General features: G+C 42.5%; 5 protein-coding genes and 1 long non-coding RNA gene across 13 annotated transcripts; 5 read left to right on the top strand and 1 right to left on the bottom strand.

The window, feature by feature from the left end:
• Window positions 1-20,620: 20,620 nt before the first annotated feature.
• LOC121536243 lies at window positions 20,621-22,021 on the top strand. Its single transcript, XR_005994835.1, has 3 exons — window positions 20,621-20,986; window positions 21,682-21,763; window positions 21,940-22,021. It is a non-coding gene; the product is annotated as an uncharacterized LOC121536243 (long non-coding RNA).
• A 64,259-nt stretch (window positions 22,022-86,280) lies between these two features.
• Window positions 86,281-137,527, top strand: LOC121536713 (zinc finger E-box-binding homeobox 2). 4 transcript variants are annotated; one of them, XM_041844164.2, is made up of 10 exons: window positions 86,281-86,633; window positions 88,311-88,475; window positions 123,494-123,790; window positions 126,648-126,713; window positions 127,847-128,044; window positions 128,339-128,553; window positions 130,550-130,658; window positions 131,005-133,040; window positions 133,474-133,573; window positions 135,417-137,527. In XM_041844164.2, the coding sequence occupies exons 2-10, from the start codon at window positions 88,403-88,405 to the stop codon at window positions 135,992-135,994; spliced, it is 3,672 nt and encodes a 1,223-aa protein (XP_041700098.1). In that variant the 5' UTR covers window positions 86,281-86,633; window positions 88,311-88,402; the 3' UTR covers window positions 135,995-137,527. The 4 variants fall into 4 exon arrangements, with proteins under 4 accessions (XP_041700098.1, XP_041700096.1, XP_041700099.1 ...); XM_041844162.2 differs by having other exon boundaries at window positions 133,474-133,651; XM_041844165.2 differs by having other exon boundaries at window positions 86,283-86,633; window positions 123,497-123,790.
• Window positions 137,528-138,906: 1,379 nt separating this feature from the next.
• On the top strand, window positions 138,907-175,128 carry LOC121536714 (glycosyltransferase-like domain-containing protein 1). Of its 2 annotated transcripts, XM_041844167.1 has the most exons (10): window positions 138,907-142,140; window positions 143,078-143,274; window positions 148,952-149,119; window positions 149,862-150,035; window positions 161,952-162,218; window positions 169,323-169,432; window positions 170,575-170,719; window positions 173,202-173,272; window positions 173,670-173,761; window positions 173,957-175,128. In XM_041844167.1, exons 2-10 carry the CDS (start codon window positions 143,096-143,098, stop codon window positions 174,038-174,040), a joined length of 1,290 nt encoding a protein of 429 aa, XP_041700101.1. In that variant the 5' UTR covers window positions 138,907-142,140; window positions 143,078-143,095; the 3' UTR covers window positions 174,041-175,128. The 2 variants fall into 2 exon arrangements, with proteins under 2 accessions (XP_041700101.1, XP_041700100.1); XM_041844166.1 differs by having other exon boundaries at window positions 138,907-143,274.
• Window positions 175,129-191,976: 16,848 nt separating this feature from the next.
• LOC121536715 (rho GTPase-activating protein 15) lies at window positions 191,977-238,911 on the bottom strand. The gene is made up of 13 exons (XM_041844168.2): window positions 238,684-238,911; window positions 237,035-237,209; window positions 233,898-233,963; window positions 233,433-233,582; window positions 229,643-229,732; window positions 218,034-218,132; window positions 217,563-217,725; window positions 216,261-216,392; window positions 214,408-214,506; window positions 210,887-210,964; window positions 208,813-208,947; window positions 200,956-201,061; window positions 191,977-192,310 (listed from the first exon to the last, which is right to left on the bottom strand). The coding sequence occupies exons 1-13, from the start codon at window positions 238,695-238,697 to the stop codon at window positions 192,127-192,129; spliced, it is 1,491 nt and encodes a 496-aa protein (XP_041700102.1). The 5' UTR covers window positions 238,698-238,911; the 3' UTR covers window positions 191,977-192,126.
• A 6,740-nt stretch (window positions 238,912-245,651) lies between these two features.
• On the top strand, window positions 245,652-249,528 carry LOC121536716 (protein ADP-ribosylarginine hydrolase). 2 transcript variants are annotated; one of them, XM_041844169.2, is made up of 4 exons: window positions 245,652-245,761; window positions 245,990-246,343; window positions 247,554-247,917; window positions 248,570-249,528. In XM_041844169.2, the coding sequence occupies exons 2-4, from the start codon at window positions 246,019-246,021 to the stop codon at window positions 249,039-249,041; spliced, it is 1,161 nt and encodes a 386-aa protein (XP_041700103.1). In that variant the 5' UTR covers window positions 245,652-245,761; window positions 245,990-246,018; the 3' UTR covers window positions 249,042-249,528. The 2 variants fall into 2 exon arrangements, with proteins under 2 accessions (XP_041700103.1, XP_041700104.1); XM_041844170.2 differs by having other exon boundaries at window positions 245,690-245,792.
• Window positions 249,529-253,193: 3,665 nt separating this feature from the next.
• LOC121536718 (protein ADP-ribosylarginine hydrolase-like) lies at window positions 253,194-256,725 on the top strand. 3 transcript variants are annotated; one of them, XM_041844173.2, is made up of 4 exons: window positions 253,194-253,331; window positions 253,572-253,922; window positions 255,200-255,563; window positions 256,015-256,725. In XM_041844173.2, exons 2-4 carry the CDS (start codon window positions 253,598-253,600, stop codon window positions 256,445-256,447), a joined length of 1,122 nt encoding a protein of 373 aa, XP_041700107.1. In that variant the 5' UTR covers window positions 253,194-253,331; window positions 253,572-253,597; the 3' UTR covers window positions 256,448-256,725. The 3 variants fall into 3 exon arrangements, with proteins under 3 accessions (XP_041700107.1, XP_041700106.1, XP_041700105.1); XM_041844172.2 differs by having other exon boundaries at window positions 253,195-253,362; window positions 253,569-253,922; XM_041844171.2 differs by having other exon boundaries at window positions 253,196-253,331; window positions 253,569-253,922.
• The last annotated feature ends 31,633 nt before the right edge of the window (window positions 256,726-288,358 follow it).

Here is a 288,358-nt window from a genome sequence, read left to right as displayed (position 1 = left end):
CGTGTCCTTCTTAGTGGTAAAAGTTCCCATGAAAATGTTGCCTTAAACAATTCACTCCCACTGGCTCCATCAAACTCAGTCCCCTCTCCTTGATGATTTAGGGCAATTAACAATAACAAATACTAGCCAATCTTTTGGTTTATCAGGGAGAAGTAGCCCTTGGCACTACCTTAATCAGTCCTAATAGAAAATAAAGTGTTTCAAGTACCTCATCTGTTTCTAATCAGAGGATGAGGGGTTACCTTAAAGAGACCAAATTGTACTCTGTAATTCACTTTAATGAGCTAGTTATGTTACAGTGATCATTTTTTCAGATAGGAGGGTCGAGGAGTAACAATATGTGAGCAATTGATGCTACTCTTAATGGCAACTACAATCAACCACTTTACATTATATTGCACCACTTTCTTATTGTGTTAGGGCTATGTATCTTATCTTCATAAATAATGGCATATCATGACAAGAAAATTAAGAAACATAGTGGTTCTGAATTGTGTGCTGTTTTTAGTTCTAAAGCTATAAAGTGTGCAGTAGTAAGTTGAAGTACTGTAGGTTAACCAATTCTCAAATCAGTGAAAGCATTTATTTATCCACTTTTGTATGCCTCATCTCCTTTCACAATGGAGTCCCTCCTTCCCCTTTCCTCTCCTGGTGAAACTGTGAGAGAGGGGAACTAGGTTGTTTTAGGTCAGGTCAGGTCTTGTCGCAACACTGTTTGTTGGCTACCTGGAAGAGTCCTGTCAGACCATAGGATGATGAAATCTGCTGAGGCTGCACTTTCTATTCACCGGAGTGAAGACTTAGTCATGCAACTTTCCTCTGGTTGCTCAACACTTTAATCCCAAGGGAAATACATTTCACCTCCCCTTTTACCCAGTTCTCCTTTTTCCAGATGCAGTTACTAACTGTAAGTCGCTCTGGATAAGAGCGTCTGCTAAATGACTAAAATGTAAAATGTAAGCGGTGGAGAGAGGTTTGAAGTGTCACAATAGTTACAGTATGTTATAGGCTAATACCAGTGCAATTACATGGTAACTAACTAATTAAGCTGACCTTGTATTTACAGTAGGCTATTTGCAATGTAGCACAGGAACAGGGGGTAATTTTATTCTCAGGGCTTAGGTGTTCAATTGGGAATCTTGAGTTTAAAAACTAAATGAGAAGTTTAGGAACTGCATCTATAAGAAAGAGACGTCTAAGAGAGCTATAAGAAAGACAAACAAATAGGCCTGGGTGTATAGAGGCCTCAAGCAGGGGAGAACTAGAAGGTAGCACTACAAGGGATTCGGCTCAGCTGTTAGACTTAACATGAAATACTTCATTGTGCTGTATTGGGAGGGAAATCTGGGTCACCATGAAGGAAAGCTATGCAGTTTCATCTTAGAAATGTAAAAAATATGTGTAATCAAATTTTAAATGAAATTTAATATGCACATATTCAATTGAGCATAGTCCATCTCTTTGACACTGACGTCTTTTACTCAGACACAGCGTCCCATGGAGTTCACTTGGTTGGACTTCAAACAAATAGATTTTTCGAACTCAGTTTTTCTGGAAGATATGTTTGCTTCATGTTTTTGAGTGACAGGTGAACGCATGGCAATGATCATAGAGGAGAGAACTGGCTGCGGTAAGGAGCTGTTACCATCATCAGTCTATGAAGAGCTTGTTGCAGTTGTCCAGCTGTGTTTTGTAACCAATGGGAGTGCCACCCTTTTAATGTGTGAAATGGTGGGCTGGTCTCTCTATTCAGGAATTATATGCTTAATTTTTTGTCATGCACTAATGGTTTGCTGTGACTCCATGTCCTACTGTACCTTGTCTGTCAGGCCCCAAACTGGAATTACTTTTACGTTTTGGAAAGCTTTATAACCATTCACATTTTTACAGTCGTTACAGACCCATTTTTTCCTTCAACACTTGTTGGCCTCCTTGGTGAACAATTACAGTATAGTTTCAGGGTGGCAAGAATCTAGGGTTTCGTTACACACCACCATCAAAATGGCCTAATCCAAGTTGCTGTAGTTGAATATCATGTTTCACAGCATATGGAAGTGCTAGTGTAATGGATCATGTCTAATATGACAAGTGTAGTTGCCAATTACAATTGCACCTGTGTAGCAGGATGTGGTTCAGGGGACAGAGACTGGGGGCGGTGGGGAGGGATGGATTTTGAGTGGTTCTGGGAGTACACTGACCCCACTCAGCAGTCCCATTGGCCCAGCTATTTCCTCCATATGCTCCCAGTTATCGTTTTTATTCTGCCTCCCTTCACTTCCCAAGTCATACCAGCTGTCAATGAACTAAGGCTAGGAGCAATCTTTACGTGGGATGGGAAGGGGTCTAGGTCTACTCTACTGTTTGAAAGACTAACCACACATTGCCAGACTTTGGCTCTGAATTCTCAGGTGACCCCTGGAACTGCCCAGGGGCAGCGGTTGCACTTGTAAACCCAGTCAGGGAAATCAAGATAATCTCACCATGCCTTCCTCTGGTGCTGCTGTGTGTGAGTGCACCATGCACTACCGTACCGTGGGACTCCTACTGTAATCACAGATCTGATGTGGATCCTGCATTTGATCTCTGTGACATTTTAGATCCAATTTGCATTTTAGTCATTTAGCAGACGCTCTTATCCAGAGCGACTTCCAATTAGTGAGTGCATACATTTTTCATACTGGCCCCCCAGTATGTTTACTGTACAGGCATGAGGTTCCCTTATGGAGGTACAGATTAGATAGGCAGTAGTGGTGTGAAGGAGGAGCCTGTTTCATCCGAATGGAAACTACTGTAACAATAATTCAATTTGAAAAGGATATGGTTCAGCTACTGTTAACCAGCAATATGAATTGCACATAAGGACCATCAAAATGTATACTTTTGCTTATTCAATGAACGGTACAAGAACATTATTTACATGTTTTATAGAGGAAAATCGATAGAAGAGCACTGTACAGTAGAGCAATGTATCCAATAAAACTGAAATGATTTGATATAATATTAATGATATGACAAGAAATGCAAGGCTGTAAGACTTCGCAGCTGCAAGACTTTGCAGGAGAATTCTCAGAATGTGGAGCTCTTGCCAGTCAGAGAACCCAGTTGGACTGAATGATCAGGCCTCTCTAGTCTCCTGATTCACTGCTATGCAATATGGGTTACATCCAATTCCCTGCACAGCGTCAACGATGATACATCAGCCCCTATCAAGTGCAAGTAGCTTTTTAGCATGGTCTTTTACTCAATTTAATGACAACTTCAATTGGGCAGAATGGGGTCCAGAGAAGTATATTTTCTTATTTTATTACAACCTCATAAATCTTTGTATAATCTCAAGATAAATGTATGTGTACAGTGTGAGGACAACCAGCTTTGAGAATGGTGATCCATCATTGGGGAGGGTCAAGATCTGTGCAACTTAGTAGAATTGTGTCGAATCACAAAGTGGACTACCCAATAAAATGTACAGCATCTTTATCTAAGCAAGAGTACTCCTCACTCTTGACAATGCAATAATTATCTGTTTAAGTGTACAAAAGTGGACTTTCACCCTGTTCTACACACACATCCCAGAGCATTATGTAGATAAACGGCCCACCGTGGTAACAATCTTTTGGAAAGTATTAATTTTGTTAGCATAAACACGTCTGATACTTAACTTTTCAAAATGAGCGTATTGCTTCCCCTCAACACATTAGAAGTTATCCGGAGAGGTGTTTTAAAGGTTTATTAAGGATATGGAGAAGCAGGCAGGAGAGTGAGAGTGAGAACAGGAGAGGGATAGAGTGTCCCCTTATTTCCTATCTACAGCTGTGAAAACACTAGTTGGTTTGATTCACTTTGCACATTTTGCTACAGGCACAGGTCTTCACTCTACCTATGACGCTCATGTGTGCTCATGTTTGCTTCATATTTAGGCATAAAGTATTGGGACCTCTAGAAGTGTATTTATTTGAATGACCTGTATGGAAAGGAGACCTGTCACGTTCTGCATGGCTAAACTATTCCCTGCATTTCACATTCCAGGGACTGTCTTCTTGTGGTTCCTATTGGAGGATATGGAGGCAAAGGTCCAAGACAGTCTTTACACAGCCCAGAGAGAATTAAATAAATTATGTTTTTGTCACAATGTGGTTTCCTCAGAAATGCCAAACATTGTGAAATTGTCTAGGCCTTCGACTGCTATAAATTCATTTTCACAGGTTTTGGATGGGAATCATCAAACTTTCTTGATGAAATGGGAAGTTGTATAAGAATTGAAATACCTTACCAGTTCACAATGGTTGTTTACGTGTGCAATATGGTGACACACATTGCTTTTACATATCTGAGGTAGAATTTTGTACATTCATGGATAAATAACCTCCGTAGAGCACTTAGTCACCCACAGTGATCTTGCTTTGCCATCTATAGAACAGAGGATGCTTTGCTTTGGCTGTCTCGGAAATCTCATTGTGTCTTTGTGAGGGGTTTAGTTGTCTACACAAGGCTAACCTTGTGCTATCCTACACATACCTCCCCCATAGTGCCACCATGAAGAGATGTCACGCAGGCATAAACACACCACACACTGTAGCTTCCATTTTGTCTTTTAACAAAGCTGTGGGCATTGTGTGTTGTAGGTATTGCCATGACTAGAAATTGAAAAGCAATGGTGGAGATTAGGTCTATATCATCGTTGTTATTCGCTGGTCGAATACAGTGTTGTATACTGTGCTTGTACATGTTCATGCCACTTGTATAACTCTAGCGATTTGAATCAAAATAACATAGAAAATAGTCACAGAGCGACCTGGTCCCAATTAAATCAATTAGGTAAATCTTCTCAGAAGCATTCATATGTCCTGACATTATGCTATGAAAGAGACTGCTCATTCACAAGCAACATGCATTGCAACAAAGGCTTGTCAGATACCAAACAGAGACTGAAATCCAAAATTTTCACTTTTTCCCGAAAGTCTCCAGTAATCTCTCGGGATGTCAATTTATGACACTTTTGCTTTCCTTGTGTATTCTATATGTGTATTCCTGCATGTTTGGAAATAAGAAATTATATTCAGCACTGAATTTCAGATCACCATCTGAATTGGAGAGGTACATGTTTATCTTGGTGTAAGGTGTGTCTCAACAAAATGAGCTTTTAACATGTTTGAGCATGACTGTTTTTCATGCAATATTTACCAAGACTGCTATATTTAACATACTGCTATAAGTACTTTGATTCCTTATAATAAAATGTTGATAAGGTATCGACTGTATGCTGAAATGCACGCATCAATATTTCTCTCTTTAGATACTTAATACATAGACTTGATGTACAACTTTCAACTTTAATTACAGTCTAAGAAGCGTGACCATATGCAGTAGTAGGCAGCTCTGATCTCCAACTCAACGGTACTCTTCCATTTGAAGAGATCAAATGGTGAATGTAATGGCATGCAAATCAAGACGTGCCAAACATGATGTCATTTACCTGTAAAGTCATGATGGAGGTCTCAAGCCATCTTAACTCTTGCACTAGTTTATAGGAGGACTAGATAAAGAACTTTAGATTATGTTCCTTTGACATGTATTGAAAATGACCATCAGATAAATAGACTGTAAATAATCCCTCAAAAATCACATTTTCAGGTAATGCTATTAAATCAAAACCTTTGATTTTATAACACTACTAATCTTATTATAACAGCTGTTGGTATTCATTCACTGTAGACACCAAATTCTGTCTCTGAAACTAAGCCAAAGGCATACAGTATTTGGTCTAATTACAATTCTACTGTAGTATGTTTCACAAGTTTTCTCATCCCATGTCAACACAACACACACAGTCATCTCAAACATGCTGCAGGAAATCCCCATCCCAGCAGGGAATCCCCATCCCAGCATGCCACAACAACACAAGCCCTGATGCCATGCAGCACAAAGGATTATGTCATCGTTCTTCAATTAATTACACCTGCCCCGGGACTCACTGTGCCTGGCTGTCAAAGCAGGTAAACCCTCGCGGGTGACTCCTGCCTGAATGCAATGTGGGTCAACAAGGCTAAGCTCTCTCTACTTTCTCTCCTTTCTCTTTCTTTCTCTCCTCTCTCTCCTCTCTGTCTCTGTCTCTGTCTCTGTCTCTGTCTTCTGTCTGTCTGTCTGTCTGTCTGTCTGTCTGTCTGTCTGTCTGTCTGTCTGTCTCTCTCTCTCTCTCTCTCTCTCTCTCTCTCTCTCTCTCTCTCTCTCTCTCTCTCTCTCTCTCTCTCTGTGTGTCATGGATAAGTGAGTTGCAGTCATCCCAGTAGACACTGAGCACCTGGCACACGCCTGCACCTGGCTGAGGGCCAGACAGCTCACTGAGCATGCTCCTGTGGGTGGCACTGTGCTGCCAGCCTCCCCTTTCCTCTACCTCCACATACAGCTCCTGCCTCCTGATCTCATCTGACTTCCCCTGAGAGGTGCTCGGTGGTTCGGTGCACACAATTACCTGTGGCAGGGCTGTTTGTTCAACATCACGTTTTCATCACCTCTCATTATACTCATTATAATTCTCTCTCTCTCCCCTGTCTCTCTCTCTCTCTCCCACATATCTTTATCTCTCGCTATCATGCTCACTGTCTCTCTCTCCTTCACTACATTACTGTGCTCTAGTGAAAAGCATTTCATATTATTACAAATGTCAGTAATATTTTTTGAGCAATACTGTAATATCCAACTGCAGAAATATTTTGGTGTGAAATTAAATAAAAAAAACGTCTCAGGCACTAACACTGAACCTGAATGAATCTGTTTACAGTAACATCATAATGAGCTCTAGTGGCAATGAATGTATGCCTGAACGAACATGCTCATGTGTGGTCTGGTAGTCTTACACATTAAAAAACTACGCTTACCAGGGCAGCCTGCCCTACAAGCCCTACGAGCCCTATGAGCCCTACAAGCCCTATGAGCCCTACGAGCCCTACGAGCCCTATGAGCCCTACAAGCCCTATGAGCCCTACGAGCCCTATGAGCCCTACAAGCCCCCGCTCTGCTCTGCATGGAGTCCTCCAGCTGTGCCTCTGAGCATCTCTAAATGAAAAAGGCCTGGGCAGCGAGTGTGTGTGTGAGTGCGGCTGAAGGGATGTTTGTGCCTTAAGCCATCCTCTCCTTTCTGACCATATAATGTAAATGCCTTTATGAAGGAAGCAGAAATGAAATGATGCAGCAGCCAACAACTCACTCTGCAGAGTTTGTCTAAAACAGAACAAAAACACAAACAATGAGTTTCAAGCATGAATACATTATAAATGGTGGAAATAATCAATATTTAACCTTGCAATTACATTTTATTATATTTTAGCTTGGGGATAGTTGTGGATACTGTAAGCCTACGTGGGTGGATGAGACCTTACAGAAACAAATACACTTTCCTCACAGATTCCTACAGCTGGTTGATTATGTATATTTGTACCCTGCGTAGATACAGTACAGAATTACACATCTCACCACTGAATGTAAAAACTTTTAGGGAGCAGGTGTGGTAAAACTAAGAGGCATTTTTTTCTTCATAAATGGATATGCAGTATATGAGGAATAGTTGGAATCTGCATCATGTGACATACAGTAGCTCAAAAGACAAGTGTCATCTTTCCTCTGCATCTTCCTTTGCATCTGCTGTCATAGAGACACCTGCCTGAGCACTGACCCAGGACAGATGGCATAGCAGAGAAGGCGGGCATGCCCAGGCATGTCTGATGCCATCTGCGCTGGGCAGGTGCCTAAATACACCCAGCACCCACTGTCCCTCGCTTAGGGGAGGGTGGGTAGTGCGCCAAGTCCTACCTGATTAGGGACAAACATCTTCATTTACCCCCCCGTACCTCTTGTCGTATTTAGAGCAAAAAGTTACCCCGAGCTGGGAGGTCAGTGAGGACCATGGCGACCCGTCAGAGCAGGGAGGCGCCTGGGCATCACAGGCATGGCATTGTGGGAAAAGAGAGACGGCCACTGTTCGTGGCCGCTGGTCACAGCTGCGTACTGCGAGACCAGGGACAACTGACAACGTATATCAATGCGGACGCTGTAAGGATGTTCCTCAGGGCTAAAAGGCTTAAAGAGGCTCACTGTTTAAGGTTGTACGTCTCGCTAAAAGTAACCCATAAATCACAGATGTGCTGCGGCTTTTATTGGTTTCACCCATGAGGGAAGAGAGGATACAAATGAAGGCAGCAACCCTTCTGGGGATTTTTCAGTGTGTGAAGTTTGTGTGGAAGGCAGTACTACTACTACTACTACTACTACTACTACTACTACTACTACTACTACTACTACTACTACTACTACTACTACTACTACCACTACCACTACCACTACCACTACCACTACCACTACCACTACCACTACCACTACTACTACTACTACTACTACTACTACTACTACTACCACTACCACCACTACTACCACTACTACTACTACTACTATTACCATGAATAATTAATTAACAGTTGTTGTAGAATTGTTGAGTTGCTATATTGGTTTATAGAAGTCAATAAAAGCAGCCTTTGAGGATAAGCCAAGAAGATGAGGCAGATGACTGTATGATACGTGGCACTGGTTGTATACAATATTATAGAAAATCAACAGGAAGTTAAGTCTCTCAAAATGGTTTAAAACTGTGATCCCAACAGCTCCTCAAGGTTAGGATTAAGGCGAGGCACCACACCCTAATAGAGTATCACAACCTTTCTGAAATATTGTATAAACAAATATATAAAATAATTGACAACATATGAGCAATTCCCTCTATACAAGTCTGGATAATATATCTAAGGATAACCACACAAAATTTAGTGAATGCAGATGTTTCTGAAGCTTAGAAAAATGAGTTGGCATGTGGGAACAGTCTGACTTTCAGGAAATGACAGTTAAAGAGAAGTACAATGAATTTAGGCTACCAAATACCAAAGGCCTATTTAGATACAATCACGATCTCATCAAAATAAGTTACTATTACATACAGTCCTGTTTGTAACATTCTCTATGAAACAGGCTTTTAAATGATGTATGATTAAATAGTAGCTTTGCAATTATTGATTTATGTCCATTTGAATGTTCAAATTCATGAAATTCGGATGACAGTAGTATGACAAGCAAAATAAAATATACATTTACATCAAGTAAAAAAAAAAAATTAAGTTTACTTTCTGAGGGACAAAAATACACAAAAAAAATCACAAAATTGAGAGGTAGATGAAAACAATTATTTTCAGCCTGTGGTGCCTCGCCTTAAGACCATCGACATATATGAGCATTTGCCTTCACTGACCCACCGGAAGCATGGCCTGTAAAAAGTCCAAAGCCATTAGTTGCTGCTGAATCTTCCACGCGCAGCATGCAGCTCCTCTCCTGTGAAGCATTAAATGACCATCTCATGTTAACTTCCATGCTTTATTCTCAACGTTTGCCTCAAGCATAGTCCATGGGTGACCTCCTTGCCCTCACAACTAGGCCAAAGTAAAACTTTAAAACACTTTAAGAAAGAGAGAAGCTCTGGAGGGTGTCATGTCTTGACTTTTTGTTGTTGATATTCTACATCGGAGATTGTATACAATGATATTGATTCTCATGGGTTATGTTAAAACAGGTGAATAAGGATCAAAAACAGCTAACGTAATCAATAATTTGAGGAAATGTGTACATCGTGATACACATTCAAATTATTGTGAGGACACCCTTGGATACTAAAGCATTGCCTTATTGGTAAAGCAGCACAAGTGACAAGTCTCGTCACAGGAAGCTGGATAGTCCCCAAGGCTTCCCTGTTGCTTAAACAGCCTCCTTGCTGTGATTTACTTGTATATTCCTGAGAAGAAAAAACACACATCTCAAGGAGACAAACAAACATGTTTTTCAAAAGCATAGAACAGATAATGATTTGATCCTCTCCTCTCCCCCCGAGGAGACGATTTGGATGTGAAAGGACCGAGGAATGGGGACAGAGGAGAACCACAGGCAGTTATGAATGTGCGTTTGATTTCATAAACGAAGGGGGATCTGTGGAGGCACAGTGGGTTGCTTGTTGAGCTTTCGCCCAGATGTGCGCCCGTTCAGATAGCGCTAATCAATGACGCCCTGTTCGCTGGGTCTGGTCTGGGTGGGCTCTCCTTGTTCTGGGATGGAGAGACACTGAGGGGCCCTGATCCCCACCTCACCCCAGGGGATGGCACACAGCCCTAAGAGACCAGACAGGGCCCTGGAGAGCCTGCAGCACTTGGCTAAAATGGGAAAGATGTAGCACCATAACAGATCGTTGTGAAGCGCTCTCTGCTCTCACTGACTGGAAATGTACTAAAGCAAATAACTAGTCTATACCAGACCACAAGGGATTTTATTTTGTATTTGACATTATGTCACATGTTGATGGTACAAATGCCTGTTATTGACAATGTCTTTTGAATTCTTGGAACATATTTTTTACACAGGCTTTTACAAGTATTCTGCACACTAATTATCGACAGGAATACAACAACATGGCCAACTACATTCGTATACCGTAGTAGCTAAATTTTTCTAAATGTACAACGTTTCAGGACTACCTTGCTAGTGAGGGAAGGACTTTTGAGAATACTTCAAGTTCTGTAGATAGCCTAATCTAAGCTGACACATTCCAAGATATATGGGAATTTGCTGACAAGATTTGGCAGAATGGGTATATGGGCCAGTAACACTGACAGATAGACACTAATGGGGGAATCTCTATTCCCCACCACTTGTTTAAAATAGGAGAGGAAATGATAAGCTAAAGTGAGATCTCAGTTTGTGTGCATCTGGTGTCTTAATTAGTGACACAGATATATAGAAATCACTTTACTAACCCTAAAAACAGCACGGTCGCTAACCTATGAATGACCCCAGTAAATTGGACGCAATGGCCTGAGCATGTGGGATTAGCATGGCTAATGTGCCTGTGTGTGTGTGTGTGTGGGGTGGGGGGGATGTCCCATTGGACATTAAATGCTACCATTGTTGAATGAAATCAAAGATTTACTGTGTAACTCCGTGACAAATGCCCTCTTAAGGTGTGTTAAGAGGGGAACTTCCGTGACATCACAAGCTGTAAACATAGAGCTAATTTTATTGAGTGTGTAAGTCAACGTGTACTTTATCATCTTTACCCCTTCCTTCCTGGTATCTTACAGAATCCTGTATTAAATCATTTTACTTCTCCCACCTCTCCCTCCATCCCGCTCTCTTCCAAAGTCACCGCCATCCATTGCTTTTCTTGGTAATCTTTACTAGTAGATGCTAATGCTGAAACACCTGTCACTAAAGTGGAGGGAGCACGTAATGTCCCTGGTAAGCAGATTACACACTGTAATGCCAGGTATTTGAGAAGTATTCATGTAGCTAAGTGCTTATGCAATGTCTCAAAGCCTCCCTGGCTTTTAGTTTTCACCATCCATCCCTCCTATCCTCTTCTCCTGACAGAAGCCTGAGGCCTTGTCATAAACATCAAATGCCCTTCCCAGACACAGCTCAGTGTGAAATCACATGCCTGTTCTCTGTTGACAGTACTAGATACACAGAAGAATGAACTCTTTATCAGAATTCTGTCTGTGTTGACTAGATCTGGGTATGTGTTTATCTAGTTGATGATCCAGTAGATTTGATCAAATACTGTAAACACTGAGGCTAGTTATACAAATAAACCATATAGCCTACAGATCATCTGTCGTATTCAGTATTACTTGTTCCATGCAAAAGTATGCATTACAGTTTAGAATGTAATTTCAGTAATTACAGAGTTATTAGGTATAAGAGCAACTTTAATGTTTAAATGTTGCAATTTTAAGTGTTACCAAGTAATGTTTATGCGTATGTCAAGAAAAACAGTGATTGATGGATCAAATCATTTAGGCCTTTCATATTTAAATACTTTTCATCAATATTCTGTAAATTTTGTTGATTTGAACCGCATCCTATTAGCTACCATTGAAATGGTTGTGATTCTGTATAATTCAGTTGACAGGTAGAGACACAGGAAATAGGTGTAAAACCACAGGGGAGTGTCTCTGCTTCCAGCATGTTGTCTTCACCATTTCAACAAACAGGAGAGAAGAGAGATCAAGGAAACACACAAGTATGTCTAACAACTGGAACAGATTTGATCAAATTACCCTAATTAGAGCATTACGGTGAGCAGCCGACCGACCGCTTGCTCATTTACATCCAGCCTACGTCTCTCTGGTTGGCTGCACCGTTTAATGAGAGGAAAAGATTAGAATCATTCAGGAGACTGCTCCACCTTGCTGCTCCATATCTGAGTCAGGTTAACATCAACACAGAGGTTTATTCAATAACTGTTGAAACACCATTACAGAATGGTTATATACCACAGCTGAAACAATTGTTTGGCTGGAAAAGTTGAGGGAGCATGGGAATGGGAGTTGCATGAAGCCGGAAATGCAGCTCAACATTAAACAGAATCATTAATAAGTCACCATTGCTTAAGCCCCCAATGATAGTTGCCTCCTTTACGTTATACAGTGCAGAACTAGGTCCGGCCCTGTTGTTAAGTCAGGTGCAGCTCATCAAACAAGGATTCTAGACAATATTGAATGGACTATATTGGTAATATTTTTTCCTCCTGTTTTGGGTTAATTTGAAGTTCATAGATGAGCAGCTTTATCGGATCACTCATTCCAGGAGAGGACAGCAATAGTGTCTTGGCAAGAGCCTAAAAGTAAACATGAATGTACAAAGTGGTGTAACTGTGTTTTGAAAGTCAGTGTCTAGTGAAGCATCCGTTCTGTTTGTCCTCTCCTCCTGCACTCTATTGTGCTAGAGAAGATGAGGTAATGACTTTATCCAAGCCAAGGTGTGTGTTTGTATTCGTGTTTTCTATTTCTCCATTTCCAGGTTTTGTAGCACACTCCTCATAGAGACAAATAATTGACTTCCCTCAACCGGCGAGACTCTCAATGTCATTGGGACACACGCATCTTTGCCCTATGGGACTCCCAATCACAGCCGGTTGTGATACAGCCTGGAATCGAACCAGGGGGTCTGTAGTGACGCCTCAAGCACTGAGATGCAGTGCCTTAGACCGCTGCGCCACTCGGGAGCCCAAGTATCTCCATATCAATGGTTCTTCTCTCTTGTTACGTGACAGTTTCAGCATGCTCTTGTCAGTGTTATTTTATTTGTCTGTGTCCAATCATAATATTTCCAACTTCCTTACATTTCTTTTACATCTCCGACGATAGCATCCCATTTCTTTGAAGGACTCCCTGGAGCAGAGCTCTCTGCATTGCGTTTTCTTCCATGCGTGATGGCCTGAATGTGTTATACGGTTATACTGAAGTCTCTCCCCTCCTCTCCTTCTCTCTGCTTACCCAGCAGTCTAACTACTTTAACAGTGTGAAGTAAAGTGGCTGTATGGTACGTGTGGATCCCCAATGTCAGCCCCACGCGTCTCCACATGACAGGGGTCAGGCCGCATTTTGACAGCCAGATTTATGGTCTGCTGACAGGCTCATCTGGGACCAATTGGCTGGGGAAAAGCTGTGTCTAAATCAGTCATTTGGTCCAGTCAAATCAGAGTGGCAGACTCAAGAGGTCCAACACAGCTAAGCTGACCATCTCCAGCCTCCCTCCGTGAGAGATGGCTGTGTTTGACTGTTGATCTATGGGTGGGTATGTTGATGTATACTCCCCCCAGACTGTAGAGATGTAAAATTAAATGGTTGAGATGTCTTGACTGTGGCAGCAGGGGGCAGGGGTAGAGTGTTGAAGGGCTACAGTATGTCATATTGGTGCAGGGAGGAGAGGATGAGGTGGAGGAGTAATAACATCAAATTTACTTTTTACAAATTCTATTTTTATGGGATTTTTACGTCTTGTCATCTTCGACCTTTGACCTATTGTATTGAGGATACACATATGTGCAGAATGCACAGTGACAGCAGTGTGTGTGGGACAGATAGAGTTTACACGTGCTTTCTCAGGGGCCCAGATGAAGCGAGAGACATTCTGAGGAGTTCATGCAGCTGGTAACAGGAAACTACGAGTGGAAGAAACAAAGAAAGAAAGAGGGAGGAAAAGACTCCGGTCGGATGATTCCAGAAGGGAGGCAGAGTATATGTCGTTTTTTACAAGGTAATTATCACTAATGATAGCGAGGGCGGGCAGGGTGCGAGTCGAATATAACTCACTGGTCACTTGAGAAAGTGACAGGGGAAGGGAGCCAATCGGAGCTCTCCAAACACTCATCGAGCTCAGCGAACTCTTGGTTGTTATGTAAACACCGGCCTGTTTCTTCCCTTGGTTCTAGTGATAAAGTAAAGGAGTGAGCCATTAGGCTGTGTCATGTCCCTGGTCTTTGTCTGTTTCCCTTGGAACAGTCCGGAGCAACACTAGAGACACCTTAAGTGCTGTTAAGCCATCGGAGTGGGAGCAGACATGGAATAACGTAATTTAGAATGAAAAACTGTTGAGTGGGAGACATTTTGTTTCAGATAATGGGTCTGTAAATGCAGGGCATTCATCCACATAAACATTAGTCAGATTCCTGTCCAACACCGGATGTAGTACTACGTTCTGTGGTAGAGGGGTTGTGGCCTGGGGTAAAAAAACAACACCACAACCAGTTTATCTCTTTTAGCGAGAGGAGGCGGCTGGGAAGATCCAAGCAGTCAAATTAGTCTGTTGTTCATACCCTCAACAGCATTTGTTGCAGCAGCTTTGTAGGGTACACAGTACTGTAAAAACATGTACAGATGTAGGATCTTAATTTGAGCCAGTTTACTACAGCAGGAAAATGATCCAGCAGCAACAGAAAATGTGAATTATTATGTGGATTACAATTAATATAATTTTTTTTGTAGGGGTTGATACATTTTAAAGTGGAATTTACAAACTTTAGAAGCCTTTTTATACTTTGAATACACTACAAGTTTGTGTTTCTTGCTGTGCAGGAAAGTTCTCATCAACAAAAGACGATCAAATTAAGATCCTACATCTGTACTGTAGATTCCTGTAAAGTTGATACTAATTTTGTTTTAATCTAATGTTAATAAAGCATAAGAATTACAAACAAACAGCATACACATTGTTAACTCTTAATGCCAAGCTTTAGTAAAGCCTTTATGTATTATGGATTGACTGCTTCAGTTGTCTTTGGTTCAAAGAGGATAACTTTGTGAAAATGTATGTTAGACAAAGAATTAGTGGGAAGTGGAGGTCCTCTTTGAATGAAACGCTGGGGTCAAACAGTCAAACTGTAATTGCTACAAAGTGGCGGCCTGTCTACCATTAGCCACTTGAACCCTCAAAGTCGTCTGTCAGTAGGGGGTCCTACAGGGGTGGGTAAAGCTGCAAGGGTGCGTGTGTGTGTGTGCATGTGAGTGTGAAGGGGTTGGCGGTGAAAGGATCCCCCTTGATCCTCTTTTCCCACCAAATACCGACGTACACCTGAGACCCTGTTGTTTTTGCAGTGAAAAGCAAGAGGTTTCTTCTCAGATGTGAGTGAAAGTTGAAGGAAGTGTTCCATATGCCATTTCCTGTAAAAAAAGAAATCTGTAATGTTTGGTGATATAGACTTCCCTTATACTCAAACCAATTTGAGGAACATAGGCCTACATCTGTTCTAAAGAACATAATTCCTCCAAAGAATGTTTAAAAGCCAGTGAGTTAGAGGATAACTTTGTGAAAAAGTAATGTGGACATAGCTAATACCCTTAACAAATTCAATAAATATGTTAACAGAGAACGTTTCTCATCAACTGAGAGTTAAATGGCGCCGTTACTTTCTGGGCGACAGACTCACAGATGTTTTTATTGAAATTAGATATTTTTTCTCTAATCTAAGACACTGTATTATTGTGCATTAATCAAATTGTGTGAGAGAGAATGGGCATGAGCAGGGTTGTGACACAGGTAATGCTTTCATATCGCATGAGAAACCACAGGACGGAGGGGCCCTCCTTCCAAAGTCTGCCAGAGAACGCTTATCTGACTGGACTATCAGAGACAGGAAAGGAGAGTTTACTATATCTCCTGCAAATGGTCCAAGTTAAAGGGACATTTCTAAATGTTCATAATCTCCAGCACCACATCAATATATATGAAAATGACGCGTTTCTATTTTTTGTAGTATAAAAGATAAAGGAAAATAAGTGTTTCCAATGACATCATCAACCAATTAGTTGACAATTGGTAGGCAATTAGTAGGCAATGCCTACTCATAATTGGTTAATGTCACATGATGCACACCGATGATGTCATTGGAAAAACTTACTCCCTCTATCTTTTTTCCACAAAACATAGAAACGCGCCATTGTCACGTTGATGTTGGGGTGGTGCTGAAGATGATGAATATGAAGTGAAATGTCCCTTTAAGCAAGGAGGTCAAAATAATGTGATGGTATTTGTGTCATGTTAATACTGTTGTGTCATGTTGACACCGGAAAAGCACATAGGGGGTGCTATTTCTTTCCAAATGTAAAAAATAATCATTTGCATCTCTGTAATTTATTTGAGATAGCTAAACTAAAAAGAGGAACTTTCATCAGCTAGCATAAGGCAAGGCAGAAGCAGTGTCACTCTTCATCAGCATAAATCTAAAACATTGAAGCAAAAACGACATCACCACTTTGTGCAAGCCAAAGAACCGAGCCAGCTAGTTGTCGTCGATGACAGATCAGGTTTGAATTATCTCTTGTGGACAGTAGAATCTGTCAAGGCTCACGTATAATTATGTGATTATGAGCAGCAGTAGTTCCTGATTTTGGCTTTTTTAAATTGATTATTTGGACGAATCAGGATAAGGTGAAGGCGGTGCTTAACCTTTTCAAATATCTTCAACGAGAGCCCAAGAACGTCCCCAGTGTTTCCCCAGATCAAGTATGTAGACATTTGAGCATCTCCAGTCGGAACAGAACTTCAGAACTTGCACAAACGTTTTCCCTCCTGGCACATTTTCTGGCTGGCACCTGCATTGCCTTCATTGTTGTTTTTCTTACTAATAATAACTTTGGATATGTGTGCGTTTCAATCAAAGTAAGTGCCTTATTACGTTATCATTATAGTTTCTGTATATCGTGTTGTTGTTTCTACTGTAGCACACTGTACAGTGAGGGAAAAAAGTATTTGATCCCCTGCTGATTTTGTATGTTTGCCCACTGACAAAGAAAGGATCAGTCTATAATTTTAATGGTAGGTTTATTTGAACAGTGAGAGACAGAATAACAACAACAAAAAATCCAGAAAAACACATGTCAAAAATGTTATAAATTGATTAGCATTTTAATGAGGGAAATAAGTATTTGACCCCTCTGCAAAACATGACTTAGTACTTGGTGGCAAAACCCTTGTTGGCAATCACAGAGGTCAGACGTTTCTTGTAGTTGGCCACCAGGTTTGCACACATCTCAGGAGGGATTTTGTCCCACTCCTCTTTGCAGATCTTCTCCAAGTCATTAAGGTTTCAAGGCTGATGTTTGGCAGCTCGAACCTTCAGCTCCCTCCACAGATTTTCTATGGGATTCAGGTCTGGAGACTGGCTAGGCCACTCCAGGACCTTAATGTGCTTCTTCTTGAGCCACTCCTTTGTTGCCTTGGCCGTGTGTTTTGGGTCATTGTCATGCTGGAATAACCATCCACGACCCATTTTCAATGCCCTGGCTGAGGGAAGGAGGTTCTCACCCAAGATTTGACGGTACATGGCCCCTTCCATCGTCCCTATGATGCGGTGAAGTTGTCCTGTACGCTTAGCAGAAAAACACCCCCAAAGCATGATGTTTCCACCTCCATGTTTGACGGTGGGGGTCAAATTATCTCCCGAGTGGCGCAGTGGTCTAAGGCTATGCATCGCAGTGCTAGCTGTGCCACTAGAGATCCTGGTTTGAATCCAGGCTCTGTCATAGCTGGCCGTGATCGGGAGACCCATGGGGCGGCGCACAATTGGCCCAGCGTCGTCCAGGGTAGGGGAGGGAATGGCCAGCAGGGATGTAGCTCAGTTGGTAGAGCATGGCGTTTGCAACGCCAGGGTTGTGGGTTCGATTCCCACGGGGGGCCAGTATGAAAAAATAAAAATAAATAAAAATATGTATGCACTCACTAACTGTAAGTCGCTCTGGATAAGAGCGTCTGCTAAATGACTAAAATGTGTTCTTGGGGTCATAGGCAGCATTCCTCCTCCTCCAAACACGGCAAGTTGAGTTGATGCCAAAGAGCTCCATTTTGGTCTCTTCTGACCACAACACTTTCACCCAGTTCTCCTCTGAATCATTCAGATGTTAATTGGCAAACTTCAGACGGCCCTGTATATGTGCTTTCTTGAGCAAGGGGACCTTGCGGGCGCTGCAGGATTTCAGTCCTTCACAGCGTAGTGTGTTACTGAATCCTCACCGTTCTCATGATCATTACAACTCCACGAGGTGAGATCTTGCATGGAGCCCCAGGCTGAGGGAGATTGACAGTTATTTTGTGTTTCTTCCATTTGCGAATAATTGCACCTGTTGTCACCTTCTCACCAAGCTGCTTAGCGATGGTCTTGTAGCCCATTCCAGCCTTGTGTAGGTCTACTATCTTTTCCCTGACATACTTGGAGAGCTCTTTGGTCTTGGCCATGGTGGAGAGTTTGGAATCTGATTGATTGATTGATTGCTTCTGTGGACAGGTGTCTTTTATACAGGTAACAAACTGAGATTAGGAGCACTCCCTTTAAGAGTGTGCTCCTAATCTCAGCTCATTACCTGTATAAAAGACACCTGGGAGCCAGAAATCTTTCTGAATGAGAGGGGGTCAAATACTTATTTCCCTCATTAAAATGCAAATCAATTTATAACATTTTTGACATGCGTTTTTCTGGATTTTGTTGTTGTTATTCTGTCTCTCACTGTTCAAATAAACCTACCATTAAAATTATAGACTGATCATTTCTTTGTCAGTGGGCAAATGTACAAAATCAGCAGGGGATCAAATACTTGTTTCCCTCACTGTATATACAGTGGGGAGAACAAGTATTTGATACACTGCCGATTTTGCAGGTTTTCCTACTTACAAAGCATGTAGAGGTCTGTAATTTTTATCATAGGTACACTTCAACTGTGAGAGAAGTCCAGAAAAAATCCAGAAAATCACATTGTATGATTTTTAAGTGATTAATTTGCATTTTATTGCATGACATAAGTATTTGATCACCTACCAACCAGTAAGAATTCCAGCTCTCACAGACCTGTTAGTTTTTCTTTAAGAAGCCCTCCTGTTCTCGACTCATTACCTGTATTAACTGCACCTGTCCACACACTCAATCAAACAGACTCCAACCTCTCCACAATGGCCAAGACCAGAGAGCTGTGTAAGGACATCAGGGATAAAATTGTAGACCTGCACAAGGCTGGGATGGGCTACAGGACAATAGGCAAGCAGCTTGGTGAGAAGGCAACAACTGTTGGCGCAATTATTAGAAAATGGAAGAAGTTCAAGATGACGGTCAATCACCCTCGGTCTGGGGCTCCATGCAAGATCTCACCTCGTGGGGCATCAATGATCATGAGGAAGGTGAGGGATCAGCCCAGAACTACACGGCAGGACCTGGTCAATGACCTGAAGAGAGCTGGGACCACAGTCTCAAAGAAAACCATTAGTAACACACTACGCCGTCATGGATTAAAATCCTGCAGCGCACGCAAGGTCCCCCTGCTCAAGCCAGCGAAGGTTGTACTGATTATGATGAGCTAATGCTAAGCTAATTGCCAGCTATATGTGGCGGCATGTTTGTTGACATCATACAATGCATTCTGGTTGTCACGTAAACGTCTGTCAGACCAAAGATGTTATAACAAAATGAGGTGAAGGGATGGTTCACTCGTCTTTTGAGTAAACTTTCGGAAGTGAATGATGGTAGACGACACACCCCCTTCAACATGCATACTGCAAACAGCCCCAACTCATCTTGTAACCTCTTATCTTTGGTTGAAGAGAAAAAAGAAACATGGTGGCGCACACAAACTACCCATCATCGGATTACTTTAGATTTTTAGAAAGTGTTTTACGCAATAATTTGATCACTGGTGAGCACACCCATGATCAATGTTCCCTCTAAGCTGCTCGTGTGAGCGGGCTTGCAGCTTCCCGGGACTGTCGTGCAGAAGAAATATCAGCCCGCGCAGAGAAGCATGAGATTGAACTAAACTCAACTTTCTAGAGTTTTCGCGCCTAGTTAACACTATCAACGTTTCCCTTTACTGTGGGAATTGTGATCGAATCAACTCAATATTAGCCACTTTCAATGCAACATAACACGCACGACTCAGCACGTACTCTACACAGACCGGTGCTGCATAACCAATCAGAGCTGCAGTAGGCCGATATGCAAATAGACCTTTGCCATATATGGATCTGTGCCATTCACTTTGAACTGTACTGGGTTTACAGCATGAGCGGTCGTGAGTAGATGCGCTTGTTTTGAGATCAAAGCGAGAGCTGCATTTAGCTATGTGTGGTCCTCTGTAGCTTAATTGGTAGAGCATGGCGCTTGTAATGCCAGGGTAGTGGGTTCGATCCCCGGGACCACCCATACGTAAAAATGTATGCACACGTGACTGTAAGTCGCTTTGGATAAAAGCGTTTATTATTATTATATTCTTTGCTAGTTAGTGAGTTATAGATAATGTGTAGTCAGCCATGGGGGAGTGATTGCTTCCTACAAGAGCACAAAACGTGCACATCTTTGAAAAGCGAGTTGGGTAAAGAGCTTTTTTTTGTCTTAAGGGATCAATATGATGTCACTTTTTTATTCAGTGTTGGATGCTGCTGTACCAGCGAACAGCTTTGGAACACTGAGCCATTGACTGCACCAGGTGGCTGTGTAACGAGTGGGTTGCTTTTTGACAATAATGCACCGGACTGTCTACAGCCATTACGTTTTTAACCTAGAAGCATACCGAGAGACCGGAGAAGGCAAGAAGGAGTCAATCAGGATTGACAAGAGGAATGTTGAGTTGTCCTGAAAAGCATGGTAAGCTAACATTACTGTGTGAGTGTCAAGCTAGCTACAGTAGCTAGGTTTTTAGCTTGTTGGTTAGCTAGCTTGCTAGATAACTAGTTGCGTTTTACAGCCAGACTGTCAGTTTTACATGTAGCTAGGTAGATAATGAACTAAACTGCAATTATCGTAAACCATTATCTATCTATCTACGGTAGCTATATCTGTCATACTGTATGTAAAGCAAGAAGGATCGTGTCAGAAGCATTGAATGTTGACTAGGTACCTCATGTTAGCTAGATCCCATTAGCTTGCTAGCTATAACCTACAGATATAACTTGGAGGTGTAGCCTACTTAAGCAATAAAGTCAATACTTATAGAATTAATAGGGTTGTCATTTAGCTAGCTAGCTACCTAGGCTAATTTTTCCGACATCACCATCGAAGCAGTTTGGCTGCAAAATTACATCTCAACAATCACAGGCATCTAACTAAGTTAACAGCTAGCTAACTGCAGTACAATAAGGAGGAGCATGATGTTGTGGAATAAGTCGAGGTAGCAATTGTTATTGAGATGAGACGTGGTGCCATAATATAATTCACTTGGTTGGCATGTCATATTTTTTATCAGCTCTATTGTTGTAATGTACAGACATGAATCATGAAATAGGCAAATGTATACATGAATCCTAAATGCAGGTACCATTTTATTTTCTTAATCTCTGCAGGTTTGTCATCTGATTTCTTGAAGCCTGGTGGAGATAGATGCCACCATTCTACAAGGCAGGACATTTATCTGCATCCGTGTCAGTAAGTCATGATATTATTGTTTCCCTTTACATTGCATGATACTTTCAAGAGTACTAATACTCCATTCATTTAAGGAGTGGAGAAGCCCTATACATCATCCTGGAGTAACTCCTGGGGTGAGGGCTCTATTTCAAGCATACTCACTACCTCTATCCGTCTCTCTCCATGTGCTACAGAGACAGAATGGTCCAAGGACCTCCAGAACCTTCTGACCAACTACAGTACCTGCGATCTCTCCAGATCTCTTTTTCATAGCAGGTTTGACACGTTGGTCTTCACAATTATTATATATATATATATATATATATATATTTTTTTTTTACTTCTGTGGTAATTTCAACATCAAGACAGCACTTACAGCTTATGATTCAAAAGGTCTAAAATCAGTGCAAGTCTCATGTCCAGGGTGAATACATTTTTATTCATGTTTATCAGACACATCACACAGGCGTGTCAACTAAAATATATATCCCAGTCAAGATTGAAGAATGGTTCAAATAGACAAAGTGAATATAAGTGCTTTCGCCCGTAGTCGTTCATATGAATTTGAGTGGTTACATACAATACATGTTGACAGAATGGCTGTTACTGTGCTCCCTGGTAAGGCCCTTGCTTCCGGTAGCACTGAAGGCCCCAGTATTCAGTCAGGCAGCTTGAAGAAGATTTGTCACCATCCAGGCCCATGTCACAGCATGCAGTGGCCTGATAGGGAGATGACAATAAATACATGATGTACCTTTCATCACCAAAGCCGTGTTAGGATTTACTGCACATGTTGCTGAATAATTCAACCTATTTGTTAGTGTCATTGATATATGGAAATTCACTTATACTCCGTTCATAAGCATTGACTGTAATACCTCTATGGTCCTGTTGTGAAACGACTGCTGTGCAAGGAATTGGGCAACAGCTTTCTTCCAGGGCCCGTATTCACAAAGCGGCTTCAGAGTAGGAATAGCGATCTAGGACCAGCTCCCCGTTGTCAATGTAATCATATTCATTGTGATCTATAAGGCTAAACTGATCCTAAATCAGTACTGCTACTCTGAGATCAGTACTGCTACGGGCCCTGGTCTGTCAGCTGCTTTCTGTGATCCAACTCCCTTTCCACCTGAAATGCAACAACAACAAAAACATGAATAAGAATAAGCCTAGTCAGTCAGTAACTTAGCTAACTAATGAAACACTCAGGTAAATGTGCACAAGCCTAATTAGCCAAATTATATCAAAACAACACAGCCTATTTGCAGTAAAATCAGGAGGGGCCTTTAGCTATATTGCAACTTTTTCAGTCTCCAATGCATCAATAAACAGGCAGGGAAACAATGTAGTTTGACAAAAAGTGTTCAATAGTCAGTAACTAGTCTTTAAAATATAGCTAGCAATTATATAGCTAGTTGTTATTTTCTAGAAACCTAGCTGCAGTACACATAGCTAGCTAGCTAAGTTGAACTCAACTCAGCTAGTTAGTTAGCTGCAATAGCAATGGCTAGCCAGGGGTTAGTCTGAAATGTAAACAACAGTGTGCACTTCGTCCACTGCCAGTCCTATCAACCGCTTGATGAACATGGTTGTTTGAATAACTTTTCTCCATACATCGCTTGATATATTAAACTTTTGCCATAGCCAGTTGGCAAGCATGGAAAAACGTCCCCTTTGCCAGTCAACATTTTTAAGCACAACTGTTGTAGTGGCTTGAACAATGGGATGGAATGGACACTGCTAAGATTCGAAATAGCTGTGTTGAAAACATCCTCACTCACTTCTTCCATGTTTACTGCTTCGTGCGTGTGTCCACATGGATCATAAACACAGGTGAAATTAGCGGAAGGGAGGGATTTGGCAGAGAGTTTCCTTTTGCAAGGGAGGAGACTTTGCTTCCTTCCTTCACACAACGGAAATCAAAATAGTTAATGTCATTCCCTCCAGAGGTTAAACGGGAAGTGACAACTTTCGCAAGAATTTTACTTCTGGGTAACCGAGATTAGGTTTGAAAAACCTAAACATGTGTTTTACAGTTGGGACGGACTGCACAGCCGAAAGTGAGTGATCAAGCTGCTGAGCTATTGATCATTTTGAACGTGACAACTTTCAAGCAACCTAAAGACCAAAAGCTAGCTAGTTAGCTAACTATTTTAGGTTGCAAGCTAGCTTTATTTAGCCTGCATAATACTTTTTACCTTGTTTGTCGATCTGTAATGCTAGCTAGCTAGCTATGCAGTTACAACCTGCCTAGCTGTCCATCCAACCAGCTAGCAATGGGCAGCTAACTAGCTAAATATTTATAGTACAGAAGAGATATCCTTCAAGTCAAAGTTTGATATTATCAGTACTGTAATAAAGGATCTATTATACAGCCAGTTAAGATGGCATGAATACGATTTAAACCAAAAAATATATCATGTTAATTTCAAGCTAAACTAATTTTTCCAACGTTCTGAAGCTTTCTTTACCCTTTGTGGTCATTGCTAAGCTGAACAATGGGCCTCACGTCATTGATGACACAAACCATTCTTCCTCCATAGTAGTGAATTTCAAGTGTACCTTGATCACCTATCTTGCCATGTCTGAAGCTTCCATTTGCTCTGTGTGTTCTTTGTAAACAAACACCATGTGACTGGCTCAATCAGCTGCTTTGGGGAATGGCTTCATAAAGAAAAAATTATGCAACAGGCGAAAAAAAGAACGTGATCTGCTTTATCTGTTAACTTAGTGCACAAGTTGACTGCAGGTATTTTAAAAGAACAAATATTAAAATGTATGAAAACCCAGCAAAGAATTGTCTTGACAGTATTGAAAATCATACTGTGGGTATTTCAAAATACTCGGTATATATGGTATATCGCCCTAGCTTATATTCTACCACTCAAAACCTTAAAAGGTACTGTAGGCCTGTTCAGAAGGGAATTATGTTTTTGTTTCCACATTCCCTAACCCACATTACATTTGCCAGGATAATGTATAGAAATCCATAACTGTAAGACCACACACACATTAACTGAGGTCAGTTGAGTGGGTTTAAGACAGGGGGTAAATGGTAAATCCAAAAGGGAATATTAAAGCCTATTAAGAGAGAGTGAAACATTTGTATCTATCATATTGCAAATAGAGAAAACAATAGTAAACACCCGAGACATCTGTTACAAGCTTATCTGAGGGTTCAGTAGAGAGAGAGGCAGGCGCATTACAGAGCACTTAACCTGTGCTCTCACTGTTTTTAATGCATCACCGTTGCCTAATGTAGTAAAACCTAATGTTGGTGGGCTTAACAAAGGTCCTTCATTTATAGGTCTCTTAACACATCATCCATCTATTGCCCTGCTTAGAGTAGTGTTTGCGAAGGGTTGGTTGAGCTATTGTGGAGTGTGCACAGAGTTATTGTATGTATGTGAGCTCACCTCATTAAGGTTGGCTGTTTGGCATAGCCATAGACATGGGAGACATATGAGAACAGCACAGTACCAGGAGGATAAAAAGAGCTCAGATGAGCTGAGGGGAATTAGGCTTTATCCCTGTCCTCACTTCTACATTACATTTATAAACCCCCGGAATGATCCATTTCTGCCCAAAGCGGCCCATTCGCAGAGCCCGTATCAACGCTCCCTGTCGGCAGTAAAAACGGCCTGCTCTAATTCATCTTTTTAATTAATTACCACGCATGCCAGGGAGTGTTTGTCCAAACCAGGCGCGCCGCTAGTGCTACTAGAGGGAGGAAGAAAGAGAGAGAGAAAGAAATGAGAGGTGGCGATGATGTTTCATCATAGCCTGCAGGGGTTATTGAGCCAGCGCTCTGATACCTGAGTATATTTGGCCGGCTTCCTAAGCACTCAAACAGACAGGATTTTCATTTTGGTGTGTAAGAGGCTTTTTTTCTCGCCAACATCTAATGCGGGACTTAAAAGGTAAGCACAATCTGCCAGCGTTCACCTATGTGGTGAGATGCTGCGTGCCCACAATGAAAACAAGTGCCCTGGGTAAACAAAGAGGAGGATCATGGCTGGGAGGCATGCAGGAAGTTGTACAGGAAACGGGAAACTGATGCAAGAGTGCCGTTTTTTGTCTTTTTTAATTCATTATTCAGTTGAACAGTACAGAATGAGCGTCTATTAGTCTGCTAAAAATTAAATGATACAATATTATGCAATAGTACAGTATGCTTCATACAGCAGATTGTACAGTAGGCTGGCCTACAATATCACAAATAATTCTCAGGCTTACTCCCCCACAGTATCTTTGCTTATGGAAGCATTTAAGAGTTGTGAGCCAGAGTTGAGTCACAGTGAGTATGTTGCTGAGTGATATTTGAATAAATATTTAATACAGGAGACAAGATGATACACAAGGAGGTCAAAGTGCAGATCTTAGAGGAGGAGAAAGCTTAGAATACTTTTATTTTGAACAAGACGACGGAAGAAATAGTGTCCCACGCTTTTGTTCTTGTTCACATGGAATGACCAGACATTTTTCTTTAATGAGACTGCATCAGATAAAGTTAAATAGCTGTTTGAGGTGACTTCAACAAATGGTCAAATTAAAGAGATCTGGAAGAGAATCAGACAGACAAGCTGCATCAAATACAGATTAGGAAATTGGGGCACAATTTCCCTTGAGAGGATACGATTCAGCTGTAGCTTAAAAACTACTATACACTGAGGCCTGCTGTCCAAGACCATTCCAGCTCAGTACTGTTGCCCTACACCCAGACCACAAAGAAGCAACACAGTAGCACAGGGTTAGTACTACACATTACTAGTCATGCACACAGGGTTTGGGTTAGAGTAATGGTTAGGGGTAGAGCTCGAATTAGGGGTTAGTGTAAGTGTTAAGGGTTAGTGTTAAGGTTTGGGTTTCACAGGTATGACACAGCACACTGCTAACTAGAGTTAATACATCTTTGAATAATTGAACTTGGGGGAAGGATGTTTGTTACAGTGTAATGTGAATATTCTCAGTGTTTTTATAATGTAATAGGCCTCCTGATGTATTTCTGAGGTACTGGGACAACCTCTCTCAGATATGTATTTTCCCTCTGGACTGCTCTGGTATCTCATGTCTGGGGTAAATAGGAAACACATATCCTGGCTGCATGGGGGGAGTTTTTTGGTGCAATACTCACCAAGGTTTAATGTGGCAAATTCAAACAGATTACAATAAAGAACAGATCTTACCCCTCTGCTCTCACAGAGCACGCTGAGGCTAAGGATCTGCTGCGCTTTCATCTTCTACTCATCTGAGTGTGTTTTTTGGCTTTTAATTTCTACTCTTAGTTTTCCCTGGCTGCTAGACTTTGAAACGAATATGAACGCAGCCACTTGGACTAACATTTCCCCATACCGTTAAACATACCGAGACACATACAATTTTAATTACCTAGCTCCCATCTAATTTGCATATCATTTAGAATGAAAGGATGGAAGAAACGTAGAATCTATTCCCGGCAAGTGGCGACTCAGTCTTTGATGATCATGACAATTAGACTGGATCAAAGTGGAGGTTCGACAAGGACCAGATCCTTATTAGCATAATGAAATTAACTCTTAGAGAAGAAGAATCGCTTATACGAACAACAGATTGTACATTATTCATATTGGGGTGGAATTATGTTTATGCTGGTAATTTAATAATTATAAACCTTGTTTTCAATTAACAGTTTGTTAATTAACTTATAGTTTACACATAATCAGGGCAGTATTCATTTGTTGGGTTTTCCCACTTCGTTACTGAAAGCTTTTATTTCTCCCTTGGCGTTTCACCCTGTTTAACTAAGATGTTGTTTTATTGTTTGTTTACTTAGATTACATCACATCAAATCCTAATTACAGTTTGATTTTCATAATCAAATAATTACAAGAGAGTGCTGTCTTCAGTTGATAAATTAATTGCAGGAAAGATTTCTTCAGAGTTACAGTGGAAGATACCTTGGCCTTGGTTCAATCAGTCAGAGGCCTTTGGGGTCTTTGTGTTCAAGCACTCTTTTCTACCTCTTTTTTAAAACAATTAAACATCTCTGTCTTCAACATTGCTATAGTTATGATAACGTTTAGTGCCTGAATGGGTCTTTCTCAGGACGTTCAAGGTCAGTCAGTGACATCTTTTCAATGGCGCCGGAGAAGATGGCTGCCGTTTTACAGCCCTCTAACCAATTGTACTATTATGTGTGTTTTTTCGCGTTAATTGTAATTTATTCTATACATAATGTTTCTGCCACCATCTCTTATGACCAAAAAGAGCTTCTGTATATTAGGACAGCGATTACTCACCTCGTATTGGACGAAGATTTTTTCTTCAACGAGTCGGACGCAAAGGATATCCTACAGACACCCGACAAGGCCCAAATCCCCGTCGTTCGCATGAGAAAGAGACAGCGATATTGTGGACGTAGGTCGGGGTGCCTTGTAAGGATCCGACGGCGAGCGAATAAACTGCCTCTGTTGTTAAATCATTTGAAAATAAATTGGACGACCTAAGATTAAGGTTATCCTACCAATGGGACATTAAAAACTGTAATATACACTGTATTATGTTTCACAGAGTCGTGGCTGAACGACGACATGGATAACATACAGCTGCCGGGATATACGCATACAAAGTTCTTCCTCGCCCTCCATTTGGCAAATCTGACCATAACTCTATCCTCCTGCTTCCTGCTTATAAGCAAAAACTAAAGCAGGAAGCACCAGTGACTCGGTTAATAAGGAAGTGGTCAGATGACGCAGATGCTAAGCTACAGGACTGTTTTGCTAGCACAGACTGGAACATGTTCCGGGATTCTTCCGATAGCATTGAGGAGTACACCACATCAGTCACTGGCTTCACCAATAAGTGCATCGATGACGTCGTCCCCACAGTACATACCCCAACCAGAAGCCATGGATTACAGGCAACATCCGCACTGAGCTAAAGGGTAGAGCTGCCGCTTTCAAGGAGCGGGACTCTAACCCAGATGCTTATAAGAAATCCCGCAATGCCCTCCGACGAACCATCAAACAGGCAAAGAGTCAATACAAATGAGCTAAATCACTTCTATGCTCGCTTCGAGGCAAGCAACACTGAAGCATGCATGAGAGCATCAGCTGTTCTGGATGACTATGTGATCATGCTCTCCGTAGCCGATGTGAGTAAGACTTTTAAGCAGGTCAAAATATTTGGCATGGGTCCTCAGATCCTCCAAAAGTTCTACAGCTGCACCATCGAGAGCATCCTGACTGGTTGCATCACTGCCTGGTATGGCAAGTGCTCGGCCTCCGACCGCAAGGTACTACAGAGGGTAGTGCGTACGGCCCAGTATATCACTGGGGCCAAGCTTCCTGCCATCCAGGACCTATATACCAGGCGGTGTCAGAGGAAGGCCCTAAAAATTATCAAAGACTCCAGCCACCCTAGTCATAGACTGTTCTCTCTGCATCCGCACGGCAAGCGGTACCGGAGCGCCAAGTCTAGGTCCAAAAGGCTTCTTAACAGCTTCTACCCCCAAGCCATAAGACTCCTGAACAGCTAATCATGGCTACCCAGACTATTTGCTTTGCCCCCCTCACCCCACCCCACCCCATCCCCCTCTTTTATGCTGCTGCTACTCTGTTTATTATTTATGCATAGTCACTTTAACTCTACCCACATATACATATTACCTCAATTACCTCGACTAACCGGTGCCCCCACACATTGACTCTGTACCGGTACCTTCTGTATATAGCCTCCCTACTGTTATTTTATTTTACTGCATTGTTGGTTAAGGGCTTGTAAGTAAGCATTTCACTGTAATGTCTACACCTGTTGTATTCGGCGCATGTGGCAAATAACATTTTATTAGATTTTTATGGATGTAGTTAAGGGGCTGTTCAGCTTGTCATCTCAGTGTTTTCTTCTCCCATGGACTAAACCCTGTTTATGGTAGTCGCTCCATCCACCCTAACAGGGCCTGTCAAAACTAATGAGCGACCACTGCTTATCACTCCTGTTCTTCTCCCTGCTGTCTCTGGGTCTGGGTCTCTTGGAGCACGACCCTGGCTCATCATTTTAGCCAGTGTCTGCCCGGTCTAGTCAGAGTGTCTAACCTCTGTAGACCTTCCCACCGTGGGAACCACGTGCTCTTCATACACAGATGGACCAAATGCACCGTCATCCTCCGAATCTCAGACACCACCTCCTGTTCTCCTCTTGTTCCCCTCTGTCTGTTACTCTCTCTCTCTCTTTTTCTCTCTCTATTTCACTCTCTCTCTCTGTATATCTCTTTCTCTGGAATAAATTATCAGGAGTGCTGGGCAGCTGTCGGAGCCCTGTTCGTAGGCCTTCCTGCTCAGAGTACTTTAGACCGTCCCAGGGGACAGAGGAGGGCAGGGACATGGGGTGTGTGTGTGTTTCGCAGTGTGTGTGTATATGTGTGTTTATGAATGGAGGGGGGGCTGTAGTCAAGTCAAGCAACCCTGCACATATAAGCGAGGTCTTCGCCCACGCACTTTTTCTCAAGCTCCTTGCGAGTGCCGCTGGGCAGGCCGATAGTGACGGACGAGGATTTGTCTCCGTGGCGGGGGCAGGGGCAGGAGGGGGGTTTCTCCCGACGGTTAGCTGGCGTTTCAAGCCAGGCCAAAGTATCCTCTTGGGCGAGTGCAATTCCCATGCCCTGCCGCATTCCTGCTTCAGATCCCAGACGTGTTTTTGGGGTTGTATTTATTTTTCCTCCCCCTACGTGGAGTCCAGGATGTAGCCCCAATGTATTCCCACTGACCTACGTGGGAGGAGGAACTACAGAGCCCTCCTGTACACACACACACACACACACACACACCGCCATTAGGCTGACTCCCGTGGGGCTCTGCTCTCTGTTAAACACAGCAGTGACACTGAAAGCTCTGCTCTCTGAGTTATTTTACACTGGGAATAAAAATCAGGTTAACATCGGGTTGTCATCTTCCTCTTCACAAGACAGGGTCACTTTGGAATGGAAAGTGACACAAATATGTTATATTACAGTGAATGACTTCTCAATATTCATAGGTTGCACCTTCGTCACTTGGTCGCATCATGCCATTGTTATGAACATTCACAAGCTGCCCTCTGCCATAGTGGTGGCCAAAAGTCATCCTGAATGGGGGCTAATGAATGTTTAGTCTAAATTACACTATAGTGGCCTGGAAATACGATGACATTGCTAAAGTAGGCAAATATTTAGTAGGAAACGACTTTGCAATCATTATCATGTTGTCAAATTTACTTTAGACAGAGAACAATGTTTTCATTAGCTATCAATACTAACGTTAGCTAGCTAAAATCTGGTGGTCTCCCTCAATCTTAGCTAGCTGGCTAATGTTACAATGCATCTAAAGTCAATCTGGCGACATCAAAATTATGACAATTATCCTACTTGTGATGAGGTGGTGTTGAAGAAGTCAGGCGCAGGAGGATAAATCACAGAATAACTTTAATCTGCAAAATACAGGTTTATGCAGAAATGCGTCAAACACACTCCAGGGCACAAAACAGGCGCACTGGAAAATACAAGGCACACGGGAAATACTCCCGTCGATACACAATACACGAGCTCCACCGAGCTTCACTAACCTCCACAATAAACAATCACCCACACAGACAAGGAAGCAGAGGGAACACTTATACCATGACTAATGAGGGAATAAGGACCAGGTGTGTGTGATTGAAGACAAGACAAATGGAGTGATGATAAATGGATTGGCAGTAACTAGTAAGCCGGTGACGCCGAACGCCGAAACCTGCCCGAACAAGGAGGGGGAAGTCGTGACACTACTAATTATTTGCCTCCTCTAGAAATGTAATTGTAATTCCAAGCCAAGTAATGTACCTCGATGAAATCTTCATCAACACCAATTCACAATGCATTGAGTAGAATGCTCAGTCGGGCATCAGTCCTAAAATGAATGTTCAGAACAATATTGTGACGAAACGTGCAAACCATAAATAAGAAAATCCATATATCTGAATACAATACCTATACATCCAGCTATTCATTTGCAGGTTCACCTCAAAGCACTCGTTTCTGGAAACAATCAACTAAATCCTTATCACTTAATTAAAGGACAGCAGCTTTCACGTCAGCTCTCATATAGGCTATGTACTGTCTATGATTAGCAAATTGTAGGTGAGTTCCTAAAGATGTTGATCTAAGAGATAATATTGAAACATATGAAAATAAACACAGCAATTTCCTTAATTTGCATATCTTGCCCTGGCCTTACATTAATTGTTAATCATTTATACATGTGCATATGACTTCAAGAGCAAAGAATGTGGAATTAGTATTTATGGTTTTGTAAGGAAGGAACCTAAGGGTGTATGATTTCCAATAGCATTTGCTAACACAGTGACAGACTCTATGGGATAGAGTAGGTGATAGGATGAAGGTGAATGACATACAATAACACAATTAAGTGACAAAACATTTTGTAGCCATAAGTGTCTGTCTATTTCAAGTAAACCATATTGTGAGAAAAGAAAAACACAGTAGTCAAAGGTATGTGATGTTCTCTTGACAAGAGACCTTGACCTTGAAATAGTGATGCATTAATAACTGAGTGATGGAGTGAGGAGGAGGAATGACATCCCTTCTTCCTGGGAAAGAGAGAGTAAAGCCAAACACCCCTGTTTTCTCAGAGCCGTCACAATCTGGCGATCAGACAGGGCAGTTTCCTGTCTGGGACCTTCCCATCCCTCCCCGTGGAGGAACACAGGAAGTAACGACCCCCTAGGTGCTCTGAATGTCAGAATGTGGAGAGGACATTGCTCGGGGGCCTGATTCATGTTATCATAACACTCCAAAGCTTCACAAGTTCCCCTCGCTCGTCTCCCACGCTGGATCTAGGAGCTCAAGGGGCCTGTGACATCACCGGGAACGTGTACAACTCTTCCTGCTTTAGTGTGACTAGTAAGAGGACAGCCAATGGCAAAGGAGAGAAAAAGAGGGTAGGGGTGTGGTAGATTCTGAAGAAGTGGAAATCTAGGGGCTTAGAGAAACCAATCAACTCAATTTGATTGATTGGAAACTCGCATGTTTGATGACCTCACATGCTTGATGATTACTGTATTGTCACTTCTCAGTATGCAAGCAATACTTTATAGGCTGACTGGTGTGATTTACAGTATAAAGACAAATCAATTCTGAGGTGGCCTGTTCAAAGAAAGGGTGTTTCTGCTTTCTTCTTGGACAAATTTCAGCAGTACAAAAGTTTTTTTTAATACGACATCAGCATATGTTTACAAAGGATGTGTAAACAAAGGGATTAAGTGACTCCGATAAATCAACTCACTGTTGTATCTGCTGAGCCACAGGCCAGTGACCTGAAGTCATCTTTGGAGGGAACATATTACAAAAATGTATTTTGTGCTTGTACACATCTGGGTTTGGTTACCCGCTCCGATGTAGGTATTAAAATCGGAAACACGCTGGATGTTCCCTGAGCGTACGCCTTGGTGACTCCAAACAAGGCATAACATTTACGTTTCCGAGCTTTCCTGGGATGTTGAGCCGCATGCGGCCCCTCATAAGTCAGAATACCTGATGGGATGTTACAGAGGCTGTGTGAGCGACATGAAAACCAGCTGTTACATTCACCACTCCCAGCTAGCGCAGAGCCATAGAGATCTATGATGTCATCCGGAATGCTCTCATTCTCACAAAGCAACTTTCAAGCAATTTTAGTTGCAGTTGCAGGTTGCTGGTAACATAATCTCAAGCAACTATGCTGTTACATGAATTAACTCAAACGCGATGAAAATTGCATGCAACAGCTAATCAAATTGAAGCTGCTTCTGCCAAATTGTTAGAAAATTCTAAACTCACCCCATGTCATCTGCTGAATTACATCGTGATTTCACATATTAGTTTATCCAACCGTTTCGTTATTGTATAAGGATTGATTTAGAAAAAATGCTGGCTGGACAATTTAGCTAGCTAAACAAAATGAAATTGCCAGCACTGTTTGATTAAGTTAGCCAGGTAGCTAGCAACGAGCTAACCAAGCTAACAACAAGCTTGCTAGCTAGTGCAGCTCATGTTGAACAAATTCAGTTGCAACTGGTCAGAGAGAGGTCTGGGTTCAATAAAAAAATTATATTAATTGACTTCCAAACCATGTACTAGCCCTGATTCCAGTATTTCTTTATACATCTCCAGTATGGGTAATTCCTTTTCTGTCCACATTGATCACGGTTCCCGCAGCACTGACAGCTGTGTTGTTGACATGACAACTGGGCCGGAGTTCCAAACCTTCGAATGGATCATGTGACAAAAGCTTTCGATTTGATTAGCTGTTGCTTGCAATTAGTTGCACAAAGTTTTAAAAAAATCAATTGGATGCAACCAAGTTGCAGATTTCTTTTTTTTTAGTGATCCAATTGACATTTTAGTCATTTAGCAGACGCTCTTATCCAGAGCGATTTACAATTAGTGAGTGCATACATTTTTCATACTGGCCCCCCGTGGATGAGTTGCTTATTAGTTGCAGGGGTGGGGGGTTTCACGGAGCAATCAAGAAGCAAGTCAGTTGGAAGCAACTAAAATTTGGCACTTGTGTGACTTGGAATTTGCACATGCTCCAATTGGGCCCATTTTCTCTGCCCCACAAAAGACAATTGCCCTCAGCACTTGTCATGCTTGTTGGATGATTTTGAAGTCGTCAGTTGACTGCACTTTCATAATCTAGATATGAGGTACTCTTAAGGGCCTGGTACTTCATTACTTAATTAGAGGGAATGTTCTGTTGGGGGGGGGCTATTGGAAGGAAAAAAACAAATGACTCATGAACAAACACGCCGATGGAGTTGTATTTTTGTTTTAGCTAGAATATAGGCTAATTCCAGTTACTGGTGCAGATGTTACGGCCATAACCTGTACACCTTTGTTGTACCTTGAGGCTCTATAGTGTTAAGAGCAGATGCTCTCAAAGCCAGGTTCCATGTAAAATAAAAGGCTGAAATTCTACCGGCTAAAAACCCAATCCACTTAGGAAGACTATAATGGAATTTTGGATATGCAGAGACCTGGAGCGCCTCTGTTTTTAACACTTTTAATGATTCAACACCTTTATCCGGTGGGAACGCATGCTAGTCGTACTGTAAGTAACCATGCTCTTATATGAACTCCTGCTCCTTCTGATGCATTTCCTGCCTATGCGGCCTAAGGAGCCGGTTTAAGCGCTCAAGGCGACCCGGAGCATTACAGCAACTCTCTCAGGGTCAAATAATGAATAGCTCTGCGCTATGAAACAACCTGCTAGTCTCCTTACAAAGAGGACCTGAGAGAAAACAGCTGGCCCGTAAAGATCAACTATCCCCCCCTCCAGTCCTCCTCCCGCCCCTCTCACTCTCATAGCCTACTCTCTTCCTTTTGGCCTCCTGCCCTCAAACCTCTCACAACGTTCCCAAGAGCTGCCACCTTTTTTCCTGCAGTTTGTTTGTTTCCTTCTGCAGACTTACCTAACACAATCTTGGCAGCAGACCATGGCCCATAATCCCTAGTGTGGGAGAGAGGTGGTGGGTGTACAGTATATCTTCCGCCTACAACTCCTCCACTTCTTCCACTTCTGCTCTGCATAAACTCACTCACACATTTCTCTTTGATATTTGAATTAGTTAAAATATATTATGTTTTCTCTCTTCTGTCCAGCCATTTCCTGACACATTCCCCAACATATAAAATGTTGTAAATAATTGGGATATTTGTTTAATTGGGCTAGCTTGATTTTGTACGGCAATACAGTGCTGGGTGTCAATGTAAAAACAGAACATCATTTGTTTGGGGGGAACCTCATTATTGGTGGTATTCTTTGGCAATAGAGATCAAATACATATTTATTTTTGCTATCTAGACTGGAGGTATAGTGGACTTTACTGAATTAAACATGTGACAAGTGTACCTCAGAAAACATATATTTGTTGGCATAGGGATGAAGAGTTAGGGATTTAGGAAAGGTCTGTTATTCCTACATGATTTTGCATATCTTTCTGTGTAAATTCTGCCCTGCATCAGGCGTCAGGCGATGCTTGGAAACTACTCAGACCGACAAGGTGGGGGATTGGCAACAGAGGCTTTATGCTCGTTAATCAGTCTTTAAAAAACGCAATCTCTGGACAGATGTTTTCTCCTTTTTTGCTTTTTTTTCTCGATGGCAGCTGCAAAGCCATTTAAGGATGAGGGAGATTGGGAACAGGATACCACCTGTGTCTGTGATTTCGCGCACAGCCATACAGGACCCCGTGGCCAGGAGCATCTGTACTCATCTGTTGGAGACAAGAGAAACAGAGGCGCAGTGCGCTACAGATGTACTGTCAGATTGCCCTCAGTCCAGGAGATGCTTTGTGTTCTCCCTAAATTGAACAGCTTGTCCAGGCAAGACAAGTTAATAAGGGAGTTGGTTTTTGGTAATCCTTCCGATATTCTGTAAGACCTACAGTAAGCCACATGGAGGGGCAGACACTGCTTAAGCAGAAATACAAGAGGGCTTCTCTATCATTAAAGTGACAGTTTTTCTCACGACAGCCGCCTTACTCTACCACTCCAGTGCCCCCTAGCTGGTTAACCCTCGCCCTCACCCAAATCATTCATCATATTAAGGCGTTTTGTTTTTTTAGATTGGATAGTCATCTGGTTATTATGAGAAGCTTTTTGATCATGATTGGCTAATCATGTAGCTCAAGTAATGTGGATGTGGCCCTAAAGCCTCTCTGTCTTTCTTTGACAATTAAAACTCTAGCTTCTGCTCCGTACAGCCTTTTGGCATTTATTGTCTGTGTCTTGTTCTGTTCCAGGGGCTGTCGCAGTTCAAACTGAACATCCAAACCTCTGTACTGAAGCTGTGTTGGTTGTAAGCTAACCACCGCCATAACTTCACAGATTTTATTCAACATCCCAAATCCCTTATGGCTTTTTTCTCTTAAGCAACAGTATGTTGTTTCAGGGGCTACTAACATCACCATACAAGGTTGACCTATAGAGCCCAATCCAACCTCAAAATGAAGGAAATAAAAAATTTGAATTTCCTATAAAAGCAATATTTAACAGCAATATTTTAGGCCCGGGATACTCTTGGAGTCTCATTAAAGGAAAAGCGATCTTCGTCAAAAGACCTTTGATATGTTTTGTTAAACTAGAGGTTGAACGGCAAATATCGGTTTTAGAGGCATTACTGACATTTCCTTGAAATTGGATAATTGTAGCCTGCCCATGCAAAGCATTCAAAGGAGCCCACACAATTTGGCATGAAATACATTTTTTTGTGAGGCTTAAATTATATGTTGTCGATGGAAGCATTTGTGCTGTAATTTTGTGTCTCCCTTTCTTGAGACATGTATAATTTTATACTGGATGTACTCTGTGCCAGCAAATGCATCTTTTTACATTGTTGCTATGTGATAGAGGATGGTGGTTATCAGTGGAGGATGATGGTTAGCTTAGCCTGAAGGTTGAAAAAATATAATTACTTCTGTGAGAGTGGTCTTTAATAGGAAATGCCCAATTCTTATTTCATTCAACGCTCATAGTTTTGTTACACTTACCAGAGTACCAGTAAAAAAAAGTGTAGGTTACATTTTGACCATCTCTATTCTGATAGAGAGGTATACCAATGTGAATTAGACAGAGACATTTGAAGATTGCTCTTGAGGCCATCTACTGTGCCGGGGGCATTAATTCAAGTTCAAGAATCAAGTTTATTCATCTTGCCATGTATCAGCTCCACAACCACTTGATCATGCGTGTGACAAAACCGTGTCCTTTAGTCAGAGGTCCAACTGGTGGGCACAATACAAATGAGGAGAAACACACCATTTCCCTTTTATGCTTCCTTTTTTATTAGATTTTTAACAACATCTGTTCAGTTCATGTGGCATTCCAGATTTGTGGCATTAAATCGACTTAAGTCTTCTTTTAACCTTTTTGCAGAAATTGCAACAACAAACAGTTACCTCACAGCATGGGGCCAGGGAAGGCATCTGCTCGCAGTGACAAAATGTCACAATATGGGAGGAGGGAGATGCCCGCTTTAGCTGTTAAGCTGCCAGGCTAACACACTGGCTGTGATGTAACAAGCTACCAACGTCAATAAGAAAGCATATCAAAATTATTAACGGACAGTACAGGATATGTACACACCTGCATTCTGTCATACCTTCTTGATTATAGGGAGGACAGTACTAGTAAACATGACAAGCACATACACACACACACACACATCACAAACTGGTAAGATTCTCTTCAATCGGATTGTACTAAGCATCCTAAACACACAGCATAGTCCCGTGTAGCTCAGTTGGTAGAGCATGGCGGTTGCAACGCCAGGGTTGTGGGTTTGATTCCCACGGGGGACTAGTAGAAAAAAAGAAAAAAAAAGAAAAAAAAAGTATGCACTCACTACTGTAAGTTGCTCTGGATAAGAGCGTCTGCTAAATTACTAAAATGTAAATGATTTAAAAAAAACATATATATTAATTTCTCAAAAAGCATGTATCCCTGGAATTACAAACTCATCTGAGTGTGACATGGGGGAGGGGTAGTACAGATGTCAGGGGGAGGTAGTACAGATGTCAAAGCATGGTGAGTGTGTTGGATATTAACCCAGTTTCTGTTAATTATTTTAGTATGCTTGAATTTACATGCCCCCTGTTCCTATCTACAAAATTAGAAGCAACATAGTAACAGACGGATGCAAGATTTCACTGTTTCACAAACTTAGAATAGACTGTTTTTAAAACATGTGGCATTACCAGTTGCATTGGCTCCGTATTGGGTCCATTCGAGTTTGATTCGCCTTATACAGCCTCAGTAAGTCACGTCAAAACTGTTCCTCTGCTGTTCTTTATTCTAAAATCATAGGGTTGCTGAATTTACTCTTTAATTACGGTTCTATTTTCCCCTCACCGCTCAATTGTTCCGTTCAACCAGAAATTCCAATGGGATGCCTGTATCCACAAAGGTGACATAAAAGAGTCATAAAACATCAACAAACATCAACAAAGGCGACCATATCCACAAGCCACACCACTTGTGTTATCGACAATACATATAACATTCTGTAGACAGCTCAATGAAATATCCGTATATGGGGTAGCGTGGGGTATAACTAACAGCATAGCATGGTGCCAAGCCACAGGTTTGCTCCTGGGCTGGAAGATCCAGGAGAGAGGGAGGCTGGGTTGAGCTGTGAGCCAGTCACACCCATGCTCTTAGGCCCTGTGGTCGGGTCGAGTGGGCTGAAGCCCTGCCTGCCAAAGCAACAGCAGAAACCTTTTGGTTAGTTACAGAGACAAAAAAAGAGATGCTGTGTAAATAAACACTGTACTATGGAGAGAGACCTCATCCAAGAAAAATATATTACAGATCTCTTTTTCTGAAGGAGCTGCAGAGAAATGAGAAATACCCTTGATATAGAATCCAGTTGCAGATACTTTTTACACTTTTATGGCCTCACAAGCCCTATGTATACAGCCATTTCTATGTTTACATTGCGAGAAGTGGGATTCCATCTTGAAGAATGTTTCATTTCATCATAGTTTCACGAGCTTGTGAGGATTTAGAAAAACTAGTATGTTGAATTAGAGCATTCCCTGTAGTAATAATGTGGCTTCATATGTTGCTGTGGTTTTGATAGATATGATCATAAATAGTTGTGACCAATTAACAACACATTTATAACATTGAGGGTCTGTGAGCCTTTTCTCCATCGAAAGGTTAATTTCAGCACTGTCCAAATCTGACGTTTTTTTTGTTGTTGAAGGGTTCTCATCTGACATAGAATTTGGACTGTGGTCTGTTTGAATATTGTCCTGTGGCTTGGCTGACATTTAGCAAACCTGTGTGGAGTTGACAGCACTTGTTTGTGGTTTACCTTACTCCAAAGGAGTTTATTTATACAGAAAAAGTGTCTAACTTACTGCTATGAGAGTTAGGTCCACTTTCACAAATCACACAACAGGAGTTCCCAATCTGGGCTCTTAGCTCTGAAGTCTAGCTAGGTTGTTAACTGTTGTCTTTAATCTGTAATTGACAATGGAAATGGGCCCTCTACATTTGGACTCTAAGTAATCTCTGTCAAATGTTTCTTGACTCACTAATTGCCTATAGGTCTACATTAAGAATTACTCTGATGCCCATGTATTAGTTAACTTCAGTCTTTGTCTGGTAAATACCTTACCCACCGGCTGAAAGGTCCAAACTATGTACAGTATTTGAATAACTGGGTCTGGGTCAATTTGCATGCCATACAAGTGCAGTACAAGCAACTCTGTGATAGTGGTTCTGGAGTCATTGAAGTACACACACATGAGCAGCGTACATCTGAAATAAATTATTTAATTTCTGGTAATTAGCAAAGTGAAGTAAAAAAAGAATCACTCATGCTAAGTTAATTTGCAGACACAAACAAAAATGTAAAACAGAGGGGATAAATAGGTCCTCTGACTCCTATGCACAGTGCAGCCAGTCAAGTGTAACACATCTAATTGGAATATATGAATGTTTGCTTTGTCTATTGGCCTTAACTCTGCATGTGCAAAATGAAAGGATCAGCTTGACAGGGAATTTCAGCAGTCAGTCTTTCAGTTTTGTGGACAGTACAGGTTTTCACTTCACACATAGGCCTATACAGTAAATACTGTAGAAAGTGGATGAATGCCAAACACATCTCTCTTTGCCAGACTTCGTAATGATCAAACTAGTTCACACGTTTCTCTTAAACTAAATGATCTTTGTAAGACATTACAGATGTGCACCTGTTTGTAATAACTGAATAATTAAGCCCAAAGTGAAGAATGCAGGCTCCTCTATTTTGGGCGTCACTTTCAGACACAGTTGAAATGGTAGAAAAAAAAAGATAAAAACAGTGTTGTCTTGTTTATGGATATGTTGTTTACCATCTGCTATCAATCAAAGGGAAGACAGGGAAACGTTTTTGGCGCTGCTCCTTTTCCTCCCACCCTACACGGCGCTGTACACAGACGCCTGATTCTAGCACTTGGGAAATATAGGATTCCCGAGGGGATATAACTTCAGTCCCACTCAACAGCTTCACTAACAATAATAAAATTGCCTCTGCCCCTAGGTGACATTCTCAATTTACGATTATTTGAGTCTATAAAGTGTATTCCTTGGCTCAGAATTCACCCAGACTGTCTTTGTGCAAGGGGAATACACTGACTGCTAGGGACAACTCAGAAACTCCCACCCCCCTTTGAATGAAATCCATCAAACAACTACCTCAGCCCCTTGATATGTTCTGTCTGACCTCATGGACTATCATCTCTTCAACTGCAATGGAATCTTGGAAAGTTGTCGGTTTCCATACTCTGTGTGGCACTATGATGTCATGTGAAAGACATAGGGGGTATGAAGGTATATTCAACTGAATGGGTTGAATAAACACTGGCGCCAGAGAAGATGGCTGCCGTTTTACAGCCCTCTAACCAATTGTACTATTATGTGTGTTTTTTCAAGTTATTGTAATTTATTCTGTACATAATGTTTCTGCCATCGTCTCTTATAACCAAAAAGAGCTTCTGGATATCAGGTCAGCGATTACTCACCTCGTATTGGACGAAGATTTTTCAACGAGTCGGACGCAAAGTATATCCTACAGACACCCGACAAGGCCCAAATCCCTGTCATTCGCAGGAGAAAGAGACGTATTGTGGACGTAGGTCGGGGTGCCTTGTAAGGATCCGACGGCGAGCGAGTAAACTGCCTCTTCCATCAATCCTACTAGTCAATGTTCAATCATTTGAAAATAAATTAGATGACCTAATATTACGGTTATCCTACCAACGGGACATTAAAAACTGTAATATCTTATGTTTTACTGACTGGTGGCTGAACGACGACATGGACAACATACAGCTGACAGGATACACGCCTCCTCGGCAGGATACAACGGCTGACTCCGGTAAGACAAGGGGTGGCGGTCTGTGTATATTTGTAAACAACAGCTGGTGCACAAAATCAAATACTAAGGAAGTCTCGAGATTTTGCTCGCCTGAGGTAGAGTATCTTATGATAAGCTGTAGACCACACTATTTACCAAGAGAGTTTTCATCTATATTTTTCATAGCTGTCTATTTACCACCACAAACCAATGCTGGCATTAAGATTGCACTCAAGGAGCTGTATAAGGCCATAACTAAACAGGAAAACGCTCATCCAGAGGCAGCGCTCCTAGTGGCCGGGGACTTTAATGCAGGGAAACATAAATCCATTCGACCTAATTTCTACCAGCATGTTAAATGTGCAACAAGAGGAAAAAAAACTCTAGACCACCTTTACTCCACACACAGAGACGCATACAAAGCTCTCCCTCGCCCTCCATTTGGCAAATCTGACCATAACTCTATCCTCCTGATTCCTGCTTATAAGCAAAAACTAAAGCAGGAAGCACCAGTGACTCTGTTAATAAGGAAGTGGTCAGATGACGCAGATGCTAAACTACAGGACTGTTTTGCTAGCACAGACTGGAACATGTTCCGGGATTATTCAGATAGCATTGAGGAGTACACCACATCAGTCACTGGCTTCATCAATAAGTGCATCGATGACGTCGTCCCCACAGTGACCGTACGTACATACCCCAACCAGAAGCCATGGATTACAGGCAACATCCGCACTGAGCTAAAGGGTAGAGCTGCCGCTTTCAAGGAGCGGGACTCTAACCCAGACGCTTATAAGAAATCCCGCAATGCCCTCCGACGAACCATCAAACAGGCAAAGAGTCAATACAGGACTAAGATTGAATCGTACTACACCGGCTCTGACACTCGTCGGATGTGGCAGGGCAGCCGCGAGCTGTCCCAGTGACACAAGCCTACCAGACGAGCTAAAACACTTCTATGCTCGCTTCGAGGCAAGCAACACTGAGGCATGCATGAGAGCACCAGCTGTTCCGGATAACTATGTGATCACGCTCTCCGTAGCCGATGTGAGTAAGACTTTTAAGCAGGTCGACATTCACAAGGCCGCAGGGCCAGACGGATTACCAGGACGTGTACTCCGAGCATGTGCTGACCATCTGGCAAGTCTTCACTGACATTTTCAACACGTCACTGACTGAGTCTGTAATACCAACATGTTTCAAGCAGACCACCATAGTCCCCATGCCCAAGGACACTAAGATAACCTGCCTAAATGACTACCGACCCGTAGCACTGACGTCTGTAGCCATGAAGTGCTGTGTAAGGCTGGTCATGGCTCACATCAACACCATTATCCCAGAAACCCTAGACCCACTCCAATTTGCATACCGCCCCAACAGATCCACAGATGATGCAATCTCTATTGCACTCCACACTGCCCTTTCCCACCTGGACAAGAGGAACACCTATGTGAGAACGCTATTCATTGACTACAGCTCAGCGTTCAACACCATAGTGCCCTCAAAGCTCATCACTAAGCTAAGGATCCTGGGACTAAACACCTCCCTCTGCAACTGGATCCTGGATTTCCTGACGGGCCGCCCCCAGGTGGTAAGGGTAGGTAACAACACATCTGCCACGCTGATCCTCAACACAGGGGCCCCTCAGGGGTGCGTGCTCCGTCCCCTCCTGTACTCCCTGTTCACCCATGACTGCATGGCCAGGCACTACTCCAAAACCATCATTAAGTTTGCCAACGACACAACAGTGGTAGGCCTGATCACCGACAACGATGAGACAGCCTATAGGGAGGAGGTCAGAGACCTGGCCGTGTGGTGCCAGGATAACAACATCTCCCTCAACGTGACCAAGACAAATTAGATGATTGTGGACTACAGGAAAAAAAAGTGGACTGAGCACGCCCCCATTCTCATCGACGGGGCTGTAGTGGAGCAGGTTGAGAGCTTCAAGTTCCTTGGTGTCCACATCACCAACGAACTATCATGGTCCAAACTCACCAAGACAGTCGTGAAGAGGGCACGACAAAGTCTATTCCCCCTCAGGAGACTGAAAAGATTTGGCATGGGTCCTCAGATCTTCAGAAAGTTCTACAGCTGCACCTTCGAGAGCATCCTGACTGGTTGCATCACCACCTGGTATGGCAACTGCTCGGCCTCTGACCGCAAGGCACTACAGAGGGTACTGCGTATGGCCCAGTACATCACTGGGGCCAAGCTTCCTGCCATCCAGGACCTCTATACCAGGCGGTGTCAGAGGAAGGCCCTCAAAATTGTCAAAGACTCCAGCCACCCTAGTCATAGACTGTTCTCTCTGCTACCGCACGGTAAGCGGTACCAGAGCACCAAGTCTAGGTCCAAAAGGCTTCTCAACAGCTTCTACCCCCAAGCCGTTAGACTCCTGAACAGCTAATCATGGCTACCCGGACTACTTGCACTGCCTCCCCACCCCCACCCCATCCTTTTTACGCTGCTGCTACTCTGTTAATTATTTATGCATAGTCACTTTAACTCTACCCACATGTACATATTACCTCAACTACCTCAACTAGCCGGTGCCACTGCACATTGACTCTGCACTGGTACCCCCCTGTATATAGCCTCCCTACTGTTTTTTATTTTTTTCTCAACACTTTTTTGTTGTTGTTTTATTTTACTTTTTTTTTAAATAAATAAATGCATTGTTGGTTAAGGGCTGTAAGTAAGCATTTCACGGTAATGTCTACACCTGTTGTATTCGGCGCATGTGGCAAATAAAAATTGATTTGATTTGATTTGTTATTTTTCATACTCCACTGGGAGGAGGGAGATCATTTTATACATCCTTTTGAAAAAAACGAATGGTTGAACACGATAAATAACTGAGTGATGGATATTATTTAGGCAATAAAAACAAAGTGTCTTATGTACAGTATTTGATGTGGTTTACATTCCTGTGTGAGTTACAGTCCTTCAGTAATCCTAATGACTTACCCATCCAGAAGTAAACTTTTTTTTTAACACATTGTGGAAATGTGTCTGGTTTGTAATCCACAGCAGATGACATTTCTTCAGTGTAAACAAAACAACTTACAGTAATTACATTGTGTTAAGTTGAGAACACTTCTTGCACATGTCCTGCACAAATATGGGGATCAGTCCTCTCCTCAACCACCATTTTAAAATGGTTTACACTAAATACGAGGAAAGATTAGCTTATTACCACTGCCAAGCAACTACTGCTGGCAAAACTGCAATTTTAATTCGACAATGTGTGAGAAAATACTTTCAGCGTGTCTTTACAGTGGCTGCAGTCAGCTGTGCACCCACAATGTCATATTAGGATCCCAGCAAGACACATCCTGCCTCACCAAACTGGCGTTCTTTCTCTCTACAGAATCCAGATTGTTTCCCCCATTCAAGTTAAAGAGGGGAAAATAAAGGGGAAATGAAAGGAAAACCATAAATTGAAATATAATGAATGGTTAGGACTTTTGGCCCTCCTGAAAGAGGTGATCAACAACAATGCACAGTGGAGCCATACTGGCCGTGCCAACTAGAGTTTGACTGATGTGTCAACTTGAGATGCCATGGCAACATTATATGACAGGAAGTTAACTTTTTCAGGCCTAGTGGGATATTAATAATCAAGTTGTGAGTATTGCCAAGTTTCATTGGACTATGTTCAAACTTCAAACCCACGCTGCGACAGGACACACACTCAGGATATAATGTAAGCAGTAGATACATTGCTAATGTTATTTGTGCAGTGGATCATAATTAGCGGTCTTTTAAAACTCTTGATGTAAATGGTCATTGATGGGAGGGTGGATAGTGCCAAGAAGACTTGTTGAATATCTGCCATACAGAGTGTAACATAGGAAGAAGACCTTTCACTCTGCCAACTAGTGAATTCCACTACAGTGCTGGTTGTGATGAAAGTATGGAAGTACAGAGGTCTTCACCCACTGATGATTTTAAAAAATTGTTATATGCATATCTAACCACCTATTTTACCTAAATTCTAGTGAATGGACTCTAGCCTGTCAAGTTGAGAATGTTTTATTTTTTACATAATATGCATAGTGATCATTTCAAACTCCACCCCTTTCATACTGTGTATTCTCATGACAAGAGTTCTGGGGTAGGCCATGCAGCCAAGAACTTCTAACCCTGACTGCCAGTTGCATCTAAAATGTATCAAACAACACAGTTCCTCACATGTTGGACATAGTGCAGGGCAGGCCTTGAGCGCTCCCAGAGCATACTGCTGAGATGCTGGAGATGTTATGCTTTCCCTGGCTTCTAATCATTTTTGGCAGCAGATCCACTTCCTGTCCAGAAACAAAACGGCAAAGGAATGTCAGTCAACTAACAGAGAGCAGGAAGAGAGGCAGAGGAGTCACGCTGTAGGCGCTGATCAGTGATCGGAGAATAGAATACACATGAGCAAACGCACACACACCCCCCAAACTGTGCACAGTCGGGCAGAGATATATTCACATTTTTCTGTAGTAAATACAGAATCATACAGAGCACAAGCAATACACACAAATTCATGCAAGCGAATGCACCACTGCTGCACGCACACTGGCTCTCATCTTGACATCAGGCTGGAACACATCAAACAACAAGGAAGGGGAGAGGACAGACCTTTCCCACATTGCAAGCACTACAGGGCAATTTAAAAACAAATCCCTGAAGAAAGACGCCAGCTCCGTGTGAGTCTCAGTCCAACTGTTGTGCAAACAATAACAACAAAAGGATGCCATATAAAACTGATATGTAGCCCCAACCACACACAGACTGCAGGTTGTTCACATTCTGAAAAGACTTAACTCTGATAGCAGAGTCAGTGAGGTGCAACCTTAACAACCCCATCACTTTGACCATACGTGGCATGGTACAGTAACGCTCTGTTAACGCTACTGTTTGATGTAGCTCGTATCTCCTGCTTTGTCTCTATATGGAACTGTAAAAAAATGCATCTGAGTTTAAGACAATTTACAATAACTATTTCCTTTCATGTTTTTTGATTTGTAAAGATCTTTCCAGCACCGAGTTGCAGCAATAGGTCATTGAGAGATTGAGCTCGTAAACTTTGAGATCACAAAGTCAAACAAGGGCATATTACATTAACAAAAACAAAATAGTGTGGGAGACAGTGTACACAGTCGCCACAAAATCCCATAGGTTTGACTTATTCTCCCCTCAGACTTTCCACATCAAAGTCATGGCGCTGTCAAAGAGTCCTTGGAACAACGTGACGTCTGATGATGGATTCTAAAGAAAAAACAAACCCTTCACAGAAGCATAGCTTTTCTTTTCTTTTTTTCTGTCTCTTTATTTAGAGGGCTGTTCAAGTGAGGGGTGTTACACTGTGCTTTCCGCTGTGGAATAAAAGGGTGCCTAATTTGACTCAAACAATGTTTAAATAATCAAGGAGCTGCAAAGCTTTGAACTAATTTCACAAGGAGGGCACCAGATGTTTTGGTCTCTCTCTCATTGACTGTACAGTACTACCTCTCCTCTGGTGGATGGAAGGAGTGAGTTTATGGTCATTTGACTTGTATCTCATTCTTGCAGGAGAACATGAAGGTCTACCTGTATCTCAGGGGAAACCTGAAGGTGACAACAGAAAGGCCTACCGTTGAATATGAATAATACAGTCTAAATCCATTGTGGATGAGTTCTGACAAACATGTTAGTGCAAACATATATTTCTAGACTATTGGATATTTCAATTTTTTAGAATTGTCCATGATGTCTCCTCTGTCTCTCTCAGAAACGCAGCACACACGCATACTCACACACACACACACACACACACACACACACACACACACACACACACACACACACACACACACACACACACACACACACACACACACACACACACATGCATACACACACACACACACACACACACACACAGAGTTGATCATCAGCGCAGGCAGACAGGTACGTTGTGCGGGTAGGCTTTTTGAAGACTGCCTGCAATGTGTTGTACATGTTGAGTGATGCACTGAACCTGCCTTTACCCCCAATGGTGCCATGTGTTTGTAATTGCAGTAAATGAACCACAGAAGAAATGTGTGCTCAACATTTTCTTAACTCCTCTTGGGTCTTGGAGAGAAATAAATGTGCATATGAAATATTCTGAACAAAGAGTCGAAGATCACCCCTAAAGATTTCATCAAACATTTCATATTTGTGTATATATCTGAAGGCAAAATTCTAATCAGATTCTCTGCATTTAATTTGAGAATGATGAAAAGGAGAAGCCAGACCCAAATTACACTGCCTGCTGGGCCTCTAAAGGAGGAAATTCAGAGGAGATTTTCAGGCTGTTTTTATTTGAATCTCGGTAATGAAGTTAATTTTACAAGGTTTCCGTTCATTAAGCACAGCTCGCTCAGGTGCTATGCAGACATTTACAGTACGCGTTAGCACACATGCCTGCATGCACACACACACACACACACGCACAAGCAGACACACACACACATACACACACACACACACACACACACACACACACAAAGCAGACATACACACACACACACACTCACAGAAGTCCATACAAAGCAATCAACTGAACTGAGAACATATGAAACAATAGTAATCGGTGATGTAAATGTTTTGAAAATAGATCTTTCATAAGTGAACCCAGAATAAAGTCAACTGGGAGTGTTCCACCGCCAGAGTAAGATGGAGCTACAGCGATGGCACACCACCAATCAATTTCTAAATCTATTGCATGCCTTTATATTTCATATATTTTGCAATAGAAAAAGACAAGAGAAGAGTTGAATGTATTGGAGGAAACCTCCCCCTAACCAACCGCTGAGGGCCTGTATAACCACCACCGCGCTACAGAGGCCTGACACAGTGTGTGTTGAACCTGAAAGGAAAATAAACATGTCCCTCAGTGCCGCCAGGGACTCTCTCCCAAGCTTTCACATGAGAAAACGCTCAGGAATGTCCAGGAAAATGTCACTGTTACAACAGCACATCCTTCTCGTTACGCTACAATAACATACCTTTGATGCAGGCTATTTTTAGTCACTTCCTGTCTATCTCTGGGGCAGTGGAGTAGAGTAGAGTGGGCTTTAGAAGGCCAGGTGGTCCAGTCTCACAGGAAGTTAAGGCTTTACACACCTCACCTGAATGGCTTATATGATATCATATGATATTACATTATTTTTTGATGACATTCAATTGTAAAATATCTCCAATCAATAAACCTGTATAGGTGGTGAATGTTTTTTTTAAAAATGTTTCACAGAAATGCATTTTCAGCTATAGCTGCCTGGAAAGTTGCCACTTTGAACCAGCGGTGCCCACAATGGAAAGATGCAGTTCATTGCACACTCTCAAATAAACAGACTGTGAGTGGTGTCCATATTCTCAGAGAGAGTGTGACGCACGGAGCAGTTTCCCAGGCCTTGCCCACTTCACCACCCTGTAGGTGACATCAGAGACCATTTCATGAACAAAGGCAGTTAGCTGAGAGGGAGAAAGAGAGAGAGAGAGTGAGTGGGGGGGGAGAGAGAAGGGGGGAAAAGAGAGAGAAGGGGGAAAAGAGAGAGAAGGTGGGGAAGAATGAGGAGAGAGAGAGATGGGGGGAGAGAGAGAGAGAGAGAGAGAGAGGGGCGTGTCCTGTTTAAGACGGAATGGCTGAGTTATGTTCCTCTTGGCAGCACGAGGCACATCGGCTGGGCCCGAGGCGTCACGGCGCCACCTCAGGCTCTCAGCAGCAGCCGGGGCGTTCTCCCAGCACATGGCATTCATTTTGGGGGCTGCCGAGGAGCGAGATGGGTCTCCTTTTCCAAAGCCGAGCGGTGCCTGAGCAATTAGGATCAGCAATTACACAGGGTGGATCTCCTCTCTAAGCATGCCAAGAGTAATGCGCGGGCTGCCAGGGGTCTAATGGAAGTGACAGGGAAGGGAGTCGTAATGGTGATCGTATACTTGATTTACACCAGGAAAGGCACAGTGTTTTTGTGTTGTTTTTATGCTCTGCTTCAGTGTGTCCTGCCAATCAGAATCAGAAAAAATAAAACAGTAACACACATCTGAGAGCTGTCCCTGTGGCAGTGATGATGAGAGATTGAATATGTGATTGAACCGCATCTTCGTTTCCTACCAATCACAGAAGATCTTTAACATCCCTCTCCCATGTCTTTTTCATGATGGAGGAATTTCCATAAGTGGTAATAAAGTGTCACCAGAGTCTGAGGGTGGCATTGGTCCGGGGTTCCTTGTACATTTTAACAACGTGGAGTTTCACTTAGGGACCCTGGCCTCCGGAATAGTATGGCTTGGCATCAGTCAGAAACAGATCTGGACAATACGAAACTGATCAAACATTGCTATGCTTTAAAACAACTATGGCTAGCAATTACCAAAAGTATTTTCATAATAGCAATACAATTTCTCCCTACCACTGTTACAAAACATCTCTTTGGCTATTTACCCTCTACCCCTCCAACAGCAATTGTATACATATGAATTGGCCTTAGAAGCGAAATAATGTGTGGAGTCCTTTTTTAGTTTTTATGATATATGAGCAGTGATTATTGGATTTCTGAACTATGTCAACGTGGGCTATGAGAAGAAAGGATTACAACTTTAATTCATGCTGTGATTCAATGGGTTGGCAAGTCTCTGACCATATATTCAGTCTTGTAACTACTAGATGCTCTGCGGGAAAGTTAGTTATTTCTCAGCAAACTTAACGTTAGCATTGAAGGCCTGCTAACATCTACCACTAAGAAGAGACCAAACTCAAACACGTTTAGAGCAACAACACCTGGAGAAATGCTTTGTGCCTTAAAGGTAAATAGGAGAGTAATTGAAGATGCATTGATCTTGTCTCAGGGCAAAGGACGAAAACATCCCCAGACTTTGATGATTATTGGGTGAGCTGCTCAGAACAGGGAGACGTGGCTGAAAGGAAATTCTAAACTGAGAACATTCAATGTGGTTACTGATGTTCTGTGCTCTGCCCAAAGTAGACAGAGTACCTTAGTTAGAAAATGGTCCTAATTGATTTCTATGTTTTTGCTGTTCTGACAGTGATCCGAACCTATAACCGAGATCTGTGTTAGACCAGTGTTTTGATATACTCAGTGACATGCAGTCAGGGTAGGCAGTGCTTACCATGTGATTAATCAATGAAAAAAAAAGCTGTTATGAAAAGCCAAATATGAAATAAAATTGTATAAAAAAAAACAACTACTTTTGTTATCTAATGTTTTTTCTCATATCAATGATTCTGGTGGTTTTTATGCTAAAAATCCTAATTTTCTAAAGCTCCATCAAAACCTCAGGTAAGGCGCCAGGGTTTTCATGCCTTCATTTCCATCCATTCAAATCCAATCAAATCATTGACGTGCGCTGCCGTTCCTGACTCCAGGCACTGTTAATGGACAGAATCAGTATAGGCGTCGCTGCTTGCCTAGCTTGAAGTAGCTTCATTCATTGCATTGAGACGATTTCATATTTTGCGCATGCATATTGCCTAAACATGTTGTGTGGGTATTAAACATTTGGGCGTGTCTACATAATTTGGCGCTCGCATCCCTTGAACTGAACGGAGCTAGCTAGCTAGCAAAAACAACTTGATAAATGGACATTTTACTGCACCTCAAACAATTTTCCAAGTTGGAATAATGTAACGCGTCGTTTGGGGAGTTCGAAGAGTGGAACGTCACCTATAATGAAAGTTAAGACCAGAGAGAGGCAGCATACAGGAGCTCTACAAGATGTGACTATATTCATGACAGGCAACTACCATCTCCCTCACTGCTAGCTGTTGGGCAGGCGAACAGTGAGTAATGAACTGTCCACTTGACTGAAACGTCATTACCAATTTATACTTTTTACTCTGACTTTTACACCTGGGTCTTCTCCTGCCACTCAATGCGGGCCCGAGCCTTGGCTTCTACAAGATGGATGCGACTAACTACAATGATTCTACGTGCATGGCTGCATGGGGGCGTACTAACACTAGAGGATGTTGCTCTCCAACTGGCTGGATGCCCTAATGGATGTAGCTGCCTACCTGTATGCTGCGTGGAAGAACTTTGCTACCAGCTACTGTTTGTGTGTGTGTGACTTTTTGTGTCAGTGTGAAAATGGAACCGAAGGAAGCCTTGGGGATGCGTCTCCCACGACCCTAGGCCTACTGTGTGCATGCAGAATAAAATGATGGACATGGGGTTCTGCTGTGACTTCTACAATCCTGTCACCATGAGGTGAACATGAGATAGACAACATCCATTTGATGCTTTTGATTTATCAAGCTAGAATGTCGTTTTGATGAGACACTTTTTTAACGTTTTGATCTGCATTTTTCAGTCATTTCGATTGTTGATATGGACATTTAGTTAGAAATGTATTATATGTATGTAATAATATTTCACATAATAATATTATTATATGTGTGTATGTGTTTGCACATGCCGCGCACGGTGCATTGGAAGAATTGTAAATCAATTGTGAAATGTGTCCATATTGGTCTTTTATTGCCACCTATTGGTTGTAAGTGTGGATGCTACATCCGGCTGAGCTGACTTGAGCATACATTTACATTTGACATTTTAGTCATTTAGCAGACACTCTTATCCAGAGTGACTTACAGGAGCAATTAGGGTTAAGTGCCTTGCTCAAGGGCACGTCGACAGAGCCTTAAGCAGTGTGTCATTTTGTTGGATGATATGAAATATGCGGGCTATCGCTTGTGTATCTTGGCTTCATTGGTATTTACATTTGGTGAAAATTGTTTATACATTTCGGTTAATAGCATATGTCACTCTGGTTGTTGGAGCTATCTGTTGTATGGTGAACTTGGGCTTCATCAAGGTTTATTTGTGAGTAAATCTGGCTTTGATAACAGCCAGTGCTTACCCAGGCACCGACCACACCGCATGTCACTGCATATATTACCAATCATTAAAGGTCCTCTGGTCTAAAAAGCATATTTACCTGACATCTAATTGGGGTTGTCTGAGGTCAGTGTTTATGTGTTTAAGCCTCTTTGTCACTGTCAGGGCTGAAATGACCTCAAATGGTTAAAAATTGAAGTGTAAAGAAGCCCACACATGTTGACATTTGTCCCTGTAATCCTTGTCTTTTCATCCAGTTTTTTAAAGCGTAATCCACATAAAAGCCACAGGGGCTTGGGAGAAAGCAGTGGTAAGGCAGCTTCTTGGGAGCACTTACAATGCCAGATTAAAATGTGCAATAAAATAAAGAGATCAGAGGGTGTGTTGGGAGTTCATTTTCCTGCTTTTTGCTGCTTGAATGCTACAGTAGATAGTCATAGACGCGTTTTGATACAAAGGCTTCTACGACAGAGAGCGACAACTCAATTCTAGTATAGGCCAGCAACTGGTGACGCAGCCCAGAATAGGTCACAGTTATACATTCATTTACTACATGTACTGTGAACAAAATGCCTTTTCTATAAATTAATTGGAGAATGCTAACACACGTTTTTCATGCTCTGAAAATAGTCTCCCATTTTCTGTATTTATGAGAAAATCTGAGCATGTGTCACTGATCTAATTTTGTGATCATATTTTTCCGTCTGAATTACAAATGCCGGCCTTCATCTACAAACAGAAGAGACATAATTGTCCCAAATTTGTGAAAATGTGCCAATTTTCAGGTGCATCAAGTGCCCTATTTTTTTCTATAAACGTAATCCCAAGAAAAAACATTCCAGTATCTCACCCGAAAACTGACAGTGCTTTGTATGCTGGGCCGCATGAAGAACTAGGCTTTATTCGATTACAGACGCACCGTATGAAGAACTTATCAATCATCTATGATCAAACGTCACAGTTTTTTTTAAGAATGCATGTTTATTTGTTGATCTTATTTTAGCACAGAAAGGCTTCTGTGTTGCGGCAGAAATAGCACAGACCTCTTTTGGTGATGAACAGCTGTGTGGTTGTTGGTGTGCGACGCCGTCAGACCTCTGCCACAAAAGTTGACTATGTGTAGTTTTATAGTACACTGTAGGCTACAAGTCACAAAGCAAAATTGTAAATGGAGAATAAATCTGTTTATGGCTTGTGTGATGACCTTTCATATTAAAGATGGCATGAGGAGTTGTAACGCCACTTGCCAATGAGACATTATTAGTAATTCATATGATTACACTCTTCGGAGGGGGATGTCTGCCACTGATGTGAATGCATGAATTTAATAATGTTCAAGTGGATTACACAATTGAACTATGGGGAAAATAATATTTGTTTATTTGTTGCTCAAGCCGTTACCCTCACCCATTGAGCTCTAAAAGCCTTTAGCTTTAGAAATATGTAGGGTCAGCACTTGTAATTCCGTTACTGTATTACAGTAAACTATTCATAATGGCTATTCACAATGGTGATGAAACTACTTGATATGTAAATACACACACAAAACAAACGAAAACTACTAGGCTAGTTTTCATTATACATAACTACCATACATAACGACAACTATGACAAGTTTTATGCTCCAAGTCCATGTCAATTACCTGTTGTATCCAGGAGAAAATCATCTAATTTCTGTCCCCTCATCAAGATTGAAAGTTTAATGACATAACTATATTATGGTAATCAGGATGTGAGGGAGACTATATGCCCACAGTGGAGGAGGAAGAGAGTGGGTGGGAGAGAAAGGAATGAAGATAGATAGATAGATTTAGAAAGAGGTGGAAACAGAGAAAAGGAGGAAATGTAGCATGACAAAAAGGCCTCACATAGACAGACTGACGCCGCAGGGGCTACTCCCAGACAATATTAAGTTTACACTGTGTTCACATGTCACTCTGCTGTGCTCTGAGACTGGAGACCCAACTCATGTTCTAGGGAGCAAGAAAAGATGACAGTGATAAAATAAAGAAAATAGGTAGACTTGGTACTGTATTTTGCAGTTAGTTTCCAGCCTAAACCCAAAAGGAAGCTTTTCTGTGCCTACATTTCCAGTTTAGAAAAAGTGCAATCAAAAGTTTAATCAAGCCTAACCATACTCGTTATTCGTTATTCACTGTGTATTTATTCCCTGTGTCACTATTTCTATTTTATCTTTATCTTTAACTATTTATTGTTGGAAAAGGACCCTTAAGTAAGCATTTCTCTGTTAGTCTACACCTGTTGTTTACGAAGTATGTGACAAATACATTTGATTTGATTTTGATTTGATTTAATGGTGGCAAACAAGGCACTTTCAGATCTAAAGGCTGGCTTTCATTGTTTTCTCATCTCACAAAAGAGATCCCTCCTTTTGTTTTTTCCACAAGATGAGCTCATTAAAATACAGTTACGGATAAAGCAAATATAGGCTCCTGCGGTAGAGCCCTTTGATCAAACACACTGTGAGACCACCAGAACTTAACGTCTCCCTCGCTGGCAGTGGATGGGCTCCTGAAACACCCCTGATTTGTGTGTACGTAGCGGTCTGGTTGTTTTTACAGAGTCAGGATGCAGAGATAAAGAGTTTTGGGCCCGAACATGCTTTCTTTAATTATGAAAGTCAACAGGCTTCAAGTTGGAAAGTCTTTGTTTCTGATGCTGTATCTCAGGCATTAAAACCGACCTGGCTCTCCTTCCCTAAACAAGTAATTCCCTCTGTGTGTCTACCTCTCTGAACCTCTGTGGTAACAGCTTCTCTCACACAGAGTGGCCTCTCCTAGCCTCCCCTTCCCTGACCCACCTCCAAGTCCTCCTTTTGTGTGTTCTTTTTTTTCATTATATCTTGGGAAACCCAGCGATATTGCTTGTGGTGCTGAGGCAAATAATCTGGAATTAAAAAATGGATTCCTCTGGCCTTATCCTTAGCAACAGGCCCATCGCCATCTGTTCTGACAACGGGGAGGACACCAACACAGGAGCATGCTCTGTCACCTGTTCCTGTATTCAGTATGTGTTGTCTTTTGTCTCATAAAGTGGCCTTATTTTAGTGTCCTATCACCAAAGGGATCAATGAAACATAATTGAGTGCAATGTATACATTCCCGTCAAGCCAAATATAGTGTAACATTGTCACTATTCAAAGTATCAGAATCAGTTGTGTTGTGACAAAGTAAGGGGTGGTATACAGAAGATAGCCCTCTGGTAAAAGACCAAGTCCATTTTATGGCAAGAACAGCTCAAATAAGCAAAGATAAACGACAGTCCATCATTACTTTAAGACATGAAGGTCAGTCAATCTGGAAAATGTCAAGAACTTTGAAAGTTTCTTCAATTGCAGTCGCAAAAACCATCAAGCGCTATGATGAAACTGGCTCTCATGAGGACTGCCACAGGAAAGGAAGACCCAGAGTTACCTCTGCTGCAGAGGATAAGTTCATTAGAGTTAACTGCCCCTCGATTGCAGCCCAAATAAATGCTTCACAGAGTTCAAGTAACAGACATATCTCAACATCAACTGTTCAGAGAAGACTGTGTGAATCAGGCCTTCATGGTCGAATTGCTGCAAAGAGACCACTACTAAAGGACACCAATAAGAAGAAGAGACTTCCTTGGGCCAAGAAACACGAGCAATGGACATTAGACTGGTGGAAATCTGCCCTTTGGTCTGCCCAAATGTGAGATTTTTGGTTCCAACCGCCATGTCTTTGTGAGACACAGAGTAGGTGAACAGATGATCTCTGCATGTGTGGTTCCCACCGTGAAGCATGGAGGAGGAGGTGTGATGACGAATGGTGTGGGGGTGCTTTGATGGTGACACTGCTGTGATTTATTTAGAATTGAAAGCACCCTTAACCAGCATGGCTACCACAGCATTTCTGCAGCGATACACCATCCCATCTGGTTTGCACTTAGTGGGACTATCATTTCTTTCAACAGGACAATGACCCAAAACACACATCCAGGCTGTTTAAGGGCTATTTGACCAAGGAAAGTGATGAAGTGCTGCATCAGATGACCTGGCCTCCACAATCACCCGACCTCAACCCAATTGAGATTTTTGGGGATTAATTGAACCGCAGAGTGTAGGAAAAGCAGCCAACAAGTGCTCAGCATATGTGGGAACTCCTTCAAGATTATTGGAAAAGCATTCCTCATGAAGCTGGTAGAGAAAATGCCAAGAGTGTGCAAAGCTGTCATGAAGGTAAAGGGTGGCTTGTTTAACACTTTTTTGGTTACTACATGATTCCATACGTGTTATTTCATAGTTTTGATGTCTTCACTATTATTCTACATTGTAGAAAATAGTTCAAATAAAGAAAAACCCTTGAATGAGTAGGTGTGTCCAAACTTTTGACTGGTACTGTATATTTTCCGCTTTACATTGAATTGGTAACTTCTGATTTCCCTCAATACATAAATAGATTATGAATAGGTAGAAACAGTAACCAAAGTCTAGAGAGGCTTTCAAATATTAAGGTTGATATCCCCGGAGCTGAAGACAATCTTGAGGTTTAATCATTAGACACTCCTCTGTAAATCGTCCAGTCACAGGGGACAGTCAGAGGAGACAAGGCCCGCCTTCATCACAGCACACGGAGGCCAACTCAGACAGCATTTAGCCGCAGGGAGTCCCCCCAAGCCCCCGGGGGAGCCCCAGCCAACATCCAACCAATCAGGGCATCGACAGCTGCTCATCGCCCCCAACTCACCCCATAACCCCACCTATATTAAACTATTAAAGGGATAAGCCCTCTGAGTGTGAGTCCCAAAAAATGCCTCATCATTATCAAATTTAAAGCATTTAGAATGAGAATTAACCCAAACCAGAGACAGAGGGGTAAAACGCCCTTAGGAAATTCAATTTGCTGCTACTATTAGACTAATATTCTGTAATAAGTCAGTAAAAATTCTTAATTACAACTAGAACAATTATAGATTTAATAAAATATGTTGACACACATTATTACATGCTACTGTTTATCTGTAGTAACTGTCTATAAAGACTTGGCATCCCAAGCATGACCATGTTGTCGATAAAGTTTGAGTATCTGTTATCATGTAAGTAAACTAACTGGTATTTTATTAATCTGACAGTGTCCTTGGTCCCTGGAACCAAACAGGTCTCAGCAATGAAATTACCTCAGAAAGATAGAATATAAGCACAAGAGTCGCTTGTGTGTCCGGCTCCTTTCATGTCCATGATTAAATCAATACTGACCAGTGCTTATTAGAATGATATGATCGGCTCCACATTAGCTTTCTCTTTTTCCATCTTCCGTCCCTATACTCTAAATTAGATGGATTCCTGTTTGATTCTGTCCAGACTGTAGTAGGGCAAAAGTCTCTCGTATTATGCGACTTTCCAACTCAGTTTATAAAAATAAGCATTTTAATCCTCTTAAGATATTGAATCTTCATTTTTATCTCAAAGGCATTTGCTAGTATAGTTTGTAATTTGGATTTCGTATCATGATTTCATTCAATTATATTACGTAGATGTAAGAGATTCTCAAAGGCGCTACATATAGCCTTTTATTCATTTATCCTTGCACTTGGTGATCAAGATCTGTCTGTGTGTCATTGTATGTGTGTTCACGCGTGTGTCGCGCAAGTCAGTCTATTGGCGTGTCTAATTGAGAGCTCAGTGAATTGACTGGAGAGTCATTAAACTTGGTCCCTGAGACACCTGACTGTGGAGGGGACAGTGTGGTCCCTGTCAATGGGATCAAAGAAGTCAGTGTGACTAACCGTGCTCACCGTGACAAAGTCCCGGCTCCTGATCCACTTCAGAGACTGAGGTTAATGAGTGGTTTACGACCAGCAGGAGGCATGGAGGAGGCATCACAAGGCAAATGACCTATTAGATCTTTATTACACAGAAGACTGTGCATGTGGACAGAGCAGTGCGAATCAATCACTGTCTGGTCCTCAAGAAGACCTGAGGCCAATGGACAGAGAACTACTAGAGAAACAAGGGGTTAGGTATAGCTTTTAGTTTGACTTTAGGCATGAATATATAGAGGCAATCACTTGACAAAAAGGTAGCACCTTTGAGACAACGTAGCACTTCTGAAATAAATGAATTGTTAAAAGATTATCTTTTGGAGTGCTGTCCATTTTATTCTCTATACACCTTTGAAATAATAGGACAAGGTAGCAAAGTTCTGTAACAGCTTTTTATTCCCGGTGGGAAAGTCCTTTGATACTACGAGTTCACAAGTCCATGCGTGCGTGCATTGCAGATTACATTCTTTTCACTGGCATGATAAGGGATCGCTGCCCGTTCACACAGGGTATCTAGGGTCAAACATGGTAAATGGAAGGTTAACCATCTTATTATGAAGACGCTCCTTCCAAGGAGTGCTCTGTTCTATTCATTAGTTATTGCTTAATTCGTTACTTTAACCAGAGGCAGTCCAGAATTAGTGGAGCTATGCATGTCTGCGCGTCCAGTCGCCTAAAAACCAGACGCAATATGAAAATCTGATCCCTGAGGCGAAACTGTGCTGGAGACTGTGAGCAGACAAAAGGCCTGTCTGTGTTGCTATGTCACCCCATTGATATTTGACTTGAGGTTTGTTGTGGAAGCCTTCTCAATAGTACTTATCATTAGCATATCTACTTTAAGTTTGGGGGGGGGGGGGGGGGGTGTGAATCTATAAACAAAGTTTCCAACATGACTGATCTCAGCTCCAAGAAACTGTGGAGAATGCCACCAGTGTATTAGGAACATGGAGCAAAGTGTAATTGTGCGAAGGAATGTATGACCAACTGTCATCCACAAAGGCCCTCTCTTTGGGAGATGGGAGATCATGTCATATTTTTAGAATAAAGTCCATCTGTACATGGAGATGGCTTCCATTTGTGTGTTTCCAAGGAGCAAGGTAGTATGGTATGCGGTCCTCTGCCCAAATGACTTTATATCAAAGATGTTCAGATAGTGACCAAATTAAATAACTAGTTTCACATAAACATGCAATAAACCACAAGGGAGGAGGGGTGATGCGGTTCCAAGGTACAGTCAAGAAGCCATTAGCCATCCTTCAAGGAATAGTTTCCCATGAAATCTAAGTTTGAGTCATACAGCAAAAGGGATCTGAAGTCAAATTGGCAACATACTCTATATCGTCTTCTGTGTATATGCCACTCTGCACTGGGGGAGATTCGGGGAAATCGGTATGCCTCATCGCAAACAACAAAGCATTTATTTTTTCTATGTGAAATGCATGTCACATGTAGATACAGAAAGAGGAAAACAACATTGGCTGTATTTCACCCCAGAGTGCCTGACTGGCTGCTCCGGTACCAGGCGGGAATCAGGCAGCTCAAAGGAAGCAACAGACGACATGTCCGTTAGATGACACAGAGCTTCCCCTCTCTCTCCCTCCATGTTGCCGCCAGTCCAGACCCAGCCTTGTGGCCCTGTGGCTGTGAATGCCCTCTCTCAGGGGATTGGTTAATGATTCGCCTTATCTGGGGCCAGCAAAGGACCCTCAGGCATATCATTGGACAGACAGAGAGAGAGAGAGGAGAGAGAGGGGGACAGAGCGAGAGAATTGCCAGGATGCCGCTGAGGGGTGGGGAGGGCAGCGTGGGGGGGGCACAGAATTCCACCCCGAGCCTTGGACGATATGAAGTGCAACATTGTGCTTTTTCCACAATGGCCATACTGTCGACACGATCCCATCTAATTGAATTAGCCTGGGAGATGGTGCATAAATTCCCCGAGAATTCTTCTGATGCACAGGGTTTGCCCCCTAAGTTGAGGGCCAATGTGAGTGCGTATGTGTTGGGAGGTTACAGACTAACCTGCCCCTGGTACAATGGCGTGCCAATGAGAAGAAAGGGGCTTTTACTTCAGGTCAGACCTGAACTTAAATGTTAGGGCCAAGGTCAGAAGTTACCCCGGATACGGTGAAGGGCTGGTTTGACTGACCACTTCCCTTCAGTCAATGAGCTGGATGGATGACACGCTATGCTGCTTCCGTGCCTCTTGGAGAAGAAGGGTGACACTTTGACGGAGCAAATATGGAAATAAGTCGTGAAAAACTACAGAATTCCTTTTCGAATACTCGGCACATGATTCAAAACAAGTGTGGAATACTACATATCACTATTTAATTGTGTTCATTGCATGCATTGCATAGTACACATTGTTTATTTTAATAGCACATAAATATTAGCCATGTTCTCATTGATGACGCAAAAAATAGTGGTTTTGAATTAAATGCCACTACAAATATTTTTTGTAATACGTTCATCTCATTGCAGGGGCTGAATTACCCTAATGTAACCACATTATTAGTATTAAAATGTGATTCTGTAAAGACTCACAGTGGTGTCATTACTGCATTTAAAAAATCCCCCTGAAGCAACAACTCTACTGTTTCTAGCCAGTTGGACCTCCTTTTTCTGGCTTACCCCTCTCCAAGAATACTACAACAGGGAGGAGGAAGGAATTTCGCTCATTATTTGGAAAAGTCCTGTTTATTTTTTGCAGTGAAACCCTTTTCTAGAATGAATCACGCCGGTTGGCATCCGGATTGCCAAAGAGTGACACCATCTCTCAGCCTCTGCATTGATGTAAAGGGTGTTTTTCCTGGACTCTGAAATAGGTGTGCGCTGGATAGTTGGCAGCAGTTTAGAGGGGCCCCTTGGTATCTCACAACTTGCAACTCGCATGGGATGTCTGGTCAGAACCCAACAACCACAATGGGTGGGAGAGTGATTTGTCCTTTCTTACAGTACATGGAAGTACAATTCTGCCCAGTAACTAATATTATGTAGACTATTGAGCTATATGTATTGTTAGTTTTCTGACTCTTGAGGTCATTTAAAGATTTTTTTCGAATTGGGTTTGTGACTCTAACTGTCATCATAGTGAGAGATGCTTTTCGAGTCTTCACAAATTATCATGGAAAACAAGACATTTTAGAGACACACTTGCAACCTCAAAATAGTTATTTAGAGTCCTACCAGTATTTTCCTTTATTTTGAATAAACTGTGATAATAACTGTATTTGGAATTTTTCTTTCATGCTCTCTCACAGTCACTAGCTGTACAGATTCCTCTCTAAAGGGGAGCCCTGTAGATGAACCACCAAACATATCTCTGGTTGTGACTCAAGAGAATAATGAATTACACGTGTGAAACCATGTCTCTTTATGAATTTAAAGTGGAATATAATGAGTTTCTCCCAATCTAATGATATAAAAATCCAATAAAAAAACCTCGTAAAAAAAACCCAGAGAGGTCAACTCGTTCGGTTCAGTGTCATTTCTTGCTGGTGGGGCTCTGGTGTTTTGAGTCTTAATATCCCAAGATCAGACATAAATAGCTGAGGTTTCCGTTAGCTAAAGCAGTGACCATGCTCCATGCTGTGGCATTTACAGTTGTGTCACCAAGCCCAGACAAATATTCTCATGACGTAATACTGAAAGAGTGTGGCTGTGTGGTAGCACTTAGTGTTGCCAAAGACTCAATGTGGTTAAAGGGCAGATAGCTGTGAACTTAGTCCACAATGTATCATTCTACCATAACTATATCATTATCACTAACAGTGAGTTGTCATGTTTAGAAGGCATTGTAAAATCATTCACATGAGTGGCTATAATGACGTTCAAGTCACATACCCCCTATTAAAAACAGACAAACAAATGTCGTATCGGATGAGTGGTGGCCAGTTATTGCTGTCAACAAAGAGTCCGTTTAGGCTGCATCGTGTTAGAGGCTTTTATTAAAATCACGAGGTTACAGCATAAGTTACAGGTGACATGACACCCGGAGAGTGACGCCTCAGAATGGCTGCTCGTTCTGACTTTCTTCTTCGTTTTCCCCCCTATTTATAAACAATGATGCTCCCTCTTCTGGCCAATCCCCAGTCTCCCCTGTCTACAACACACTTCCGGTCTGTTGTATGTGACGTTACACTAAAACATATACTAACATAAACAACATTCCATTTCTTCATGAAAAACATTTAACAAAGACATAATCTTCATATACGATACAAACAAATGAACAAAGAACAAAACTAGCATTACCACTGAAGCATAACTGCATATCCCGAAGTTTGCAAATATTTTATAAATTGTATAGTATGAAAGCTCCCATAATTGTGGCTCTAACTAACCAAATAGTCAATGTGGAGATTACTGACAAAATACTGTTGTACATTGAATATATTTGGAACATTCTTTGTTTGTGGATTTGACACAATTGCCAATCATCTAAATCAGTCAAAATTACATCAGATCAAAATAATGAGAATCAATAGATGGCCTCCAACACGCTTTAAGGGGTCCATCAGTTGAACTTTACCTCAATTGGCAAGTGTTTGTGTTCTTAGAATTCCAAAACCTTCCTCTCATTCACAGCAAAGTGTCACATTGCTTCAGACATCATTCCCTCCTGAATTGGGACACACATACACATGTACACACACACACACATAGACACATACAGACACTGAACCCCCCCCACACACACACACACACACACACATACACACACACACAGTCAAATTGCTACGCAGTGGTCTCCTCTGACAGGCTGTAGGTACACTTGTTAGGTCCCAGATTGTTACTGTTAACACGGGCACTGACCCTGCTGTTTTACCTGAGCGTGTCTGGGAAACACGCCAGCTCTCTTCACGCTCCAAGGCACACAGTCCATAAAGCTGTCAATATGCATGTAGGCCAAGTCACCTTTGCCACGATTTAACTCAACAAATGTCCTTTTCCCTCCGGTATGGATACCCGCTCGCACACACACACACACACACACACGTACGTACGCACATACAGGCACGCGCGCACACACATGCACACGCACACACAAACACACACGCACACATACACACACACACAAACACACACACACACACACACACACACACACAAAAGCTTTACTTATAGGGCCTTTGAAAGATAATGCATTGAAGGCAAGTGATATATGGTAATTCAATATAGATTATGTTGTTATAACTAACTGTAATAATATCTTCATAACAAAGCAAATTTGAGCATAATGTCCATTCATTCCAGTGGTCACAGTTTTATCACATTACTTGAATAGTTTACCTAATAGGTATGAATCCATTTGGGTTGGGTGTCTTAATAAAATATAATCCTGCTTCTCACCGCTGATATAACTTCTCATTATACACTCCCAGCATCTATTCCCAATTTGCACAGTTTGATTTAAGTTACCTTGTGAATCCCTTCCTGTAGAGAGGTGGTTAAATTCATGTGTGACATCAGTGCAATGGGATCTGGCCCGGCGGTGCGGCCGTGGAAACCTGAGAGGAATATATCAAGGCCTCAGACATTTCTCTGGGAGGTGTGGACGCCGGGGGACAGCCCAAAACCAAATGAATTGCTCAACTAAATCTGTTATTAAAGGAGAGGGAGCGGGAGAAGGAGAGAGAGGGAAAGAGAAGGAGAGTTATTAAATGGACTGCTCTTTGACTAAGGTTCTGAGGAACATAGTTTGGCTGAACAACAGGCTATTCTAGTACTTGAAGGGGGAATTGACACACATACAGTAACAGTGAATTGAGAACGTGATGAGGACACCAGCACCCAGCGCTCTTCCTCCTGTTAGAGATGCAGAAGTTGTAATGGTTGACTCTGTGCGTTTATGGTTTACTTTCTACTTTGTACTTCCTACTGATACTGTATAATGCTGTAATTTTACTTTAACTCCTAGTAATTATCCTTTGGGAGTCATTCCATGAGAGTTGCCTTGAGTTTAAAAAAGATGTAGGCCTCTGTTTGAATTAGTATACCTTTTATAGATAAGTTAAACTGTTGGCAGACACATAAGCATAAATTATAGTTTGGTGATGGGTATAAAGAATTAAAATTCCCCAGATTCAGCACTGCTATTTCACCACAGAATAGCAAATAAATTAAGGTTTATTATGCTAACGTTTAATCACTAATTAGTGATGATATGAAAACCATGCACTAGTTCCTCTCACTTGAACAATGTCTTCTCTTTCTCTCTCCACAGAAGTTTGACACAATCCCTACATATTTGGCTCTTAATGCGTACAGCAACCGTGTTTGTCAGTAAACATGTTGTGTGGAGCAGATCCACTATCACAGGGCAGGGTGGGTTGGTTGGACTGTCACTAATGCCCTTAGCAAAGCTATCAGCTGAGTAATTTGGGTAATTGCTACCATCGGAAACTGTTTATTCCATTTGCATCCTGTATACTCCAGAGCCCTATATAACAAAAGAAAACGCCTCATCCTTTTTCCTCAACAATTCTTCTTGTGCCAGCATCAGCAAATAAAAATGGTTTGCATCAGCAAGTAAAGAGGTTTGTGGTATTTTATAACTATTGTTATTCACGGACAGCGTTTTGGACGCAATAATAGGGTTTTGTTTTTAAGAAATATATTACTTTTCACATCTCTGAAATTCTGTGGGATGGAAAGTGCAAATTTGGCTTGATTCAATGGTGAATAATTGGATTGTTTAGCCATGCCCAGGGTTTAAATAAGTCATGAACATCTCCTAAGGGTCAGGACTCTCTTCACATACAATTGTGCACAAATAAACAATCATGCACACACTTTATAACTGACAGCCTTTAGTAGCCTAGGCTTTTTTTTTTACTGTAGCACTCTATGAGCAGATCAGAGTTTAATATATTCCAGAACTACAATGGAATTTCAATGTGTTCTCAAAAATATAATGGTCAATATATCAGCAATTCAAACTCACAGTTGATAGCAGGGACACTATCACTAAGTTGCCCCTACTCAGGAATACATCGTTGGAAGGTTACACAAAATAGTTCCGTAAGAACCTCCTAACATTGTACTTGCTTGGTGTATTTCTCATCACAAAGTCAGTGAGGAAAAAAATTACTTGTCGAAGTTCCTGATTGTGATAAGGCACAAGGCCTTCCATTCACACTGTGACTCCTTCCATTCACACTGTGACTCAGTGAGGTCATCTGTTTGGTAGTAAGCTAAGCTGCCTTTTTGTGTATAAGGGAAAAGGGCATTTTGGCATGATCCACGTTGTTATGAACTCCCAAAGAACATCTGTCATACAGAGTGTGTAGGTCATTTGACACGGCCTTAGGGAGTACGGCAAGACAAGAAAAAAGGTGCTCATACTACAAAATATACATTTATCTCCTTGGATATGGGAAATGTGCATAAATTATGCCAAATGTCACAATAAAAAAAATGGTCTAATAAAAAGCATGAGCTGGCGCACACCCAGAGAACATCACTTAGTGTAGAGGTGCTGACCAACGGAGAATAAACTGTAAGCTATAAAAAGAGAGTCGCACACTCTATGTATAAACTCCCAGTCATTTATTGGGTAAAAAAACACCAACGTTTCGGCATCACTGTGCCTTCTTCAGGGTGTGCCATATACAATTTTAAAAAACTGACACAATTTGTAAAAAAATTGTTTATTTACATTTGTATATGGCACTTTCCTGAGACATTTACATTTCCACAAATACATTGTTACATTAGCGAGCCTAGCAACCCTTTGATAACTCATCACTAACACAATTTAACTTAACTTCTGTATTTGATGTTAGTAAAACTTTTTAAGAAACGACAGGCAACAAATCAAATTGTCCAATTAAGACGAGAAGCTGCTGATTTTTATTTGTGGAACAAAAAACAACATTGGCACCACAACCGAAGGACGGCACAGTGTCCCTAATGGTATCCCTACTAATGGTACCTAGTACTCATGATCTTTATTGTTCAACTATACCGTAGGTTAACACCAGTGAAGAAATTACAGCAGATTTGATTATAGGACCTGTGGTAATTCTGGCTCGCCTTTTTGAAGCACCCTTTAAATCTATTTTTGGAACCATATAATTCAGTGACAACTACTGCTATGTTCTTCCTTTAAAATGAGCCCTTCTTGCAAAAACCCTACATATATCACAGTGTGTCTTCTAGAGGTTTGTGAAAACAGACTGTTTGTACTGTCTTATAATATCTTATTAGGCTGGAAAAACTTGTCTCATAAGTAATGAATGCCCACAGGCCATCATCCTAATGTAGAATATTAAAACACACAAAACTGCAAGACTTTGGACACCTTGTGGCATTTGAAATGGGGCAAAACCCAGCCTAGTAGGTTCCTCATGTGGCAAACCTTACCTGGGAAAGCTTAAGTTGCTATCAAGCGGTAGGTTTGTGTAAGAGGTCTTCAGCAACATCCTGTCATGGCAATGTCCACAAGCCAGATGCCATATTCTCATGACACTACCATGCACTATTATTACAATGTTTTGATTCATTACATTATTGATTATTGTGTAACTTCTCAGAAGAGTTCTTGGTAGAAAAGAATACAACCATCCCCATTCAGTCAAACAAAAGCAATTATCCTCTTTCCGCTGGTGGATGGTGAACTGTTTGACAGATGGTTCAGCCAAACTTCTAACTGCAAGTGTCTTCAAAGGATCCGTGTTCTGGCTCCCTATATGAAGCATCAGAGACTACAGAGCCACTGGATTTTGGAACGGGGCAAGAGGGTCAATGTAACATGGCCGCACCACCAGCTTCTCTGATGATGCTGCATTTAAAAAGGCCCACAGGAACCCAACGTCTCCAGCTTCATTTCTGGTGTGTGTGTGTTCACCATATGCATTTGTTTGGCCCACCTGCTTCATGTGGCATTTCAGAGAGCAGTCAGCAAGGAGGCCTCCAGTCACTCTGCCTTGGAAGGCCATGAAAGAGAACTTCTGAACTCCTGTGGCCGGTACATTGTTCAGAGCTGCACAGTGACAATCGGTGGTTGACTCTGTATGTCTATATTTTTGGAAGGACCTTAGATGCCTTCACAATGTTAAATAAAATACAGTTGAATCTCTGATCACTCATCAGAATATCAGATCACTGATCAGTTATTCTCCACAATGCAGCCTGAACGTCTGATTTACAGCGATATTAACCTTGTGGCTTCTAAAATAGCTTTTTTAATAACCTTTTACTGCAGTGGGCTAAGTCAAGGTCACACAGAGTGTTTCTTGGTAGTCTTAAACAAATTTACTTCGAAACAAAGGTATACACCTCACAGACATGGTTATGGGCTTAAAAAAATAAGACATCTGTGCCATGTCAGACAGAGTTGAAATGTATTCACTTTTGAGTTTGCATCCCAATATTACACTTTATATACCTCACAGAAGACTGAAATATAACAAAACTGTTTGACAGAGAAACACAGTTTTTTCAGCATAAAAAAATTAATATAGTTGATTCTCTCCTGAGTGGCGCAGTGGTCTAAGGCCACTAGAGATCCTGGTTCGAATCCAGGCTCTGTCGTAGCCGGCTGCGACCAGGAGACCCACAAGTCGTCCAGGGTAGGGGAGGGAATGGCCGGCAGGGATGTAGCTCAGTTGGTAGAGCATGGCGTTTGCAACGCCATGGTTGTGGGTTCGATTCCCACGGGGGGCCAGCATGAAAAAAACAAAAGATAATAAAAAATAATAATGTATGCACTCACTAACTGTAAGTCACTCTGGATAAGAGTGTCTGCTAAATTACTAAAATGTAAATGTATGAAAGATATTAATAACATTCCACCCATGAGGCCACTAGGTCATTTGACTGCAGGAAGGGCTACGACAGCAAACTCTGTTAGAGACACTGATGGGATGGAGTCATCCTTTTCTGCCATAACATTTATTTTTAGCTCTGGGACTGAGAACCTTTTAACTTTTTGGTCCTCTGTAGCTCAATTGGTAGATCATGGTGCTTGTAACGCCAGGGTAGTGGGTTCGATCCCCGGGACCACCCATACGTAACAATGTATGCACACATGACTGTAAGTCGCTTTGGATAAAAGTGTCTGCTAAATGGCATATTATTATTATTATTATTATTATTATTATTATTATTATTATTATTATTTACCTTGAAAAATGACATGATGTTTTATGAGTGGTGCTTGAACACCTGCTACTTTTGGTACCTGCTACTTATTTCCAAGATATAGAAATAACTATACATAAATTATAAATATACAGGGTTGTCCTATGTTGGGTTGAAAAACAATACAGTGGGGAAAAAAAGTATTTAGTCAGCCACCAATTGTGCAAGTTCTCCCACTTAAAAAGATGAGAGAGGCCTGTAATTTTCATCATAGGTACACGTCAACTATGACAGACAAATTGAGAAAACATTTTCCAGAAAATCACATTGTAGGATTTTTAATGAATTTATTTGCAAATTATGGTGGAAAATAAGGATTTGGTCACCTACAAACAAGCAAGATTTCTGGCTCTCACAGACCTGTAACTTCTTCTTTAAGAGGCTCCTCTGTCCTCCACTCGTTACCTGTATTAATGGCACCTGTTTGAACTTGTTATCAGTATAAAAGACACCTGTCCACAACCTCAAACAGTCACAGTCCAAACTCCACTATGGCCAAGACCAAAGAGCTGTCAAAGGACACCAGAAACAACATTGTAGACCTGCACCAGGCTGGGAAGACTGAATCTGCAATAGGTAAGCAGCTTGGTTTGAAGAAATCAACTGTGGGAGCAATTATTAGGAAATGGAAGACATACAAGACCACTGATAATCTCCCTCGATCTGGGGCTCCACGCAAGATCTCACCCCGTGGGGTCAAAATGATCACAAGAACGGTGAGCAAAAATCCCAGAACCACACGGGGGGACCTAGTGAATGACCTGCAGAGAGCTGGGACCAAAGTAACAAAGCCTACCATCAGTAACACACTACGCCCCCAGGGACTCAAATCCTGCAGTGCAAGACGTGTCCCCCTGCTTAAGCCAGTACATGTCCAGGCCCGTCTGAAGTTTGCTAGAGTGCATTTGCATGATCCAGAAGAGGATTGGGAGAATGTCATATGATCAGATGAAACCAAAATATAACTTTTTGGTAAAAACTCAACTCGTCGTGTTTGGAGGACAAAGAATGCTGAGTTGCATCCAAAGAACACCATACCTACTGTGAAGCATGGGGGTGGAAACATCATGCTTTGGGGCTGTTTTTCTGCAAAGGGACCAGGACGACTGATCCGCGTAAAGGAAAGAATGAATGGGGCCATGTATCGTGAGATTTTGAGTGAAAACCTCCTTCCATCAGCAAGGGCATTGAAGATGAAACGTGGCTGGGTCTTTCAGCATGACAATGATCCCAAACACACCGCCCGGGCAACGAAGGAGTGGCTTCGTAAGAAGCATTTCAAGGTCCTGGAGTGGCCTAGCCAGTCTCCAGATCTCAACCCCATAGAAAATCTTTGGAGGGGAGTTGAAAGTCCATGTTGCCCAGCGACAGCCCCAAAACATCACTGCTCTAGAGGAGATCTGCATGGAGGAATGGGCCAAAATACCAGCAACAGTGTGTGAAAACCTTGTGAAGACTTACAGAAAATGTTTAACCTGTGTCATTGCCAACAAAGGGTATATAACAAAGTATTGAGAAACTTTTGTTATTGACCAAATACTTATTTTCCACCATAATTTGCAAATAAATTCATTAAAAATCCTACAATGTGACTTTCTGGATATTTTTTCTCATTTTGTCTATGTACCTATGATGAAAATTACAGGCCTCTCTCATCTTTTTAAGTGGGAGAACTTGCACAATTGGTGGCTGACTAAATACTTTTTTTCCCCACTGTACCTGTATGCTAAATGTGTTTTAACCACCAGGGGACTTGCATAATATGGTTGATTTATCCCCAACACAAACAGTAACAATTACCTTTCGTCTATAGAATGGTATGTCTCTTTAATTATAGACTTTTGGCTAGTTCTCAGAGGGCTTTGATGGTACGGCATGGTGGCATAAACAACTGACTGTTGGTTTGTTTATTATTTTCTTCAGTAATGTATTATTCCAGTTGACAAGATAGTTTAGAGATTACTTGGAAATCTATGAAGTCCAGCTTGAAGAAGATACACATGGGTATTTCTCAATGAAAATGACAAGTAAATTCCTCTGGGGTTATACTGAAGACATATTGGTCTCAGTCATCTCCTAAGGAGGATTATTACTGTTAATATTCTTATTACTCAGTGTTATAGGGTGTGTAATATAACTTTTGACTGAAGAAAAGCAGGTGTTTTGCATGATATTGCACTGATAGTACACATTGACCGTGCTAAGATGTTTAGAAATATCTTGATTCTGCCAATAGCCATTTACATTTTTTTTGTTCCAGTATGAGTTATACCGGACATGCCGAAACCTTTAGTAGTGTGCTTGATATATTCTCTGTGTTTTGATTCCAACACTTTCCCCATGGTTTTGTGTTAGTTTTAATGTTCTTTGTGTGCTTTCACCCACTCACTGCCTACTGTAGCCCTCAAGCTGGGAGGAGTGTCCTACCAAATACTTTTCTCCTGTTTGAAGATTAAAGGCACCGCCTGAGATGAAGTTCAATACAAACACCTATGAAGCGAAGAATTTATGATGACTTGGTCCTTGTAGCCGCTTTAATCTTGCAAAAGAAAACAACACTAATAGTTTCCTTTTCCGACCACTCGGTCGGTGACTACGTACCCTGGCTCTTAGACTGATGTGGACTTTCCAGACACAAAGAGGACTTGGCACTTTGTCAGCTCGCCTCCCTCCATGTCAAGTTTTCACATCCATAATTGTTACTTTAAATATGCCCTCCGTGAGTGAAGGAAAATCACTTTGCTATTATTGTCCTGGTTGGTTCCTGGTTAGGGCGTTTGATTTAGTTTAAGTGTGTTTCCACTTTTAATTCTCAAAATCAATGTATTTTTCCCCAACTGAAAATATTATCATGATTCTGCCTAATAATCTTATTTGGTCAGTGACGGTTGTCTCCACTAGTTTATACTCTTCTTACCAGACACATTGCATCACAGCAGTAACACAAGAGTTGGACTGTAAGGTCTCCCCTTCCCTCTGGCTTCTGTGATCTACTATGTTTGCCAGTTTACTGAAGTGTGTTTCACTGTTGCCTGTTACACGATGAAATGTTTTGAATAAGCCTTCCTCCTCAGGATTTCCTCCACAGCAATGGTTTCTCTAATGTGTATTAGTCATAAACAGTGGCTGGCACCAGATACAGACAGAGTCTCTGCCCACGCATACGATAGCACAGAAGACATCTCATATCACTGCTGCCTGCCTCGGCCCAGCCTGACTGGTGCCTTTTACAAATCAAACAAGCTATTCTATGACTGCACTTGCTGTGCATGACTTCATTAGTAACTCCAAGGCTTTGGATGATGGTGTCTCCCGTGAAGAAGATAAAAAAATATTAGTGGAACCTTTGCTGGTTTGCTCAAGCCCACATTCTAGCACTAAATCCAGCATAACACAGTACTGTCCAATCATAACACATTTGGTCATAGCTCAAGGACGTTACCTTGCAGACGTATTGTGTACCGTTTCAGTCAGAGCAGTGGGGGGGATGAGTCAACATTATCTGCTATAGTAAGGAGGAAGGGTGGGAGGTAAAGCTTTGTAGCACAATGTATCAGAGGTGCTGGGGCATTTTTGCCCACAGAGATGTTTATCCAGCAAGAAATATAATGCGAGGAGTCTAAGTCACTTTAGTTTTGATTTGTCGTGTCAGTGACCTAACACCCCACTACCCCCTTCCAACTCTGTCTGCATTCTTTGTCTGCGGCTGCCAACACCAACCTAAATCTCTCCACTGTCACACTACCTACACCTCCCTCTGTTTTCATGCCTTCTGTCTGCCTGCAAGATCAAAACTTGTCTCTTTCTTTTCACTTCATCTCCCTTTTTTCAAAGACACCAGGAATAATGTCTCCACAGAAATCTGAAGAAACAAAAACACATGAGCGGCAACAGGATGACTGCAAGTCACTCCCACACACAGCTTTAAAAGGCCCATCTGACAGCATTTAGCAGAAGGGAGTGTACCTTTTCTAAAGAACACTTACCAATAGTTCTAAGAATGTAAGAATGCGTTCTCCCTCTGTAGTGGTTTCCTTGTTTTCTGAGTAAGGACACACTCAGTGTCCTCTTGTTCTTGCATTAAATTGTTCTTCCAGCTACAAAGATAAATTCTATAGGCTGCTATCAGACTAGCACAGATTCTAGATTACTGTATGTGTTTAATGTAGGCCTACGTTAAAGGCGAGGGAGGACTGAGATTTACATAGCTTGTAGGAGGACATTTTATGAACAGTAAATGAGTAACGAGAACCTTTAAGGATACCGTAACATATTTTGATATCCTTCATGGCCTGTTAAGATCATATTCTTGTTGTATTGTCTAATAATTCTCAAAATCTCTCATCGTTTGTATCAAATACTTCAAACGCTAAGCTATAAAAGGTATACATGTCTCCCCTCTTGGCAAGGTACCAAAACGATACAATTTTGCACGGTATGCTTGATATAGCTTGATCCCCTGTCCCACAGTTACAGTGAGATGACCAAAGAGAGATAGAACTCCAAGCTGTTGCTGGGGAGTGTCCAAGAACAACAGGCGACGCAGTGCACGATCCTGCCAGGACGTCCTGACCCAACTCTCATTCCTGGGTAAACATCTAGAGAGCAAAAACCGAAAGGACCTAAAGAACAGTCCAAAAGTCACCCTGAAGTACCCTATAAACAAGGATTTTTGCATTGCTGCTAGAATGCTCGAAATATACATTTTGGTGTTGTTCTTGACCACGGTTGTTCCACATTGGTTGCTCTTTCCTTCAAGGATGGCCTGGTTGTGGGTGTCATCCATTGACTTTCAGTCAGTTGAAACTGAAAAGAGGCCAAGGATAATTTCAACCACAGATCTAAATAGGTGACGCTATTACTGTCCATCCACGTCCATGGGACAATACATGTGTGGCGTCTTGCTGAATGTTAAAACAATAACTATGAGTTTCTATGAGGCCCCTGTGGAACATTTACTCTTTCAAGGTAAGTAATACGGATCAAGAAAAACAACCATAAAGGGAGTCCCCTAGGCTGCCTTTCCCTCCCACTCAAACCTCCCTAGTTACAGAGCTAGTTTACATTGGCTCAGGCGCTCTGGCTTTGGACTTAAGATGGAACACCTGACCTGTGATAGCTGGTAATCTTAATCTCTCAGAGATCTACCACCTACAGTACAGACCAGACCAATGCCTGGTGATATCATCTGTTGCTTTATGCTGTGACTGTGTGGGTCTGAGACAGTTTCCAGGAGGACCTGGTTTTCATGGAGAGAATGGTTATTGTCTGTGTCAATACAACTCTCAGTAGCAGCCCCCATCAATGTTCCCTCAAATTATTTTAGTCACTGAGATAATTTCAGGTCTGCTGAGTGCAAACTTGAACGTTGTGAAAATTCTGTGCAACTTCCGGCGTGCGTATACTGTGAACAATGAGGCTGTAAATTATTTAAGTTAGTTTTAACAGTGGGCAAGTAGGCTGCTGTGATTATCAAAAACTATGGGGAAAAACGCATCCCATAACATTTTAACATGGAAATAGCTGTTCATTCAGCCTACAGTAGCAGCCAATGTGTGGTGTTTTGAAAAAAACATGCAGGGCTTGACATTAACCTGTTTATCCACTTGTCCTTCAGACAAGGAAGTGACTGAAAATGTTGTTGTGTTGTTTAATGCAAGAAACCACTTTACAAAATAAAATGCATCATTATTCCCATACCATTATTACAGAGAATCAGACAAATTATGCTACCCTCTGCCTATTGGCTACTTAGCTTATTCAACCCTGTCTCAAAATACAACACTGCCCCTTTAAGAGAAAAAAAAAGATGTATAGAAATGCACACCTTTGTTGCTCTTGTAGGAAGCAATCACTCCCCCGTTGCTGATTACAAATTATATATAACTGGGATAATAACTCACTAACTAGCAAAGGATATGAACAAATGTACAAACGTGCACATGTCGCTAAATGAAGCTTTCTCTTTGATCTCAAAACAAGCGCATCTACTCAGGACCGCTCATGCTGTAAAAACAATCGAGTTCAAAGTGAATGGCATAGATCCATATATGGCAATGGTCTATTTGCATATCGGCCTACTGCAGCTCTGATTGGTTATGCAGCACTGGTCTGTGTAGAGTACAGGCTAAGTTCCCACGGGGGGCCAGTATGAAAAATAAATAAAAATAATAATGTATGCACTCACTAACTGTAAGTTGCTCTGGATAAGAGCGTCTGCTAAATGACTAAAATGTAAATGTAAATGTAAGTTGTGCCTGTTAATGCAATAGAATCCTACTCTGATGCTTTCTGCCTACAACAAAATCTCTTTCATAGTTAGTTTTGTTTCGGTATGTTGCATTGAAAGTAGCTGACATTGTGTTGATTCGATCACAATTCCCACAGTAAAGGGAAACGTTGATAGTATTAACTAACGGGGAAAACTCTACAAAGTTGAGTGAAGTTCAATCTCGTGCTTCTCTGCACATGCTGATATTTCATCTGCGCAGCAATCCCGGGGAGGGAACATTGGCCCCCATGCGTTTAGTTGAATATCTGCATTTTTACAGTGAGGGAAAAAAGTATTTGATCCCCTGCTGATTTTGTACGTTTGCCCACTGACAAAGACATGATCAGTCTATAATTTTAATGGTTGGTTTATATGAACAGTGAGAGACAGAATAACAACAAACAAATCCAGAAAAACGCATGTCAAAAATGTTATGAATTGATTTGCATTTTAATGAGGGAAATAAGTATTTGACCCCTCTGCAAAACATGACTTAGTACTTGGTGGCAAAAAACTTGTTGGCAATCACAGAGGTCAGACATTTCTTGTAGTTGGCAACCAGGTTTGCACACATCTCAGGAGGGATTTTGTTCCACTCCTCTTTGCAGATCTTCTCCAAGTCATTAAGGTTTCGAGGCTGACGTTTGGCAACTCGAACCTTCAGCTCCCTCCACAGATTTTCTATGGGATTAAGGTCTGGAGACTGGCTAGGCCACTCCAGGACCTTAATGTGATTCTTCTTGAGCCACTCCTTTGTTGCCTTGGCTGTGTGTTTTGGTTCATTGTCATGCTGGAATACCCATCCACGACCCATTTTCAATGCCCTGGCTGAGGGAAGGAGGTTCTCACCCAAGATTTGACGGTACATGGCCCCGTCCATCGTCTCTTTGATGCAGTGAAGTTGTCCTCTCCCTTTAGCAGAAAAACACCCCCAAAGCATAATGTTTCCACCTCCATGTTTGACGGTGGGGATGGTGTTCTTGGGGTCATAGGCAGCATTCCTCCTCCTCCAAACACGGCAAGTTGAGTTGATGCCAAAGAGCTCAATTTTGGTCTCATCTGACCACAACACTTTCACCCAGTTCTCCTCTGAATCATTCAGATGTTCATTGGCAAACTTCAGACGGCCCTGTATATATGCTTTCTTGAGCAGGGGGACCTTGCGGGCGCTGCAGGATTTCAGACCTTCACGACGTAGTGTGTTACCAATTGTTTTCTTGGTGACTATGGTCCCAGCTGCCTTGAGATCATTGACAAGATCCTCCCATGTAGTTCTGGGCTGATACCTCACCGTTCTCATGATCATTGCATGATCTTGCATGGAGCCCCAGGCCGAGGGAGATTGACAGTTCTTTTGTGTTTCTTCCATTTGCGAATAATCTCACCAACTGTTGTCACCTTCTCACCAAGCTGCTTGGCGATGGTCTTGTAGCCCATTCCAGCCTTGTGTAGGTCTACAATCTTGTCCCTGACATCCTTGGAGAGCTCTTTGGTCTTGGCCATGGTGGAGAGTTTGGAATCTGATTGATTGATTGCTTCTGTGGACAGGTGTCTTTTATACAGGTAACAAGCTGAGATTAGGAACACTCCCTTTATGAGTGTGCTCCTAATCTCAGCTCGTTACCTGTATAAAAGACACTTGGGAGCCAGAAATCTTTCTGATTGAGAGGGGGTCAAATACTTATTTCCCTCATTAAAATGCAAATCAATTTATACAATTTTTGACATGCGTTTTTCTGGATTTTGTTGTTGTTATTCTGTCTCTCACTGTTCAAATAAACCTACCATTAAAATTATAGACTGATCATTTCTTTGTCAGTGGGCAAACGTACAAAATCAGCAGTAGATCAAATACTTTTTTCCCTCACTGTACAAATATGCATTTTTGAATAGGAGCCACTCACCTCAGCCACCACCATCCATGTGTTTAATACCTGCCTACCTATGAGTACTGTGATGTTGATGGATTCATGGATACTAAACACACTTACCAAGCTATCTCTCACTAGGATTGTGAATGACCCACAAGTCGTTATCCCATAGCCTACCATCCAATGCTAAGAGTACTCATGCAGTGCATACAATACACTGTATGGACATACTGCACAAGAACAAGCTATTTATGGCTGGCTTGTAAAATTGCTGCAAACGGCTGTTTTCAATTAGGACAGTTCGGAAGAAGTGGGACCTACCCCAAGCGACTGAAAAAGACGAGGGCCGTCGGACACTATTCGAGTGACTCAAGGTTTAACAACTTCTTGACACGTCACTTCTCAGACATTATAGGGGAGAAATACGTTTTACACCCAGGGGTCAAGGTTAGGAAACGCAGTAGGGGGGCTTGGCTCTATACTGGATGTAGTTACACACTGCTCCCCATTAAACATGTAGTACTACCATTAGCATTTGCCACAGCTCATCACCATTGTTAGCAGTGTGAGAGAAATTGGCCACCTTTAATGTGAAACGGTATTGTCGTGGACAAGTGAGAGGAACCATTACCTCAATGAGTTATCTCGTCCCTGTGAAGTCCGGACACAGACAGACAGACAGACGGACAGTACGGAGAACACAGGTTTAGGACGTCTCTATCTACCTTTCTCTCCTCTCTCTCTCTCTCTCTCTCTCTCTCTCTCTCTTGCTCTCTCACCTTTCTCTCTCTCCCTCCCTCCCTCTTATTTCTTCAATGGGTACATTTATTAAAACAGAATTGAAAGAAACTGTACATTGTAGATCCATCTGTCCTTCTGTCTGTCCTGTTATGATTAGTTACCTTGTCGAGCTATCGTAAGGACATGCTTCCTTTATGCTCAAGAGTGTGAGGACCTCTGCCAAAACATGAAGTGCTGCATTTTTTGTGGTCCCTGTGAAAAAGGTCAATTTATTTCAATCCAAACACTCTGACACTTGATCCGAGCTACAAATGGAATTTCCCAAGTACTTCAATGTGTGGTTAAATGAATCTATAGGCCTATATTGATTATACTTTCCCGGATGTACTGAAAAGGGATGAAAACTGCTATGAACAGTATGCAGAAGGTGCAAAAACCGTGATCAATGTCCCTAATATGTCCAGTTAGGTTCTGTTTGAAAGATCCAGATTTTCTGCAACATTTTAGACATCAATCCACAAATTCAGCCATCTTCCCTTCCTTTTAGATGCCACATTCAGCCATCTTCCCTTCCTTTTAGATGCCACATTCAGCCATCTTCCCTTCCTTTTAGATGCCACATTCAGCCATCTTCCCTTCCTTTTAGATGCCAAATTCAGCCATCTCCCCTTCCTTTTAGATGCCACATTCAGCCATCTTCCCTTCCTTTTAGATGCCACATTCAGCCATCTTCCCTTCCTTTTAGATGCCACATTCAGCCATCTTCCCTTCCTTTTAGATGCCACATTCAGCCATCTTCCCTTCCTTTTAGATGCCACATTCAGCCATCTTCCCTTCCTTTTAGATGCCACATTCAGCCATCTTCCCTTCCTTTTAGATGCCACATTCAGCCATCTTCCCTTCCTTTTAGATGCCACATTCAGCCATCTTCCCTTCCTTTTAGATGCCACATTCAGCCATCTTCCCTTCCTTTTAGATGCCACATTCAGCCATCTTCCCTTCCTTTTAGATGCCACATTCAATTGTATCTCCCTCTTCCTCATTCCCTCCATCTTTCCACAGCAGGGAGACATAACACACAACACAGACGGGTGGGAAGCCTTGCTCTGCAGGCATCCTGCGAGGGCCTGGATTACAGAGAAGAAATGGAACTCTTCCTCCTCCGCTTCTCTCGCTTATCCCCCCTCTCCTCCCACTCTCTCCTCTTCTTATCATGGCTTCCTGTGAATCTACCTGACAGGCCTTTCACAGGTACAGCTAATCCTCCCTCTTGGGGGAATACACACTCCCATCCAGCAGCTCACACAAATCGAAAGTCAACCCTTTTTTGTTGTGGCTGCTGTTTGTCGATAAAAAAAAAAACGCCTGGATGTTATTCTATAGAAGGAAGGTGATGAACCAGCTCAAATCCCCCCATCCTCATTCAATAGCAAGGCAGGTCAGACGTGGATGGTGCACTGTTCAAATAGTGTTTCCGTGTTGTAAAACCATGTGTATGATCAATGCCTGATTTGATGTGGACTTTCGATGTTTTGGTGGAGGTAGTGTATGTATGTATACCTTTGTGAATCAGGTCAGTGTGTATTGAGCATGTACAGGTTCTGGTAGTGTTATGTGTCGGGCTGTGGAAGTGTTTGTATGGTATGTGTGGCTTATACACAGCTTTTAGATGTTTGGAAAGGCACACACGTGCTCATTCTCCATGCTTCGCCTCACATGGAGGATTGGACAGACATGGGGCCGGAGACCGAGCTGCTTAACTCTGGCCCCTTACATTCCAACACCCTCATTCACTACTGATACGGCCCACTTTGTCTGACTATCATGCCTTGCATTCACTTCCTCCTTGAGCGAGCCTGTCCGATAACACCCTCTACCTCCTTACCCCATCCGTCACACAGTCACTGACACGCACATGCACACACACACACACAGACACACACACACACACACACACACAAACTCACACTCTGTGTCAACTGTGGGGGTTGACAGTTCTGTGTACAGTAATCACTAGCCAGTCACATCCTCCTGGTTTCCTCCTCAGGTATCACCCCACCGCTTCCTCCCCAAGATTAGTTCCCCCTGTCCACTTCCTGTCCTTCGCCTTAGAGGGTTCATGTAGTGGCTGGGAAAGCCTGTCAGGGCAGCAGCTTAAACTAGGGTTAGTTCTATCTGGTCAGTTAGGCCTATAATATCTACTGAATATCAAGTGTGTGTCATCTTGCTGGCTTTTAAAGTGTTTCCCACAAATAAAGACTCACAGACACAGTGTGAGACACACACACACACTGACACTCACTCCCAAGCACACACAAACACATGAACACACACACACACTACACTTCCCTACCCACAGTTTCTATTCTGTCAAAGTCATGTCACTGCAAGATCCAGCGCTCTTTATCAGAACTCCTGAGGGCATCATGACAGCCAAAAGGAAGTGCCAATGACCGCGACCGCCCCAGGAGTAAATTTAGCCCTGACCTGACAGCCCATCACTCTGCCTATAGAGCTGACAGGACCAAGTCTCACCGCCTTGTATGATTACCATTCACAGCCTCCTATAAGGCCTTGTTTTAGTAACATCAGTTTGGGGAAGATATCACTGCTAAGACAATTAGATATCTTTATGTGTCCTGTCCTCTTTTCTTGAAAACATTTAGAATAAGATGACACTTTGAGTATGACAGAAAAGTTCCAGTTTCCAGTTTCGGTATTGCAGGTTTATTACTTAATATTAAGGCTGATTTACAGTATATGCAGAGTTCACAGGTCATGTGCGTAATAAATGCGCTATACACTGTTGTTAATTAATACCTTCCAGTCAATGGTGACTGAGTCAAGACTCATGAACCTCTGATATCAACCTCTGTATTTCAGGTAAAGCAGTGGTGTGTTTCAGATGACTAATGCCTGTGGCTCATACTCCGAAAGAGGAAAGTGTGTTGACTTTATTCAGTTTTGTTTTTTTCCTCTCATCTCATCTCCTCTTTTCTGTTTCTATTCCTCTTTTGGAGTTTCAGCCACAGAGTAGTTCACAAATCGTCTATATTCTTCAAAGTCAGGACCTACATTGAGGCAAGGCTACATTTTTGTGGAGCTAACCTCCTTCCATATAAATTCCTGACAGAGGTTTTCTGCATGATGGCAAGAGATAATTTCATGTTTCAGAGACTTTCCATGGGTGGCATCATGCCTAATAATTCAGTAAAAAGCTGTCCTGTTCAGAATCAGGCTCATACTCAGTGTAACCAAAGCCATCATCACCATTCCCTGTCTGTCAAATACTTTGTCACAGCAAAAACATTTTCCAGTAGACTATTCATAGCTCTTCTGCTCCAGCTCTCATTATTGTTCCTGTTGTCACCTATCTGACCTACACTATGTGAAGGAGACAGGATAAACCACCAAAGGTGGATAACCACCCTGTTGGGAGGTGTGTGTGTTTGTGTGTGTGTTTGCGCGTGCCTATATGTGCGTGCGTCCTACTTGCTTGCGTGCACGCCTGAGTGACACCAGCTGGCACTTATCAAAGGGGCTTCCTTGATGATGAAACTGTAACAGGTGTGCACAGGTACGCCAGACTCGCCTAGGCAATAACCTATCTTGACAGGTGCTGCAGTTTATGTTTAATGTCCTCCACTGTCCAGCACTGTGCACGTGACTTAAGTCACTGACCCAATGGCTCCCTCCGACCACTACCCAGACAGCCGTTCGAAGATGGTAATGGTTGTCAAGGTACACTAATCTCTGATGGTAACATTCGGCTTACCTTAATCTGGTTTTTGGGGTGGGGGATGTTGTATTAGGAAAGAAGGTGGGGGGTTATGATGGGGTGGGGGGGTTAGGGGGAATTACACTAATCAGTTCAAGGCCCTTACTCCCGTACATATAGAACTTCCCATTAGGCTTAGAGCATCATAGCTCACCAGCCTGCTCCCCAGGGGCCTCACATCTGGCTGTCAATTAAGGCCTAAATCCTCCACACAGCACTCACTAAACTGCAAGGTAGGAATTGAAAAAAGGGAGGAAAAGGGGAAGGAGGCTGCAGTGGTGGAGGGAGGGGTCTTTAGGAGAGGGTGAGGGATGGCATTGGGAGGCGAGGATTTAGGGGTGGGGAGGCAGGAGATTGAGAGTAAGCCCTCCCCAAAAATCTGTGAGGGTTTCTCAACACATGAGGGCAGCGTAGAAGCATTCAGAGCAGCTGAGGGAATACGGGGACCTGTGATGGACGGGGGAAACCTCACTATACCCATTCAGTTACTATGCACAAATTACCTGTAAATACCTAACAGATTTGATGAAGAACACATGGAATTAGTGTCATAAGAAGGGTCCTTGCTCCTGAGGGGATAAATATAGTTCTATTTTATCTAATTGAGAAACTCCTCTTTTGGGGCAGTGACAGGTTTTTCAAGGCCACCATCGGCCTACGCCGGCTTTGACAAATACAGTATTTTGGTAATGAGAGACTGAAAAGCCACAGCTAATCTCTGAGGACAGGGCTGTCTAGTCGAAAAATATCTATGCCTCTATAGTTAAAAAGGGCATAATGTCACCAAGAATTTAAAGCTTTGTGGCATATCTAAAAACAAGATAAGATACACAAAACACAAGTACACAAACCCTGGCTGAGTAAATGAAGTCTATCAGATAATGGTGCATTCCATTCCATTCCATCTAATCAAAGAATGTCTTAAAAACTAGTCACAAAGTGTCTCTGAAAAACTAAAATGATTTGTTTCACTGTTGCCTCAGCAAAATGACAACATTTACCCATATTTGAAAAATGCTTGTCATCAGTAATTGCCGCAGCATTCCATCCACTTTATAAAATAAAAGGAGGCCTCTAACAGGAGGCGCCAGGGTCCATGGACCATGCCGAGCTTGGCAGGAGATCAAACCAAACTTTGCTGTGACACTGGTAGGGACACAAGCACCTACTTGTTTAGACAGGGCTTAATGAACGGGCCAGGCAGGGCAGGGAGAGATGGCCGGGTTGGGAGAGGGAGAATGGGACCACAAAAAGCCTTATCTGACCCCTTGGGATTTTGATTACCTCGACAAAAAAACTGTACATGGCAGAACTAGCTATAATTTACTATAGCAATATCCTAAAATCCAATGTATCTGTACAGTATAAACTATCATTGCCTTTAGGGATTAAACATGGTCAGTCTAAAATAGTGGTTTTGAATCAAAATAGATTCTACTGACTTTAATGAAAAATATATACATTTCACAATGCAACAACACAATTGTGTAAACCAGGGTGTAAACTAACCAGGTACATGACCATATAATCCTGAGGTTCCATGAAGTAAACTAACACTGTGGTGAATTATGGAGTTAAGTGAAAGCTCCTCCCCTTTGTGGTTATGAGTTACATGTTTTAATCACTGTGCAGGTCAAAAGGTAAACAGAGATCCACCCACAGCATGACACCGTCTGACTGAACTTGGCCTCTGTCAGAGGGAGGTCAGGAGGTAGCCTTCCATGTATTCCATGCCTCTGAGAAGTCACTTGAACATATACACTAGGCCAGACGAGACAAACATACTGTTTATTTAGGTCAGGGATGCAGTCGGTATAGTAGCCTATCTCCCAGGTCATATCAGACAATGCCAGTATGCTAGGAGAGGTATTGGAGTTCTCCTGTCCTAAATCCCCTCTACCAAAGACCTTTCCCTCCCCAGTCTGGTTAATTTCCAGGCCTCGATATTAATCTGTCGCCCCTCCCAACATCCAGGATTAGTCAATGCGACCCCCTCTCCCCCTCCCCGCCTCCTCTCCCCCTCCCCTCCTCCTCTCCCCCCCCCTCCTCCTCTCCCCCAGTCTTTATTCCACCCCTCTCTTTTGAATTTACACTGGTATTACACAGATATAGACTCAGATTAGTGATGTGTTTATGTTGACAGCAGATGCTGGATTAGGTCATTCATGGGGGGCAAGAGGAAGGGGGGATAATAGTCGGCAGGTAGCCTAGCGGTTAGAGCGTTGGGTCAGTAACTGAAAGGTCGCAGGTTCAAATACCCGAGCCGATAAGGTGAAAGATCTGTTGATGTGTCCTTGAGCAAGACACTTAACCCTAATTTGCTCCAGGGGAGCTGTACTGCTATGGCTGATCCTGTAAAACAACACATTTCACTGCACCTATCCAGTGTATGTGACAATAAAACATTTATTATGGGGCAGAAGGGGAGGTCTAGAGGACTATTGAGTCCATCATGCCCATATAAAACCACTATCACATAAGGATTCATTGTCCAATGACTTCAATAATGATAGTTGCTGAGTGAACCGCAGCTAGTACAGTTTATCAGACAAAATGTGTTGTGTCGTTGATGGAAGTTGTTTGCTGTTGGATGCCAGTGGGCAACATTCCGATGCTGAACTACATCAGAGGGAACAGCCTTGTGGGTGCTCAATTTCTAGCTGGTATTTTGACGTGACAAGATCAAGCAATTTACATAGTGATAACCGTAATCCAAATTACTGAACATTTTCACTTCATGAAATACATCCAGAATGCTAAAATCCAAAACACATAATTTTGCCAAATCAGAGTGGCAGCTAAAACATGTGAGAATAAATAAAAGACAACAGCTTATTTAATAGACCGAACTGAGGTGTAAGTGTGTAACGGTGTAGTTTTTCCTTGAGAAAAATGTTGTAGAATTCAAATATCTACAGTATGTTGCTTGGACATTAACTGTAAGTCACCCTTGCTGTTTCATATCGGCCTGTAAAAAAGAGGAATGATTAGTAGTCATCATGTTCAGTTGCTCAACACATACACTTTCCAGATCCCTCTTTCACCTATTAATGTCACTGACATGCATTTGCCTCTAATCTTCTCCCTCAACTGTATCCCTCCCATGTTGCAATAAGACCTCTTGAGCAACATTAGGTTACTATCTATCTATCTATTTGTGTGTGTTTGTGTGTGTGTGTGTGTGTGTGTGTGTGTGTGTGTGTGTGTGTGTGTGTGTGTGTGTGTGTGTGTGTGTGTGTGTGTGTGTGTGTGTGTGTGTGTGTGTGTGTGTGTGTGTGTGTGTGTGTGTGTGTGTGTGTGTGTGTGTGTGTGTGTGTGTGTGTGTGTGTGTGTGTGTGTGTGTGTGTGTGTGTGTGTGTGTGTGAGTGTGTGTGTGTGTGGCAGCTCACATGGTCAGGGTATGACAAACCTTTCCTCAGGTTCGTGGGGTGACTCAAGCTTTCATTTCCCTTTTCTTTTTCCTAGAACTTCAGGTGATTTTACATAAAGACATATCAGGCACTCCAAAATAAGCCACAGACAGCAATTCAGCTTTACGCAGCTACAAGTCTCATAATATAAAATATCTCTGTTTGCTATTTTCTTCCCAAAAGAAAAGCTATGAGTGACAAAACGTAGATCTTAAATGTACTTTCATAGGCCTACAAAAAACGTTTGATTAAAACTATAGATACAAATGTTAACACTTTTAAAAAATCACAATAAGGAGATTATGGTTTTAAAATAAATATGTTTGTCAATTTTCTAAATCAACCATGTTAGTGGAAATATAATTTTGATATTGGGAGTAGACCTATATGCTATTATACATGATCAAATGCTAATTGGAGGATTTATTATAGAACATACTTTATCAAACTCGGAGTCAGGACAACTGGTCATAAAACGCTGTTCTTTCTCTACACAAGAAGAGAGGATGCCCCACTGACAGTGGATTTCTTAATGCCTAAAGCACTCCGGTATCAAAGTCTGTAATCTCATTTCATGCCATTTTAACAGACATGGAGACAATAAAGGGGGAGTTACTGGGCGTAACTGTTTGCACCTCTCCTCTGTGCACCTCTAGATAGGGCCTATTTACAAACCTATTAGAAACTATACTATACTTTTATCAGTCATATAATTATTGTGATGTAGTGAGGCCTTGGAAAAAATTGTCCCCAATGACATATATATATATATATATATATATATATATATATATATATATATATATATATATATATATATATGTTTATGACATTTGATTATGACGATGATAATAATAATATTGAATAGCATAATAATAATAATAATTAGAACGTTATTATTGTTATTAACTTAAAAATAACTGTAGAGCTCAAAATTACCTGATAACCTGCCATCTTGATCAAGTTTCCATATTCCTGGTTTCGTATGAGCTCCAGTCAAATCCAAATGGCTTTGAGTGGACTCATCATATAGCCGCTTCCATCCATTTGTGAATTTATCATCCATCCACACAGAAAATAAATAGATACCGAGAAGGGAGGGGAATAGCCTACTTTACCAACCACAAACCATGGGTGTTACTCTCCGCTGCACATGACTGACTGGAGCCTACAATTGATTATGAAAATTAAAAAGAACTGTGATAAACATGAAACATAATCAAAAAGGCACTATATAGAATGATATGCATATTTGCAGACTATAAGTTACGCCTTTGTCGCAGCATGTTTAGTTAATGCCAGTGAGAGCTCCGTAGAAAAATATGTCTGCATCTTCCCCCTTTCGTTTTTGTACAATAAATACAATGCGGAATGGCACAGAACGATTTTCTATGAGAATATACAGTCACTCAGTCAAGATAAGAAGGCAGAGGTAGGCTACCTATCTGCTGTAGTGCCTCTGGATACATGCAGGAAGGGAGCTATACGTACAGGTAAACTACCTGTGCGCTTCAATCAGGTACTTCGGCGCTCCTTTCACAGATTTTTCTCATATGCCAGTATGGACAGTGGCTGTCACCGCATTATAAAGATATTCTCTCTCACTGCAATTACAGTGCTGTTTTATTTAATTTTGATGTCGGTATTGGAAGTCGGATTCGTGGGTAATTCCTCTAACCTTTGACTCAAAGCACAGCCTACAAATGATCAATATGATCTCAAGGGAGACAACAACTTGATCGCGTTCTTCTCCAAACGCCGCTCACACACATACTCCTCAATTATCCCTCCGCGTGAAGATAGGTGGCGTGTGTTAAGAGTTCCAGCGCCTTCTGTATTGCAGGAAAAGAAAGAGAGCGAAAAAATGTCATTAGAAGAGGCGTAACACGTCAGTGCGCGTCCCCAGGTCTGTTTCGTGAAGTGGCTGAAAGAGATCAGTCCTAACCTGCCCATCAGGAATAACGGTCCCTCGTCAAGCTATTTTCAAGGCTTATTCCCAGTTATTTTCTTTGGATCCACGACGCACCACTTTACCATTTCTCTTTGACGTTCTGTCTTCTAGCCAGCTGTTTGAAGGATCACAGTGACACTCTGGTAGGTGTATTTTACCAATTAGTCATTTTTTACATCAGTTTCTGACTGTGAAACTTCAACATCTATGTGGTTGAGATAGCTATGGCATGCAGGTACCTCAGGTATCCGTGCGCTGTTGCGCAATTATCAAAGTTGGACCACTTACCTGAGCAGGTGAGAAAGGTCCGCGCTGCTCCAGGAGTGGGTAGAGCGCCGTAGTTACCTGCGTCAACTGTACTCTGATGCTCTCATATCCCCGGTGTCCTTTCCGGGGAATCAAAATGTATTCGATGTTATTCGTTCCTATTCCTTTTGGTAGGAAACGGACGTAGGCTATTCCTGTTGGTTTGCCATCCATCTTTTTTTATTTGTACATTTTATGCATAGCCTTCTATTAGATGGAGCAACATTGTTTTTTATGCACATTCCAAATGTGAACATCTCCTATTCTGTGTAGCTGGGGTTTGTGCAGTGACCACAGACATCCGCGCTATTGTGTGTGTTGTAGCCTATGTGTGTGTTCACTGCTGGTGCAAATGCCAAAGCCTTCTGAAAAAAATGCGATGCGGTGGCAAACATTTCTAAATTTAAGTCTTTAAACTAGGAGATCCTCGTTTCTACCATTCTACTTCAATTGATCTTCCTCTTAAATGTACAACATAAAGCTTTTCCATGTGGGGCAGTAGCCTATTCCATGTGTTGTCGTGTAAATGTTTGTGAGGGTTTGTGTGTTTGTTTTCTCCTTCGCTTCGCTACCGTTTTAATACAAACTCCACTTACACCCCGTCCCTACATTTTACACCACATTTGAATGGGGACCACAGACAGGCTGATTGTCCTCTTTATCCATCAGTTTGGATGATCGATAAAATACATTTTAACATACATTTGTTATAAAGGGGAAGTTTGTCTATTTCCCCACATTTCAAGATTGCACAATTTAGCACGTTTTTTTTCTTGTTGAATCCTTATCATGAATGGCCTATCAAAATTATTGTCTTTTTAGAGAATATTAACACTCATAAACACAGTTTGCAGAAAGTGAAACCAAACTCTAAATGACTGAGATACTGGACATGATATGAGGTATTTAATTGAATCGAACACTTTGCTCAACTTGATTGAGACCTATTGGCGAGAAAAGGATGTAAAATATTATGGCTTATAGTTTTTTGGTTTAGTTTGACATTTTAGTGATTAAAAACTGAACCAATGGGATACATTTCAGTTTGGAGATGACAGCAAAGTCGCCTTTGACTGACAGTAGGGGAAGCCATCACAATCCCTAAACGACATCAACAAGGCTGAAGTTTATGTGAAGTTCAGTAAACTTAAACAAAAAGGTACACCTATTTTTTTAGGCTTCATACAATAATCGGCCTTAGTGGAAATGAATGCCTTAGCTTTCAGTCATCCTTGTAAGCTATCGAATGTGTCTGCCTGTCTGTCCTCTTCCTTCTGCTCAGTTCATTGACGCTCTGCCGGATTAGAGACACATCAAAAGATCAGGCGACGGCGGACGCAGTAGCCTACGATCCTACTCAATATCACTCTCCTGGACTCTTTCTTTACACATATGGCGTTTCATTGAAGACTTTAGAGTGAATTTAAACTTTTATATTTCGGGCCCCTGTGGTTGAACAGGATCCATACAGTCATCTTGTCCCAACATTTGTCGCTGTTTTGTTTGGTTATTAGATACCAACCAGAGCCTGCCTGTGTGCTGCTGATTGAAGGAGCCGAGCCCATGCGGACTGCATGCCATCTGACCTAGCCTACTCGTCTTATCAATGAAGCAGGAGATCATGGCGGAGGGTCCCCGGTGTAAGAGGCGAAAACAATCCAACCCACAGAGAAAGAACGGTAAGCATTTTTTAAAGTAAAATAAAAGGACAGTTTGGGAACATTTGTAAGTTTTGCCACCAGTCATTTGCGGGACATCCCGCGCGCTGTCTCCTTCCACAGTTCGATTAGGCTACGTTCAGTGTAGGCATTGTAAAGTGGGTAGGCTGCGTAAAAGTAGTCTACATTAATCAGTATGAAAAGCATTTAAATGTTTATTTTGAATGAGATTATGAACGCTAAAGTAGACTATCAAAAGTCTGGACTGTGTGAGAAAGGGACGTCACAATGAGGCTCGAATAGCGGTTCAGCGAGATAGTGCCATTATCCAGCAGGCATGCAGGAAAACCGTTATATAGGTAGGAGCGCTTCTCGTAGGCTATGAACTGGATAAATTGGAAAAACCTGTGGATTATGTAGAAACTGAATTGCTTTGGTAACCTTTGTGTTATTATGAAGTAAATGGGCTTTATCTCACGTTTATTCAACGCTGTTTCATTGCTGTGTGTATTGTATTGTGTTGTGTTGTGTGTATTGTGTTGTGTTGTGCCATTATTGCCATTCAGAGGTGACATGGTGTCTTTACAGATATTTACCACATCTTAATTATTATAGTATGTCAAATCGGAGATAAGGGTCTTGAAATGGTCATTATAAGTAAGAGTCACAGTTTCTGAATGTTACATTTGTTGTTTGTTCTGATGCGGCGCGTCACAAAGGCTACAGCACTGAACACAACACAACTCGTAGGCAAGCTCACAGACTGTATCACACAAAAGTATCCGAACAGTTACTTGAGAATTTAGTCATGTGTTACAACGTTTATTTTCGTTTTTAACGATTATGTTATGGGGAAAGCAACAGAGAAAAGGGGATATAAAAAAAACTCCAGAGTTTAATGTAGCCTAGCAGTTGTGACAGGGATTTTGCGAGGAGGGCATCCCTTTGACGCTTCAGCCATGTGTGTTATGCAAAGTTCTATTTAATGTCAATGTTGAACTGAAGTCGTTTCTGTTGTTACTTTAATATCACATGCCATTACATGTTTGGTGTTAATTATCACAGTCTCTTGTTTAATTGTTTTGTTTGTTGTAGGCGTAGGCTATTGTAAACATATATTTTTGAATCAATCTTTACATTGAAATGGTATTGTTCTTTGAAACATCACACATTTTCAGTCGACTTCTCGTGTTTATTCGTTTTTATTCGTTCATTGATTGAGTGAAATCAGTAGGTTGTTTAGGGTCTTTACTGCTCTCAAACACGTTCTGATCAACAAAGGCAAATAGAGTGAAGTATTGGTGTTCTCTAACTGCACCTTGGTGTTAGTAAGGACCAAGATGGGAAGTGAATTTTAAAATTGCAATGGTTTTGTTTTAATTTCAAAGACTATTCAGCCAATATGGGCAAACATAACGAAAAAAATCATGTTGACAATTGCCATTTGTTTAAGAGTAAACTTATTTATTTAACCAACCTCTTTAGATAGTTTGGAAGCGTTTTTCACCAGCTTATGTTTTGTCAAAAGCTAGATAACGGAGTCCTTCTGTTACTGTTGCTCCTCCCAGATGTTCACTTTTATTATTGATCATTTTAATGAGGAAATGTTTGTGCACCCATTCCCCATTTTGTGCGGATTGCCTTTTCCTTGTGGGCTAATTGTATAGCCTATATTTTCATATGCAATTAGTTATTTTGAATACACTTGTTTTTTCCTTGCAGTCCACTGAATAGCCCTATATTGTCTGTGTAAGACATTTAATTGTGGGGTTTAAGGCAACAACAGAAAGACATGTGGGCCCTTAGTTTTGGTCTGGTGTAAATGTGTGTTATCCAGAATGTCATCTTTTAATTCAAAAGACTGAAAGTCTACTACAACTCATGTGTGTCTGAATATCCTTTTTGCCTGAGGTCAACTTTCACTCCAGTGCAGTAGGCTATTCCTATAGGGATATATATAAGGCCTGAAGGGTCTTGTTATTTGACCTATGCATTTTATTATCGCAAATCGAGAAACGCAGCAACAGAATATAGAGGTTGTGAGGTGATATTGTTTGACTATTGATTTTTTTCATGATCCTCATATATGAAATTATAAAATACGCGATTATTATGTAAATGCAATTAACCCTTTATAGGGATGGTCCACATATTGTCTGTTGCATGCATATATACACTATGACAGTTTCTTGTGTTTAGGCCTATACATCTCCCCCCCCCTTCCCCAACTCTGCCACTCACGGGTCCCAATGGGAGGTCACATTAGGCCCTGTGTAACTCAATACGCGCAGCCTGCGCAGCTTTGTTGCAGTTCGCAGTCCCCCCTCTGGTGCTATAGGCCTACGTCACATCCAGCTGTGAGGGCCGGTTCGGTTGTGTGAGCGCAGCTGTCAAAAGCACTCCGATAACCTCGCCAGCCAGTAAAGTTCAAGTTTAAATACTCTGTTTCTGTTTTTCTTATTTTTTTATTTTTTGGGTTTGTATGGCTGTCATATCCAGTAGGCTAGTGGGTCCATAACTGTCTCAAGACAATGGGTTTTCATTGGAAGTGTGTCTCATTTACATGCTCCTATCATCAGCAATGAGCAGTGTCAGGGTGCCCGCTGTACCATTCATGCCACATTTCTCACAAACGTGCCATTGTCCTAGCTGCTGGAGACAGATACCTTTTCTAATGCCCTCCTGTTTGTGGTTGGATTTTTACCGTACATTTTTCTCTCACTTTTATTCGGTGTCTGCTAGCTTATTATGGCTAATGGCATATGAGCTCACTCATATGTGTTCATGTGCATGCGTGCACACACACACATACACACACACACACACACACACACACACACACACACACACACACACTTCCTCGGTCCGAGAGCTCTCTGGCACTGCTACGGTGGTCCTTCACAACGCCTTTGGTATGATTACCACTCTCGTTCACATCAGTGCTGACCTGAATGCCTTTCATATCTGCTCCGCCATGTCTTACGCACCCCTCCCTCCCTCCCTCCCTCCCTCCCTCCCTCCCTCCCTCCCTCCCTCCCTCCCTCCCTCCACCCCCTCAGTAAACACCCCCTGAGGGCAGAACAAAGAAAAGGAGCTCCTCTCCTCATTCTTAATCACAATTCAGGCCTTTCACCGCCGCCAGGCCGCTCTCGCATTCAGCATCCCAAAGCCCGAGATGAAAAGAGCTCAGGAAAAAATGGAAAGCAGACAGAGAGAGAGTGAGTGAGAGTGAGAGGGGGAATGAAAAAGAGCGATTATGGAAAAGAGGGACAGAAGGTGGTGGTGGGTAGTGACTGAGCGACATAACTTAGGTGTCTCCGGCTGTTTATCAGGCCTCCCCTGGTTACGTGCCCTATATAGCCCTCCCACTCAGCCCAAGGGCTGGGCCCTACTGATGGACAGATAGGGTTACGGGATGCCATTCCTGGACTATTCACAGCTGAATGGGAGAGAGAGAGAGAGAGGGATGAGTGGTGTAGGGAGAGAGAGATAGAGAGGTGAGTGGTAAGCAGGGATAAAGTGAGAGAGGAAGGATAGAGAGAAGGAAAGGGAAAGTGATTGTGAGGAAGAGGTGAGGGGTGTGGATAGAGAGAGCATTGTTGGGAGGGAGAGGGAGGGAGGGAGGGCACGCAACAGATTGTTTTATGGCTGTAAAAGAAATCTTGCAAGTGCCTGAGACTTTTCAGATTCCATTTTAATCAGCATGACAGAGTTGGGGGCAGGTGGGATTTGTTTTTGTTTTCCCCTCTGGATTGGGTGTGCTAGTCACATTGTGTGTTGTATTGCATTACATACTCCACCCCATCCATCCCTCACCCACTCACAATAAACTACCTTCATAATTCCTATTTCTGTACATTTAAAAGACAAAGCTTGCGATTTGTGCTTCAAGGCCTTAATACTTACTATATAACCCTGAATAGATCCATAAAGCCCAATTCAGAGGCAAAACACTTGTCTTGCGGTGCTGTCTAGCGAGACAGCCTTTATTGTGGTAGGCCTCTCCTCTTTTCTCCTGCTGCTTCATAGGTCAGGAATCACGTATCCACCGAGGCAGACAGAAAGAGAGAAATAGAAAGAGAGAGAGAGAGAGAGAAAGGGGGTGGGATGCTGCAACTTTAAAATGCACCATGTGATATGAATTCCAAATTTTTCTGTCCTGCCCCCCCTCCCCCCCATAACTTTTTTTTTGTTAAGAAAAGGAGATTATCTTCATTCACCTTCATTCAACCCCCCTCCATCCCTTTGCCAGCCCAAGCTGTGCGGGATTTAGGCAGATTTACTTCACCAAACACCTTTGGACATTGGGGAGGAGACATGCCTGCTTTGGGAAGAAGGGGGCCTTTGTTCCGAAAGGTGCAGGAGAGATAATGCTTCACCAAGTAGCCAGGCGGTGGCAGGGACATTATATTAACCAGTGTGCCGGTGGCCTGGGGAGCCGTGTTAAGTCTCTATGCAGCCACAGCCCCCTCCTCACTCTTCATACATACAGGGACAGAGAGATGGGCTGGCCGGATGCCTCTTTGCTCCAGCGTTTTTACTCTGACTTGGCCTCAATGACTCCTGACTCATACACATGTAGCTATACACTCATAAACATACACCCAATAACATACACACTCCCATGTTAATGCACTCACAGGGCAAATGGCCAAAGTCAGGGAGTTATTCATAGATGTACCCTTTGGTCTGTATTTGTGTATGATCAAACCTAAATGTTGTTTTGATCATATTAATGAAATGATCTAGTATCCTGTCTGTCTTCAGAAGGAGAGCTATCTATAGAATTATTAAGGAGTGGGTTTTTACCCTAAGTCCTGCTTCACTAAGCCACAACAACACTACACTTCCCCCACCTCTCTCGTTCCGTAGCCTGCCTGCACTACCACCACTCCAGCTACAGCTTTATCCTGCCTGTCCTCCTAACATCTGTCACTACTGAGGGGGACAGGAGAGAATGCCACCGGGGGCGCAGTTACTCTCGCGTCACCGGTGACTAATAGGAACAGGCCATGTACATATTAGTGTGTCTGCTGCCTGCCTGCCTGCCTGCCTGCCGTGCCCACCCACACCCACCCCCACTCACTCACTATTTTCTTTACCGTACTTCTTTGAGATGTATGGGCCCTGCCTGCCTGTAAATGCCAAGATGTCTAACTGTACAAACAAAGCTCATCACTGTGTCAGAAGCACAAAAGTCTTCAGAAAAGAGAGCCCGCTTTGACAACTTCAGAACACCTACAGTACGCCTCCCTACGCTGCTGACTGGAATGGTGGAGACACAGAGAGTGTTGCTTGCTACAGTTTGTACTATAGGGCTGCACTGCACTGACTGACTTTGAGGGATACGAATCAGGCTGCTAAAGCGTTACATTCTGCTGGTTATTTGTGTGCCTGACAGTGTTTGTGCATTTCAAGGTGACTGACATGGGTTATTGTATTTTTTCTCTCTCTCTGTAACCATGTGCACATTTTCTTCATGAGTGAATACAGAGTACCCCCGTGACATTTTGTGGCGCCACATCGCCTTTAGCCTAAACAGCTAGGATTTACCAAGGTCAATAATGAGGTATGTCACTGCAGGCTACAGAAACAACAGTCCCAGTGGTAATGAATGGAAATAAGGTTCAGTGCAACTATCAGGGGTGGGGGGATGGGGGGAGGGGAGCTCTATATGATAACCTTACTGTACTATTACAAAAAAATGATTAAGTTATTTTAAATTAAACAGATTTAGAAGTTGTTTGTTGTAATTCATTTTTCAACTTTTTCTGTCAGGAAATATTTCCTCTGATATTGTGTCATATCAAATTAATTATAGTGTGCATTCATATTTTTTGGCATCTCAATCACGCATAAAGTGAGCATGAGGTGCTCTCTAATCGAGGCCTGTATACATTTTGACTGAACATGTTTGAGCCAGATGACAACATTTGCAGACACACGTATGCGGCATCCCTCACATGGATATGTGGGCTTGATTGGTGCGGTGTGGTGCAGCACCCGGGGCAAGGTCACACACACATGGAACAATCAATAACGGATCGGTGGATTAAGGTGTCATGACATCTGTGGGTCCAGACCTCTGGCATACGGGTGAATGCCTCCCACAGAGCGTTCTGTGTGTCTGTCAGCGAGCGCTCCGGTCAGATCTATACAACCAGGACTTAAAGCTTACATACTGTGTCTCTGGCCCGCTGTACTGTAGTCACCTGAGTAGGAACGTTTACAAACACACATGCTGTTCTCTCTTGGGAGTAGACACTGCTGTTGAATCTGCCTTGTTGTATCTGATGCATGTCCCCTGTGGCGTGTTTTTGGTGATAGAGATCAACTGTTCTGTGTAGAATTAATAGAACTAGATTGATTTTGGAGATGAGTCTCTGTCTCTCTCCAGTCCCCCCTGTTAGCCCTCTTCTGAACTAGATCTGTATGCTTTAGGACCCCTACTACTATAGCAACTGAAAGATCTCAAAGATCTGTAATTACATTTGTGTTGTTTTCTAACATTCACTCAACCTACAGTTGAAGTCGGAAGTTTACATACACCTTAGCCAAATACATTTAAACTCAATGTTTTCACAATTCCTGACATTTAATCCTAGTAAAAATTCCCTGTCTTAGGTCAGTTAGGATCACCACTTTATTTTAAGAATGTGAAATGTCATAATAATAGTAGAGAGAATGATTTATTTCAGCTTTTATTTCTTTCATCACATTCCCAGTGGGTCAGAAGTTTACATACACTCAATTAGTATTTGGTAGCATTGCCTTTAAATTGTTTAACTTGGGACAAACATTTTGGGTAGCCTTCCACAAGCTTCCCACAATAAGTTGAGTGAATTTTGGCCCATTCCTCCTGACAGAGCTGGTTTAACTGAGTCAGGTTTGTAGGCCTCCTTGCTCGCATACGCTTTTTCAGTTCTGCCACACATTTTCTATAGGATTGAGGTCAGGGCTTTGTGATGGCCACTCCAATACCTTGACTTTGTTGTCCTTAAGCTATTTTGCCACAACTTTGGAAGTATGCTTGGGGTCATTGTCCATTTGGAAGACCCATTTGCGACCAAGCTTTAACTTCCTGACTGATGTCTTGAGATGTTGCTTCAATATATCCACATAATTTTCCTTCCTCATGATGCCATCTATTTTGTGAAGTGCACCAGTCCCTCCTGCAGCAAAGCATTCCCACAGCATGATGCTGCCACCCCCGTGCTTCACGGTTGGGATGGTGTTCTTCAGCTTGCAAGCAACCCCCTTTTTCCTCCAAACATAACAATGATCATTATGGCCAAACAGTTCTATTTTTGTTTCATCAGACCAGAGGACATTTCTCCAAAAAGTACGATCTTTGTGCAGTTGCAAACCGTAGTCTGGCTTTTTTATGGTGGTTTTGGAGCAGTGGCTTCTTCCTTGCTGAGCGGCATTTCAGGTTATGTCGATATAGGACTCGTTTTACTGTGGATATAGATACTTTTGTACCTGTTTCCCCCAGCATCTTCACAAGGTCCTTTGCTGTTGTTCTGGGATTGATTTGCACTTTTCGCACCAAAGTACGTTCATTTCTAGGGGACAGAACGTGTCTCCTTCCTGAGTGGTATGACGGCTGCATGGTCCCATGGTGTTTATACTTGCGTACTATTGTTTGTACAGATCAACGTGGTACCTTCAGGCGTTTGGAAATTGCTCCGAAGGATGAACCAGACTTCTGGAGGTCTACAATTGTTTTTCTGAGGTCTTGGCTGATTTCTTTTGATTATCCCATGATGTCAAGCAAAGAGGCACTGAGTTTGAAGGTAGGCCTTGAAATACATCCACAGGTACACCTCCAATTGACTCAAATTATGTCAATTAGCCTATCAGAAGCTTCTAAAGCCATGACATAATTTTCAGGAATTTTCCAAGCTGTTTAAAGGCACAGTCAACTTAGTGTATGTAAACTTCGGACCCACTGGAATTGTGATACAGTGAATTATAAGTGAAATAATATGTCTGTAAACAATTGTTGGAAAAATTACTTGTGTCATGCACAAAGTAGATGTCCTAACCGACTTGCCAAAACTATAGTTTGTTAACAAGAAATGTGTGGAGTGGTTGAAAAACGAGTTTTAATGACTTCAACCTATGTGTATGTAAATTTCCGACTTCAACTGTATATCTGGTGTGAGTAGTGTGAATGTGATAAACCTCACCATTCAGACATATCTGTCCATTTCCATGACAGCAACTGGGACAAAAACAACAACAACACCATGCACTTGAATCCCTTTGATGATCAGCTTTTGGGTAGTGTTTATAGTTTGTGGGGTTGTGACTATGAGGTGGACAAGCAGATATCAGGATGGGTAGATGTGATGTGATCCTCTAATAGGCTCTGACTGGGAGAGAGGCTCCTCTGAGCCGTAGCCATTCCCAGCGCTGTCACTACCAAATGTCACCCAGACACCTCCCCAGGTAACAAACACAACCAACTGGGTGAAGGGATTAGTCATGGTGACAGCATCCATCCTCCATCCTCCTCCCTCCATCCTCCTCTCTCCGTCCTCACCCTCCCTTCCCATCCCCCCTCTTGTGACAGCCAGACAGGCTCCAGCCAGCGCCTCCTCTCCTCTTCCGTTGTTCAGATCCACTCTCCTGTTCTAGAATCTGCCCTGGTTGGTTTGGAGACATCCTTTGTTTCCCATGCAGGGGTCCTCTCTCTCTGTGCGTTAGGTTAACACTACCAATTCACTGTCCTGTCCTCCTATTTGGTCGTCTGTAATGCTCCTAAGGGTACATCAGCAGGGGTTCCAGTCAGGGATGAAAGGACACAACTTCCTGGTCACAGATCTAGCAATTAAAGTAATGAGGAAGTTCATCGCTCATGGAAGCCAGGCCTGAGTTGAGCCTCAGCCCCTACGGTGGGCCTTCCTCCTGATAGTTCTGTACTCTGAGCTGCTCAGTCACAACTTCAGACGTAGGCTGCCTGTGTCTTATCTGAGGGGGATGTCCTGTCCTTACATTCCAGAGCTAAATGATCCCCTTCGTAGTGTTAGTCCTACCACTAAGGGGTATAGCAACTGACATTCCTGTGAAAGTGGCCCCATACCATTTTATTTGAAGGAAAGGTGAGCACTTTTTCACCTCTGCTGTGGGGTTTGTTTGCCGTATGGTTGGGAGCTATGGCTTCAGCGGTGATGAGGTAGAAGTTTTGTAAAAGGGACAGTTGCGTGAGAGTTTCAGATCAACAACTTTGATTCTGTGTGTCATTTCTGGCGTCATCCTCTGAGGGAAATGCTTGCAGGTGTGGTTCTCTCTTCTATCACTGGGGTGGTGTGTGTATAGTATACCAAAGAGTATTGGCATTGCCATGTGTGTGCCACTCATCCAAATGGCACGTCTTATCATACCCTCTAAGCAGACAAATCATAGGGCATCTTAATGTGATGTTGCGTTTGGAGTTTTACAGTACAGGGGGCTGCACTCCTAATGACTTTCATTCACTCTGGTTTTACCATAAAGGAGTGATCCTGTGCAATTAGACTTAATGAAATATTCATATGTGGCACCTTCTCAGCAGTCCTCCTCACAAATGAGCGAGCCACGCTTAATGCACCCCCCGTTTGTATTATGGTGGCAGCCTGGCATGTTGGCAATTAGTGCTTTGCTCTGACAAGCGACTGTAGCGCAGGGCGGGGATAGGAGGTAGAGGATGGTGGTGTATACTGGGTAGGAAAGGGGAGAGTTGATTGTTACACATGCAAAGCTCCTCCCCTTGAATGCTCATCTTTTTCCTGAACAACAAAAAGGCACAGAGGGAGTTTATGCCAGCCTGAACAAGACAGGAACAGGGAAGTGGTCTTATAGGGTTAGGTAGATGTATTCGATTTAATCGGTATGATAAAATGGAGTCTGACATAATAGCCAGGTCTAGCATAATCTTTTTCACAGATCAATGATAAAACACCTTTCCATGTTAAGCTTGGCTGTCCCCTTCAGCAGTTTGTTTGTCTGTCTCTCTCGTTCTCTCAATGTGAAGCTCTGACATTAAGCATCTGTTCAAACACACCATATTCACAGATTAAGCATGGCACAATTGCATCAACAGCACATTACCAATCTCTTTCTTAAATTTGTTCTTGCCCTCTCACATTCTGTCTCTGTCTCTGTCTCTGTCTCTGTCTCTGTCTCTGTCTCTGTCTCTGTCTCTGTCTCTGTCTCTGTCTCTGTCTCTGTCTCTGTCTCTGTCTCTGTCTCTGTCTCTGTCTCTGTCCCTGTCCCTGTCCCTGTCCCTGTCCCTGTCCCTGTCCCTGTCTCTCTCTCTCTCTCTCTCTCTCTCTCTCTCTCTCTCTCTCTCTCTCTCTCTCTCTCTCTCTCTCTCTCGCTCTCTCTCTCTCTCTCTCTTTCTCTGTCTCTCTCTCTCTCTCTCTCTCTCTCGCACACACACACACACACACACTCACACAGGTTTGCATATGACAGGCAGGGCCTTATGGGGTTACGGCTGTCCACGGTCTTTATTGAGCTAAAGCGGCGTGACGGCTGAGTTTTGTTAAGCCGGGAACAAAGGAAAGGAGGGGTGCTGGGATGACATTGTCTGTGTGGATATAAGTGTTGTCACTGTTTGGGTTGGGCTGGTGCAACGCAGCACTCTAGCAGGGTCATATTCATTACATCAGAAAATTATAGTGCGTTTTTAAGTCCTCTCTCAAACTTTGCCAGACTTCATTCTTGTTGCTATGAGAGTTAATTATTAGGATACATTTTTTTGGTATGACTTCTATTTCCTCTGTTTTGAAAACGTTTTTAGTTGCCATTGGTCATATTTTTTAAGATGTATAAGAAAAACATAAATATTGTAGTTTTTTATCATCATTAGCCGAAAACCTACTTTGCTTGTTTCACAGACCAGTCAACCTTGAAATCTCCTCTCTCTCACAAAATGACACTTCACAGGCCAGGTTTTGCGAAAGTCCCCATATGCATTTCAATTAGTTTTTCTTTCACAGATTTTCTCCTTAGTTCCCACGCAATGGGGCCTAATCAGTTGTGCACCTTTAGCTGAGGCCTGAGAAGTCTCGTGCGTTGCCTTTGCGCAGGCCTAACCGTGTTTGCAGTGGGATTACGAGGGCTGGGTGGGTTGTATGAGAGCTCGGGGGGTTCAGGGTGTCCGGGTAAAGGTAGCCATGGGAAGGACCCCCTGATGGTGAGGAATGCTAGTCAGGTCACAGAAAATGAGAGGGGGGTGCTGAACGAACACTCCGGGGATGGGGCAGGTGCTTTTGTGGGTCCTGTCAAGCATCAAAGCTGTGACAGAGCTGAAAAGGTTAGTACTACAGCCGAATACTATACCCCCCCCAGTTGCGAGTGGGTGCTAGGGTGACAGCCATTTCATTCTCCTCCAATACTCCCCAATTTAAGGGTTGTTTATTTTTCCTACATGGACAAGGGGCGTGGAGTGGATACATTTTAAAAAGCAGTGTTATCCGATCTTTTTCGAGCCAAATGTATTACATTACATCTACATTAAATCTACACGATTGCAAAGTACCATTTTATTGTCAACGTGATAAACACCTTGTAAAAAGGCTATTGTTCCCCTGTTGTGAGAGTAGACCTCAAAGGCAACGATAACTTTATGAGATCTGTTTGTTCAAATACTGTGCTTATGCAGTGAAATGGGCAGTAAATCTAACAGTTTTTCTCCATTGTGTGATGGTTCTAGTCTAGACAAACAATCTGTAATTGGACTTGACTCATTAAGTATAGGACAACAACATATGTTAAAGAAAATAAAAGTATTCAATTGAGCAGCCCTCAATGACACAATGCATCCAAACAGACTCATTTGTAATTTACAATCATATGGAAAAACAGTTTAGCACAAAGATATTACATTTCTTTCCATTTATATTTTGTGTGATAATTGTATTAATTATTAAAGGTGTTACCTCTAAAAGCCTACCTCTACCCCTCCCCACCCTACAATGTAACCTGCCCTGCCAACTCCTAAAGCACCAAGCCCTTACAGCCAAGTGACAAATTGTTGTGCTCTTTTCTTTGCGCTTCATTGGGTGCTTTGGTGGCACTGTCCCCTGTACCTCATGTTTGGGTAGAGGTGGGTGGGGGGTACAGGTTGCGTCATGGGACCCGAGGTGTCCCCTTTTGTGCAGCCCGTCAAACGTGGTTAACATGCAGCCATTTATCTCCAAAGCCCCCTGGGTGCACAATGGTCTGGGTGAGCAGAGCAGGGGCCGACCCACGATGGAGGGAAGGGGGGGCGGAGTGGCGGCTGTGGTGCGCTCCTATTCTCCCCCACTCTTCTCTTTCTCTCTTTCCCTCCCTCCCTCCTCCCTCCTGTTTCTCCTCTTGGCTGCACACAAGCCCTCTGTCATTGTTTTGTTTCATTATTTTCCCCTGAGGCACTCCTCAGTGTGGGTCAGGCGTTATCTGACAAGGTGCTTCAGAATGTCGGGAGCCCCCGCTAGACGGATTGTACCTTGCAAACGTGCTGTAGCAGAACCAGAGCCCTCAACCAGAGGGCTGTAAACAATAAGACAGTGTTAGTTACCCCCCGCCTCCCAATCCCCTCTTTATTTGCCCTGTGAAGTACTAACAGAAACAGTTATACCTGACAATAAAGCTACAGTTTTACAAGCTGCTCTCCCTTTGTTAGGATTTGCATAAAGGAGTGATGAGATGTGAATTGAACCAGTATGAGCAATGCCTCCTCTAAAGAAAAGAAGGAAAGAGAGAGGGATTAGTCGAGGTTAGGGTGTCGTTTCTGCTTGTGGAAAATGCTATTTATTAAATCCATTAGACAGTTTCAGATCAACATACATTCATAGCCTACCACAACAATGTTGTGCGATGAGATTCAGAAATACACTTTTCTGTTCAAAATCAGGTCAACATAAAGGTAGCTTACATTTTGAATGAATTTGATTACATAAAGAGAAACACATAATGCTATACACTACTGGTTTATGATGACAGTACATAGTCTAGTCTGAATAATAAGCCCTTGAGCCTGGCATGCAGCACCTGCCTACGGGGAGGTATGCATTCATTTTATCGCTCTAACAGGATTAGGTTAGGCTGTAATTGATTCATTTGCAGTGAAGGGAGGTGACAGAGCTTTGGAAATGAGAGTTTAGGTAGAACAGACACCCCACAATCCAGTTCTGACTCCATGTGTCAATTTTATTACATCAGTCCAGATGAACTTGAAAGGCTCCCTTTGTATTCACTCGTTGGCTGTTTGTGCCTCTCTCTCTCAAAGAGATGAGATTCAATAGAGGACATTGACAATGTTTTTTCTCTCTCTCTCTTTCTCCTCTCTCTCCCTCTTACCAGTTACAATGTATCTCCACCCATGTTTAATGCAATGGGTATGGCCAGATATGAGGTGTCCATGAATGCAATGTAAACTGTATTATTTAAATTACTTTTTTTATGCATTGAGATACAACTGAGGTTAACAAGGTCAATCAATGTTTCCCTGCCATCATCATCCTACTTGGTAGATTGGGAGTGTGTTGTTTTTAATGAGCACACCAAACCTAAGGGCTAAATTGATGAGGAGGAGTGTGGGTCTCTGTCGTGCATGTGTCTGTCATCTTTGTGTGTGTGTGTGTGTTTGGTCGGTTTGGGGAGGGGAGGGGGGGGTGGGGGGGGCATAGGACTAGCTAACATTGGCGGGTGGAGGCCAGGCCAGGCCGGGGGGCTCCTCAGGCTGGATGTCTGAATAGGGAGTTTGGTCCCCATGTAAACCAGTTCACCTGAAAGTAATGGTCCCTGTCCCAGCAGGGCCATGCAGGGCAGACTCCTTCCCTCCTTCTCTTCTTCTCTCCTTCCCTACTTCTCTTCTTCCATCCTTCCCTCCCCTAGCCCCTTGTCTCCTGTCTGGTAATGAGCCTGGGAAAGCAAGCCCCCGTGCAGAACTAGGTGACCCACTGGGCAGGGCCCGCCTGTCGTGGGGCGGTGTGGGGGTGAAGGGGTGGAGGAGGGGGGCAGGTCGGGCCCCACGTCTCAGGAGGCTCCTTTGTTTTCATGTCTGGGACATGAGTATAAATGAAATGTGAAGATGGTGATATATGGCTTGGTTAATGCATTTTGGAGTAAGGATTGGAGCGAAGAGGAGGAGGTGGAACGGTGTTGGGCAGATCTGTATAGGGATGTTTGAGGTTCTACTTTAGGTGGTGTTATTGATTCAGTTGTAAATTATATTGTCAGTATGTGTTGGCGTAAATGCTAATGATTTGATGTTTTCTTCTAAGTGATTATGTTGAATCAAATAAAAGAGATGCTACAATAATATTGCTCCACATTGACAATTGCTGCCACTCTCTCCCTGTCATATGTGTGTGTGTGGATAACAACGCACCACAATCCACTCTTAGTTGAAATCTAGGTTAAATGCAAATTGATCCCAGCGATACCAGACAATAATTACCATGTATCTTATGTGGACGTGCACTAGACCAGAAGATCATTCATTAAGACCAGGATATGTCTACTGTGGGGTGGACTCTCCAGTCAGTCACCATTGAAGTCAATTGACTAAAGTAATTATTTGAGCCTCTGCTTGCTGTACAACAACAACACAAACAAAGGCCATTATTAAAAAAGCCCCGGAAATATTGTAGACACAACAGAATATTCACCTTAGACTGATATAGAATGGGACATGTCAACAATATCGGGTAGTTTGAATGACTATGGAGTCAGCTTTAAATCAAATCAAATCAAATACAATTTTATTTGTCACATACACGCGTTTAGCAGATGTTATTGCGGGTGTAGCGAAATGCTTGTGCTTCTCCGACAGTGCAGTAATATCTAACAAGTAATATCTAACAATTTCACAACATATACCCAATACACACAAATCTAGTAAGGAATGGAATTTAAGAAAATATACATATACGGACAAGCAATGATAGAGCGGCATGAACTAAGATACAGTACAATATTATAGAATAGAATACAGTATATACATATGAGATGAGTAGTGCAAGATATGTAAACATTATTAAAGTGACTAGTGTTCCATTTCTTAAAGTGGCCAGTGATTTCAATAGGAGGCAGCAGCCTCTAATGTGCTAGTGATGGCTATTTAACAGTCTGATGGCCTTGAGATAGAAGCTGTTTTTCAGTCTCTCGGTCCCAGCTTTGATGCACCTGTACTGACCTCGCCTTCTGGATGATAGCGGGGTGAACAGGCAGTGGCTCGGGTGGTTAATGTCCTTGATGATCTTTTTGGCCTTCCTGTGACATCGGGTGCTGTAGGTGTCTTGGAGGGCGGGTAGTTTGCCCCCGGTAATGCGTTCGGCAGACCGCACCACCCTCTGGAGAGCCCTGCGGTTGTGGGCGGTGCAGTTGCCGTACCAGGTGGTGATACAGCCCGACAGGATGCTCTCAATTGTGCATCTGTAAATGTTTGTGAGGGTTTTAGGTGCCAAGCCACATTTCTTCAGCCTCCTGAGGTTGAAGAGGCTCTGTTGTGCCTTCTTCACCACACTGTCTGCGTGGGTGGACCATTTCAGTTTGTCAGTGATGTGTACGCCAAGGAACTTGAAGCTTTCCACCTTCTCCACTGCGGTCCCGTCGATGTGGATAGGGGGGTGCACCCTCTGCTGTTTCCTGAAGTCCACGATCTCTTTTGTTTTGTTGACGTTGAGTGAGAAGTTATTTTCCTGGCACCTCACTCCCAGAGCCCTCACCTCCTCCCTGTAGGCGGTCTCGTCATTGTTGGTAATCAAGCCTACTACTGTTGTGTCGTCTGCAAACTTGATGAATGAGTTGGAGGCGTGCTTGGCCCCGCAGTCATGGGTGAACAGGGAGTACAGGAGGGGGCTGAGCACGCACCCTTGTGGGGCCCCAGTGTGATCAGCGAAGTGGAGATGTTGTTTCCTACCGTCACCACCTGGGGACGGCCCGTCAGGAAGTCCAGGACCCAGTTGCACATGGCGGAGTTCAGACCCAGGGCCTCGAGCTTAATGATGAACTTAGAGGGTACTATAGTGTTGAATGCTGAGCTATAGTCAATGAACAACATTCTTACATAGGTATTCCTCTTGTCCAGATGGGATAGGGCAGTGAGCAGTGTGATGGCGATTGCATCATCTGTGGATCTATTGGGGCGGTAAGCAAATTGAAGTGGGTCTAGGCTTTATTGGGTACAGGAACAATGGTGGCCATCTTGAAGCATGTGGGAAAGGGAGAGATTGAATATGTCCGTAAACACACCAGCCAGCTGGTCTGCGCATGCTCTGAGGAAGCAGCTAGGGATGCCGTCTGGACCGGCAGCCTTGCAGGGGTTTTCATGCTTAAATGTCTTACTCACGTCGGCCACGGAGAAGGAGAGCCCACAGTCCTTGGTAGTGGGCCTCGTCGGTGGCACTGTGTTATCCTTAAAGCGGGTGAAGAAGGTGTTTAGCTTGTCTGGAAGCGAGACGTCGGTGTCGGTGACGTGGCTGGTTTTCCTTTTGTAGTCCGTGATTGTCTGTAGACCCTGCCACATACGTCTCGTGTCTGAGCCGTGGAATTGCGACTCCACTTCGTCGCTATACTGATGTTTTGCCAGTTTACAAGACATCTTTTAGATAATACAATACTTGTTTTTGAAAAGTTTGCATTTTGTATTTATGTTATTATCAAAATCACTGTAATAAGCGGTAATCCGTTTTTCTAATCTCCTTAGTCTTTGAACTTCTTGCACAAAGCTCTTACAAATATGGTCATTTTGGCAACATATTGTGAATATTCTAATGCCCAGCACATTCTTAATAAATGTTTGAAAAATGAATAGTGTGATATCAGTGTTAATTATGAACTCAAAATTGATAATTATTCTCTTCTCTCTCTCTCTCTCTCTCTCTCTCTCTCTCTCTCTCTCTCTCTCTCTCTCTCTCTCTCTCTCTCTCTCTCTCTCTCTCTCTCTCTCTCTCTCTCTATCTCTCTCTCTCTCTCTCTCTCTCTCTTTCTGGTGTCTCTCTCTCTCGGTCTCTCTCTCTCTCTCTTTTTCTGGTGTCTCTCTCTCTCTCGCTCTCTCTCTCTCTTGCTCTTTTTCCGGTGTGGCTCTTCTTCGCTTTGACTGTCTGTGAAAAGCAGGTAAGGAACAAAACGATACACACACATTTTCACGCTCTGAGAAGCATATGATACACACACACAAACACATTTCCACTGGCTGTTGATGGTTTTTACACTTAGAGGTGTCCTTGATACTTGTCCACTTTGTTGATTCTAAGCAAAATGCTGACACTTTGTTTCTGGGGGTTTTGTTAACCTTGTCAGTATGGTGTTGGTTCTGCTTCCATTTCTCAGTAGACACTAAAATAGTACATTATTCAAAGTGCATTGTCTTCCCGTATCTCCTCCTACCCTTTTATATATATCCCCAAGGCTACTTCTCTCTTCCTCCTTTTAACCACCATTTTAGAAGACTTTATTTTGAATGAAAGAATAGCAACTCTATAATAAATAGCCTTTTTTATTAGTATCTTAAATTAATAAACTGTACCTGTACATAGACAATGTAGTACTTATACATTATAGAATAATATAGTCACATATTGACAACTGTTTACAAATTCTTTGGAATGGAAACATTATGCCGTTATAGAAAGCCAGGTGGCCTGAAAGCAAAATTACACTAAAACAATATTTTCGATCATCTTTGAGTGGAATAATTAATATTTAACTAGTCTAATAAAGTTTCCTGCCTTAGCAGGCGCTCTCAAGCAGAGCAACACTATATCTTTCCACCTGGGGGAATGAAAAGATATCAACCTCCCTCCGTCTCTCTCTCTCTCTCTCTCTCTCTCTCTCTCTCTCTCTCTCTCTCTCTCTCTCTCTCTCTCTCTCTCTCTCTCTCTCTCTCTCTCTCTCTCTCTCTCTCTCTCTCTCTCTAGCGCTGTTTATACCTGGTGCTAACATGTGTCTTTTGTCCGGATTGTTTCTACATCCTGATTGTGCCCACATTTGTAGACAGGTGTAGACGATCAGAAGACACATTGTGATCTGATTGTGATCTTCTTGACCACATCCGGAGGTAGTAAGGCACACATTGTGTCTGGATCCGTGTAGATGGATCTTGACAGTGAAACCATTTAAAAATCATTGAGGTGCCACCATTAACTTATGACATGAAAATGTGTCATAAAATAAATAAATAAATAATATCTGTCATATAATTTGCATACAGGAAGGGACCAGGAAATTTGGTCACAATGTGGACACAGTGAGAGACACGTTTTAATACCATGTGTAGACGCATATCTGAACATGTGGGCACAATCAGAATGTGGACAAGATCAGGACCAACGATGCATGTTAGCGGCAGGTATAAACGAGGCTTCTCTCTCTCACTGTGCTCACTTTAATGTTGTGTGGCACTCCCAGACGTTAACATTTGGCCAAGCACTCATTCTACCAAACAGAATTCTGGGGTTTTTCATTATTACTTGGAAGAGAAAATGTATTCATCCTGATAAATATGCTGGAATGTGTTTCCTAGTGCAGAACTTCAGACTAGAACTAGAACTTTTAGTTTTTAATGATACTACATTCATATGGGAGCCTGAATGATTCTCCAACTTAAAAAAAGAAAGAATTGTAAGTGGACATTTAGACTTTGTGTTTATATACAGTATCTATAAGTGAGCTCCGTAAAAAGAATTGTTAAACCGTATTTCATAATGTGGTTGTTATTAACATGATACCATTTAAATCTGAGGAAGTGAAATGAGAGGTGAAGTCAGTTGCTCTCACATTTTAAGGCTTGTTAGATGTGCTGCATATTGAACAACAAGTTCACCATGCATATAAATACAAGTTCTCGGCTGGTGTGACAGTTACACACCTATGCCACAAGAGCTGACATGACTGGCTATTTTAGAGACGTGCTGATAGAACTGAAGTGAGCTCTGACGGTGGCAAGGGACACAATGTTCAATTTGAGAGCACTATCAGAATATAAAAGCTATTTATCTCATCAAGGACTTTGCGATAATAGGTAGCTAGTCACAGGATTATTTACTCTCTCAGTCTTTTGCCTGTGAAGAGTGAATTGGTTGAAGGAATGCGATTGTTAAACACTCTACGGTCTATTACTCCACTCCAGTGTGTTTGTGTGAGTATAATGCTACAGCCATGGTCAACAAGATTCTCTCGTCACCTCTTCACACTGTTGTTCAATGGCACACAAAGTGTTGAAAACAACAATCTTCTCAAGTTACAGAATTCCATTTTCCTTGAGCCTTTAACATTGAAGTTAAAGTGTCCCCCTTTTCACACTTAGGATCAAAGGATCAAGTCTTGAGGAAATTGTAGTCCGAAGAAGGATTGAGGCCGATGATATTGAAAAGAATGGTTTGCTTAATGACTAATTGGCGGAGGAAGCATCGAGAGAGGAAGAGAGTGGAGAAATTAAAGGGTTCTCCTAACACTTATTTTGGAGTGCACCTAGAGTGTGGCTCGAGAGGGAACAGTAAAGGCTTGCTATTAAAGGATTAAAAATGTCCCTGTGGCATCGGGCCTAGTCTACAGGCTGGCTGACTGGAGCGGGGTGGTTTTGGTTTTCAAAGTCTTTATCCCCCCTTCGCCCTCCTGGTTTTTCAGTCGGTGAGCGATACATCTTTGAATGGCAGCGAGCGCGAGAGGGAATGTTCGATGTAATCTGCTCGTAATAGAACGATTTATTGGCCTATTTACTCCTATCCTGTCGCACACACACACACACACACACACACACACACACACACACACACACACACACACACACACACACACACACACACACACACACACACACACACACACACAACCCCACCCAAATAGTTCTGTGACCCCATGGTAACATTCATAACAGTCCCATAGGAGGAGGAGACCATGTGCAAAGATGGGGGTGTGAAGTTGGGCCTGGCTAAAGGAGGAACCATGCCTGCATGAGTCAGGAATGGGCGACAGTGTGCTTCTATTTGGGTCGCACCTATGTGTAGCCGCCCTCCTCGTCCCATCTGTCTGGCATCTGGTTCTAATCAGCTGGCCACTTCCTTGGGCCTTTAACAGCCTCCCAACAACTCCCCTCAACACACACACACACACAAACACACACACACACACACCTCCCCACTGGGTGACCACAGCTGTAACAACACCTGGGACCCCCACAGAGGTGCCTAACACAGATTAGGGTCAGGCCTGAGGAGCGTGGAGATCGGGAACCATGCTGCCTGTCGTTTAGAGAGGAACCCTGGGAGGAGCCTAGTCTAAGCCTGGGAGGAACTGACTGGGAACAGGGTCTTATCTGTTGGTCCATCTCATGGAGGAGGACATGGGCATCAAACAAGACTGATCAAAGTGATCATAGCAGATTCTAGAAGTTTTAGTATTAGACTCTGAGAGAGCGGTCACAAGAAAACCATTTAAATTGCTGTTAATATCAAACATGATTTGAAGGCAAGGCACATTGAACATCAACAACTTCAAGCAGACCTATTGTTTTGTATAATCTGAATCACACAGCATTCACAAGAATATCAACAAGGTAACACCATCATAGTGTTTAACGTTAAAGTAGTTCACAACCCCCTTTTTTTCTCCAGGCTGAGGTTGAATGTAATAGACAGTTAGCACAAGCCTCCCTTGGGAGAAGGCATTATAGACCATGTATTGTTTTCCGTCCCCCTGCCAACTATGCCCTGAACAAAAGGACCAGCGTTTATGACCAGACCCTGCTGGGTCCAAGGAAGCCCTAACTGACCCCCTTTTCCTCAGGATGGACCTGACCGTCCGACTTGTACTTTCTACCAGAGAAGTAGTACACATAATTACTAACACAGAAGCAGGTAGACTTACTTACAGTGCATTTCTATTTGTTGTGACTTGAAGTAGCTTTTAGTGTATTTTGATATAATCTATATTATACTTATTGGTAACCGTTAAAGACACAATTGGGTATAGAATTAGTATTTTTGTAAATGTATTTTTACATTTGAAGATATCTACCTGATCTTAATTCTTCCAAGCAGGGCACTAAGCCTTATTGCTACAGTAATTCCCATGGTAATTCTAAACCAGTAATGTTATTTCATTGGGGTTCCAAAACCCACACCTTGGTTGAAGCCAGCTATCTGAAGGGATACGGAGGAGGTGGGAAGGTTAGAGAGGTTGAATATGTCATGTGATGCAATGAGTTGCTACTTTTCAAGTGTGTGCACAATTTATCCCCTCCCTCTGAGATGTTCCCAAAGTGGACAAGCGCTACGAGGGACAGGTGACTCGTGACTCGCTTCCGATTGTCACCTCAATCTAGTCTGGGTGTTGACACACGTCAGGGTGATGCAGGAAGGAGAGAGGAGGACAGGCAAGGTTCATATACAGTATGTATGTTGGAACGTATTACAGACATGCATGTTTCATGATAGATGTCTGCCTGCTTGTTCCCATCAATTGTTCATTTCGTCATGAGTATGATTTAAGTGCCTTGAAGCGGTCTTACCAGCGGATCATCCTGTACTTCTCTGAGGCCCAATTCTTTGTTTTTGCATGGTGCATGGTGTTTTTATGCAAGGGCAAAGTGAAATGGCTTGGGCACCAGTCATATCAGATTTGGGAATTCATTAGTTAAATAACCATTTATGGTGTGTGTGTGTGTGTGTTTGTGTTTGTTGCCATTTTGTGACCAAACGCTGCTATTGTACTACTGAGGAAGGGATGTGGTCCACTTTCAGTCAACATATTCAACCCCATTGTAAGGCAAGAAAAAATGTATACAATTTACAGCATATATGTAACAACCACCATTTTAGAGCGAGTAACATGCTCTTAGCCACCCATGTCCTTTGCTGGATGTTAGAACACATTTTTGGAGCTTGTCCTTGAAATTATCTCCACCTGGGTTCTGTAGGCTCAGGTCCAAATTCAATAAGGACATAAAATCCTAGTGTTAAAAATAATAGTGTTCCCCCCATGGGCCCTGTTGCTCTCCTCTATGTTGCCTTGCTGACAGGAAAACCTGTGAGCCAGAAGAAGGAAATGCTAAGAAAATGCAAAAAGCATGAGCTGTTACATGCCGCACGTGTGACATGTTGATGTTGCTATAAGTCCTAGTTGCTCATTCTGACATTTTTACATTTTTCTTGTTGGCCTTGTCCAACTGTACTGTTTCAGAATCAGATTGTGTGGTATTTACCTTGACTTCTCTGCCAGCTCAGCTCCACTCAATGTAGACACAAATCCTTCTGGCATCAGGTGTTGGTGAAACAGGAAGTGTGCCAAAATCATCCCACTTGGGCCTTTAAGAAAATGTTGGGATTACTGGGATCAGTAATCAGGAAATCCCATTGATTTCAGAATACCACTTTCCCAAGGGAGAACTGGCCATTATCCACCACCTTTATCCACCTTCTATCTTGTATTTGTATGATTTTATAGTAGTTTGTCTTCAAATGTTATCTGGACCAGTCTGATTCATTTAGTCAGTGTGCCTGTCTTTGTGTCCTTGGCCTCTATCAGTCATGCAGCTAGGCAGCTATGGGTAGCTTGGTTCCTGTCCTCGGCGGAAGTGGGATACCTCATAGGAGGGCGGCACAATGGTGAGCACATCGCAGTAACACTGGGCTCATTGTGCATCCAACCCACAGAGCCCCCCAACAGCCCCCCCAACCCCCCCCCCCCCCCCTCTTATTGTCAGAGAATGATGCACCAGTACTCTCTCCTCTCTCCTCTCCTCTTATTCAGCTTGTTAAGGCTACAGCTCTGCCATGACAATCAAAGATCATTACACAGGGGAGTTGGAAAGGGAGTTGGAAGACTGGAATCGTAGTTTAAGTTAGGTGAAATGTTCTGCTAAGGTTACGGCTAGCTATTCCAGTCATCATTATGTTAGCACCCTTATCATGTACTGTATGTCAAAACATGATTTTTAAGGTCAAATGCTATCAGTGTATTCAAAGGCATTTGGATGCTTGCTGTGAGATAGAGATGGAGAGCCAGCCAGGAGAGGTCTAGATTGTTTGGGAGTGGTAGTGGGAGACCAAATGACTATTCATAAGTCATTTATTAGATTATTTTTTTTATCCCCCAGCCTGCCGATCCACTTGACTGGAAAGCTGTGCCCTGGAGACTGAACGCTTGTCAGTTCCCCTCACCTCAGCCTGGCTAGCGCCATCAACGGTGTAGAATGGGAACAGGGGACAAATTACCCGCACTGGGCCCAGGGGTCGTGGCAGTAAGGGGTCGTTTTCCCAAGTCACATGGAGGATGCACACATCTGTCACTCCAAAGGTGGCACTGCGGGGCAAAGTGCTCTGACCTAGGACAGTCCACATCCATTAGAATTGACGTACCTCATTTCCTGTTTACCCTTCATCCTTATTTAACAATTTTTTACTATCACAGAGCAGGCAAGAGGAGGGTGTAGTATCAATCAACATTTTCAATAAATGAACACCATGTTATTCTTATGGTACCATACTCAACTAGCACAACACAGCCCATGTATACACCGTCCTACACTACATCTGAAAAGGCATTTGTGGTATGCTACTCATGCCTTCCTTGTTGAAGTACTACAGGAGGATAAACCAGGTGACTGGTGTATCCACCTCAGTGTTTAAACTCTTATCTGGTCTTAATCTGCTTTGGCAGTTAGTTAGGCTCCTCACCTTATCTAACGTAAACAGCATCAGGTCCTCGTTAAGGGCGACTTCACGGCCACTTGGCACTGACATTTGCTAGTAGCGATGATAAAAGGAGACTGTGTGTGTGTGTCAGGAGTGTCAGACGACTGGCTGCCAAGATACAAACTCACTTTCATGCTTGACATTTTATCTAAAAAGAAAACAATTGTTTTGTTTTCTGTGCACTTTTCATGGTCATCAGAAGGCTTTTGAGATTTTATACTACATCTCCATTTGTAGGTCTTTTAGCATCTATGATCGTATGCAGGTGTGAAGTGTGTTCAAATGCCAAGTCAGAAAGTATGACTGCTGCCTTGGCCTGCTCTGTAGACATGCTGCCATGTTAAGCTTAAGCAGTGTTTGGTCAAGCAGGTCTCATGAGCTGAGGCCAAACTGGCCTCATCAGCAAATGCAGCAGTTTCACTACTCTAAACTGTGTGTTCCAGGAAGTGGAACAGCCTTGCAGCATGCAACAACACTGCCAAATGTGGTGCTTGTCTGGTCGACAGGGAGAGGAACTATACCGTTGATGTGAAGCAATACACAATGTGTGTGTGTGTGCGTGTGTGCGCATTTGCCTGTGTGTATATATGTGCGTGACAGTGTGTTTGAGCGTGCACGACTGTGTGTGTGTGTATGCACATGATGAAGTTGAAGCCATCAGTGGTAATTAAAGGCCTGGTCCCTCGTTAGGATCAGGGCGTGGCCAATCTAGAATATTCATGAGACAGGGTGCATGTATTATCTTCGTCATGATTCATCCTGGGATAATTGCAAATTCTGTCATACAAGTAATCTGCTACCACCCCCACCTCAAATCCCTTATGCTGGCTGCAATCCCAAATGGCACTATGTTGTCTGTATAGTGCACTCATTTGACCTATGGGCCCTGGTCAAAAGTTAGTGCACTATGTAGGGAAAAGGGTGCCATTTGGGACATATCCACTGTCTTCACACTGCCTCTTATCATCCTCCTTCCCTTTATTACTAAACACATTATTCCTTTATGGCACTGTGTAAGAGTGATTTTTGTTTTCTGCGTGTCAGAAAGGTCTCATGTAGCTGAGTTATTTTACGTCTCAAAAAGCCTTTTGAAGACCTAGAACAGAAATTGTAATTTTGTTGCTTCGAGAACTAAAAGGGTCATGTTGATTTTGAAATAATATTGTAAAACACCCCTCTCCATCCCACCACTCCTCCTCTTCTCTCTTTTGTTCCACTCTCACCATACTGAAAGGTGAAAAGTACTAAAAGAAAAACCTAATATTGTTCTCTAGGGTTCATAATCAGAACTCATGCTCAAATCCGTCCATATATACCCTCAACGTCCTGCCAAAAAGCTCTGAGCTAACCCACTAAATGGTGCTGAATGAAACTATGCTCACCTGAGGGAGATGTCTAGCAGCCAAGGTTCACAAATAAGATCATCTACAAACAAGATCAGGTTTCAAACTTTTTAGGCCCGGCTGACCATTCTGATTCTACAGGGGCCAGTAAAGAGAGACCGCTAGGAGCCAACGAGGCCAGAGTGCCAGGGAGACAAAGAGGTGTAAAATGGGTTGAGGTGGGAAACTTTCCACTTAGTCTGTTGCAGCCACTCTGAGGGTAACATTCAGTTTTGTATTTGTAATATAACATTTTGGAAGGGGAAGGAGGGTAGTTTCATCGGAGGGATTTGAAATGAGAATCTTAGCTTCCTTTTGTAAAAAGGAGTGAAACAAGGAGTGAGTCTAGTTCCACCTGGGAAGATGCATAATTCAGCTATTTTGGAAGTAGGCCTCCTCCCATCCCTCCAGAGAGGTGGGCTGCATGTAAAGCCTGAAACGGCCTCATCATTGCCAAAAGTGTACATGTGCATACATTATTCAGTTCAACTTGAGTTAAGTCAGTTTTCTCTTAGGCAACCTAGATTTCAGTGTTATGAGGTTACTGTAGCTGTTTCCAACCTCCCTTTCCAGTAGTTGATGATTAATTGAATGGTTACACAGATATATGAATTTTGATGTACTTCAAATGTATGTGGAGCATGTTCAGAAGTTCAAAAGGGACGTTTTTACCTTCTCTGTGGTGTGCTCAATTCCTTATTTATATATTACTTGTTCTATCTCTTATTTTCACACACACACCCATAGGCATGCATACAGTGGCATGCAAACACACACATACACACACTGGAGTTCCTAGAATGGCTGTAACATCCCTTGTGCGCTTAAAAAATAGCTGGCCTGACTAATTGTGTTTCGCAACAAATAGACAAAGAGAGAAAAGAGCATTTCAAACCTCTGACCTTCCCCTTGGCTCCTTTACACCGACACACACACACTTACACACACCTCATCCCACCACACACACACACACACTCACTGTGTCCGTTTGGTATCTTTCTCAGAGAGTCTTATCAGGGAGACACAGCAGTGTTTTATGTAATCAGCGACTCACCGTTGCAGAAATGTTACCGGCCTCTTGAGGTGAGACGGCTGGGTTTTGTAACTGTCACACAGCCTATGCATACAGAACTGATACGAACTTTCAAACACATGGCTTTATTGAATATGGCTTGGTTTTTAGGTAATTACAATGACATTCATAACATAATTGGCATCGTAACACATTAAGAACACATTACACAGTAACACAGAATATTGCTGCAATATCTAATAACTTATTCTAGACCATGGCTCTTCAACCCTGTTCCTGGAGAGCTACCCTCCTGTAGGTTTTTTCTCCAACCCCAGTTGTAACTAACCTGATTCAGCTTATCAACCAGCTAATTATTAGAATCAGGTGTGCTAGATTAGGGTTGGAGTGAAAACCTACAGGACAGTAGCTCTCCAGGAACATGGTTGGAAAGCCCTGTTCTAGACTCTGAATACAGTTGTTTTGTTGTAGTTTTTTTTACTCCTCAATGTATTATGTATTATGTATTATGAGAGGGCATTGTGTAAGCGGGGGTTGGGGTGGTAAGGAGAAAAATGGGCGAGGGGCACTACAGTTAACGCTCCCTCTAGAACAGCCAGCCCAGCTCAATGTGCCAAAACCAGATTAAGTTCCCCTGAGAAGTGTTTCATGCTACATGGCACTCGCCCAGTGACACGTTCAAGGAGGAACTAACTTTTTCACTGTCACACCTTGCACACAGGCAGCAGGGATGATAAGAATAAACACACACAGAGAGAGACAAACAAAAACAGGACAGGGTGAAACTAGGCAATACAAGAAAGAGAGAATAACAGAAAAGGACAAAACAGTGGGGCAAAATACACTTATCTTTCTCTCTCTTCTAAGCTATGATGTTTTCACACACCTATTCCTGCGAGGGGCTAGTTTGTTGCCTGCCAGACTGTAATAGTAGAGGACCACCAGCGCCGGCCAATTTCTCTAAACCCTGGTGAGGTATACTGTTACTCAAAGGGGCTCTCCTCAGAAATAAGGAGCCACCTAGAAGATAAAGCACGCCCATGGTCGCGCTTTTAATAGGGAGCTCTGAGACATTTTTCTTGGCATGTTTGAAGTTGAGAGCAGCCCCCAGAAGGACTGTTCACAGGCTGTTGAATTTTTAAGAAAACAGAACTCATTGGCTGCGGTCAGTGTCTGGTCTGGCCCGCTCCATCGTCCTGCCGTTTCAGCCCCGTCGGGGTGAATTACAGAGCGACTCTTCTTTTTGTTTTCAAAATGGTGGACCGCATTGGGGAAAGACTGGGTAAAGCTGCCGTAATGATAGATCAGGCTGCCGACAGGTTGGCTGGCGATGGAAACCAACTGCATCGCTACTGCTCTGCTCTCTTCTGCTCTCTTCTGAAGCCTGCTCCTCTACAGAGATTTGCTCCATTCTTAGATTCTCCGTCTGCATAGTTGAGAAATGATCAGGTTAAGCGTGCCAAGACATCTCCACGAGGTTAGGTTTCCAGCAGAGCCCGTCATCTTTGACTTTCATAAGAAATATAGTAGACAAACGATAAACGTCCCCTGCAACGTTGTTAATGCTGTAGTTTATTATGGAATGTTCTGTGATCCCAAGTGCTCACCGAAGTACTTTTTGCGATGGGAGTTCCTATCACATTAGAACAGAAGTGGCCGTAGTTAATGCATGTCTTTACGGTCCTGAAAACCCCACTCCCCTTCCTCCTCCTCCTCCTCCACCTCGGCCTCAAGTCTGTAGCCATGCTCATGATGATGCCTGAGAGAGCAGTAACGGGGTCGGCGGAATTGATACGACTTCCGCCTGGGATGGTCATTTGATCCGCGGCTCGCTCCCTGGAGGAACCCCCGAGTGGAAAATGCAAGTCTTCATGGTCTCCCAGAGGAAGTGGCAGGAACAATGGTGCTTCAAATATTTACTGGAGCTCAGCTCATAATCGTCCATCCTGAAGCACTGTTTATGGCTTGTGCAGGCAGTGTGTGTGTGCACGTGTATGTGTGCACGTGTGTGTGTGTTTACGGTACAAGGGGATTCATAGCTTAGCAGCATGCGAGCCAGAGCCCTGTTTACGTGGCGGAAGCTGCATCCTAATTATCCACTTGCTCTAATTATCACCTTTCCAGGTATCCTAAGAACTCACACAGTCATTCAGCCCCTGACTAAAAGACAGAAACAAATGTCCTAAATCCCTTCGGTTATTGATATGAGTTGTTGTGTCTCTTTTACAACAGATATCCTGGCCAGGTTGACTGATAGATAGCATAACAGGGGGGGCCTAGTGGATGTAGCCTCTCAGAGAGTTCATAGGTCACAAGCCTTTGGGGGTAACTAAAGGGTAGGGGGCATTGGGTTAGGTGACAGAAGGGAAGCCTGCTCTCTTGTTTGGTACCTGGTGGGGATGCTATTCAGGTGACAGGGATCCTGGCATGGTATATGTGTGGGTGGCTGGGAGGGGGAGAGCAGATGTGGTTTACAATCTCATTAACATGTGAAAGAGGTGCAGAGATGCAGGGGCCTAAACGGTGCTGGGATTGAGTTGCTGTTGCTCATCAGTGGGCAGTTGCTATCAGTGGGACCTCCAATAACAACTAACACACACACACACACACAAACTGACCTCATTGAAAGCCTCCCGCCTACACTGCCAGCTGGTGACTGGCAGGGTATTATTGCAGTTACCACAGACCAGACCACAGATGCCCCTCATGCCCACCGCTACATCTTTCTTTCTCTCTCCCCTCTCTCTCTCCCTCTCTCATCACTCTGTTATATTACTGAGACAGAAAACAGCTAGCTACCAACGGACTTGGGTGCAATACTTAATTGCAATTTAGGTTTCGCTTAGCTTTTCATAAAAGAGAAGAGGGCTTACAGTAATCTGTACCAGCAGTACCGTATGTTATTGTAGCGTCCTAATTAATCTTACAGGAAGTGTAAGGCAATATCAGATGGAAGCAGCACCGCGGATAGATTTATTAATGCTCCTAATCAGCTTCAGCTAAATTAATTTCGCACTGATTGCATGTATTCATCCAAATTTGCATACATTTAGCCCAGGTGATTTATTTTTCGCTTGTCTCATCTATACGCACACGCGCACACACACACACTGTGAGTGTGATCAACAAAGCTCCCCATAGCAGTCATTGTAATTGATGATGGTAGGGAAGAACTGCAGGCTGAACAGAGGCCCAGCAGTAGAGAGGACAGTTGCTCAGGGTTCCCATGTGAGTTAAAAGAGCCTTGGTTAATCCATGGAGCGACAGGACACTGAGGCAGGTGGTGGAGGGCTGGAAGGGCTGGAAGGGCTGGAACAGGCAGCAGAAGGAACCTGGCACAGACCGTCACCACAACCTGCAACACATAGTTAGACACGCATTGTTGCTGTCACCAGCTTCCTATGTGTGTGTATGCTTGTGTGTGAGTGTGTGTGTGTGTGAAGGGAGAGGAGGGGACAGTGTGTGAGAGAACAATTAGGCTTCATAGATGACTCATAAGGGGAATAAAAAGGATACAGCCTAATGAAAGAACATGAGAGAGAAGCCATCTCTACACTCTGTCATTTCCAGGGTTTGTGGAAAAATATTGCTTTTAGGATTTAACCCCAGCTCCAACATACCAAATAAGTTATATTAAATTAAACAGCTCCTCAATATTTACGAGACTCTGTGAGATTTATACTTTGTACAAACAAGACTAGCTAAATTCATAGCAGAGCGGAGCAGTGGAGCTATGATTATTAAGTGTGTTATTTTGTCTTGACTTGCTACACTGACAGCAGGGCCATGTTTTGACATGGCACTCAGATTAGGCAGAAATACCACTCCTCCTTCCTCATGCCTGAATATTTGATGAGCAACCTGTCTTCCTGATTGTGAAACATGGTTTCCTAATGTCCTAATAGCCCCTTTTGTGGCCATCTGCACCAAACAGTCTACAAAGGTGAAAATCACATTTGGCCTCAGTACAAGAACAAGTAGCAAGGCACAATCTAGATAGATAGAGTCCGGGTTCACTTTAATATATACGGATGTACTCAAATCAAGGATCATTTATCCTATTGGGTTTGATTTTCCGCTGAAATCAATGCAAAAATATGGAGCACCTTGTTGTCGTACCAAAAATAGCATTAGCGTAAAATCGATGGCTGACCTGCAGCCAAGAGCTAAATCCATTTAGTTAAGTGAATTCAGGTCGACATCACAGAGCAAATGAAAAGCCTAAATTGATCTGTGCAGTTATTTTGGCAGTTTATTATATCAAAGAACAGAGCCACATTGAGAGGAATGGCTCAAAAAACCCAATGGTATAAAGGGTAGAACAGTATGGCTGTCTTTATATGGCAGAAGGGCACTAGTTTCAGTTCAGGTTTGTAACCCGTAGCGTTGTTAGTTCTGTGAACAGCCTCTGTGGTGTGTGTGTGTTGTTTTGTAACATTTCTAACAGCTAGTGACGGACAGGCCAGAATCACACAGGAGGCGGCTGGCTGCCGAGCATCTGCTCCTAGATTTGCATATTAATTGACCCGTATTAACTCCAAACAGAAAAAAAATCGATGTAGTTTATGACTCTAAAGAATTATCAATCTCTATCACTCCCCTTTTTCCTCTCATGGCCTCTGTTTCTTTCTTTCACCTGTTCTAAAGGTCCTTTATCATATGGGTTGAGCATCAGGTTAAAGTCAGTCCTTTGTATTTCACTTGTAATCCTTGCAGTGTGAGGACATCACACTTCTGTCTGTTTTGGCCTTTGTTTCTAAAGGCTTTGGCTTGTCTTCAGCCACCCTGTGAAGGAACCATTTTGAGGGTTTTCTATCTTTAACTTCCTTCAGTCTTGTGTGTAGGCTATCCAAAGGGATCCTAGTTGGCTTTTTGTTTGTACGCCATGTATGTGTAAAAGTGAGTGTGTAAGTGTGTGGGGTGGTGGGGGCCTTGAAAATTTGTCGAGAGGAGTAACATGTGCGCAGGCAGGGCACAGATGGTGGCTCCGTAACGGGAGGGAGGGAGAGAGGGAGGAAAGGAGGGAAGGAGCGAAGGAGGGAGGGGGGGAAAGGAGGGAAGGAGGGAAGGAGGGAGGGAGGGAGGGGGGGAAAGGTGGGCCGTACTCTGAGATCTTTCTCTTGCTCCCTCTCTCTCTTTTTTCTCTCTCCTTTTGTCCAGCCTGTTGCTCAGGACCCCGTAGATAAATGGGAGTTTAATTCAATTAGAGGCAGGCTACTGGAACCACCCCTTCCCTCCTGGCTGGCACACCCCAGATGTGCATGAATACACACACACATGCACACTCACACAACAATTCAGTTATATAGGCCCACATAACAACACAAATATTGACACTCACTCTTTGGTTGATTCATTTCACTTCCCTCAGAGTATTTGTACTAGTATGGCAAATAATTCATGCTGTAGGCTATTTCTTTCAAAAAAAATTAGGAAATAATGCATTATTACACTTTTATTCCCCACCTCCCTGTGTAAATCCCCCTACCTGTCTGTGTGTGCTTATCATTAGATGGATGTTGGACCACTTCCAGTCCGTAGCCACTAGGCAGCGACCTTATTTCCACAGCATTCAGGCAGTGCTTCCTTACCTACTCACTCACCTCCCCCTCCCCTCCCCTCCCCCTCCAGTTGTTCGCTCAGGTGATCTGCACCACTCACAGGCAGCGAGAGAGAGAGAGAGAAAAGAGAGAGAGGTAGAACAGAGAGAGCAGTTTTTCTCTGGTAGCTTCCATCTCATCTCTCATTACCCAGGCAGTCGTAGCGGCGGACAAGAGAGACAGGAGGCAGCAGCGGATCACCTGGAGCAAGCAGTAGACCTGAAACCTGTCTCGTTTTTTAATATCAAACACTCACACACACACACCAATGTGTCTGTGTTTGAATATGGAACTGGCTTTTTTCATGGAGCCGCACAAAGAAAGAGAGAAAGAGAGAAAGAGACTGTGTGGGAGTGGATACTAGCCCCTCATGGCATATGTGCAGGCAATGGCTCTGTCTGATTAATCTGTTCCACTGTGGGGCGGTTTAAAATGGACGACGTGGAAGGAAGCCTCACTCATGCGAGGAGAGGGCAGGTGTGGTCTCTGCAAAGCCTGGGGACGCACTTTGGGATAGGCGATGATGTGGAGTGGGATCTGTTGTTTTACGGAATCCATATGATATGTGACAGGTATGGTATGCACCTGTTAGATGCATTTAGACGCCTCAAGGGGCACGCTCCTTTTTTTTGTTTGTTACTGTTGTAGTTAATGGTCACGTTACTGGAATGTCTGTTTCATAGGATTTAGTGGATTTGTTCTATATTCAAATTAAGATGGGGTTAACTTTAATATAGACAGAGTATTATTATATAATAATTTGATATGAATGGTGCTCTGCACTGCAAGAGAGCACCACCTCCTAACCTCAACTATTGATTTTCTTGAATATAAAGTACATAGAGTGGAAGGGGTTGGGCATTGGATGGTGATAATTGACCAACAAACCAACCATTCTACATCATCCTTCTCAGAGAGACTCAGAAAGGATTCTCAGTAAGGAAGGGTACTCCTACCCTGCACCACCAGCACCATTGTAGACAAATACTGTGATCGATATAGCATACCTTTTTAAAGCCACCTGCCTGGAACTTGTGGCTCGAGTTGGAGACATTAAGTCATTCACTGAAACAGCTGGAGGCATAAGTGACATAAAAAAGGCTATTCTTCTTACTGAGAATCTGCCTGGAGTAAAATATACCAGAGGAGATGACCAAACCAGCTAGGGTCAAGATTAATGTCTCTTTGTGGAACGCCTTAGTTGAGCAGTGAGAGAGAGCAGCAGAGGGAGAGAGAGAGAGAGCGGGAGAGGGAGAGAGAGAGAGAGCGGGAGAGGGAGAGAGCGTTCAGAGGAGAATAGCAAGCGTTGTCGCTGCTTTGTCTCGGGCTCCTTGAATGAGCACAAAGGATCGATCGGTGGAGAGGTGACGGGCCGAGACAATGGATCTCTATGAGATCAGCAGGTCGGAACGGCGGCGCTTCCACACACAATGGAGGTGCGGCAAGACAGAGTGAAGGGTGGCGCTCCATCAAAGATGTCACTGGAGACAAAGCGAATTCACTCTCTGGACTCTGAGTTGTTATTACTTGCTTTATCCTGACTAAACCTACTGAAAAACTGTTTGCTAACTGCTATCTAGATTAATGACAGATTGTAAATACAGGTGGTGTGTCTGAAGTAATTTCCAACCAGAACTATTGATTTAGAGACCCAGAGTAACTAAGAACCCAGCCTGTAGCTTTAGTCCAGTCTCCTGTGACATCTGCCACACTACTAGGCCCATGTGAACTGAGAGGCAAACAGTGTCATGAATTGCTTTTGTTTGGGAGGTCACTGGCTTTTCTCCGTCCACCTACCGCAACACAGATACAAAACAGCCACACACTGGCCAAGTATCTGAGCAACATAAGTCAAGTAACAAACAAACAGTTGTCTTCGTGTTTTTCCACCAAAACATTTCTCTTTGGCAGTTGGTAAGTGATTCTATAAATGTGAGGCATGCATCTTTCTCTCTCTTTTTCCTGGAAGAAATTAGTTTAATAATATCATTTCCTAAAGTAAATGTGCCTACATATTTTCTGTGGCATGATAACACACGCAAGTCTTGATGGAGAAAACACACTTTCTATAAACTGGACAGGATGCTAGCTGGTCTTTTCACGGGTCTGTTCCAAACTGCTCTTAGCTCAGAGTATAAAAGGGTCAGATATTTCATTCAGCGAAAAGGCAAAACCACTATTGTTGGTGGTCTGGCGGGACTAAAGAGGGGAGGGTGTGTGAGAGTGAGCGCGAGGTTAAGACGTTGAATGAAATCATATTATATCCAACATATACCTAGACCACACAACGTGTTTTCACATCTCACTTTTCAGCCTTTTCTTTCTCTCCGTCTCTCTTTCTTTCTTTTTTTTTTTGATCAGAGAGGGCATTACCCTGTCTGAACTCCCCCTAAATCCTTGTGGTCACACCTTTTATTAAAGAGGGTTTTGTCCCACGCCCTCCACCCCCCTCCGCTGCTCTTGGTATTCAGCCCAGGTCAGCAGATTTCAGCCCACCCCACCGTGGCTCCCCTTTTTAATTTGCACCTGTTGCGCAGTTGTCCGGGAGGCAAGTGCCGAACCATACAGTCAGACAAAGATCATATTATGAACAGATATGCAAAGCCTAATCTCGATGTACCCAAAGGGGAAGAGTGAAAAAAAGAGACAAGTATTTTGAATTCTCTTCCTTGGGAACGTGTAAGGGAATGGTATGCCGTTAGGATGTAAAGGTTTACGGGTTTGAAAAACTGTCGAGGGGAACCAAATAATATGCCCAAACAAGCAATTGACTTCAAAACGCATCATTTTTAGCCACTTCCCTCTCGCTTTCTGGAGTTGGCAGCGGCCTCCAGAGATAACGCGCATGAGAGCTTGGTGAAATATTGCTTTATTAGGCAGAACACAGAACTCAAAATGAACCTGAAAATTGTGCTCTATTTTCCAACCCCAAGGGCCCCCTTTCCTGCGCCTAGTTCCCATGATGTCATGGCTTTTACATTTTTTGTGTGTTATTTTCCCCCCCCCTCCCTTTTTCTCTTTTGGGCCTATGCCTGCCTTTCTCATGCACCTTAATCTGATTTTTTCCGGCAACACCGAAGTGGACATATTTATAGATTGGAATGAAGGCCCCTGGGTTCAGGCTGAATCAAATCAACCACATTTTATCAAAGTTCAGGGATGTAATATTTACAAGCTGTCCATTTCCACTTGGTCCCTACGGTGTCTGGGATGTATAAAAAGCTCCCCAAACTATTCAACGCAGGAATGTGACTTTCAGTTTTTGCCTCCACTACTTTAGTCTCTACCACTAGAGCCGAGTTAGTCGGATGTTGTTTTAGAAACCTAACAGCGTCTCTTTGTTTGTGTTTTGCAGTGCTGAACTATGAGAATGTGGTGGAGACGGGCTCCGAGACAGATGAGGATGACAGGACTCTGGTCTCAGAGGAGAACGGTCTAACCAATGGGGAGGAGGGTAGCAGCCCCGTTGGGGCTGGCGTGCCCAACCTGGAGGCGTCACCCAGGGTGGGCCACGCCCTGCTGTCCTACAGGGCTGGAGCAGAGGAGGGGTCAGAGGGCAGGGACGGGCGGCAGAGCCACAACCACGCCTGGCGCCTGGCAGACAACCCACACGGACACGGACATGGACACGGACACCTCAACGGGACTGGTGAGTGATCCGCTCAACATACCTGTACAACCTAAATCAGTGAACAGGCAACACACCTCACTGTTGTAAATCAATTACACAGCACAACAACATCAGCTCAACACCTCCAGAACGACAGACCCTAAAATAATATCACTGATGTTATTCAATTACACATCTTATAATAATACAGTACCTATTCACCTTTTCAGTTTCTGCTAAAATAGCTTGAGCCTGAGAAGTGGCTTTGTTCTATACTCTGTCTATTTTCCTATTTTCAGAGCTCTATTTTCCTATTTACAGGAGGTTGTAGAGTTTAACTTAGTGCTTTAGTCTAGTGGGACATGTTGCTGCTGAAACACAGTCAGCACTTTAGCTGCTTCACAGGCTCACGTCGGCAAAACCATCTCCCTCCCTTCCTCCCAACCACCCTCCCTCTCACACATACTCATCGCTCTACGACTGTTCACACCCTGTAGCACGTCTGTCCTCTCAATGTTCTCCCTCCCCTCTTTCCTCTCCTTCTCTCTTTCTCTTGGCTCTGTAAAAGCATGGAAACGGTCTCCTCATTGTTTTCACATACTTTCATAGGAATAAAGTCAACTCCGAAAAGGTCAATGTACTCAAGGTCTCGCCAGAGCAGAATATGTCACAATATTTCAGTTTAACATATGAAGTGCCACCTTTCATTCTCATTGACCCATAATTCTAACCCCGTATATATTTATGAAAACAACCTGATATGAAATTCTTTATAATTAGACAGTTTAGTGGGCCGTGATCAACGCAACCTCTAACTCCCCCATATTGCTATATTGTACAGGCAGAGCTATCAATGATGAGCATGTAGCGCAAGCGAAACCTGTCAACCCCCCCCCCCCTTCTCTCTCTTCCTCCCTCTCTCCCTATCTCTTCCCCCCCCCCCCTCTCTCTCTTTATATTTCTCCATCTACTCCTCCCCCCTCCAACTCATCTGCATCAGTGACAGGACAACCGGTGTCGCCAGGACCTCAAAGACAAATACTTTTAATTAGGAGCCAAACGGGATCGTTAAGAGGGAGCCAGGCTTTTGCAGGACTCATTAACAGCCCTAAATTAAATTTGGAGCTTTATGATGGCAATTTACATGCATAATAGGCCCACCATTCTAGGGCCACCTGACAGATACAGAGTGAACTCATGTAAGACGCCCAGTTTTAAAAAACGGACCGGCGTCGGCTATCCGTCTCTGGTAATGACTTGGTGGCGCGTTGCCCTGCTGAACAGGGAAATAGAAAGGACTAGGAATAAGTTTTTGATTTTGAACGCACTCCAAAACTGAAAATGAAAAGAGCCTTGATGTGGAGAGCATAGATGTTATCATTATCATGACCATCATGAGAAAGCTGTAAATGAAATCAATGTCAGATTAGCACATCTGCTACAGCCTGTTATAGCTAATGCTAAACTGGTGGATGATTTTAATTGAACTGGTATTTGACATTTATAGGTAAACTGATGAAAGATAGACAACCCACATATTTTTCATTTCAATTTCATTCAGGCAATAGATGTAAAAGACTTGAGTGTCACTTCAAGGTACTGAAAAGAAGAAGCAGTCTTGAACTGTGGAGGTTTGAGTCACATCGAGAATGCACAGGGTCGAAACAGAATGACCACAAACAGAACTGAAATGCTAATTTACTTTAACCGCCATCTTGCCTCTGCCTCTCTAGGAAAAAAAGACTACTGAAAACACAATGAGCCTCCATTTTATATTTGAGATTTCATATTCAGTGCAAGTGTACTGTAAGTGTAGTGAAGGAGGGGCCTACTGAAAATAGAATGACACTTGAGTACAGTGTCAAAATTCTACGACAGTGGCACAGGGCGTGACTCACATGCCTTTGTCCTTACTCTGAGGCCTAGAACCCACAAAAAGCCCCATGTTGGCTGAATGAAACTCATTCTAAAAAGTCTGGCAATGATTCTCCTCCCAATGAACCTCAAGTTGAGGCGAAGGGAAGCAACAATGCTTTCCCCATCAGAAAAGGCACGCATTTTTGCAGTTGTTTTCTGAAGCGTGCAGTACCACCATTTTATCTGTGTGGTGCAGGGGGAAACTAAGTGGTAGGGAGAAGGGTGAGACCTCGCTTCTTAATTACATTTAGTCTTGGAACTATGAGAAAGAAAATAGTTTTCATCCACATTATTTATGAATTAATGAAGGAAAACTAGCAGATTATTTCCATACAATCTACCTTCAACCTTCCTTTTACGCTTTTGGGCCACAAAATGTATCATTCGACTATAAAAAGTAATTACATTTTGACATGTTCTCAATAGGTTGTGTACAGTACCTTATGACTCCTTTGACTCATAGCAAGACTATTTTGGTATAAAAAGCACTGCATTAGGTTCCTGTTTGACACTCATTGCTCAGGAGGAAGGATGTTTTGAAAAGTAACCTGCTGCAATGAAAAGAGGGGAGAGGGGGAGAAAAGGAGTGTTCTCTTGTTTTCTTCCCCCACCTCTGTTGCAGCAGGCAGGGGTGTTGTATATCCCTCCTTTGAAGGGAAAGCTTATGATACTTGTGACTCCTGTCGAGGAGGGGGAAGGAGTCACATGACTGGGGCCAGGAGAAACAAACACAATAGGCACAGTATATGTACACCCCTCGCCTGCCTATCCCTCATTATCTGGAAAATACATTCACATTATGAGCTGTGGCAGAATGGAAAGAGGTACTTGTTAACTGAATTGTCAGGGTAGTATGCACCATGCACATTCCAGTTGACTGCCTCGAGTGTTGAACCATGGTCATATTTGAGTTTATTGAGAGCTGTGTTAGCCACAGTTGATGGTCCGATTTTAAACGCTTCTCTCCATTCCTTCACAGATGAAAGGAAGGATGAATATGAATCCTTGGAGCCAGAGGGGTCTCTTCACGCTGTAAATGGTACAGGTGAGTTCCACTCCCACCCTCTTAACTGTAACACCATATTTACTATAACTCCCCATTCCAGCGTTAAATCCTCAATAGCAACACACTAGGAAGAGACTTGATTATAATATCCCCTTGCAGCAGGTGATATATACCTAATAGGAAATACACACAGTCAACAGCCATGCAAGATAATATCCTTCCTTGTGCAGTAAAGCAAGAGGGAAAGCAAAGCAGTTGTAGGTTGAGTGAGAGTGCAGCGCAAATCACATCTTGCTGCAAAATTGAGTTTTGACCTAAATCTCATTTGTTTGGTTCATGTACTTTCAAATTGGTTTACAACAAGACAATAAAATGCTAGTTTGTCCTTGCAGTGAGTCACAATGTCTTTCCAATTGAGTGTTTTATCAACAAAACCTTGCCTAGAGTGACTACAATGGAACCAGGCCTCTTGGGGACAGTTTGATGTCCTTTGTTTTAAGGATATTGTTAACAGTTCATGAAAAAATATACACCGAATCTGTGTCACAGCTGCGTACAACACACAAGCCAATAGCAAACAGTAATGATCCAAAGACATAAAGGTAGCCACGTTAACTGCCCTGATTTGTTAAATCAACTGATGAATGCATTAGATACCTGATATACCATTATGCCTACACTGACTGTTAAGCAGATGTAACCCTACATTATCTTACTTATAATCAAATCTCTGCTTTAAATTATGTAGAGAGAGAATTCTAAGTGAGATCTGTAAACCCAGCAAATCTAATTGCAACTTAAACCAATTACCCGTTATACTAGGACAGATTTAAGTTAAAATGTTTAAAAGCTTTTTTCCACCATTTAAGATGGGTTGTGAACATCACTTAATGATGAAATTGTCTCTGATTTTTCTTTGTAGAAGCCATTACATGACATCATTAACGGTAACTTAAATGTATACTCCCCTCTAAGTAGTGGCTTAGTGCTTTCTTCCCTCAGTTCATCACATTTAGAGACCAGTCTGTTTCCTGTGTGGCCAATATACTGTAGCTTTGCAGCACATCTCTCAAGATGGGGGAAAGAGGAATGAGACTGACAAATCTTTTTATTTGTCTCCCTCTCTCTTCTTCTCTACCTGCCCCTCTCCTCCTCCTCCTCCTCTTATACAGTCAAGTGTATGGATGGGGTGTCGGAGCTTGACGACTACTTCACTAAGCGTAATAAACTGGAGGAGAGTGACAGCCACTCGGCCAGCATCGCTGAGTACCTGCAGCGTGGAGACACCGCCATCATTTACCCAGAAGCCCCAGAGGAAGTGACACGACTCGGAACTCCCGAGGCCATTGGGCAAGACGAAAACGAAAACGGTAAGAATCCAGAAAATACAGTAAATCTCTGACTATTTGCAGTCTCAGGAACTGCGTTATAGGTCTACCACTTTTATGACTTTGTCCCCAATAGTGCTACTGAGTGACTTTTATGGGTAGTGTGTGTTTAAGTGCAAGCTGTAGGCGACTCCACTTGAGGCTTTGTGAAGCAGAGATAATTATGTTGCTTGCTACACTTCCTCCGTTTACAATCTTGGCATGCTGCCCATCAGTGTCTATTAGCTGACCTTATGAGCCCTCCTCCTCCTCTTCCTCCTTCTTTCCCCTGTACAGACCTGCCACCTGGGACTCCAGATGCTTTCGCCCAACTGTTGACCTGCCCTTACTGCGACCGGGGCTACAAGCGGCTGACATCGCTCAAGGAGCACATCAAGTACCGCCATGAGAAGAACGAGGAGAGCGTGGCCTGCCCCCTGTGCAGCGAGACCTTCTCCCACCGCACACAGCTGGAGAGGCATATGGCCACGCACAAGCCAGGGAGAGATCAGGTAAGACTGACAGACAGACAGACAGACAGACAGGGGATGATATTTTTCTCTTTTTCTTCTCCTCCTCTTTATCCCCTCTTTTCTTTCCTCATCTGATCTCCTTCACACATTTGGTTGTGTCGTTTGGTGGGTCGGTCAGTGCTCTGTGTGAAACACAGTATCATTTTAGCTCAATGCCCTTCACTCTTTTTTTTCCCATCTAAGATTTTTGTTAATTACAAGGGCTTTAATAGCTTCCTCATGGTTACTGCATGCATTTGTCTTCTGCATCGAGAATCATATTCTCTTGAGTGAATGATTATTCCAATTTCCTATTCCTATCGTCCTCTACTCCTCTCACATTACAACAAGTTACTTTTGAGCTTTTGTTCTTTTAAAAAATCAGACCCCGCACTGCTTGTTCGCAGCTGCATTTTGTTGTGCTCCCCCAAGCTTCCGCCTACAGTGAGGCATGCGTGGGATGTGCTAGCATATTGCCTTCCTCAGGCCATCTGACTTTTTGCATCAGCTGTTGCTGGAACTGGAACAGATTTGATTAGAAATTAGCACTCATAAAGATAGTGCTAGAGATATGGACAATTTCCTATGGTTTAATAAGCAGTAATAAGCAGTGCTTTCGTTGAGTGTAGTGTCTAAAATGTACCTATTTTGTAGGTACAACCAGGGAATCAGTACAAGTACAACCACTTATAACCAGCCATTGTAAACATAAAAACCAAAAGTATAGACCTTTTTTCTGTCCTAAAACTGAATCTACAACTGTCTCATAACGGACCATGTAAATAAGCAGTGGAATCATTCAATTTTCCAATTATACTGTGATTATAATGAAATTTCCTGAATTAAGCATGTCAGATTCAAACCTCAATAAGATTTCCTGAATTAAGCATGTCAGATTCAAACCTCAAATTTGCCCTGAGCCCTCCGTGACAGACGCAGTGAAGCAGCACCCCCATTCTAACCCCTCCACCCCCTCACCTGACTCCCTCTCTCCCCCTCCAGACTGACTTAAATAGGAGCAGATGGTCTTTTCCCCAGTGATCTGGAGTATCATAATCCTCAAATGACTAAGTTTTTGTTTATTTTTGTACTTCCTCTCCAGTTAAAAGAGTTAAATGAAGGATCTTATGGAAGGCCATTATGATTACCTTAGTGCACCGGACTGTGGAGGGCTTTTGATTTGAGTGATACTGAGTGCTATTGGTGTAAATGTGTGAATTGTGCTACTCTGCTTATCCTCGGTGTGCCTAGATCACATGTTTATCATGGGTTAATTGTTCACACGTTTGGTTATGATGGCAGGTTCCACATCGTTCATTGGCCCAAATTTTCAGATAGCTAGCTTTTTCACAAAGTAGTCCCCTTCAAGCCACATTCAGTAGGCTAACCCTAATCACATGCCCTAACCTGAAATGTCACCTGCCTTAGGAATGTCTTAACTCCATACACAATCACACACACACTTTCGCACATACCGGTACATAGACTCCTTAGCAAGCATTATCGAAAAGGGATTTTTTGGAATTGAAAATGTAACAATGTACACCTCCCACATCTTTCTCATTAAGTTCTTTGTGGGGGCTTGATCTCCCTAGATGTTGTTTTTGTTTGTTATCTGCACTCATTTGAATTTCAAATGCAGGAAATGCACCTACACTAAACAGTTACTTTTGAACAGAACACGAAAACTCAACCCACACTGTATTCTCAAAATCGATTGGAGTTGCTTGCGTGCTTCATCATTTTGATTACACAATTTAGGATGTAACCCCCCCCCCCAAACTGTTAGATATAGGCTAGTTAACTTTTGTGAGGGAGTGTTATTGTGTTGCAAAGTAGCTTACCATTGAAGCCATGACAAACTCATTACATTCCTTCTCAAGGCCAGCTACCTTGAAATCTTCCCCAGTGTCTGGTTAATTTGTGACCTCCCACTCTTAGACAACACGTTTAGGTGGCACTGATGTGAAAACTCCCTTTTCTATCTCCTCCACAGCCCCAGCTTCTGAATGAAGGGGCCGGTAACCGCAAGTTCAAATGCACAGAGTGTGGAAAAGCCTTCAAATACAAGCATCATTTGAAGGAGCATCTCCGCATTCACAGCGGTAGGTACTAAGCCGAGTCAAGCTGGCTTTAACCCACCATTTTTAAATGTATTAATGTGACTGTAGCTAGATGACTGAGAGGGCTTAAAATTGATAATGTTCCTTTTTGGCCTCTGTCAGTAAATGAGTCATTCTGTTTTATAATAGCTCACTGTTTCAGACCTGTTTCATAACTGACTAATTCAGCCATATGGATGAGGCCATAGCTCAAGAAAATGAGAGTTGAATAGAAATAGAAATTCTCATTTTCACACTGAAAGAAATCTTTAGCTATTTCACTACCAGCCAATTGCAAGTATTCAAAATGGAGTAACTTGAAATACATGTCCTTGTTTCCCGTTTACAGGTGAGAAACCATACGAGTGTTCCAACTGCAAGAAGCGCTTCTCCCACTCCGGCTCCTACAGCTCCCACATCAGCAGCAAGAAGTGCATCGGTCTGATCTCTGTCAATGGACGAGTACGTAACGGAGGAGGTAACGCCAAGGCTGGCTCCTCCCCTAACTCCACAGCCTCCTCCCCGGGAAGCCCCGCCCTGGCCCAGCTCCGCCACAAGCTGGAGAATGGCCGCCCCATGGGCCCCCAAGACCAGCAAGGCCACCTGGACATCAAGGCAGAGCCCATGGACTTCAACGACTACAGGCTACTGATGGCCTCCCAGTATGGCGTTGGAGGCCCAGGGGGCTATGTGAACGGAGCCGGCCGAGGAGGCAGCCCCCTGGGGATCCACAGCTCATCCCAGAGCCCCCTGCAGCACCTGAGTGGAATGGGGTTGGACCTGCCCCTGCTGGGCTACGGTTCCCTGGGGAACAACCTGAGCGAGGTGCAGAAGGTCCTCCAGATCGTGGACAACACGGTGTGCAGGCAGAAGATGGATGGGAACCCGGAGGAGATCTCCAAGCTCAGGGCCTATATGAAGGAGCTGGGGGCCCAGATGGAGGAGCAGAAGCTGGCTTTGTCCTCCCCGCGTGCTGGCTTCCAGGTGGTGGGCCACGGCAGCCCCACCAAAAGCATCATCGACTACACTCTGGAGAAGGTGAATGAGGCCAAGAGCCTGATCGATGACTCCAAGAGGCAGATCAACATGGACATCAAGAAGGAGAGGCTAAACCACTCGATGGATCCTGAGGACAAGTTGCACCACGAGAGCCACCAGGTTCCATTCCTGCCGTTCTCCTGCCAATTCTGCAAGGAGACCTTCCCAGGGCCCATCCCACTGCACCAGCACGAGCGCTACCTGTGTAAGAAGAACGAGGAGATCAACCACCTCCAGCCAAGTCAGGGCGTGCCTCCCAGCCGCAGGGGGGTGTTCCCCTCAGAGCAGCAAGCCGCTCTGCAATCCTCTCTGTCAGAGAGGGGTGCCACCAGCCCCGTCAACCCTTTCAAGGACCACGTGTCAGTGCTCAAGGCCTACTTCGCCATGAACATGGAGCCCAACTCAGAGGAGCTGCTGAAGATCTCCATCGCAGTCGGCCTCCCACAGGAGTTCGTGAAGGAGTGGTTCTCCCAGTGGAAGAATCAGCAGCAACAACAACAACACAACAACGGCAATGCCAACTCCAGGAAGAGGTCACCGCCGCCAGACCGGAGCAGTGCAGAGGAGCGAAACCACCACAGCCTGACCAGGTCGCCGATGTCCATGGCGCAACACGTGGACCGCATTATGGCACTCGCGGATTTACACGGCGTTAACACCAACGGTGACCGTAACGCTCCCCACAGACATTTAAAGGCCAACCAGTTTACAGCCAACAGGCAGATGGGTGACAAACCACTAGACACCTTGGACCACCTTAGGAGCAGCACGCCATCTCCTCTTAATCTCTCCTCCACTTCTTCTAAAAACTCACAGAGCAACTCGTACACTCCAAACAGCCTGGCCTCTGAAGGGGACGGCCATGGGGGGGACGCACCATTGGACCTTTCTCTACCAAAACACATGATGAGCAAGAGCATCTCACTGGGAGAAAAGAGGTCCAAACCAAACGGCTATGTCTCAGACCGCAATAGTGACCACCACCAATCCAACCGGGAGCAGGGGACTGAGCCCATGGACTTGGCCCACATCAAGAAGGAGTTCCTGGGCTCAGGGAGAGACAATGGAGGGAACAGCGGCCACCAGATGGAAAAGAGTGCCAGCCCCATCTTTGGCATCAACCCCTTCGGTGGTGGTCACATGTACACACCTCTGCCCCCACATGGAGCGTTCCCCCCGCACAGCTTCATGCAGGCCCAGGCCAGCATCCCAGGCCTGAGGCCATACCCAGGGCTGGATCCAATGAGCTTCCTGCCCCACATGGCCTACACTTTTGCAACTGGGGCGGCCACATTTGCTGAAATGCAACAGAGGTCGAGGAAGTATCAACGGAAACCAGGTTTCCAGGTATGCAAGCCCTTTTGTGGTTTTAGATCCATTCACTAAAGTCAATATTTAGTAAGACGTTCACAATAACAATTTTGCCCTTTTAAATTAGTGTCTAATGGATACAGTTACACTCAACACAAAACAAATAAAATGTTTTAGATTTTACGTTTTTGTAATGTAATTGTTTTCTGTAAAATAGTGTTTTTGTCTGTTTTGTTAATACTTCCACTCCACACAAAAAATCCACAACACAGAATTAAAAAGCCCATATGTTCCCCTTTTTATGTCTCCTCTCCTGGGCAGTAAGAAGGGTCTTACACAGGTTGCATGGATCGACGGCTAAGCCCTGTCCAGACTTGGGATCAAACTCAGAGCAGAAGGTGTCTATGTTTAGGTGACAGGTGTGGATTACGTACAAATAATTGAAAAATCTGCCTCTCTCATCTCATAGGGGGAGCTACTGGACGGCACTGCGGACTATCTGTCAGGCCTGGAGGACCTGACAGACGAATCGCTCCTCTCCCGGAAGAAGATTAAAAAGACAGAAAGTGGTATGTACGCGTGTGACTTGTGCGACAAAACATTCCAGAAGACCAGTTCCCTCCTAAGACACAAATATGAGCACACAGGTATATAACATTTGGACACTTCTTTTTTACCCCATCCCCCCTCTTCACCTTTGTGCCAATCCCCCTCCATGTTTTGTGTCTTTTGAAAGCTATCTTTTTTATTACCTTTTTTGATTACCTTTTTTTGTTCTTGATCACATAGCTTTTTCTCCCATCTTAGTTCTTATTTTCTCTCTTCTCTTTCACATATTTTTACGTTGTTTGTGTTCAGATTCATGACCTAACATGTTCCTTTCTTTTTGACAGGGGGTGGGGAATAGTGAGATGTTTTGATATGACAGGGGTTACATAAACGTTCAGTAAAGTAGACGTAAGCGTCATTGCATTTGTCACAGACACCCTAGTAGTTGCATAGTCTTTCTGACTCCAGACATTATCAGATGGTCTCCAGAAGTAACAGGACCAGTGGCCATTTTGGAAACAAATTTGCCGCTTCAAGAGGGACTGTCTTTTTAAAGTTCATACAGTACATACACAGTGCCTTCAGTGACAGGGACAAGAATTACTGCATTGACCCTAGTGGTATTTAACAGAATGCCAGGTCGAATAGAAGGCTTGCCTGTATGGCATTTCTGGTTCTTATTGAAATTATCTTCAAAGATGTGACCTCTCTTCCTGGGGACTCCTCTCTTTCATCAGGTTGCATCATCCCCTGTCACTCTGTGCAGGAACGCTCCATGAGGAATTCGCTGTTTCGTCTATTTTTGCACCACTGTGGGGGTGGTGGGGAGGGCGAGGATGGGGGGCACTTCAAGAATGCCAACTATGGAAGATGTCGCAGGCATTCCAAGGCTATTTGTGGCTAGGAATCGCCTGTGTGTGTGCGTGCATTCCATTGCATGGCTGTTCGCATGTGTGTACTGTATGTGTATTGGCATTCGTAAGATGGGAGGCGTTTGTGCATGTGTGTGTGAGATGTGAGCTTTGGAAGAGTGCTATTATATGGGCCGATTGAACTGGCATTAGAGAGGCCCAGCTTGTCTAATAGAAGTCAGATGGAAGGGAATATATTTCTGGTGGCGCCACTGAGTTGTAGTAAACGTTTAGTGCGAGGAGCTGCATGGTGCGGGGGCGGGACAGGGAAGGGAAGGGGGGCTAGTGGTGTGAAGTTCCTCCTCCTACAAATATAACCGTCACACTATCACGCGAAGGATTCCTAATCTGTACCTATGATGTCATGACAACACACTCTGTCACTGGTGCCAGGCTGCTTCAGTTTCACCTTGCTTGGTGTTCTAAACATCTGAACTCACTGGCTTAGCTCGCTGCTCACCGGCCCCGCCGCAGTCGCAGACGACCCCATCATAGTGTGTTTGGGTTCTTATTTCCACCTGCCTCCCCCCAGTGTTATCTAGCAGCAACTGAAATTAGCTCTAAGGTTAGGTGGTCAACCATAAATGTAGGGTTACTTTCAACGCTTTATTTTGTTTTCAGAAATGTACTTGTATTTATTTGTACAATCACAACATTACCCATTCCTATCATTATTTTCTTGTGTTGTTAATTATTTTCACCATGATGGGAGGGAATGAAGAAATCCTGATATATGATATAAATGCTTTTACACTCAAGATGCACTTAACATGATCAATACATTCTGTGCCAATGTCAGATCAAAGTTACTCTAATATTGCATGTCTACTGTATGTCTGTTCTCCTGAATAACTGTCTATCTTCCTTTTGTACTGTTCTTTGTTTCTAGAGAAGGCGACCACAGTAACACCGAAGTAACACTTTCTCTCCCCTGTCTCCTGTGTCTCTGCAGGCAAGCGGCCACACCAGTGCATGATCTGTAAGAAGGCCTTCAAACATAAGCACCACCTTATCGAGCACTCGCGCCTGCACTCGGGCGAAAAGCCATACCAATGCGACAAGTGTGGCAAGCGCTTCTCTCACTCAGGCTCCTACTCCCAGCACATGAACCACCGCTACTCCTACTGCAAGAGGGAGGCCGAGGAAAGGGAGGCGGCTGAGAGGGAGGCCCGGGATAAGGGCCCCCTGGAGCCCACAGAGTTGCTGATGAGGAGGGCCTACCTGCAGGGTCTGGGGCCGCTGGGCTACTCGGACCCCGAGGACCAGCCGGAGGATGGGGGTGGCACCATCCTGAGGGACGGCACTGAAGGAGGGATGAGGGGAGGACGAGGAGAGAGGGAAGTGGACGAGACGTATGAGGAGGTGACAGACAGGCGAGAGGCAGGAAGTTTCAGGGAAGGAGAGGACGAGGATGACAGCAGGATGGACACGGAGAGGAATGACGAGGGGAAAGATGCAGAGCATTCAATGGATGAGAGTTCAAGAGAAGGGAAAACAGACACCAAGTCGGACCAGGAGGAAGCAGATTAAGTCAATACTGCAGTCATTTGAAAAAAATCTTTCAGCAAATATTTGTGATGTTGGTTTGTTTCATTTCCTTTTTCCATTCTTCCAGCAAACATGAAACTTGCTTTGTTTTTAGATAGGCACTGCGGTGGCTCAGATATGCAAGCGCGAGCGCTTGCCTCTAGCTTCTCAGAAGCTCATAATGATGGACTCATGCAATGTGGTGACTGCCAACATCAGAGTTGTGACGACAAGCTGGGTGGGATTGTTTAAGAATCCACATTATGCAACAACAACAAAAAACGAAGTAATAATGATTATCATTATAATTAAAAATGAAATGAAGCTGTTTTTAATGTACAGTATTAAATAAGGCCTGAAAGCTGTGTGGTGCTATAATGTTCTTAACCCTTGTGTTTCATTGTGTTAATACCCCAAACTAGGAAATTGCACTCTGCCCCTTTAATCACTACAAAAACATTTTTTGAAGAAAAAAAAAAGGCTATGTATATTTATACCGTGCTTGAAGACTCGGTAGCAGTCCATCAGTGTTGTACTTTGTCTACCACTTACTGTGATGTCCTTGGTTCTACCATCCTTTTTGCCAGGCAAACTAACCACACAATTTTGGGCCTCACAAATGTCTTTATGTGAAGGAAACTTTAAACCTGTGTGAATTTGATATGTTGTGAGTCTTAAATTGGACCGGAATGGAGTGACAGAATGAAGGAGAGAATAGTGAAATATGGAGGGCTCCGTACGTAAGACAGAGCCTTTGTATGTTTTATTTTCTCAACAGAAAGCCTTATATGCAAACCTTTTCACCTGTGCATTTCTGCAAGTGCCATCCTTGTACAGTGTAAATCAGAGTTGACTTGTGTTTTCTTTGCTCTGGCTTCAGTATTAAATGAATATTTCACCTTGTTTTCCAAGTACCTATGTCAGTATTAGCATAGATAGAGACAGCAGTTCGTTAGTTTACTTATGTTTGTGCAATTTTCTGTATTTTTTTCATGACCTTTTGTCAGTATTACTTTTTGTTTTTGTTGATTTTTTTTCCAAGCATAAATTACATGTAGTTTTTATTTTAAGATTACCGTTTTATTTATGTGACTCATTTTATATTTCCTAATTTTATTTATTTCATACTGTAGTGTACAGTATTATAGTTCCTCAACAAATAGATATATTTTAGTAAAGGATTCTGTCATTGACTATTGGAGCAAATTATAAATAGAGAGCATTCTATGGTATTTGGAAAAACATTCATTGTTAAAATTTGAAATTTTGTTCTTATTGTTTTATTTCCTTTCAACTACTGGAAATTCTAAATTTGGGGAACTTTTGATACAATATTGTGAAAACACTGTATTTTTTGACAATAAAAATCCACTTTATTCATACAGGTAAAGAGATGAAGATAGAGGGACTGTTGATGATGAAAAATTCCTGAAATGTCTGAAGTATTATTGAATTTTTAATTTCTCTTGGAAATGACCATGCTCGAATAAATGTAGCCAAATTAAATTTGAATAAAGCTGTGTTATTCTTCTTGTACTTGAACTACTTCTATTTATTAACAATCTAACAGTGATCATGTATATTTGGAGTATAGCAGTCTCATGTTTATACCATTTTTATTAAGGTCATTATTGTCTAGATTATTGGTTGTCCTAACTAGACAGCACATAAAATTGAAGTGACAATGTCACAGTACAGCATGTGGAGACTTTCTAACATAGCATGTGAAAGTAGGAAGCATTAGTGTGTTGTGTTTTTGTTTAACTTTACAATGTAATATTAATTAAATTTGAACATGCCAATATGATAGAACATTCAAAAACATTTACTAGCACTTTCAAAGGGAAACATTTTCAAAAGTACTGTAGACATTTTCCAAGCTTTAGTTTCATGTTCTATTCAGGGAAAGTTCTTAATTAACATAAACTCATTATTACAGCCTTTTACTTTACTATAAAATTAGGAAGAATAATCTCAAGTATCCATCTCAAATATAATTTATTGCTGGGTTACCTTCTGATGTGGATTTTACTTTATGTACCAGATTTCTTAGAGGCTGTGTGTGATAGACTTTAAAATTACTTTTGCCTTTTTAAAGTTTGAGAAAAAAAAACTAGGATGAGCTAAAATTGTCACCAGCAGCAGACAGCCAAACTGGCAATGAACTGTTTGCACAGGATCTCAGAAGAATTACATGACCTTACTAATTGAACTCACATAATGAAATGCAAATAGAAGCAGGTGAAGAGTTAATCGCGTTAGACACACACACACACACACACGCACACACACACACGCAGAGAATATGCTCACAAGTAGCCTAGCAAAATTCCCCATTGACAGAATTGTCAAAATACTGTGTGAGAAAGCTCTCTATCTCTCAAGCCACTGAAGACCTATGCAACCAGGGTCTGTGCTATCTGGAATCCTTGGGACATCCCTACCCCATTGAAGTTGACATTTAAAATGGTTAAGGTTAAGGTTAGGTAAGGGTTATGGTTAAGTTTAGGGTAGGGTAGGGTAGGGGTTAAGGTTAGAGTTTAGAGTGGGGACGTCCCAAGGATCCCGGATTGCTCTGATCATGCAACCAGCAAGGTGAGAGGGTTTCCACTAGTTACCACAGCCACAAAGTCAAATGGGCTATATCGTAGAAATTCATGAAAACAAAACATATTTTTTTGTTCTTAATTTAAAAGTTAGGGTTAGGCATAAGGTTAGCAGCGTGGTTACGGTTAGTGTTAGTGTTAGGTTTAAAATCACATTTTAAGAAAATAAATTGTAGAAATAGGCGGTGTTTATGACTTTGTGAATGTGGTAAGTAGTGTAGACCGGTTGAGAGGCGTTCCTAAAATGACGGCATCACGCATGGACGAAAGACGTGCGTCTTTTTTTGTAGCAAGCATATTCAGGAAGAGGTGAGTGTTCATTCCACACGCTGACACAAACGAACACTGCCATGCATAGCACGTTGTTTCAAATGCTTTACCTTGTGCGAGGCGTTTATATCTACATTCATTTGTATTTAGTGAGGAGAAGAAGAAAAAAAAATGCATTTGCATATCGACACTGTAGGCTATATGTCTTCGATGACAGATATGGTTACGGATTAAATTAGTGTGTCAAATGAGATGTTGGGTACTGTACAATCTAGCTCCTTTGGTCCAGTAGGGCGTTAGTACGGTTTACTACAGATTAGCTTTCTGCATCTTTGAGCGGTAAAGGCCATAGACGAAATCATTGAACAGTATGTTTAGTGACTGGATTTAATGTACTCAACACACCAAAGTAAAGATGATAATAGAGTGCAGAAGAACTGTTCTCTCTATGTGGCAGCTGCTATTTCTCCAAAATACGAAATAAACTACTTGTTTTGAGAACATTTTGTTTACCGCTATTTTTAGTTGTATGGCTAGGTTACTACGAGCTGTCACAGATTAGCCATTGGCTGTGTGTGCATCCGATGTAGCGCACAGACGCATGCGCACACAGAGCTAGTATTTTTACGTATTCAATTCATAACTGGCCAGTTTTAATTGTTGCAATAATGTTGCACATTTTAATGACTGAATGGAAAGGCTGATTCTCCATTTAGTAGGTGAAATAGTTTCCCATACTCTACTGTCTTACATTTCATACGAAATCTAAATAGATCTCTACCCATGTGTTTCAAGCACTAGTCACAAGTACAGAGAAAAGTATTGTCATTTATTACAGTTTGCTTACTGTGTTACTCAAGAAAAAATTTATTTTTCTCACTACAGTAGCTCAACAGTGAAACAGTCACCAGTGATGTGGTTTTAAATGAGTAAGCTTCTTGAGGCCTACTTCAAAGGGATGCTCTACATTTACAAGGCCACCCAAAGTCCTGAAAATTGCCTACACCATGTAAAAAAAGCTTTATTTCATTCAGTGGGCTAGAATGCCTGAATGTGTGATCAGTCAGCTGCATGACAAATCATATTTTGACAGATACAGTATGATTTTAATAACCAGCAATAGTACATATAATAGCACATTCATGGCTCACAGGTAGGCTAATTTACCAAATGAGATCTGATGTTATTGAGTGTGGTAGATAGATAATTTCATTTGAGTTTGTCATATGAAGTCTGTAAAGTTCTATATTGGACTGCTGTGCTGCCTGCCTTTTCATTTTCCTGGATATTGTGCGTATCACTGTGCCTTCTCCTTCTCCCCATCCAAGGCAGCACAGAGAGATTAGCACATGTCCATGTGCCTATAATTATAGCTGTAGTCCCTTTCAGTGGATCCTTAAATGATTTGCTTTTACGTAAAGCCTGCGCTTGTGAAGTACAAGGGCACGACTCCCTCAATTAAAAGAAGGAAAGTCACTTCTCACTCATTTCACCGCTTTGAAACCTTAATCCGTGGAAAATGGGAGCTTCCTCCCCTTTTCTAATATGAGATCAAAGGAGTTATGAATAGCATTACACATTCCTTGCTCGATGTGCGAAGCTGCTTACATTTGCATTGTCAAACTGAAAGGCCTGTTATAAGAACACTGAATGAAAAGGTTTTTAGGACACAATATTACCCTCTGTTTTGCTCATTGAGCACTGATCCTAATGTAATCATAGTTTTTAGAAATATCTGTGTATATTATTGCCATTTACACCAATGGGGGAAAATAGAAAATGCTTCTATGACCTACAACTCAATTATAGCCCACAGATAAAATCAGGGTGAACAATTCAATACACTAGGAGTGTAGTCTTTCAAGTATGTCATCTCCCAAAACATTTCAATCATAAGACATTTGCTCTCGAATACATTTGGTGCCATGCATTTTATCCAGATTAAAGGAACATGAAATGACAGAGGCTAACCTATTTGTTAAAATATTTTCCCAGATGTCAGACTACAGTTCATGTTAATGTCTAGTAAAAAAAAATATTTTGATGTGTAATAAATGTTATGTAGCCTTTATCTTATACGTGTTAGTATTTACTACATTTGCCACCTAGCTGGTTGATCAAGTGGGCCCTCAACCCTAACTACCTTCCGCACAGTGCTCAATAGGACTGAACTTTAGTTAGCCTTAGCCTCAATCTGCCATGTTCTCAGCTGCTACAGTATCTGAGGGGATATCTCATCAGATCCCATGTTTAGGATAAATAAATCCTCCAAGAGAACGTAACAGAGCTAGCCTCCTCCCTGTCAGCCCCCATCCAAGATGATGCCCACACACACAGACACACACACAGACACACACAGACAGAATGCATGCTTAAACCCTGAATGGCCGAAGGGACCAAAAGGGAGGTGTCGGAATCTGGCACGCACGCTCCAGCGATCTGTGTTTGTCGCCGGTCATTGCAATCCCATCCAACCCTGTGCCTGCTACCCCCAAGGGCACAATGGGGGTAGTTCTTCTGGTGATGACTTTAATGGTCACGATTGGTCCTCACAGTGACGTTTTTATGCATTTTTATAAGGAAATGCTGGCTGCCTCCCCCCACCCTTGCTATCTAGGCCTATGTAAATCCTGTATTTCTGCATGAAATCCCTTTGCACCTCAGGGTGATGTGTGTGAGTGTGTGTGTGTGTGTGTGGTGAGGGGGGTGTTATGCACTTCAGTGTGTTTTGCCAGGATACACACACACATAATTTATAAAGCTGTGGTGATTATTGGCTGATTTTCCTCTTCGATTTTTCGTAGAGAGTTAATATGTACTATAGTCGCCCTATACTCTGGCAATGTTGTCAGTGACATTGAGGATGTGAAGCTAAATTCTAAATGTAAGGGCATTGTGCTAAATATTAGAAAAGCCAACAACAACAATGAGCCAGGGGTAGAAAAAATAATGTTCCAATATGTACCTTCCAATTATGTTCCAATATTCACTTTTTGTCATGTTGTTTTGTTTCCAGACTGAAATGGTGTTTCGGTTTAATGACTAAGCCTATCTGAGAGTCTCCAGTCAGACTGGTCAGGTAGTGAAATGACTTGTCAGCATTCACAGTGTCATTACCGTGTTATTAATTCCTGAGTGGTTTGGTGCGTTGGGGATTCCCTGTCACATCAGTGTGTGGGGGAGAGAATGGTGACATTAACCCTTTCAGTTAATTTCTGCCATTTAGGTGGAATGGTGTCAATAACCTGAATACTCTGAAAAGGTGGGCGAAAGGTGAGGAGAGATTTGATCATCAATTGGTCCATTTTGCAATGAATGGTGGTAAGGTTGGAAATCCCCCCGGAGATGTGGTCGAAAACTTGTTGTTTCGTGTTCTATTCCAGATGAGATGTTTGTCTTCTGTTAGCTGTTGTTATGCCATACAGTAATGGTCCATTGTCTATCTACATCATTTAAAAACATTATATGAAAGCTTGCATGCTGCTCTGTGCTTGGCAAGAGTCACACAGTAGGTCAGAGATGTCAATATGTCATCTAAACATTTAGATTTTGTTTACAAATTTAATGCTGCCAATATATCTTGGTTTTCCATTAAGCGTTTTGTTACAATGGGTCACAATTGTGCTTTCAAGAAGATTTATTTTTGTAATTGGCCTAAACTTCTGTTTGCCTTTTTAAAACATTCACCTTCTACTGAACTCCATATCTACCATCTTTTAAACGTTAAAAGGTTTTGTGGTGTTTAAAAAATTACATAGCAAATGTTCTACTTAAGATATGACTTGCATTTAAGAACGAGAGAGGGACCAAGATATTGACTGATTGGAAAGTCTGTTGGCGAATGATGAGTGTAGCAAATACTTTACTACCCATTGTGGGCAGCTTAATGGAAGAATGAGATGGAGGACATAACATTTACTGTAGTAAACTGGAAAACATGGGGAGGAAATTTGTTGGAAAAGAAATTACAGAAAACCTATTTATATGTCTTCAGGTCAGTTTACCATAGATGTACCATAACTGATACAACTGGTCAGATTTATTTTGTCCCACAGGAAATTAATAGACTATACTTCCCAAAATCCACCTGGTCTTTTCCTCTTTCCCTGCCAAGGAGGCCTTCATTGCCAATCTCTGAAAGCAATGATTTCCCTATTCTTACTGCAGTTATTTTGTCTTTGATTATTATCATCAATTTTTCTCTCCTCAGATTCAGAATACCCTATCCATGACTGTGCTACTGGTAGAGGCGTTCTACGGTGGCTCCCACAAACAGCTGATAGACCTGCTTAGAGAGAATGTGGAAGACTGCGTGGCCTACACACTGCCGGCTAAGAAATGGCACTGGAGGGCCAGGACAGCAGCTCTGTACTTCATGCAGGCTATCCCGGCTAGCCCCTCATACAGGTATACACAGAAGCAAGACTGTTGGAATTGATACAGTGCTGATTAAGACTGCTAGGTCATTGTTATTGCGAAATATACACTTTTTTTGTTGGTCTTTCCGAGACGTTGTTTGTGAGTTTGCATGTTTGTGAGCTCTGTAAAGGGGAAATCCAATTCCTCTGTTTTGGCACAGTGAGATGGAAAGTGGGCCATGCAGTTGTCAGCCATTTTAAGGTACCCTTGTATCACTCACTACTAGACTTCAGAGATTGGGATTCCATTAGGTCATTGACTTCCACAGAGAGGGTTTAGGTCATATGTAATGAGACACAGCTGCTTGAAATGTCCCCAACCTTTCACTCTCTATTTTTCGGTGTCAATATGTTTTCTGTTTTTTTGCACATTGCTATTAGGGGAAGAACCCAATGTGTAAAAGTACTTAGCTATCTTTTCTTTGCACTTTGGAATTAAATCTATGTTTTATTAGGGAAACCCAGATCAATGAGCTATCCTGTCATTAAACCAGAGGGTGCAATATGATTATTATTCATCATTTTATTTGATGATAAACTCTGCTTTGCAGAAACTGTTTTGATTCAGGGCTTGGGGAGTACTTCACAGATGATTGGCAAATATAGGGAGATTTACTATACATTTGGTGAAGCGATGCATGATGCTGCAGCTCACCCACACACAGGGCTAACGCTCAGATTGATGTGTACTTGTCTGGTTTTGATCCCTCGCTGTCATCTCTGCAACACCGCAGTAACAGTCGCTACTGGAGAAACACAGTGGGCGAGCCATGTCACATTTGAGTAGAATTCCAAATTCAAAAAGGTCATCAGTCAAAATGAAGACAGGTAGTCAAATCGATAGTGGCTAGCAGAGGTGTGGACTCGAGTCTGACTGTTGTCACAAATGTCATGACTTGATAGAAAATAAAATAATTTGAGACTTGACTTGGAGCTTCAAGACTCGGGACTCGATTTTGATTTGAGACTGATGACTTGAAATGATCTGGCCAGGTTTTGTAACGTTTTGTCGCTAATTTTGTGGCACAGTCTCCTTGGATTATTCTCCACGTAGCCAGAGACAGTATTGCATTTGCAAAAAATCTGATTGGCTGGTGAAACACACTCAGCCCTCTGATTGGACCAGCAAACTGTCAATCAACACAGGTCGGGTGAACTAGTGCAATGGGAAGGTTTAAGAGGTGCAAGTGTGAAATTCAATGGGGAAAATATTAGTTTTTTAATACATATTTTAATAGGCTACATAATATTATAGCCTACCATTTTGTATTTGATATTTATACCTTTGCTTATTCGATCTGGTCACTAACATAGGCCTACGGCATTGCACCAAATTATTGTTTCAAAAACATCTAATTTGTGCTTCAGAAAGAAAAGCTTGCGGATCTTGACTGTTGACCAATGATCAGTCATCAAAATTGGCGCGCAAAGGCGGCCAGGAAAGCGCTTGTTTAGTATTTTCCGGTTTTGCCTGGCAAAAACAGAGGCGAAAACAGAGTAGCCTACCTACGTTAATATTACCCATATAAAGTGCCATTTAGCAATCTGCTACTGACGCATCTTTGACACAACAATGGGCTACCTGGTGATTTCATAGATAATTTTCATATTTAAAATAGGCCTAGTTTGGGTGGGTTAAAATTATTTACGTCAGTGGTGGTACTGGCTATGACTAAAGATGGCGAGCTGTAACATCGCACTACCTTCAATACTTATGGGATGAAAATGTAACATTCTGGCGAATTAATTATGATATTTGTTAGGAAGAAAAAGGCTACAGACAGATCATGCTTTCCATCCGATCCTTCAAGCCCCGCTGCATACAGGTTGGCGGTAATGATCCTGCTTGCTCTTGACTCCAAAAAGTGACAATGTGTCATGATATCCCTAGTTGATATTGACTGCTAACATGAATGACTTTCAGCTCAAAATGCAGGTGTAAAACGCAGTGTATTTCTGTATCTTGCGTTTTGAAAATGCATCACCATTTATGGCTGTTATGACAGGCTACATTTGCGCAGCGATTGTGCGCGCGTGTTCGCCGTGTGGGCGCGTGAATGCGCGGGGGTCGCAAACTTTGAGTTTGAACCACTCATTTTTGGGGGTCGCGGGTCAGAACCTTTGAAAACCACTGAGCTAGCGAACAGATTGCTGATTTGCTGTGCAGCGCAAACTTCAAATTGTAGGGAGATTGTAGGATTGCCATAAATGAATATGCAGCTCCAAATGTTGTTTGGTCAATAACAGTGGTGGAAAAAGTACCCAATAGTCATACTCGAGTAAAAGTAAAGATACCTTAATAGAAAATGACTCAAGTAAAAGTCACCCAATAAAATACTACTTGAGTAAAAGTCTACAAATATTTGGTTTGAAATATACTTATGTATCAAAAGTAAATGTAATTGCTAAAATATACTTAAGTATCAAAAGTAAAAGTATAAATATATTATATTAAGAAAGCCAGACAGCACAAATATATATATATATATATATATATATATATATATATATATATATATATATATATATATATATATATATATATATATATATATATATATATTTAAGTACGGATAGCCAGGGGCACATAATTTACAAAGCATTTGTGTTTAGTGAGTCCACCAGATCAGAGGCAGTAGAGATAACCAGGGATGTTCTCTTGATAAGTGTGTGAATTGGACCATTATCCTGTCCTGCTAAGCATTCAAAATGTAATGAGTACTTTTGTGTGTCAGGGAAAATGTAGTTGATCAACTCATTGCCTGTATAGATTTTTTATTTTACTTGACTTGAAAAAAACTTGTGACTCGATTTGACTTGCTCTTAGAATGCACGACTTGGACTTGACTCAAGACTCAACCAGTTCTATTTGGGACTCGTCTTGAGACTTGGATCTTGTGACTTGAGACTTGAATAATCGTGACTTGGTCCCACCTCTGGTGGCTAGGTACATCATGGCATGTCATGTGGCTAAGTAATATCTCATACAGTAAGTGACTAACCAACCCCTTTTCTCGGTTCTGCTGTTTGTTGCCATTTTGGATTTTGCAGAATGAGATATTTGATGTTCCCTCTATGGGATGACAAGTGGTAATTCAGCACATAACAAATCAAAATGTTCTACTTATTTATATGAAAAAGGTAAAGTAAAAAAAAAAATCCATCTCCACTGAAGGGATACTTTAAGTAAGTCCTGCAGTTTGAGTGCGTCTAATTCTTAACTACACAGGATGTCCCTGTGGACTATTCTTGGCAGGAAAAAGGTAAAAATAGAGAACTCTCATCTGGTTTGAGTCAGAGCCCTGCATTACCGACAGAGTTTAGGGGGTGAGGGTGATTTCTGTAACATGCAGTCCTGTAGGCCTCTTTTAGTTTTGATCGAAGGCCCAAACAGTCTAGGAAATTGGGCTAATCCCATGTCTGAGAGGCACACGGGGACGTGATCTTAACGATGGCTCGTGGACTCAGCCACATCAAAGATTCCTCGCTCATGGGTAAAGGAGACTGACTGACTGATGAAGGGATGGGCCAAGGCTTGAAGTGGAGGATGGGGTCACGTAGGGAGATGCTGGAGCTTCAAAGCCTCACCGCTGAGCACGCAACAGATACAGAGTCGCCGCAGAGGGAGACGGAGAGAGAGAGAGAGATATGCTTTTAGAGGGCTGCGGTGGAAATGCTGCATTGTCTGAGAGGCTGCAGGAGAGCTGGGCAGGGCTGGGTGGATTATCCTGCTTGGGAAATTATTCGATTTTGGTGATGTTACTATTTTACCTACTGGTTACGGTCAATGGGTGGTATTTAGCAGGATTTATCCCTTTAATGGATGAAAGGCATTTTAGTGGTTGGCATTGGCAGCAGTGGGGACATTCAAGTCTGATATAGCTCGGCTAAAAAGAGAGCTATCCCTCACCTCCTAGCGTTTCATTTTAGTCAGACATTAGTAAGCACGAAGATATGGAAGTAAGGCCCGGCGTTTGTTAGACATTAATGTACAGTGCATTCGGAAAGTATTCAGACCCCTTTACTTTTTCCACATTTTGTTACGTTACAGCCTTATTCTTAAATTGATTAAATTGTTTTTTTCCTCACCAATCTACACACAATACCCCATAATGACAAAGAAAAAACATGTTTTTGAATTTTTTGCAAATGTATTAAAAATAAAAAACAGATATCACATTTGCATAAGTATTCAGACCCTTTACTCAGTACTTTGTTAAAGCATCTTTGTCAGCAATTACAGCCTTGAGTCTTCTTGGGTATGATGCTATAAGCTTGGCACACCTGCATTTGGGGAGTTTCTCCCATTCTTCTCTGCAGATCCTCTTAAGCTCTGTCAGGTTGGATGGGGAGCGTCGCTGCACAGCTATTTTCAGGTCTCTCCAGAGATGTTTGATCGGGTTCAAGTCCGGGCTCTGGCTGGACATTCAGAGACTTTTCCCGAAGCCACTCCTGCGTTGTCTTGGCTGTGTGCTTAGGGTCGTTGTCCTGTTGGAAGGTAAACCTTCGCCCCAGTCTGAGGTCGTGAGCACTCTGGAGCAGGTTTTCATCAAGGATCTCTATGTACTTTGCTCCGTTCATCTTTCCCTCGATCCTGACTAGTCTCCCAGTCCCTGCCGCTGAAAAACATCCCCACAGCATGATGCTGCCACCACCATGCTTCACCGTAGGGATGGTACCAGGTTTCCTCCAGACTTGATGCTTGGTATTCAGGCCAAAGAGTTCAATCTTGGTTTCATTACATTTACATTTACATCATTTTGCAGACCAGATAATCTTGTTTCTCATGGTCTGAGAGTCTTTAGGTGCCTTTTGGCAAACTCCAAGCGTGCTGTCATGTGCCTTTTACTGAGGAGTGGCTTCCGTCTGGCCACTCTACCATAAAGGCCTGATTGGTGGAGTGCTGCAGAGATGGTTGTCCTTCTGGAAGGATCTCCCATCTTCACAGAGGAACTATGGAGCTCTGTCAGAGTGACCATTGGGTTCTTGAACTCCTCCCTGACCAAGGCCCTTCTCCCCCGATTGTTCAGTTTGGCCGGGCGGACAGCTCTAGGAAGAGGCTTGGTGGTTCCAAACTTCTTCCATTTAAGAACTGTGTTCTTGAGGACCTTCAATGCTGCACACATTTTTTGGTAACCTTCCCCAGATCTGTGCCTCGACATAATCCTGTCTTGGAGCTCTATGGACAATTCCTTTGACCTCATGGCTTGCTTTTTGCTCTGACATGCACTGTCAACTGTGGGACCTTTATATAGACAGGTGTGTGCCTGTCCATATCATGTCCAATCAATTGAATTTACCACAGGTGGACTCAAGTTGTAGAAACATCTCAAGGATGATCAATGGAAACAGGATGCACCTGAGCTCAATTTCGAGTCTCATAGCAAAGGGTCTGTATACTTATGTAAATAAGGTATTTCTGTTTTTAATTTTTAATACATTTGCAAAAATGTCTAAAAACCTGTTTTCACTTTGTCATTATGGGGTATTGTGTGTAGATTGATGAGGATTATTTTATTTTTTAAATCAGTTTTAGAATAAGGCTGTAACGTAACAAAATGTGGAAAAAGTCAAGGGGTCTGAATACTTTCTGAATGCACTGTATTAGCAGATAGATGAACTCACCCTCACCATCCTGACCCCCTGTGCTGTGTTCTGGTCCTCAGGGTCCTGTTTGCCAGTTCTGTGCTGAACCTGTCTGAACTGGTGGCCCTGCGTCCTGACCTGGCCACACTGAAGAAGGTGCTCTACTTCCACGAGAACCAGCTGGTCTATCCGGTCCGCAAGAGCCAGGACAGAGACTTCCAGTACGGATACAACCAGGTCCTCTCATGGTAAAGACCGGCCCTGCTTTGAGTGTGCAGTACACAATGTATAATAAAGTACACAATCTATCTAGTGCACAGTGTGTGTACGTTATTATCACAGTTAACAGTAGCAACAAGAGGTCGTAACAAGCAAAGACGATGAGCAACACGCATAATTGGTCTGTTTGTTTGTGTATTTAAAATAAACAAACAACACACTATTCATACGGTAATAGTTTGTCTTAATGAGCATGTCTGGGGCGCAACATGATTGGTTAATTACGGCAGGCCGACATGATGCCCTCTGGGTAATTGAAGTCACTCTTGTCGAGTGACTGGGCTGTCATTAATCAGAAGGCGAACAGTAAAGAGAGAGGCACTCTAAAGAAAAGTGATTGTTGTTGATCTGCATAGGGCAACGCGTCAATAAGTCAGTTCTGCAAGGCCCACTCAATCTACTTTAATGTCATTAACCCAGTCAAATATGGCAGCATTAAATAATATGCTACTCAAAGGGAATGGATCATTAAGAGATGTTTGATTGGATTCAAGCCAGATTGCTTTGCTAATTTGAATTATAATGCAGGGCTTTCGTTCTAATGGAAGAGAATGGGAGCCATTTAAGACTGTACTGATAAATGCAGACTATGCTGAATCGTTCCATGTTGCACACACCGAATCTGCAAATGAAGCAGTGTCACTTTGTGTGTGTACGTACTTGTGTGTGTCACTGACTGTGTGTGTACCCTCTTCTTTTCCTTCCCCCCAGCTTGGTGGCAGATGTGGTGGCGTTCAACTCTTCTTTCAATATGGAGTCTTTCCTGTCCTCCATTTCGTCCTTCATGAAGATGATCCCCGACCACAGGCCCAAAGACCTGGACAAGCTCATACGCCCAAAGTGTCGGGTCCTCCACTTCCCCATCCAATTCCCCCATGTCACAAGGTCAGTGTCATCATCCCTGGCTACAGTAATTTGCCTTCTAGGGATAACCAGGCCACTGATTAAATAAAGCAGAGTGGAGAGAGGAAGAGAGAGAGAGTTGCAGGCTTTTAATCCGGCCCAGAGAGCTGATCGGGTTTGGGAGCATGGTTAATGGCAATCTGACTGACTGGAGAGAAATTAGTTGTGTAAGAGTAAATTTTAGTAGTGACTACGGAGCTTTAATATCCTGTTTCGTGTTTTCGTTAAGGCCTATCTATCACTCTCTACGTAACATAGCCTATGTATACATTACAGATGTTGATGTAACATTACAGATGTTGATGTGTTTGGGTGAGATGGTCAGAGGTGTAACCTTTTAGGAGGAGAGGGGTTTTTCTTTATCTCTTTGGATTGATTTAAGCGCTTCATCAGTATAGGGAACATATAAAAAAGAAGAAAAAACTCATAATTATCTAATTATGACATTGTGGTTAAGGAATATATTGAATCAAGCAATACTATTTGCTAGATGAATTATTTCAACTAATGCGCCAGAAAATATCCATTGTTACCACAAAATGTACTTAGACATTCACTTCAGCTAATACCAAATAATGAGTTTACATTTGTAAATAAAATGACATGAACATAGATTAGAAAACAACTGTCATGGTGGATCGATTGGATCCAGGCGTCTCTTTATAAGCTGTTGTCTCGGCTCAGTGATGAGGGGTGGTGCTTTTTTATTGCTCTGTTCCAAAACAATGCGCTAGCTGCTAAGTGCTCCAAACCTCGATGCAACAGTGAGGGTCTGCTTCCTATTAGAGACCAAATCAACAGCAGCCACTTCTTCACATGAAAGCGACGACATCATAATAGTTTAAATTAGAATATTAACATTGAAACACCAAAGGTATTCAGACAAAGTCCTTTTTCTAAGTAGCGGCCACACAGGTGTGTGCGTGTCAATCCAATGTTGGTGTTGCTGCTTGAACAATTCTCTTATGTATCACAGCTGGAATTTCTTTCATGATATCCCATTTTAAGCAAAACCATAATGCCCATATTTTCATGGGAGCGGCATGGCATTTATTGAATAGAAATTCATAAACATATGATGCAGGTTTTTAGCGATTCCTGTGTTTTCTTTCAAGCCTTGCCATTCTCGGGGGTGACCGAACACAGTGCAAAAGATGAAAGCAGTCTCCGCCGCTCACCCAAGTGCACATATTGTTCTGAGCATACTCTTGTGGCATATTATAGCTAATTATTTAAGCCTACGTCTCCCTGTCCATGAAACTTGTGTGTGAGAGTGTTTGTGTGACCCTGCCTGCAGTAATTGTGTCACGCAGACTTTATTTTATGGCCTTCCCAATTAGAGCGAGTGTATTATGTGATTTGAGTCCACTTTATGCTGGAAGCGCATATTCCCTCACAGTGACAGGTTTAACATTCAACATCATGATAATGCGTTACCACATATATAGCCAGATTTTGTGCCAAGATTAAGAGTAAGGTTTGTTTATAGTATTTAGAGTATTTTTTTATCTTTCATTTTTAAGTACATTGAAAGCAATGATGCAACTAAAGTGTCTGAGCAGGGTGTGTGTTTGTATGTTTGTGTGTATCTCTCTATGTTTCCCTGTATATTTGCTGCGGTAAGAAGTACTGAAAGTGAGCTGCCATGGATGACGCAGGCCTCTCGCCCAGAGTGTTTTTCAGCTCATTTTCAGATGGTAATTTGCCTGATCCAAAGCAAACTCACAGAGTGTAAGTAAGCGATTATATGCATGGCCGACAATCCCCCAACATGCCCGCGGTCCTTTTCCAAACACAGTTAGTCCAGCTCTTTGAAAATATAAAACGCTCAGAGAAACAAATGGGGGAGAAATACCAGAAGATATTTCTGTATAGGTATTTTTATGTTGCTCTGTCGCTCTCAGAAATGTTCACTCAGTCCAAGCTCTCAATGCGCTCAAATCATCTGGAGAGTTTGTGGCGTTACTGAGAGCCCAAATGAATTTGCAAATGCACAAATAAAAACTCTCAACAACCTAAAAGCCCTTTTTGGTCTGCACAACTGGTGGGTTTGTGAAAGCAATGGAGGGCTCTTTGTGGTTTGTGTGTTTGCAATATCCATCTATCAATCGGCTTTTGAGAGGTGGACTTTTGTAATTTAATAGCGATTGACCTGAGCCAGCAGAAACCTGCGGTGAGAGACAAAGCCATCACATTTATCATGGTGGAACAGCAGGGCATTGACTTTCTTTGAGTATTGTCAATACGCTGGTCTGGTGTGTGTGTGTGTGTGTGTGTGTGTGTGTGTGTGTGTGTATGTATATATATATATATATCACACACACACACACACACACACACACACACACACACACACACACTAGACCAGACCAGCGTATTAACAATACTCAAAGATGTATATATAGTGGGTGGGGAATACAGAGGGGGTAATCAAATGTGCACGTGATCAGCAGGTGCCAAATTCTGGCAGGCCTTGCCCGGGACCCAACTGCAGTTTCCCCCATTCACCCCAGTTCTCTCTGAGGTCTTTGTGTGGCTGTCAGGTTGTCAGACAGCGTGTGTTCCTTTTCCTCTTGAGAACAGAATGCCGTCAGGTGTTCAAGGGGGAGGGAAACCAGATTGATCATGATTAGTCTATTGTTATTTCATTTTCTCACATAGAAGATCTGCATTAAAAAAGGAATGTGGAAGGAACCAAGGGAATGTAGGCTTCTATGGAACAGGTTCTTCATTGTTAATGTTAAGAGACAAAAGGAGGGACTCCTTTAATGTTCTTCCATGAAAATATATTAATGCAGGTTTCAACTCAGCTTGAAAGCATTGTACGTTCTTTAGGACCTCCCCACTGATGGCCGGTTTTCATTAAGTCCCTTAACTCACTACAGATAACTGAAGCTACTTTTAAGTTGATTGGGAAAAGGTTGTTCTTTTTTGGCTACTTTTAAAAGGCATTGATGTGGCTCCGTGTGAAGAAGCAGGCAGTCAGCTCAGGTCTCAAGTGACTGACTCCTGGAATGAGTCTGCTGGAGGAGCAGATGGCAGGATATCCTGTTTGAAACGTTCCTTTGACAAAGTTCAAATGCAACTGGACGTTTTCGCAACCGGTTGAAGATGGTAACATTTTTATACTGGAGGACAAATATAATCTGTTTAGTCCAACACAATCCATAATAACCTGATCAGATATATCCTGTTATACAGTTAATGTTGTGTGTTACTGTTTAAACGACTGATGAGACAGAAAAATCGAGACTTTTGGATGAATACTGTTTGTGTGAAAAATGGAGAGGTTAACCGGTTTGCTTTGGTTTCTGATTTGTGTCTAAGGGCAGAGAGAGATTGTTGTTGTATCAGCCACCCCACATAGAAAACCTATGAAGAACAAACAACCCCAAGGAGTGTCGAAGGTTTTCTAGATTATAGACCTCTGAAGGCATTTGTTGCCACGAGCCTTGGTGACGCTTGGTGAGGCTGTTTAGCCGTAGGACTGTGGGGACTAATTGGAAACATTAAAGCGATGGAGCAGAGGAATTTGAAAGGCAGTGCTGTCTGGGTCGACTGGCTTAAGGAGAGGAAACCGTGTTAAACAGGTGTGGTGTAGACAGACACAAGGACTGACTGATGTTTGGGATTTATATACCATTATAAACTGTGTGGTTCGAGCCCTGAATGCTGATTGGCTGACAGCCGTGGTATATCAGACCGTATACCACGGGTATGACAAAACATGTATTTTTACTGCTCTAATTACGTTGGTAACCAGTTTATAATAGCAATAAGGCACCTTGGGGGTTTGTGGTATATTGCCAATATACCACGGCTAAGGGCTGTATCCAGGCACTCTGCGTTGCATCGTGTGTAAGAACAGCCCTTAGCCGTGGTATATTGGCCAAATACCACACCCCTTCGGGCCTTATTGCTTAATTGGATCAACAGGGTGATCAGTTTTCATTAATTTAAGAAACATCTACCAAATAGAGACGGGAAGAAAGAAAAATGCTGTAGTACAGTCCTTGATGTGGTTATTTAGTCACTTTATGATATGTGGAAAAGTGTAAAGAATTCAGGCTACTTTGTCTGCTTGATTCCATTATTTGTATTACCAAATTGATGTGAATTGTATTCAGATGATTCATCACGTTCTCTCTGACTTTGTTCATGGATTGACTTTCGACTGATCCTAGATATTTATCCCCTTGTTTACCACTAATGTAAATCTAGAACAATATGTTGTGTTCAACAGATTGATATGACCACGTAATCTGTTGTGTACTCCAATCTAACCTCTAATCTTGATCATGACACCGTTTAGATACAGCCTGAGACGATGAGGTAAATCTCCCTAAACCTCACTCGCCCAGCCAGCCAGCCCCGCTCTGCCCCGCGGGGGTCAAATCCACTGTCACCATTTGCCTCCAGAGCCTGTCATCCTCAGATGACCCAACGCTCATCCCACAATCTCCTCTTTGATTACTCTCCAGTCACCGACCGGCGGTCACCCTGCCTGTGAGAAGGAGGGGGAAGCCTAGCTCTCCTAATCAAATCACCCATCTATAAGCTCATCTGTGACATGATGAAAACAGCTGTCGCTCGGTTGGTCGACGGGCACCTTTTTCTATTTGCCTCTGTCCGCCTTTATCCTCTTCTATCTTCCAACTCCTCATCCTTTCATTCTACTGTCCTCCTTCCACTATTTCCCCCCAAAACTCCAGTTTAGTTCACTTGACATATAGCTTGAGTACAGTACAGTATGCAATAAGAGCTCAGCACAACATATGATGACAGTGTACAGCGAAACTGGAGGTACGGTAGTGCCTCGGCTTTCAGTCGCTCGTGTGCCAGGAACGACCACAATTGGGTCCATATGGTTGCTTTGAAGTTCGGGGAACTAACCGTGATGAATAGGAACGAATTAAGGATCAAACCCTGCATTGGTGATTTGTCCTTAATACCAAACTTTAGCTAACACACATTGGCATCTGTTCAGTGGTGACATAATCAAGAAAAACGGGTGTTTTCAAAACAAGCTACACAATGCAATAATCTCCTAACTAAGGGAGCTTTGCCTCAGACAAAGCTGAAAGAGGAGGAGATTGAAAATGATCACCTATTTATTTTCTATATTAAGCACAAAATTGTTATTGAGAATGTGTGTCCATGACAAACCCTCCAAAGACTGATATCTGAACTAATCCCAATAACACTAACAATATGTACTGTTATGTTACTTTCATGTTCATTTTAGTTATACATCTACAACCTGTGGTCCCACAGACTACATCTACAACCTGTCAAATAAACGTGGATCTCATTCAGACAACCTCCTTTCACCAGAAACTAGTTTGACACTAACCATTTCTGCTTTTCAAACTTTAGCTAACTTCAATATACACAGATATCTGTCCTGTGCCATATTGTTCTAAATGTTTATCCCATTACACAAATGAGATTTATACCCCATACTTCAGATTTAGAAGGACAATGACAAGCATGTAACCATGATGGGTCCACAGAGCATGACATCATGGTGCACACGGAGTGTTTTAATTGGAACAGAATGACTTCTGAGTCTTGTCCCCTGGGTGCTCGCGTGTCACAATGAAAGGTGCTAATTTTATTCTGTGTTCCAACTAGGGTTGCAATGCTACCAGTAATTTACCGTAGTTACCGGAATCTTCAGTAATTTTGGTAGTTAACAGGTCATCTATGGCAATCTACAGTACCAGTAAAAAGTTTGGACACACTTACTCATTCAAGGGTTTTTCTTTATTTTTACTATTTTCTACATTGTAGAATAATAGTGAAGACATCAAAACTATGAAGTAACACATATGGAATCATGTAGTAACCAAAAAAGTGTTAAAGGAATGAAAATATATTTTATATTTGAGATTCTTCAAATAGCCACCCTTTGCCCTTTGCACACTCTTGGCATTCTCTCAACCAGCTTCACCTGGAATGCTTTTACAACAGTCTTGAATGAGTTCCCACAACTTGTTGACTGCTTTTCCTTCACTCTGCCGTCCAACTCATCCCAAACCATATCAATTGGGTTGAGGTCGGGGGATTGTGGAGGCCAGGTCATCTGATGCAGCACTCAATCACTAGCCTTCTTGGTAAAATAGCCCTTAAACAGCCTGGAGGTGTGTTGGGTCATTGTCCTGTTAAAAAAACAAATGATAGTCCCACTAAGCCCAAACCAGATGGGATGGCGTATCGCTGCAGAATGCTGTGGTAGCCATGCTGGTTAAGTGTGCCTTGAATTCTAAATAAATCACAGACAGTGTCACCAGCAAAGCACCCCCACACCATCACACCTCTTCCTCCATGCTTTACGGTGGGAACTTCACATGTGGAGATCATCCGTTCACCCACACCGCGTCTCACAAAGACACGGCGGTTGCAACCAAAAATCTCCAATTTGGACTCCAGACCAAAGGACACATTTCCACCGGTCTAATGTCCATTGCTCGTGTTTCTTGGCCCAAGCAGGTCTCTTCTTCTTATTGGTGTCCTTTAGTAGTGGTTTCTTTGCAGCAATTCGACCATGAAGGCCTGATTCACACAGTCCCCTCTGAACAGTTGAGGTTGAGATGTGTCTGTGACTTGAACACTGTGAAGTATTTATTTGGGCTGCAATTTCTGAGGCTGGTAACTCTAATGAACTTATCCTCTGCAGCAGAGGTAACTCTGGGTCTTCCATTCCTGTGGCGGTCCTCATGAGAGCCAGTTCATCATAGCGCTTGCAGTTTTTTTATTTTTATGTATAGTATTCATTTTTTTTAAATATATATCTGTGTCCATGTTGTCCATGAGTTTCTGGAAGATAGACCATATGGTTCAATAGAAAAAATAGGCTAATTAATGAAAAAATAATCTAATCAAAAATGGCATTCTTTTCAATTAACTCTGAAACTATTGACTTTTTTCCACAACTGCCACCAGTTTGGCACCACAATATTTACAACATAGACATTTTGACATAGTGAAATAAATTAAAGTTTGTAAAAAAAATATATAAAGGATATTTACATTTTAGCAGGTGCTCTTATCCAGAGCAACTTACAGGAGCAATTAGGGTTAAGTGCCTTGCTCAAGGGCACATTGACAGATTTTTCACCTAGTCAGATATGGGATTCGAACCAGCAACCTTTCAGTTATTGGCCCACCCTCATAACCGCTAGGCTACCTGCCGCCCTATTTCATGCTGAAACCCTCATACACCAATGGTATTCACTAAGGTAATGTTTTATATTTATACATCTTTGTCATAATTTTTTTTAGAAACCATTTTTATTAAATATAATAATTGTATATATTGTACATGTAATAAGGCTACACAAAGGGCCAGAGATAATTACAGACACCTATGATAATCTGAAGTACCCAGAAAGGCCACTAGATGTCATCTTATAAAATTCCCCCCCAAAACATAACTTAAGTTACCAAAATTCTGGTAATTTACTGGTCAACTTTGAAAGTTTCCAGTAATATACCCTCCCTTTGAAACCCTAGTTCCAACCCAGTAAAAGATAATGGTTCACTGCCACAGAGGAAAACGGTCACTAGTATTGTGAGGACGGAGGTTAGTTGGATGTTTCTGAGGGATCTATGCTTTACGTTGTACTTTTTTCTCGCTCTTGTTTGCAATGCATTATGGGACTTCCATATCCCTCTCTATGTTTGTGACAACAAATAAAATCCTGACATGGGGATGTTCATGTCCAAAGCTCAACCTGGATGAAAAACATTGAGCGGACAGGTTATATTTGGTGTATCGGAGAATATTACCGCCCAATCTGCGCTCCACAGCAGATGTCTGTGCTTCTGGTGTAAGCTGCTTGTTCCCGATGTCACATTTTGCAAGCCATATGCATATTACATAATGTCATAATTTTCCCACAATAACCACCACAAAAAACTCCCTATTATTTTATGACTTTTGGGTCTCTCAGGCTCTGAGCTCTACAGTCCTCCATGACACTGAAGGAAAAACGTCCTCCATCCTCCTCCGTCCTCCTCGCTCCCCTTCCTTCCACCTTAATCTCTGTCTAAGTCAGAACACTCGTGAGGAATTCCCCCCCAGGCCCTCTCGCTGACCATAGCCTCCGATCGCCATGCCAAATCCAGTAGACCAGCGTCCCTCATAGGAGTGCTGCAGAGTGGACTGCACCGATAGTTTCTGACTAAAGGGTCAGTTAGCCAGCCTCATAATGACTAATGTAGATCTTAATGTGCTTTAATGACCTGCTCCATCCATGCCACGGAGGCTGAGGCTTCTCCCAGTGCTCTCGCTGCCTCAGGAACGGCTAAAGAGTGGCTGACTGGCCTGGCCATCCCTCATCAAGCCACTATTAGATGGGCTAAATGGCTAGTTTTGGGGATTATGCTGATGAGATTGTTTTGAAGTGATGCCCTCAGGACAGTAACCTCGATGCTAAACCTTTGTATGGTTCCGTGTCCTGTATTCTGTCCTACTCTGGCCACTCACTCCCACTTTCTCAGGTCAGATTCATCCTGGAAGGACCAGGAGTGTCCATAGATCACCTCAACAGTGGTGTCTATTGTTGTTGAAAACAGGACTTTGTGTTAGTTCTAACTCAGTTACTTAATGGGAACCTATGCTGATCAACTCCTGGTACCACAGGTGCTATAGATTTTACCTCAATCTCACAAACAAAGAAAAAAACCCATCACCTACATTTAATCATTGTCATAGCTAATACTTATCATATTAGCAAACAGCACTTTGGTCTTCTTTGGGTACGTGTTTCATGTGAGCTTGTACATTACTTATGTACCGAACAGTCCTTGGCTAGCCTGTGTAAGGCTACTGTGTGAGTGTACAGCCCAGAGGCCTCCATTCTCCTCCTTCCCCAGAGCAGAGCAGAGCCCAGCCTCACGTGGCTCAAGATCACTGCCGTTTTTCATTACCCAGTGGGAGAGACACTTGTGATTATTGCCAATAAAGGAAATTAGATCAAATGATTTTTGACTTTGACTCCCCTCTTCATCCTTTCACGTTTAATCAAATGCAGAGGTAAAGCCATCACATAAATTGCTGTTGATTTATAAATAAGCTAATTGGCGGCATTCTCCCTAAGTACCGCTCTCTCTCCCTCTTTCCTTCTCTCTCTGCCTCTCTCTCGTTCTCTCTATCTTTCTGCCGGTAGATCAGGCAGCATTTTTATTGCCCCTATTCTAAACCCCTTCATCCAATTTTTAAAATGGCTTATCGAATGAAATGTTCCCAGGGGGATGTGAGGCAGACTCATTGGTCATACCTAACCACAAGTGGCTCTTTGTCAGCTCCACAGTCCAGCTGTACGGCAGAGACGATCCCATGTCCATATCTGTTAGGTTATATATCCATCTGCCCACTCTATCCCACTTTGTCAGGTTTATCAATGCCTTGTCAAGGTAATGTCTTGCTGCTTGATTTCAGCAACACTGCTCTGGAAAGAAAGGCTTTATAGATTCTAATAACGCAAGTGCATTGCTAGAGACGGACAGCGCTTAACATTTGTCCTCTAGCTTAGCCATATGTTTTCATGCATTCTTTATGCTAATCCTTCCACACCTAAGGCAATATTATCACCCTCTATTCAGTCTCTTTCCTCAAGAAGGATTAATTATGTGAAAGACGGTAGTGCTTGAGGTAGATGATTAAGGAAGTTGACATTAGGAAACTGGTTTTACCCAATAAAGTGCATTGGAACCATATACTGTAGCCTATAGGCTACCACACCCATTGTTTCATTGTAGATGACTTTTCCAGAAATAGAAAAAAAAGGCCATGAACACCATCAACATCTTATGGTAACATTGCTAAATCTGTCAGCGGAGATTCGTCACGCCGTGATGTCATTCTCACCACAGGATTCTTCTGGCGTCAGTAACAAGCTTTTAATGAAATTCAGGATGGGCCTAAACTCAACTGTATTTGCAACAATAGTTGCTGGTTCATTTGGTTCAGGTATAGTTGCTAAGAAAGACCAAGGCTGTGGGCGGTATGCTTTCATATACTGTCTTCCTCACCCACTGGAAAAAGACAGGTATTCATAAAGCCAATGAGAATTCCTCTGTGAACCAGTAATTCTTGACTAAATACTTATTGGCCTAATCTTGGTCTGGCCCTGTGGTATCATCCAGAAGTAATAAGTAGACTGGATCTCTAGATTGACTAGAGCAGTAAGAAGCCCCTCAGTTTATGCCACTCTGTAGCATGAAAAGCAGTGGCTCCTGCCTTCATAAATTCACCCTAGCCACGAACACTTGCCTTGGTGCCAGCACTTTAAATGTGTTTCCCATTCCTTCGTCAATGACATCAGCATCTTTCCGTGCTTGTTCTCTTCCTCATCCAAGTCTCCCTCTCCAAGCAAAGCAACCTGACAAAGACTGAGGATTTCGGTAGCGTTGGAAGATCCTCCTCTGTTTTGTTTTCATTAGTGATGCAAACCATTCACAATGCACAAGATGGATACAGTTCTATGAGGAGATTTTCATATCTACTTAGATTGCTGTGAAATGGGTAAGTGCATTTAAACAATATTCCTAGAACACAAGCTCCATCTCCATCACAGGCCAGCAGAGTCTCATGTTGATGACCTCAGAGCCCCACAAGCCTCACAGGGTCAACCCATGTCTCAGAGGCTCCACGGTAAAACAACAGTAATAGTATACACTGAAGTAGTGTAGAATTAAGTTGAGGCTATGAGAAATGACTAACATGTTGTTTTTTTATTATGCTTTTTATTGTAAAAAAGTGTCATAATACACTGAACAGAAATATAAACGCAACATTTCTGTTACAGTTCATATAAGGAAATCAGTCAATTGAAATAAATTCATTAGGCCCTAATCTATGGATTTCAAATGACTGGGAATACAGATATGCATCTATTGGTCACAGATAGCTTTATAAAAAGGTAGGGGCATGGATCAGAAAACCAGTCAGTATCTGGTGTGACCACCATTTGCCTCATGCAGCGCGACACATATCCTTCGCATAGAGATGATCAGGCTGTTGATTGTGGCCTGTGGCATGTTGTCCCACTCCTCCTCAATGGCTGTGCGAAATTACTGGATGTTGGCGGGAACTGGAACACGCTGTCGTACACATCGATCCAGAGTGTCCCAAACATGCTCAATGGGTGACATGTCTGGTGAATACGCAGGCCATGGAAGAACTGGGACATTTTCAGCTTCCAGGAATTGTGTACAGAGCCTTGCGACATGGGGCCGTGCATTATCATGCTGAAACATGAGGTGATGGCAACGGATGAATGGCATGACATTGTGCTTCAGGATTTCGTCACGGTATCTCTGTGCATTCAAATTGCCATCGATGAAATGCAATTGTGTTCGTTGTCCGTAGCTTATGCTTGCCCATACCATAACCCCACGCCAACAGCTCTGTTGCAATCAGCATGCCAATTGCACACTCCCTCAAAACTTGAGACATCTGTGGCAATGTGTTGTGTAACAAATCTGCACATTTTAGAGTGGCCTTTTATTGTTCCCAGCATAAGGTGCAGCTGTGTAATGATCATGCTGTTTAATCAGCTTCTTGATATGCCACACCTGTCAGGTGGATGGATTATCTTGGCAAAGGAGAAATGCTTACTAACAGGAATGTTAACATATTTGTGCACAAATATTAGAGAAATTAGCTTTTTGTGCCTATGGAACATTTCTGGGAACTTTTATTTCAGCTCACGAAACATGGGACCAACACTTTTTAAACGTTGTGTTTATATTTTTGTTCTGTATATAATAATATACTGCAGGATCATCATCAAGGGTCATACCATGGTGTATTTATGTCTTTATCACATTATGAAGTGGCGCAATACAGTATGCATGTCTTCATGAGTCACTTTGATCTAACCACAACAGGCCTGAAGAACTACTAAATTCTGTTGAAGAGGAAAAGGAGGGACTTCTCAGTCTCAGCTCCCCTCTGGCTCCCAAAGCGCTGTGCTTGAGCCCAGAGCTAGAGGCTGCCATGCTGGATCAGAGGGAAGGCACCAGGCAGGCTGAGGCTCCTTCTCACCTCAGGGAAGAGAGAGGGCCTGGGGGAGAGATGGAGGAGAAGGAAGAGGGGGATAGAGGAGGAGAAGAGGGCCACGTCAGACCTCTTCATATCGTCTGGCCTCATAGGTGGTGAGTTGATGTCTCATCTCTACACTTGAGATAGATACACACACGCACAAGAACACATATACAGTGCCTTCAGAAAGTATTCACACCCCTTGACTTATTACATATTTTGTTGTGTTACAGCCTAAATTTAAAATTGATTACATTGAGATTCTGTGACTGGCCTACACACAATACCCCATAATGTCAAAGTGGAATTATGTTTTTATAAATGTTTATAAATTAATAAAAAACAAAAACAAATATTGAGTCATTAAGCATTCAACCCTTTTGTTATGGCAAGCCTAAATAAGTTCAGGAGTAAAAATGTGCTTAACAAGTCACATAATAAGTTACCTGTGTGCAATAATAGTGTTTGCCATGATTTCGAATGACTACCTCATCTCTTTACCCCACACATATATTATCTGTAAGGTCCCTCAGTCAAGCAGTGCATTTTAAACACAGGTTCAACCACAAAGACCAGGGATGTTTTCCAATTGCTCGCAAAGATGGGAACCTATTGGTAGATGGGTAAAAATAAAAAAAGCAGACATTGAATATCCCTTTGAGCATGATGAAGTTATTAATTACACTTTAGATGGTGTATCAATACACCCAGTCACTACAAAGATACAGGCGTCCTTCCTAACTCAGTTGCCAGAGAGGAAGGAAACCTCTCAGGGATTTCACCATGAGGCCAATGGTGACTTTAAAATTGTTACAGTGTAATGGCTGTGATAGGAGAAAAAACAGAGGACGGATCAACAACATTGTAGTTACTCCACAATCCTAACCTAAATGACAGAGTGAAAAGAAGGAACCTGTACAGAATAAAAATATTCCAAAACATGTATCCTGTTTGCAATAAGGCACTAAAGTAAAACTGCAAAAAATGTGGTAAAGAAATTAACTTTATATCCTGAATACAAAGCATTACGTTTGGGGCAAATCCAACACAGCACATCACTGAGTACTACTCTTCATATTTTCAAGCATGGTGGTGGCTGTATCATGTTATGGGTATGCTTGTCATAGGCAAAGGAGTTTTTTTTAAATAAAAATAAACGGAATAGAGCTAAGCACAGGCAAAATCCTAGAAGAAAACCTGGTTCAGTCTACTTTCCAACAGGCACTGGGAGACAAATTCACCTTTCAGCGCGACAATAACCTAAAACACAAGTCCAAATATACACTGGAGTTGCTTACCAAGACGTCATTGAATGTTCCTGAGTGGCCTAGTTACAGTTTTGACTTAAATCAGATTGAAAATCTATGGCAAGACATGAAAATGGCTTTCTAGCAATGATCAACAACCAACTTGACAGAGCTTGAAGAATAAAATAAATAAAAAAGTGCAAATATTGTACAATCCAGGTGTGCATAGCTCTTATAGACTTACCCAGAAAGACTCACAGCTGTAATTGCTGCAAAAGGTGATTCTAACATGTATTGACTCAGGGGTGTGAATACTTATGTATTTAATTTAATCCGTTTTGAATTCAGGCTGTAACACAACAAAAATGTGGAACAAGTCAAGAGTTATGAAGGCTTTCTGAAGTATTGTTGAATGTTAACCATAGATGATTGTTTAGTAAGGACTCTAGGAAAACCCTATGGATAGAGGTTATTTGTTTCAGAACTAAGAAACATGAAGAAAGTGTTTGGAACCTACTGGGAAGGCTAGCGTGTTAGCATATCAAAACACCTGTCATGATTGACAAAAACAGCAAACACATTTGGCAACTGGGTTGTTGTTACCTTGCTTGATTTGCTGTGTTTGCCACTCCTGGCATCGTACGGCATGTCTTAGAACAAAGCAGTCAAGTAAACCATAATCCAAAGATCATGTCGTAGGCCTATTCTGGAACCCAAATGACCTGGAAATACCTCTCCAACAGCAATGTACGTATGTACCAACCCTGCGGAAAGTTATTTGCTTTGGATCATCAGAGTGTTGTTTGACAACAAACCGAGGGCATGGAAAATTACTAACACGTTTTTGTGTAACAATGTCATTAAAAGAGGGAAACTAGCTAGCTATTGTTGGTTGTGTTTTGAACTTAAGCTTTGCCAAGGATTTCTATAAACAGGTATGCTCTTACTGTGTGGTTTCCCAGTCCGAATTAGAAATGGCATATTAAAACATTAATTGTGTAACAGTTAGGGGGAAGTATCAAGATACTCTGGGTGGATTTGTGAATGTTTTTCTTTTACGTAAGCAGAAATATCCTTTACATTGTTTAGAGTAGTGTAGGCCCCTTTTTTGGCACACCATTTCTCTATCTCTGGCTCATCTGTGTTGGAGAGGAAAGACAACAGCTTTTCTGTGGATTCACATTTTTCTCCTCTGACTCCATTCTCCTTTCGGCAGTGAGGCTTAGTTTCCTCACCAAAACATGTCCGTAAATCAGATTAACAACCGCAAAGACCACCAGTGCCGTAGTTCCTCCCTGGCGACACGATTTGCCATTGTCGGCATCGTCATTGCCATTCTCCATTATCCCTCCCGCTCTGTGTTTGCATGGGTCGGGTGTGTGTTTTTCACCTACTCTTATATCAGTAACAAAAGCACCCATCATGTAATCTCCTCTAAACTGAGCAAAACACAGATGGATTATCACTCCCAACATCCAGGCTTCATAAACCTTGGCTTATTCTGGGGTAAATTAGGAGAGGGAGAGGGAGAGGGAGAGGGAGGGGGAGGGAGAGGGAGATCACAGTTTGTTGCATTTCATTCTCTTACATTTTTTCTATCTCTGGCCTCACTTTTTTTGTGCTCATCATTGGTTGCAGATTGTTAATCTGTGTGTGGCCTGGATAGGCGTTCATCCTCAGATTACAGGACTGTCTTATTGCAGGCAGTGGCCTGGGCGACCAGGCCAGGGTGATCAGATCAGCCCCACCAGAGAACAGGACAGCTGTTTTACAGGTGAAGATGGCTTCGTGCCACAGTAGTGATGATAAAAACCAGCGGGAGAGAAGAGTAGAGCAGGACGGAGACTAAATCTCTGCTACCAGGGGCTTTAGCTCCATCTAAGGTTGATCAGGATCAGCTTTTACCTCAAGAGGATTGTCCTCCTGGAGTATTTCTGATTGCAAAACAAACAACGCAATCAAGATGTGTAGGTCACATAGGCACACAGCAGGCAATTGAGAAAAAGAAACACATCGCGGCGGTGTGAGACCCTCAGAATGTTATGTAGTATATGACGCTATTCTTGATTCCTGATTATAGTACACCCTGCGAGAGGGGCTAGCCTAACGTCACTGAGGTGCCTGGGTGTATTGCTTGTTGTTTTTCTGCTAATCCCTGTCCAGACGGGCCACTGGTCATTAAGTGCTGACGCACAGACTCGTCCAGTGATGTGCCAACAGTCTCTCAGTATTGACCCCAACCCATCCTGCTCTGGGCTTTCCCCTGGCATGGCCTCAGGCCGCCAACCTGACCTCAACCAACCCTCAGGACTGACATAGGACCAGGAAATAGAAGTTAAATACAGGGGCATGATCTGATTGACTCATCTTTTTTTGTGTTGTAAGGGGCAGTTATGTTTTTCAGAGTCATCACTACAATGTGTTGTTTGTTATGCTTTATGGCCATTTATTCTTCAGCATTTGTGAGCTGAACCTAGAGGCATTATACTCCAATGAGACTATGTCATGTGGGGTCGGTACAATGTAGTAGGCAGCAAGCACTGAAGGATATCTATTTGTGTGTGAAGATGCAGCCTGTTGCCGTTCCCAAAGTTAGTTCTATTTTAAGAAATGTCTAACCCTTTGTAGTTCTCCTAGACTTATGATTTAAAAATCACCACTATCTACAGTGGTGCATGTTGTCAGGCCTTTGAATGGAAGAATCTCCTCGGTCCCCTCCTACTGCATGTTGGTCTATCTTCAACAACCAACTCTTTGTCTTTCAAGTGTCCCCTTAATTAGTGCGCAGTCCTTTGGTTTCTGGTGATTGGGCTCATTTCACATTGTGCATTGGAGTAAATAGTATTTGAATTTTAAAACGCACCTCTTGGGTGCAACATAAAGGAGAATATTTAATCACAGATTTCTAAATGAGAGGATCTTATTTTCTTTTGGCTGCTACGTGATACATATTAATGAGGTTTTTCTGGGTAGTACGGAACATACTTTTTGCTTGATCATTTTACCCGGCTTCATCTGCATTCATCTGTGAGGTCACAGGGGTGATAACGCACCACAAAGGACTCGTATATAAAGTAAGCGCAGAAAGAGAAAAGTAGTGTTAGTCGGAGCTGTAAACTTAGGAGTGACAAATAAGCAAACGGAAGATGCACCAACCTCGTATCTCTCGAGACCAGACTAGCAGAATATAGGATAACTGTTGATGTTGGAAGAGGGCATACCTGATGGGAATGGGATAGCTGGAGTGAAAAATCAGTTCAGCTGACTTGAGGGAGTTCTGACTGTAAACTGTACTGTACCTTTCGAAAACAACCTTGATGTGCCTTAGAAGCAGCAGATTAGTGGTGCGTATTGGCAGTGTGGCTGATTTTGTGAAGATGCCACATAGCCTTTGTTTGTCACTCTCCCTCTAATCAGTGGGATGACAGCTCCCTCCTACTTGGTTGACTGTCGCTGGGGGTTAACGGTCCTCATTAACAGATCTAGGGCATCAGTGGGGAGTCAGGGCTCGCACTGTGATACGCTGCCGAGGTGTGTGTGTGTGTGTTTTGAGAGAGAGGTTCTTCCTGATAGTCATATCCCACACATTAATTAACACTCATTTTCCTACGGAGGGGGATGGTAGCCTAGTGCACAGAGCATTATTATCACCGGCTCATTCACTCATTGTCCTCCTCTCTATCTGTAATGGGGGAATAGGGATTCATGCCTCGCATAAGGAGTTAAAAAGGGTAGGAAATAAGGGAATTAGCTTTTATCCACAGGGGATGCCAATGAATATGAGAGCTGAAAATGAGAATAAATAAGCTCCTATAATACTTCACCTAAGGAGATCCCGTGGAGGTAGCATTAGGAGGGATCTGTCTGTACCTCACCTAAGGAGATCCCGTGGAGGTAGCATTAGGAGGAATGATGCTGCTTTGTAGAAGGCGTTTGACCTTCACACACTATCCACTGTTAGACATCCTGCTTCCTTTATGAACAACCGAACATCACAAAAATGTTATACAGTACAGTCGATTAATATAATTCAGAGATCTGTTGGTGAGAAAATACAATGCGTGGTGTTACGAAGGGTATTTATATTATAGTGCTTCGCGGGGGGCAACTCAAAAATCTGAACCTATCAACCATCATTAATGTGTAGCTTCAGTGTGTAGAGTCATGCATGGCAGCCATTTTACACCAGAATACTCAACACACAGTGATTGTCAGTGGAGAGATGACAGTGATTCTTAACATCTGAATCTGCTGGCCACATAATAGTCCCTACTCTTGCAATTTTTAGGGCCTTCCTCTGACACCGCCTGGTATAGCGGTCCTGAATGGCAGGAAGCTTGGCCCCAGTGATGTACTGGGCCGTACGACTCTTGCTGTCGGAGGCCGAACAGTTGCCATACCAGGCGGTGATGCAACCAGTCAGGATGCTCTCGATGGTGCAGCTGTATAACTTTTTGAGGATCTGAGGACCCATGCCAAATCTTTTCAGTCTCCTGAGGGGGAATAGGCATTGTCGTGCCTTCTTCACGACTGTCTTGGTGTGTTTGGACCATGATCATTCGTTGGTGATGTGGACACCAAGGAACTTGAAGCTCTCAACCTGCTCCACTACAGCCCCGTTGATGAGAATGGGGGCATGCTCGGCCCTCCTTTTCCTGTAGTCCACGATCACCTTTGTCTTGATCACTTTGAGGGAGAGGTTGTTATCCTGGCACCACACTGCCAGGTATCTGACCTCCTCCCTATAGGCTGTCTCATCGTTGTCGGTGATCAGGCCTACCGCTGTTGTGTCGTCGGCAAACTTAATGATGGTGTTGGAGTCGTGCTTGGTCATGCAGTCATGGGTGAACAGGGAGTACAGGAGGGGACTGAGTATGCACCCCTGAGGGGCCCCCGTGTTGAGGATCAGCGTGGCAGATGTGTTGTTACCTACCCTTACCACCTGGGGGCAGCCCGGTAGGTTTAGTGAATGCCATGGTAGGTTTAGTGACCAGAGAGAGCCAGAACCTACATGTTAATGTCACATCCAGGGGACAGCACCCTTTGCAGGTCACGGAGGTCAGTGTCCCATTCACTGGCCCGCGGCCTTGAGGGCTCTATTAGACCAGACGGAAGAGTGCCCCCTACTGGCCCTCCAACACCACTTCCCAGTCACAACCTGGTAGTCTCAGGCGCTGACCCCCGCCCTACAGCTTCAGATGAAGCCAGCAGAGATACACAGCCATTTGCATGTAGTCAACCTTCATTCATTTTCTACAGTTTATACTAGTGACGAACCGTAAATGACAGTGCACTAGTAAGGGCACAAGCCTACTCTCTAAACACATTTGTGTCATCGACCTTTACTGTTTCACTGATTCCCTGTTTTGTCATCGCTAAAGGCAGGTGTGAGCTAATGCTAGCTGCTGTTAATGATAATGAGCAGACGCTCCTGTTAGATCAGTTGACTGTACTCCCTGTTCCCTCCTTCAGATTAGCATGGTGAGTGACAGGCCACTTGCACAGTATGACATCTGCTCCACAGCTGAACACACAGCACCTGTGTTAACTAGAAGCAGGGCCTTCCAGGCACCGAACACATCAAGGATGACTGGCTGCTTCTCTCTCTGAGCCAACAGGGATCTCTGTCTCTCTGTCTGTCAGCTTGTTAAATCCCCCACCTGGCGCACCGCACACCGCACCGATACCACAGTCAAGTGTCCTCTGGGGAGTGCTATGATCTTTCTCTCTTTCTGGCTGCTGCCTTGCCTTGTGTAACCTGGCCTCTCTGTGTGTGTGTGTGTGTGTTTCTGTGTAAATAAATCACAGAGCAGAATGGTACTGGGAGGGGTAAGCCTTTGGACGCCCGGCGTACATCAGAGCAGAGCCTGTCCTGTGTGTGTTTGTGTGTGTGTGTGTGTGTGTGTGTGTGTGTGTGTGTGTGTGTACGTAGCACCATCAAAAGGCCCTGAATTCTGTTTGTGGTTGAAGGGAACACGACAAAGACCCCGAGCTCTTCTTCAAGACGCTGCTGAAGCTGAAAGAGAGAGGCCTGGGCTTTCAACTGTCTGTCCTGGGGGAGACCTTCACTGACGTACCAGGTACAGACACACACACTTTACAAGCAAAGGATTAAGTGGGCTCTGGTTTTGCGATGACACTCGTTTTCAAAGCAGTGGATGTTTGGTTTCAAAACATTGAGTAGAAAACTTTGCACAACTTCTCGAAAGGTGAGTGAAAAGCTGTACTTAGTTTATTACGATGTAGTATAAGCTTGTGCACCCAAGGCGTACTGTATGTCATTCTTATGGCTTTCAATGTAATTGGTAATTTGAGTAAGTGTAGGGTTAAGGTCGTCTGACAGGCTAGTTTTTTTTATGCCCTCAGGACAGTGTTTAATTGATCAAATCCGCTCCCCATTAGTAGATGATGACGCTATAATGACTTTAGGACACTCCAATGTATTCACCACTGAGTGTTAAGTAAATTAATACACATTCTGGCCCCATGGCTGGAAGCAAAGACATCCTTACAGGAAACACACTCTCTCATATTGGGATGTAAACTTTTATAGGAGCATAAACAGATGGAAAGAGAGACCGTAAATTTTTCTCATATTTAGTAATTACGTTTATGATTGCTCGGAAGGCAATTGCATTAGAACAATTTTAATCTACTTTGATTTTCTAAATAGGGTCACGGTATTGATTATGTTCACCCTTCACCTGTTTCTCCCGATCTCATGTTGTATATCATTTTTAGTCCAAAGTTTATGCCTCAGCTTCAGTTCTGACCTCTATTTTTCATAGGATGTTTTTTCTTCAGTTTTTCTGGATTCAGTCCATTCCCTGTCACACTGATCTGTTCTCCAAAACACTTTTTGGTCACTGAAACATCTTCCTGATATCATCACTATTTTGTGAAGACACAGCAGCATGGAAGTCATTATGAATCCAGAATGTCACGGACAGATGGCTTTTCAATGACATGCATTTTGTTGCATTATTTAATTTAATTTGTCCTCCATTAAACTCAAGTCCTTTATGTGGGAATATAATCGGTTATAAAGAGTTCACGAAGTGAGCGACTGGACAAAGTCAATCAGTCTACTCTGGCATTTTACTCAATCAAATGAAAGCATATCAAATAATGCTATTTGATCTCATTCATACAGTAACAATTATGATTATTGTGAATAATATACATCAGTCCCCCCCCCCCCCCCCTCCCCCTCCCCATTCAGACATCTTTGCGGAGGCCAGAGTGGACCTGAATGCCCATGTCCTCCACTGGGGGTTCATGCCCAGTAAAGAGGACTACCTACAGGTCCTCTGCCAGGCAGATGTGGTGGTCTCCACAGCCAAGCATGAGTTTTTTGGAGTGGCCATGTAAGTTACTCACTCTCCTGGTTTGTTTGTAATTGCTACTTAAGACACAACAAAATATGAAGTGCTGAAAGAATGAATGAAAAGTACTTTGGTTGGTTTTCATGTGAAGGAAACGTTTGAATTTGACATGTCGTCTACATGAAAAATGCAGAGATAGTTCATTAAAACTAAACTAAAAACTCTTAGAAATAAGTGTTTTTACCTCTAGGGAGGTAGAGTCCAAAGTGTATGATGAGACTTGCTACCATATGAAGCAAAACTTCAGTCACCTGTGCTGTGCATTTGAAGGGTTTCGTCAGATCCTGCCCACAGCCAAGGTAGAGCAAGACTGGAGCCAGTGTAGTGCTACTTCAGTAGAGAGGAAGGTTGTGATCTTACAAAACACTAGCCTGGTGGTGTGTTAGTTCTATGGATTGCTTCATGCAGTCAGTGTGGGAATCTATCTTAGATAGATTGGGTGAAAACATGTTAGAAGCTTAGCTGTGTACAATATAGAAGCCATGTGCTAATTATGGTTGTGAAAAACACTGTCCTGAGTTTGAGGAAGGGATGTCCCTCTGGGGGAGTCTTGTACAATTATGTTTTCCACTTCCTTTGATCCAAACCAGGGGGATCTGAGACACACACGACCACCCACTAAGCTCTATTGATAGTAAACCTTGTGGATGCGGTGGTGGTGAAGGCCCTTTGTGTGTGTTTTGGACAATAGAGAAACACACATTGAATGGATGAATATCAACACTGGGTTCTCCTAAGAGAGATGCTCAAGTGGATGAGAATGTTAAATGTTTCCTCCAGATTCCAATCGGCTTCACTCACCTGTTTGAAAGTAAACTAAATAGATATCGGTGCTCGTTGTGTGTTCCATTACAAACCTTTTAAATTAGTAAGGGATTTAGAATATCTGTTCAATTTCATCAGCTTCACATAGCGTTCAAAACAAGAAAATAGTTAAGGGTTTCTCATTTCCACATTCTGCTGAAGGATGAACAGACATGTAGGCTTCTGAAGAGCACAATAAGCGAAAAAAGAGAAGTCCAGTCATATTGCTGGACAGAGGTGTCACCAATGTGTTTCATCCTCATTATTGTGGAATTTGGCCCTAATCTGATTAATTATGGTCTGGCGATGTGAGCAAACGCCTATTCATGCCCAGCAGTGAAGAAGTCAATTACCCCAGCAAAATTATCGGCTAATTATATTTGAGATGGAAAGCCTTATAACCATTTGCACGCTTTACGCCACTGAAACAGAACTGACCTTTATAATCAGTTTCATAGATTTTGCTGTCATAGACTAGGGGGCTATCATCTTGTTACCTTTAAATTAGCTTGATTAGCCATGCTATTCTTTGGAATGCAGGCAAAGGCAATTAGACTATTAAAAAACATAAACCACTTTCATACGGTGCCGAAAGGTAGTTTCACTTATTAAACCCCTGTTGCCCAGGAACAAACTGTTGCCTGTCAAACCTACTAGGTTGAAAGAAGAACAATATTGCAGTTATTGCCGCTATTTAAAAAATTGCCATTTGTTAAATTGTAAAATGCAGCTGATGTTGTATATAGAATTTCCATATTGGTATCCGTCACTACTAAATAGTCTGTAAACAACTAGTTTGAGGATATTAGGCACATTTTAGAGTGCAGACTAGTGAATGGCGTCATTGCATACGTGTGAGGATTTCACCCATCATTTTAGTCTTAACATGAAATTAAACTCCCAAGAACAAATCCCACGTTTAAAAATGTACGTCTGTTGCATGAGGAATGATGTACTAAACTGATGGAAAGTAGCGAAATTGAGGAGTCATCAATATTGATGCACATTCTACAAAATATTTAAATAGGCAGGTTTCTGCACTGGTCAGTGAGGTTCAGATGAAAGTGGAGGGAAGCTCTATGTACCATACCAACAGTCTTTTCTATCTCCAAGTTATTTCAGGAGATGAACGTTTCACAAATAACTTATTCACATTTGAAAACCATTTGGATGGATTTTAGGTCCTCTCTTTTGTGATGGTTTTGAACATGCTGTAACATTGCATATGATGTGAGTTAACAGTGAAAGAGATGCTTTTCTCTCCCCATCATTTTGAGAATGGGATGAGTTCCACTGTGTTGCTGGGAAATGTGCTATGTCCGGATGCTTTCTTTCCCCAGCTAGTCTGTGGGACTTCATTTATTCTGAACTGTGCATCAAAAGAAACCAATGTCAACAAAGACACAATGGGACCCATTTTGACAACGCTGTTCAGCTCATGCAGTTAATAGGGGCAGATATTGTGTTCACTTTCCAATTTTTGGGACAGAGTAAACCAACTTTTGTCTGTCTTTTGCAAGACCAGAGCGCACTTTTTCAGCAAATGGATTTCTGACAAAATTATTATGTTATAGAACTGGTGCCCAAATGTGTTTCACACTTGTTGTTTGTAAGCCAATGCATTTGACAGGAAGCTAAATTATAAAATGTTATATTGCAGGCTAGAAGCTGTTCATTGTGGCTGCTATCCACTCTGCCCCAAGGCTTTGGTGTATCCTGAAATATTCCCAGGTATTACTACACAAATACGCTAATACACCATTGCATTGCAAGACGTTTAATTCTCAAATGTTCTTATCTCTAGAAATGTGTTGTATTTAGATGTTCAAGGTGTAAATCTGAAAAATAAATCACTAAAATAGAACGCTGAAGTCAAAGCTACGATTACTGAGCACAAAAAAAAAATCTAATTTACCTGATTTACACCGTAGCTGTGCCTCTTCCTTAAATTAGATTTGCATAAATAATATGAATCTTTAAAAATAATACTAGTCTAATTATGTAAAACCTGTCCCAGTTCAGGGTAATATATATTTTTAATTATAAAAAAAGTGAGCTGTATCTAGCCTGTGCTTTGAGGTTTTTGTTTCATTAAAGTATGTTTTCCTTTCCCCTCTCCGTCCTACAGAGGAGTATCTGTACTCTACACCTGAGCAGCTTTATAAGAAACTACAGGGACTGTGCAGAAGGCCATACGTGGTGAGGAGACATCACGTTAAGGTAATTAACACTTTGACATGACAGGAACGGGATTAGCTAACACGCTTCATTCAGTTCACAATTAATTTCTCTCTTTAAGGTTTCTCCTCACCCTTCACCCTGCCTGTCTTCCTTTCTTTCCTCTGTACTGTAAGTTGACAGTTGACACCAGAGCTTATTCCTGCCTTTCATTCTTTCCTCTGTATTGTATTGTAGGTTGACACCAGTTCCTATTCCTGGGCTGCTCTGAAGGAGGACTTCAGGAGTCTGCTGGCATGCAAAGAGGACCACCATCGCTGACAGACAGACAGACAGACTAAAACTGGGCCCAAGGCGAGTCTCCACGGATCTGCTAAGAAGTGGGCACACTTACTTCACTCGATTAGTGGCAGAATGAGATGGATTTAAAGGTTGATGGAAAGTCTGCAGCGTAGAGAGTGAGGGCTGTCGTCATAGCTGCCTGACATGGAGCCACGGGCTACAAACCTGTGGTGGCCTCAGACAGCCTGTCCCCACCACCTCTCTCTCCACTCAGCTCCACTCTGCTCAAATCAAAGCCATGCCTTTGAGACATTGTGCCTGTTGTAAACGTCCCCATCTTCACGTGCGAGAGAGAGGTCTTTTACCGTGGTTTGAATTTGAAATAAAGAGAAAATAACATGTAAACTCTTTCAAAGGTTTCTCAAAGGCCTCATATATCCGGTTTTATTCATTTGTATCCTGTACTGGAGAGGACCTGGAGCTGGAATTGCTTCCCCCCACCCCCCACCACTCCCGACAGAGTGGCAGCCAAGTTGTGGCTTGAAATGCTATTCTCTGCTTCCCCACATGGGTTGCCAGGGGCCTCATTTATAAATCGTGCGTACGTACAAAATATACACCAAAATGTGGGTGCGCCAGTTCATACAAAAGTTGGCATTTATAAAAAATGTACTTGGCGTGAGAATGTGCTCACCTCCCTGCAAACTTTAGACGATGCGTACGCACATCTCTGCTAGTGTATGAAATATTGTATTGCAATCTGGCAAGTAAGTATTTTGTGCAAATGGGGGATATGATGAAAACCTTATTCATAAAAAACATATTAACAAGAATACAGCCATTTGCCATTAAAGTGGAACTGACAGCATTTTAGCAACATTAAATCTTATTAAAATATACACCTCCAGGAAGAATGAAACTTTTTTTTTACATTTTCTGACAAGCGAGCACTTAGATATGGTCATTTACACATTTTGATACATTCTTAGTATACATACTTCACAAACATTCTAAAGCATTTGTAAAAATTCTATAGCAATATAAAGTGGGAAAGCGGCTGTGCATTTGGACAATTAATAGACACTGCAGTAAATAAAACCTTAAAAAAACATCTGTCTCGTCCAGGACTGGAGTCTACGCAGACCGGTGCGGCATAGCCAATCAGAGCTACAGTAGGCCTATGTGCCAACAAGCCATTTGCCACAAGGGCCTGCCATCATTCACTTTGAACTGAACTGTGTGTTTACAGGCAGTTTCAACAGCGCGACTTTAGATCATTAGAACGCATTAGGCAAAAGCCACAAAATACACTTGAATGGATTTCTGCAAATATGTAGCTAAATACAACGGGAATCCTCTTACATTTGGGAACTTTACATTCCTATTGATTAAACAACCATAAAAGGGTAGGCTATCTTTCCCTATATGCACATCAACAACAACAAGATCAACAACTAATGCTAACCAGAGCAAGATGAGCTATAATCTAACAAAGGAACATTTAGATAAACCCTCTCAAACCTTTTCAGCAAGTTGGCCATCAAAATTGCAACGATAAATGATGGGGAATAGCCTGCTCATGTCCCAACCAAGCACCCAAGCTAACTGGCTAAAGTTGCCTAGCTTGCTAGCTAGCTACTTCCAGACACAAATGAGAGACACCTCACTTACCATTTTACTCGCCCTAGCAGAGCTGGTTAGGCTGTTTACATGTTATATAGAGTGTACGTGACTAACTATTACTTTTTTTGCCTGCGTTTACTGACACGGTCATATTCAGTGGGTCTTGTGCGTTTGTAAATTCCTCAGTTATTCTGTGCTCTGGCACACTCAGACAAGAGTGCTCTGAAATCAGAGTACATAGCTAGCCAGAGTGAATTAGCGAATGCAAGAGATATGCTAATTGGATAACAGTCGTTCAGCATAGCGATTCACATTTCTTACTAGCTAACCAAATGACATGTGCATCTTTAGCTGTGTAGCCAACGAAAAAAAATAAGAGGGGGAAAAGTCAGTCACTCACCCACTCCTCCAATGACATGACGTCCTCCAAGCAGCTAGCTAGCTAGCTATCTAGCTAACGTTAGGCTCTGTGTTTTTATCTTGCTACATAAATAGATACGCTAGCATATTAGCCACGTTATGACTGACTTGTGATCATTGCCCTTGCTAGTTTGATTGTATTGACATTCCCAGCCTTAGTTACATTCGTCAGTTTTTGTCCAAAATATTGAGTAATTGAAACTGAAACAGTGCATCCTGAATGGAGGCAGCAAACAATGTACCAGGCCAGCTGTGATTTACAACCTGATAGCAAGATTTTTTGGACAACCAAGAAATGTATTAGTGAATTATATTAATCATGCATTGAACTGCAGCCATCTATTCTGCCAACAATGCCTTAGCGTACATCATGAAATGTTGAGTCAAAAAGAACCTATTTCGAAACCTCTTCAAAAATTTTTACATTTTAGTCATTTAGCAGACGCTCTTATCCAGAGCGACTTACAGTTAGTGAGTGCATACATTATTATTATTATTTATTTTTTCATACTGGCCCCCGTGGGAATCGAACCCACAACCCTGGCGTTGCAAACGCCATGCTCTACCAACTGAGCTACATCCCTGCCGGCCATTCCCTCCCATACCCTGGACGACGCTGGGTCAATTGTGCGCCGCCCCATGGGTCTCCCGGTCGCGGCCGGCTACGACAGAGCCTGGATTCTAACCAGGATCTCTAGTGGCACAGCTAGAACTGCGATGCAGTGCCTTAGACCACTGCGCCACTTGGTTTGGTTTTGTAGCATAAACTAGGAATTTGATCTTTTTGACTGATATTATGATTGTCTGTTTCATATCTGCAAAGTAGTCAAAATGCTGTCAGTTCCACTTTAATGAGAAGAGAACATCTGTGTTTTATTTTTAGAATAAAAAATATAGACATAGGAATCTTTTTCCTATTTATTTAATTTCCATAACAATTGCAGAATAAATTCCTCACCTTTTCTGAACAAAAGTATAAACGCAACATGCAACAATTTCAAAGATTTTACTGAGTTACAGTTCATATAATGAAATAAATCAATTGAAATAAATTCATTAGGCCCTAATCTATGGATTTCACATGACTGGCAATACAGATATCAGATACCTTAAAAAAATATAAAAAGTAGGGGCGTGGATCAGAAAACCAGTCAGTATCTGGTGTGACCACCATTTGCCTCATGCAGTGTGACACATCTCCATGGTGCACTCTGTTCACAACGTTGACATCAGCAAACCGCTTGCCCACATGACGCCATACACGCTGTCTGCCATCTGCCCGGGACAGTTGTAAACCGTGAAGAGCACACTTCTCCAGCGTGCCAGTGGCCATCGAAGGTGAGCATTTGCTCACTGAATTCGGTTACGACGTCGAACTGCAGTCAGGTCAAGACTCTGGTGAGGACGACGAGCACCCAGATGAGCTTCCCTGAGACGGTTTCTGACAGTGTGTGCCGAAATTATTCAGTTGTGCAAACCCACAGTTTCATCAGCTGTCCGGGTGGCTGGTCTTCCCACGTGGTCTGCGGTTGTGAGGCCGGTTGGACATACTGCCAAATTCTCTAAAATGACGTTGGAGGCGGCTTATGGTAGAGAAATTAACATTAAATTATCTGGCAACAGCTCTGGTGGACATTCCTGCAGGCAGCATGCCAATTGCTTGCTCCCTAAAAACTTGAGACGTATGTGGCATTGTATCCACTCACTACTACTGTAAGTCGCTCTGGATAAGAGCGTCTGCTAAATGACAAATTATTTTTTGACAAAACTGCACATTTTAGAGTGGCCTTTTATTGTCCTCAGCACAACATGCACCTGTGTAATGATCATGCTGTTTAATCAGCTTCTTGATATGCCACACCTGTCAGGTGGATGGATTATCTTGGCAAATGAGAAATGCTCACTAACAGGGATGTAAACAAATGTGTGCACACAAGTTGAGAGAAATTAGCTTTTTGTGCGTATGAAACATTTCTGGGAACTTATTTCAGCTCATGAAACATGGGACCAACACTTTACATGTTGCGTTTATATTTTTGTTCAGTGTAAATTGTTTTGAATATACAATCAATCTTACAGACACTTGCTGTAGGCAGCATGGATGCTTATTCTGCCCATATTTAATGGTTATAAATGAGACCCCAGGGTCTGGGATTTCCTTCTCCCTGGAAGCCGGAGACTGTTGGAAGTACCTAAACAGACTTGGGCTGACTTGGGATAGGTACTTGTCTGCTGGTATCAATGCAGGTTTCTCAGTTTACTCTCTAAGTTGTAAATACCACAGCAGTTGCTTCAAAGTTCTACAAATAAACATTTTTTTCTATTGTTTTGCAGAATATAGTGTTTTGTTTTGAGAATGTTCAACATATTACAATACTAGAATCCATATCTGACAAGCAAATATCTTTGGTACATGCATTTTCAGGTGGAGCTCTCAAAATGTGTCATGCCCAGACTGCCAGTACTAACACAGTAATCATGTACTACCACAGTTTAAATTGATCAGCCCCTTTAGGATTACCTTACAACTATGTATTCAAGGTAGAACAGACACTTTCATTAGCGGAGGGTGAAAAGGTTAAACGTTAACCATATCATCAGGAATTAACCATATAGGCCTAACCGCAGCATTGTTTGGCCTCCTTCCCCTTTCAATCTCTCCCCCCTATTCAAAGCATGTTCCCCTTTAGTGTTGCTAGCAGCAACCTGAATCCCTTGCCTTCTCATGTACCCTTGATCTTTTATGGAGTAAAAGCAGGCCAAGAAAACAGAATTAGTCAAACGGGCTCACACGATACTGAGGAGGAAAAGATGTTTTAAACCGATAGAGTTAATATTTGAATGAAACCCTTTCATTATGCACACGTCCTTTAGGGCTGCTGTGTTGTAGGGCTAGGCTGCATAGGGACTGGAGAGGCGCCCATCGTGGTTATTAATGGACTTTGAGGTAACACAGGCCTCAGGGTGCATCATCAAACTGTCCACCCACACGACTGAGCGCGACACTCGGCTCTAGCCCCGGGCATACCTACCCACAGTCCCCTTCCAATGCATTTTACATTCTCAAAGATGATATAAAAGGAAGAGGGGGTGGAGGGGCTCGGGGACCCCTCCTCCTCTCCTGCCCCTCCCCTCCCAAATCCCTCTGGCCCCCCACCTTCAGCCAGCACATAGAGTGGTGCACAGAGGTTTTGTATGCTGCTAATGTGTGAGTAGGAGTAGTGAGTACACAGGGGGCCCTCAGCATGGTGGCTGTATTTTCTATTGATATAATGCGTAGGGTATTATCAAGTACCATGGTAGTCGATGGGTTACTAGGAGATAATGACATCTTTGATGCTTTGACTCTCATTCAAATCCTAGATTGCCCAGTTTGGAGCCCTGTTGTAGTCTCTTGGGATCTGTTTGTTTGGTGTATGCCGTATTGGTGTCGTTTGTGACAAGAAAAGTAATCCAGTTGGGCTTCAAACACATCTCCATAAAGCAATTGATCTAATATTTGTCCCAATCCTACCCGTGATGACACCCTCTCATTTCCAATATTCAGCTCCGTAGAGAGCGGAACATAATGCAATGTGGAACCGTCAGTATCATAAATGAAATGGCCACTAAACACGCCATGACACATCACTGCAATTTAGTGCTAACACATATTCAATCCCTACAACTATAAAAATGGCATTACATGTTTTAAACACTGAACAATTTTGCCCTGTGGTTATGCTCTTCCACCTGGTAGTCACAGGGAGAAATGGGAGAATTAATGCAATCTCTTGCGCTAAGCAAAGTGTGTCAGACTGACTCTGCTGTTCACGTCATAGCGCGGTATTGTAGAGGCAACAAACAGCACAGCCCACTCAGTTTGTCGACAATGGTACGGTTAGAGCAGAATGTAAATCAAAGCTGTTGAAGATGCACATAATAAACATGTACTGTTGTGCAAACAGTATTAAAGACTGGCTGCATTGGATATTGAGAAAGAAGAGATTGTTTGTTTGAAAATGTGTGAAGATTAGTCTTCAAATTTCACCAAAAGGTAGATGCATTAGGTCACAGGTGGAAGGCTCTCTTTCCTTACTCCTGCGCTGATTGTATAAGGTATTATTACTATGACATTTGAACAGATGTCACCCCTCTGTACAGACCAATTGGGAGAGATGATAGGATAACCAACAGTTATGAAGCTATGAATCACCGCGTGCCTCTGAATGGACAGTTAAAATCATGGCAGAGATTAGGTAATATTGTTACATCTTAGTTTATTCTGTGACAACCATTAGATTGTCCACATCACTCCTACTTTTGTTCCAATATTTACACTGGGATCATCTAGCATCCTTCCGTCAGTGGATTCATTGAGTTATCATTCACTAACACCTGATTTAATATTATCCATAACCATGGACAGGGTTTCATTTCCCTCCTGATTGTGAACAACCCCAACCCTAGCTTCATGTCCACATTCCGCTTCAACCCTAACCCTCAACCACAACCCTAACCCTAGCTCCATGTCCACATCCCGGTTCAACCCTAACCCTATTCTCAACCACAACCCTAACCCTAGCTCCATGTCCACATCTCGCTTCAACCCTAACCCTATTCTCAACCACAACCCTAACCCTAGCTCCATGTCCACATCCCGGTTCAACCCTAACCCTATTCTCAACCACAACCCTAACCCTAGCTCCATGTCCACATCCCGCTTCAACCCTAACCCTATTCTCAACCACAACCCTAACCCTAGCTCCATGTCCACATCCCGCTTCAACCCTAACCCTCAATCCCAACCCTAGCTTCATGTCCATATCTTGGTTCAAGCCTAATCCTAGAATCAATTACAACCCTATTCTGTCTACTTCACATCCACCATTGCTCTACCCATGCCCTCTGTACCATGCTCCTAGTGACTGTAGACTAGCAGGGCAGCCACAACAGACCCAGGTCGCGACCTGACGCCGCCGTAAAGCCCATAACAATCCCTTCCGTCTACCCCGTCGCAAAATGCCACCCCACTATAAAAGGTTTTATAGCAGAGTCCATAAAACACTGAATGCATTAAACCTTTTCATTGGCCTGTTAAGACACGTTGCTTTGAACAGTTGGTGTCGTGTATACTGCATGTGTGTTTCCTGTATGAGTTGTGTGTTCTGAAAGTGTGTGTGTGTTTGATTTGTACATGACTGTTGACCTAGGACTGTGTTACTCAAAACACCCAACTTAAGTCGGATAGAAACATTAATGAAATGTGTTTCTTTGCCCCTCCCTTTATTTTGATAATCTACCATATTTGTTATTAGTTTCTGATAAGAGCAGAATCATTAAATCCCTTTTTATAGCTAGGTATAGCTACAGTATATTTCCAGAGATAGGAAAGTTTTAGGAGTTGACATACAGTCTACTTTGTAATAGGGTAATGAAGGAAAAGGGCTATACAACCTAACCCATGAGAATCAACGTACTGGTACCTCTCACTATGTCTTGGTGTTACATTTGGAGTGTGTTGTCACTCCCTATCCTATCCCCTCCACTCATGCATACAGCCAAGTGAGAATAATTCTCTCCCTGGTAATTAAAGTATTATTTTTGCCACGGGTCAAATAAAGGGAAACAGTTAATTCCTTAATGTGTAGGTCGACTTAATGTGTAGGTCGGCTAGATTGTTGCTGGAGGTTCTGAATGACTAGATTGTGGCCCTGAGCACAGGGCTTCTTCACTCGTCTTAGCCTCACACTGAAATATACTTCCATACATCCATGAACCATGGCAATATCATTTTTCCTCATGTCAAAGGCTAATGCCATTTTTCAAGAAATATCTGACTCCTACAGATAGTTTCCCTATATGACGGACGGTATTATTGTGAATATTAAAATGAGAATTCACATTTTTTGTAAAAATAAACTCTTTAGAGAGATGGAAGACAGAGAAAAATGCTCTGCTATTTGAATTTGAAAGTAAGAAAATGTTGGTTTGCGGCATTTTGAAACTGGTGGATTATCAACAAAGAACAGCAACATTAATTTCACGCATCAGGAGAAAGCCTGGTTCCGTCCTCTTGGTTCTGAGGCTGTCTGATTCTAGACTGAAACAACACCTCCAGCATGGAATGACAAACTCAAAGAAAGACAAAAACAAAGACTGGTCTGGGGAAATGTGTTTATGCAAATGTACATGTGCACATGTGGATGTGGATAAGGCAGAACTGTTTTCCTCATGACATCTGATATAGGTTTCTATGTGGAAAAGACCTGTTATTCCACTCTGGAGACTGAGTGAGATGCTGAATAAAGATGTTGATCGTCTCTCCAATGGCTTTATTATAACTGTCATGGTCTTTTGAATTTATTTTATTTCCTACATGCAATCAGTCGGTTATTAATCAGGTATTTTCGGAAACATTGCAGGTTAAAGTGCTAATTATGCAGTAATAACCTATGAATAATAACCACCGTTTTAATACCATTTCATATCAGGCAGTTGTGAATAATGATTAGTGAATTGAATACACTGAACAAAAATATAAACGCAATGTAAAGTTTTGGTCCCGTGTTTAATGAGCTGAAATAAAAGATCCCAGACTTTTTTCCATACGTACAAAAAGCTTTTTATCTCAAATTCTGTGCACAAATGTGTTTACAGCATTTCTCTTTTGCCAAGATAATCCATCCACCTGACAGGTGTGGCATATCAATAAACTGATTAAACAGCATGATCATTACACAGGTGCACCTTGTGCTGGGGACAATAAAAGGCCACTCTAAAATGTGCAGTTTTGTCACACAACACAATGCCAAAGATGTCTCAAGTTTTGAGGGAGTGTGCAATTGGCATGCTGATTGCAACAGAGCTTTTGGCTTGGGGTTATGGTATGGGCAAGCATAAGCTACGGACAACGAACACAATTGCATTTCATCGATGGCAATTTGAATGCACAGAGATACCGTGACGAAATCCTGAAGCACAATGTCATGCCATTCATCCGTTGCCATCACCTCATGTTTCAGCATGATAATGCACGGCCCCATGTCGCAAGGCTCTGTACACAATTCATGGAAGCTGAAAATGTCCAAGTTCTTCCATGGCCTGCGTATTCACCAGACATGTCACCCATTGAGCATGTTTGGGACACTCTGGATCGATGTGTACGACAGCGTGTTCCAGTTCCCGCCAACATCCAGCAATTTCGCACAGACATTGAGGAGGAGTGGGACAACATGCCACAGGCCACAATCAACAGCCTGATCAACTCTATGCGAAGGATATGTGTCGCGCTGCATGAGGCAAATGGTGGTCACACCAGATACTGACTGGTTTTCTGATCCACGCCCCTACCTTGACCAACAGATGCAGGGGCGCAACTTTCACTGGGGACAGGGGGGACATGGCCCCCCCCAGAAATATAATTTTTGTCCCCCCCCCACCCAGATTTATCATTGCATTGTGATACAAAACGCGTATTCGGTGTGCTTTGGGACCATGCAGACGCCTCAGAGCAGTCGGGTAGGCTGTTTTCCGGTTTCAGCCGGCTGGATTTAGGACCACAGAGACACCACAGAGCGTGCATACAGGCTGTTTGAAGGCAAAGCTTCTGAAAGGCTGGTAATAAAGACCAGCACAGGGGAGATGAACAGAGGTAGCTGCTATCTGTGTTGCGCTTTTTCTCAGAATTGTAAAAGCAAGCAGAGCAGAAACTGACTACTCTTTAGTTGACTGATCTAGCTAGCAAGGTAACTACTGTTTGGCAGAAAGAAAAAATATATATATATTCCCAGTGCTGAGCTAGTAGTGTAACTGACATGTTACCTTAGCTAATGTTTCATCCCCCCTCGACTGAACTAAAATGTAAATGTAAGTGAATGAACTACTAGCAGTTAGTTAGCTAGCTAGTAGCTACCACAGCCAGTTCAGCTCTAGCTAGCCTCTAACTATCTGTCAGGTAGCAGTATCTAACAGATGTTGTGTATGGAAATGTTTTGTACCCTTTGCTTTGTCCCGTTTCAACAGAAGTACATTTGATGATGTTCCATTAGTTGGCTAGCAATAGCTAGCTAGCTCGCTAACTTTAGCTATTATTTTTGCCTCAATCACACTAGACCTGAATCAAACGATGAAACCAGCGGCCAAATGATTGAAGACCAATATTCTGATGTCTTTTCAGCGCAATGTGAGTTTTTATTAGTCAGTATAGCAATGTAATGTTATTGAACTGTCAGTTTCCCTAGCTAATTCCCTACTTTTCACTGTAACACGGTATAAACAGCTATACATGCTTCACTGTCATGGTGCACAGTCATTACACAACACTATGCTCATCATGTCTTAGCAGGATCAGATGATGACAGGTGTCCATGCAGGGGCAGACAGCCAGGGAAGACCAGTCTACATAGCTCAGGTGAATTTTGCAGTATATTATAACAATCAGTGAATGGATACAAAGTTCCATCTTGAGTTGATGGGTAGGCTACAGTCTGGGATCTGTGAATAATGGTCATTTTCATTGTTGAACCATTGATTCTATTCATGGATAATATAATTTATACCAATGTCATTCTTTGTCATGGCTCATCTGAGCAGGATCAGATGGTGACAGGGGACTCATCAGGGTCAGGCAACCAGGGAAGACCAGTCTGTGACAGAGCTGAGGTGAATTTTTGCAGATATAACACTTTATTTTCTCTGTACAGCAAACACGGGACAAGCAAGAAGCTTCAAAGATTGAAACTATTTTAAGGCCTTCCGACAAACCTCTAAAGTTGATTTCCAAACTGTATCAAGGGTTGATGGAGGCTTTTCCCGATGACACAAAACATGTGAAACAAAAATGTAAGGAAGACCAGGGAGACGCTATTGATTTTGATGAATGGATACATATGTTAGAATGCCCTGTCATGTTCATATAATCTCAGACATAAATTACTGCAGTTGAAGACCATCCATAGAACGTACTATATGCCAGTGAAACTGAATACCACGCACACAGAAATGTAATTATTCTGCTGGAGGTGTAAAACACAAAAGGGGACATATTTGCATGTTAAGGTTAAGGTCTTGTGAAGGCTGGATGAATTCTGGCAAAGAGTATGTTATTTTATCTCAGCATGTCTACAGATTCTCCATTCTCCCTGTTTTTGTTTGCTTGGAAATGTTGATACTGGAAACTGTTATCAGAAGAAATGGTAGTGGTTAAGAGCGTTGTGCCAGTAACCGAGAGGTCGCTGGTTCTAATCCCCGAGCCGACTAGGTGAAAAATCTGTCGCTGTGCCCTTGAGCAAGGCACTTAACCCTAATTGCTCCTGTAAGTCGCTCTGGATAAGAGCGTCTGCTAAATGACTAAAATGTAAATGTAATGTGTAACCTAGCATTTATAGCGGCTAAGAAATGCATTGCCATTAATTGGAAGGTTGGTTATCCTCCCACAATGGATGGAAGAAATGTCAAGTTATGAATCACTAGATTTGATTTATTACAAGACTAAAGGTATACTGTGCAACTTTCATAAGGTCTGGATGCCTTATATGGAATACAGTACGACAAAAGGAGTCTGTATTTAAAACATGCCCACGTCAGGGGAGATACCCATTTAGGCAATACCTAGCTGCTGGGCTGCTCAGTCCTGGCCCTGGGGGTCTGCCTACTGTTGGTTGACACTCTGGTCCTGGCCTAACACACCTGAAACCAACAATGAATGTGTCACTAAGATCCTAAAGCCGAGTGGGGTGTGTTGGGTTGAGGCGCTGCAGGGCCGTGGACCCCTAGGGACAGGACGGGGTGACCCAGCTATATTGTGTGCAAGTAAAAAGAGCTCTACAGTATTATTATGCCTATGATATTAATTATATGGAGGGTGTACGGTTAATGTATGTGTGTTTTTATAAAACGTTTGTTTTCCAAACCTTTCCTTGAGACATAAAACAAAAAGATGGGAAGGAAGTTGTGCTGGGGAGAGAATTTAGTTATTGACTAGACTGGTTGGGGTTGGGCGTGCAGGCAGCTCTGTCTGGCTGAAATGTTATATAGAGGATGTCTGAATAAAGACAATCAAAAGTCTTTGTACTCCATTTGTAAGAGTTGTTCCTTTGTTAGGCTATTGGTTAAAGGTGCAACACAATATTGATTATTGAATTATCATTGATCTAGTTCAGTCTTATCAATCACTTAAACATATTTAATAATGATCTCTTACCTAGCTTGATGACTGGGCATTTTTGCTTGTTTTATGTTGTTCTAAATAGAGACGGCTAGAAGGGCCATGGGTCTTATTAGATTGTGTAGAAATGCAGGAAATGAGCTTTAGATGCCCCCAAAAGTGACCCCTAGACACCCCACCAAGTTACAGTGAGGGAAAAAAGTATTTGATCCCCTGCTGATTTTGTACATTTGCCCACTGACAAAGAAATGACCAGTCTATAATTTGAATGGTAGGTTTATTTGAACAGTGAGAGACAGAATAACAACAACAAAAATCCAGAAAAACGCATGTCAAAAATGTTATAAATTGATTTGCATTTTAATGAGGGAAATAAGTATTTGACCCATCTGCAAGGCAAAAACCCTTGTTGGCAATCACAGAGGTCAGACGTTTCTTGTAGTTGGCCAACAGGTTTGCACACATCTCAGGAGGGATTTTGTCCCACTCCTCTTTGCAGATCTTCTCCAAGTCATTAAGGTTTCGAGGCTGACGTTTGGCAACTCGAACCTTCAGCTCCCTCCACAGATTTTCTATGGGATTAAGGTCTGGAGACTGGCTAGGCCACTCCTGGACCTTAATGTGTTTCTTCTTGAGCCACTCCTTTGTTGCCTTGGCTGTGTGTTTTGGGTCATTGTCATGCTGGAATACCCATCCACAACCCATGTTCAATGCCCTGGCTGAGGGAAGGAGGTTCTCACCCAAGATTTGACAGTACATGGCCCCGTCCATCGTCCCTTTGATGCGGTGAAGTTATCCTGTCCCCTTAGCAGAAAAAGACCCCCAAAGCATTATGTTTCCCCCTCCATGTTTGACGGTGGGGATGGTGTTCTTGGGGTCATAGGCAGCATTCCTCCTCCTCCAAACACGGCGAGTTGAGTTGATGCCAAAGAGCTCGATTTTGGTCTCATCTGACCACAACACTTTCACCCAGTTCTCCTCTGAATCATTCAGATGTTCATTGGCAAACTTCAGACGGGCATGTATATGTGCTTTCTTGAGCAGGGGGACCTTGCGGGCGCTGCAGGATTTCAGTCCTTCACGGCGTACTGTGTTACCAATTGTTTTCTTGGTGACTATGGTCCCAGCTGCCTTGAGATCATTGACAAGATCCTCCCATGTAGTTCTGGGCTAATTTCCCCACCGTTCTCATGATCATTGCAACTCCACGAGGTGAGATCTTGCATGGAGCCCCAGGCCGAGGGAGATTGACAGTTATTTTGTGTTTCTTCCATTTGCAAATAATCGCACCAACTGTTGTCACCTTCTCACCAAGCTGCTTGGCGATGGTCTTGTAGCCCATTCCAGCCTTGTGTAGGTCTACAATCTTGTCGCTGACATTCTTGGAGAGCTCTTTGGTCTTGGCCATGGTGGAGAGTTTGGAATCTGATTGATTGATTGCTTCTGTGGACAGGTGTCTTTTATACAGGTAACAAACTGAGATTAGGAGCACTCCCTTTAAGAGTGTGCTCCTAATCTCAGCTCGTTACCTGTATAAAAGACACCTGGGAGCCAGAAATCTTTCTGATTGAGAGGGAGTCAAATACTTATTTCCCTCATTAAAATGCAAATCAATTTTTAACATTTTTGACATGTGTTTTTCTGGATTTTGTTGTTGTTATTCTGTCTCTCACTGTTCAAATAAACCTACCATTAAAATTATAGACTGATCATTTCTTTGTCAGTGGGCAAACGTACAAAATCAGCAGGGGATCAAATACTTGTTTCCCTCACTGTATGTCCCCTCCACTTCTAAAACCAAAGTTGCGCCCCTGAACAGATTCAGATCTGTATTCCAAGTAATGCGAAATCTATAGATTAAGGCCTAATGAATTTATTCCAATTGACTGATTTCCTTATATGAACTGTAAAAGGGAAAATCTTTGAAATTGTTGCATGTTGCGTTTATATGTGTAGGCCTATCAGAGGACTTCTGCGACTGTCACAGAAATGTAGGGAGTTATTTAAAAATGCAACACTTGAGGAAAGAAAATACATTTTTAAATAAAGGCCAGCCTCAATTTTCCATGAGGCTTCCGATGAGCCCGTCCCAGGAGAGGCAGCATTAAAGGTACAGTAATTAACAGAGCCCGGCTAGCTCTGATGAGTCCACATGAGCTTTTTACCGTTGCCATATGGGCCATTTAATTTCTCTGTGACGGTGTTCCCTGATAGAAAATGTTTAAAGGGGGAGGAATGGAAAAAGGAGTTTGTCCTCAAGTGACACAGTCATATGCTATCAATATGCTGCCATGTTCTTTTGGAGCTGGGGTTGTGTTTTAATGGGCCTGGTGGTTAGAACGTGGCATGCGTTTCACAGGGACACTATATTGTTATGCCTCCATTTCTTCTTTTAAAGGAGGATTTTTTATTTTTTACTAAAGAAGGCAGACGTCCGTTGCCATGAAGCTCTTCCAAAAAGGAACAAAGAGGGGGGCTATTCCAAAACAGAGTGGTCGACAGTTATTATATGAAATCACCACACACAGAGAGGCTTGGCTGGGAGAAGGAAAACAAACCGGCCACATTCCCCCTGTACTGTAGCCTACTCTGACTCACATCTTGGTTATGGATCGGACAGAGGGGTCCCAAGCTGAAAGCAGTGTCATATGGCAGCATTGTCATTCTTCTGTAACCGCTCCCTTATTCTCAGACCACTCTGCAGTTAACCCTGCTCCTATTATTTATACTGACCTATTTACATTATATATTTATGTTCTCAATTACTTTAAGCATATCCTTCCTACTCTCCGTCCAACACTTTGACAACCACTTTTAACAAAACAAGCAAATGGATGAAACATTCCCATGCAGCAAAAACTTGGTTTCTTGGATCCAAGACCGCATTCATGTTTTTTGTCAAAAGTTGTGTAGAGAGTGAAATGTGGCACTGAAAGCATTGGTGGCCTGCCGGGCTCGTTTGGTCTTCGAAAGTGTCTCTGCGTGCCAGGAGGGAGGTCACCCAAAGCTGGAGCTCGTTCTGTCTTTTATTCCCGTGGAGATTTAGTGAAACACAACCACAAAGCTAGTTTAAGTATGTCACTCTCCCATCGCTCTCCCAGTTCTCTGCCAAGGCATGAGACATCTGATTTAGAGAATAATGAAATGCAGAAAAATGGCTTTCCCATAATTAGACTTTCTCTTATCTCTGCTGAGCTCTGTAGAAAAAATAGCAAATTCCATAATGGCAGAGTCTTTGCATTGGCTTTTAAAAAGTGTATAAACAGAAACTTCTGTTAGGGAGTATGAAAGCAGTATGCTGATTTGAAACTGATGTGAATGCTGTTGTACAGTACCACACAGCTACAATTGTATCTCTGTGGATTATTTGTACACTCAATCCATATGGAGATATGCTGACTGAGAAACGCATTCTGACAGTATTTACACATCACGTTTCTCCTCAACAAATACAATAGTTGGTTGGTAGCCTACCAGAAGATGCAGTGATCTTGATTTAACTTGGAACATTTTGATTTGATGTGTATTTGTCATAATAGACAGGGCTCCTGTGGCTGCAGCCTTATCTCTACATGGTCTTCCTCAAATAAGCTCTACAGGGAACTTATTAGTATATCCACAACATATCTTCCACCCAGCTCTATAGTGCTGTTGGGGAGTATGAAAGCAATTGGGAAATGGTACCTTATTACCTTTCAAACGACTCTAAACCTACTGGGAGTAAGACTAATGAATTATTTGATACAGGTTCTTTTGACATACTTTGACTTTCAAAGTGGCTTTAAAGTGGCAGCTTCAGAGTGGAAGCTCTTTGGACTAGTAGTCTATGATACTATATGCTACAGATGCTGTAAGTGGTTGGTGCTTGAGGGTGTGTCTGGACCATCCCAAATGACATAGATCCATTAGTCCTTCTGGTATAATGATATTGATTTAGAACACCTGGACAGGAGCTGTTGTTATTGGTGCAGTATTGCAGAGTTGTCATCATACTGATATTTAGACATCGTAAAATGGATGACCTCATTGACAAAAATGTGTGTACACAGTCTATTGCTTTCTTGGGGTTTCTGCATCCACAACGAAGACAAACTATTTTCCTTGAGGGCAAGTCTGCAGTGTTGGTAAACCTGCGACTCCTGCTGTATCTTAAAAGACAAGTGACTCCTGCTCCATCCGAAAAGACAAAAATAGCACACAACACAACAAAGCTTTGCTCCCAAAGATCAAATGCTTAGAGCAGACAGGGAGTGTGTTTCATGTGGTCTATAGGCATATAAGTAGGAGTGGAGCAGCTGTGATCTGATAGTGATGGAGAACACCTTGTCTGAGTGACACTGCCCTGGCCTCTAGTGACCAGCAGAGGGCGCTGCTTTCACCCCACCCTCCCTCTGGTCTGACGTAGAACAATGAAGAAGTGGCGCTGCTGACCAGCTTTGGATCGGTCAAAAAGCCTAAACAAAGTCTTATCCTAGATTAAAGCTTTTACTCGATCCTCATCAAACATTCAGGAAGTAGATTCACTATTGAATTAAATGATCTGAAACAGATTCATATACATTAACCTAACAGGACTTGCAGAAGAATCGATGTGGACAATATCCATGATATCAAACAGGACTTGCAGAAGGATCGATGTGCACAATATCCATGATAGAGGTCAATACACCCACAAATAATCTGTTGTGATTCTCTTGTCATGAATCTCTCAGGTGTTTTAGATCCCTGTAACTTCTTACAGTGCTGTACAGAAAGTGACGTGTACAGTATTGGACATGATGGCAACTTTAAAAGTGACACATTTAACTGGCATTACAAACGTTTAGATTAGGGAGCCTGTTTTAATTGCGGTCGTGCTTTGAGGATCAGGGCTGTGTAATAGGAGCTGACAGACGTATGATATGAGTCCTGTGATCACTATTAGACTACAAAGGCTGTGGCTGCTCCTCTCTGCTCTGCTCGCCCTCCCATTCATTTACACTGTGATTGACTGTTTTATTTCAGGAACAGCTCTATTAGGTATATTTCGATGAGTGGTCATTCTTCAGAGAAAATAATTAAAAGTAATCATCTCATCCGGGTTGTCTCTCTCTCTCTCTCTCTCTCTGTGTTACTGTGTGTGTGTAAGCTACTCTGATCACTCAGTATGCATGTTCCATCTTTGTGTTTGTCTAACCCCTAAAACAGACATTTGCAATTGGAGGAGAAAGGGAGACTTTTTCCAATGTACTTGTGGTTTCATACAATGCATATGATACAACCAAACTCAGTGCTCATATTCAAAGGATTCCTTTTAATTTCCAAGTGTGTCTGAGACAGGCCCCATTTGCATAGAAAATGGTAACGGATACTCACAGTCGGCTGCATACTCTGTTTGGAGTTGGTGTTCAGGATGATGCTCATTCACAGACTTGAATAAAGACAGATTTGAATGCATCACACAGGCACACGTACACACAGATAACATAGCATCATTACTTTTGTCCATTCTTCTTTCATGATACTGTAGCTATGCAGTATAAGGCAATGGAAGAGCCAGACCACAAAATAAGCTATTTACTAGTATGCATTCACTATAGTACAATTCAGAAATCACAGTTTGGGTGCTGGGTTCAAAAAGTGTAACTATCAAATACAATAACAATATAGTAAAATATAAACGCTATCCCCTTTTTAAGCAGGTAGCTTAGTGGTTAAGAGCGTTGTGCCAGTAACCGAAAGGTCGCTGGTTCTAATCCCCGAGCCGACTAGGTGAAAAATCTGTCGATGTGCCCTTGAGCAAGGCACTTAACCCTAATTGCTCCTGTAAGTCGCTCTGGATAAGAGCGTCTGCTAAATGACTAAAATGTAAATGTAACTAGCTCCAAGCTTTAGGCACAATAAGTCCTCTTGTCTGTTCATGAATCCATCCATTGCTGTACATAAAATGCCCTTATCACTTCTTCTCCAGGCCGAAGATCTCTTGGCTCTCAATGAGGATGAACTCCACTATCTGGTTCTGATATACCATGTTGACCGCCATGTTCCCACAGTCCAGCTCAGGCCACATGAGTGTCGGACCAAACACGATGCTGATGCCTTGGGTCGACATCAGGTTCTTCCGCGAACACGTCAGAATCCTGCAGAGAGATAAGGGTTAAATTATCTGGGAAAATAAGAGAGAGCTTGGATTTAGATGGTTGAGCTTGAAACAATGGATATAAATGAATAAAAAGTCACGAAACAAGGTTTTTCAAGTCAACATCAATGATCATCACAAAAAGAGACATCTCATTGCCACTGGAAAATGGTGGATCATTTCTGCACACATTCAGTAGATTTGTTAGCAAGGCCGATTTTTACCCTTGAATGGCCCCTGTTGAAAACATCTCTTATTTCAGTATTGGTAACTCAGTATATCATTTGTGCACGCAGCTTTGTGTACTCAAAGATCCAGGTTCAGCCACAACTAAACCGCTCACTTCATGCCACACATTCAGCACCGGCAGTCAACTGCGGAACATCTATTGACTCTACTGTATCTGAATAGGGAAAGTTACAAAATAAATCTGGATGGAGTTTCAGGGCAGAGAGGAGGTCTGGAGAAGGCTTGGGGACTGGATAAAACAGGGGCAGGAAATTAAGAAGCACATGCAACTCTTGTATATTACAGACATGCTGTAGGATTCTATGCCGCAATGAGATTATATTCTCTACTGTACGATCTGCAGTGACCTGCTTTTGTTTCACTGTACAGATTGCCTCGCCTTCTTCCTTTGTCATAATCCATTAGAAATATATTCCATTCTCTTCACATGAGCAGTACGCTACGCAGGGTGTATGAGGACTCAGTGGTTGTACTTTCTGGGGGAAAGCACAGAGAACGTGATACAGGGAGGCTTTTAGAGAAGTATTCTTCCTGAGCTGAGGCTTGGCTGTGCGACAAAGGCCCAGGCAGGGGGACCCACTCCGCTCCAGTCTCTACTCCCTCCGTGGAGGAGGCTGCCGCCCACAGGCATCCGGGCACGTTATGGAGTGAGGCCTGGAACAGGATGGAAGGGCTGTGGCGTGGGGCGCATTTCCAAGCTGTCAGTGGGCTCTTGACGGAGCGTTCTGAGGTGGGATGGGTCCCTCCGTGCCCAAAACGGATCCACACAGGGCCTCTCAGCAGATAATTGCATCCAAAAGGTATTGTCAGGGTGCCAGGCCTAGGCACTGCAGCGCTGCGGCGTCTGAAGCTGGTCTTTTGGAAAGCCCTAAGTGATGTTATCTATGGCTTACATGTCAGAAAACAAAAAGCAGTCTGTATATTGTCCAGCCTCACACTGTCATTGCCTAGATGTAATGCACATGTATTGTAAGAAAACACACACTAGAATCCTCTGACCTTTTTCCCAGTTGTATGGAGTTAGGATTCTTTGTGACAACTACCATAATAGTTCAGTCAATCTAGCTGTTGTAAAGTATTGGTCTTCACAAAGTTTGCTGCTTCAGTGTTTTTAGATATTTTTGTCAGATGTTACTATGGTATACTGAAGTATAATTACAAGCATTCCATAAGTGTCAAAAGCTTTTATTGACAATTACATTAAGTTTATGCAAAGAATCAATATTTGCAGTGTTGACCCTTCTTTTTCAAGACCTCTGCAATCAGCCCTGGCATGCTGTCAATTAACTTCTGGGCCACATCCTGACTGATGGCAGCCCATTCTTGTCAGAATTTGTGGGTTTTTGTTTGTCCACCCACCTCTTGAGGATTGACCACAAGTTCTCAATGTGATTAAGGTCTGGGGAGTTTCCTGGCCATGGACCCAAAATTTCGATGTTTTGTTCCCCGAGCCACTTAGTTATCACTTTTGCCTTATGGCAAGGTGCTCATGCTGGAAAAGGCATTGTTCGTCACTAAACTGTTCTTGGATGGTTGGGAGAAGTTGCTCTCTGAGGATGTGTTGGTACCATTCTTTATTCATGGCTGTATTCTTAGGCAAAATGATGAGTGAGCCCACTCCCTTGGCTGAGAAGCAACCCCACACATGAATGGTCTCAGGATGCTTTACTGTTGGCATGACACAGGACTGATGGTAGCGCTCACCTTGTCTTCTCTAGACAAGCTTTTTTCCGGATGCTCCAAACAATCGGAAAGGGGATTCATCAGAGAAAATAACTTTACCCAAGTCCTCAGCAGTCCAATCCCTGTACCTTTTGCAGAATATCAGTTTGTCCCTGATGTTTTTCCTGGAGAGAAGTGGCTTCCTCGCTGCCCTTCTTGACAGCAGGCCATCCTCCAAAAGTCTTCGCCTCACTGTGCGTGCAGATGCACTCACACCTGCCTGCTGCCATTCCTGAGCAAGCTCTGCACTGGTGTACTAGCAGCAATATCCTTGCCTGTGAAGCCCTTTTTGTGCAAAGCAATGATGACAGCATGTGTTTCCTTGCAGCTAACCATGGTTAACAGAGGAAGAACAATGATTTCAAGCACCACCCTCCAGTCTGTTATTCTAACTCAATCAGCATGACAGAGTGATCTCCAGCCTTGTCCTCGTCAACACTCTCACCTGTGTTAACGAGAGAATCACTGACATGATGTCAGCTGGTCCTTTTGTGGCAGGGCTGAAATGCAGTGGAAATGTTTTTGGGGGATTAAGTTCATTTTCATGGCAAAGAGGGACTTTGCAATTAATCTGATCACTCTTCATAACATTCTGGAGTATATGCATATTGCCATCATAAAAACTGAGGCAGCAGACTTTGTGAAAATTAATATTTGTGTCATTCTCAAAACTTTTGACCACGACTGTACAGGTATGCAAGAGCGCAATCAGGATAGACATTTAAGACGGACTGACATTCACATTAGGGATAGTCTGTCTAAACAGCTGATTTCAGTGTTACAGTATATGTCAATAAAAAATGTTTCTGGAAAGGTCACGATCAGGCTGTATCTCTCACCAATGGAAATATGCCTCTAAATCGTTAATCATGTGGGATGGTCAACATCTTGCTCTGCCATATGTCATTATAATATCGACCCGGCTTGTACATGCCATGCATATTTCTCAAGCTCATTACTAAAAGAAAGGCATGATGATGATCCAACCTGACATAATCGTTATGAATAATTATCCTCATCTCACTTTAAGCCAATAAATTATATTTTCCATAAAATATGCTATCATGCTACGTGTCAGAGCGAATCTGTATCAATGTACTGTGGTAGTTTATGTATAGTAATAATGCAATAGTGGTAGCTTTTGCAAAACCAATGTAGCAAGTACTGAACAGTGTCTCCCTGTGCCATAATGCTAGTAAGGCAAAGAACACTGATGTCTTGGAAGGAACTATATTGTGAAAAAAGTGCCATAATTGATTCCATACTAGAGCACTTACGTTCACAGGTGGGAGTGTAATTGCAGGAAGTTAAATTCACTGCCACCTATTTATCGGTGCTAGCAAAGCAGAATTAGAGATTTACTGTCACCGCATGCATGTGCTGTAAGAGTCTGGTAAAATATATAATTTAGGGGATGATTGGGAAAAACAGAGTTTACTGAAAGCCTGTACTTGAGGTGGACAATATGATGTGCACGTGCTTTTTATTTTATTTGACCTTGTAAATATAGTTTTATTCACCTGGTAAATACAGTCTATCCATGCATTTCACATTACTGTAGGTTGAGCTACTCTGTGTTTGCATGCATTGATGTCCATGTGACTAAGTGTTTTGGAGTGTGTCTTAGAGTGAAACCTGATTAAAATGTGTACACGCTATAATTTCCTATTTATGTCTGCAATTAACCTCAGCCCTGTGCCTGTGTACAGTGCATCACTGTTCTCTGCCTGTCTGACCATCAGCGTTTTAACTTAATTAGAACACTGAGATGATCTAAGGGTCTGGATTACCATGCCTAATGGTTCACTAATGATCTCAAATAAGGCAACTAAATTATTAAAGTAATTCCACTGTATATTATTATTATTAATTATTAAAGTAATTCCACTGTATATTCACAGAAGGAATACATCACCTTACTAAGTTCTCAGGATCATTCTGCCTCTGCACAATGGAGACTGGTATAACAGTGTTAATATGCTGACACTAGCTACTCCTCATCTCCTCTTCCTCTGACTACAAACGACAACTGCTACTACCTCTACCACTAGCTATACCTACAGAAAACGAAATCACACTTCAAATACTGCACACCCAAACGTGCATGCAATGACTAGTCACCAACGCCCTGGCATAGTGTTTCCAAAAAGCCGTGGTGGCATGCACAGCTCATATCAGCAATGTCCATCCTACCCTACCCAGAGAGGTGACCAGAGGGGACTCATGATTTGATCTGACGAATCATTGATGTCTCCTACATGAGCTGACGTGCACGGCCCAAGATGCCAATGGTAATTAATTAGCATCTAGTTTCTCCAGGCGGGGCATGACAGGAAATGGGAGCTGGACCATGATTGGGTCCCCTCCTTCTTCTCCACCACCTCCTCCTCCCCGCCTTCCCTCCTCCTCGCCTGGAAGGCTCCTCCTAATTGGGTCAGGATCACTGACTCCTTCAGGATCATGGGACAGATAATACATTGAGGTGGGGATGGGAAGAGAGGGAGGAAGGGCCAGGGAGCCTGAGGAGGTGGGGTGAGGAGGAGAGGGAGGGAGGGCCAGGGAGCCGGAGGAGGTGGGGTGAGGAGGAGAGGGAGGGAGGGCCAGGGAGCCGGAGGAGGTGGGGTGAGGAAGAGAGGGAGGTGGGGTGAGGAGGAGAGGGAGGGAGGACCAGGGAGCCAGAGGAGATGGGGTGAGGAGGGAGGGAGAGGGAGGGAGGGAGAGGGAGGGAGAGGGAGGGAGGGAGAGGGAGGGAGAGGGAGGGAGGAAGGGCCAGGGAGCCGAGGAGGTGGGGTGAGGAGGAGAGGGAGGTGGGGTGAGGAGGAGAGGGAGGGAGGGGCCAGGGAGCCGGAGGAGGTGGGGTGAGGAGGAGAGGGAGGTGGGGGTGAGGAGGAGAGGGAGGAGAGGGAGGGAGGGCCAGGGAGCCGGAGGAGGTGGGGTGAGGAGGGAGGGAGAGGGAGGGAGGAAGAGGGAGGGAGGAAGGGCCAGGGAGCCTGAGGAGGTGGGGTGAGGAGGAGAGGGAGGTGGGGTGAGGAGGAGAGGGAGGGAGGGCCAGGGAGCCGGAGGAGGTGGGGTGAGGAGGAGAGGGAGGTGGGGTGAGGAGGAGAGGGAGGGAGGGCCAGGGAGCCGGAGGAGGTGGGGTGAGGAGGAGAGAGAGGGAGGGCCAGGGAGCCGGGAGGAGGTGGGGTGAGGAGGAGAGGGAGGAGAGGGAGGTGGGGGTGAGGAGGAGAGGGAGGGAGGACCAGGGAGCCAGAGGGAGATGGGGTGAGGAGGGAGGGAGAGGGAGGGAGGAAGAGGGAGGGAGGGAGGAAGAGGGAGGGAGGGAGGAAGGGCCAGGGAGCCTGAGGAGGTGGGGTGAGGAGGAGAGGGAGGTGGGGTGAGGAGGAGAGGGAGGGAGGGAGGGCCAGGGGAGCCGGAGGAGGTGGGGTGAGGAGGAGAGAGAGGGAGGGCCAGGGAGCCGGAGGAGGTGGGGTGAGGAGGAGAGGGAGGTGGGGCGAGGAGGAGAGGGAGGTGGGGTGAGGAGGAGAGGGAGGGAGGGCTAGGGAGCCGGAGGAGAGGGAGGGAGGGCTAGGGAGCCGGAGGAGGTGGGGTGAGGAGGAGAGGGAGGTGAGGAGAGGGAGGTGGGGTGAGGAGGAGAGGGAGGGAGGGAGGGAGGGAGGGCCAGGAGCCGGAGGAGGTGGGGTGAGGAGGAGAGGAGGTGGGGGTGAGGAGGAGAGGGAGGAGAGAGAGGGAGGGCCAGGGAGCCGGAGGAGGTGGGGTGAGGAGGAGAGGGAGGGAGGGAGGGAGGGCCAGGGAGCCAGAGGAGATGGGGTGAGGAGGGAGGGAGAAGGAGGGAGGGAGGGAGAAGGAGGGAGGGAGAGGGAGGGAGGGAGGGAGGGAGAGAGGGCCAGGGAGCCGGAGGAGGTGGGGTGAGGAGGAGAGGGAGGGAGGCCAGGGAGCCGGAGGAGGTGGGGTGAGGAGGAGAGGGAGGGAGGACCAGGGAGCCAGAGGAGATGGGGTGAGGAGGGAGGGAGAGGGAGGGAGAGGGAGGGAGGGAGAGGGAGGGAGAGGGAGGGAGGGAGAGGGAGGGAGGGAGGGCCAGGGAGCCGGAGGAGGTGGGGTGAGGAGGAGAGGGAGGGAGGGCCAGGGAGCCGGAGGAGGTGGGGTGAGGAGGAGAGGGAGGGAGGGCCAGGGAGCCGGAGGAGGTGGGGTGAGGAGGAGAGGGAGGGAGGGCCAGGGAGCCGGAGGAGGTGGGGTGAGGAGGAGAGGGAGGGAGGGAGGGCCAGGGAGCCAGAGGAGGTGGGGTGAGGAGGAGCGGGCGGGAGGGAGGGAGGGAGGGAGGGAGGGAGGGCCAGGAAGCCGGAGGAGGTGGGGTGAGGAGGAGAGGGGATGGGGGGTGGTCTAAGGCTCGGAGGTTGAAACTATAAGTGTCAGTCTCGTAAAGTGAACAGACAGCGCCCCATTTGATCTGAACTAAAAATACCCCATTGGACCAAACATTTGAGTTGAAGTGTTGAAAAGTTTCCAAGCAGAGAGCATCTTCTTGGTGCACTATGGCTAAACAACACTGCATTGGATCATGGCAGTTGAGAGCCAATAATAAGAGCTGTCCTAGACAGACCTATGTCATCCATTCTGGTTCAGCAGCACCCGTTGATTTTTATTCATCTCCTAGCCTTGGCTGTGGCTACCTACCACGCCTATAGAGGTTTTATTTCCACTCTGTAGTAAGGTCAGCAGGAATTTAAAGCCCATGGATTTTTTTTTAAGCCCTTGTGGTAAATGGTACCATGAACAGCAGTGACAAAAACACTTACAAAAAGGAGAATAAATAGAATGGTTAAGTGAAGGTACACTTCAGAGAATCTGGTTTCCTTGACCACATCATCACAATGCAAGTACACAGCTCGATATTGAAGCCAGACCCTATGGATTGAGGGAAAACGGAACACTGGTTCCACACAGGCAGAGAATGAAGCCACAACAAAGCAGTCAGAAAACTTCATAGACTCCTACATTACTGAAGGCACAGCCAACCCAGCCAGGACTGAAATAAAACCGCTTAGTGAAGCCTGGGATCATAAACCACTCTTCCTTCTGGAATAAAAGTTGTTTAATATAGGAGGCAGGGACACACATTCACACACTCCGTCTCCACAGTGCCTTTTTGTAATCTCATTTGATATCCTCGATAAGGCAACATGCACCACGGATAAGCGTTTTTCAGCGTTAACTTCGTACACTCATTATTTTCCTCTAATTGTCTTTAGAAGAATTTCTCAGTGTTCCCCCTCTTTTTCTCCTCTGGCAATCTCAGAGAGAATGTTCTATACACTGTGCCTGTGCGCCCTCCAATGCTGCTCAGCTCTTCGGGGAAAAAAATGCAAATAATAAATAAATAAATCACACATGATCCCAATTTACTGTGGTCTGGTGTGAAATTTAGATTAGGCAAACGCATCTAGCCTATGAGAAATAAAGGGTGGGACTGGAAGTGAACGCGGTATGGCGCGAGACAGAGAGCGAGAAAGAGGGAGAGAAAGAAATAAGTGAATTAGAGCTAAACCACATCAGTAGGTAAGGGTGTGGCAGCCAAAGTCCTGGATCTGGTCCCTAGGGGCCCGTTCTTCTGCCATTCTTTCACATGAGACGTTCTGGCTTGATTATTTGCATGGTGAGAGGGCAGGGAGAAGTCATTTTGTGGTGGGGGCAGACTTGGAGGCACTGCCTGGGATTTACCCTGTCCCCACAATCCCCTCGCAATGAAACCGTGTGAGCAAAACAATGCTTCAGTAACATTACTTCACTCAGTCCATTGACAGTTGTTATGAGGATATTATTCAACATTCTATTATGCAAAGCTGCATATAGGAGCTGCAAAGAAGAGCTGAGAAGGACTGAGAAATAGGATAGAAATGCAGCTGAAATCATTCTTTGAACTAGGTGTGTCATTGCTGAAAGAGAGAGAGGGAGAGCGAGATAGGAAGAGGGAGAGGAGAGTGAGAAGAGGGAGAGAGAGAGAGAGATAAAGAGATAGAGATGTTTTGGGGTGATCTCTGCAGGCGATTCTGCATCGGGATATGAATGGGGGGGTTGGACTTATTGAGGGACCTGGCATTCGAAAGCAAACAGACAAACACACACTCGTCCTCTGCTGCAGCCAAGGGGTATGTTCCAGTTAGGGAGGGGCTCATCAATCTAAAATGAGTCATTTGGCCTCCTGTGTGGGGTGGTAAATATGGAGAAGGGTAAGATGGGATAGAACACCTCTCCTGGGACATGGGTTTAGCCATATGGCCCCTTTGGCCTGGCCAGGACAGTCAGAGTGGACCGGGGCCAGGCAACTTGCACACGCAGGCAGCACTGAGGTCATTTCCCCGTGTCCTGTACACATGGGGCCGGGATGCCACGTTCGGGTGGGGGGAAGGGGGATAGGAGGTTCAAACTTAAGTTTCTACAGAGCTTGATGTTTTAGTGTGACCTCTCCGTCACCCTTTACTGTACGTTTGACCCTCTGTTGTCAATCTGCTTTTTAAAAACACTGGGCTAATAGAAAAAATACTATTTATGAGTTAGTAGTACTACTACTGTAGTACTGTAGCATTTACCTACTGCATTCTACAATGCATTCGAATTCTGGACATTGAATACAACATGTTCTGGCTGTGCTCCAATGACATTAACAGGCTGTGAACTTACTTCTGCAGGTGTCTGAAGAGTACTCTCATGGTGTCCTGGTTGGGTTTAGGGAGCTGAAGTACCAGCTTCTTCATCACCTGCACCTTCTGCTTGCCATCCTTCTTCTCTGTTCAGAAGGAAGATTTGGAGGAATATCGTTAAGAGTGACAACACTATAAAGATTGATTATCCAAATGTAGATGTTTATCTGATTATTCATATTCAATTCAAGAGTTAGTGAGACTTTACTTATACTTTTTTTAATGGATGATCATTATTGTTATTACTGGAAACCATTAGAGCCTTTCTGTTACTGTAACACAACACTTAATGGCTGACCAATTAGCCATCCCAAGGGAACGTCCTAGTCTCCAATGGGGAGTCAGATGGGCCCTTACCCCTAATGCACAAGCCTTATATAGATGGTAAACTGTTTGGCAACATTGTGTCTGACCTATGACCCTTAGAAATTGGTAGCATCCATCATTTTGTGATAGCTGATGGGTAACACTCTTAAGACCGGACCTCCTCTCCCGATAGTGCATGCCTGCAGTACACTGTTCTATGGTAGGTAAGAGGAATACACCAATGAATTCACTCAAACACTGTGCATGTGTTTCAATGGGACTGGTGAGACTTTATTTGATTGTAATCAAACCAAATAGAAACCTAACACTATGGTCAGATCAGTTAGATAATCCCAGGGAGAAAATCCTCGATGATTTAGTCCTCAGGGGCCAGGCCAGGCGGGGACGCCAATACAACCAGCCCAGGGATCAAGCTCCTTTTCCACCCCGAATTCCACCCCAAAACAACTTTGCGTGTTATTAATCTGAACAGATGTTTGCTTTCTGTAATGCTACTCCATTTAGGAACAGTTGGGGAAACATGTGTGAATGTGTATGTTTGTGTTGTTGTATTTGCTAAAGAGGGAGAGAGTGAAAAGTACTTGTAAAATAGTTTTTGTTATAAAACAAGACAAATCCAGTCCTCAATCCCTGATAAATATGACAAGAAACTGCAACACTCAGTAACACATCTATAGTCCAAAAACTGTCCCACCCACTGTGGCACTACAGCCATTCAACACCTCCCATCCATCTGTTGAAACCTGCTACCTGTTTATTTATATCGACATCCTGCTAAAAGGTGACAATAACCTCATGCTTGCTCTATCCTCCCCGTGCTCACTGCTCAGCATGTTTCTCTGACCTCCAGAGGAACCCACAGGTTAGGTTAACACTAATGGCCTAATGGAGTCTCCTCAGCTCTGCCTGTTCTCATTACCCCAGGTTGTTAGCAGACAGTGCCGCAGAGCGAGGCGAGGACAATGTTTGGCCCCCTGTCTGTCGTACCGTGGAGGCTCCCCTTGAGCACGGCCAGAGCAGATGTCAGCATGTACACCGAGCTGGCACAGGCACAGGTGGCAGATGCCCACGTTGGGTGCCAACCCTGCCAGTTGGGCACAGATGGACAAACCCGTTCTGGGAGAGAGAGTAGGGCCCCTGACCTTCTGCTCTAGGTGAGCCTAGCCTGAGCCACGCTCTGCTCTGTGCCGGCCCGGCAGGATGGAATGTGTGGCAGCTTTCCCTGCCCTGCCTGGCGGACAGGCTGTCACTCTGAACAGAGTTTTCCTGTTTAGTTTTTGTCCTCAGTATCAACTATGACTGGAAGTTATCACTGAGATTATCAGAATTGACTAGAGATGACCCACTCTGAAATAGATCAGGCAATATATCTGTTAAGTACAATGCATAACTGTTTATAAGAGGCACCTGCTGCTACACAACTAATCAATAGTAGGCCTCACCCTAAAATATTTAATCTAGTCTACATTACTGGCACAAAGGACATGATTCATTCATTACTTTGCCGTTGGTGGCTGACATATTGGAGATGCCCCTCAGCTCACCATTGTGGACAGATGGCGAGGACAGTGTCATTAATTTAAAGCAGGCTGAAATTCCCTGTTATGATTATAGCATCTACATTTGCTGATTCACTCCAATGTACCACACACTGAAACATACAACCTGACCAATAAAGTCACACAGGGTCATATAATATGGCACTGGATGAGCAAGGGAGCCAGAAGAATACGTGTAATACTGCTCTTCACACAAGTACTCTAAACTGGAAGATAATTTTCAGCCTTCTTATAAATTAAGTTGTGATTATTTAATTGACTGAGCTGACTTTTGGGAACCATAGCAAGCATAGAACATTAAGTGTGGTACCATTTCCTGGAAGACCCAATTTCCTTTTTTTGCAAATTCAATATTGTTATGAATCTGGCTCGGACAGGAGTAAAGCCTCTCGATAATGGGAAACATCTCAAGGGAGAGAGCGTACCCCACAGAAGACTAAACAAACATTAGTCATGTCAACTTTAGTCCCCGGCTGCAGCATTAGGCAGCTTTCGGCCACCTAGAGGGGATTGAGTGATTTATGAGCTGCTATGACAACAGACCATTACAACTCCCCATCCAGGTCTGTATACAACAACACAAACAAACACGCCTGTGCCAATGAAAATCAATACTGTGTAAGGGGTGTAACCATGGAATAGTCCTTTGATCCCGAACAAATATTTAAGAATTGCTGATCTGTATGGATTGGAACAAGAAGGTAAATGGCAAAGAAATGGCTACAAACTTTTTAAAACCTTGTAAGCCTGTAAGCATTTCACTGCACCTTTTATACCTGCTGTAAACTGTGTATGTGACAAATAACATTTGATTTGTTTTGTTTTAAGGTATCAAGTTGGGACAATAAGATTTATGGAATTGTAGACATTTTTGCAAAGTTACTTTCTTAATTATTAAACATACGCAATGTAAATCTTAAAACCCAATGTTCGAAATTTGAGAATGTCAATAGCTGTATATTCATAGAGATTTCTGTGAGAACCAATTACTGTACAATAGCCGCAAGTTTTTCTTCTCTTTTTGATTTTTGATAAGTGTTTCAATCGGTGACACAGTGACTAGATACACATTCAGCATCTAAACCGCTGTGGATATAATCCCATTACAAACGGGGAAATGTATTTTGTTTCAGGAAATCTAGCTGTACAACCTCATCTCCAGGCTTAGTGTACTGCATGGCTCACTAAAGCCCCGTCAAGGCAAATATTAGCAGAAAGCAAATAATCCTGCAGGTTGTGATTAAGATTTTAAATGGATCCCAATTGTGTGCTTTTGGTTAATGAATAACAAAGTCTTAGAGGATGGTGTCTGTAATATATTAAACATGAAAAGCTCCTTGATGAAATATAGAAACTAGATATTTTTGCATTTCAAACGATTTGCATGGCCAGCTTACTTCACATGCAAATGAGGTGGAGTTTTAGAGTGTTATAAAAATAAATGAACTAATAAGTACCATTGAATGCCCCCATTTCATAAAAAGGTAGTATCTTCAAGTATCTTGATCAAAGGTAAAACTTAATTATGAAGAATTATTATTCTCAAACTGAAACATTACCAACTTAAGAGGTCTCAGCACAATAGTACAGAAATGCAGAATTTCTAGATAGTTTTTTCTAATTTGTTCAATCTTTAATTGCATATTCATGGGAGTACTTTGCACCACATTCCCCATTACAGAAAATACACAAACACAATTAATCCTCATTATGAACACAGATCGTAAGTTAATAATCCATCCGTGATTATGATGAGTGCTCTGTATGCACTCAATAAGTCAGAAATAGAAACAAACCAAACAATGTCAAACTAATAAAAACACCTCCTTTGTATGCTACAGGACTTGTAGGGCTCTGGGCTCTCTGCCTTTCTGTGATGTGCGCTTTGCATTTGAGGTAGACTATAGAATGCTATTCTTTCCTACCGTAATGGTGATTATCAGCTAAACTAGGCCAGATCATAAATATGTGCAATTATTCATATGTAAATGATGTGTCTCTTTGAAGCTTGAGAAGTGGTGTGTAACCCAAGATGACCTGGAGCTAGTGCTGGACTTTACCATTTTCCAAGAAAATATGCATCTGATGAGCTGACCCAATTGTAGTCTAGCCCTTCCTGTAGAATGTAGGATATCACCATGATAACCATTTACAAATATATTTCAAACAGATACCAAACACTATAGAGAAATGTGATTCTCTCTAACATTTGTCATGTACATGCATTTTGTCTTCCCTAATCTACAGTATTATCATAAATACTGAATGCACATTGGTAAAGTTATTGCTTAAGTGGGTGAATCAACCAACCCCAACTGAGACACAATAGATTCCCTCGATTCTCTCTGCAGTAATGTCTTTCCGCTGTGTTTCTGTTTCTGTGTCAGTATGGTGAATAAATAAGAGCCATGTATAAAACTGTGCTAGCTAGTTAATGATGTGAAAGTCCCTGGCTTGGTGGAGATGCGGAGGGAGCAGTATTTAGACTTCTCTCCTCGCCTTGGTGGCCCAGTTACTAACACACGACTCCATTTCCATGGTTACTGAGGGCATAGACAAGGACCCAACAACTTGGGTTAGTATTTTAGAATTTACAGAAGAAGAATTTTAAGGATGCTGGCCAATCTAAAGTTCTGGGAGCCAAAAAATGGAATAATAATAATATGCCATTTAGCAGACGCTTTTATCCAAAGCGACTTACAGTCATGAATAAAATCACTTATGTTAAGAGAGTTCAAATCTTTGTAAATATCAACAGTTAAACACATGCATGCATGTATACAAAGAGCATCCACTGAGCCATGAACATGTAACATCTTAGTTATTGTAACCAGTGTAAAAATGTCTCAACCCAAGACCCGACCGAAACATTTACACTTTTACGGCAACACTATCAGTGCCGCCACCATCCTCTACAAAACTATAGAAACAGTGCTTTAACAAGATCAAACTCAATTCATCAGTGTTTGCATTGATTTGCTTGCGAAACAAAAAGGAGTATTTGTCTGCGAGACAGGTGGCTGGAGATTCCAGATACCCCTCTCTGATACTGAGGCCCACATGAATAATAGAACGTGGTAAGTTGGTGCCAGGATCACGGCCTGCAAACACAGCTGCTCCTCTCAGCCTTCCAAGAATGAACAGCTCACTTGGAAGGGAGACAGTGAGACAGGGCCTGCATGGGCCCCACCTGAGGACCTCAGACTGAACAACTAACCAAACCTACGGGGCTGAGAGGGAGAGAGGCGAGAGGGAGAGAAGGGAAGGGACAGAAGGGGGCATCTGTTCATACAAAAGTAGAGAGAAAACAAATGAAACAGGAGACCGGGGAAAGAAAGGAAGGGAGGTGTAGGACTAAAGATATGATAAGTGTTTGCATTGTGTTTAGGATATTTAGGAGATAACAATATCATGTCTCTCTCCATTATCCGTGGCTGAGAAAATCCTTTCATATGATGTGAATGGACTGGACTACATCCAATGCTACACTAACCATCATGTTGTAGTACTTGTAAGTCTCTTTGTCCAATGGGACCCAAGCTCTTGGCCCATTATTCTGGTAACGACACTGCCCATTCTTAACAACACATACACACTGCCCATGATTCCAGTAAGCTGCAACACTGTTGGCTCTTGGAACAGTGGTTTCAATTAGAGACCTGGTGATGTATACTGAAACCTGCCTAATCAGCTCACCTCCCGTCCACACAAGCCATGGACCCATAGGAACTCCCCCTAATGCAACCCCATTACAGGGCCAGCCAGCACGGGAAACGCGACTCTAATGATGACGACCCATCATCTCCATCAGCAGGAGACTCGCTCCCAGTCTCAAGGTCCTAAATGGGGCACGAAGTCAAACAACTCTACTAATAATGTGTTGGCTGCAGATGAGGCCTTGCTCTCATGTTCTGGACAGTTCAATCAGCTCATTATCTTGGACTAGGACTAGGTCATCTTAAATGAAGTGGGGCAGGTGATTGCCATGTGCTGATGCTAAATCTTCACAGTCTTTTCTTCAGTATCTTTGCAATGTAAATGAATGGTGTACGTCACCATATGGTTGCTAATACATCTATTTAGTTGCTACATTCATTTAGTGGCAAATCTGTGGTGACTCCACCCCTGGTCGTTTCATCTCTACAGTGGAGCACGGTGTAGCAGGTTATCCTAATTACACCTCCTGCTATGAAGGGCTTCCTACACTGCTAATTAGTTGTCTAAACGCTGTCTGAGACTCATCAGCCGTGCACATACTTATCTGATTAACTGGATGTAACCACCTTGAGCGCCAGAGGGGATTCTGGCCTACATTCTGGAGCATGTAAATATTTATTGCCAAATTATAACACCACCTTGGGATTGTTTTTGCAATCTGTTTCCGGGGGCTTCTAGGGTCTCTGAGAGAATATTTGGGGATGGGATGGGACAGCATTGATAACAGCAGGCACTTTTGTACAAATGACACATATTGAACAAATTAAAAAGAAATAAGGGGTAGAAGAAAAAGCACATATTAAAGCACATTATTCAATGTCATTTCCTTATGTTTTATCCATGGAGCTCAGGAGAGGGCTGATGGCCCCTGTACTCCAACCCTGAGGTGGGGTTACAGGCACCAGGTAGCATTTCAACACAAGAGCACAACCTTTAGTAGTATTGTTTACACAAGGTTAACTCTGGCGTCAGTAGGACGGCAGCTAGGGTGGGAGCCTGAACACTGGCATGATGGGGGTTAATTGAGTCGTGGGTTGGGGGTGTGTGTGTGTGGAGGGGTGTGTGTGTGTGGTGGAGTAGAGTGGAAGTACGACGACACATGACTCAGTGTCAGATCTGATCTGGTGTTAGCTTCTGTCTGGACTGCCAGCCCTGGCTGTCGTGACCTTTGGCCCGTAGAATTCCCCCACTTACGACCAGGGGATCTCAGGGGTGAGAGAGAGAGGTGACCCACCTCACAGTTCTACAGCGACCTCTTTTGACTGGACAGATAGAAAGACGCAGAGAATTCTGCTACCTTTTTGAGACCACTTGGTGTAAGTGGAGTCAATGATACAGTACATTGTACATGAAGCACAGAATGATATCCTGCACATACTGTGTGGATCCATCCGAATGTTCGAATAGTTTATTCACCGCCTCCAAATGCAACTTAAAGTTCTAACTCTGATGTTGTTTTCCTCTGGGCCCATACATACTGTACGTGCCAAGTGACCATGTGGAAAGATGTCTATTGATTTCACCTCTGTTGCTAAGCAGATATTGGAGTATCAACTTAGCTTACTGTACCACAGCTCAATCCTCAGTGGTCTCGCTCTCTCTCTCTCTCTCTCTCTCTCTCTCTCTCTCTCTCTCTCTCTCTCTCTCTCTCTCTCTCTCTCTCTCTCTCTCTCTCTCTCTCTCTCTCTCTCTCTCTCTCTCTCTCTCTCTCTCTCTCTCTCTCTCTCTCTCTCTCTCTCTCTCTCTCTCTCTCTCTCTCTCTCTCTCTCTCTCTCTCTCTCTCTCTCTCTCTCTCTCTCTCTCTCTCTCTCTCTCTCTCTCTCTCTCTCTCTCTCTCTCAGCCTCTCTGAATGAAAAATCATTTAGTGTTTAAGTGAGCTGCCTTGAGGACAATGTTTCTAGAGGCAAATAAAAGCACATGGAGTACAGTATAAACAGGATTAATGCTAACACACCACAGGGCCTGATGCATGTGTTACTATGTAAAAACCCAGGCTAGCCTGCCTATTTCACTAGTAGAATATCAACCGTTACACAGTTCTGACACAAACCATTATTAATCTGGAGATTTTCATTACATTCCAAATTTTCACTCTTCTTGACCTCAAAATGAAGGTGACTGAAACCTGACTGCAAGTGCAAGCTTTGCGAATATGCTTGAATATGCTGACACTAAAACTGATGTGCTGATGACAAAAAAAAACACACAAAAAACAGCTAGGCTGTATACTCACTGATGGCCTCCACAAACAGCTCAAATAATGGGAAGGGGAACAGGGGCTCTGGCAGCTCCCGGAAAAACATCTTGAGTGCCCCGGTGACGACGTTGATGTCCTCCCATTGGCTGTCGTCCAGGTTAAACTCCTCCTCTGGGACAACACCAGGAAGAGAGGGGGCAAGAGAGAGGGGGGGAAGAGGGGGGAGAGAGAGGGGGGAGGGGGAGACAGAGAAAGACAGAGAAGGAACAGGAACAGTGAAAGAGAGAGAGAGAGAGAGAGAGAGAAAGAGAGAGAGAGAGAGAGAGAGAGAGAGAGAGAGAGAGAGAGAGAGAGAGAGAGAGAGAGAGAGAGAGAGAGAGAGAGAGAGAGAGAGAGAGAGAGAGAGAGAAAGAACAGGAGAGGGAATAGAGAGGGAACAACACAGCTTTAATTGGGAGAATTAGCGAGGGCTAATTACTATACTAATGTTTACCTGCTAACAGCGGCGCTTGCTAACAGGCTCCCAGCTACCCAGAGGTCTGATGAAGCCACATATGTTGGATTGGGTTTCTGTTCTAGACTGACAGATACCCTCTGCTGAAATCAGTTAGTTCTGATAGGGCTGAGAATAGAGAAAACCCCTGGTAGTGACAGAGACAGGCCATCAGGTGACAAAGTGATTCAGGGGCACCAGGCTCAATATGCCACAGGAGGGGTGCAGGATGATCCAAAGCCAAGATGACAGGCCTGGAGGTCTGAAGACAGTGGAATGGTACAGCACAAAGTCACATTATGCTGTATGTTGAAACTGGAAATAAGCCATCGTTCATTTCAGACAACCCTGTTACATGATCATAGGAATATAGTGTCATAGGAACTTCAGAATCATTTTCACAGAGATAATTATCTTAGAGAGATTTTATCCATGCTTTGAAATTAGAGTAATGTATTTGGCATGTCAAGATGATCTTAGATCTTCCCTTCATTCTTTGGTCAACCAAAAACAAAGGCAATGTGTTGGAGAGCCAGACTCATAGATAATGACATAAAGCGAGTGGGTATTTCTTTCTTTTTCTGGACAGTTTTACGTATTCCCTAGCAGAAAGTCCAGACTTTCAATTAGCCAGCCTCTCCAGTGTGTGCACTTGACACATCTGAGCTGATTGCTAATCAGCCCACGGTTTCCTTGTTTGTACCGAGTCCTGGTACAAAGACCCACTCAGGGAAACTGAACCTGCAGCGTTCTATGGTCCTGAAGGACATAGTAGCCTACTACATGGTCAATGTTTTCAACCCACTCTCACTTGAGATTGTACTGTACTGGCTCTGTATAACTATGGGGGTTGGGAGCACATTCAGGATAAATGGAATGTGTGGGACAGAATGTAGACACATGGTGTCATTGTGTCAGAATGCTCGGAATGTGCAAAATGTTGATGATGTCACTCTCTCCTCAATGTCCCGCATCACAAACCACTTCTTTAATCTATAGGACTGCAGGGCACAGTAACAAATAATGGTGTATAAAGAAGGTTGCTAGCTACCTCAAGACAGAAAAATACATTCCAGAATGATAAATTAGGCTAAAGGTCAACCAGTGTATTCTTTATTCTCAGAGCCAGGACAACAACAAACGTTATCTTGTTGGTTTGCTGGAGAAATCCCCCAGGAGTCCCTTACAGGAAACATTGGATAATTCAGATGAAGTACGTAGACGTGTTTCACTGGAGACACAGATCTGACTTGAAGTCTCATGAGGGATGCTTTATCATCCTTGCTTTTACTCTGAAAGATCCCATTCTTAAGGTATTCGTCAATAATTTTTTATTTGCCAAAGAATGCCTTGTGATCAGTTACTAATTCACCATCAAGAGAAGGTCTCTACAGTTATTCATAATTAAGCTGTAAAGTAGAATTACTCAGTAATTACTCAGAATCATCCATGATTTCAACAGAACACACTGTATGAACTGTATGAACTGTATGAACTGTATGAAGTCAACTACTGTTAATCCATAACTCTAACTATATTAGTTTACTGGATATGTGGCTGTATAACAAACACTATAACATACAGTCAATCACAAGTGAATTAAACAACAGAACATACCTTGGTCAACCAAGAATCGTAACTTCTGGATGGTGGCAAGATTACCACTCACTCTGTAGATGCCATCAGCCTCTAAACCTGGTGGATACAAGTTAGACATTATACACAAGCAGATTTGACAAGACTACGTTTTGATTTGGACTTACAGTGGGGGAAAAAAAGTATTTAGTCAGCCACCAATTGTGCAAGTTCTCTCACTTAAAAAGATGAGAGAGGCCTGTAATTTTCATCATAGGTACACGTCAACTATGACAGACAAATTGAGAGAAAAAAAATCCAGAAAATCACATTGTAGGATTTTTTATGAATTTATTTGCAAATTATGGTGGAAAATAAGTATTTGGTCACCTAAAAACAAGCAAGATTTCTGGCTCTCACAGACCTGTAACTTCTTCTTTAAGAGGCTCCTCTGTCCTCCACTCGTTACCTGTATTAATGGCACCTGTTTGAACTTGTTATCAGTATAAAAGACACCTGTCCACAACCTCAAACAGTCACACTCCAAACTCCACTATGGCCAAGACCAAAGAGCTGTCAAAGGACACCAGAAACAAAATTGTAGACCTGCACCAGGCTGGGAAGACTGAATCTGCAATAGGTAAGCAGCTTGGTTTGAATAAATCAACTGTGGGAGCAATTATTAGGAAATGGAAGACATACTGATAATCTCCCTCGATCTGGGGCTCCACGCAAGATCTCACCCCGTGGGGTCAAAATGATCACAAGAACGGTGAGCAAAAATCCCAGAACCACACGGGGGGACCTAGTGAATGACCTGCAGAGAGCTGGGACCAAAGTAACAAAGCCTACCATCAGTAACACACTACGCCGCCAGGGACACAAATCCTGCAGTGCCAGACGTGTCCCCCTGCTTAAGCCAGTACATGTCCAGGCCCGTCTGAAGTTTGCTAGAGTGCATTTGGATGATCCAGAAGAGGATTGGGAGAATGTCATATGGTCAGATGAAACCAAAATATAACTTTTTGGTAAAAACTCAACTCGTCGTGTTTGGAGGACAAAGAATGCTGAGTTGCATCCAAAGAACACCATACCTACTGTGAAGCATGGGGGTGGAAACATCATGCTTTGGGGCTGTTTTTCTGCAAAGGGACCAGGATGACTGATCCGTGTAAAGGAAAGAATGAATGGGGCCATGTATCGTGAGATTTTGAGTGAAAACCTCCTTCCATCAGCAAGGGCATTGAAGATGAAACGTGGCTGGGTCTTTCAGCATGACAATGATCCCAAACACACTGCCCGGGCAACGAAGGAGTGGCTTCGTAAGAAGCATTTCAAGGTCCTGGAGTGGCCTAGCCAGTCTCCAGATCTCAACCCCATAGAAAATCTTTGGAGGGAGTTGAAAGTCCGTGTTGCCCAGCGACAACCCCAAAACATCACTGCTTTAGAGGAGATCTGCATGGAGGAATGGGCCAAAATACCAGCAACAGTGTGTGAAAACCTTGTGAAGACTTACAGAAAACGTTTGACCTGTGTCATTGCCAACAAAGATATAACAAAGTATTGAGAAACTTCTGTTATTGACCAAATACTTATTTTCCACCATAATTTGCAAATAAATTCATAAAAAATCCTACAATGTGATTTTCTGGATTTATTTTTCTCATTTTGTCTATCATAGTTGACGTGTACCTATGATGAACATTTCAGGCCTCTCTCATCTTTTTAAGTGGGAGAACTTGCACAATTGGTGTCTGACTAAATACTTTTTTTCCCCACTGTATATGACCAAAAATGACCAATTTAGATACAATTCCTGGGTTTTTCGATAGACAAAGTTTACATTCATTGCAGTGGAATGGATAGTTGACATCTTGCCTAGATAGTGGCTTGGACTTGGACAACATATGGCTCTATTTCACTGTAACATTTTGAGTGTGACTTTGATTATAGAGTCTGACTTCCATTTGGTTTTGCATCCAAGTACAGGAGACCAGCCTGCCAAACCAACTCAACAGCCTTTGACAGATTGTCATGCTTTCATTGTCCATACTCTAACAATAAATTTAAAAGTGACCAGCATTTAAATACACAAGGCTGGAGGCTTAAAAGTTGAAACACAGGCTAGGCTACAGATTGTAATGCTAAATATTTGAGTCACACTGTTGTCAGTGCAAACTAACACTGCCGCTGCATAGAGGTAGCTGGGGCGACACTTTCCTCTGGCCCTTTCTATCAATTGCTCTAATGAATGTCCGTCCACATTCCCGAGCAGTTGACAGTGGCACGCTATGTCCTGTACCACTGTCACTGGTGGGGTAACTTGAGGATATGGTTGATTTTTAAAGTAAAGAAGACGTACATTTCATTCTTTGCAAGGCATTCTTGTATAACGTCCTGGCTATTTTCTTCTGCTCAAGTGTTAAGATGTCCAGAGGAATTTCACCCCAGTGTTTGGCCCTTTGTTTACATAGAAAGCAGTCAGAAGTTGTTTGTTTGTTCTTTCCCTGCTGTGTCCAGAGCCCAGCCAATGGCCTCCCAAATGTTGTTTGTGTGTGTGTGTGTGTGTGTGTGTGTGTGTGTGTGTGTGCGGGTGCATGTGTGTGGGAATGTGTGTGCGTGTGTGCGAGTGAGTGAGTGAGTGAGTGAGTGAGTGAGTGAGTGAGTGAGTGAGTGAGTGTGTGCGTGCGTTTGTGTGTGTGTGTGTGTGTGTGTGTGTGTGTGTGTGTGTGTGTGTGTGTGAGTGAGTGAGTGAGTGAGTGAGTGAGTGAGTGTGTGCGTGCGTGTGTGTGTGTGTGTGTGCGTGTGTGTGTGTGAGTGAGTGCGTGCGTGTCGAAAGGTTTATTTTCTAACACACTAAAGTCCATCATGTATCAAGAAATGCAACAGACCTTTAGATCATAATCATTACAGTTAAAAGACGTTCTTAATCATTATTATTATCTCAGCGTGTTTATCGGGCCACAGCAATTTTACCCCCAGATAACTAATAGTCCTGAACAAATGTTCAGCCAAAACCACAAACGGGACCCATTACACAAACACATAATTCACTCTCAATTTCAGCGCGTTATAAACAGTCTGAAGTGGACTCGGAATTGGACGGGGACCAGGAGTGAGTGATTTGGGATGCTGAGGAGCATTTTCCTCAGGGTTCAGCCCCTTTGCCTGGCCAGCTATGTGACAGAGCCTGGGAAACTACTGATCACACACATTGTGTGAGAACACTACAAGTCAATGACCGGGATACACGTCTTATAAAACAGGCACTCTCAACTATTGGTATTTTTATATTCACTCTCAAATGTCAAAACAGAGGGGAAGTGTAAACAGTGGTGAAACGCTGAAGCAGCTACTGTAACTGTGTGAGATGAAGCATCACTGGGGTGGACAGGCTGACTCGACAGGGTCAGGGTGTGGAGAAGGGTCAAACTCCCCAATACAGGAGGAGGATAAGACAGTCCATACTTAAATTATTTCCCACACACATCTTATCCATTGTTGGTTTATTTCCCATAAACAAAGTATTAATTAAATAAAACAATTTTAGGAAAAGTGCATACCTCTTTTTTCAACGGCCTCCACACACTGCCTGACGAACTTTGGCACAGTGGTCCCTTCCCGCTCGCAAAGTGCCAACAAGTGACACCCAAACACTCGATCTGTGAGGAAAAAGACTTGATTTGTTCAGTAAAAAAATCAATTTCCCAGAACTACTGAATAAGAGACCGTGTAAAAATATAGAAATTAGCAGTCATCATCATCTATTGCATTTAATTGCATCAAAAGTCCTCAAACGTGGAATGTGCTGAAATGTCTGTTTTCAGATCTCAACTTGGTGGAACGGTAAAAGGTCTGTTTAATAAGTCATTTCCATTCACACAATCTCATTAATACTGTCCATTGATCATCATCATCATTATGTGGAGGGATAGGTAATTATCTCATAGCATGAGTAGTAACACTCATCGCTCTTGACTCCTACTGCCCTGCTCTCCTCTGGTGGCGCTACTAACAGTAGGCTACATGGATTCCACGGCCACATTGGTAAAGGATAAACAATCTAATGTTTAATCACACACTTAGCATTTTATCGCTAACATTTTTTCCCATGAACCCTGAGTCTCCCAGGCCGCTTTGCTACAATCAGAGGGAGAGGGGGGCCACATTTTCTTGCCTTATATGAACATTCCCATTGCTTCATTACTCTGCTTTTGTCCATTTAAATATGCTGAGGCGTCCCTCATTTAACCTGTTCTTCCTGGCAATAAACTCAGGCTTCTGTGGTCACTAACTCCGGTCAGTTCATCTCTAGTAGACACCCTATAGGGCTTGCAAAAGCTAGGGTTAGCAAAGCATACCTCATCAATCATAGACTGGAATTCAAACTGACTGCACAGAGGTACACTTTCTCACTCATCAACTGGCTTATGTTACAGTATCGGGACTCTGGAACAGTGCTGTCTCTCTAGCACTGTGCAACATCAAAGATCGCCCTCTCTTGTTTATACACTGGAGGGGAGGGTGCACCAAATACATAAATGACTGCGAGCACGGCACCTTTGCATACAAAATTCACTTCCCAGCGCTCGGCAGATAAGCAAGAGAAAAGACGAGGAGAGGGGAAGGGGGGCAGAGAAATGGAGCAAAATTACCCCTCCTAAAGGAATTCAAATAACCCTCGCGTCGCATGGATTTAATTTGCATTCTGAAGTACGATAGGAAAGAGGGGGGAGGAAGAGGGACCTGATTTGAGGAAGCACACTCTCTGAAGTGGCTTGCCCACCAGCCTTGCCAAATAGGACAGTCTGGAGGCCACCTGCCCCACTCCTTAATCCAGAAGTATTTCATTTATTCCGTCAATAACGTCCTCTCCCTTTGATCTAGCGTTTGTCCCGTGGACACAACATTAAAGGGTCTCCTTGAAGCTGGGGGAAATTCCAAATACCGTTACCTTCTTCTAAGGATTGCAAATGTGCTTAAATATGCCCTTTAATGGTGTATTTTCCTTCAACCGTGAGCTCAATAAATTAGTTCCCCCTTAGAGGAATGGATTCTGTGGTTGCCGGTTGGATTGGCATGGTTTGTTCAAGTAAAATGCATTCGGTTTAATTTGATCAATCACTGTTGTTCTGTGACTCCTAATAAACATGGCGAGACCTTTTCAAATCAGTATAATAACTCATTATCATCACTAGTTATTCTATATTTACAATCAATTAGAAAATAAATTGTGACATCTGGGAATATACAGACACAGTTAACTCTCTTTTTTTTTTTTTAAGCGCTGTCCTAATAGAAAAAGATGACAACATGTAGAACACATTTTGAAAGATTTGTGTTCTTCACAACATGTGAGGTGTGGTGGAAAATAATACACTTATACTGGTATATTTACAACAGAATACTCTGATACCTTTGATGATGCCTTTCTCCTGTAGAGTCTTCATAGAGGGCCGTCTTGAGATGAACTTTTTGAGTCTGTTCTTCACTCCATTCTTATCAGCACTGTCCGACATGCTGTAGTTGAGCTTGGAAGACTTGAAAACTTGTCAGGAACACAAAAACAGAGACACACGGTTAAATGGCAACAAGTGAAAGGGAAAGCTAAGGTGTTTAAATGTGTCTTTAGAAAGGCTCAGTAGGTCTATATGCCTTTACAATGTTCAACCAGCAAAGTGGAGGTGGATATCATGGTTCCCCTCATCTCTCTACCTGACCCTCGCTGTTCCCCTCTCTCTCTCTCGTTAGAGTCCCACTGTTATTTATTAATTAGGCATCTTTCCAGGAGTCTCTCCCATGGCTGTCCTTTTCTATTATTCATTCCAATTGAACTTCTCCATGTCTAGAGGAATTCCCTGCAGTTTTTGAAAGTCCGGGTCCTGCTTGTCATTCTAATAAAAACACTGCTCCTCCCAAATGAATCAAATGACCTATTTTGTCTACGAACTAGCTTTGCCATCAAGAAACAAGTTGGATATATTTCTTATATTACAGTTGGGTTACACAGAGGTGCAAAGCAAATAATATTGTTGTCAGGTGATTGTATATAATTTTCTGAAAACATACAGTAGGACCTACAGTGGAAAACAAGCTAACCGTGATGCTCTCCAGTTTGTGTAAAGGACTGTCTTTTTCATGGGCATAAATTGACATGAACATAGCCAGAATCAAAGGTTCAAGCAGCTCAAGATAACAATAAGAGACTGGATCTTGGCCTCTATGTCCTGGCCCCTAATTAGAGATTTTAATATGATCATCCAACATCAATATATTAGTCTCGCAGCGCTTAAGGTGACGAGATTGATTTGAACCATTGACAGGGATTAACATAATTGCTACTTGACATATGATGACATAATGTTAATTAGCATGTTCTTGTGTCATGTTCCTACAAGAGCCCTAATTGAAATCAACAGTCACCACACACATTTTGGGCATATAAAAATAAAACACAAAAAGTGCCACTAAAAATCAGGAAAGCTGTCAGGCCTTATCACGTTGGTGGGTAAGGGAAATGAGCACACATACATTATGCAAATGTGAGAGCAACCATTTCCCTAGAAAAGTTATGTTTTGAGCAATTAAATGCCTACAGAAGCACAGATAAGAGAAAACTTTTAATCAGCATACCTCTGAGTTCAAGCTTGTACTAACACGTCAATAACTGTTTTGATAAGCAACTGTAGTAGAACTATAGTCGTTGGAGACAACTTACTGAGTGAGCGTCTGTGTTCAGGTTCCTTTGTGCAGGGGGAATCAGGTGCAGGTCTTGGCAGTGACAGTGTCTTGCTAGGCAACCCATGTCTGGGTAGGTACTCTGTGCTGTTTGCGTTCTGTATGCCAGGCTTGCCAGAGGCCTGTCCTCCAGCTCCCTTAGACTACAACAGAAAGGAGGTTACAACCTTTCAAAGGTTACTGGTTGCATACAGTAACTCATTATTATCACTCATTATTCAGTAAAGCAGGTCTATGCAATTTTCTGCACTATGTGGAACATAAAATCATACGTTTGACCTGATAAATAGTCAATGATTTATGGAATTGTCTTACTTTCATTTTGAGAAGCATGTTATGACTAAGCTATATTCTGAATGATTTAGTCATAATTTCAATATCCAAAATCATAAACACTTCAGAAATGTTGAACTTAAGATACACCATCTGTAAGAAACAGGAAACTGCTTACCAAGTTGTCAGCTGTGCTTTTAATAGCATCATGCCATTTACATATTGTGGGGTAATTGTCGGCCTGGAGAAGGAACTCACTGCCAGAGCTGGTTGTTATCTGGAACAGAGAATGTTCAAATTGACCTCAATAAAGGTACAACAATAAACAGGTCTTTACCTAATGCATTCCCATGAAGCGGAGCATAATGCAAACTGAATAGCAAAGGTTCAAATTCATAACACCCTAAACTAACAATAAGTATTTACATGTTAATATCATTTTAATGACACCCACTGATCCACATGAGTTTGTAAGACAGTGCTCACTCCAGCATCAGCAGACCTTGCACTTGACACTCATTCCCTTGGTCTGTTGAGTCTTATCAGCAATGTGCCTGTTAATATATGTGTGCTCTCTGTGTTTGACAAGAAGCTCACGTTGTGCAGGGTGTGTGTGTGTGTGTGTGTGTGTGTGTGTGTGTGTGTGTGTGTGTGTGTGTGTGTGTGTGTGTGTGTGTTCCAAAAGACGAGACAAATGCAGACTGTATTCTCAGAGGGGAAAACATAATTAGTGTGATACTTGTCATCTTAATATCGGGCCTGTTCTGCATCTCTGCAACAGTGTAGTAACAGCATTTGGCACCGTCAAACGGAATAACTGTACTGTTAGTAAAAGTATTTGAGAAACCATGACATCAAGGTCAGCATTGTCAAGTGTGGTTGAAATTACAGCTGATTAAATTTTGCTCATGTTTTGTGATGGAAATGATAAAAATAACATCAAAGGAGATTAAATGGTATTTCATCCCATACATAATGAAGAAACTTATCTTCGCAGTTATCTTCCTAAATTAGTTAAAATGTTGACAATTGTTCATCATTCATCTACGTGATAATTCCTTAGAGGAAGTGTTTTTACCATATGGAGTTTGGGATGTGAGTGTCAAGAGGTGAGGTGTATGTGGGGTGGAAGTCAGGCGCAGGACACCGAGGCTCAGTCCAACAGAGTTTACTCAAATAATCCAACAAGGAAACGGTAAACAAACTGCCTCGAAAAACACAGAGGCGAGCATTACGCAAAATGCGTAAAACACTAAAACAGAAAACAAGAAACGAAACACGCAGCACTACGACAGGCGAACAACAACACACAATCCTACTAAGCAAACAGACAGAACTTATAGGACAGGTGATCAATAAACAATTGGACACAGGTGTGACAGACAGACAAAAGCAATCACACACAGAACAAAGATCGGTGGCAGCTAGTACTCCGGGGACGGCGACCGCCGACGCCTGCTCGTACAAGGAGGAGGAGCAGCCTCGGCAGAATCCGTGACAGTGAGTAACCTTTTCCCCTCCGTGTATTAATATCTCTTTAGTCCAGCATGAAAAGCCAGACCAGACTGTAATTATTTTTGTCACACAAAACCTTTTAACAAATTCTGAGGAGGAAATTTCATATTTTATCAACCACCATGCCTGCAAAGTCACTCGTGGCCTTGGGGAGGAGCATCTCACATCTTGCCGTCCCAATATTCAACTCATGCAATCATGGTTACCCTACATGGACCTTCAAAGTTTGGGACTATTGTGGAGCTGATTTTTGTGACTTCCTTACAAAGTGTCAGGAGTAGTTAAGCAGCATGCTTTTGTGATGCCAGATAAAGCAGAGAATGGTTACGGGCGCAATCCTTGTCAGAGTGAGTTTACCATCCTTCTTTTCTTGGGTTACAAGCATCTGAACAAGCATGTTTGCTCTGGAACATTATTTTTCCTGGAGGCTGCCCCAGGATGTGTCAGTAATAGGCTCTGCAATCACGCTGCAATGTGGGGGACAGGTTACGGGGAGGCTCACTGGTGAATCTGAAAGTTCTCTCAAAACAATCACAAACACAAACACAAAAACCTTGGGCTCTGAGGATCTATTTTCTGTTCTCTAACATAAAGTATGTGTAATCAGATACGCGAAACATAAAAATGCATACAAGAACCTGCGTAAAAAAAGGTTCAACCATTACCATGTACAGTACTGTATATCCTATAAATAACAACACAGATCGATTGCGTTTGTATCACCTCTGATTAACTGGATCATAATGGACTTGGATAGGTTGTTTTATAACCTCAGTTAGATGTATTTGCATGAATTTTGCATTAGCTACAGTCTGTTCCTCTTATAAATGTTAGATGGTGGACACACTGAGCTCCCTATCTATTCCCACAGGGGACTGAGCTAGCTACCTTCAACCTGGATGACTGTATGCATTTATGTTTAATTTTGCCATTCACAACCCCTCATAACTGTATAATTTGGCAGAAATGATTTACACCAGTATGTCAGAGCTCTAGAATCATAGTATGAGTTGATTTGAAGAATGATTAAAGCAACCTTTCACATAAATTATTAATATCAATGGGAGATTTGCACAGATGTTCAAGTTATATGCCTGGATGTCAACTTCAAATCATAGGCCTAAAATCCTAGGCCTTGAAAGAGGAAACCAATATTAGTGACTGTTAACTGGTCCCTGCAACTTGGAATCTCTGTTGAAATCCAATGTGTCCATATCATGGTGAAGCTAGCCTACAATCCTCTTCATATTGGGGTTTAAGACTCAGGATTTAACATGTAGTCCGTGGGATCCTCATACAGAAATGCATCCTGAACATTACGTCCTTTTTCTTCTCCTGTCATCTTGGAAACAGAACCCTATTGAAATGTCTGGCTTACACCAAAGCCTATCTGACTTCCTGATAAGGCAGACTCTTCCCTCTGAAGTTTAATCAAAAAAGGAGAGCAGACTGCTTAAAAAATATATCAAACATATTTTTTTAGGAGCTGCATGGTCAAAGATGCATTTAAGATTATCTGAAGCAGCGCAGAGACATGACAGCGGATGCTCCGTGTCTATTCATTCTGTTAATGAAAAATTGAGATAAGCTCCTTCAACTAAATATTGCCCTACCCAGTCTCCATGTTCACATGTCAACTGTCCTAATCTGAGCCAGCACAAAGGTACAGTGTGTAGGGCATCGCCTCTCGTGTCATCAGGCTCATATTGAGCTGTAGGTTCGTTGGGACGACGCAAACTCCTTAATATGTCTTGATATTAATCCTAACGTGCACAGGCCTCTTGAACTAAGAGTTGGTGATTTTAATTAGCATGGTCATTTTATTCTCAGGCAAATGTTTGCTGGAGATGCTAATGTATATGAAAGCAGATAGATCCCCCAAAGGCCCCTGATATCAACATGCTAGCTATAGTCTAAATGGAACACTACAGACAATGTAGGAGGTGCAGGCTAATGAAACACTCCAGGTCTCCACAGTCAAACAAAACAATAGGCAAACTTTAATAAAGAAGGAGTATGGAAAATAAAAATGTAATTAAATTGTTTATACCCGCTGATTAACAATGCTCTTTATAACCAACAGACTAATAGTTGGTAATTCATAGATGACTGTTATGAAATGTGAGGTATTATAGGAGATAATCAGCTTTGACAATGTAATGGATATGCATTGTAAAATGACTGCATATAAAGTGGATGACTTGACTTCTATTCAGGGATATATATTGAGCTCATTGCCACTATACAAAAACAAAAGTCAAAAGTTGTATGTGTATTTTTAAGAAGTGAAATGCAGTTACAGTAACCAGTGCAAAGTAGTGTTTTGCTTTTAGAAATGAAAAAGAATATGAAATAAATCTATTTTTTTCATCACATTTCTTAATAAAGAGGGTGTTGAATTTCTGGGCTTTATTTTGACTGGAGACATTAATATTTAAATATGCACAGCGGAGCAGAGAGGAGAGTGCCATTTGTGCCTTTACATTTGCATTTGGCTCTTAAATTAAACATTAATTGTGGTTCTTCATAAAGGAACAATGCAACTTTGAAGCATTCTACTTTGCCAAGTTAATTATTTCCAATTTGCAACAAAATATCTGTAGATGTGTCAAAACTGCGATGATAATCACAGAAAGAAAAGTTCTTAGAATAACAGTGGAAATAAAAGAGTATCTAAGTGTTGGTTGCTTTTTATTTAGGTCTGACCTGAGCAGAATGTTAATGCTGCAATGTACTGCTGAGTTATCTTAGGCCAAGGTGACAGTTGTCATAAGGATTTTCCATCATTTGCTGAAAATTTAATCAATCTCCACAATTCATAACCCACAAATTGCTCACTTCTCTTCTCTTTGCTCCATGACGTGAACTCATCCCAGATGCTCAATCTTGGTGGCTCACATTTCTCCACATAAGAAAGGTATAACATTTAATACTGTGTGATGCATGTCTGGCTAGAATTAAGTCATGTGGTTTAACTGAAGTTCATTTCTAAGTTGTAATCTCCAAGGCAATCTGCTGTTGGGGGTTTAAATCCTTCCACCGTACTGGCGATTAACATACTATATACTTTCACTGTTTCTCTGAAGAACCAAATTAATGCCCACTTCAATGTAAGCAGCTTTGAGGAGGAAGGGCCACACCACAAATACCTTTTCTACGCTCTGGGACTACCAGAGAGAGACTGTCATTTTAACGGATTAAGTCCTCATCTCAAGTCTCCAGAGACCCACTTCAGAGTGAGCATTACGAAGGTAACTTACAACACCGCAATCAACGTAACGCAATGCTGATGCAATTGAACAAACTACTATGGTTTTCCACTTGTTTCCCTCCTTTGAATAAGAACACTGTGTTCCAGTGACGGAATGAAATACACAAGATAAAACCATTTTATAAACAATTGGAGGGGGTGGGGGGGTATTCGTGCGTGCGAGAAAGGACCAGCTGAGGGGAATGACATGGGGAACCTGACTATGTCTTGTAGGGGTCAGGCCTTAGATGACGGCTAGTGTTTCACAAGGTGACATTCTGTGTTAATCTGGAACTGTTGCCAGCTGCCTTGTGACTCTGTTGTCATAAAGTATCTGTGTTTAAGGGTTACAGGGATGAATCTTTCAAACGCTCTCATTGTCTTTTTTTGTTTTTTACATGGTTTGTGGAGAAAATGTTTCATGGATGAATAAAAATCAAGAGACAAGATATAAAAATCACAGTGCCACTTTACTTCACAGCTTAGAATAAATGTGTAATAACTTGGTAACAAAGTGGAGCTGTAACTACTCTTATTCTGAGATGGGAGTAATGTGCTATCCATACCTTTAAAAATACAAAGTATGATGGTACTCTACCAGACCACAGAGTGACAAACGGACAGGCCTTCCTCTCATAACAAACAAAACACATTACCATTATGTGAATAGAATGATATACAGTAATCTTACGACCTAATTTGAAGCCCTAAGATTTTGCCATCCTCCTGGGCCAATTAGCCATAACACTTATCACAAAGTCACTCCGAAGCATATCAATCCGTGTGCATGGCCGTGAGGTACAGTGTGAAACGCCAGTTGTGATAACACTGTTAAAGAGCTCCAGACTCCCGCAGCTCTGACACCACGGAGACATGCATCGCTACAATATGGTGCATGTCTTAGTGGTGCAGTCTCTACCCTCCAGCCAGAAGGACAAGACATGACAAGAGGACTAGAGGGAGGTGGATGAAGGAATAGCAGAGGAGAATGAAATGGAACTGCAAAGAAGGATATGATCATTATATAAAATGTGATTATTCAAAATCAAACAAAATGTGGTATTATTCATTCATTGATCTGGATGTTGCTATTTTGGTCCAACTAACTTTTCCATTAACATTCTAGTATAGACTGTATTTTGGATCAACTAAGCTACTAGTTGTTGGCCGATGCCCACTGTCATCAACACTATGGAAGTTAGGAGCTTCTTTTTTGGTGTAGCCCTTTCCTGCAGTCAAATGACCATGGGTGGAATGTTATTAATATAATTAATAAACATGACCAAAAAAATTAAACACAGAAAATCCGGTGTTTCTATGTGAAACAGTTTTGTTATATTTCAGTCTTCTGTGATATATAGAAAGTGTAATATTGGGATAAACTCTAAATTAAATACATTCAACTCTATATCTGACATGCTATAGGTGTCTTCTTTTTTTTTGCCCATAACCATGTGTGTGAGGTGTATACTTTTGTTTCAAAGTAGATTTGTTTAAGACTACCAAGAAACACTCTGTGTGACCCTGATTTAGCCCACAGCAATAAAAGGTTAACCACAGGTCAATCTCCTAGACCTCACCAAAGTAGTGTTGGCTAGTACAAGCACAGTCTGTCTGTGAGAGGCTACCTCTATTTGTGTGTGATGTGATGTGGTATCCATTTTGGGAGCGAGCCACTCCTATTCACAATCGTAATCACGGCTGGACATCAAGAAGCAATCAGGCACCGTGAGCTTAAGACAGATGGCATTAAAGTAGTCAGGTCAGCAGCTTTGGACGATTACATCCTGGGATCAGGGGACCAGTAGGCACTGGATAACTCCTACTCCTACTGTACAACAAACTATAACCTGCTCTGAATATCTACTGTACTGATCTTTCAGTTGCTTTAAATAGTACATATATTCATTAACATCGATATGTGCATCCAGTCTAGCTAGTCTTATTTACTCCACTCAAGATACAGCTAATACACTTCAGGGCCTGGCTGATGCATAATGATGTGGAGGTGTTTTGTATTTCTGTGTTGGTGTAACAAGAGCCAAGCCAGTTGTAAAAGTCAATGCCTTTCATCTGACTGAACTTTAGAAAGGTTGAGGCTCATACAGAAATTCGAAGATGAAAAACTGCACTAACCTCAATGAACTTCTTCCGAAAAATTAGGATGACATCCTGCCAGTATAATTCACCTTTAACACTCAGAAGGACGCTTCCTGAAGTGATTAAGGGTCTTTCGCAAGAATATTAAACTTTCCTGTTGATTAGTCAAGACAAAGCAATGTTTTTGGAGTGGTGGCAGGTTAAAGCTCCTCCACTAAAATGGACTCATTATTTTCTAGCCCTGGGCTCTATTTCATCATTTTAGTTGTTACTGTCTTCTCTCCATGGTTGTTGTTGAAGTCTGTTTTTCCACATTGTGACTATGAGAACGATGTTTGTCAGAGCAGAGAGGGTACAGGGGGCTCACAGCGAGAGTCGCCCAAAACTCCAAAGAATCAATTAGTGATGAGAGAAGGATGCTGGTGTTGATGTCTCTGTAGCAGCGGCCAGTGGTTAAAACCAGACGCCTTTGACACTACATTACTTTTTGTCTCTCTTTCTTCTGGTGGAGTTGATGCAATTTTGACTTTTCTGCTCCTTTTGTTATTTGCTTTTAACTCACTCAAGCCAGACTCAAACACTTAAATATGCAGAAAGGCATGAAAAATGCATGACCACTTATTCAAAGTTGTGCTCCTTTTCATTTGTTGAGCAATGTCAGAGATATTTCTTGTTTTATTAGCCTCGCGGGATACATTTTGAGCCGTTAGTCCTTTTCAAACAGACTATCTGCTTTCATCAATGCTGATAATAATTAGAAAAACAAATAATGTTGAAATTCTTATATTGCTTTGGTTATAAAGACAGTGTGCCAGGCATTTCCATTCAGAGTCTCCTGAAACAGACATTTTGACATATTATTTTCAGTATAATCATTTGGGGGGTGCTTATATTTGTCCTGTTAAACACAAGCGTGTAATGGAAATGTGTTTTTTGCATATCCCAACTCCCCCTGAAACACCACAGGGAGTGGCGTCACAGTCACCATTGTACAGCACCCCTGGAGCAATTAGGGTTAAGTGCCTTGCTCAGCTACAGATTTTTTAATATATATATATTTATTTTCTTGTTAGCTCCGGCCCTTGAACCAGCAACCTTTTAGTTACTGGTATGACAGCACTCAATAATTGGCATATGACAGCTCAATATAGGTAGACTGCAGTTTGGAATACAGAGTTCTGCTCATTGAGTCTGACTTTGATCGGACAATGTTAGCCTTATATATGGTCTGGTTTATGGTTCCCCATGCTAAAGTATGTTCTCTCCTCATGTCCCTTTTCTGCATCATGTCCCCTCCAACCTCTATGCTTCTTCAAATGTTTTTGTTTTTGTAACAGTACAAATAGTGAAGTTTAAAAAAATCTCTGTTCTTCAGTGAACCCTTTTTGTATGTTTTTACAATATTTGTATCATATTGCTGTCTTATGTATCATAAGGCAGCTTTGTGACAAACAATGACATATCTCATATTGCAGTCAAATATGTATATTTCCTGTCATTCCTCATGCGATGTTTAACCTGAGACTGATACAGACGCAGAAGTGACTTACTCTCAGCCTCAAAACAACCACATCACAATTGACAACAGTTTTCTCTGGTTTCTAACTATGTTTGTGTATGCATTCTTTCCGTGAGCATGGCACAAGATATGGGGGTCCCTCAGGTGTCAAAGGAATCCAAATACAAAGACTAGAGCTCCCTCCTTGTGTTTCTGCAAGGTTGCGTTTCACTTTGTCAACCATGGCTGTGTAACTAATAGCCTGATAAAAATGTAGCAGACCTGAACCTTGCATTGTTTTAAGAATCTCATATGTAGAGACCAAGTGAAGGTTATTCAGTGTCTCACTAAGCTGGAGTGTGGAGTAACCTTGAAGGAAAACAAAGTCCCTCCTTCCTTAAGCTCCTGGTAGGATAATAGTGAATCATGAAGAACAATGTCCATCTATTCATAAACACAAATGATGATATTGGTGAGTGAAGAGATAAGGGGAAGGGTGAGTAACAGACTTGTGTCAAGTCTAAAAAGAAGCCTGCAGCTGAATAAATACTGTGGGTGACAATGGCCTCAGTAACACCCTCCTCCCATTCCCATCCTCTTTCCCCTGCTTGTGGAATATGGAAGACCTTTCTGTCACCAACCTTATCCTCCACAATTACAAAAAGATAGAAAAAAGGTGAATAAATAAACTGGGTAGATGAATAACATGAACACCTATTTCCGAACCATTTCCATCAACTACTTTTCCATCAGCTGCCCTCGAGCCAAACCAGAGCTCTCTTCTAACCATGATAATCCCCTTGCAGGACCCCCATAAAGTGATTGAACCACTTCCTCAGTCGTTCACACATTCACTCAACTTTCAACTTTAGAGATAAGAAAAATATGTTTTTTTTCAGGTGGGCATTGCCTTAATGAGTCAGTTTCAGCTCTCCTCTATCCTTTTACCCATGACTTCCTATAGAAAGGGCAGGTCTTCTGCTTCCTGCCTGCCAAGCAGCCATGTCGCTGATCTGAAAAGCTACTGCGGGGAAAAACAGCTGGTGAGCACTGAGGTCTTAGAAAGTCAACGCTGACTGACTGAGAGGCACATTTCTCAGGGTCATGACCCTGTGACCTTTGGCTGGGCAGCCTGTTAATGACAACACTGTCCAGGGAGGACACTTCCTTACTGGAATGTTCACAGAGAATGATAGTGATAGAGAGCAGAGTGCTGAGTGGAAAATAAGGTTCTGCTTCATGCCTATTTGAGTGCAGTATTTATTGAGCTGAGGCTCCTTGTTATATTTTAACATTGGATTTGAAGCGCATTCAATCAATATATTTTGTGCATTTGAAATGTTGGACTAGGAAGAAATACACCGAAATACACTGAGTGTACAAAACATTAGGAACACCTGCTCGTTTCATGACATAGACCGCTCAGGTGAATCCAGGTGAAAGCTATGATCCCTTATTGATTTCACCTGTTAAATCAGTGTAGATTATGGGGAGGACACAGGTTAAAGGAGGATTTCTAAGCCTTGAGACATGGATTGTGTATGTGTGCCGTTCAGAGGGGGAATGGACAAGACAAAATTTTGAAGTGCCTTTTGAACAGGGTATGGTAGTAGGTGCCAGGCACACTTGTTTGTGTCAAGAACTGTAACGCTGCTGGGTTTTTCACACTCAACAGTTTCCCGTGTGTATCAAGAATGGTCCACCACCCAAAGGACATCCAGCCAACTTGACACAACTGTGGGAAGCATTGGATTCAACATGGGCCAGTATCCCTGTCTGTGATGAGGTGGTGTTGAAGAAGTCAGGCGCAGGAGGGTCAATCACAGAATAACAGGCTTTAATCGTCAAAATACAGGTTTACGCAGAAATGCGTCAAACACACTCCAGGGCGCACTGGAAAATACAAGGCACACAGGAAAATACTCCCGTCGATACACAATACACGAGCTCCACCGAGCTTCACAAACCTCCACAATAAACAATCACCCACACAGACAAGGAAACAGAGGGAACACTTATACCATGACTAATACGGGAATAAGGACCAGGTGTGTGTGATTGAAGACAATACAAATGGAGTGATGATAAATGGATCGGCAGTAGCTAGTAAGCCGGTGACGCCGAACGCCGAAACCTGCCCGAACAAGGAGGGGAGGCAGCCTCGGCGGAAGTCGTGACACTGTCGAACACTTTGGACACCTTGTAGAGTCCATGGCCCGACCAATTGAGGCTGTTCTGCGGGCAAAAAGGTGTGCAACTCAATATTAGGAAGGTGTTCCTAATGGTTTGTACATTCAGTGTATATCCTGATGTCACCAATCAATGTTTAAAGTTGAGAGTCACATTTACGTCTGCAACCACTGGGTACTTACAGAATTTAAATTACTCCATATCAAATCTACATGAAGTGAATGGCCTTTTGAGATCACCATTTGCAATAGTGCCAAACTCATCAAGTCTGTAAACCGGCCCAATTATGTTGTCATCGTCCTTGAAGTATCTTAGAAATTGGAATCTATCTGGAAGTCAGAGATATGGCGAGTGGAGATACTGTATAAACGGGTGAAGAAAACAAAACAAACATTTCTATTATATTTGTTTAATCGCATCTACCCATCTGACAGGCATATTTTTGTGAGGTATTTCTTAGATTACTGTACAAATCAGTCTCTGGAATGGTGCGAAATTAACAGTAACTTTCAGTGCTAATTTTAACTGTAATCCTAGTGTTGATTGACAATGCTGTCAGACCTCAGAATAGCTTTGCGTCGGCATTACACACACTTTTCTGTCCACAGCACTTGGATTATTTAAGATTATGCTGTAATTCCCGTTTTAATCTTCACTGCATTAAGATTTTGAGGCTGAAATACTGTGCGGCAGAGTAGCGACCAGCAGCGATGAAGTGTCTTAAGCGTCTGATGAGATCGGGAAATCTGCTCTCATCCTCTTCCTTTTCTTCTGCTTATCACAGCATTTTTTTCTAATGAAAACTTGTGCTGCCACCACCAATGAATTGATCATCAGTTTGCTTTGCTGGCTTAAGCCTTTATCAAAGAGTATCTTGAAAAGGCAATAAGAAGATAGTACTTCACATAGTACTGTGAAGTTCAAAGGTCTAATTCCCTAAACTAAAAGCCATTGGGTCTGAGGAGACAATATGTTGGCCTAACATCACCTTCAAATGCAATGTGACTAAATGTAAATGTCTTCTCTGAAAAGGTGGTGGAAGCAAAGTAAAAGAAAAATATGAAAATTGATCAAATATCTTAAGTTGAATCTATTATATGCTGAAATTATCAACGAAAGAGTGCATCCGAGAACATCACATCCTCAACAACTAAAACAGACAATTTGCAGGCTGCTCAGTCTTATTGTAAACTTACTTGATCCTTGTCTTCACACAGAAACAAAATGGCCGTACCTGAACCACGTTCTTCCGGCTGGACCTCTCTGTTGTCCATTCAACCACGGCCCCACAGAGATCCACCCCATCAGGGCTGCATCCAGGTTTCTACAGACATATAAGAGGCAGAGTGGAGAGGTGTTTAGTGAATAAAGGTTACTACACTGAACAAAAATATAAACGCAACATGTAAAGTGTTGGTCCCATGTTTCATGAGCTGAAAGAAAAGATCCCACAAAAATCTTATTTCTCTCAAATGTTGTGAACAAATTTGTTTACATCCTTGTTAGTGAGCATTTCTCCTTTGCCAAGATAATCCATCCCCCTGACAGGTGTGGCATATCAAAAAGCTGATTAAACAGCATGATCATTACACAGGTGCACTTTGTGCTGGGGACAATAAAAGGCCACTCTAAATGCCACTCTAAATGCCGTGCAATTGGCATACTGACTGCAGGAATGTCCACCAGAGCTCTTTCAGAGAATTGAATGCTCATTTCTCTACCATAAGCCACCTCCAAAGTTGTTTTAGAGAATTTGGCAGTACGTCCAACCAGCCTCAACCGCAGACAAAGTGTAACCACGCCAGCCCAGGACCTCCACATCTGGCTTCTTCACCTGCGGGATCATCTGAGAACAGCCACCCGGCCAGCTGATGAAACTGTGGGTTTGCACAACTGAAGAATTTCTGCATAAACTGTCAGAAACCATCTTAGGGAAGCTCAGCTGCGTGCTCGTCGTCCTCACCAGGGTCTTGACCTTACTGCAGTTCGGCGTTGTGACCAACTTCAGTGGGCAAATGCTCACCTTCGATGGCCACTGGCATGCTGGAGAAGTGTGCTCTTCACAGATTAATCCCATTTTCAACTGGCAGACGGCATCGTGTGGGCGAGCAGTTTGCTGATGTCAACGTTGTGAACAGAATGCCCCATGGTGGTGGGGGGGTTATGGTATGGGCAGGCATAAGCTACAGACAACAAACACAATTGCATGTCAATTTGATCGCACAGAGATACCGTGACGAGATCCTGAGGCCCATTGTCGTGCCATTCATCTGCTGCAATCACCTCAGGTTTCAGCATGATAATGTATCCAAAACATCACTGCTCTAGAGGAGATCTGCATGGAGGAATGGGCCAAAATACCAGCAACAGTGTGTGAAAACCTTGTGAAGACTTACAGAAAACGTTTGACCTGTGTCATTGCCAACAAAGGGTATATAACAAAGTATTGAGAAACTTTTGTTATTGACCAAATACTTATTTTCCACCATAATTTGCAAATAAATTCATTAAAAATCCTACAATGTGATTTTCTGGATTTTTTCTCTCTCATTTTGTCTGTCATAGTTGACGTATACCTATGATGAAAATTACAGGCCTCTCTCATCTTTTTAAGTGGGAGAACTTGCACAATTGGTGGCTGACTAAATACTTTTTTCCCCCACTGTATCTGTGACCAAAAGATGCAAATCTGCATTCCCAGTCATGAGAAATTCATAGATTAGGGCCTAATGAATTTATTAAACTGACTGATTTCCTTATACGAACTGTAACTTCTTTGAAATTGTTGCATGTTGTGTTTATATTTTTGTTCAGTGTAGTTTCACTGCTGTGTTTGTGAATGGGACTCTCCTAAATGTATCATAGTTGTGCAGTAAATATAAAAATACATGTTTTTAAAGAGTGTCACTTTCTCTATAATGGATAGATATTTGATTTGAATCACGATGAATAAACAAAAGGAAGTGCTGGAGTGCTCTACCCAAATATCAGATAATGCCCATTTGTTATAGCACTTTTTTATATTCATTATGCTGTAGACTGAGAATGTACATGTGCTGTAATTCTCTATTATTCTAAACTTTAATATCTTATTGATATCCTCTATGGAATTATAGAAGCAGTGTGTAACCGTTTCAAAATAAGAATGGTATAATTTTCAGACAACATTTTGCTTTTTTAAAGAAGAACTAATCTGTGTTAAAGGCATGGGAACTCATTTAGATATAATTTCTCTTTATTGTGGTCTCAGACCAGGGAAATTGTGGACAAATGATAGAGAGATGCTGTAGAAAATTAAGATGATAAGGACATTGTACAACAGTATTACAAGGTAGTATCACAATCAATCAGAATCAAATCAAGCAATCTTACATTTTAGTCATTTTAGCAGACGCTCTTATCCAGAGTGACTTACAGTTAGTGAGTGCATACATTTTTTTTTCATACTGGTCCCCTGTGGGAAACGAACCCACAACCCTGGCGTTGCAAACGCCATGCTCTACCAACTGAGCTACACGGGCCATAGAAAGATGCTCACTGAGATCCCACGTGCCCAGCTTGGAATAAACTGAAACCTGAAGACTCAATAAACTACCTTGACTGACAGGTACAGTATTGGACAAATTAGGTGATGTTTGATTTACAGTACCTGCCACAGACAGAGTAAACTACATGTGTTTAAGTTGGATGATGCAAAATACTGCCTATTCTTGTTTCTACTGGATAAATAACTCTCCTTACAGAACGATGTACACATTGCAGGTGAGCTCATATATCCTGACTTTGTATGCTGGTGACGACATTGTATATTCAGACCCAAACCTAAATACTGCCCACAACGACTAAATGATAACACAATATATTAATAAACTGTTTATTCTACTCTGAAACAAAGATAAATCAAATTATGAAATTATTATTTTTATATAGCAAATAAATAAACTCAAATGTACACACACACAAACCACCACCACCACCATCCCAAACACACACAACCGCCCTCCACTGTACCCACTATTTCCATTGGAAAGGGGGGGAGATATGTCAATCTATGTGGAAGTGGAAATGTCTCTCTCGCCCATAATGAACTATTGGACGGGGAGAGTCTGACAGACCGTTGCTCTGGTGGGGCTCAGTAAAGGAGAGGGCTTTGATTAAGTCCTTGGAGCTTCATTAAAAAGCATGGCAAGCTCATTTTAGAGACTCCCCCAACTCTCTCTCTCTCTCTCTCTCTCTCTCTCTCTCTCTCTCTCTCTCTCTCTCTCTCTCTCTCTCTCTCCTCTCTCTCTCTCTCTCTCTCTCTCTCTCTCTCTCTCTCTCTCTCTCTCTCTCTCTCTCTCTCTCTCTCTCTCTCTCTCTCTCTCTCTCTCTCTCTCTCTCTCTCTCTCTCTCTCTCTCTCTCTCTCTCTCTCTCTCTCTCTCTCTCTCTCTCTCTCTCTCTCTCTCTCTCTCTCTCTCTCTCTCTCTCTCTCTCTCTCTCTCTCTCTCTCACCAGGGCAGGGTGGATTAAAGTCACATACTATACACACATAGACAGACAGACAGACAGACAGACACACACACACACACACACACACACACACACAATATGCAGTCCACTTCACAAGGGGGTAAACAGTTCCTCATTGCTTTTTGATGGGGTGAGCTCCAGTCCTTGGGATCAAAGCCAAAGTTAATTTGCCAGTTTGAGAAATCAGAAAATGAAAAGAAAACGCTTCATTTCTGGCATCAAATTAAAATGCACATAGCGTGTGTTCACTCAACATTTGCACTCATAATGCTAATAGGCAATCCCTCAGAAGGTTGATTTGAGGCTGTAATTGAACATTGCCCCCTCGTATTCAGCAGGTTACCAACCTATTGATGTCACTTTTTTACTTTACTGAACTGTCACTTTTTACTTTACTGTGTGTGTGTGTGTATGTGTGTGTGTGTGTGTGTGTGTGTGTGTGTGTGTGTGTGTGTGTGTGTGTGTGTGTGTGTGTGTGTGTGTGTGTGTGTGTGTGTGTGTTGTATAAACCTACCAAATTCGTCAGGGCTTCTTGCTTGCTCTCTTTATAAAACAGAAGTTTATCAGTCTCCAGGACTACCCAAGTTGAAGTCCAGTTCTTCCTCAGTTTTTTGCCTCCATCTGATATTTTGGCTTTATTCAAATATTCACCTTTCAAAACAACCTGAAATGCAAGATGCAACATTTAGCCTTTAACAGATATTAACAATGAATGTGACATAAATATTCAAATAAAACACATGCTATTTTATCAGTATCAACAAAATAAATACCTATTTTAATAAGTAAAATTGGCCTGCTGAATTAAAAGCATAGAAACATATTAATAGTGAATAATACTTAAATGTTAGCCTTATAGAAATAGTCTAATGGCGAATAGCAGGCATATAGCAATAGAGCATAATAAACCAAACAGATTTCTGCCCATATGTTGCCATATACAAACTGACAGTTCTTTATGATGACCTGTAATACTCACAAGAGTGTCTGCAGCTCCAGCTCCACCAATGTTATGCTGAGACTGGTTCCTCCGGTGGCGAGAAATCTACAGAAACAGAAAAGCAGAAAAATATATTGAAGAGGAGCTGATTTCCCTGACTGTTTCAAATCAGAGCTGTTGCTTGATTGTGGCCATATTGTCTTAGCTAGTAAAATCGGTTCAGTGAAATTAAAAGCATACAGGTACTGTTATTCCATGCTGTAAAGACTATGCAATATAGTGCATACAAAGTATGGTTATGTGTGAATGTATCATCATTATATTAACATATAGAACATCTATATCGTACAAGACTATATAGTCTCTGATAGTAGCGTGTATGGAAACAGTGTGGTTAATGAGATGAGACCTCACATTGTGACAACAGAAAAACAACGCACACAACCCAGTGCTAATCAAAATCAGACCGTGAGAATTCATGTCAATATCACAGCAATGTAAACACTCATCCAGATAAACATGGACACAAATAAAGCAAGATTATTGATAGTGTCATTTGACAAATCCATTTTCAACTGCATGTATTTCAGTATTGTAGTAATAGAGTAGCAGCAGAAGCAGTAATAGTTATAGCTATACTAAAGGTAGCTTAGAAGAGGTTGCGCTTATACATAGTTGAACAAGAGTTCTGCGATATCCACACCCTTTACTATGGAAACACAGCTCACAGTGTATCGTTCTAGTCAGTTTTATCCTTCAGCACAGTGCTGGCCTGCCCTCTACTGTTCAAATGACTTATAGGAATTCCAATAAGGATAGGTCTACCCCAGCACGCCAAACCCCTAGTGAGTCCTATAGTCATTATGATTGGGTCCTGCTATATTCTCTCATTAATCACAGTGTAAGAGGGTGGAGCAGGGTCACGATACAGTTGGGTTTAACACACACTTACTTCCATACATTGGAGGAGGTCAAGAAACCATTTCTCTGCTCTCTGGTAACATATCTAATATATGAGAGTAAACAAATAATGTTTATTTTGATGTCTGTTAGATGAGACCCTCTGTGTAATGAATGTAATGAAATGAAAAGTACATCTGTAATACGAACAACATTCTGGAACACTGATGCAATGTTAAAGCAACACTCTAACGTTCCGTGTTCCGTGTTCTGAGTTGTGTTTGTTCTGAGTTGTTTATGACCATGTTTGTAATCCGTAAGAACTGGTTCATTATCTCCGGTAGCCTTTGCATCTCTTCCCTCTGGACAAACTGTATTACTGCAGTATAAGACGTCTCACAAACAAGTATCATCTGCATAATTAGCAAACAAGCAACCCAACAAAACATCAGACGTGGCCTCACGGCAGTGATCATCTGAGTAATTCAGTTTGCTGTCAATTACTAATAAACCCTATGAAGGTTTACAATACAACTGTGTATGTTTAGCAATCTAGACTGACGGATTGAAGGTCAATGGCCTGTTGTAAACACATCTAATACTATTTTGTATCTGATGAAATTTTGCAGATTAACATTCCAGCCAACAGACAGATGTATTGTATGATACGAGGCATGAACCACTATGCTAAATAGAGGTGTCAGCCAGCCCCTCCACCAATTTATGAAAAATATTAAATGGTTGGGGTTATGTCCAGTTCATTGTCAACACGGTAGCTACATTATTCCAAATATGCTACACCAGACTGCTCATTTTGTAAATGCATCATCTGTTTTATCTTTACCCTGATTTTCCCACAGGGAAGTGCTCAGAGTCAAACAGAGATCAGCTCAATTAAGCTAATGATAATCACCTAATGTGCGACAACGGTTTATAAAGAATATAATCATAATTACTGGAATTTATATAAACACAGTTCAACAAATGGCTAACAATATTCAATAAGCCTCTAAAATCAGAGTATATCCAGCTGATAGGTCTGTGTGTGTGTGTGTGTGTGTGTGTGCATGCAACTGTGTGTGTATACACCTACACTGAGTGCACAAAACATTAGGAACACCTCATCTTTCCATGACATAGACTGACAGGGTGAATCCAGGTGAAAGCTATGATCTATTATTGATGTCACCTGTTTAATCCACTTCAATCAGTGTAGATGAAGGGGAGGAGACAGGTTAAAGAAGGATTTTTAAGACTTGAGACAATTGTGTATGTGTGCCATTCAGAGGGTGAATGATATTTAGAGACAAAATATTTAAATGTCTTTGAACGGGGTATGGTATTAGGTGCCAGGCACACCGGTTTGAGTGTGTCAACTGTCAAGAACTGCAACGCTGCTGGGTTTTTCCACACTCAACAGTTTCCCTTGTGTATCAAGAATGGTCCACCACCCAAAGGCAGGCTGACACAAAGTGTGCAGAGCAACAGACGAGCTACAGTTAGTCAACTGACAGTACAGTATTGGTGTCCAAATAATGCACAACTCGTTTTACCTTGACGCGAATGGGGTATGGCAGCTGACGACCTTACAAAGTTCCACTTCTTTTAGCAAAAAACAAGAAACTGCGGTTGCAGTGGGCTAAGGAACGAAAACACTGGACACAGGAGAATTGGAAAAACATTGCCTGATCTGATGAATCCCGGTTCCTGCTGTTTCACGCTGATGGGAGGACTAGGGTATGCAGAAAACCACATGAGTACATGCATCTAACATGCCATGTGTCAACATTGCAGGCTGATGTAGGTGTTGTGATGGCACACATTGGGCCCCTTAATAAAAGTGGAGCAATGTTTGAATGCCACAGGATATCTGAACGTCATTGCCAATCAGGTGCATCCCTTCATGGCAGCAGTATATTTTTTCAACAGGATAATGCCCCATGCCACAAGGTTAGGATTGTTCAGGAACGAGTCCACAAACTTGACAGTGAATACAGCATATTGCAGTGGCCTGCCCAGTCACCAGATCTCAATCCAATTGAGCATCTGTGGGATGAGATGGAACGAGCTATTCGGAGAAGAGATCCACTACCAGCCAACTTGACACAACTGTGGGAAGCATTGGAGTCAACATGGGCAAGCATCCCTGTGGAATGCTTTCGGCACTTTGTAGAGTCCATGCCCTGACAAATTGAGGCTGTTCTGAGGGCAAAAGGGTGTTCAACTCAATATTAGGAAGGTGCTCCTAATGTTTTGTACACTCAGTGTATACTCACAGGTTTGGGAGGCAGGTCAGGATCCTGCAGGACCATGGACTTGGTTTGACTCAGGCGTTCCCCACTGTTCTGAGAGCTCTTGATGCGCATCTGGACTGTACCTTGTGCTGCTCCGGTCAACTGGTGGGGCAGAATCAGAGGCGGCTGTTTCCCTACATTCTGAAGATTGCTGATTCTGGTCAAAAGGAGATGAAAACATAAGTGGATGTTAAGATTAAAATATTGATGAAAAAAAGAACTATTATCCAATTTATAAGATCAATGGATGTAAAATAACCTATATACTGAAGAAGGTTATTAAGACAAAATGTCTGTGTATGCTATCCTGATGCAGTAAAAAATGATACTTAAAAAAAAATAATGAAGTATGCTTTACGCAACATCTTTTTGAGGGCTGACCCATCACATTTTTTGCTTATCTGAATTCACTGGTTTTATACCCCAAACACACTTTTGGGAGAGCGTGATGGTCCTCTTTTGATTCAAATATTGATAAATAATAAGTAGTATCCAACTGATACGATTTCTAATAATTAAATGGATGTAAAACACTTAATAGAAGGCCATTAAAGTGCTGTTTTTGCTTTTGGGAGTGCATTAATTTATTTGGTTTAGTAGTGACACTCAGGAGATGAGGAACATTTAAGGGAAGACACTGCAAGAAGTCTGGTCTAAGCTTGAGGACTTTAACCTTCCTTCCTGTTATGGTTGCCTCATCAAAGCATTGCAAAACATACCTCTTGCTGTAATGTATCTGTCGATGAGCAGGAAAAACTCACAGTCTGCTTATTGAAGGATTCTCACAAATAATAAACAGTCTACCCACTGACAAAAATCTATGTTCAATCTAAACAATGTTCATGTAAATGTAAATACTATGGCACATCCAGCCAATGTCATCAAATATTTTAGTGTTTCTTTGTGTTTTTTTTGTGTGTGCTATTGATTGATGTTTTTTTTTTAAGTTGCACAAAGTGTCTCATAACAGGAAGCAAATCTCAAACTCCCTCCCCCACCCAAAAAAACAGATTCAGAAATCAACCAGTACTGATGTTTTGCATCTCTTCTTGTTACTGATTACCACATTAACAATGCAGTAAATAATGATGGCCATGTGATACAAATCGTCATATTTCTGGTAAAGACTTGTGCAGAAATGTCAATTGACAGACAGGATAATGAATGCAGTTTTAGTGATATCACAGATTTGAAGATTGGGAGTGAGTTCAAAAAGCTAGGAAACTCCTAAGCTTCAGTTTAACAACGTAAAAAAAAGAGACATACAAATTCTATATATTTTTTACATTCACACTTGTTCATCAGATATGCTACTGTATCCTGTGGCATCTAACATGTCCTGTTTTAACTGCACGTAGACAGGGCATTCCTAAACAACATCTACCATGTTATAACGATTCTGGACTATAATACTCAAGAATAACAGACATTCCTCACGTGTCTACAACTTTCCACCCATCAGCCACGTCCAGTTAGGACCCAGGCCACTGACACCATTGCCCAGATGTTACATCTCTTTAAGTCACCAATGGCCCCCACTAAACCCCAAATACTTTTAAAAGAAAGGAAACAACAATGACAGCATCTTTGAATTTGCAAACCCAAACCCACTAGAATGGTGTCTTTCTTACCTCGTCCCCGCCATGCCTCTATCATATCAATCTGTCACAGATCACAAAAAGAGAAAGAGAGAAAGAGTGTAAGTCTTCCTTTTAGAGGAAGTAGGTTTCATCACGTGTTGTAGTCAAACCACCATGTCTTTCACTGCTGCTCTACAGTTGATGTGAACGTCTGTTATATGGCGCAGGCTCAGGACCCCACTTCCTGAAGGATGCCACTTGCACAGAAATAGTCTGACTGAAATTTGCTTTAACTTCAAAAGTGAATACACATTACTAACGCATGTAGATGTGAGATCTGACCATCACACAATTTGAGAACAGGGTCGATCAGAATTATCTCCCTCCTGCAGCAGAGAGTTGGTGTACGAGACAACAACTTGTGTGGTTTTCCGCTTCTCCTTTTTGGCCTGTTTTTAGTAACAGCTTGTTTCAAACATCTCCCTTGCCCAAAGTGTAGTTTGAAAGTTAGTTGTGCATGCCTTGTGGTAGGTTTCACTGCAGTTAATGTTGTCCTAACTTAAATTCAATTTGGTTACCAGCATACTTCCATTACCAAAACGTAGATATACACTGAGTGCACAAAACATTAAGAAAACCTTCCTAATGTTGAGTTGCACCCCCCTCTTTTGTCTTGTCCATTCACCCTCTGAATGGCAGACATACACAATCCATCTCTCAATTGACTCAAGGCTTAAAAATCCTTCTTTAACCTGTCTCCCCTGTTCAGCTACACTGATTGAAGTGGATTTAACAAGTGACATCAATTAGGGATCATAGCTTTCACCTAGATTCACCTGGTCAGTCTATGTCATGGAAAGAGCAGGTGTCCTTAATGTTTTGCACACTCAATGTACAATATGAATGGTTTACACTTTATATCAAGATTTAAGCATGAGATGTAAACTAATTTGGTAACATTATCAATAAGCTCCAAAACAATTGTTTGTTGATGACATTGGTTGAACCAGGATTTTACATAATCTTGTGGTTTTCCTGCGGTCTGAGGGAAATCACCCAAAGATGGAGGATAAATAAAGAAGTCTTACTAAGGTCGTTTACCATTGAATTTTTTTTTCAAAGTTTCAGTCCGATTAAGGGGTGGCTCTCCTATAGACAACAATGCAATAGCAGCTGGGTTTGGTCTGCTTAGTTCATTGACTGTATGAACCAGAAAAAAATGAACGAGTAGAACGTCTCTCTTCCACATCGTTCTCTGTTTCACAGTAACAACACTCCTGAGCGACGCAGTCAGCTAGATTTCTCACAGTGTGGACTCGTGGGTGGGGGGAGGTGGGGGGGAAGTTGAGACTGCACAATAGAAAGTAAAGAATTACCGGAAGGGAACCGAACCTCAAGTTCTGCCTATATAAGTCTATAAAATCAACCACCAGCATAAGGGATGTATTTACAGCACTAGCTCCAATTGGTATTGTGTACATCCTGTAAATCTAAACAATACTTTCATATCTGAACATTCTGTGACGTTCCGTCTTTGATCATTGATGGTTCAGTGACTCTCATTATGGTTGACTGTGTGTTATCTCGCCTCAACAGCTTTTTTCTGTATTTTATATTAATAAACATTCAATTAGTCAATGATCCAATGGAATCTCTTACAGAAGTAATTGAACACCAACCAGATCTCACCATGTCAGACATGGTCCCCCTGGAAGAGAGGTACAAGGCCAGCATGGTCCTGAGTGGAGCAGGAGATGCCCTGGGCTACAACCATGGTAACTGGGAGTTTGAAAAGGATGGAGCGTTCATCCATGAGGAAGTGCAGAAGAGAGGAGGTCTAGAGAAGCTGGATGCCATAGACTTCCCTGTTAGTGATGACACCGTCATGCATCTGGCTACAGCTGAGGCTCTGGTCAAGTTAGGGTTTGGGGAAGGGCGTCCCTCCCTGTGCTGTATCAAGCCATGGTGGAGAAGTACATTGTAAGCATGACAGACATGGTTGGAAGAGGAGCAGGTATGTAACCGTTTTTAGTCTTTATGAAGTGTGTCATGTTGTGTTAACATGAGTGGCAAATGGCAATATTTATGCACACAGGGGCACGGTACACTTAACTTAGATGCGTGGTTCTGGTGCGGTTCTGACCGACATGTTGGCTTAAATCGTTCTGTGGACACCGTAGATCGAAACGGCTTGCATTGAGCGATATCCCTGGTTCCCACGGACACAGTAGTATATTTTGTGAGCCTTGTCGTAGGATGTGACATCTGAAACAACTTAAAGCAGGGATGTCCCTCCTACCATTTCATTTGCTCTTCCGACTGTCCATCAACTCCTGGCTGAACCCTACCTCACAGCCAAAGCACATGCCTGCAATCGTTACATCGTAGCGCAGCAGGGAGATGTGTTTCATCACGACAGCACATTCAGAGATCGATTTATAGACTGTGATGTCACGAGAGGCTGTGTCCTGGAGGGACGTTACATCCCCCTGAGGTGGCTGCAAACCCAGACAGCTATGGCTCCATCTGCTGGTATGGTCGGGAACTCCAACCCTCTATGGCCAATCTTCCCGCGCAGCTGAAACCAATCAGGAGCGGATGAGCTGAAGGTTTGTTGAAGGGAAGAGACACACTGGGGGTGAGGGTGTGGGTTGTGAAGTAACACAGTCTCCAACCTGGGCTCTCTGGAGGACAAGAGTGCTGCACGTCCACTTCCATGAGGAATATAAGGATTTGGAGATACTTACCTTTGGGAAATACTCACCTTTGGATATATGCACCTGTGGAAATACGTGTGGGACATTTGGAAGGACGTTTTGCTGGGTTGGCCACTAGCTGCAACGTGGAAGACAGTAAGACTGGGGAAAAGTTATTTGAGCGAGGGAGAGTTATGATTTTGGATGTGGAAGAGACATCCCTGAACTGTTAACCCTTAAGAGCCACCAGAGAACAGTATTGTGTTAGACTTTCGTTAGTTTCCCAAGACCTTTAATAAAATCCTTGTTTTGGTTGAACCTGGTCTCCTTGCACTACTTGAGCAATCCCGCTGAAAGCGGTAGCCTCTCGTGGCATCACAGATGGTGGAGAATACAGGCACGCTCAAGCGTTAATAGTGCATGTCAGAGGAGGATACCGAAGGTTTGATCACCCAGTTTTCCAAGTTGGCCGTAGGCTCCCCGCCGACTGAAATGGAGGACATATTGAAAGCCCTTGTTGCTGGCCAGCAAGCCCAGATGCAAGCAAACGTGGCTCTCTTGGAGGAGCAAAAGACAGCCAACCTTCTGAAGGCAGAGGAATTGCAGTTGCAGAGACAGATGGTTGTCCAAAATACCCGCCCAATAAAGGCAAGTGACTTTATATCTAAGATGGGAGCTACCGATGACATTGAGGCATACCTGCATGCATTTGAGGCCACGGCCACTAGGGAAGCCTGGCCCAAGCAACAGTGGGTTGGTCTGTTAGCCCCCTTTCTAACCGGGGAATCGCTGAATGCTGTCCGGGACCTGGGCCCTGACCAGGTTACTGACTATGATGCCCTGAAGTCTGAGATCCTCAGCAGATATGGACTCACAAAGTTTGGTATGGCCCAGCGCTTTCACAGCTGGACCTTCCAACCAGACCAACCTCCTCGGGCGCAGATGCATGAACTTGTCCGAATCGCAAGGAAATGGCTGGATCCGCAGAGGAATACAGCAGCGGCGGTGGTGGAGGCCGTTGTGGTGGATCGTTACCTACGCGCCCTGCCTTATGAGGCAAAACGGTTCATCAGTCAACAGGCCTTGACCACGGCTGATCTGACCGTGGAAGCTGTGGAAAAGTACCAGGCCACCGCGGAGATGCTGAATGCTTCCCGAAAAGACCCCAGGAGTGCGGCCCCACCACAAATGGGAAGAACCCGTCCAAAGGACCCCAAGGTCTCGGAACCCAGCCACGTCAGGACTTATCCCGGCTCCAGGGGGGAGCCAGAAACCAGGCGGGTCCAAGAAGAGTACACCAGGAGGGGGAAACTCGACAGTGTTACCGGTGTGGGGAGATGGGACATATCTCCTGGCAGTGTGGGAAACCAGCCGATGAACCTATGCCCACTGCGGAGTCCTCCAGCTCAGCACCCACACACCGTTTTGCCTCGCTCTTGGGAGTCGTAGATGGCGGCCAGATCGACCCCCCACCTGCCCGGTAACTGTGAATCACCATGATGTGGAGGCCTTACTGGATTCTGGTAGCCGGGCCACCCTGGTGCGTAAGGATTTGGTGGGCCCAACGTGTCTGACCCCGGGGAAAGTCCTCCCAGTTTCCTGTGTCCATGGGGACACCAGAGAATACCCCATTACTGAACTTACAATGACCAGCACACGGGGAACCATACACACGACGGCGGGGTGGTTGATTCCCTCCCCGTCCCTGTCCTAATTGGACGAGACTGCCCAGCCTTTTACCCACTCTGGAGAGAGTCTCAGGAGAGGATAACCCGAGTACCTCGGAAACGGAGAGGCAAGACTCATCCTGGGAAGGCTCCGGTGCAATCCTCCGAGTTACTCACTCCCCGCCCGGGCTCTGATAGGGATGGCAGGTGCCCAGACCGACACAGAGACGGAGCTACAGAATCTGGACAAAGAACTGTCTGGTCTGAAGGGGACCGCTGAGAGGTATCGTTTGTTAAAGCAACAGTTAGACATGAAGACAGAAGAGTTAGATATCCTCCAGGCTAAACTCCAACAGAGCTCCTTCCATAAGCAACAGGAGGAGCTGGAGAGGCTGCGCAGGACCATCGAGGAGTGTGAGGAGACCCTGCGCAGTAGTAAGGAGGTCCAGAAGAAGGCAGAGGAGAAGTACAAGGTGTTGGAGAACAAGATGAAGAATGCGGAGGCAGAGAGAGAGAAGGAACTGAAAGCTGCTCAACAGAAGCTAAACTCTGCTAAAACCAAGGCTGATGCGTTCAGTAAGAAACTCAAGGAGAGACAACAGGAGGCTGAGTCCCTGGTCCTAGAGGTGGAGGAGTTGAAGAGAGAGCAGGCTGGCAAGCACCACGGCAATGCGGACGCCCTCTCCCGGCGTGATGCCTTCTTCGCTGCCTTTACCCCGACGAGGACGTCGGTCCCGAGGAGGGGGATGTGTGATGTCACGAGAGGCTGTGTCCTGGAGGGACGTTACATCCCCCTGAGGTGGCTGCAAACCCAGACAGCTATGGCTCCATCTGCTGGTATGGTCGGGAACTCCAACCCTCTATGGCCAATCTTCCCGCGCAGCTGAAACCAATCAGGAGCGGATGAGCTGAAGGTTTGTTGAAGGGAAGAGACACACTGGGGGTGAGGGTGTGGGTTGTGAAGTAACACAGTCTCCAACCTGGGCTCTCTGGAGGACAAGAGTGCTGCACGTCCACTTCCATGAGGAATATAAGGATTTGGAGATACTTACCTTTGGGAAATACTCACCTTTGGATATATGCACCTGTGGAAATACGTGTGGGACATTTGGAAGGACGTTTTGCTGGGTTGGCCACTAGCTGCAACGTGGAAGACAGTAAGACTGGGGAAAAGTTATTTGAGCGAGGGAGAGTTATGATTTTGGATGTGGAAGAGACATCCCTGAACTGTTAACCCTTAAGAGCCACCAGAGAACAGTATTGTGTTAGACTTTCGTTAGTTTCCCAAGACCTTTAATAAAATCCTTGTTTTGGTTGAACCTGGTCTCCTTGCACTACTTGAGCAATCCCGCTGAAAGCGGTAGCCTCTCGTGGCATCACAAGACATAAATTAGGGATCATAGCTTTCACCTAGATTCACCTGGTCAGTCTATGTCATGGAAAGATCAGGTTTTGTTAATGTTTCGTATACTCAGTGTACAATATGAATGGTTTACACTTAATATCAAGATATAAAGCATAAGATGTAAACTAATTTGGTAACATTATCAATAAGCTCCAAAACAATTGTTTGTTGATGGTTTTGGTTGAACCAGAATTTTACATCATCTTGGGGTTTTCCTGGGGTCTGGGGGAAATCACCCAAAGATGGAGGATAAATAAGAAGTCTTACTAATAGAAAGTTACTCAAGTAAAAGTGAAAGTCAGCTAGTAACATACTACTTGAGTAAAAGTATAAAAGTATTTGATTTTAAATATACTTAAGAATCAAAAGTAAATGTAATTGCTAAAAGATACTTAACTATCAAAAGTAAAAGTATAAATTATTTTTTTAAATCCTTATATTAAGCAAAGCAGACGGCACCATTTTCTTGTTTTTAAAATGTATGGATAGCCAGGCGCACACCAACACTCAGACATTATTTTAAAAATATGCATTTGTGTTTAGTGAGGCCGCCAGGCAAGAGGCAGTAGGGATGACCACGTGTTCTCTTGATAAGTGTGTGAATTTGACAATTTTCCTGTCCTGCTAAGCATTCAAAATGTAAGAGTACTTTTGGTTGTCAGGGAAAATGTATGGAGTAAAAAGTACAATATTTTCTTTAGGAATGTAGTGAAGTAAAAGTTGTCAAAAATATAAATAGTAAAGTAAGTACAGATACCCCAAAAAACTACTTAAGTAGTTCTTTAAAGTATTTTTACTTAAGTACTTTACACCACTGAAATTGTCAAAGTTTCAGTCCGATTAAGGGTGTGGCTCTCCTATAGACAACAATGCGAAAGCAGCTGGGTTTGGTCTGCTTAGTTCATTGACTGAATGAACCAGACAAAAATGAACGAGTAGAATGTCTCTTTTCTTCATCGTTCTCTGATTCACGGTAACAACACTCCTGAGCGACGCAGTCAGCAAGATTTCTCACAGTGAGGACACACTGTCAGTTTAATCAACAGTTAACTATTTTATCGTACAATTCAAAGTGTGTACTTCATGGGCGCCATCCTTGGTCAAACCTTAATATAAACAATAACCTATAAACGTTTTATACGGCATAAAGTGGAGAATAGACCGTTCGGATAGTGTACAATAGTCAATAAACAATGAATTTCCCATTTACTTCCAGCAGATGGGGCAATTGCAACTTCATATTCAAAATTCGAAAGGCCATTATCCAGGAAGTGTTTGTCATGACTCGTGGGGGGAGTGGAGACTGCACAATATAAAGTCAAGAATTACCGGAAGGGAACCGATCCTCAAGTTCTGCCCATGTAAGTCTATAAAATCAACCACCACCACAAGGTATCTATTTACAGCACTAGCTGAACTTGTATTGTGTACATTCTGTAAAGTTGCGTCTTTGATCATTGATGGTTCAGTGACTCTCATTATGGTTGACTGTCTGTTATCTCGCCTCAACAGCTTTTTTCTGTATTTTATATTATTAGACATTCAATGTAACATTCAATTAGTCAATGATCCAATGGAATCTCTTACAGAAGTAACTGAACACCAACCAGATCTCTCCATGTCAGACATGGTCCCCCTGGAAGAGAGGTACAAGGCCAGCATGGTCCTGAGTGGAGCAGGAGATGCCCTGGGCTACAACCATGGTAACTGGGAGTTTGAAAAGGATGGAGCGTTCATCCATGAGGAAGTGCAGAAGAGAGGAGGTCTAGAGAAGCTGGATGCCATAGACTTCCCTGTTAGTGATGACACCGTCATGCATCTGGCTACAGCTGAGGCTCTGGTCAAGTTAGGGTTTGGGGAAGGGGCGTCCCTCCCTGTGCTGTATCAAGCCATGGTGGAGAAGTACATTGTAAGCATGACAGACATGGTTGGAAGAGGAGCAGGTATGTAACCGTTTTTAGTCCTTTATGAAGTGTGTCATGTTGTGTTAACATGAGTGGCAAATGGCAATATTTATGCACACAGGGGCACGGTACACTTAACTTAGATGTAAAGTCCCCTGTATAGAGGACCTGCGTGGTTCTGGTAGCGGTTCTGACCGACATTTTGGCTTAAATCGTTCTGTGGACACCGTAGATCGAAACGGCTTGCATTGAGCGATATCCCTGGTTCCCACGGACACAGTAGTATATTTTGTGAGCCTTATCGTAGGATGTGACATCTGAAACCACTTTAAGCTGGGATGTCCCACCTACCATTTCATTCGCTCTTCCGACTGTCCATCAACTCCTGGCTGAACCCTACCTCACATCCAAAGCACATGCCTGCAGTCGTTACATCGTAGCGCAGCAGGAGAGATGTGTTTCATCACGACAGCACATTCAGAGATGGATTTATAGCAATTAATCTAAAATAAAAAACACTTTCCGTTTGTCATAGAAAGACAATGATGAAAGGTGCGTTCCTAAAAGATTTCAGGAAGCCAAGCTAGAGCTCTGTGAGACGTTCACATCGATGGGGGCAGAGGTTTTGATCAAGAGAGACCTTTAGAAAATCTGCACATTTTCTCTTAACACTAAACATACAATTATTTTTACGTTAAACATTTTACTAATTTAGAAGACGGTCTTATCCAGAGCAACTTACAGTAGAGGGCATACATTTTCATATTTGTACTTTTTTCGTGCTGGTCCCCTGTGGGAAACGAACCCACTTGTCGCAAGCGCCATGCACTACCAACTGAGTCTCATAGTTAGTCATTTTAATATTTGATTATACTATATTTAGAAAGCATATAAGTAATTTAATGTCTTATTCATACAGTTTTGTTGAATAGGAAATGCATCATATAAAATGTTTCATACTTTCATGTTTTGTTATCGTATTTGTACTGTGTAGTTGAGCTTGTGTCCTCAAAAGGGACTACACCTCAGTCATTTATAACAATTTTTACCAGAAAGGTGAGATTTTAACATTTATTTGAGTATGCAACATTACTAGTTATTGATTATGGCCCTATCATAAAAAATAATTACTTTTGTGGATGACGTAGATTACATTTTCGATTACATTTAGTTACATTTAACTGGTTTTAAACCAACATGTTGATCTTCATTAAATTCAATACTTATACTCTCTCTGTCTCCGCTGTAGGCATCACCTGCATCAACAGCGTTGCAATGCACAGACAGAGAACTGACCAGGGCATTAAGATTCCCTTCAACAAGAGGGGCGGAGGGTGTGGGGCAGCCATGAGGGCCATGTGTATCGGCCTGCGCTTCCCCGACCCTGAGCAGGAGCACCTGCTGATAGCAGTGAGTGTGGAGAGTGGGCGTCTGACCCACCACCACCCCACAGGCTACCTGGGTGCCCTGGCTGCAGCCCTGTTTACGGCCTACGCTGTGAGGGGCACCCTGCCTGTGGAGGACTGGGGACACAGACTCATGGATGTCCTAGACAAAGCCAAGGAGTACGTCAGGCATTCGGGCAACTATGTGGAGCAGAACATGGATCACTGGTGAGGCCTTTGTTGTTGTTGGCTGCAGAGGAGGCTGGTGGACGGAGTGGAAAAGTGGGCAGAGTGGAACGGTGGGCGGACTGGAACGGTGTCAAAAACATGGTTTCCATGTCTTTGATATGTTTGATACCACTCCATTCCAACCATCACAATAAGCCTGTCCTCCTATATCTCTGCCCAACAGCCTCCTTTGGTTGACTGTATGCAGTTCACACTTCACACCTCAATGTTAATTAGTGAAAGTTGTTGTTGTTTATAAAGAAATATGACATACTGCCATGATATTTTCCAGTTAACACACCATTGTCTAACACAGATATAGGATCTTAATTTGTTCCTTTTTTTGTTGCTGAGAATTTTCCTGAGCTGCAGGAAATGCATATGAGCTTCGTGGTTTACATAAATTCACAGAAAACTGCATTAACACCCAGCTATATTAACAGTATTCCACTTTTCATGTAGCCTCATTTTACCAGCTAATAGCCTAACCACTGATCAGTCAACATTATGGACTAAACGTTCAAATCCTGTTCCTGCAGGATTCTTTTGCTGCGACAATTCAGGCCAAATTAATTCCTATATTTATGCCTGGGTTTACAAAGTAGAATGGTGTGTAAGCTTAATCTGCTTCTGACTAATCTTATTTTTCCAGGGACTACTTTGGAATTCAGTGGAGAGCCTATTTAGAAAAGAGAGGGATTTTGGATGGAAAGAGCAAACCTCAGTTCCCAGAGTGCTACGGAGTGAAGGAGAGGGAGCATTTCTATAGGGCGGTGAGCTTCAAGGGTGTGGGTGGCGCCAGTGGGCATGATGCTCCCATGATAGCTTACGATGCCCTCCTGAGGGCAGGCGACTCCTGGGTTGAGCTGGCCAATCATGGCTTCTTCCACGGCGGGGACAGCGACTCCACGGCCGTGATCGCTGCTGCCTGGTGGGGCGCACTGTTCGGCTTCAGAGGGGTGCCAGAGATCAACTACCGGAGTCTGGAGTATCGTGACAGGCTATCCAAACTAGGGCAACAGCTATACGAGCTCAGGGGAAAACCTCTTGATTCTGAGAAAGAGAAAAGCAAATTAAACAAACAGATGGTTAAATGTGAAATTCATTACATTTCTTACAGATAATCAGTCATTCCAGCTACTTAAACTTTTTTGACACTAATTTTGCATCCCTTGATTTTTGTATTACATATTTTAAAGAATATGACTGGATCTGGAGAGGTTTATAGAGTATTTATAATCTCAAGCTGCAGTCCAACTACTGACCAGGAGATGGAGCCATAGGCATATGGAGAATTTGCTCTTTAATTACAAAAATGTTCTGTTATGGCAACATCTTTTTTTTTATTCCAGCCTATAATCAAACCTTCACTAACATACATTAATGCTACAGTTGTTGTGCTATTATTGTAGCATTTTAGCTATGGCAGAGTGTAAAAATGGATTGATTTACTTCAGATTAGACTGATGTTATTGTGTACATCTTCAAAATGAAGACTACAAGTACAGTGGTTACCAGAGGGTGGCAGTGTAACTTAACAAATCTCTCTCACTGTTTAATTGAACATCTCTCTCTCTCTCTCTCTCTCTCTCTCTCTCTCTCTCTCTCTCTCTCTCTCTCTCTCTCTCTCACTCTCACTCTCACTCTCACTCTCACTCTCACTCTCACTCTCACTCTCACTCTCACTCTCACTCTCACTCTCACTCTCACTCTCACTCTCACTCTCACTCTCTCTCTCTCTCAATTCAATGGCTTTATTGGCATGGGAAACGTGTGTTAACATTGCCAAAGCAAGTGAAGTAGATAGTAAACAAAAGTGAAATAAACAATAAATATTAACAGTAAACATTACACTCAGAAGTTTCAAAAGAATAAAGACATTTCAAATGTCATATTATGTATATATACAGTGTTGTAACAATGTGCAAATAGTTAAAGTACAAATGGGAAAATAAATATGGGTTTTATTTACAATGGTGTTTGTTCTTCACTGGTTGCCCTTTTCTTGTGGCAACAGGTCACAAATCTTGCAGCTGTGATGGCACACTGTGGTTTTTCACCCAGTAGATAAGGGAGTTTATCAAAATTGGGTTTGTTTTCGAATTCTTTGTGGATCGCTGTAATCTGAGGGAAATATGTGTCTCTAATATGGTCATACATTTGGCAGGAGGTTAGGAAGTGCAGCTCAGTTTCCACCTCATTTTGTGGGCAGTGTGAACATAGCCTGTATTCTCTTGAGAGCCAGGTCTGCCTACGGCGGCCTTTCTCAATAGCAAGGCTATGCTCACTGAGTCTGTACATAGTCAAAGCTTTCCTTAAGTTTGGGTCAGTCACAGTGGTCAAGTATTCTGCCACTGTGTACTCTCTGTTTAGGGCCAAATAGCATTCTAGTTTGCTCTGTTTTTTTGTTTGTTCTTTCCAATGTGTCAAGTAATTCTCTTTTTGTTTTCTCATGATTTGGTTGGGTCTAGTTGTGTTGTTGTTGTTGTTGTCCTGGGGCTGTGTGGGGTCTGTTTGTGTTTGTGAACAGAGCCCCAGGACAAGCTTACTTAGGGGACTCTTCTCCAAGTTCATCTCTCTGTAGGTGATGGCTTTGTTATGGAAGGTTTGGGAATCGCTTCCTTTTAAGTGGTTATAGAATTTAACGGCTCTTTTCTGGATTTTTTTTATAATTAGCGGGTATTTCTGCTCTGCATGCATTATTTGGTGTTTTACGTTGTACACGGAGGATGTTTTTGCAGAATTCTGCATGCAGAGTCTCAATTTGGTGTTTGTCCCATTTTGTGAATTCTTGGTTGGTGAGCGGACCCCAGACCTCAGAACCATAAAGGGCAATGGGTTCTATAACTGATTCAAGTATTTTTAGCCAGATCCTAATTGGTATGTCAAATTTTATGTTCCTTTTGATGGCATAGAAGGCCCTTCTTGCCTTGTCTCTCAGATCGTTCACAGCTTTGTGGAAGTTACCTGTGGCGCTGATGTTTGGGCCGAGGTATGTATAGTTTTTTGTGTGCTCTAGGGCACCGGTGTCTAGATGGAATTTGTATTTGTGGTCCTGGCAGCTGGACTTTTTTGGAACGCCATTTCTCTCTCTCTCTCTCTCTCTCTCTCTCTCTCTCTCTCTCTCTCTCTCTCTCTCTCTCTCTCTCTCTCTCTCTCTCTCTCTCTCTCTCTCTCTCTCTCTCTCTCTCTCTCTCTCTCTCTCTCTCTCTCTCTCTCTCTCTCTCTCTCTCTCTCTCTCTCTCTCTCTCTCTCTCTCTCTCTCTCTCTCTCTCTCTCTCTCTCTCTCTCTCTCTCTCTCTCTCTCTCTCTCTCTCTCTCTCTCTCTCTCTCTCTCTCTCTCTCTCTCTCTCTCTCTCTCTCTCTCTCTCTCTCTCTCTCTCTCTCTCATATTAATTTAAAATTCAAGGGATTTATTGGCATGGGAAACATACTGTAATGACCTGGCTAGATCATAACTGAACAAATGTCCAGACAGAGGATTGAGTTTACGAATTCCCGGTTTATTAACGAAACTCAACACAGGCTACTGTTTGGCCGTAGCCACGCCAAATAAATAAAGGATAACCGTATAAAACAACCGTGACCATCTCTTGTTAAGACCAGACGTAAGAGAGAGAACAATGGCTAAGCATGGTCTTAAACTTGCGATGTTCATCTACACTGATTGAAGTGGATTTAACAAGTTACATCAATTAGGGATCATAGCTTTCACCTAGATTCACCTGGTCAGTCTATGTCATGGAAAGATCAGGTTTTGTTAATGTTTCGTATACTCAGTGTACAATATGAATGGTTTACACTTAATATCAAGATATAAAGCATAAGATGTAAACTAATTTGGTAACATTATCAATAAGCTCCAAAACAATTGTTGTTGATGGTTTTGGTTGAACAAGGATTTTACATCATCTTGGGTTTTTCCTGGGGTCTGGGGGAAATCACCCAAAGATGGAGGATAAATAAGAAGTCTTACTAATAGAAAGTTACTCAAGTACAAGTGAAATTCAGCCAGTAACATACTACTTGAATAAAAGTATAAAAGTATTTGGTTTTAAATATACTTAAGAATGAAAAGTAAATGTAATTGCTAAAAAATACTTAACTATCAAAAGTAAAAGTATAAATTATTTTAAAAAATCCTTATATTAAGCAAAGCAGACGGCACCATTTTCTTGTTTTTAAAATCTATGGATAGCCAGAGGCACACCAACACTCAGACATTATTTTCAAAATATGCATTTGTGTTTAGTGAGGCCGCCAGGCAAGAGGCAGTAGGGATGACCACGTATTCTCTTGATAAGTGTGTGAATTTGACCATTTTCCTGTCCTGCTAAGCATTCAAAATGTAACGAGTACTTTTGGTTGTCAGGGAAAATGTATGGAGTAAAAAGTACAATATTTTCTTTAGGAATGTAGTGAAGTAAAAGTTGTCAAAAATATAAATAGTAAAGTAAGTACAGATACCCCAAAAAACTACTTAAGTAGTTGTCGTGTATTAGGATTATGCCTTTGTTAAATGTTTTTCATGAAGAAATGGAATGTTGTTTATGTTAGGTCAAATGTGGCGTTTGTGGGGTGACGCCCCAGGGGAGACTGGTGATTGGCCAGAAGAGGGAGCACCCATCTTTTTGCATTGTTTATAAGTAGGGGCTAGACAAAGAAAGGGCAGAGCGACCATTGCAATCCGGGCCGTCGCTCTCCGGATGTCATGACATCTGTCACTTATGCTGAAGCTTGTGATATGAATAAACCTTATGATCCAAGTTCAGTATGAGCAGACTCCATTGTTTATCAGCAATAATTGCCAGCATTCACCCGATACGACATAGTTCTTTAAAGTATTTTTATTTAAGTACTTTACACCACTGAAATTGTCAAAGTTTCAGTCCGATTAAGGGTGTGGCTCTCCTATAGACAACAATGCGATAGCAGCTGTGTTTGGTCTGCTTAGTTCATTGACTGAATGAACCAGAAAAAATTAACGAGTAGAATGTCTCTTTTCTTCATCGTTCTCGGATTCACAGTAACAACACTCCTGAGCGACCCAGTCAGCAATATTTCTCACAGTGAGGACATACTGTCAGTTTATTCAACAGTTAACTATTTTATTGTACAATTCAAAGTGTGTACTTCATGGGCGCCATCCTTGGTCAAACTTTAAGATAAACGATAACCTATAAACGTTTTATACGGCATAAAGTGGAGAATAGACCGTTCGGATAGTGTACAATTGTCAATAAACAATGAATTTCCCATTTACTTCCAGCAGATGGGGCAATTTTAACTTCATATTCAAAATTCGAAAGGCCATTATCCAGGAAGTGTTTGTCATGACTCATGGGGCGAGTGGAGACTGCACAATATAAAGTAAAGAATTACCGGAAGGGAACCGATCCTCAAGTTCTGCCTATGTAAGTCTATAAAATCAACCACCACCACAAGGTATCTATTTACAGCACTAGCTGAACTTGTATTGTGTACATTCTGTAAACATTGTGACGTTCCGTCTTTGATCATTGATGGTTCAGTGACTCTCATAATGGTTGACTGTTTGTTATCTCGCCTCAACATCTTTTTTCTGTATTTTATATTATTAGACATTCAATGTAACATTCAATTAGTCAATGATCCAATGGAATCTCTTACAGAAGTAATTGAACACCAACCAGATCTCACCATGTCAGACATGGTCCCCCTGGAAGAGAGGTACAAGGCCAGCATGGTCCTAAGTGGAGCAGGAGATGCCCTGGGCTACAACCATGGTAACTGGGAGTTTGAAAAGGATGGAGCGTTCATCCATGAGGAAGTGCAGAAGAGAGGAGGTCTAGAGAAGCTGGATGCCATAGACTTCCCTGTTAGTGATGACACCGTCATGCATCTGGCTACAGCTGAGGCTCTGGTCAAGTTAGGGTTTGGGGAAGGGGCGTCCCTCCCTGTGCTGTATCAAGCCATGGTGGAGAAGTACATTGTAAGCATGACGGACATGGTTGGAAGAGGAGCAGGTATGTAACCGTTTTTAGTCCTTTATGAAGTGTGTCATGTTGTGTTAACATGAGTGGCAAATGGCAATATTTACGCACACAGGGGCACGGTACACTTAATTTAGATGCGTGGTTCTGGTAGCGGTTCTGACCGACATTTTGGCTTAAATCGTTCTGTGGACACCGTAGATCGAAACGGCTTGCATTGAGCGATATCCCTGGTTACCACATACACAGTAGTATATTTTCTGAGCCTTGTCGTAGGACGTGACATCTGAAACCACTTTAAGCTGGGATGTCCCTCCTACCATTAAATGTATGCACACATGACTGTAAGTCGCTTTGGATAAAAGCGTCTTCTAAATGGCATATTATATTATTTCATTCGCTCTTCCGATTGTCCATCAACATCTGGCTGAACCCTACCTCACAGCCAAAGCACATGCCTGCAATCATTACATCGTAGCGCAGCAGGGGAGAGGGGTTTCATTACGACAGCACATTCAGAGATCGATTTATAGCCATTAATCTAAAATAAAAAACTCTCCGTTTGTCATAGAAAGACAATATTAACATGAGATGAAATGTGCGTTCCTAACGAGTTCAGGAAGCCCAGCTAGAGCTCTGTGAGACGTTCACAGCGATGGGGGCAGACGTTTTGATCAAGAGAGACCTTTAGAAAATCTGCACATTTTCTCTTAACACTAAACATACCATTATTTTTACGTTAAACATTATACTAATTTAGCAGACACTCTTATCCAGAGCAACTTACAGTAGAGTGCATACATTTTCATATTTTAAATTTTTTTCTTACTGGTCCCCTGTGGGAAACGAACCCACTTGTTGCAAGTGCCATGCTCTACCAACTGAGCAACATGTATTTTACAGTTATAAGGAAGGTGAAATCTCATACTTAGTCATTTTATAATTTCATTATACTATATTTAGAAAGCATATCTCAAGCCTTATTCATACAGTTTTGTTGAATAGGAAATACATCATATTAAATATTTAATACTTTCATGTTTTTTATCATATTTGTACTGTGTAGTTGAGATTGTGTCCTCAAAAGGGACTACACCTCAGTCATTTATAAAAAAAATACGAGAAAGGTGAGATTTTAACATTTATTGGAGTATGCAACATTAATAGTTTTTGATTATGACCCTATCATAAACTATAATTACTTTTGTGGAAGACGTAGATTACATTTTCGATTACATTTAACTGGTTTTAAACCAACATGTTGATCTTCATTAAATGCAATAATTATACTCTCTCTGTCTCCGCTGTAGGCATCACCTGCAGTAGCAGCGTTGCAATGCACAGACAGAGAACTGACCAGGGCATTAAGATTCCCTTCAACAAGAGGGGCGGAGGGTGTGGGGCAGCCATGAGGGCCATGTGTATCGGCCTGCGCTTCCCCGACCCTGAGCAGGAGCACCTGCTGATAGCTGTGAGTGTGGAGAGTGGGCGTCTGACCCACCACCACCCCACAGGCTACCTGGGTGCCCTGGCTGCAGCCCTGTTCACGGCCTACGCAGTGAGGGGCACCCTGCCCGTGGAGGCCTGGGGACACAGACTCATGGATGTCCTAGACAAAGCCAAGGAGTACGTCAGAAATTCGGGCAACTATGTGGAGCAGAACATGAAGCACTGGTGAGGCCTTTGTTGTGGTTGGCTGCAGAGGAGGCTGGTGGACGGAGTGGAAAGGTGGGCAGAGTGGAAGGGTGGGCGGACTGGAACGGTGTCAAATACATGGTTTCCATGTCTTTGATATGTTTGATAACACTCCATTCCAACCATCACAATAAGCCTGTCCTCCTATATCTCTGCCCAACAGCCTCCTTTTGTTGACTGTATGCGGTTCGCACTTCACACCTCAATGTTAATTAGTGAAAGTTGTTGTCTATAAAGAAATATGACATACTGCCATGAGATTTTCCAGTTAACACACCATTGTCTAACCCATATATTCAAATCCTGTTGCTGCAGGATTCTTTTGCTGCGACAATACAGGCCAAATTAAATTTGCACATCTATGCCTGGGTTTACAAAGTAGAATGATGTGTAAGCTTCATCTGCTTCTGACTAATCCTATTCATTCCAGGGACTACTTTGAAATTCAGTGGAGATCCTATTTAGAAAAGAGAGGGATTTTGGATGGAAAGAGCAAACCTCAGTTCCCAGAGTGCTACGGAGTGAAGGAGAGGGAGCATTTCTATAGGGCGGTGAGCTTCAAGGGTGTGGGTGGCGCCAGTGGGCATGATGCTCCCATGATAGCTTACGATGCCCTCCTGAGGGCAGGCGACTCCTGGGTTGAGCTGGCCAATCATGGCTTCTTCCACGGCGGGGACAGCGACTCCACGGCCGTGATCGCTGCTGCCTGGTGGGGCGCACTGTTCGGCTTCAGAGGGGTGCCAGAGATCAACTACCGGAGTCTGGAGTACCGTGACAGGCTATCCAAACTAGGGCAACAGCTATACGAGCTCAGGGGAAAACCTCTTGATTCTGAGAAAGAGAAAAGTAAATTAAACCAATAGATGGTTAAACGTGAAATTCATTACATTTCCTGCAGATTATCAGTAATTTCAGCTACTTAAACTTTTTTGACACTAATTTTGCATCCCTTGATTTTTGTATTACATATTTTAAAGAATATGACTGGATCTGGAAAGGTTTATAGAGTACTTATCTCAAGCTGCAGTCCAACTACTGACCAGGAGATGGAGCCATTCATCTGCAGAATTTACATTTACATTTACGTCATTTAGCAGACTCTTATCCATTGCGACTTACAGTTAGTGAGTGCATACATTTTTTTTTTTTATTCTTTTAGTTTTCATACCCCCCGTGGGAGTCAAACCCACAACCCTGGCGTTGCAAACACCATGCTCTACCAACTGAGCTACATCCCTGCCGGCCATTCCCTCCCCTACCCTACCCTGGACGAATTGTGCACCGCCCCATTCCTCTATAATTACGAACATTTTCTGTTATAACTAACATACATTAATGCTACAGTAGTTGTGCTTTTATTGTAGCATGTAAGGTGTAAAAACGGATTACTTTACTTCAGATTAGACTGATGTTATTGTGTACATCTCGCACTCTCTCTCTCTCTGTTTCTCTCTCTGTCTGTCTCAATTTCTGTAAGCTTTATTTTAATGGGAAACGTATGTTTATGTTGCCAAAGCAAGTGAAATAGATGTGGTCCTCTGTAGCTCAGCTGGTAGAGCACGGCGCTTGTAACGACAGGGTAGTGGGTTCGATCCCCGGGACCACCCATACACAAAAAAAAAATTATGCACGCATGACTGTAAGTCGCTTTGGATAAAAAGCGCCTGCTAAATGGCTTATTATTATTATTATTAAACAAAAAATGAACAGTAAACATTACACTCACAAAAGTTCCAGAAGAATAAAGACTTTTCAAATGTCGTATGTCTATATACAGTGTTGTAATGATGTGCAAATAGTTACTAACTGTAAGTCGCTCTGGATAAGAGCGTCTGCTAAATGACTAAAATGTAAATGTAAATGTAGTTAAAATACGAAAGTGAAAATAAATAAACATAAATATGGGTTGTTTTTACAATGGTGTTTGTTCTTCACTGGTTGCTCTTTTATTTCACCCAATACATATGGCAGTTAATCAAAATTTGATTTTGTTTTTTAATTATCCCTCCCTCCCTCCCAGAAAAACCTGCTATTCTCTTTTCTGAAGCTTGGTTTTCCAGTGAAACCTGTTTAACAGTGTGACATCTATCCTACACCAGCTTGTTATATACACTGGATTATACTGCACAACTCAAGTGTCAACTAGCTGAAAGTGGTTGCTGCCATCACTGTAGAAAATGTATGTGTGGCTCAATCTTTGATATCCTTAAAGTAATTTTTCCTATCTGCTGATAAGTTAAGATCGGGCAATCCACTCTAGATTGTTCTGGCAGTTGTCACATAGGAAATTCATTGGGAGGAAGGATGTTTAAGGAGGAAGGATTTTGAATTGGCCATTTTATACCATTTTTAGACCTATTCATGCCTCCTGTAAGACCCTATGATCTGTGAACCATACATGCTACAGACATCTTTGTGTCATTATACTCCGTATAGTGTTCTCTCAAATATAGAGATTCTGAAATACAAATGTTCACATTCATTTATTCAACATAAAAAATATGAATATCTCAAAACTACCCTTTTTGATTTTGCTTATTTTTAGACATATTGTTTGTAATGTAAAATTTCCAGAGTGGGCTCTCTGGTACTTTTACTGATATTACTTAATCTGTTTCTGACTAATCCTATTTTTTCCAGGGAATACTTTGAAATTCAGTGGAGAACCTATTTAGAAAAGAGAGGCATACTGGATGGAAAGAGCAAACCTCAGTTCCTAGAATGCTACGGACCTATACATACAGTGGGGAGAACAAGTATTTGATACACTGCCGATTTTGCAGGTTTTCCTACTTACAAAGCATGTAGAGGTCTGTAATTTTTATCATAGGTACACTTCAACTGTGAGAGACGGAATCTAAAACAAAAATCCAGAAAATCACATTGTATGATTTTTAAGTAATGAATTTGCATTTTATTGCATGACATAAGTATTTGATACATCAGAAAAGCAAGAACTTAATATTTGGTACAGAAACCTTTGTTTGCAATTACAGAGATCATACGTTTCCTGTAGGTCTTGACCAGGTTTGCACACACTGCAGCAGGGACTTTGGCCCACTCCTCCATACAGACCTTCTCCAGATCCTTCAGGTTTCGGGGCTGTCGCTGGGCAGTACGGACTTTCAGCTCCCTCCAAAGATTTTCTATTGGGTTCAGGTCTGGAGACTGGCTAGGCCACTCCAGGACCTTGAGATGCTTCTTATGGAGCCACTCCTTAGTTGAGCCACTTACGGAGCCACTCCAAGATCTCGCGATACATGGCCCCATCCATCCTCCCCTCAATACACGGGGCGGCAGGTAGCTTAGTGGTTAAGAGCGTAGTGCCAGTAACCGAAAGGTCGCTGGTTCTAATCCCCGAGCCGACTAGGTGAAAAATCTGTCGATGTGCCCTTGAGCAAGGCACTTAACCCTAATTGCTCCTGTAAGTCGCTCTGGATAAGAGCGTCTGCTAAATGACTAAAATGTAAAAAAAAATGTAAATGTAAAAATACGGTGCAGTCGTCCTGTCCTCTTTGCAGAAAAGCATCCCCAAAGAATGATGTTTCCACCTCCATGCTTCACGGTTGGGATGGTGTTCTTGGGGTTGTACTCATCCTTCTTCCTCCAAACACGGCGAGTGGAGTTTAGACCAAAAAGCTCTATTTTTGTCTCATCAGACCACATGACCTTCTCCCATTCCTCCTCTGGATCATCCAGATGGTCATTGGCAAACTTCAGACAGGCCTGGACATGCGCTGGCTTGAGCAGGGGGACCTTGCGTGCGCTGCAGGATTTTTATCCATGACGGCGTAGTGTGTTACTAATGGTTTTCTTTGAGACTGTGGTCCCAGCTCTCTTCAGGTCATTGACTAGGTCCTGCCGTGTAGTTCTGGGCTGATCCCTCACCTTCCTCATGATCATTGATGCCCCACGAGGTGAGATCTTGCATGGAGCCCCAGACCGAGGTTGATTGACCGTCATCTTGAACTTCTTCCATTTGCTAATAATTGCGCCAACAGTTGTTGCCTTCTCACCAAGCTGCTTGCCTATTGTCCTGTAGCCCATCCCAGCCTTGTGCAGGTCTACAATATTATCCATGATGTCCTTACACAGCTCTCTGGTCTTGGCCATTGTGAAGAGGTTGGAGTCTGTTTGATTGAGTGTGTGGACAGGTGTCTTTTATACAGTTAACGAGTTCAAACAGGTGCAGTTAATACAGGTAATGAGTGGAGAACAGGAGGGCTTCTTAAAGAAAAACTAACAGGTCTGTGAGAGCCGGAATTCTTACTGGTTGGTAGGTGATCAAATACTTATGTCATGCAATAAAATGCATATTAATTACTTAAAAATCATACAATGTGATTTTCTGGATTTTTGTTTTAGATTCCGTCTCTCACAGTTGAAGTGTACCTATGATAAGAATTACAGACCGCTACATGCTTTGTAAGTAGGAAAACCTGCAAAATCGGCAGTGTATCAAATACTTGTTCTCCCCACTGTTTACATTATAGGTCATTAACCAATCACAGCCCTCCTTTAGGATTGCACATTCAGCAAGTCACCAGCAGAGGGAGTTCTCTTTGAATCCATTTTCCCATTCACTGTGTTGGTGCTGATCGTAAAATTGACCACACCTTCAATTAGCAGAGAGCCCACTCTGGAAATGTGATGTACTGTTGAGTATATTGTACCAAACAATATGGTCTTAAAATGAACTGTAACACTTCACTTGACACCTATTATCACAACATGTCATGACACGGTCCTAATCATGTCATAATATATCATAACAGCTGACATAATGTGTCATAACCTGCATAATATGTTCATAACACTGTCATGACCCATATATTTACCATATATTTACAGCTGTTGTGATATATTGCGTTATTTTATAGCTGGTTATGACACCTACATAAGAGTGTCAAACCCACACTTATTCAAATGTATTTTCCCTGCCAATGAGTTTCCTTTCATTTGAAAGTTTGTTTCTTAAATCCTTTGTTGTTGTAGTAATTACATTTTTAGTCATGTTTTTTTTCCATCATATTTGAAATCACTTGTGGAAAATACACTTTGCTTTGACACTATCAAGAAGCATGACCATCCTGTGTCACTTTACTTGGACTAAGAAAATACACTGAGTATTCAAAACATTAAGAATGTCCATGACATAGACTGACCAGGTGAATCCAGGTGAAGCTATGATTCCTTATCGATGTCACTTGTTAAATCCACTTCAGACAGGTTAAAGAAGGATTTTTAAGCCTTGAGACAATTGAGACATGGATTGTGTATGTGTGTCATTCAGAGGGTGAATGGGCAAAACAAAAGATTTAAGGGCCTGTGAATGGGGTATGGTAGTAGGTGTCAGGCGCACTGGTTTGTGTCAAGAACTGCAACGCTGCTTGTTTTTTCACGCTCAACAGTTTCCCGTGTGTATTAAGAATGGTCCACCACCCAAAGGACATCCTGCTAATTTGATACAACTGTGAGAAGCATTGTATCAAGTCAACATGGGCCAGCATCCCTGTGGAACGCTTTCGACACCTTGTAGAGTCCATGCCCCGACAAATTGAGGCTGTTCTGAGAGTAAAAAAGGTGCTTATCTTCATTATTTGATCATCTATACTTGGATGTGTAGTGTCTGCATTTGTTGCTGGCATGTCATTTATGTAACTTCTATCAATGTAATTGTTTGCATCACTTCCAATCCCCCATGTTTTTTATATATATACTCCCCTTTATTACTTTTCAACACCGCCATCCTTTCCCTACTTGGGGTAAATTAGTGAACAACAATGCCCAGGCCTCTACTTCCAGCCTATACTTACTATCTACACATTATGAACACATTCAATTTTAGAATAATTATATTTTATTTGTTTTTGCTCCTGAACTACTTCTACTCTCAACCTCTCCGATCATTTTCATGATGTCCATCCGGTTTGCTTCTATATGCCATATCTTTCTAACTGTGCTCTTTCCTAAAAGCTCCCAACATACAATCTATATACTTATTATGGACACAGTATGCTTACATTATTAGTTATCTTGTTATTATTTATTGGTTATTTGTTATTAGTCCCATCCTTCAACTCCATTCAATACCTCCCATCTATCTTTTAACACCATCTATATAGGATTTCTATTTGCCATATATATTTCAACTGTACTGTGATGTTTTACAAAAGTTCTGAACCTTTCTATTCTCATTGCTTCTACAGATTGTGAATTAAAAATAAACATTTTTGCTAAAAGTATTATTATATTATTGATCGATTGACTATGACTTTTCAGATCACCCAGTAATGCTATCTGCAAGGTTAGCTTCAGGAAAATATTGCAATCCTTTAGCCATTCCTGGACCTGTGTCCAAAAACAAGCTACAAATGGACAGAACCAAAACAAATGATCTAATGATTCTGTCTCTTCACAGCAAAATCTGCAGAGCTGGGAAGATTGTATCCCCCATATAAATAACATTCTATTGGTAGCAAGAATTTTATATAATAATTTAAATTGAAAGATTCAAATTTTTGAATCCGTTGTCGTTTTGCGTGTCAGTTCATAAACACTATGCTATGGGATCGGTACGTCAAAAATCTCTTCCAAACTATTTTGCAATTTATATGGGACGGCTGTCAATCATTTGGTCCTTAAGTGTAACTGATACTTTTTTATTTATCACAGTTTTCCTTAACCAATGATGTTCTTTAATGCAAGGCCGACAGACAAGTTCCTTACTTTCTCCCCCTTCCACTTTCCTCTTCCACTTTTGCGGTAAGGCTGCAATTATTTGGTTGTAATTTTGGGTAGAGCAGACATTTCCATATGTTTGTGTTAGCTGCATGTGCGACATAACTCCACCAGTCCTACCGATGATATCATTTACGAAGATTATAGATTTTTTAAACATTCTGTCAAAAAATAAAGGTTTTTTGTCAATTAGTATATTTGAATTTAACCACAATATTTGTTGCATTATTTGTTCTGTCATTTTTGGAGGATTAATTGAAATTGCAACCAACTTTCTATGTGTCACGGACGTTGAAGGACGGGTCAGACCAAGGCGCAGCGTGAAATGCATATATGTTTAATATATAAACTAAACACACAAACAAAACAACGTAACGTGAAGTCCTCAGGCTAAACACAATACAAGCCCAAACTCACCGAACACAAACAAGTTCCCACAACACAGGCAGGAAAACTGGCTGCCTAACTATGATCCCCAATCAGAGACAACGAGCGACAGCTGCCTCTGATTGGGAATCACACCCGGCCAAACATAGAAATAGAATCATAGAATCCCCACATACAAAACCCACACATATATTCACACCCTGACCAAACTAACTAGAGTCTATAGGTCAGGGCGTGACACTATGGCTTGTTTTAGAAATAGTGATATTTGGGAGATGATTTCCTTTTCAAATAACTGAAAATGAGAGGTTGTAATCTGAATAAAGGGAAAAAGGCCATTCTTGAACATTGGGTGAGACATTCTTACTAATTTGCTTGAGAACCAGTTCGGATTTAAGTATAACTTTTGTATGACTGAAGCTTTTAGTGATAGGTCTAATGCTTTAATATTTAATAATTTCTGTCCTCCGAATTCATTTTCATTATATAAATAGGCCCTTTTAATTTTGTCTGGCTTGCCGTTCCAAATAAAATGGAATATGTTTTTCTCATATAATTTAAAAAACTGTTCGCTAGGTGTAGGCAAGACCATAAGCAAATAGATAAACTGGGATAATACTAAAGAGTTAATCAGGGTGATTTTTCCACAAATTCACAGGTATTTTCCTTTCCATCGTAGCAAGATCTTATCTATTTTTGCTAACTTTCTATTAAAATGTATTGAAGTGAGATTATTTACTTCCTTTGGGATATGTATTCCGAGTATTTCCACATCACCATCAGACCATTTTATTGGTAAACTACATGGTAATGTAAAATTTTTATTTTTTAGTGATCCAATACGTAATATAGTACATTTGTCATAATTTGGTTGTAATCCAGAAAGGTTAGAAAATGTATCTAGATCCTCTATGAGGCTGTGGAGGGATTCTAGTTGTGGATTTAAAAGAAAACATGAATCATCAGCGTACAATGACACCTTTGTTTTTAAGCCCTGGATTTCTAATCCTCTGATATTATTATTGGATCTGATTTTAATAGCTAACATCTCGATGGCTACAATAAATAGATATGCCGATAGTGGACAACCTTGTTTCACTCCTCTTGACAGTTTAAAACTTTCTGAGAAATAGCCATTATTTACTATTTTACACCTAGGGTTACTATACATGATTTTGACCCATTTTATAAGAGATTCTCCAAAATTGAAATGCTCCAGGCATTTATATATAAACCCCAGTCGTACTTTATCAAATGCCTCTTCGAAGTCTGCTATGAATAGCAGGCTTGGTTTCCCATATTTTCCATAGTGTTCTATTGTTTCCAATACTTGCCTTATATTATCTCCAATGTATCTTCCATGTAAAAAACCTGTCTGATTAGAATGAATAATATCCGACAATACCTTTTTAATTCTATGCGCTATACATTTTGCTAGAATTTTTGCATCACAACACTGAAGTGTAAGGGGCCTCCAATTTTTTTAATGTATCCTGTTTCAGTAATAATGAGATCTTCTTCTTGAGTGTCAGATAATCTACCATTTACATAGGAGTGGTTAAAACATGCTAATAACGGTCCTCTTAGTATATCAAAAAGGTTTGGTATACCACGACTGGTATGCCATCCAACCCTGGAGTTTTCCCGGACTTAAAGTCTTTAATTGCATCCAGAAGTGTTGTGAGAGGAGTCCAGCTGGCAGGGCCGCCTCTACTATCTATCTACCTTTTAACCTTTTGCCTCCTAAATAGCACTCTATTATCTATATAGTGCACTAGTTGCATTGTGAGGAGCAATGGGGTGAGGTTGTGTTCCTCTAAGCGGGGTAGTAAGCTTGGCTTCTTCTTTATATGTGTTGAGTAAAGCTTAAACCATGCATTTAGAATGTAGGTAGGTATTGTAGGTAGTTTATCCAGGTAGTTATTGTAGGTAAGTATTGTAGTGTATTCGACTGAGCCCGGTGAAGCACGAGGCTAGCTAGCTAACCCACTACCTGGACCATTAAAGCTAGCTAGCTAGCGGGTAGCAACACCGCAGCCACTGCTTAAACCATGCATTTAGAATGTAGTTAGGTATTGTAGGTAGTTTATCCAGGTAGTTATTGTAGATAGTTATTGTAGGTAAGTATTGTAGTGTATTCGACTTAGCCCGGTGAAGCACGAGGCTAGCTAGCTAACCCACTACCTGGACCATTAAAGCTAGCTAGCGGGTAGCAACACCGCAGCCACTGCTAGCTAGCCAACGTTACCTGCTAGCAGTACTGTATCATTTTAGTCAATGAGAATTTTGCTCCTACCAAGTGGCGTGGTGAGAATCTGTCTCCGCACCACGTGCTCTCACCACTGGTGTCCCCCAGGGCTCAGTTCTAGGCCCTCTCCTATTCTCGCTATACACCAAGTCACTTGGCTCTGTCATATCCTCACATGGCCTCTCCTATCATTGCTACACAGACGACACACAACTAATCTTCTCCTTTCCCCCTTCTGATAACCAGTTGGCGAATCGCATCTCTGCATGTCTGGCAGACATATCAGTGTGGATGACGGATCACCACCTCAAGCTGAACCTCGGCAAGACAGAGCTGCTCTTCCTCCCGGGGAAGGACTGCCCATTCCATGATCTCGCCATCACGGTTGACAACTCCGTTGTGTCCTCCTCCCAGAGTGCAAAGACCCTGGACAACACCCTGTCGTTCTCCGCTAACATCAAGGCGGTGACCCGATCCTGTAGGTTCATGCTCTACAACATTAGGAGAGTACGACCCTACCTTACACAGGAAGCGGCACAGGTCCTAATCCAGGCACTTGTCATCTCCCGTCTGGATTACTGCAACTCACTGTTGGCTGGGCTCCCTGCCTGTGCCATTAAACCCCTACAACTCATCCAGAATGCCGCAGCCCGTCTGGTGTTCAACCTTCCCAAGTTCTCTCATGTCACCCCGCTCCTCCGCACACTCCACTGGCTTCCAGTTGAAGCTCGCATCTGCTACAAGACCATGGTGCTTGCCTACGGAGCTGTGAGGGGAACGGCACCTCCGTACCTTCAGGCTCTGATCAGTCCCTACACCCAAACGAGGGCATTGCGTTCATCCACCTCTGGCCTGCTGGCCCCCTACCTCTGCGGAAGCACAGTTCCCGCTCAGCCCAGTCAAAACTGTTCGCTGCTCTGGCACCCCAATGGTGGAACAAGCTCCCTCACGACGCCAGGACAGCGGAGTCACTCACCACCTTCCGGAGACACTTGAAACCCCACCTCTTTAAGGAATACCTGGGATAGGATAAAGTAATCCTTCTACCCCCCCTTACCCCACCCCCCAAAAAATTAAAAATAAATAAACATATTGTAAAGTGGTTATCCCACTGGCTATAAGGTGAATGCACCAATTTGTATGTCGCTCTGTATAAGAGCATCTGCTAAATGACGTAAATGTAAGTTCCTCCTCTGTAATTTCACCTTCACATGAGTCTTTCTGTATGGCTGTTAATTTTACATTATCAATAGACAAAAAAAGCTCTACAATTAGCTTCAGTTAGAGGAGATGGAGGCGACTGAAAAGAAAACATATGCTTAAAGTACTTTGCTTCCTCCTTCAAAATATAATTTGGTGAATCATGGGTGACTCCGTCATTTGTAACCCATTTAATTTTGGTTAGCTTTTTTGTTTCACTACTAAGAACACTGAATCCTCTTTAGTTAACTATATCATTTATATACACTACCAGTCAAAAGTTTGGAAACAGCTACTCATTCAAGGGTTTTTCTTTATTATTATTATTATTATTATGTTTTACATTGTAGAATAATAGTGAATGGAATCATGTAGTAACCTAAAAGCCTTTAAAAAATCAAAATATATTTTATATTTGAGATTCTTCAAATAGCCACCCTTTGCCTTGATGACAGCTTTGCACACTCTTGGCATTCTCTCAACCAGCTTCACCTGGAATGCTTTTCCAACAGTCTTAGAGTAGTTCCCACATATGCTGAGCACTTGTTTAACACTTATTTGGTTACTACATGATTCCATATGTGTTATTTCATAGTTTTGAGGTCTTCACTATTATTCTACAATGTATAAAATAGTAAGAAATAAGAAAAACCCTTGAATGAGTAGGTGTGTCCAAACTTTTGACTGGTACTGTGTATATATACAGTGGGGAGAACAAGTATTTGATACACTGCCGATTTTGCAGGTTTTCCTACTTACAAAGCATGTAGAGGTCTGTAATTTTGATCATAGGTACATTTCAACTGTGAAAGACGGAATCTAAAACAAAAATCCAGAAAATCACATTGTATGATTTTTAAGTAATTAATTTGCGTTTTATTGCATGACATAAGTATTTGATCACCTACCAACCAGTAAGAATTCCGTCTCTCACAGACCTGTTAGTTTTTCTTTAAGAAGCCCTCCTGTTCTCCACTCATTACCTGTATTAATTGCACCTGTTTGAACTCGTTACCTGTATAAAAAACACCTGTCCACACACTCAATCAAACAGACTCCAACCTCTCCACAATGGCCAAAACCAGAGAGCTGTGTAAGGACATCAGGGATGAAATTGTAGACCTGCACAAGGCTGGGATGGGCTACAGGACAATAGGCAAGCAGCTTGGTGAGAAGGCAACAACTGTTGGCACAATTATTAGAAAATGGAAGAAGTTCAAGATGACGGTCAATCACCCTCGGTCTGGGGCTCCATGCAAGATCTCAACTCGTGGGGCATCAATGATCCTTCAAAATATCATTTGGTGAATCATGGGTGACTCCGTCAATTGTAATCAGTTTCATTAAGTTATCTTTGGTAGCATTTCTATGTTGAAGATTAAAAAATAATTTTGTGCATTTTTCCACATATTCCATCCAGTTTGCTTTATTTTTATAATATATTACACTTGATCTTTCTTGAATAAGTTTCTCAATTTCTTTTTGTTTTTCCTCTAATTTATTCTGAGCCTCTATGTTACAGTTGTTATTGCCATCTATCTGTTCTGTTAGACTTTCTATTTCCTTTGTTAGTATAAACTCTTTTGACCTAAATTCCTTTTTTTTTCGAGATGAGTACTGAATTGCATGGCCACTAAAGGGACATTTAAAGGTGTCTCATACAATAAGTGGATTTGCTGTACCTATGTTATGTCGGAAAAAGTCAGTTATAAATTCCTTTGTTCTAATTCAAAATAAATGATCATCCAATAGGCTTTGAAAAAAAAATTCCAATATCCTCGCCCACGTGGAAATTCAGTAAGAGTAATGTATATGCCAATTATATGATGGTCCGACCGCATTCTGTCCCCTATCAACACTTTTTAAACTTTTGGTGCCAACGAGAATGAGATAAGAAAGAAGTCAATACGACTAGATTGATTGAGTCTCCGCCATGTATATCTCACTAGATCAGTATATTTAAGCCTCCATATACAGTGGGGAAAAAAAGTATTTAGTCAGCCACCAATTGTGCAAGTTCTCCCACTTAAAAAGATGAGAGAGGCCTGTAATTTTCATCATAGGTACACGTCAACTATGACAGACAAATTGAGAAAAAAAAATCCATTGTGGGATTTTTTATGAATTTATTTGCAAATTATGGTGGAAAATAAGTATTTGGTCACCTACAAACAAGCAAGATTTCTGGCTCTCACAGACCTGTAACTTCTTCTTTAAGAGGCTCCTCTGTCCTCCACTCGTTACCTGTATTAATGGCACCTGTTTGAACTTGTTATCGGTATAAAAGACACCTGTCCACAACCTCAAACAGTCACACTCCAAACTCCACTATGGCCAAGACCAAAGAGCTGTCAAAGGACACCAGAAACAAAATTGTAGACCTGCACCAGGCTGGGAAGACTGAATCTGCAATAGGTAAGCAGCTTGGTTTGAAGAAATCAACTGTGGGAGCAATTATTAGGAAATGGAAGACATACAAGACCACTGATAATCTCCCTCGATCTGGGGCTCCACGCAAGATCTCACCCCGTGGGGTCAAAATGATCACAAGAACGGTGAGCAAAAATCCCAGAACCACACGGGGGGACCTAGTGAATGACCTGCAGAGAGCTGGGACCAAAGTAACAAAGCCTACCATCAGTAACACACTACGCCGCCAGGGACTCAAATCCTGCAGTGCCAGAGGTGTCCCCCTGCTTAAGCCAGTACATGTCCAGGCCCGTCTGAAGTTTGCTAGAGTGCATTTGGATGATCCAGAAGCGGATTGGGTGAATGTCATATGGTCAGATGAAACCAAAATATAACTTTTTGGTAAAAACTCAACTCGTCGTGTTTGGAGGACAAAGAATGCTGAGTTGCATCCAAAGAACACCATACCTACTGTGAAGCATGGGGGTGGAAACATCATGCTTTGGGGCTGTTTTTCTGCAAAGGGACCATGACGAATGATCCGTGTAAAGGAAAGAATGAATGGGGCCATGTATCGTGAGATTTTGAGTGAAAACCTCCTTTGAAGATGAAACGTGGCTGGGTCTTTCAGCATGACAATGATCCCAAACACACCGCCCGGGCAACGAAGGAGTGGCTTCATAAGAAGCATTTCAAGGTCCTGGAGTGGCCAAGCCAGTCTCCAGATCTCAACCCAATATAACATCTTTGGAGGGAGTTGAAAGTCCGTGTTGCCCAGCGACAGCCCCAAAACATCACTGCTCTAGAGGAGATCTGCATGGAGGAATGGGCCAAAATACCAGCAACAGTGTGTGAAAACCTTGTGAAGACTTACAGAAAACATTTGACCTCTGTCATTGCCAACAAAGGATATATAACAAAGTATTGAGAAACTTTTGTTATTGACCAAATACTTATTTTCCACCATAATTTGCAAATAAATTCATTAAAAATCCTACAATGTGATTTTCTGGATTTTTTTTCTCATTTTGTCTGTCATAGTTGACGTGTACCTATGATGAAAATTACAGGCCTCAATCATATTTTTAAGTGGGAGAACTTGCACAATTGGTGGCTGACTAAATACTTTTTTCCCCCACTGTATATCAAGAACTAGGGCATAACATTGACATTTGAGGCAATGGAGATTGAATAAGTGTTTTTTCTCTTCATAAATTCTGTAGCAATAGCTGGTAACAGGAATAAAAGTTGGTCAGAAGGCCTATAGTTGCAGGCTTCCAAAGACGTGATGTGAGAGAATGGCAAGGAGGCAGAGAGGAAATTATTGCCACCATATATTTTCTATCATGACATTTGCAATCTCCGCTCTCCAACAAAAAAGTAAATGCATGTCCTAGATCGACATTAACCAGAGGGAAAATATATGGAGCATAGAATAATACATTATATATTGTAATGTTTCCACAATATGAAGTTACTAACTAAATATGCTGTTCTGTATGGTTATGCATTGTATTTTTGGTATGGAGTATGTCACCATATGTCAAGTATTTTACTCCATTAGTTACAAGAAAGATGTTTCTTTGGTTGCTTTAAAAACAGTCAGATAAGAAATAACATCACGCCACAGAATGAAATAAGCCAGTTATTGATACAATAAAGGCCAGAGGACATTGGGCTTATCCTTATCTGTGGAGGACTAGTAACATAATCAGTGTTTCTCTGTGTATCAATGTGAAACCAAAAGAAGCAATAAAAATACAAACTGACAGCATTCAACTATTTCAAGGAACTTGGGGTTTTTAGAGTTATGTGGTCAGCTTTTCAAAATGTTTCCTAAAAGTAAAAGAAAAGACAATTAATAAACACATGCATTGCTATTGCCATGGTTTATCAGAATAATAAAAAACCATGGTTCCAACTTATTATGAATAGTGAAGCAGTTGGGCTTGATGTGGGGAGTTAGTCACCATACAACACACCACCTCTTGATCATTTCAACAGATAATGTAGCTAGTAAGTCATCATCACATATCCACCACCACCAGCCAACCCACCACCTCTGCGTTACAGTACAGTACAAGGCTGGACACGTTGTGACCCATGAGCAATGTAAACATGTCATTCATATTTCATTGGGGTATTGATTTGAGGACCAAGGTGGGGGAGCAGTGGGACTAGGTTAGCCTCTGTAGCAGCTCGGCTGAAATGATGTGTGGTTTATTCATGTCCAGGGACTCCTTGGGAGGGACACAAAAACTATCACGTCTGACTCAGATCACACCTGACATGCTCATGGTTGGGACGGCTCTTCCTGACCTTGTCCTCCAAAAGCAAAAATGGGACGCAACCGTAGCGTCTAGAATTATTTGGTTAGCTTTTTACTATTTTACACCTAGGGTTACTATACATGATTTTAACGCATTTTATAAGAGATTCTCCTAAATGGAAATGCTCCAGGCATTTATATATAAACTCCAGTCATACTTTATCAAAAGCCTTTTCAATGTCAGCTATGAATAGCAGGCCTGGTTTACCAGATTTTTCATAGTGTTCTATTGTTTCTATTGTGTCTGATAATCTACCGTTTACATAGGAGTGGTTAAAACATGCTAATAACAGTCCTCTGAGTATATCAAAAAACTGGTATGCCATCCAACCCTGGAGTTTTCCCGCACTTTAAGTATTTGATTGCATCCAGAAGCTCCACCTCTGTAATTTCACCTTCACATTAGTCTTTCTGTATGGCTGTTAATTTTACATTATCAATATAAAAAAAATACATACATTTAGCTTCAGTTAGAGGAGATGGAGGTGACTGAAACGAAAACATATGCTTAAAGTACTTTGCTTCCTCCTTCAAAATATAATTTGGTGAATCATAGGTGACTCCGTCATTTGTAACCCATTTAATTTTGGTTAGCTTTTTTGTTTCACTACTAAGAACACTGAATCCTCTTTAGTTAACTATATCATTTATATACACTACCAGTCAAAAGTTTGGACACAGCTACTCATTCAAGGGTTTTTCTTTATTGTTATTATTATTATTATTATGTTTTACATTGTAGAATAATAGTGAATGGAATCATGTAGTAACCTAAAAGCCTTTAAAAAATCAAAATATATTTTATATTTGAGATTCTTCAAATAGCCACCCTTTGCCTTGATGACAGCTTTGCACACTCTTGGCATTCTCTCAACCAGCTTCACCTGGAATGCTTTTCCAACAGTCTTGAAGTAGTTCCCACATATGCTGAGCACTTGTGTCACGATCGTCTAATGAGGAGGACCAATGCGCAGCGTTGAAGGTGAACATGACTTTATTAAATTAAAGCCGAAACACGAAAACAACAAACAATGACGAAACGTGAAGTCCTCCGTTACAATGACTGACAAGGAACAAAAACCCACAACACTAAGGTGAACACTGACAGTTTAAATATGGCTCCCAATCAGAGATAACGAGCCGACAGCTGACACTCGTTACCACTGATTGGGAGTCACACGACCAAACAATGAAACACAACCAAATACAACACAACCAAATGAACACACCCTGGCTCAAAATACACAGTCCCGGAGCCAGAGCGTGACAACTTGTTTAACACTTATTTGGTTACTACATGATTCCATATGTGTTATTTCATAGTTTTGAGGTCTTCACTATTATTCTACAATGTATAAAATAGTAAGAAATAAGAAAGACCCTTGAATGAGTAGGTGTGTCCAAACTTTTGACTGGTACTGTGTATATATACAGTGGGGAGAACAAGTATTTGATACACTGCCGATTTTGCAGGTTTTCCTACTTACAAAGCATGTAGAGGTCTGTAATTTTGATCATAGGTACACTTCAACTGTGAGAGACGGAATCTAAAACAAAAATCCAGAAAATCACATTGTATGATTTTTAAGTAATTAATTTGTGTTTTATTGCATGACATAAGTATTTGATCACCTACCAACCAGTAAGAATTCCGGCTCTCACAGACCTGTTAGTTTTTCTTTAAGAAGCCCTCCTGTTCTCCACTCATTACCTGTATTAACTGCACCTGTTTGAACTCGTTACCTGTATAAAAAACACCTGTTTACACACTCAATCAAACAGACTCCAACCTCTCCACAATGGCCAAAACCAGAGAGCTGTGTAAGGACATCAGGGATAAAATTGTAGACCTGCACAAGGCTGGGATGGGCTACAGGACAATAGGTAAGCAGCTTGGTGAGAAGGCAACAACTGTTGGCACAATTATTAGAAAATGGAAGAAGTTCAAGATGACGGTCAATCACCCTCGGTCTGGGGCTCCATGCAAGATCTCACCTCGTGGGGCATCAATGATCATGAGGAAGGTGAGGGATCAGCCCAGAACTACACGGCAGGACCTGGTCAATGACCTGAAGAGAGCTGGGACCACAGTCTCAAAGAAAACCATTAGTAACACACTACGCCGTCATGGATTAAAATCCTGCAGCGCACGCAAGGTCCCCCTGCTCAAGCCAGCACATGTCCAGGCCCGTCTGAAGTTTGCCAATGACCATCTGGATGATCCAGAGGAGGAATGGGAGAAGGTCATGTGGTCTGATGAGACAAAAATAGAGCTTTTGTTCTAAACTCCACTCGCCGTGTTTGGAGGAAGAAGAAGGATGAGTACAACCCCAAGAACACCATCCCAACCGTGAAGCATGGAGGTGGAAACATCATTCTTTGGGGATGCTTTTCTGCAAAGGGGACAGGACGACTGCACCGTATTGAGGGGAGGATGGATGGGGCCATGTATCGCGAGATCTTGGCCAACAACCTCCTTCCCTCAGTAAGAGCATTGAAGATGGGTTGTGGCTGGGTCTTCCAGCATGACAATGACCCGAAACACACAGCCAGAGCAACTAAGGAGTGGCTCCGTAAGAAGCATCTCAAGGTCCTGGAGTGGCCTAGCCAGTCTCCAGACCTGAACCCAATAGAAAATCTTTGGAGGGAGCTGAAAGTCCGTATTGCCCAGCGACAGCCCCGAAACCTGAAGGATCTGGAGAAGGTCTGTATAGAGGAGTGGGCCAAAATCCCTGCTGCAGTGTGTGCAAACCTGGTCAAGACCTACAGGAAACGTATGATCTCTGTAATTGCAAACAAAGGTTTCTGTACCAAATATTAAGTTCTGCTTTTCTGATGTATCAAATACTTATGTCATGCAATAAAATGCAAATTAATTACTTAAAAATCATACAATGTGATTTTCTGGATTTTTGTTTTAGATTCCGTCTCTCACAGTTGAAGTGTACCTATGATAAAAATTACAGACCTCTACATGCTTTGTAAGTAGGAAAACCTGCAGAATCGGCAGTGTATCAAGTACTTGTTCTCCCCACTGTATGTAAAAACAAATCACGGAGCTCTACAGTAAGGCCATTCAACTGTCAATGTTTGTCTATGGAGATTGCATGGCTGTGTGCTTGATTTTTATACACCTGTCAGCAACGGGTATATATATACTGTACATATTTTTATATCACATACACATGATGGGTGCAGTGACATGTTGCTTTACAGGGTCAGCCATAGTAGCACGGCGCCCATGGAGCAGGGAAGTGCCTTGCTCAAGGGCCCATGAACAGGTTTTTCATACATCTGCATTGCTTGCTGTTTGGGGTTTTAGGCTGGGTTTCTGTATATGCACTTAGTGACATCTGCTGATGTAAAAAGTGCTTTATAAATTTGATTGATTACATTTGATTGATGATTGATGATATTCAAACCAGCAACCTTTCGGTTACTGGCCCAACATTCTAACCGCTAGCCTACCTACAGTGCATTCGGAAAGTATTCAGACCCCTTGACTTTTTCCACATTTTGTTACGTTACAGCCTTATTCTAAAATAGATTACATTTTTTAAAAATCCTCATCAAGCTACACACAATACCCCATAATGGCAATGCAACATTTTTGCTAATTTATTTAAAAAACTAAACCGAAATACCTTATTTACATAAGTATTAAGAACCCTTTGCTATGAGACTCCAAATTGAGTTCAGGTGCATCCTGTTTCCATTGATCATCCTTGAGATGTTTCTACAACTTGATTGGAGTCCACCTGTGGTAAATTCAATTGACTGGACATGATTTGGAAAGGCACACACCTGTCTATATAAGATCCCACAGTTGACAGTGCATGTCAGAGCAAAAACCAAGCCATGAGGTCGAAGGAATGGTCTGTAGAGCTCCGAGACAGGACAGCCCGCTTGGAGTTTGCCAAAAGGCACCTAAAGGACTCAGACCATTAGAAACAATATTCTCTGGTCTTATGAAACCAAGATTGAACTCTTTGGCCTGAATGCCAAGCGTCAAGTCTGGAGGAAACCTGGCACCATCCCTACGGTGAAGCATGGTGGTGGCAGCATCATGCTGTGATGATGTTTTTCAGTGGCAGGGACTGGGAGACTAGTCAGGTTCGAGGGAAAGGTGAACGGAGCAAAGTACAGAGAGATCCTTGATGAAAACCTGCTCCAGAGCTCTCAGGACCTCAGACTGGGGCGAAGGTTTACCTTCCAACAGGAAAACGACCCTAAGCACACAGCCAAGACAACACAGGAGTGGCTTCGGGACAAGTCTCTGAAAGTCCTTGAGTGGCACAGCCAGAGCCCGGACTTGAACCTGATCGAACATCTCTGGAGAGACCTGAAAATAGCTGTGCAGCTCCCCATCCAACTTGACAGAGCTAGAGGGGATCTGCAGAGAAAAATGGGAGAAACTCCCCAAATACAGGTGTGCCAAGCTTATTGCGTCATACCCAAGAAGACTTGAGGCTGTAATCGCTGCCAAAGGTGCTTCAACAAAGTAAAGGGTCTGAATACTTACGTAAATTTGATGTTTCCTTTTTTCTTATTTTTAATAAATGTGCAAAAATGTCTAAAAACCTTTATGGGGTATTGTGTGTAGATTGATGAAAGAAACAACAACAATTTAATCAATTTTAGAATAAGGCTGTAACATAACAAAATGTGGAAAAAGTCAAGGGGTCTGAATACATTCCGAATGCACTGTATGTAGTATCCCACTTTGATGAGACTTTATGCTTACAATGTTCTACTATGAATTCAATTGGCTGTTTTTCCTGTAGCAATGCACTTCTAAAGTCTGTTAATATTTAGTTTAGTGGCCTTCGACCCACCCCATAAAATGCCTATTACTTCTGGACTATGTTCACCTTAAAGCTTTTCCATGGCTAATTCTGACCCAGTAAAGGTCATGTTTTCCAGAGGAACCGCCATTATCCCCTTTCCATTCATTTGCAGGCTTCTGCCCTGTTCTTAACCCTCTGAAAAAACACCAGTCCACCTCCCCTCCTCAGTGTCACAGGCCCTGGATGTGAAGTGACAGGTAATGGAGGTGGAACTAAAGCTAATCACCTCCTCAAGAACAGTTCAAAGCTAGAGGAGGGACTGCATGGAGGAAAGGATTATAATTTTGGTCAGCCACTGAGAAGTACAGAAGAACAGGCTGAACTCCCTGTGGATACAGAGACATGAAAACAGAGCTTTAAAAAGTCTCTCATCGATTCCATTTGTCAGAACCTATTGTGGTGTCTCATCCTGATGACTGGTCAACTGGAAATGTCACGAAATGAGAAAGTTCAACCGAAACTTCTACTATACAGTATGTCAGGGGTCTGCTCTGTGATCTTCTTTCACTTTTCTAGCCATAGGCTACTTTACCTTAACACTCCCTGTGATCCTCATACCTTTTTTTTCTTCCCACTGTCTGGTTGTTGAACCAGATAGGACTGAGCCAATCTTCCCACAGGTGGCCTCTCCTAAATCCTTGTCCTGGAGAGTCTATAGGCTAGAGTGTACCCATTCCTGAGTGACCATCCCACATATTGGCTGGAAGTGGTCAGATGACGCAGATGCTAAGCTACAGGACTGCCGCTTTCAAGGAGCGGGACTCTAACCCAGACGCTTACAAGAAATCCCGCTATGCCCTCCAACGAACCATCGAACAGGCAAAGAGTCAATACAGGACTAAGATTGAATCGTACTACACCGGCTCTGATGCTCGTCGGATGTGGCAGGGCTTGAAAACTATTACAGACTACAAAGGGAAGCACAGCTGCGAGCTGCCATGTGACACAAGTCTACCAGACGAGCTAAATCACTTCTATGCTCGCTTCGAGGCAAGCAACACTGAAGCATGCATGAGAGCCTCAGTAGTTCCGGATGACTATGTGATCACGCTCTCCGTAGCCGATGTGAGTAAGACTTTTAAGCAGGTCAACATTCACAAGGACATGTACTCCGAGCATGCGCTGACCAACTGGCAAGTGTCTTCACTGACATTTTCAACATGTCCCTGACTGAGTCTGTAATACCAACATGTTTCAAGCAGACCACCATAGTCCCTGTGCCCAACAACACTAAGATAACCTGCCTAAATGACTACCGACCCGTAGCACTCATGTCTGTAGCCATGAAGTGCTTTGAAAGGCTGGTCATGGCTCACATCAACACCATTATCCCAGAAACCCTAGACCCACTCCAATTTGCATAACGCCCTAACAGATCCACAGATGATGCAATCTCTATTGCACGCCACACTGCCCTTTCCCACCTGGACAAGAGGAACACCTACGTGAGAATGCTATTCATTGACTACAGCTCAGCGTTCAACACCATAGTGCCCTCAAAGCTCATCACTAAGCTAAGGACCCTGGGACTAAATACCTCCCTCTGCAACTGGATCCTGGACTTCCTGACGGGCCGCCCCCAGGTGGTAAGGGTAGGTAACAACACATCTGCCATGCTGATCCTCAACACGGGGGCCCCTCAGGGGTGCGTGCTCAGTCCCCTCCTGTACTCCCTGTTCACCCATGACCGCATGGCCAGGCACGACTCCAACACCATCATTAAGTTTGCCGACGACATAACAGTGGTAGGCCTGATCACCGACAACGATGAGACAGCCTATAGGGAGGAGGTCAGAGACCTGGCCGTGTGGTGCCAGGACAACAACCTCTCCCTCAACGTGACCAAGACAAAGGAGATGATTGTGGACACAGGAAAAAAAAGAGGACTGAGCACGCCCCCATTCTCATCGACTGGGCTGTATTGGAACAGGTTGAGAGCTTCAAGTTCCTTGGTGTCCACATCACCAACAAACTATCATGGTCCAAACACACCAAGACAGTCGTGAAGAGGGCACGACAAAGCCTATTCCCCCTCAGGAGACTGAAAAGATTTGGCATGGGTCCTCAGATCCTCAAAAAGTTATACAGCTGCACCATCGAGAGCATCCTGACTGGTTGCATCACCGCCTGGTATGGCAACTGCTCGGCCTCCGACCACAAGGCACCACAGAGGGTAGTGCGTACGGCCCAGTACATCACTGGAGCCAAGCTTCCTGCCATCCAGGACCTCTATACCAGGCGGTGTCAGAGGAAGGCCATAAAAATGGTCAAATACTCCAGCCATCCTAGTCATAGACTGTTCTCTCTGCTACCACACGGCAAGCAGTACCGGAGCGCCAAGTCTAGGTCCAAAAGGCTTCTTAACAGCCTCTACCCCCAAGCCATAATACTCCTGAACAGCTAATCATGGCTACCCAGACTATTTGCATTGCCCCCCCCCCACCCCATCCCCCTCTTTTACGCTGCTGCTACTCTGTTTATTATTTATGCATAGTCACTTTAACTCCACCCACATGTACATATTACCTCAATTACCTTGACTAACCTGTGCCCCCGCACATTGACTCTGTACCGGTACCCCCTGTATATAGCCTCCCTACTGTTATTTTATTTTACCGCTGCTCTTTAATTATTCGTTTATTTTTTTTTTTTTTTACTTATCTATTTTATACTTAACACTGTTTTTTTTAATTTTCTTTAAAAACTGCATTGTTGGTTAAGGGCTTGTAAGTAAACATTTCACTGTAATGTCTACACCTGTTGTATTCGGCACATGTGGCAAATAACATTTGATTTGATTTGATTTGAAGACGTCTGTTTGACATTGAAACGTCAGTCATCTATATTCATCCTGAACAATGGATTAAAGTGAGTTTAAATAAATTAATATCTGCCTTTTTTGTTGAGTGCTCCAACTCCTTTATACCTAAAATTACTCCTTTTGGAAGGTTTTCTTGGTAAGCCCTTTTCAGTTGGGTCTTGGTTTGCCCATGGGCATGGACTGGCTTGAAAGAATGACCGCCCTTACAAAAATGATTTTGTTGCAGCAAACTTCCCGCAAGTCTGTGGCAAATTAGCTGCAAACTAAATAGTGTGCCACAAAATGTTGCTAGAAGATTGCAAATTTGTGCAACTAGTGGTACATCTACAGCAAACCTTTGGCAACAATAGAGGGCTTGCAGTTGACATACGACGCCTCCTGGCAGCCATGTTGGAAGACCACCACATTAATTCTTCTGACAAAAACAGCCGTGTGGCTACTCCAAACTGCATGACAACAGTGCCTAAAACTAGTTGATTCAGCACCACGGTCATATTTCTGTGGAGCATTTGGCTGCTCTAACAATACAATAAAGACAACGGGAAAAAATATGTTTACAGATTCCCTGAAATCATGAAACACCATTGGTGATACCAATGAGATAAGACTCAAGAACTGTCAGAAAAGCGAATAAATATTTTTGCCTGTCAAGACCTGAACCCAGACAGCTGTCAGTACAGGGTCTGCTACGATCATTTCATCACTGGTAAGTCAAGTCTGATTGATTTCGAGTTTAGTTTAGTTGTTATGCTAACCAGGTGTTAACAACAACACGACAGTAAGTTAGCCAAAATTAGCTAGCTAGATATCTTGTAGTCTTGCTATTAGCATGTGTTGTGTGAGTTTCAAGTTTGGGGAAGCTATTTTGTCACCATCAAATTTCACCTTCATAACAAAGGATGGCATGCCTCTATCATCACATTTGCTGACTAATGTAAGCCTACTATTCCTAATGTGATGAGTAGATTGGATAGTGATAATTTAGGCTATTAATAAGCGTGTAGTGGCATAGGCTTATAGGCTATGTGAGATGTTTCTTTCCTTCGCACGGGAAAAATGTGGCCTTTGATAAACATTTCATGCAATTCTACTACACTTTATATGGCAGGAGACATTAGCAGAATATGTTTTAATATGATGGTAGCTTAGGCCTACTCTACTGACACTGACAACAGATCAATAAAAACGAATACCTTGAATGTTTTGAATGCAACCATGTAATCTAGGCCGAAAAGGGGTCCTGGCTAAAAGGGATCCAGCTTTTGTCAAATGAACATAAAATAATTGTTTTTGCATTTTAGCTAACCCTAACCCTTTTCCTAACCTTAACCTAATTATCATAACCTGCTACATTAATTCTCCTAACCTGCTGCGTACATTTTTCTAATCTGCTACGAAATGTCAAATATTACGTTCATTTGAAACAAACTGGATCCCTTCTAGCCATGACTATGAAAAGGGGAGACGCAAATTCTACGATATGACATCTATATAGCCTGGAGGACATTATTGTCCAAAAAACTCCAGTGGTTATCATATATATTCAAATAATAACCCAATGATCATTTGTTGAGAACTTTATTCATAAAGGGGGGGAATGAATGGACATAGGACAAAGGCCTCAATGGGAAAGGACAACCTGCTGTGTTGACTATTGGTTGTTCCAGCCCAACAACAGATGTAATCGTTATATGACACTAAAACTCCTGAATGAATTAAACACAACCAAACACTTAAGTGCCCTGGTGGTATAGGTCACCTGAAGAAATAATATTCTAACATCAGGAGTACTTTTCATTTGTTTATGTACAACTGTAGGTTCACTAGCTGACCTCTATCAAGACACACATGTCGACTGGATTCCCACTGTGAAGATTAGCAATGCTGCAGCAGCATCAGTTTATACTGCTTTGTCCTTTTCCAGATATGAAAGGAGACATCCCTCAGTTATACAATATGGTTGTCATATGGTGTGCTTTGGTCAATCTGAATGATTCTGTTGTGCAATTTGAGTAGAGAGCACCTTCACCTTGTCATCATGACAAAAGTGCCCCCTTAAACTGTATGAATATATAACATGTAATTTGGAACGGGTAAAATAATATTGTTTATGATATTGTAAACATACTGTACTTTAATAATAGGGTATATTGTTGTATGGGTCAAATTATAAGTATTTTGTCATCTCTGCTTTGCCTAGCCCCATGGAATATTTTTTTTTTTCTTATAGCCCAACTGTTTTCTTTCTTTTAGAATTTAAAAACATTTAGCATAGACAATGTAATTGTTGTGGTTGTCTTAGGAAAACCATCTTCATTATCACAGTAGCACCTCTATGTGCCACTCCGACCTTCTGGGAGAAAAGTATCTGGCATTGAATTTGGTAGTAGGAGTTGTGTGTATGTTTTAAGCTAAAGATCACAGCATCTCCTGCTTCCATACATTTCACCACCTACATTACAACGGTTGGATTTGCACTAAACAATTTCATGTCAGCACAAGGGATGTACAAAATCCAGTATAATGATTAGCCATTGTCTACTGGTTTCATTTTTAAATTGAGAACATATAGCTGAACTATATGTAAACAATGTGTGAGTTAAGCTGTTCTCTGCTTCAGATGCACAATGTCAAGGGGTGCATTGCAAATGCCCATAAGGCTAATGCCATCATACTGTAGGCCAGTGGTTCCCAACTCCTCAAGTACCCCCAAAATTACAGTTTATTGTAGCCCCGGACAAACACACCTGATTCAACTTGTCAACTAATCATCAGGCCCTCGTAGTTGAATCAGGTGAGTTTGTCTGGGGCTACAACAAAAATGTGTGCTGTTGGGGATCCTGGAGGACTGGAGTTGGGAACCACTGCTGTAGGCCTATGGCTGCATTGGTGTTGCATGCCATTATCAGCTGCAAAATGGGTTCACGTGGCTGATAACCTGAACAAAGTGTGACAATCAAATAAAACTAATTGGAGAGCTTATGACTGAACAGAAAGGTCATATTAATTTGAGAATACAACACAGAAACAGACAAATTAGAGACAGATTCCCTTACCTTCTTTATTGCAGGATTGTGATCTGTGATTAATCAACATCGATACTAGTTCATCTTGCATAATAGTTAAGTTAACAATTAAAACAAGTTTAAACACTTACATTAAAAGAATCAACACTATTTCATATTGTAGTGTTTGAGAGATAAGCAGCATGTTATTATGCACATCTTGTTAAAATGGTATGCACGTGTTCAGTGCGTGATATTGTAAATATGTATCTGATTGGATGTGCATAGCTTAATTGGCAGGCCCTCATTGGTTGTTGGCCAGGGTATTCAAGTGTGCTAACTTTGAACGGGTGCAGATGGACTCAGCTTGGAACAGGCTATGTTGTATCCGCTGTCATGTTGGAAATAAACAGTCTTCGTGATGTTAATGCTTTATACTGTTGAGTTTCTCTTTGCAATAACTAAAAAGAACCCGCTTCCTTTAACCGGGGATGCAACAGATTGGCGACGAGGTACCAGAGTTTTTGTCTGAAGGGGAACAGAGCGAGCAAAAAAGTGCTAGCTCCGTCGAGACAGTCTGTGTAGAAAAGCTATCACGAAGATGGTGTTCGGCAAGGCCCGAGGATTTTCACTTCGAGGAAAGTGAGGAAAGTTTCTAAGCCTATGTGGAAAGGTTGTAACAGTATTTTGAAGTGAATGGGCTAAAGTACAAGGATGATAAGTCAAAAGCAATTTTTCTGACGATTGTTGGCAGAAAGACTCACAATTTGTTAATGGACTTATGTGCGCCACAGAAACCAAGTGAAAAAACGGTTGAAAAGACAGTACGTACCGAGGACACATTTTATTGCTGAGAGATGCAAGTTTCATGCAAGGAGTCAACTCGAGGGAGAGTCGATTAGTGAGTACTTGGCTAGTTTAAGAAAACTATCAGCCACATGTAAATTCGGTCAGTTTCTTGAGGAGTCATTACATGATAGACTTGTGTGCGGTGTTAAAAGTGAAGAGCTGAGAGACCGTTTACTGAACGTAGTTCACATAAAAGACTTAACATTAGCCCTTGCTGTGGATATGGGACTTTCTTTTGAAGTAACAAAGAAAAGTGCACAGCAGTTTTCACAAAATACTTTTAAAGCAAATGCAGTCGAGAAAACGGAGGCAACAGGTAAACCATGTTACCACTGCGCGGGAAAAGGGCACAAGCCAGTTGAGTGCCGCTGCAAGGATTTTGAGTGTCGGGAGTGCAAGAAGAAAGGACACATTGCCAGGGCATGCCGCTCGCTTCAAGTGGGAAAGACACGAAGCAAGTGAAATGGAACAAGCACCTGGGTGCTACTGAAGGAGAGGCCTCCTTACTGCGACTGCAGGAAGACGAGAGGAGCAACGATGATCAGCACCAGGGCAATGCTCACCAGCGAGAGAGAGGACAAAAATTGAATTACAACAGAGATGAGCATTGCGTCGCACACTCAAGCACCAGAGTGATGAGCATTGCATCTCACATGAGAGCGAGACATCTGATAAAGGGACATCAGTTGTTTTCACCACTGAGTTGGGTAATGTAAAAGGAACTGAACTGTTTGCATTAGATACAGGTAAGGACATTACTAAACCGTACTATGTGTATGAAAGGGTAGATGATGTGAGACTCAAAATGGAAGTTGATACAGGTGCAGCAGTTTCTGTGATATCAGAGAGGTTGTAGAACCGCAGGTTCAAAAAGGCGAAATTGAGCCCTGCAAACTGTGTTAAAAACTTACAGTAAAGAGTCACTAGTTCTAAGAAGGAAAATCTCAGTCAAGGTCAAGTGTAATGGGAGCACTAAAACTTTAGACTTGCTGGTGGTCAAGGGAAATGGTCCTGCCCTGCTGGGTAGACTGGATCAGTCAGTTGAAGCTAGACTGGTCACGTGTACACAGAGTAACAGCTGCACTTAGAGAAGCTGTTGAAAAACAGCTAGTCAAGTTGGAGTCAGAAGGAGGCCTTACTCCAGTTAACTACAGTGAACGGGCTGCTCCAGTTGTGCGTATACTGAAAACAGACAATACTGTAAGAATATGTGGAGATTACAAGGTAACTATCAATCAGTGGCTGGAAGTAGATCAGTATTCATTACCAAAAACGCAGGACTTGTTCACAAAGCTGACAGGTGGTGAGAAGTTCACAAAGCTGGATTTGTCACAGGCATACCAGCAAGTACAGTTAGAGGAGCTCTAAGCAGTATCTCACCATTAAAACGCATAAGGGGTTGTTTAAGGTCAACAGGCTTCCTTATGGTGTTGCCTGCGCTCCAGCTATTTTTCAGAAAATGATGGATCAGATCCTACAAGGTATAGATGGGGTAATCTGCTATCTTGATGATATACTTATCACAGGGCGTGACACAGAAGAGCACATGAGAAATCTTGAAGAAGTGCTAAAAAGACTGAAAGTCTGCAATCTGAAGAAATGTTCTTCCTTCCAGAACAGCGTAGCCTATCTAGGTCATGTGATAGATGCAGAGGGGATACACCCCATGAAACAGAAAACTGAAGCTATTGAGAAGGCTCCCATTCCTACAAACACCACTGAGCTCAGGTCTTTTCTTTAGTTACTTAACTATTATGGCAAATTCATTCCAAATCTGTCTACCATAGTTAAGCCTATGACCGCTCTGCTGCAGAAAGATGTAAAATGGGAATGGTCACAGAAAAGCCTAAGTGCTTTCGAGTAAGCTAAGAGACATCTACTTACTAGCCAGGTGTAAGTCCACTACAACCCTACCGCTCATACTAGCCTGTGATGCTTCACCAGTAGGTGTAGGTGCAGTGATTTCTCACAAAATGAAGGATGGTTCTGAGAAACCTATAGCATTTGCCTCTAGGATGCTTACCAAAATAGAAAGGAACTATTCTCAAATAGAGAAAGAAGTGCTAGAACTGGTGTTTGGAGTTATGAAATGTCATTAGTATCTGTGTGGTAGGAAATGTACCTTGCTGACAGACCTTAAGCCTCTTCTTAAGATTCTTGGTCCTAAGCCAGGTGTCCCAACACTTGCAGCAGCTAGAAAACAATGATGGTCTTTGATTTTAGCAGCTTACACATATGAGATACAGTACAAACCGTCAGAGCAGCATGGCAATGCAGACACGTTGTCCAGACTCCCACTGAGTGATTGAAGGGGTCCTACACCAAATCCAGTATATAGAAAGTCATTTATAGATGACCTGCCAGTCACGGCTAAAGATATAGCACTTGAAACTGAGAAAGATCCTGTATTGAAAATTGTTAAGCAGTATGTATTGTCAGGCTGGCCAAACCATGTCCAAGACAAGTCTTTAAACCTTATTTCAAAAGAAAGTTTGGACTTACCATTGAGGATGACTGTATTCTTTGGGGTTACAGGGTGGTGATTCCACAAAGCCTGCAAAGCAGACTATTGGCAGAACTACATGAGAGTCATTGGGGTATAGTTAAGATGAAATCCTTAGCTAGAAGTCTTCTCTGGTGGCGTACTCTTGATGAAAATATTGAAACTGAAGTAAGTCACTGTGACATACAGTGCCTTGCAAAAGTATTCTTGGCATTTTTCCTATTTTGTTGCATTACAACCTGTAATTTAAATGGATTTTTATTTGGATTTCATGTAATGGACATACACAAAATAGTCCAAATTGGTGAAGTGAAATTAATATTTTTCAAAAAAATACTAAAACATAAATAACGGAAAAGTGGTGCGTGCATATGTAATCACTCCTTTTGCTATGAAGCCTCTAAATAAGATCTGGTGCAACCAATTACCTTCAGAAGTCACATAATTAGTTAAATAAAGTCCACCTGTGTGCAATCTAAGTGTCACATGATCTGTCACATGATCTCAGTATATATACACCTGTTCTGAAAGGCCCCAGAGTCTGCAACACAACTAAGCAAGGGGCACCACCAAGCAAGCGGCACCATGAAGACCAAGGAGCCCTCCAAACAGGTCACGGACAAAGTTGTGGAGAAGTACAGATCAGGTTTGGGTTATAAAAAAATATCTGAAACTTTGAACATCCCACGGAGCATCATTAAATCCATTATTAAAAAATGGAAAGAATATGACACCACAACAAACCTGCTAAGAGACGGCTGCCCACCAAAACTCACGGACCAGGCAAGGAAGGCATTAATCAGAGGCAACAAAGAGACCAAAGATTACCCTGAAGGAGCTGCAAAGCTCCACAGCGGAGATTGGAGTATCTGTCCATAGGACCACTTTAAGCCATACACTCCACAGAGCTGGGCTTTACGGAAGAGTGGCCAGAAAAAAAGCCATTGCTTGAAGAAAAAAATAAGCAAACACGTTTGGTGTTTGCCAAAAGGCATGTGGGAGACTCCCCAAACATATGAAAGAAGTACTCTGGTCAGATGAGACCTTTTTGGCCATCAAGGAAAATGCTGTGTCTGGCGCAAACCCAACACCTCTCATCACCCCGAGAACACCATCACCACAGTGAAGCATGGTGGCAGCATCATGCTGTGGGGATGTTTTTCATCGGCAGGGACTGGGAAACTGGTCAGAATTGAAGGAATGATGGATGGCACTAAATACAGGGAAATTCTTGAGGGAAACCTGTTTCAGTCTTATGATCCTGAGTTATTCAAGATATAACGCAAAATGCCATGATGTCATAATGCCATAATTACATTTCAAGTATCAATGTGCATCCACTGTCCCGCAGCCCAGCCAGGCATTCCTAAACTTAATCTCCCTCTGAAAAAAGCGTCTACACATTACTTCCCCATGCTTCTTGCCTAGCATTTGGTTTGGTACAGCGGGGGTTAATGTAAGCCTTGCTGTGTGTCTATACGACCTATGCAACATGTTGCAGTTTTTTTGTTGTTGATCTCAACCATGCCATACATATGAATGTGACGAGACTGACAGCTTCTCTATCCAGGCAAATTAATTGATCAGGATCATTATAATGGAGATATTCATTGGCAGGTAAAACAAATGGAAATGCAGACTGCTAGTTGAGTACCGGGGACATAAACCAACAGTTGAGGACAACATGTGAACAAACAACAAGTTATATAAAAGAAGCTGCTGGTTGTCACACACACTGATTAATTAACAGAGGTCAGGAGGTCAACAGAACACCTCTAAACTCTCCTGAACTAGCCAACCATCTAGGCTCCTAGTTGTGTTGTTAGGCACTTAAAGGTTTAGTTGTAATTGATGGCTGTACCGTTTGTACTGTGTCATGTGAGGACAGAGAGGAGTATCACATTTAGTGGGGCTATCTGTAAATGTCAACTCCAGGCCCTTTGAAAAATGTTCTCCTCTGGGAGAGTTAGTGTTGTGACCTTGGCCTTGACAAGGCTTAGATCAAAACCCAGATAATATGTTTATAATCTTCAGGGGAATTTCTTTCTAGATTGAACATTCAGATAAACAGATGAAATAAATGTACATTTTCTTACACAGGGAGTAGTGAAACAACTACATGAAATACATGATTCCTGGACAGGCATAATATTTGGCTTCATGCTAGTAGTGATGGCAGATTCTGTATATACAGTGAGGGAAAAAAGTGTTTGATCCCCTGCTGATTTTGTACGTTTGCCCACTGACAAAGACATGATCAGTCTATAATTTTAATGGTAGGTTTATTTGAACAGTGAGAGACAGAATAACAACAACAAAATCCAGAAAAATGCATGTTAAAAATTTTATAAATTGATTTGCATTTTAATGAGGGAAATAAGGATTTGACCCCCTCTCAATCAGAAAGATTTCTGGCTCCCAGGTGTCTTTTATACAGGTAACGAGCTGAGATTAGGAGCACACTCTTAAAGGGAGTGCTCCTAATCATAGCTTGTTACCTGTATAAAAGACACCTGTCCACAGAAGCAATCAATCAATCAGATTCCAAACTCTTCACCATGGCCAAGACCAAAGAGCTCTCCAAGGATGTCAGGGACAAGATTGTAGACCTACACAAGGCTGGAATGGGCTACAAGACCATCGCCAAGCAGCTTGGTGAGAAGGTGAAGAAACACAAAATAACTGTCAATCTCCCTCGGCCTGGGGCTCCATGCAAGATCTCACCTTGTGGAGTTGCAATGATCATGAGAACGGTGAGGAATCAGCCCAGAACTACATGGGAGGATCTTGTCAATGATCTCAAGGCAGCTGGGACCATAGTCACCAAGAAAACAATTGGTAACACACTACGCCGTGAAGGACTGAAATCCTGCAGTGCCCGCAAGGTCCCCCTGCTCAAGAAAGCACATATACAGGCCTGTCTGAAGTTTGCCAATGAACATCTGAATGATTCAGAGGAGAACTGGATGAAAGTGTTGTGGTCAGATGAGACCAAAATCGAGCTCTTTGCCATCAACTCAATTTGCCATGTTTAGAGGAGGAGGAATGCTGCCTATGACCCCAAGAACACCATCCCCACCGTCAAACATGGAGGTGGAAACATTATGCTTTGGGGGTGTTTTTCTGCTAAGGGGACAGGACAACTTCACCGCATCAAAGGGACAATGGACGGGGCCATGTACCGTCAAATCTTGGGTGAGAACCTCCTTCCGTCAGCCAGGGCATTGAAAATGGGTCGTGGATGGGTATTCCAGCATGACAATGACCCAAAACACACGGCCAAGGCAACAAAGGAGTGGCTCAAGAAGAAGCACATTAAGGTCCTGGAGCCAGTCTCCAGACCTTAATCTCGTAGAAAATCTGTGGAGGGAGCTGAAGGTTTGAGTTGCCAAATGTCAGCCTCGAAACCTTAATGACTTGGAGAAGATCTGCAAA

This window comes from Coregonus clupeaformis, chromosome 23 (genome assembly GCF_020615455.1).
Source record: "Coregonus clupeaformis isolate EN_2021a chromosome 23, ASM2061545v1, whole genome shotgun sequence".
In the NCBI taxonomy this organism is placed as follows: Eukaryota; Metazoa; Chordata; class Actinopteri; order Salmoniformes; family Salmonidae; genus Coregonus; species Coregonus clupeaformis.
The sequence above is the reverse complement of the archived record's forward strand: the minus strand, read 5'-3'. Positions and strand labels throughout refer to the sequence as shown.

Excerpts from the sequence above, each read along its gene's own strand:
- LOC121536714 (XM_041844167.1), top strand. The coding sequence starts at position 143,096 with ATGACTGTGCTACTGGTAGAGGCGTTCTACGGTGGCTCCCACAAACAG. Across the intron at positions 150,036-161,951 it reads CAATTCCCCCATGTCACAAG|GCCTGAAGAACTACTAAATT; the intron begins GTCAGTGTCATC and ends TAACCACAACAG. Across the intron at positions 173,762-173,956 it reads TGAGGAGACATCACGTTAAG|GTTGACACCAGTTCCTATTC; the intron begins GTAATTAACACT and ends ATTGTATTGTAG.
- LOC121536715 (XM_041844168.2), bottom strand. Across the intron at positions 217,726-218,033 it reads AAAGCACAGCTGACAACTTG|TCTAAGGGAGCTGGAGGACA; the intron begins GTAAGCAGTTTC and ends TTTCTGTTGTAG. Across the intron at positions 201,062-208,812 it reads GCTGTTTGTGGAGGCCATCA|AGAAGAAGGATGGCAAGCAG; the intron begins GTGAGTATACAG and ends CCTTCTGAACAG.
- LOC121536713 (XM_041844162.2), top strand. The coding sequence starts at position 88,403 with ATGAAGCAGGAGATCATGGCGGAGGGTCCCCGGTGTAAGAGGCGAAAA. Across the intron at positions 88,476-123,493 it reads CAACCCACAGAGAAAGAACG|CAGTGCTGAACTATGAGAAT; the intron begins GTAAGCATTTTT and ends GTTTGTGTTTTG. Across the intron at positions 123,791-126,647 it reads CGGACACCTCAACGGGACTG|ATGAAAGGAAGGATGAATAT; the intron begins GTGAGTGATCCG and ends ATTCCTTCACAG.
- LOC121536718 (XM_041844173.2), top strand. The coding sequence starts at position 253,598 with ATGTCAGACATGGTCCCCCTGGAAGAGAGGTACAAGGCCAGCATGGTC. Across the intron at positions 253,923-255,199 it reads CATGGTTGGAAGAGGAGCAG|GCATCACCTGCAGTAGCAGC; the intron begins GTATGTAACCGT and ends TCTCCGCTGTAG. Across the intron at positions 255,564-256,014 it reads GAGCAGAACATGAAGCACTG|GGACTACTTTGAAATTCAGT; the intron begins GTGAGGCCTTTG and ends TATTCATTCCAG.
- LOC121536716 (XM_041844169.2), top strand. The coding sequence starts at position 246,019 with ATGTCAGACATGGTCCCCCTGGAAGAGAGGTACAAGGCCAGCATGGTC. Across the intron at positions 246,344-247,553 it reads CATGGTTGGAAGAGGAGCAG|GCATCACCTGCATCAACAGC; the intron begins GTATGTAACCGT and ends TCTCCGCTGTAG. Across the intron at positions 247,918-248,569 it reads GAGCAGAACATGGATCACTG|GGACTACTTTGGAATTCAGT; the intron begins GTGAGGCCTTTG and ends TTATTTTTCCAG.